The sequence below is a fragment of the Kogia breviceps genome, chromosome 7, assembly GCF_026419965.1.
Source record: "Kogia breviceps isolate mKogBre1 chromosome 7, mKogBre1 haplotype 1, whole genome shotgun sequence".
NCBI lineage: Eukaryota > Metazoa > Chordata > Mammalia > Artiodactyla > Physeteridae > Kogia > Kogia breviceps.
Window position 1 is genome coordinate 116,411,105 of NC_081316.1, and position 288,358 is coordinate 116,699,462.

The 288,358-nt window shown below is 45.2% G+C and overlaps 1 protein-coding gene and 1 long non-coding RNA gene across 6 annotated transcripts; one reads left to right on the top strand and one right to left on the bottom strand.

Moving 5' to 3' along the window:
• The first annotated feature begins 397 nt into the window (after positions 1-397).
• Positions 398-79,479, top strand: BARX2 (BARX homeobox 2). The gene is made up of 4 exons (XM_059069773.2): positions 398-936; positions 64,382-64,679; positions 69,585-69,669; positions 78,513-79,479. Exons 1-4 carry the CDS (start codon positions 750-752, stop codon positions 78,777-78,779), a joined length of 837 nt encoding a protein of 278 aa, XP_058925756.1. The 5' UTR covers positions 398-749; the 3' UTR covers positions 78,780-79,479.
• LOC136794540 (uncharacterized) lies at positions 68,186-178,550 on the bottom strand. 5 transcript variants are annotated; one of them, XR_010841507.1, is made up of 11 exons: positions 178,148-178,533; positions 176,097-176,253; positions 83,212-83,818; positions 78,932-79,193; positions 76,795-76,973; positions 76,278-76,385; positions 73,437-73,481; positions 72,719-73,099; positions 72,159-72,494; positions 71,753-72,016; positions 68,186-69,632 (listed from the first exon to the last, which is right to left on the bottom strand). It is a non-coding gene; the product is annotated as an uncharacterized lncRNA (long non-coding RNA). The 5 variants fall into 5 exon arrangements; XR_010841508.1 differs by lacking the exon at positions 73,437-73,481 and having other exon boundaries at positions 68,753-69,632; positions 178,251-178,502; XR_010841504.1 differs by lacking the exon at positions 68,186-69,632 and having other exon boundaries at positions 71,105-72,016; positions 178,148-178,550.
• Positions 178,551-288,358: the final 109,808 nt, after the last annotated feature.

Sequence of the window (288,358 nt, forward strand, 5' to 3'; positions counted from 1 at the left end):
CTTGGGAAACGGCGCGCGGAAGTCCACGTGGGGAGGCAGGAAGGCACCCGGCTCCTCGGGGGCGCGAGTTCTGGGGCCCGCAGTCTCGGGAGCCTCGGCGCAGTCTCGACTTCTTTCTACTAACAGACCAGGACGTGCCTGCCCGCCCCGTGCCGGCGATGGGAGCGCGGCTGGGAGCGCGACAGGCCCGGCGCGAGAGTGGCGCGCGGGGCTCGGCGTGGGCAGCGGCCCCCGGAGGCCTAGCCCGTTGGCGGGGGCGGCGCGCGCTCCCCGCACCGCGCGCACACACGGGCGCGCACACTGCACACACACACCTGGAGCTCGTCCCAGGAGGGGGGCGGGGAGAAGAGCCGGAGCGAGTGTCTTAAAATAGGCACGCAGACGAGCGCGAGACGCTGAGAGGCTGGAGAAGGCGATTAAGAGCGGCGGGCACGAGGCGCGCAGGTCCGCCCCGGGTGGCACAGGCGGGCTGGGCGGGCTGGGCTCCGCGCGGCCGGCCCTCCGCGCGGCTCCGCACCAGGCCCTGCGGGAAGCGCGAGCTGATTGACAGCTGCACTGTCCCCAGTAGGCTCGGCGAAGATGCTGATCTGCTGGTGGGTCTAGACGCGCACCCCGCGCGCCCAGTGCCGGCTCCCCTCCGCGCACCTCCCGAGCCCCGCCGCCTCCCGGCCGTCGAGGAGCCGGCCGGAGGCCCCCGCCGGCGCGCCAGCCCCGCGGCCCCGGGCGGCGGGCGCTCGCCCGGGCTCACCATGCACTGCCACGCAGAGCTGAGGCTGAGCTCGCCCGGCCAGCTCCAAGCAGCCAGGAGGCGCTACAAGACTTTCATGATCGATGAGATCCTCTCCAAGGAGACCTGCGACTACTTTGAGAAACTTTCCCTCTACTCCATGTGCCCGTCGCTGGTCGTGCGACCGAAGCCCCTGCATTCCTGTACCGGTAAGACGGCCCGCGGGAGCGCCGTGGGGTGCGGCCGCTTTCGTGTCGGGGTCGGGCGCTTGACCGCCTCTGTCCTCCCACCCAAGGGCGAGAGGAAGGGGCCCGGGAATTGTGGGCCCTTGCAAGAGGACTAGACTTGTCCGAGGTGAGCATTGCAGAGGCCTCTGCCACCTGGAAGGGGCCCGGCAAGGTGTCAATGGCAAGGTTAGAAAGGCAGTCAAGGCAGCGCGCCCCTGAGAGCCGGCCGCCCCGCAGCGCCTGGGATCTAATGGCAGGAGAACCTTCCTCCTTCCCAGCGCAGCTGTGGTTTTCAGGAAGAAAGTTCAAACTCTTGACCTGGTTTAGCAGTTAAATCATTGTGTCAGGAAGTGGCGTTGCTTCTCACCTTGAGTTAACTCGTCCAACCTCCCCCTGTCTCCACTGGGAATTTTACAAGTAAGTCAGTATCCTGAGGTTCCCCGCAAAATCCTGAATCCGCTGAACTTTACTTAAAAGGATCTCCCTATGGGGAAGTAGTTCTGGAATGTGTGGCGTTGTGGAGCCAGCTGAGGAGGTCAACCCTGTGAGTTTTAAGTGACTAAAAAACAATGACCACAATAAAAACATTCCTTAAATCTGGTTTGCTTTCTCCACAAGAACAAGATGTGTAGTAAAAATAAAGAACACTTAATAAATGTACTTTAAAAGTCATAGGTTTATGTAGAAAATAAATACAAAGTTATTTCTAAAAAACTTGCATTAAAAGAAGCTCCAAGTTTCATAGTGCCCTTGCATTTCATTATAAGGATTTAGGCTCTCCAGACGTGGGTATAGCAAAAAAAAAAAAAAAAAAAAAAAAAAAAAAAAAAAAAAAATTGAAGCAATTTTTATCAAAAAAGGTATTGACTGCTTTCAACTGAAGGTAAAAATTTAGTATTTCTAAACCGAAAGACCCTTTGAGGGCATATTTGTTGCATGGGTGGCATGAAATAAATGAATTTAATTGTACTTACATTGAAAAAGTAAAGTGAAGAGATAACAGTAGTTTTGAAAGATATTTTTGGAACGTTCAGGCCAAGAGCTGCTAGTACACTGCTTGGAATACTGCATTTTCTGTTGATTCCATTGATAGGCTCTCTAGGACAATCAGTAAATACGTGTGTAAATACATACAGTAAAGTTCTTTTACAACCAACTTGTTCCTACATGTATTTGGTAATAAAATGAGTATTATATTCAATTACTCCTTGTAAAATAAATTTTGTCTGTAAGGTGGAAGTAGGCCTAGTAGCCCAGAACAAGACTTGTAATACTGCATTTTAAATGCCAAGAAATATACGAAACAAGATTCGAAGAAGAAATTTTAAAAACAAGATAGATATGGTTGATGTTTTTACATTTGTATGTCTCCCATGCGTTAAACCTGGGATGAGTTGTCTACATAGATCTTGGAGCGGGGAAGTAGGCTGATTCTTGTTTTGAGCGTAAATAATCATTTGCCATGAGAACTCAAATCCCTTAAAGGAAAAAGAGAGGATCCGTTTTAATTGTAGATCTCTCGCACACTGAAAAGACATTGCATACCTGGAGGTCCCTAGGACAAAGCAGCACAGCTTCTCCTAAGCACCTACGCATAGCCTGGTGTCTGCAAACTTTTTAGTGACTTCGTGCCATGCATTGACTTGAAGGCAGCTTTTCCTGGCTTTTAGCAGTCACAGAATTGGATCATAGAAGAAATCATGCTAGAAAAAGAGTAATAAATAGCCTCCAAAAACAATGATCCAGTCGTCAGTCGAGGCTGAGTAAGTTTTGTGTTTTATTGAACCTTGTGTGGGACATAAATTGGAGGAAAATACAGTGATTCATATGTACTTTTGTGAGTGTTAAAAGTGAATCGCACATATTTCACGAACTAAGTTTTGCTCAGTCTTGTGCTTTTGAAGTTCCTTGATGGTTTGTGGGAGAGGGTGGCTGTAGGCACTGGCGTTCTTGCCTTATTGTTCCCGTGCTTGATTTCTTTAGGTTGTTCTTTTGAAAATGCGTTGTGATTTTGCTCTAGTTGAGATTTAAAATATAGAAACTGGGATTTGCCGGTAGAATTAAACCCATAAAAACTGGCTACAATAGTCCATCCTTTCAGATCATAAGCTTTCAGTGGGTTTACAATTACAGTTAAAGCCTTACATGTATTAGATCATGGGAATACCATTAGCGACTTCTCAAAGGTTTTGCAAATACCATGCTTTCAAAGCATTTTTGTTGCTTTTAACAGTTATGTTCAGGACCACAAATCTTAAATTGGATGAACTTAATCTTTTTTTTATTAATTAAAAAACAGCAATAAGTTGCTGGCATTCAAAATGAAACTATATATATATATTTTTTTCTGGATAGAGATAAATATTTAGCACTTTTGGTGGAACCAATGCATAAAATGTACAAATCAAGTGAAAGGCATAAATTGGAATTAAAGTTACTGAACTATCTCATTCTTTGGTTTGCTGTTTTAAGATTTATATAACTAACAGAAGTGACCTTTGTCAGCTAAAATAATGAAAACTAAGGTAATAAAGTGACCACCCTGCACAGTAAGTACATGAAATTGTGGTGGAAAAAAAGCAACAGCGTTTAAAAAGCCTCTACATAATTAAGCAAACCATGTCCTTCAGATTTAGCAAAATCCTAATGTCAGTTTATGATCCTGATCTCCTCGGGCAGAAGAGCATGTATATTCAAGTAAACTGAGAAAGGGAAACATTTCTCATCTGGTAGGTAATCACTTGTCAGTAATTTATTATTAGACACCCTAACCTTGAGTGACTACACATCTCCAAAAACAATTGTTTATTTGAGCAGGCCCTTTCTTATAAAATATAGTAATTTTAGTTTTAGGAAGCAATCTTCAGATTGATTTAAGTTTCCTAATAGATCTCCTGCATCACATAATAGGTATTGAGTAAAGGAATCCTTCCCTTAAAGGCAAACTAAAGGAACATTTGTCATTAAATTTAAAATAAAATTAAAAAGCCAAGCCCAAAGAGAGCCTCCATTTGAAAAAAAAAAAAAAGTTTGTTATTCAGACTGTTGCGGAGGTATGGAACATGTTTAGAATGAATTTAGTTTATGACATGTTGTTCTTATTTTAAAATCTGGTAACAGAAATCCTCACTCAGAATGGAACTGTATTGCCACTTGGAAGCCAGTGATGATCTGTCATAAACGTTAGAACGCTGACAGTGATTGAAGGCCAAAAATGACTTGCAGGTTATGATATCATAAATATTGTTTAACTCTCAGGCGCGTCGTTTTATTTTTCTGGTTGTGATTAATGTTTCTTGGTGGAAGAGTCCCTTGAACTGACTTCTCAGGACGGAATAGATTGCAGAGGTAGCGGCACCGTTCCTTTTGAGGGATCTCTCTTTCAGTTTGATCTTTAGAAAGAGGCAGAGTTTCTAACTTTGAGGGGTGTTCGGAAAAAATGAGTAACTTGCTTCACAAAAACAAGGATGTAACAATTTACCCTAAGAGTTTGCAGAAGATGATACTGAGAAACCTAAGTACTGTGCATAATTACTTATAACTTATTATAATTATTGCTACTTATAACCTAGAATTACCCCAGGACTTGTAGACGCACATTTGGGGGGAGGTGAACATGGGTATTTGTACATTTTACAACCCATGGCCCCTGCGTGACTTTTAGTGATTTCACTAAAACCTGTAGTTTAGTTCTTTCTCTCTCCTCCGGCAGAAGGGTTCTGTAGGCTCTCTCCGTGACCTCCAGCGGCCAGTCTTACAGAGCTGACTGGAAGGAATCACAGAGACCACAGGCCAACCTTCCCAAGCAGAACATACTTTTTTTTTTTTTTGCGACGTGCTCGGGTCACATCAGGGCTTAAACGTAGTTTCAGGCCGCGCTGTACACCGCTGTCTTTCACATTAGGGTACTCAGAAATCAGGAAGATTTTTCCAACTCCATTACACACCCGGGATAAAGCTGTGCAGTCACACCCAGGGGACAGTTAACCAGCCAATTAAAAGGGGCATGTGGGGAAGGGTGTTTATCTTAGGAGGGGGCTTTGAGAACATTTTATTCTTCGGTGGGTCCAAGAGAAACAAGTTCTTTGGGGTGGTGTCCTTGGGCTCATTTTTATCACAAAGATTGGTGTCATCCTCATCCTGGTGAAAAATGAAATGAGGTGTGGACCTGTGTGATGGGGGTCAGGGAGTCTGCTGCCACTTCATGAGTTGGCTCCAGTGATTCCCCCAATCCTAGCTCAGTCTTTTAGTTGGAGACCAAAACCTGTAGTATCTTGGGAACCTGGATCCTGGGCACTGGAACGTTGATAGAGAAATGTAAACTGGGGGTCTGGAAAATTATCTTTATTAACAAGCATTTGTATTTCTGCCAGAGGCAAATAGGCTTTTATTAGCAATCACTCATCACTGCCTCACCTGTTCCCATTCTAAGGGTAAATAAATTGAGGGAAGCACAGGATAGAGGACTCATCCAAGGTCAGAATATATTTGGAGCTGAGCTCTTTTGGGGTCGGTCCTCAGCTGTTGTCTCCTTACTCCTTAAATTTTATGACACCTTTGTTAAATAGAGAGACAGAGGGATTCCTTAGGGGTCAGTTTTAATGAGTGAATAGTTTATTAGCAATTTATTCGCTGGTTCTCATTTTTCTAATAACGAATGGGAAAATGATTAGAAATTTAGCAAGTTAAAATGCCTTTCCAAAGGTCTATAATCTTCAGTATCATTTAATTCAATAATTTAATTCAACAGATATTTACACTTGCTGACGGCACTGCCATTATTATTTTTTAAAATTTAATTTATTTAAATTATTTTTTAGTTTTGGCTGCTTTGGGTCTATTGCTGCACGCGGGCTTTCTCTAGTTGTGGTGAGCGGAGGCTACTCTTTGTTGCGGTGCACGGGCTTCTCATTGCAGTGGCTTCTCTTGTTGCAGAGCATGGACTCTAGGCGTGCGGGCTTCAGTAGTTGTGGCACATGGGCTCAGTAGTTGTGGCTCGCAGGCTCTAGAGCACAGGCTCAGTAGTTGTGGCGCACGGGCTTAGTTGCTCCGTGGCATGTGGGATATTCCCGGACCAGGGCTTAAACCCGTGTCCCCTGCATTGGCAGGCAGATTCTTAACCACTGCGCCACCGGGGGAGTCCACTGCCATTATTTTTAAGTTTATTCTAAGTCTTGGCTAACAGTTGGGATATTTTAAATCTTTCTCTGAAGCACCTGTAGAGCCACTGCCAAGCTCTTTTTTGTGGTCCTCTAGAGTCTATGTGGGCACTTTGGAATTGTGAAACATTATGATAATTTAATCCGTTTGCTTACCGTCTGGAATTTTCTCTTTGAACTCCACTTAAAGGGTATTATCAACACCAAAATTGTCATATTAACCTCCTTAAGTACAACTCAACTGAAATTGTATATGCAGTAAATCTTTTATGAAACCAATTTCCTGCCGTGTTGGTTGTACCTCTGGCTTGAAAATAAAATTTGTGATCCTAGTGTGGCTGGTATATAGCTGCTGGTTTTAACATACCTCAGGAATCTAAATGAGAAGATTGGTAGGTTTTTACATCCCAGGAATCTATGTGAAAAGCAGTAAGGACGGTAAATTGTTGTTTAGATTGTAAAGAGAGATGAAAACAAAAAGAGGGAAGGAATAGGGAAAAAGAAAAAGGGTGGGTTTCTTTGAAATTCTTGAAGCCACTTGATTCCGCCTGGTATGTAGCTCGGTGTCCTTCCGAATGACCCTGGGGGCAACACAGAGGTGGCTTCTGAAATTCTTCTGTCCCTGCTTGGAGAGTAAATGCCCACCGCTGATTTGACTTAGGTTGATTTGACTTAGACACCTGCTGGGGCGCCTTCAGGGAAGAGCCGGGGGTGGGGGGGAGTGCCCTGCCCTGCCCGGCATTTAGCAGGACTGAATCAGTGTTAACCCAGAAGCATTTTTAGGTGCTGTTTGCACTTTGTTTTGAGGTCGGGAGGAAGAGGAACGGAGACGGAAGTTAGGTGGGGCACAGATCTGAGGCTCCCGCCTTAGAACGAAGCCTGGGAACTGCTGTGGGGGTTGCGGAGCCTGCGGACCGCACCGGCCACTCTTCCGCCCCGAGTGAAGTCAGTTCGCGTCCCTTGGCTACACCTGCCGATGAACCCTTAGCTGGAGCGCGGTTAGAGGGCTGCAAGGCTTTGGATGAGATGGACAGGTGGAGGCCTCATTTTGCATTCTCTCTTGGGGAATGCCGTTTTCCATTCCTGTCCTCGAGGAGGCGGTGTTTTTACTGGGGCATCAGAGACGGACCCCACTGAGCTGGATTAGCCGCCTTCTACCCCAGGACTTGCCAAAGCCCACAGGTGCTTGCCAGACTGTTGCGAATCACTTGGCTGCAAGTCTCTTGGGAGCAGCAAATCAGGGAGGAAAAAAGAGAGAGGAGAGAGAACATTTGGGTGAAGACTTCCCACGTGTGGCGAAGGCCCTCCGTCCTGCCCGGCATGACTGCCTCCGGGTCAGCCGCCGTGACGGTGGAAGCCCTGTTCCTCTGTCCACAGCACGGGTGACAGGGTTAGAATTGGCCTTAGAACTTACCAGGAAGGGGGTTCAGACCAGGACCGTGTACAGACTCAGGGACCTTAACAAAGTAAGAAATACTCTGACTCTAGGAGAAGAGGCGGTTTTTCTTCTTTTTTGTTTTTGTTTTTATTTAACCAGAAAACCTTTGCGGATCCTCAGGATTTAATTTATTTTTATTATAGCTTCATAACAGTTAGAAAAAGAAATGTCTTGTTAAAATGAACGCTCTAAATAAAAACACGGTTAATTTTCCATTACAGTGTTTAATTACTTATCATCACCACGGCATTTTTATATGGCAGTTTAACTTCTGGGAAGTGGAAACTTGGCACACGTTTAAGGAAGAAAGCAGTACACCCAGATAGATATCAGAAGATGGCTTAATTATATTTGGTCTGGAGTTGACTCTTACCCATGATTACTCTGCAAAAGACAGGCAGAGGGTCACTAAGGAAAGTCTCTGGTTTCTTTAGTGCTGGTGGAAATTGAATATGGAGGAAGATCATTCTGAGCGTTAGATGAGGTGCAAGTATGTGTAAAAAGGGACTCCACTGGTCACCGGTTGAAGCTGGTGTCAGGACTGCTTGATCAGCCTGGAGGTCAGCTGTATATGCTCCCTGACTCCACTGGCAGAGTTCATAAAAATGAACATGGCCTTTCTCCAAGGAGAGGCCAGGATGCAACTGAGTAGAAGCCAATCTGGAGGATCTCAGCACAAAACTAAATATCTTAAGGGTTCAAGCAGAGAAGCTTATGTGATTCCTTTTTATGGCATCTCTCTAGCTCACCACCATGTCCTGAGGAACACGTGCTTCAGGATATTGGATAAATACTGGACAAGTATTTTCACTACGCGCCTGCCACCAAAGTGATGTCAATGTACTTTTGGGCGTTATTGAAAAACACACTTCTGTATGTGATAAGCGATAGGGTGATTGTCCTTTCACTTTTCTTATGCGAGGATCACTTATGACGTGTGGGGACGTGGAGAGGTCTTGGGCCTGGTGGCATCGCATGTAGTCATGGCTGTGTTTCCAGCCCGGCAGTACCGGACAGGTCCCTAATACTGATTTACCTGCCATTCTGCACCTCCCCCTACCCTCTTCCCAGAGGTCCTTTCACGCAAGTACTTAACCATTGCTGAAATTCAGGATCGTGGTCTCACAGACAAGGTCACAGCCACTTGTAGACTGGAGGATGTGTAACTCTGATGTTTCTCTTAAGCACTATCAGAGAGAGTCAACGTTGCACACTTTCCTCGTGGTAACTTATAAACAACAGAGTCCTGATATTATGTCTTTGTATCCTGGGGAAATCGGGGCCAGAGATACTCAGTGTCCTCTTCCCGAGTTCTGCAGTGTTTATCCCAAAGGGGTCTACAAAACTGGGGAGAAAGGCTAGAAACGTATACTCTAAACCCTGAACCTCATTATTCATCTTCATAACGACACAGGAAGTCCCCTACATACGAACCTTCAAGTTGCGAACTTTCAAAGATGCGAAAGTGCATTCACAGGTCCAATCACGTGTTAGTTCACATGTCTGGCATACACTGTCACGTGCGCACATCCTCTCCAAGTGGTTGTGCTTTTGTGTACTTTACTGTACAGTACGGTGTAGAGTACAGTAGTACAGTATCTTTATTTCAAGCCTAGGATGTCCGGAAGCAAGCGTAAAAGCAGTGGTGATGTAGCTGGTACTACTGTACTTGTCAAGGTACTGTACTGTGAGATTAAAAATGTTTTCTTTATTTTTTTGTGTTTTTTTTAATGTATTATTTGTGTGAAAAGCATTATAAACCTATTACGTACAGTACTCTGTAGCCAATTGTGTTAGTTGGGTACCTAGGCTAACTTTGTTGGACTTATGGACAAATTGGACTTACAGACATGCGCTCAGAATGGAACTCATTCGTATGTAGGAGACTTACTGTAATAGGAATGGTGACTTGTTTTGAGGCTTAGCATATTACAGGCACTGGACCCAGTGCTTTTCATTCAGCTTCCAATCGTTCCTAAGAGAGAGTATCTCTGCTTTACTAATGGCAGCTGAGAAGTTAAGTAACTTTCTAAAGTCACTGAATGTATAAAGATCGCTTCCAAAGCAGTAAGAAAAAAGGCACGTAGAAAAATTGGCAACTCATAGAAGTGAAGATCTAGGTGTCCAGTGAGCATGAAAGGATGTCCCTGGTAATCAGGAAAACACAAATGAAAACGAGGTACCATTTCATACCTGTCAGACAGGTAAACACGAAAGACTCTGATGGTATCGCTCAATGACAAGGATGTGGAACAATAGATGTTCTCATTCCCTGATGGTGGGAGGGTTATTTGGCACAATTGCTTTGGAAGCAGAGTGACAACACCTCGAAGCAGATACACACATGCCCTCAACCCTGCAGTTCCACCTCTGTTTATGCCCTGAGAAATCACTGCATGTGTGCAGTGGGACACTGGTAGAGGAATGCTCATTTCTATGTTGTTTATGATAGTGAAAAATCTCAAACCGCCTAACGGCCCTTCAGAAGAAAAGGGACAGAATTGTGTGTATTATATTCAAGCAGTGAAATTCTATGCAGTGATGAAAATGAATGACCCAGATCTACTTGTATTAATACGGGTAAGATTTAGAAATACGAGGCTGAGGAAAAAAACCACAAGTTGTAGATTGATACTTACAGTCTGATACCATTTATATAATGCTGGAAAACATGCAGGCCAATACTGTATATTGTTTAGGGAGGCAAGGGCATGGGATTGGGAGGGCTGCACACAGATTTTTACTTTCCTGTGTAGTAATTTATTTATTAAGGAAAAGAAAAGGCCTAACGTAAGTACAGCCAAGCATTAAGATTGGGCAAAGCTTGGTCACGGGCACAAGATGTTCCTTACATTATCCTTTGTACTTTTCTGTAGGTTTAAAATTTTCTATAATATAAACATTGAAAAATGATAGTATGGGAGACCCCACATATCCATAAAACTCTTGATCTTGGGGGACTTTTGTTGGTTTTCTTAATAGCTTTCTATCCTGAGACAAGCTGTTAAATACAAGCTTCTTGTATACAGTCTCACAGTGGGGAAAGAACTTTATAATTAGACACATGTGTACAACCACTGTGGCTTCTGAAATTGGCTTTTGGATCTCACTTACCTCCCCTGGCTGGGTGGGGATGTCATTTTTCACCAAGATAACTGCTTTCCCCCAGGTAATGCTTTGGCACGTGAATAAATGGGCTCTGAGCTGGGCACTAGGGCGGGAAGGAACTGCTGATGAAGTGTGTGTTTGTTTTCTGCAAATATCCATCACTGATCATGCAAGGAAGAGTCAGTGGGTTCCTTCCCCTTCTTCTTAGTGATGTTTCAAATCCCAGTAAATTGCCTTTGATTGCATCTTGCTTTTATTTATTTATTTTTATTTATTTATTTATTTTTTGCGGTACGCGGGCCTCTCACTGCTGTGGCCTCTCCCGTTGCGGAGCACAGGCTCCGGACGCGCAGGCTCAGCGGCCACGGCTCACGGGCCCAGCCGCTCCACGGCATGTGGGATCTTCCCGGACCGGGGCACGAACCCATGTCTCCTGCATCGGCAGGCGGATTCTCAACCACTGCGCCACCAGGGAAGCCCCTGCATCTTGCTTTGATATGTAACTGCTCAAATGATATACCACCCTTGGCTTTTGACCAATGGTCATTGCTATTGACAATTTAACTTAAAAAATTGTCTAGGGACATCTGTGAATACCAAAGAATCAAAAATATATTAAAATGCAGCTTCTTGGCAGGGAAGAATCCTGTTGGTATTGGCATGTAAGCTGGCTGAGTTCTCTTTCTATTCTGTAACCATGATCTGATTTTCAAACTTTGGTGTGTGGTATCAGGGGTTGTTAGGAAGGGATGAGAACTGTTACCACGGTAATCACACAGAGAGCTGTCTGTTAGGGGTGATGAACAGTCATCCTGTGGTTTGGAGAGGGTAACCCGGACCACATTAGTCTCCAGCGACAGCTCTGGTGACAGGTGTTTTGTTCAGCCTGTCTTAACAGCCAAGGCATTCTTTTCTCTGCAAGATAGTTCCAATGTAGAAATGTTGCTTTAAGATATTGCGACAAAAACCTAGCCCTTTGGGAGCTCTTTCTGTGTCCCTTCAGAGGGAAAATAGTCCTTGGGGTGAATGAAACAGTTTGTACAGTCAAGAGTTTGCCAAAGCCTTCCTCCTTCTGAGACCACCCCTCTCTGTCCTAAATCCATATGTAAACAGAGACGCAAATAGATCAAAGCCCTCGGAGCCCACGTCCCACACCAGCCATCAACAGCCAGGGTCGCCGTGCTGTCTCTGGTGCTTAGCAGCGCAGCCGTGGTCAGCAGGAACTAATGACCGCATCTAGAGGAGGGTGGCCAAGTTGGACATGACTGAAAGGCCGGTGGCTCTATCAGATTTGCCGCCAGTGGACAGACTTTCAGGGCTGCAGGAGCGAGGCCTTCTGCATGTTGTCGTACCTGGATGGATGCACAGGCCGGCTGCAGTGAAGGGAACAGACGGAAACTTCACGTGTGCCTTACTCTGGCCCCTTCCTGCGTCTCTCCAGTGAAACCCTATTCCTTGTAAAGTGGACTCTCTCTCCAGGCTCGAGGCTGAGAAAGGAGTGAATGTTATCAAGCGAGATGTTCCAAAGGGCTGTGCGTGGCTGTCTGAGGAAGGTAACGTGCAGGTGTTGCTCCTGTTGCCCTGACAGTCCGATCACTGGCAGCAAGTGTGACGGCTCCACCGCGGATCTGCTCTCCGGAACGGCTTGGGAAAGTACGGGCGAGGATTTGGGACGTTTATGGTTAACTCTGAACAAGTTTCACTGAGGGAGAGGGATATATTTTAATAAGGTTCCAATCCAAGTCCTTTCTTTTTCATGACTGAACATTTGACTGAAATAATCGGTTGAGACATTTGATTGAAATCACCCCAGAGGAGATTTTTTTGGGGAAGATGTTAATTTTGTTATCCCTGGATATTACGGCAATTCATTATTGCTCTTAGCACGTTAGACAGCTGTGTGTCTTGGAAGCATGCTTCCGGTCCTCGGTTTGGAGGGTGGCATAAAGGAATGTCCTATTGGAGGGCTGATTTTTTTTTTTAAACTGGGCCATGGAGCCTTGGCAGTTAGAACAATTAGCTGGGTAAACAGAATGTGTTTCACTTTTCAGGGAACTGGAAAGTAAAAATAACAACAATTATAAATGGTAAGTGTGAGCCAGACGCTGGGTGCTTGTCTTCACTAAGGAAATTAAACTGCATGGAGACCCTGTAGGAAGTCGTTATTATTATCACTGGTTTTGGGGGGAGGAAATTGAGTAAATGGCGACACGGCCACGTGAGGAAGGGGCAGAGTTGAGGCTGGAACTCAGGCCTGTCTCTTTCAATATCACGTTCCATCCTAACAGTGTATACAATCGTATGTCAATTAGCAGTCAAGTCTGTCTCCTTCCCCGGAGGCCCCATGCTTTACGTAAAGAAAGGTCCAGTGAGTGTGCCGGCCCCCGAGGGATATATTTTGAACCTGTTATAACTCCTTTACACATATTTATAATCATTTGGCATGTGCCAGTCTGTCTTTCATTTCCTGTCATTATTTGGGTTTTCTGAATGATTCCAGACGAATTCTAAGCAGCAGTTCTGTCTTTGGGTGGTTGGGAGATTTGGGGCCTGCTGCCGTCCACCTGGGTGACCCTGAGCACATCCCATTGCCTCTGGACATCAGCTTCCGTAGCTGTGCACCATTCCCAAGTCTCCTTTGGTCACAGTGCTTCCACGAGCTCTGGAAGCTTCTTTGGGATAAAGCTTTTCTATGGGAGTCGAGGGTGGAATTCCCAGGCGTGCATGCGATCATTCATTTATCCATTCTTGTGAACCAGAGAGAAAGTACTTAACAGCTGAAGGCCAGCCAATTGCCTTGAGACTTAAGACTTGCAGTATTTTTCACAAAGTACTCATTATTAAGTTCAGTGGGAAAAAAACCCCAATCTGGCCATTTGTTTGGCGTGGCTTAAAACAAAAGACTAAGAGATTAATTGTTTTTCCCCACATTCTATCCAGTCGGGCTGGGGTGGGTTCTGGGGAATCTGTATTTGTAAAAAGAGATTATAATGAGAAGTCAAGCTTGGGCATCACTGTAGTGTAGATGACGGCTTCAAGATGAGCTTGAGGTAATTTACAGCCATGACTCAAATCTATGAAGCAGTTTCGTGGAGTGATCTTACCGGATAGGTTTTGAGTCAGATGGTCCTGGGTTGGTTTGTGTTTTATTGTCTGTGTGGCCTTAGGCAAGTCATTTAGCCTTTCTGACCCTCAGTTTTCCCCGTCTATAAATGGAAGATAGTAATGACTACCTAATAGGGTTGGTCCTGTAGGTTAAATGAAATAGTGTGTATAAAGCGCTTAGCACAGTTCCTGGCACATAAGTACTCAGTAATTGATAGCTTCTATTACAAATAATTATCTTATAATAATAACCTCATCTTGGTTGGCTGAAGCACAGCCCTTCAGAGAAAGATTACTATTCGTGGTGGATGAAGCTCAAGAAAAATTAAACATCCTTTAAACACCAGTTCTCTCTAGGGCATGCTGGTGGGTTATGTCATTACACCGGCTGCCTCCTAGGGACTCCTCTTGCAGCCTGGGTGGGGTCCGGGAGCTGTTGAAGTTCATGTCTTCATGAATAGGTATGTTTCATTCCCCCCATCTTTCTGTTTTATAGTGTGAATTCAGAATTTTGTAAATTCATACATGAGAGGCAAAAACTGGTCAAACACTACAGCATCACAGAATGTGCTTTGTTACTCTATTTTTTTTTTTTTTTTTTTTTTTTACAAGAGTTGCTCAGGATTAATTACCCCTAGGAAGTGTTTCATCATGCGGCCGTGCCTCTCAAGAACCGTTTTTAGAAAAGTGGCAGAATTTCTCAGCACGTTTAATTTTTTTTTTTTCCTTTGAAGAGTAGAGTTAGGGATAGTCTTTTCTTTTGGAAGAGGCTATGAGTATTTTTATTCTCCTGTGTCAGAGTACTGAGAGAAGAAAAGAAATTCAGTTGAGACCTTCTTTTCTAATTGGTGGTGTGGAAAGAGGTAGCAGGTTGGGAGATAATCCTTGTCCTCGTATAGTACTGGGTGTGTGATTCAGAGGGAGTTCCAAATGACGCCTCTATATTACAACTTTCAGTTGCTCATGGGGGTTGTTTACAATTGTATTCTGTGTGGAAGGGACTGAATGCACAAGGTTCTGCGTGGATTTTTCCTGGAACCGTGTTTCTTAACTAGTCACTAGCGTCTTAGGAAGCCGAGTATCTGCGAATGAAATACTTTCATTGGTGGATGCCCTCCACAGGGTAAGAAAAATCCTTTTGATGAGGGTGAATGGAATTCTTCCATGGGTTGAAGGAAGCCCCAGTGACCAGGGCAGCACCCCCGTCCAACCACTTATCCTGATGATTCCTCCAGGCAACCTCTAGTGAAATCATCCAGGTTCAGGGGTGGGTGGGGGCCAGCTGGAAGCAGGTGGGCTAAGACACGTGCATGTGTCATCCTGGTGCCGTGGGGTGGTATTGATTCCTGGAGAGAACGCCGACGTGGTCCCCTCAGTGCCTCAGAACCATTGTGGAAATAAGACTGAGCTGGAGATATGGACCTTTGGCAACTTGTTGAGACGATTCTGTTCAGTCCGTGAACTCAGAGAAGCCAAGTGTTTCTACCCTGGTAGGAGGGGAGTAGGCAGGAGTGGGTGAGGGGTGAGAAGCGATGATGGGGACAGGGAGGGGAGAGTTGGGGGGGAACGAAACGATTATCCTCCTGGCACAGGGATCCTTACGTGCTTGTTCAGCATTTGTTGTCCAGATCTGAAAATGAGAATGGGACGTTTCATTTGGGAAATTGCCCCGTGAGTAAGTGCTTCTTCTCAGAGGTGTAACTCAGAACTGACAGCCAGCCGATGACCTGGGGTTGGGCCAGGGCCCGCCTAGCCACACAGGTTGCCTCATCATCATATATATTATGATAATGTATATTAATGATGCAATAAAGAGTTGCACCATCCCGGGTCCCAGAAGATCACTATTATCCTATTAAGACGCAGTAATAGTGATCATGCAGCACAGGGCAGGAGGTGTGTGCACTTGCGGTGAGCAGGCAGTGGGGGCGCAGAGTTCAAGGTAGAAGAGCTGTCAGAAAGCCACCCCCAGGGCTCTGCACGGGCTCATTCTGGGCCAGCTCAGTGCCTCAGTTTCTGCCACTGATAAAACAGACCCTCCTCCCCTGTGTGTGGGGAAGAGTGATTGATTAAAGAGTATTAATGTAATGCCTTGAGGAGATCAAGGTGCAGTGAACAGGCACAGACTCCACGTGAGGGAAGCTGTTCAGTGTCAGGGTCATTCCGTCTTTTTCTAGACGACTAGACCCCAGGGAGGCCAAACCTGGATGGCCAGCTGTCTTCCTGCTGCCACGAGATAAGGGTGGCATTTACATCTGTGCACAGAAGAGAAGAAATCGGAAGAACAATCTTCTGTGACGTGTGAAAATTATACGAAGTCCAGATATTGGTGTCCACGGAGTTTTACTTGCGACAGCCGTTCCCCTTTGTGTACATATGGAGTCATTTTGACGGAGAGAGTGTGGCCCACAGGACCTGAAATATTTACTGTCTGCCCCTTCTCGGGAAAAGTTTACAGACCCTTGAACGAGACTGTTGGAAACAGGGTTCCTCGGCTGTGAAATAAGGTTGTTACTGATCCACAACATGGGATGTCATTCTCGGCCCCCAGATCCCTCCTTCGTTGTGTCACAGATCGGGGTCTCTTGTCATCCTACGATGTGTGGAGGCCTGAAAGTCAGTTTGGTGGGGAATTTTACAAGGACCCTCTGAAATAGAGATCAGGCTCTTAGCTCTATGGAAACATTCCCAGACCTTTCTAGAAATAACACTAGATTTCTCTGCACAGAGAGAGGGGTCAAAAATATTTACAGGAAGGTGGCTGGTTCCCCGGAATCTGGGGGGCTTTTCTTTGCAGTTCTAACCCTCCCTGGTTTTCCCAGAGGAAATCCAAGGCTGACAACTGATCAGAGATTGGGAGCATCACAATTCCTGACCGTTTTCCATTTGAGATTTGGGCGAGTTTTATTTGCTTCTTCTTTGACTTTAATTTGTTGCCTGGCCCTTGAACATTGTGTAATCACACAGGCCCCTCCCGAAGGGTGTGCATCGCTGGATAAAGCACTTAATTGCTGGGGTGCTTTCTGCGGTGGAAATGCACATCTATGTGTGCCTGTCAGAATTGTCAACTCGCGAGGGTCAGGGCTGCCAGGCCCCTCGGGAAGGACCAAGCTTGATTCTCTTGGTGCCTCCGTCCCGTTCTCACTTTTGTTTAGGCACTTGGGAATGGGTAAGGCTTCGGTATTTTCTACGGCAACCCCTGAGTCGTGAAGCGCTAGTGAAGTGGGAGATTGAAATTCATCTGACTTGGCGATAACTTCCTATTCGTTGTGGGGTTTCTCCAGCCACTAGGCTGAGAACCCTTTAGGTTTAGCCCTTCCCACTGGGATGGAGTGGAGAGGGCTGAGGACAAGAGGACAGCAGAGTACCTTCAGAGGAAGAAGTGATTGATGTTGCAGGTAAACTACCTCAAAGAGAAAGAAGTACGTGTGGGACCCACTACGTCTGACTTTCTTACGCCAGATCAGAGGTGAAGTCACAAAACAACAACAATAATAATAATAATAATAAACAAAATAAATATAAAAACAAGTAAACGTGACAGCAGACACTTATATAATACTTCCTATGTACCAGGCACAGCTCTGAATGCTTTACATAAATTAACTTATTTAATTCCTACCCCAATCATATGAGGTACTATTATTCTTCTCATTTAATAGAGAAGGAAGCAGAAAGAAGTAGGGAGATAGACCTCTTCTTGGGTGGAGAGTACAGAAAAGAAGAGGCCAGGCAGTAACATTCTGAGTCATATAGAGACTGACTACACAAAGGGAGGATCTCTGACCGCCACGATGCCAACATGGAAAGACAAAAACCCTACGCAAAAGATACAGGAGGAAAAGCAGAGGAGAAGTCAAACCTTGTCACACGTAGGGAACTGTGTTGCCTCATTTGGAGCTTAGACGCCTGAAGAATTTCTTATTTTCAAAAGCATGGGATTGGGTACAGAGTAGATCTTCAGCAATATTAAAAATACTTTTTCTTATATTACAACTCATTTGACTTTCCTTACCTAGTTCTTTATTTCTAGGCTATACAGCCCTTGAGTGATGAGGACATGTTTTTTGTTTTGTTTTTTTTTCCCAAGGAGCAGTAAAGTTCTTAACACAGCTGGAGCCCTAGGGAATGTCTTGGTGCCTAAATTTGCCAAGTGAGTTAGTGATGGATGAGGTTCATTATTTTATCCACTATGCTTCCCTGCCTTAGGCATTGTTCCAGGCTGCATATGATTTAAATAAATTTCACCTGATTGTTAATATTTAAAAAAACTAAATGTTGGGTAGATAAATGTATTTATAAAATATATGTAGGATAAAAAGAATAACAATACAGAGGGGTTGGGGGAGGGATGGACTGGGAGTTTGGGGTTAACAGATGCAAACTATTATATATAGGATGGATGAATGACAAGGTCCTGCTGTACAGCACAGGGAACTGTATTCAATATCCTGTGATAAACCATAATGGAAAAGAATATGAAAAGTATATATACACACACGTATAACTGAATCAGAAATTAACACAACATTGTAAATCAACTATACTTCAATAAAACACAAAGAATTGTTATTCTTTGTGTACCCACCACTTGGTTTAAGAAAACACCTGTGTACCCACCACTTGGTTTGAGAAAAAGGGCATTTAGTCTGGGTCTGCCTGTGCCTTTCCCTGTCCCTGTCCCCAGTCCTTTGCCCATTAGTGGGAACCCGCATCTCAGTTCTCTGTGCATACCCTGCTTTTGTTTGGCATTTTACCATATGTTTGTATCTCTTAATCACATGTTGTTTAGCTCTGCTCGTTTTTGAACTTGACACAAATGTTATCCTACTGCATTTATTTTTGTGACTTGCTTTTTCATGTAGCATCCAAGATTTGGAATCACATAGATTCCAAGAATCCACTACGCTGTGTGTAGCTGCCATTCATTCATATTCATTGCTATATAGAATCCAGAGTATAAATATTACACAGTGTATTTACCCACACTCCATTGATGGACTTTTGGGTTGCTTCCTGTTCTTAGTATGGATATTGCTGCTTGAACATTCCTGTTAAATTCTTTTTTTTTTTTTTTTTTTTGCGGTATGCGGGCCTCTCACTGCTGTGGCCTCCCCCGTTGCGGAGCACAGGCTCCGGACGCACAGGCCCAGCGGCCATGGCTCACGGGCCCAGTCGCTCCGCGGCATGTGGGATCCTCCCGGACCAGGGCACGAACCCGTGTCTCCTGCATCGGCAGGCGGACTCTCAACCACTGCGCCACCAGGGAAGCCCCCTGTTAAATTCTTTTTTAAAAACCAGTGGCCAGGAGGACTTTATTTAATTAGTTTTTCAATGACAAAGCATAGTCTTAGAGCTTAATGAAAATTATAATGTCTGTTCCTTGCACAGATAAATGTAGTTTTCATTTGGGGGCACACATTACATATTAAATGGGCTTATTTATTTATTTTAGGATTTTTTTTGATGTGGACCATTTTTAAAGTCTTTATTGAATTTGTTACAGTATTGCTTCTGTTTTTTTGTTTTGGTTTTTTGGCCACGAGGAATGTGGGGTCTTGGCTCCCTGACCAGGGATCGAACCCGCACCCCCTGCATTGGAAGGCAAAGACTTAACCGCTGGACCGCCAAGGAAGTCCCCAATGGGTTTATTTTTAATTGCCGTTTGGGTTAATTTTTTTTTCCAGAATTGGCAATGATCTGTGTATGTTATTTTGTAAACAAATCAAAGCATTTATTGTAAAAATCACTGGCAAAAAACTCTGCCCAATTTTACAGTAAAGGCTTTGTAAATATTTTGATAAACAAATTTGAAAATACTTAATGTAAATTAGAACATGAAGTACTTTCTTCTCTAAATTAAACATTAAATAAGCTTTTGTCATCCAGAGCAACAAACAAACAATATTGCATTATGTAGCTCAGAGGGTCCTTGCCCACTCCTGTTTATTTGGAGACTAGAAGAGAAATTGTTAACATTTTCCAACTTAAAAAGATAGGCCTGAAAAAGCTTTTGAAATCCCTTACAGAGTTGTGCAAAGGCACAGAGATTTAAAGCAGATAAGGAACCAGAGTCCACTCTGCTTTTTTGGACTGGAAAGAAGACCAAAGCTCAGAGTAATTAAATGACTTAACCACGATCCCAGCGAGGCCCGTCAGCCTTTTAAATACAACTTCTCTAAAACAGCGATGTGATCTGTAGTTTCGTCTCTAAATTAGAAGCAACAAGCTTCTTTTTTAAAAAAAAAAAATATATATATATATATATTTGCTTCAATGTGTCTTGAATTATTTAGTATCCTTCCAAAAAAGAAAACCATTAATACAATCTATCATGACAGTTTGAGGTTTGATTTTTTAAATTGCTTTTCTGCACCGTGTCCACTGCTGACCCTGGAGAGGTTTTCACTTGGTTCCCAGAGCCCGGTTTCTGGCAGTAAACAATATTCCCACTGTCTTGCACCCCGGCCGCTGAAGCTGTTGGAAGATAAACACAGAGCTCGAAGGATCCTGGGTCATGTCAACAGGTAATGGCCCAGGCCTGGCTCAGCAGCTGGTCCTGGGGCTTTCCCTCTTAAGGAAGCAGCAGCTTTGCAGGAGCAACCTTTTTATTTATTTTTTGTTTTTTTTACATCTTTATTGGAGTATAATTGCTTTACAATGTTGTGTTAGTTTCTGCTGTATAACAAAGTGAATCAGCTATACGTAGACATAGATCCCCATATCTCCTCCCTCTTGCGTCTCCCTCCCACCCTCCCTATCCCACCCCTCTAGGTGGACACAAAGCACTGAACTGATCTCCCTGTGCTATGTGGCTGCTTCCCACTAGCTAGCTATTTTACATTTGGTAGCGTATATTAATCAGGCCTTGATCATGGGCAGTGAGTACTGTGCATTTGGGGCTGGGTGTGAGGCTTTTTGTCCTCCTGGAATCGCCCCAGCCCTCCCATCCCTTCCGCCAGCGCTGCCTCTAGCCCTCGCCCGCTGCCCCATCCTGAAATAGCCATGGCTCAGCACGGAAGAAATGTGCTCCTCTAATCCTAAGGAGCTGGTGAGCCCTGCATTTGCCAAGGGGTTGGGTTTTTACTTTCTTCTCCTTTCAGGAGAATCGCTGCAAGCTTAAAATCTGTTTTAAGAACCTGATAGGAAACTGGAGTCCCACCGTGGAGACTGGCTTTCCACCTCTGCTCTTCTCTCTGTGACTCTGGAAAGCCGTGGTCCTTTCCTGGGCCTCTCCTTTTCCATTGTGAAGCGGGTATAATAACACCGATACTCCTGGGTTTGCTGTGGAGATTGAATGATCTGAATCTCCTGAATCTTATATGGACAAAGGATTTCACCTCTGAATTACATCTAAGAAAAAGAAAAAAAATCCTACGTGTTTCCTTATGTTTCTGCATCAAAGACAGGAACCCATCTGCCAGATGCCAGAGTGGGAATGGTGTCTGGATTCACAGTCTGTCCAGCTGGTGTCACGCACCAGCTGCCCCCTCCCTGTGCCCCAGCAGCACGGGCTCAGTCGCGACAGTATGTGGAGACTTTGTGTCCGACTGGCCCTCCTGTGGGGCTCTGAGCCTCCATCAGGCAAAGATAGTGCCTGATTCTTCTTTGTGCCTCAAGCATCTAGCATATTAGTGTCATATGGGAGGTGCTAAAAGCAGTGTAATTTTGCAAGTCACTAAACTGTTGAGAATTGTCTGTGCCTGGTGTTTCTTTTTTTTTTTTTTAACATCTTTATTGGAGTATAATTGCTTTACAATGGTGTGTTAGTTTCTGCTTCACAACAAAGTGAATCAGTTATACACATACATATGTTCCCATACCTCTTCCCTCTTGCATCTCCCTCCCTCCCACCCTCCCTATCCCACCCCTCTAGGTGGTCACAAAGCACCGAGCTGATCTCCCTGTGCTATGCGGCTGCTTCCCACTAGCTATCCATCCTACGTTTGGTAGTGTATCTATGTCCATGCCACTCTCTCACTTTCGCACATCCTACCCTTCCCCCTCCCCATATCCTCAAGTCCGTGCTCTAGTAGGTCTGTGTTTTATTCCCGTTTTACCCCTAGGTTCTTCATGACCTTTTTTTTTTCCCCTTAGATTCCATATATATGTGTTAGCATACAGTATTTGTTTTTCTCCTTCTGACTTACTTCACTCTGTATGACAGACTCTAGGTCCATCCACCTCACTACAAATAACTCAATTTTGTTTCTTTTCATGGCTGAGTAATATTCCATTGTATATATGTGCCACATCTTCTTTATTCATTAGTCTGTCGATGGACACTTAGGTTGCTTCCATGTCCTGGCTATCGTAAATAGAGCTGCAGGGAACATTTTGGTACATGACTCTTTTTGAATTATGGTTTTCTCCTTAAAAAACTACAAATAGAACTACCAAACGACCTGGCAATCCCACTACTGGGCATATACCCTGGTGTTTCTTTACAGGAGTTTTTTACTGGAGTTAATAGGTTTCTCTCTCCCTCAATCTTCCCTGCTTCCTCCGTGCCACTGACCTTTCTCCCCTTCTGGAGACCACCCCGATCCTACTCCTGCAGTTTTCAAATGTACCTGCTCCTCCCCATACCCACTTTTTTTTTTTTTTTTTGGTCTAAGTATTTATAATATGCAGCTTGCCACACCTAGGTAATAGGCTTTATTATCTGGAATGGCCTGCTCCAGCGTGAGAATCCTTAAGTTGAAGAAGGCCTTATTTACCTATTTTAAAGTGTCCGCTATTTTTTTTTTTAATTCCCTCAGTTCCTCCTGATTGTACTTTACCATGAGGAATAACGGTTCATTTCAAGTTAACCTGCGAGACTAAAGTGTAACCTATTTGGTGGGGGACCGGAGTTACATGGCAGCTGTTAAACAGTGCATAACACCTCCTCACAATGGCTTAAACATGAAAAAGGAATTGGGGTGGTAGAATATGCTGGAATTTGGTGAGGACACTGAGTGCTACAGGACATGGGATATGAACGTACAGTTGCAGACAATGACTGCGCTTCCAAAGACAGAGCTCCCGAACCTTCAGCCCCAGAAGAAGGGCTGCTGGAATTAGCAGCAAGGTTCCAGTACAGCTCATGGACCTTTACGCTGTGTCATCACACACCACCTGTTCCTTTCTTCCTTAAAGTTCCCTATGATAGAGACATACAGATTTGCGCCCTTCATGAACCAGAAAGTTGATGATCAGGATAACTGCAAAACCTTTTAAAACTTTCAGAGGTGAAAAGTGATAAGAAATGGAAAGAAGTTAAGTCACCTAATGCACATAACTGGCATTAAACATCTTTTCATGAAAGAATCTGGCCTAAGCTAGTGGATATGGGGAAATGCCCTAAATATGTTGAAAGCATCATTTAAGAGTGCAGACCCACTTGGAGATAAAAATTATTATTATTATTATTTTAATTAATTAATTAATTTTGGCTGCATTGGGTCTTTGTTGCTGCATGTGGGCTTTCTCTAGTTGCAGCGAGCGGGGACTACTCTTTGTTGTGGTGCGTGGGCTTCTCATTGTGGTGGCTTCTCTTGTTGCGGAGCATGGGCTCTAGGTGTGCAGGCTTCAGTAGTTGTGGTATGTGGGCTCAGTAGTTGTGGCTCCAGGGCTCTAGAGCGCAGGCTCAGTAGTTGTGGCACACAGGCTTAGTTGCTCCGTGGCATGTGGGATCTTCCCAGACCAGGGATCGAACCCATGTCCCCTGCACTGGCAGGCGGATTCTTAACCACTGTGCCACCAGGGAAGCCCTTTTAGTATTTTTTTAACTGAAGTACAGTTGATTTGCAATGTTGTGTTAATTTCTGCTATACAGCAAAGTGATTCAGTTATACTTATATATACGTTCTTTTTTATATTCTTTTCCATTATGGTTTATCCCAGGATATTGAATATAGTTCCCTGTGCTATACAGTAGGACCTTGTTGTTTATCCATCCTGTATATACTAGTTTGCATCTGCTAACCCCAAGGATAATTATTTTTATCACCAGTCTTTATATAATGTTGTAGATGAAGTTGTATCAAATGTAATAGAATATTAATGACAACACTCTCTGAAATGCATCTTTAGAAGTTGTGTTTTAAAAATACACCGGCAGGGCTTCCCTGGTGGCGCAGTGGTTGAGAATCCGCCTGCCGATGCAGGGGACACGGGTTCGTGCCCCGGTCCGGGAAGATCCCACATGCCGCGGAGCGGCTGGGCCCGTGAGCCATGGCCGCTGAGCCTGAGCGTCCGGAGCCTGCGCTCCGCAACGGGAGGGGCCACAACAGTGAGAGGCCCGCGTACTGAAAAAAAAAAAAAAATAAAATAAAAAAAAAAAAAAATAAAAAAAATAAAAATACACCGGCATACATCATCAAAAACTCTAGAAACAATAAATGCTGGAGAGGGTGTGGAGAAAAGGGAACACTCTTGCACTGCTGGTGGGAATGTAAATTGATCCAGCCACTATGGAGAACAGTATGGAGGTTCCTTAAAAAACTAAAAATAGAACTACCATACGACCCTGCAATCCCACTACTAGGCATATACCCTGAGAAAACCATAATTCAAAAAGAGTCATGTACCAAAATGTTTATTGCAGCTCTATTTACGATAGTCAGGACATGGAAGCAACCTAAGTGTCCATCAACAGATGAATGGATAAAGAAGATGTGGCACATATATACAATGGAATATTACTCAGCCATGAAAAGAAACGAAACTGAGTTATTTGTAATGAGGTGGATAGACCTGGAGTCTGTCATACAGAGTGAAGTAAGTCAGAAGGAGAAAAACAAATACCGTATACTAACACATATATATGGAATCTAAGAAAAAAAATGTCATGAAGAGATTAGTGGTAGGATGGGAATAAAACACAGACCTACTAGAGCATGGACTTGAGGATATGGGGAGGGGGAAGGGTGGGCTGTGACGAAGTCAGAGAGTGGCAGGGACGTATACAGACTACCAAACGTAAATTAGATAGCTAGTGGGAAGCAGCCGCATAGCACAGGGAGATCACCTCTGTGCTTTGTGACCACCTAGAGTAGGGGGATAGGGAGGGTGGGAGGGAGGGAGATGCAAGAGGGAAGAGATAGGGGAACATATGTATATGTGTAACTGATACATTTTGTTGTAAAGGAGAAACTAACACACTATTGTAAAACAGTTATACTCCAATAAAGATGTTAAAAAAAAAATAAAGACCACTTGAACACTGAGAAAAAAAAATACACCGGCATAAACTCAACATAGTATTTGTGTAGTAGAAGGACAATGCAAACAATTAGGGTGAATTGTGTGTTTTTGAATCATGACTTATTGTTGCTTCATAAATCCATTTTGTTTGTTTTTCCCTTTTCATCATTTTTGCCTTGGAAGGTCGGGATATTATTTATATATCTTGATGAAGTTAGGGCTTTGTGTTTTACCAGGAATGGAGGTTCATTTGCTGTACTGAGTTTACTTTTTTTTTTTTTTTGCGGTACGCGGGCCTCTCACTGTTGCGGCCTCTCCCGTTGCGGAGCACAGGCTCCGGACGCGCAGGCGCAGCGGCCACGGCTCACGGGCCGAGACGCTCCGGACGCGCAGGCGCAGCGGCCATGGCTCACGGGCCCAGCCGCGGAGTGGGATCCTCCCGGACCGGGGCATGAACCTGCGTCCCCTGCATCGGCAGGCGGACTCTCAACCACTGCGCCACCAGGGAAGCCCTGAGTTTACTTTTAATTTTGTAATGAGCCCCTAGAGTGACAGGGGTAAGTTGTTTGACTTCTTTTGAACTCTATTCCTTTTGAAAAGAGGCAGTATGCTTGTTAGTCAAGTGCTTGGAGGTCCTTAAATATCAAACAGGAAACTTAGGAGAGTGCAAAATATGATTCTGTACGTACAGTTGATTTCCTCTTCCAAGCAGATGTTCAATAAATGCGTCCTGATGTAAATTTGATTGAGAATTTCACAATTCACAGTTCATTGTAAAGCATTGGAATCCTAGTTGCAGCAGGTGGAAACAATATCTCATTGCTGTTCCCATTGGACTTTCAGGTGTGTGAGTACTTTTGATTCTGGTGCATTCATCATTTGGTTAGCTCAGTTCATCAGATTCTGCATGGGAAGTCAGGAAATGTATTAGCTCACTTTGTACAGAACACAGCTCACCATTTGCAAAAGATGAGTTTGATTCGAGTTCTAATACTTGGCTTATGGAACCCCAAGCGAGCCAAGTGGCCACGATGGGGTTTGTGAGAGAAGAGGGCTGTGCAGCTCTGAGTTTTCTTGTCCTCAGAAGGCTTGGGATAACTGTGTTTTGTTCCTTGGTAATGCAGTGGTTTGGAGAAAATCCTTTCTGACTACTTTACCTCCTTAACCTACCATTTTTGGGATGACAGTTCAACTCTAGGGATATTTTCAGAAAGAGAAAAAGCATAAGCACTTTTTTCAATAGGTCTTCAAGGAACATCACACGGACCGCTTGACGGTCCGTGGACCAGCTCACGTCCACCTGGTAGAGGAGCCCATCAGTATTGCGTTTGTGACTCCCATGCCTCAGCAGCACTCCAGGCTTTCCTGGAGTGCAGTTAATTAGCTTATTGTCTGGATTACTGTTCTCATGGGAAGACTTCCAGATTGACTGGAGGGGCAGAGTGGGAGGACCAGTGGTTCTGGAGGAGCCAAGAGAACAGATTAGACTGTAAGCCAGCAGCTGCTTCTCCTGCATCTGGAGAGTCTGTGGCTCTTTGATCAGAACCATAGACCTTTAGACCTGACATGTACTAATGCTGCTCATCTCAAGCACCTCCATTTGGTGGAGGAGAAACAGGTGTGTGTCAGCTCAGGAAACATTCACGGAGCGCCTACTCTTTGCCAGGATGAGGGAGCAGCTACAATATGAATTATCCCCTCAAAGAGCTTACTGAGTAGTAAAGGGCTGTGAGCATATTATAAGTGCATTTAAATACTCTGTGGAGAGCACTGTGAAAGGTCAGCACGGAGGCCCTGTGGGAGCCCAGAGGAAGGGATTCAGCCCCATGCATGTAGGAAGCAGCAGGAAAGGCTGGGGGAGGCTTCATGGATGAGAAAACCTGAGCTGAACCTTAAAGGATGACTAAGAATTAGCCAGGGGTCTCTACAACCATTTGCGGTTGAGGTTAAGTAGCTCTCCCGAAGGTCGCACCACTAGTAAATGGGGAATCTAGGCTTAACCTCCACACAGGGTGTCCTCAGGGCCCCTGATTTTCATTGTAGCCTCTCTAAGTGATTCACTCGGACAATGTGACTTCATTTCCCACATTATTAACTTACAAACTTCATAGGGAGCAAATTGAACCTTAGCTGATATTTACCCTTATTATCAAAAGACTTAACTGGTCCTTATTGTGCTGACACCGGTCTCCTAAAATAAAATAGTTCTGACCTTATAAGGTTTAAATGTTTCACTGTAATAGGACATTTCAGATTCCTGGGAATAATTGCTGTGCTGTTTTATTTTAATTGCCACGCACAGCACAGCATGGAATGGATAATTCTTCCATCTGATTTGAACTAGCAGGTACTCCTATGGTAATACATCTTGGAATTAAAGAAAAAGAAAAAAAGAATTAGCCAGGGGAATAAGAGTCCGGGGTGAGTGTGGGGGCATCCTGGGAAGAGGGCAAGTATGATCAGAGATGAGGTGGCTTGATACAGCACAGTGTACATCTGGGAGCCACAGGCAGCTCCGTAGTAACCGGGTGTGAAGTGCAGAGAGCAGGTGCTGAGAGGCGGCGTCAGAAAGGAAGGGGCGCGTGCCACGGGGGTTTCGTTCTGTGGGCTCTGGAGAGTCCCTGCCTGGGTCCAAGCAAGGAAGTAACAATTGGATGTGGGTTTGGGGAGAGGGGATGGCTTTGACAGGGACAAGACTGAAGGCAGGAGACCCAGTTAGGAGGCTCTTGACATCATCCAGGGAAAGGATGACAGGCTAGGACGGGGTGGGACTGGGTCAAGGAGGGAGCCTTGGGGAATCCCAGCGTTTAACGGGCAGGAGAAAATTAGGAGCCTCAGCAAAACCCTGGTCAGAGAGAGAAAAGAAAACATCAGCCAAGAGTGTCAAGAAGAGAATTTCAGATGGAACGAGTCCTCAGCACGTTAAATGTAGCTGAGGGATCCAGCTGTTGATTCAAGGCCAAGAAGTGTCCAGAGCGGTGGTCCTGTGACCCGGCAGTGCCAGCAGCGTCTGAGAGCTGGTTATGAGAGCAAAGTCGTGACCCGCACTTCAGAGACACAGTCTAGACGTGGGGATGGTTGTCAGTGACCTGGACAGGTCATTTGCATTGGAATGGCTGCGACAGAATCAACACTGCAGACAATTTGGGGGTTGATAGAAAATGAGAAAGTGGAGATAATATCGCCTTGCAAGCAACTAGGACAAGATAGGAAAGCAAAATTGTTGGAGATGGATGTTAGTCAAGAAGACACATTTCTTAGCATTGGCCAAGACTTGAGCACCTGCTCTTCGGTTTAAAGGAAAGTAGGAAGATTGAGGTTTATGACAAGGAGGTGGATAAAGAACAAACAAATATGTAGAAGACATAAATATCCTTCCATAGAAGTATATGAATAAATGTAAACGTTTGTAGTGTGGGATGGGGAGAAGTGGCTGCTGCCCTGGGGTCGTGAGGCTTGGAGTTTAGTTCTGGCTCTTTTTCAAGGTTTCTTTGAGAAACCTTGTGTATTCATAATACATTGTGTATTAATAATAGCCCACGGCTTTTTTTTTAACGTCTTTATTGGAGTATAATTGCTTTACAATGGTGTGTTAGTTTCTGCTGTATAACAAAGTGAATCAGCTATACGTATACATATAGCCCCTTATCTCCTCCCTCTTGCGTCTCCCTCCCACCCTCCCTATCCCAGCCCTCTAGGTGGTCACAGAGCACCGAGCTGATCTCCCTGTGCCATGCGGCTGCTTCCCACTAGCTATCTATTTTATGTTTGGTAGTGTGTATATGTCCACGCCACTCTCTCACTTCGTCCCAGCTTATCCTTCCCCCTCCCCGTGTCCTCAAGTCCATTCTCTACGTCTAGCCCACAGCTTTTTAAGGCACAGACCTGGTTTGAATTCTGAGTCCCTCACCATTAAGTGTGTAAATGTGGGCAAATTATTTAGACACTCTTAACGCTTGTTTCTTCGTTTCTAGAAAAGGCATAGTAATACACACTATGGCGAGTTAACATGGTGATTAAATAATAGAATGTGTATGAAAACTCTTGGGTGTCCCATACTAGCATAGATGGGATAAGCACTCAACAACCGTTTGAAGGAATGTCTCAGGGAGTTGATGTAAAAATCAGCACATGACCAGGCAGGCTGTTTAATACTGGAATGTTGCGATTTCCCCATCTGTGGAAAAAGGTGAATAGTAGTGCCCTTTCATTTACAGGATTTTATAAAGAGAAGACGGAGCTATTTATGAAACACTTTTATGACATATTAATGTTTCAGAAGTGAAAGGAAACATTTCGCAATACTGAGGGTTAACTGGCTGGTGACCTTCTGAAACAGTTTCCTCGTACGTAGATCCTTTAAAAGAGAAATCAATAAATCAATCAGTCAGCAGTTTCTCATCGAATGTCTAACGTATGTAAGAGAACATTCTAGACACTGAGGGAGATCCAAAACAAACAACAATGAAAACCCACGGGGACCTTAAAGTCTAACAAAAGACAGGACATGGCAGGAAGGAAGTGATTCTGGCCACGTCAGGAGCTCAACAGGTTCACAGTAAAGAACTTGTTCAGAGGGGGAGAATGGCATTTGCAAATCACTTCTTTTTGCAATTGCACAATGTTTGGAGAAATTGGCAGCTGCTGAGACCAGTGGTGTCCTTGGAATAATTGCGTTCCTTGAGCTACGACGGCCTCCCTGGCAGCTCCATGGCTTCGCAGAGCTCTGAGCCCAGTGGCTTCCTCAGCCTCTTTATGTTTCTTAGTCAGCAATGAGCTGGTTTGCAATGGTGGTCACTGTTGGTCGATTACTTTGAAATTTCTTCCTTTTCGCTCCTTCTTACCTACAGAATAGGTGGTGGGAGAAATAGCAGTGGATAGAACAGGGCAGTGTTGCAGGCTTCACGTTTATCATGGAAATTGGGTGATTGCTGCCTTGTCTTCTTGGACATCCTTGAAGGCTGTGTGAAATTTGGATCTGCCTCGCAACTGATATTCCCAGTTCATCCGCGAGGCTGCTGCTGGTTTCTCGAGCTTCGGCCTCGCAGGTGGCAGCCTCCATTCCTGGACCACCATTTCCCAACCTGTCCCCCCACCTTTGGTCACCGTACTTACTCAGCACGAGGGTTTCCCAAGCTGGTGGTGACCGTGGATGGCACAGCTCTGCCACCATCTGTGAGTCCATCTTATGTTTCCCATATAACTGACTGGCATTTCCTTTTGTAGAGCTGATATGGAACTGTGGGTGCCCGGATGTGAAAGCAGGAACTTAGCCTCCGTCCCTGTTTCTTGCTGAGATTGTTGTTGATTGCTTCCACTGCAAGTGGATTTTGGATCAAATGGAAATTTGTACTTTTCTGTAGGCAACAAAAGGTCAGTAGGGGTAAGGACAGCATCAGAACCAGGGATGGGGTGCTGAACCAGGAACCCGTTCTTTTTTTTTAAAAAATTGAAGTATAGGTGATTTACAGTGTTGTATTAATTTCTGCCATACAGCAAAGTGACTCAGTTATACACATATACATCCTTTTTTGTGTTCTTTTCCATGATGGTTTATCCCAGGCTATTGAATATAGCTCCCTGTGCTATGCAGTAGGACCTTGTTGTTTATCCATTCCTATATATACTAGTTTGCATCTGCTAATCCCACACTCCCACGCCATCCCTCCCCCACCTCCCCTGCCCCTCGGCAACCACACGTCTGCAGGAACCTGTCCTAAATAACGATTTGATCAGAGCTTCCGTGAAAGATTATCTAGTGTCCATTTCACCCTGCAGTTTTTCTGAAGGAGAACTATCAGGGACTCACAGCCACACCCGCTGACACAGACATTTTTGTTGCAGTTCTGACTGCTCTTGCCACATCCTGAAGGAAACCCAGATCGGAGGGGTCATCGCAGGAGGCTGCAGGCTCGCGTGGGGAACAATGCCCTATTCACAGGTTACAAGGGCAGGCCTGTCTCATGAGCCAACCAAAATGGTGCCGGGAATAGATGTCACTCTTCTAGTCTTGCTTCAGGTGATTAGAACCAATTAAGAGGGTGACACATAGCAGAGATGGGAAAGGAAAACACAGAGGGTGTCGATTTGTTTCCCTTGGCCCAAGACAGAAAGCAAGCATTTGCCATCTGCCTGCTTCCCAAGTGCCCTTGTGAACTGCTGGATACCTTCAGCTTGTCGGCTGACCTTTCCGGGCTCCTCTCCCCCTTGATTCATAAAACAACCGAGATGCTACCTGCTCAGTGAGCGTCACGTTGTCTTAATGAACCCGGTGGGAAATGCTTTTCTCTTTGGAGAGCCTAGCTGTTATTGCACGTCTCCCTCCCAGGAGCACGCAGAGCCTGTCCATTTGGTGTGAACAGTGGAAGGAGGAGGCCAACAGGTGCCGTCCGGAGCTTTCAGCGGAGGAGCCCTCCGGAGGGCACCAGGCTTGTTTTGATCTTTGCTCAGATGGGAGGCTTTAGTGGGATCCCCTCTCAGGCTGGGAAGGGGACTCTTTGATCTCCCTTTGCCTAATAGGCAGAACCCTCTTCTCTGTTTCCTCCAAGGACAAAAATAAACAGAGAAGCTGAGTTTGTGAACAGCTGTATAAACAATGCAATTTGGAAGTATGCAAAAAATATGTGGGTTATATATACATTCGTACATATATCCTCTTTTTTGTGTGTGCGGTACGCGGGCCTCTCACTGCCGTGGCCTCTCCCGTTGCGGAGCACAGGCTCCGGACGCGCAGGCTCAGCGGCCATGGCTCACGGGCCCAGCTGCTCCGCGGCATGTGGGATCCTCCCAGACCGGGGCACGAACCCGCGTCCCCTGCATCGGCAGGCGGACTCTCAACCACTGCGCCACCAGGGAAGCCCCCATATATCCTCTTGATCTGGTCTTGCATCCTTGTGACCACTGCTTGATCTGAGAGAGATTTCCATCGGATACAGTAAAATCCAGTCCCTTAATGCTTTGACGGACTTAAGGCCTCAGAGCATTTGGGCAGAAGCAGTTCTCTCCCCTGGACATGCAGCAGTTCTGAGACATTCCAACTGCAGTAATTTCAAGTATAATAAGACAGCCCTCCTTAATATGCCAGAAGCGTCTGCTCACACTCTAGAGGGTAGGTAACTTGATGATTGTCCAGTAGAAGTGATAAGTTTCCACTGACATGATAGAGTCTGCAAGTCTGAAGCCAAATTCATCTTCTTTTCTGTGCCCCTCCCTCCCAAGGAGGTCTTTCTTTTGACACCTATCCCTTATTTAATGGGATCACCATTTGCCTGCTCACAGGCACAAAGCTCTGGAGTGCCCTAGATTTGTCTCCTTTGTTCCCAACCTCGGAGCAGTCTCTGAAAATTTTCTCTTTAGTCTGTTTCTTCCTTGACACTATGAGTTCAGGCCATGGACCTGACCAGGACTCATGAAGCAGTTTCCTAATTGATAATATAACTTAACATTTAAAGATGATACATAACATTGTTTGGATAGTAATATGATAGGATGGAAAGCTCACACATACCCTTTAGACGCTTGGGAGAATAGAGGAGAAACAATGACTTTCAAAAGATTGCAGAGGTTAAACGTTTAGAAACTGTTTCACAGTCTAACATTGGTCTCAGGTTATTTTCTGTGGCTTTTCCTCCCTGACCTGTCCTGCAAGTTTTGTCTTTATGCCTGTGTCACAATGCTCCCTATGCCTAGAATACTTGCATTCTTTCCTTCTTTCTGTCCTCAGAGTCCTCTCTGTTAATCAGAGTGGCTCACGGCCATGGCCTTCCAGAACCTTCCAGGCAGAAGTCTTCACTCCCTTTACTGAATTTCTAGAACTTGTATATTCTTTATTCCACACTTAATTGAATACCTTGCTTTATAGGTTCCTGTGTGTATTTCTTACCTGTCTCCTTACTAAGTTATGGATTCCTGGACAAGAGGGACTTTATTTTATTTATTGTGTTTCTTTTAATTGAAGTATAGTTGATTTGCAATATTGTGTTAGTTTCAGGTGTAGAGCAAAGTGATTCGGTTATATATGTATATTTTTCAAATTATTTTCCATTATAGGTTACTATAAGGTATTGAATATAGTTCCCTGTGCTCTACAGTAAGTCCTTGTTGCTTATCTGTTTTATGTATAGTGGTGTGTATCTGTTAACCCCATGCTCCTAATTTACCCCTCCTCTCCCTCCCTCTCCCCTTTGGTAACTGTAAGTTTGTTTTCTATGTCTGTGAGTCTGTTTCTGTTTTGTATCTAGGTTCATTGCTATTATTCTTTAGATTACACATACAAGTGATATCGTATAATATTTGTCTTTGCCTGACTTCCTTCACTTAATATGATAATCTCTAGGTCCATCCTTGTTGCTATAAATGGCATTATTTCATTCTTTTTTTGGCTGAGTAATATCCCATTGTATCTGCGTACCACATCTTCTTAAACTAGCCGTCTGTTGATGGAAGATTTTTCCCTTAAACGTATTTGTTACCTACAGAGCGTAGCATGGTGCCCTGCATAAGGTAACTCCTAAATAAATACTTTAAAAAGCAGATGATGGTACCCACCATGATGACCACACGTTCATCTAATATCCCTTATGTGGGGGGCAGGTAGGGATAAATTGGAAGATTGGGATTGACATATACACACTACTATATATAAAACAAATAACTAATAAGGATCTACTGTAGAGCCCAGGGAACTCTACTCAGTACTCTGTAATGGCCTGTATGGAAAAAGAATCTAAAAAAGAGTGGATATATGTGTATGTGTAACTGATTCACTTTGCTGTACCCCCGAAACTAACACAACACTGTAAATCAACTCCACTCCAGTGAAAATTAATTTAAAATACAATTAAAACAATAATATTATCTTCGTGCTCATCATTTTGTGCTCTTGTGCCTGCCCATCATTTCTTTTTCCAAATTTATTGAGACTTGGCTTTTTCCCCTCCAAGAGCTCATAGCCTGATTCAACTAGCAAGTCCTGCTACAACATTGCTTCTAATTACCCTGTTCCCATCACCCTCTCCTGGAGAGCGAAGTCTCCTTTAAAGGATGCTTTCAACAGTTGGGCCCAACACTCTGCAGTGGTCTGTGTTTAGCACTTCTATTAAGGAAGCCTTGGCTTGGGGTTGGTTCTCTTTGAAATGTGACCAACTCACATCCCCCCTTTCACCCATCTGCACTCCACAAACAGCTGATAAATCAGATGTTTTCCATGTTATATGTATTTAATTCATCTATTCATGCAGTAAACTTTGAGTATCTACTAAATATTCAGTACTCTACCAGATGCTCTCTGTTAAATACATTTCTGGACTAAGATGCAGTTTTGAAATTGAGCTCGGTTTAGTAGGAAAGACACAGATAAACAGAAGTTACCAACAGAGTGCGACAGTGCTGTGATAGAAATGTTTGCAAGATGTTACACAAAGGAGGGGCATTTAACCAACTCTCTTGAAATGGAAGAGGGTGCGGGGAGGGCAGAGAAGGATTCCTGGAGGATTTGGTACCTCTGTGAAAGCTTGGAGCATTAACAAAAGTTAACCAGGTGAAGAAGGAGAACCAGGCAGACAGAACAACCTTTGTAAGAGCTGGGGTGTGAGGAGGCCGGGGGTGTTCGGAGGACTGACCAGAACAGGTTCCATGATGAGTGAGGAAGCTGCAGAGGTGGGCCGGGCTTTGCAGGCTGTGCTAGAGAGATTGGATTTTGTCCTGAAGAGCCATTGAACTGTAGATTTATATCTGTTGATTTTAGCCCATGCCAAGCTTTCCAAATTCTGATGATGTCATGCCATTATTACTTTGTTGTGACATGAGAGGGTTTGGTAAGAATACCTTTTCTGTCTCCAGACAAATTGTGGATTAAAATATTGGGAAAGGAATAATAAAACAAGGACGGAGGCCCCTCACTGAAGATAGCCGTCGAACAGTGCCGAACGCGGGTGGTCGGCGAGCAGCGTGCAGGTCTTGCAGAGCCTGCTGCACCTGCCCGACCTGGCGTTTCCCGTCTCCCCGGAACCCCGCTCTGCTTCATGCACACCCTCTGTGCTGTTCCTGGAATGTGCTAAGAAGCTTTTCCCTGCTCTGGTCCTTGGCCTCTGTCATTCCACATCCTGAAACACTCGTTCTTTCTATGGCTGGTTCTTCTCAACCTTCAGATTTCTTCTAAAAGCTCTCCTCTTCAGAGACTGTATCTCAGCCTTCTTACCCGCAAACCTCACCTAGATATTCTCCACCACTCAACCTGAATACTTCTTTCATAGTACTTATTGTAAGTATGCTTATATATTCGTTTATTATATTATTTGTTCATCCATGTGCCGTCTCTCTAGACTGTAAGCTTTCTGAGAGGAGAGACCATGTCTCTTCTGTCTACCACAAGTGCTCAGGAAATATTTAGGTGCTGTTTTTTTTTTTTAACTTATTTTTTGGCCGTGCTGCGCAGCGTGTGGGATCTTAGTTCCCCTATCAGGGGTCGAACCCGTGCCCCCTGCAGTGGGAGTGTGGAGTCTTAACCACTGGACCACCAGGTAATTCCCTATTTAGGTGCTATTAAATGTGGAGGTTTCTACATGAACACCCATTAAATGTGAGTGAACATGAGCCCTATGATATGGACAGTGACCTTTGCTGACCTCAGGCTAAGCAAGGAGTAATCTGATTATTATCCAGAATCCAGAGTGATGGCCATATTATAGACAGGGCTGAATTATAGCAAGATTCTTTCCAAGTACATTCTTGGACAGGCTTGAAATAGATCTGTGCTTCAGAAGATGTTACAGTCTCTCTGGTTGTGCTATGGTGACCCTCCCTGTAGAGCTGAGTCTATAAAGAAAGGCAGATATAAATGAGAATAATATGGACATGACAGAGTTACGCTCAGTAAGTAGCCCTTTAAATCGTTGGGGAGCTATGCTTATATGGGGATTTTGTAATGGAATCTTGGGGTGATGGGCTCTGTGAAATCAGGGGAGGAGTGGAATTGTCATGAGGCTCCTGTAAGGCAAAGTTCAGAGAAAAGAGGTTTATTAACTTAGAGGCAGGAAGACTGGGAGGCTTCATGATAGTTTATAAGCACGTCAATCAGTAAATCAATAAGAATTTGTTGACTTAACGGTTAGTACTTGGTGATAAGTTACTTCTCAACCCTGGCTGTAACAACAGACTCCCAAGGCCTCACTTCAGGTCAATTAAATCAGAACCTCTGGGAGTGGGGCCTGGGAATTAATATTTTTAAAAGCTCCCCAGATCATTTTAATTTGCAACTGGGATTGAGACGCACAGGCGTGGAGTCTCTTTGGAAGATAATCAGATATACAGTAGGACCCCTGTCCTTAAAGTGCTTGATTGGATCTTGAAATTTAACAGGAAAAACTTAAGTAATAATACAAGGTATGCCACATAAGTAGTTTGCAACACAGGTGGACGAGGTGGGAATGGCGACATATTTTTGTACTTGGGATAGTTAGGGACAATTAATTGAATGGCAAGTATGTTCCCAGCCATGGGATAAGTTCTGAAGGAGATACAGATGAGAATAACACACAAGAGACTTCCGTTTCAAATACAGGGAAACAAAAATAACCAGAAGGCTATTTGCTGCTGCTAAATTATGGTTGGGAATTTAAGATATTGAAGAGGAATTCCCTGGCGGTCCAGTGGTTAGGATTCGGCGCTTTCACTGCCGTGGGCCCGGGTTCAGCCCCTGATTGGGGAACTATGATCCTGCAAGGTGTGCAGCGTGGCCCCCCCGCCAAAAAAAAAAGATATTGAAGAGATATCATGCGGTATATTTGGAAAAAGTTTCCAGTTGCAGGTGGAATTTGAATTTTGCCTTAGAGAACTGCAAAGAATTAATTTAATTTTACAATTTAAAGGGCAAACAGTGAGGACAGACTTCTTCCCAGGAACCATGTTAAGCACTTCATGGGAACTGTCACATTCAGTCTCACAGTATAGTTCTGAGCTATGTGTTATTATTATCTCTCTTGTGCAGGTGGCAAAACCAAGGCTTATCCAGGTTAAAGACATTTGTCAGAGGCCACACAAGGTACTAAGTGGTGGAGTTAAACTCAAAACCAGGGCTGTATGGCCCTTGGGCTGGGCTTATAACCACCATCTATAGGACCAGTGTGAGCAGAGAAGGGAGGCCAGGGTAGGCAAAGCATATTTCTTGCATATTGAGTAAGTAGCAGGTGAGGTTGAGTAGACCTTTGATTGGAAAGGTGAGTTGGGGCCCAGTTCAGTTTATCAGGGGTTTTGATTGCCATTACATGGAATTTAACTTTATATCTGGATACTGGGGAGTCTTGTGAAGGTTTTTGAGGCAGGGAGTGCCATGATAAAAAGCATTTTTTAGGAAGACCTTAAAGCCTGAAGATATGGAGACCAGTTAAAAAGATCTCTCAGCAGATGAATGGATCAAAAAGGTGCAGTACATATACACAATGGAATACTACTCAGTCATGAAAAAGAATGCCATTTGTAGCAACAAGGTTGGACCTAAAGATTATCATGCTAAATGAAGTAAGTCAGAAAGAGAAATTCAAATACCATATGATATCACTTATATGTAGAATCTAAACTATGATATAAATGAACTTATTTACAAAACAGAAACAGACTCACAGACATAGAGAACAGGCTGTGGTTGCCCAGGAGGAGGGGGCAGGGGAGGGTTGGGCAGGGGAGAGTTGCATTGGGAATTTGGGATTAGCAGATGCAAACTGTTATATATAGAATGGATAAACGACAAGGTCCTACTGTGTAGCACAGGGAACTATGTTCAATATCCTGCGATAAACCATAATGGAAAAGAGTATGAAAAAGAATATATATATATAGGTGTGTATATATATATGTAACTGAATCACTTTGCTATATAGCAGAAATTAATACAACATTGTAAATCAACTATACTTTAATAAAATAAATTTAAAAAGAAAAAGATGTCTCAGTGCTCAAGGCATGAAGGCCTAAGGGCCTGAACAAGGTCAGTGACAGGGGGATGGGGAAGGGTGGGAAAGGTGTAGGGCACTTTGGAAAAGAATGACCGTTCTTCGTATCCAAAGATAGCAGGGCTTGTGGGATTGGACAATAAATACCTCGGGGGTTATTCTGGTTTGATTTGAGTTTGAATTTCCTTATATTTCACTAAGGTAGGGAGGTTTTGGAGTTGAGAATGTGTATCCTTCTTTTAAGAAAAAGGCAAATGGCAATTTTTCTGAAATTGTTTGACTTCTATCTAAATTAGCTCTAGGCTTGTAAGGGTTGTATGACCTTTGATTCAGTTCAGTTCTGGATGTTGTTTAAGTTAGGCCCTGTGACTAAGCTACTTTATATGGCTTTATCTTAAAGCTTCTGAGATAAAGGAATTATGTAAGTTCAATATTTCATTCTGTTGTAGGACCGGTAATGTTTCTCAGGGAGTGAACAAGCCTTAGTTCTCATTTCCCCTGTTTTCTTTAGTATTAATTACAGCTCCTAGGTTGGGTACAGGTCTTTCTCTAATAGCCCAAGACTTTACTGAATGAGCTCTTCTCCATGTCTCAGATGGGAAACGTCTCCAGTTCCTTTCTTAGACTTCCATAATGCTCTGTTGATACGCATATCTTCAAGTCCTGTGTTTGCACTGCATGGGGTGACAGCAGGGGGAAGCAGGGGACAGATCAGAGCCTGCTTGGAGCTCTCTGCAATTGCTGTCCTGTGCCAGCTTAAGAAAGACCCTGTGCCTGATTACAAGGATCCTGGGTGTGTGAAAACACTACCTCAGCTATAGGTGTGAGAAATTCAAATGTATTATTACGAATGATTTTCCTAAGGGCTAAAGTGTTCGGGCCAAAAATTATTAGAGTGAGCAATAGAGCTGTCAACAAATCTCCCGAATAATGAGATAGCAATTAATGAATGGGCTCAGTGTTCTTTTTGGCTCTGGGGCATTAAGCCTTTCATCTTAAGTCATGATGACTGGTACAATATTGCTCATTTATACCTTTATTTAATAGTTATTTTTACCTTTATTTAATAGTTGTTTTACTTTTCATTTAATAGCAAGTCTTTTTTTTTTTTTTTTTTTTTTTGTGATATGCGGGCCTCACTGTTGTGGCCTCTCCCGTTGCGGAGCACAGGCTCCGGACGCACAGGCTCAGCGGCCATGGCTCACGGGCCCAGCCGCTCCGTGGCATGTGGGATCTTCCCGGACCGGGGCACGAACCCGTGTCCCCTGCATCGGCAGGCGGATTCTCAACCACTGCGCCACCAGGGAAGCCCAATAGCAAGTCTTTTGATTGAAGTAAAAAGTTAGGTGATTCCATCCCCCACACCCACCCCATTATAAACATTACAAGCAAGAATGGTTTTGGTGCTTTGTGACTTTCTCAGTTCCCTCTCCTGTGATAGGCCCCATAATTAGGGTCCTAATAGACGTTTTGATGGTGCTGAAGACGATGAGGAGTTATCAGCGTGCTAGCATCGCCCAATAAGACAGACCCTTTGATGTTTCTGTGGCTTCATGCTGTCGGGCCGGCCGGCCAGTTGTTCTCTTCGGAGCCCTTTCCCCCTTTGAGATCCAGAAGCATCAGGAAACGCCTTTCACCTTACCTTTTTAAGCCAAGCCTCCAGGATGTCATGGGAAGTGCCCCACAGAACTGTTGCAGGCAGCAAGCTTCCCTTTCTCCAGCTGTCCAGAGATTTCGGGTGAGCAATGTTTGTTGCTCTGCTGAGCCCATTTCTCGTAACTTGTATATTCAGTGCATCTCCCATCACCTTCGGCCTCTCTCCCTTCTCCTCAAGGAAGACCAGGTGCTTGCAAACCATTTCCCAGATCACACAGCACTGAGTCCTGGAATCTTTTGGCTCCTTTGCGTAACTAAATTGTTCAAAGAGTTGTAAACTAAGGAGGACCATGTCCTTCACTGCACAAGATATGTTTGCAAAGGCATTTATCAACACTTGTTTTAATAAACTCTTCTCCCCTCACCCCAACTTTTCTTTGTTCTCCTCCTCCTGCAGGAAAGAGGCCAACAGGCCATTTTAGGTTTTCTCTGAAGCCTTAGCTGACCCTAGATGGTTTTGAAGTAAAAGTGTGGCTGCAGACCCACTAATTTCCCTGAATCGTCCAAGGATGCTGTTTCCGGAGACTTTCCTCCGGGGTCCGAGCTCCCCTGGGCTCTTCTCTCCCTTCTTAGGCTGAGTCCACACCCAGTTTCCAGTTTCTGAGATGTGGGTTTTTTGCACATCTCCTGTCTCGTTTCCTCTTTGCCTGTGGGAAGGGTTGGAGTAGCTGGGCTGGCTGACCTCCATCTGGATACTCCGTTTGGTCTGCAGGTGGGTTCAGAGCCAGGGCTGGCACAGAGAGGGTGAGGCTGGAGGTGCTTTTAAAATCCTCACGTGTGACTCTGAGCTGGGCCTCGTGTCTCTCAGTGCTCGGGAGTCATGTCGTGTCTGGGTCCTACATTGTTTACCAGCCTGGACAGGACGTGACGCTGGTGTGGGGACAGTCGGGTGTGGCTAGGGGCGGAGGTAGGAAAGCTGGTTAAGAAAGAGCAGCAAACGTTAGTGTGTGGACAGTAGAAAGAACAGCGCTGGGGACGGAGAGGTTTGTCAAGACAGGCCCTTCCTACACGAACGTTCTCAGAAATTCCTCAGGAGAAATGAGCTGCCTCAGTGTTTCTGAAGGATTCTCTTTGGCTATAAAGCCCAGAGATGTTTGAAACTAAGGATCCTATAGATCCTTGCTCGTTAAGAATAAGAAGAAATGGCGCGCCCATCAGCTGTACTTGGAGTTGGCGTGTTGGGGCTGATTATTTCCCCCTTGAACTCTGACCGGCCAGGTGCCCTAATCAGTTAAGTGAGCGTGTTAACGAGGGTCACCACTGGTTTGTATTTAAGGGCTACCTTAGAAAAGTGACAGCTCGAACCTGACGCTAGTAATTTCGCTATAGACCTCAAAGTATAAAAGGGCAACCGCGGTTCTTCCTCTCCTCTGTGAGCGGATGCTCGCCACTGCGCTATTGGTGGGGGTGCAGATTGGCTGCTGTGTGAGGCTCTTTTCGGAGGCTTTTGCAGTGGCCGAGGAGAACACCCATCCAGTGTCTTTACTTGTACTTTGAACAGCATTACCACACTCCTGCCATCTGCCGGTGCTCTGCCGAGCGGTGGGATAACGATGTGGCCGCGGCGGACCAGAGACGGACCCCGCTGTGTTCGGACTCACTCTCGGCTCCGCTTCCTGGACGGGGAAGATGCTTCCCCGGGGCAGTCCACACCTCAGCTGTCAGATGCGTGCTGAGAGAGGGAAGGCAGGATCTGGCCTCAAAAAAGGACCCGGGGGTGCTGGGTACAGGGCCTTCGGGGTTGGGCCCGAAGAGAGCTCATGCCTGCAGGACACAATGTGTGTTAAGCTCTTCTCGTTGGGGCCTAGAAGTTGCTTTTGCCAGAAATCCTCTTTTCTGTGCTGAATCGGAACAGCAGGGATGAATGCTTTCCGGTTGTTGGAGGGATGTGGACCTACTGCAGAGTCGCACTGAGGCTGTCGGGAGTTAGTTACGCTTTGTGTGGGTTCTGTAGTGTTGACAGCAGGAAGGGAGATGTTCTGGGAAGGACTGTGCCTTCCCAGGGGTCCCGGCCGGATGATACTATCAGCCTACAGGTGTATTGCCCTTTTCAATTTATAATAGTATGTATTTAAAGTGAAATATATCAATTATTACATTGACATTTGTATAATTTTCCATTTTCTGATTAAATTTCAAAATCTTGTTCTAATGTTTATCTTATTAAATAGGCAGAAAAATATCCTAATTTTAAAAAATATACATCCTTATTTATTTACTTACTGTATTGAAGTTTAGTGGATTTACAAGGTTGTGTTAGTTTCTGCTGTACAGCAAAGCGATTCAGTTATACATATATACATATTCTTTTTTATATTCTTTTCCATTATGGTTCATCTCAGGATATTGAATTACATACGCTTATTTTAAAAATCTGTGCTTTTGTAAATTTACTTCAGTTTAAAAAATATCTGTGCTTTGAAGTAATCTTGGTAAAATTCTGCACTGCTCTTTATTGACCTTATTTTTTTTTCTGTTAATAGTATGACAGTTTTTGAACCAATAATCCTAAGCTCAGAATCTAGTGAGGAGAGGAAGTATTTATTTGTGTTTGTACAACTTTTCCACAACATTTGTTAACTTGCTACCAGCTAGGGAAATAAATTTGACTTATTGGGAGAAGCAGTATTGATATATATCTCTAGGAATAGTTGCAAGTTCTATAAAAATGCCTCTCTACTTCTCACATGGTCAGTGGGGAAATGGCTCATGGAAAATGAGAAAATACCTGGACATCTGGCTACAAGTTCGAGTTCTTTGCCCATGTGTGTGACTTGGCTCAGGTCTTTGGTCTTGGTAATAGGCCAATTATTTCTGTGTTAGATGGATTTCAGAATGTCATACTCATACTTTGTTTCAACCCAACCTGTTCCCCAGGAAACACAACACTTTGTCCTCTTTTTCTTGCTGGACTAAAACCATGGTGCCATCTTTCTTCCAGGCAAAGCAGAGCCTCTCCAAATAGGACCTCCTACATCTTTCAGGAATCTGAAAGCTTCACTGGTTTTTCTGTACATGGGAGTGTTAACAACTTTTTTTGTGTCTATATTTCTGTAGATTTAAATTTTCTACGTTGAAACATGTTGCTTTCTATTGGGAAAAAATTACTGTGATTTAAGAAGAAACAAAAATACTATATCCTTTGCCTGTCTTTTCTGGGGAGGGGGAATAGGGTGCTGAGTCATGAAAATGATGAGGTCTTACTATTTTTATGCCATGTGAGCCAACACCAGTACCTGAGTCACAAGCACACCCTGGAAGAGGCAGAGGGTTTGAATGGTGCACGAATGTACATCAACTGTCTGGAACACTAGAATGTCAGCAAGGAAAGTTCCTGGGAAGGTGTATTTTAGAATTTTGAAAGGTAGCATGATATAATTATGAGCATGGCCATGAATCAAACAGATTTCTGTTCAGATTCCAGGTATGTGCCCTCGTCATTGGATAATTTTTGTGAGGAGTAAAGGAGATATGGTGTGTGCAAAGTCTAGCCCATGGTGATAAGCTTTCCTTCCTTTGTCCCTTCCGTCTGTCCATTGCCTTGAGATTATGGGTGGAATTTAAGGGACATGAGATTGACTTAGCAGCTTGTTGAGCCTCTCTTCTTTTGGAGAGATTGACCCTTTCTCAGACCCTTACCGTAGGGTGAGTTATTATTTTTTTATGAACAAATCAATGCCAATGTTGTGGGCCATTGAGCTGTAATATAGTCAGAGGTCTACCCTTACTTCCTCCTTCCCTCTTAAACATCTACTAGTCCAATTTAGGAAAAATTTCCAAGCAGAAGTCTTTCAGACTGGCTGGTAAGATGTCAGATTATTAGCTGTTAATCTCTAACATGCTCAAGCTTCCTAAAAAATGGACCACACGATTCCAGCCATCATGGAAAACAAGTATGGAAGTTCCTAAAAAAATTAAACATAGAATTATCATATGGTCTGACAGTCCCTCTTCTGGGTATATATCCAAAGGAAATAAAATCACTATCTTGAAGAGAAAAATGCACGCTTATGTTCAATGCAACATTATTCATGACAGCCAAGGCATGGAAACAACCTAAGTGCTGACAGATAAGTAGAAAAAGAAATGGGAAATAAATAAATAACTATTCTGTATGCAGTGGAATATTATTCAGCCTTGAAAAAGAAGGAAATCCTATAAACAGGACAAAAAAACAGCCCTCAGAATGGGAGAAAATATTTGCAAATGAATCAATGGACAAAGCATTAATCTCCAAAGTATACAAACAGCTCATGCAGCTCAATATCAAAAAAACAAACAACCCAATCAAAAAATGGGCAAAAGACCTAAATAGACACTTCTCCAAAGAAGACATACAGATGGCCAAGAGGGACATGAAAAGATGCTCAACATCACTAATTATCAGAGAAATGCAAATCAAAACTACATGAGGTATCACCTCACACTGGTCAGAATGGCCATCATCAAAAAATCTACAAACAGTAAATGCTGGAGAGGGTGTGGAGAAAAGGGAACCCTCTTGCACTGTTGGTGGGAATGTAAATGGATACAGCCACTGTGGAGAACAGTATGGAGGTTCCTTAAAAAACTAACAGTAGAACTGCCATATGACCCAGCAATCCCACTACTGGGCATATACCCTGAGAAAACCATAATTCAAAAAGACACACGTAGGGCTTCCCTGGTGGAGCCGTGGTTGAGAGTCCGCCTGCCGATGCAGGGGACACGGGTTTGTGCCCCGGTCCGGGAAGATCCCACATGCCGCGGAGCAGCTGGGCCCGTGAGCCATGGCCGCTGAGCCTGCGCATCCGGAGCCTGTGCTCCGCAACGGGAGAGGCCACAACAGTGAGAGGCCCACGTACCACACACACACACACACACACACAAAGACACATGTACCCCAATGTTCATTGCAGCACTATTTACAATAGGAAGGACATGGAAGCAGCCTAAGTGTCCATCGACAGATGAATGGATAAAGAAGATGTGGCACATATATACAATGGAATATTACTCAGCCATGTAAAGGAATGAAATGGGGTCACTGTAGAGATGTGGATGGACCTAGAGACTGTCATACAGAGTGAAGTAAGTCAGAAAGAGAAAAACAGATATCATATTAACGCCTATATGTGGAATCTAGAAAAATGGTACAGTTGAACCTGTTTGCAAGGCAGAAGTAGAGACACAGACGTAGAGAACAAATGTATGGACACCAAGGGGAGAAGGGGGGAGTGGAACGAATTGGGAGATTGGGATTGACATATATACACTAATATGTATGAAATAGACAACTAATGAGAACCTGCTGTATAGCACAGGGAACTCCACTGTACAGTAGAAACTAACACAACATTGTAAAACAACTATACCTCAATAAAAAATAAGATAAAATTAAAAAAAATAAAATGAAAAAAGAAAAGGAAGGAAATCCTGCCATTGTGGCAGCATGGATGAACCTGGAGGACCTCATGCGAAGTGAAACAAGTTGGGCCGAGACAAAGACTGCACGACCTCCTGTTATAGGTGCAGGTCTAAAGTCGTAGGACTCATGGAAACAGAAGAGTGGTTGTGGGGAGTTGATAGCGGGGGTGAATGGGGAGATGTTGGTCCAACGGTACAAACTTAGAGTCATAAGATAAATATGTTCTGGAGACGTAATGTGCAGCATGCTGACTCCAGTCAACAAAACTGTATTGTATACTTGAAATTTGTTATGAGAGCAGATTTTAAGGGTTCTCATCACACACACACACACACGAAAAGTAACTATGTGAGGTGATGGATGTGTTAATTAGCTGGATTGCAGTCATCATTGCATAACGTATGTATAATATATGCATCAAATCGCACGTTGTATACCTTCATTATATACAGTTTTTATTTATCAGTCAGGCCTCAGTAAAGCTGGAAAGAAAAGGAGAGAAATTGCAAAAGCCCAGAAACTTCCAAGGTTAATATTTACCACGTCTTCTCAGATTATTTAAATCAGTGCTTTTCACACTGGGTTGCAGACTGAAAGAGTTAACCATTAAAATAAATAGACCACATGAATGAGGAAAAATAAGTATCTGAGGCCAAACAGTACTCACTCAGCATTTTGGTGGCCCTTGCCTAGAAAGGCAGTACAGTGACGTGAACGGCACATCTGTCCTTTCCTCCGGAGGTTTGAGCTCTGCTCCCAGTTCAGACGTTGTCGAGCTTCTGTGTGACTTTAACACCTTATCCCAGCAAAGGCTGGGTTAGAAAAAAATAATCTCTCTGTTTTGTTATTCAATGTGTCATTCGCTATAAATCACATAGCCTCAGAGTCTTAATTGTGCATAGTGAGACCTGTGCAAAGATAGTCTTTTGCCTTTGTAATTACGATCTGGATTACCCAAGAGGATATCAGATGAGTAATTAGTTCATCACTGCTACTCCCTTGTGAACTGACAAGATTTAGTAGCACTGAGGAGGTTTACGTGCAGGCAGGCATTAATACTCTTTCTCTTAGGTCACTCGTTAAATTCAGCTAATATTTGTTTAGTTGATACCATTTGCAGAGGATGGGAAGTACATTGTGGGAAACTGAAGTGTAAGACAAAGACTTCACAATCGAGTTGAGAAATGTAAGAGAGACTCGCCGCGTGTGAGTGTGGTATTGCTGATAAAGTCATTGCATCTTGGTACCAAAAGGGACCTTAAAAACCCAGCCAACTCCCCCCATCTACTGATGAGGAAAATTCAGAGAGAGACCTCATTGTGGACTGAAGCTAAAGCAAGCTGAACGGCGTTGTTGAGGGTAGACTTGGATCTTGAATAGACAGGATGTGGCTCAGTGCAGGGAGCATCTTGTTGCAGGGAGCAGCTGTCATTGGTCCTGGTTGGCCAGTTGGGTACCATGGTCCACATGCTTCACGTTCACTGTGTTGCAGAATCTTGTGTTTTTTTTGTTGTTTTGGCGGTATGCGGGCCTCTCACTGTTGTGGCCTCTCCCGTTGCAGAGCACAGGCTCCGGACACGCAGGCTCAGCGGCCATGGCTCATGGGCCCAGCCGCTCCGCGGCATGTGGGATCTTCCCGGACCGGGGCACGAACCCGTGTCCCCTGCATCGGCAGGCGGACTCTCAACCACTGCGCCACCAGGGAAGCCCTGCAGAATCTTATTACTGTTATTGTTCCTACTATTACTCCTTATTATTGTTTTCTCTTATTACCTACAAGAGCAAGACTCAAACAAATAAATATTAATGTCTGTTGTATAATTTTCCCACTACTGTTTGGGGGTACACTGGTTGCCATTCAATCTTAACACCTTGAGTAAAAGAGAAAGGCGAGGAATTCTTTCATTCTCTCCAACAAGAGCCTTCCCCCAAATACAGTGCTCCATCCTCCTATCTTCAATAAGTAGATTCCTCTGGAGTTTGAGTCCATTTTGCAACATAGTTCTGTGTCCCTGGGCTGAGTTTTCTGCATAAGTTTTAAGGGCATACTTTTATCAGAAAATAATGGGGGGACTTCCCTGGTGGTGCAGTGGTTAAGAATCCGCCTGCCAATGCAGGGGACACGGGTTTGAGCCCTGGTTCCGGAAGATCCCACATGCTACGGAGCAACTAAGCCCGTGCGCCACAACTACTGAGCCTGCGCTCTAGAGCCTGTGAGCCACAACTACTGAGCCCATGTGCCACAACGACTGAAGCCCATGTGCCACAACTACTGAGCCCACGTGCCACAACTAGTGAAGCCCACGTGCCACAACTACTGAGCCCACGTGCCACAACTACTGAGCCCACGTGCCACAACTACTGAAGCCCACGTGCCACAACTAGTGAAGCCCACGTGCCTAGAGCCACTGCAATGAGAAGCCCGAGCACCACAACGAAGAGCAGCCCGCCGCTCGCCGCAACTAGAGAAGCCTGCACACAGCAATGAAGACCCAACGCAGCCAAAACTAAATAAATAAATAATTTTTTTAAAAAAGAAAATAGTTGGGTACCAGGAAGAAGAGATTTAACCATCAAAATCACCTGACTGTCTGCATGACGTGGAGGCATCCTGGTGGAAACTGCCTGCACTAGGCTGGTCATCACAGCAGAGGGAGATACTCTGGTCATTGACAGTACCTGGGCACCTTACCAGACACTGGTTTGAGAGGCCTCCAGTTTACTGTTCTGCCTTCACATTCCAGCAGAGAAGTTTCCCACTTGTCCACACTCAGCAGAGCCAGTTTCGACATCAGAAGTTCTGTAGATATTCTTCAGTAAGGCCCAAATGCCTTTTCACCCTGTGTTTTTTGTTTTGCTTAAAAAAATTTCTTTTCGGGAATTCCCTGGTGGCGCAGTGGTTCAGAATCCGCCTGCCAATGCAGGGGACACAGGTTCGAGCCCTGGTTCGGGAGGATCCCACATGCTGCGGAGCAACTAAGCCCATGCACCACAACTACTGAGCCTGCACTCTAGAGCCCACGAACCACAACTACTGAGCCCATGTGTCACAACTAGTGAAGCCCGCACACCGAGAGCCCGTGCTCCGCAACAAGAGAAGCCACCGCAATGAGAAGCCCACGCACCGTAACAAGGAGCAGCCCCCGCTCGCCGTGACTAGAGAAAACTGCGTGCAGCAATGAAGACCCAATGCAACCAAGATAGGTAGACAGATAGATAAATAAGTAAATAAATAAATTTATAAAAAACAAATAAATTTCTTTTCACAGTTAGTATTTGGCAAATTTGTAGACTTTCACCTGTTCCTTTTTATTCTCTGATTAGAATCTCAGCTAACGTCGTCCTTCAGTTTAAATGACACTCTTTTAGGTGGATCCTCACCGCCTATACTGCGTTAAATCCTCTTGCTGAATTACTTCTTCCTTAACTGTCTGCTGTCCATCAGCTGGGCTGGGCAAGGACCTGGTCTGTCTTGTGTACTGTTCTATCCCCAGTTCCTGGCATAGTATCTACACTAGGTATTCCATAATTTGTTAAACTTAATTGAATTTTACTCTCTTTTATCCCACTTTGTTTCTAATTCTTTGCAACTAAAGGCAAGCTATAGAGAATATATTTAAGCCAGGATTAGGATGCATAGGGAGACAAGGGAAATTAAATTGAATTTAGAAAATTACATTTTGGCATGAGATGTTCTGAGTTTGGTGGATGCTTCTCCTGGGTAATCAAGAGATTGCCTGGGACCCACAGGGCCACTTGCAGAAAGTAATCTCCTGTGGCTTTTCCTCGAAACCGCCAGGGCCCTGGCACAAAGCACATTTTCCCAGCCTGCCTTGTGGAGATACCTATACCATGAAGATAGGTCTGGAAGTATCAGAGAAGGGAGGATATTTTCTTTTTTTTTTTTTTTTAATTTTTATTTGTTTATTTATTTTTAACATCTTTATTTGAGTATAACTGTTTTACAATAGTGTGTTAGTTTCTCCTTTACAACAAAGTGAATCAGTTATACATATACATATGTTCCCATAACTCTTCCCTCTTGTGTCACCCTCCCTATCCCATCCCTCTAGGTGGTCACTCAGCACAGAGGTGAACTCCCTGTGCTATGCGGCAGCTTCCCACTAGCTATCTAATTTATATTTGGTAGTGTGTATATGTCCCTGCCACTCTCTCACATCGTCACAGCTTACCATTCCCCCTCCCCATATCCTCAAGTCCATGCTCTAGTAGGTCTGTGTTTTATTCCCATCCTACCACTAATCTCTTCATGACATTTTTTTTTTTTTTTAGATTCCATATATATGTGTTAGCATACGGTATTTGTTTTTATCCTTCTGACTTACTTCACTCTGTATGACAGATTCCAGGTCTATCCACCTCATTACAAATAACTCAGTTTCATTTCTTTTTATGGCTGAGTAATATTCCATTGTATATATGTGCCACATCTTCTTTATCCATTCATCTGTTGATGGACACTTAGGTTGCTTCCATGTCATGGCTATCATAAATAGAGCTGCAATAAACATTTTGGTACATGACTCTTTTTGAATTATGGTTTTCTCAGGGTATATGCCCAGTAGTGGGATTGCAGGGTCGTATGGTAGTTCTATTTGTAGTTTTTTAAGGAACCTCCATACTGTTCTCCATAGTGGCTGTATCATTTTACATTCCCACCAACAGTGCAAGAGTGTTCCCTTTTCTCCACACCCTCTCCAGCATTTATTGTTTCTAGAGTTTTTGATGATGGCCAATCTGGCCGGTGTGAGATGATATCTCATTGTAGTTTTGATTTGCATTTCTCTAATGATTAATGATGTTGAGCATTCTTTCATGTGTTTGTTGGCAATCTGTATATCTTCTTTGGAGAAATGTCTATTTAGTTCTTCTGCCCATTTTTGGATTGGGTTGTTTGTTTTTTTGTTATTGAGCTGCATGAGTTGCTTATAAATTTTGGAGATTAATCCTTTGTCAGTTGCTTCATTTGCAACTATTTTCTCCCATTCTGAGGGTTGTCTTTTGGTCTTGTTTATGGTATCCTTTGCTGTGCAAAAGCTTTTAAGTTTCATTAGATCCCATTTGTTTATTTTTGTTTTTATTTCCATTTCTCTAGGAGATGGGTCAAAAAGGATCTTGCTGTGATTGATGTCATAGAGTGTTTTGCCTATGTTTTCCTCTAAGAGTTTGATAGTGTCTGGCCTTACATTTAGTTCTTTAACCCATTTTGAGTTTATTTTTGTGTATGGTGTTAGGGAGTGTTCTAATTTCATACTTCTACAGGTAGCTGTCCAGTTTTCCCAGCACCACTTATTGAAGAGGCTGTCTTTTCTCCACTGTGTTTCCTTCCCTCCTTTATCAAAGATAAGGTGACCCTATGTGTGTGGGTTTATCTCTGGGCTTTCTATCCTGTTCCATTGATCTATATTTCTGTTTTTGTGCCTGTACCATACTGTCTTGATTACTGTGGCCTTGTAGTATAGTCTGAAGTCAGGGAGCCTGATTCCTCCAGCTCCATTTTTCGTTCTCAAGATTGCTTTGGCTATTTGGGGTCTTTTGTGTTTCCATACAAATTGTGAAATTCTTTGTTCTAGTTCTGTAAAAAAATGCCAGTGGTAATTTGATAGGGATTGCATTGAATCTGTAGATTGCTTTGGGTAATAGAGTCATTTTCACTATGTTGATTCTTCCAATCCAAGAACATGGTATATTTCTCCACCTATTTGTATCATCTTTAATTTCTTTCATCAGTGTCTTATAGTTTTCTGCATACAAGTCTTTTGTCTCCTTAGGTAGGTTTATTCCTAGATATTTTATTCTTTTTGTTGCAATGGTAAATGGGAGTGTTTTCTTAATTTCATTCTCAGATTTTTCATCATTAGTGTATAAGAATGCCAGAGATTTCTGTGCATTAATTTTGTATCCTGCTACTTTACCAAATTCATTGATTAGTTCTAGTAGTTTTCTGGTAGCATCCTTAGTATTCTCTATGTATAGTATCATGTCCTCTGCAAACAGTGACAGCTTTACTTCTTCTTTTCCTATTTGGATTCCTTTTATTTCTTTATTTTCTCTAATTGTTGTGGCTAGAACTTCCAAAACTAGGTTGAATAAGAGTGGTGAGAGTGGGCAACCTTGTCTTGTTCCTGATCTTAGTGGACATGGTTTCAGTTTTTCACCATTGAGAACAATGCTGGCTGTGGGTTTGTCATATATGGCCTTTATTATATTGAGGAAAGTTCCCTCTATGCCTACTTTCTGCAGGGTTTTTATCATAAATGGGTGTTGACTTTTGTCAAAAGCTTTCTCTGCATCTATTGGGATGATCATATGGTTTTTCTCCTTCAGTTTGTTGATATGGTGTATCACGTTGATTGATTTGCGTATATTGAAGAATCCTTGCATTCCTGGAATAAACCCCACTTGATCATGGTGTATGATCCTTTTAATGTGCTGTTGGATTCTGTTTGCTAGTATTTTGTTGAGGATTTTTGCATCTATGTTCATCAGTGATATTGGCCTGTAGTTTCTTTCTTTGTGATGTCTTTGTCTGGTATTGGTATCAGGGTGATGGTGGCCTCATAGAATGAGTTTGGGAGTGTTCCTCCCTCTGCTATCTTTTGGAAGAGTTTGAGAAGGATAGGTGTTAGCTCTTCTCTAAATGTTTGATAGAATTCACCTGTGAAGCCATCTGGTCCTGGGCTTTTGTTTGTTGGAAGATTTTAAATCACAGTTTCAATTTCAGTGCTTGTGATTGGTCTGTTCATATTTTCTATTTCTTCCTGGTTCAGTCTCGGCAGGTTGTGCATTTCTAAGAATTTGTCCATTTCTTCCAGGTTGTCCTTTTTATTGGCATAGAGTTGCTTGTAGTAATCTCTAATAATCTTTTGTATTTCTGCAGAGTCAGTTGTTACATCTCCTTTTTCATTTCTAATTCTATTGATTTTGAGTCTTCTCCCTTTTTTTCTTGATGAGTCTGGCTAATGGTTTATCAATTTTATTTATCTTCTCAAAAAGAACCAGCTTTTACTTTTATTGATCTTTGCTATTGTTTCCTTCATTTCTTTTTCATTTATTTCTGATCTGATCTTTATGATTTCTTTCCTTCTGCTAAATTTGGGGGGTTTTTGTTCTTCCTTCTCTAATTGCTTTAGGTGCAAAGTTAAGTTGTTTATTCGAGATGCTTCCTGTTTCTTAAGGTAGGATTGTATTGCTATAAACTTCCCTCTTAGAACTGCTTTTGCTGTATCCCATAGGTTTTGGGTCGACGTGTCTCCATTGTCATTTGTTTCTGAGTACTTTTTGATTTCCTCTTTGATTTCTTCAGTGATCACTTCGTTATTAAGTAGTGTATTGTTTAGCCTCCATGTGTTTGTATTTTTTACAGATCTTTTCCTGTAATTGATATCTAGTCTTATAGCATTGTGGTCAGAAAAGATACTTGATACGATTTCAATTTTGTTAAATTTGCCAAGGCTAGATTTGTGACCCAAGATATGATCTATCCTGGAGAATGTTCCATGGGCACTTGAGAAAAATGTGTATTCTGTTGTTTTTGGATGGAATGTCCTATAAATATCAATTAAGTCCATCTTGTGTAATGTATCATTTAAAACTTGTGTTTCCTTATTTATTTTCATTTTGGATGATCTGTCTATTGGTGAAAGCGGGGTGTTAAAGTCCCCTACTATGATTGTGTTACTGTCGATTTCCCCTTTTAAGGCTGTTAGTATTTGCCTTATGTATTGAGGTGCTCCTATGTTGGGTGCATAAATATTTACAATTGTTATATCTTCTTCATGGATTGATCCCTTGATCATTATGTAGTGTCCTTCTTTGTCTCTTGTAATAGTTTTTATTTTAAAGTCTATTTTGTCTGATATGAGAATTGCTACTCCAGCTTTCTTCTGATTTCCATTTGCATGGAATATCTTTTTCCATCCCCTCACTTTCAGTCTGTAAGTGTCCCTAGGTCTGAAGTGGGTCTCTTGTAGACAGCATATATATGGGTCCTGTTTTTGTATCCATTCAGCCAGTCTGTGTCTTTTGGTGGGAGCATTTAATCCATTTACATTTAAGGTAATTATTGATATGTGCGTTCCTATTACCATTTACTTAATTGTTTCAGGTTGTTCTTGTAGGTCTTTTCCTTCTCTTATGTTTCTTGCTTAGAGAAGTTCCTTTAGCATTTGTTGTAAAGCTGGTTTGGTGGTGCTTAACTCTCTCAGCTTTTGCTTGTCTGTAAAGGTTTTAATTTCTCCATCAAATCTGAATGAGATCCTTGCTGGGTAGAGTAATCTTGGTTGTAGGTTTTTTTCCTTCATCACTTTAAATATGTCCTTCCACTCCCTTCTGGCTTGTAGAGTTTCTGCTGAAAGATCAGATGTTAGCCTTATGGGGATTCCCTTGTGTGTTATTTGTTGTTTTTCCCTTGCTGCTTTTAATATGTTTTCTTTGTATTTAATTTTTGACAGTTTGATTATTATGTGTCTTGGTGTGTTTATCCTTGGGTTTATCCTATATGGGACTCTCTGTGCTTCCTGGACTTGATTGACTATTTCCTTTCCTATATTAGGGAAGTTTTCAACTATAATCTCTTCAAATATTTTCTCAGTCCCTTTCTTTTTCTCTTCTTCTTCTGGGACCCCTATAATTCGAATGTTGGTGCGTTTAATGTTGTCCCAGAGATCTCTGAGACTGTCCTCAGGTCTTTTCATTCTTTTTTCTTTATTCTGCTCTGCAGTAGTTATTTCCACTATTTTATCTTCCAGGTCACTTATCCGTCCTTCTGCCTCAGTTATTCTGCTACTGATCCCGTCTAGAGTATTTTTCATTTCATTTATTGTGTTGCTTATCGTTACTTGCTTCCTCTTTATTTCTTCTAGGTCCTTGTTAACTGTTTCTTGCAATTTGTCTATTCTATTTCCAAGATTTTGCATCATCTTCACCATCATTATTCTAAATTCTCTTTCAGGTAGACTGGCTATTACCTCTTCATTTGTTAGGTCTGGTGTGTTTTTATCTTGTTCCTTCATCTGCTGTGTGTTTTTCTGTCTTCTCATTTTGCCTATCTTACTGTGTTTGGGGTCCCCCTTTTGCAGGCTGCAGGTTCGTAGTTCTGTCTATTTTTGGTGGCTGTCCCCAGTGGCTGAGGTTGGTTCAGTGGGTTGAGCAGGTTTCCTGGTTGGGGGGACCAGTGCCCGTGTTCTGGTGGATGAGGCTGGATCCCGTCTCCCTGGTGGGCAGGTCCACGTCTGGTGGCGTGTATGGGGATGTCGGTAGCCTTACTGTGATTCTAGGCAGCCTCTCTGCTAATGGATGGGGCTGTAGACCTGTCTCGCTCTTTGTTGGGTATAGGGTGTCCAGCACTGTTCGTTGCTGGTCCTTGAGTGAAGCTGGGTCTTGGTGTTGAGATGGAGATCTCTGGGAGATTTTCGCCATTTGATATTACGTGGAGCTGAGAGGTCTCTTGTGGACCAGTGTCCTGAGGTTAGTTCTCCCACCTCAGAGACACAGCCTTGACACCTGGCTGGAGTGCCAAGAGCCTGAGAAGTGAATCCTCACTGTCCACTCTTCACCTTCTAAGAGGAGATAGGCAGTTGGTACTAACAGACGCATGGGGTTACATTCATAGCGTAGGTTTGCGTCTCTCATAGGTTTTTATGAGTGTTATGTGAAAAAACTCGGGAATTCCCTGGCGGTCCACTGGTTAGGACTCCATGCTCTCACTGCCAAGAGTCCGGGTTCAATCCCCGATCAGGGAACTAAGATCCCACATCCTATGTCTTTGCCGGCCAGTCTCTCTTGATTCCTTCCGATTTCTAAGCTTGGGTCTGCAGACGTCCTATTTATTATTTTAGCAATCCAGTTTCCTTCCAATAAATTCCTTTTCTAAACTGATAATATTCGCGAAGCCCGCCCTCAACCCTCCTCAGGGTTATTAATGAGTACACGAGGTCTTCGGTCACGTTTTCACTACCTCCTCAGCCAGGACGACCCTGACCGCCCTCCCGCGCTCTGCTCCCAGGGGGGATATTTTCAAAACTTACATCAAGAGATTTCCTCGTGAGTAACCTTGTTGAAAGTGTATCCTTCTTGAAATTCTCTGGCCATTTTCATTGACCCTGAGCTCTTACTTCTGCTACTTGCTTCTTAGGCTACAATGTCTGCCTGGTTTATTGGTCTTATTTCCTTTTCCAGCTCCATTGATGAAGATGTACCCCAAGACCCAGTCTTTCATCCTCTGTTGGTCTTAAGTCTTTCTTCTTGGGAGACAAATTCTACTTTCAACCCTTCAGCTCTAGTTCTGTGTAAAATCCACAGACCCATCTCAGAGTCCTTCGGGGAACCCTAGTTTGTGACCGTCCAGGCCTGCCAGGAATCAGCACTTCAGTGTCTGATTTTACTGGAAACTAAATAAGCCTCCGCGAGCCTTATCTTTTCTACCCAAACATTGTCACTGGGCAGAGGAAGAGGTGCTCCGATCCCAGTACTTACCGCTGGGGTCTTTTTTTTTTTTTTTTTTAAACATCTTTATTGGAGTATAATTGCTTTACAATGGTGTGTTAGTTTCTGCTGTATAACAAAGTGAATCAGCTATATGTATACATATATCCCCATATCTCCTCCCTCTTGCGTCTCCCTCCCACCCTTCCTATCCCACCCCTCTAGGTGGTCACAGAGCACCCAGCTGATCTCCCTGTGCTATGCGGCTGCTTCCCACTAGCTATCTATTTTACGTTTGGTAGCGTATATATGTCCCTGCCATTCTCTCACTTCGTCCCAGCTTACCCTGCTGGAGTCTTGAGTCCTCTGGCACCTTCTGTGTGTCTCCCCTCCTGTCCCACCACAGTCTAGTGTTTCTCCAGGTCCTGTGGGTTCTTCCTTTCCCTGAAGAACCCCGGCTCCTCTTTTCACAACCAGGCACTGTGCGCTCTGGAGTGCAGCAATCCATCCTGAATTCCTGTAGACCTTCTGCCACTCTGCACGTGCCACACAAAAACGTCTTTGTTTTCTTATTCACCTTTTATTGAAATGTCTCACGTCTGCAGTGCGATAACTAGCTTCTGAGGACAGAGATGAGGAATCGCGTCTCTTCCCGTCTCTAGCAGTTAGCACGAGCTGAGTAGCTACTTGGTAGAGTTCACAGATGATGGTGACAGTGAACTAGAAGATTTCTCCTGGTCGGCTTTGTGTAGCCTCTATCCCTGTGACAATAGGACCTTAACTAGAAATTTTGAAGGATAAGGGACGAGACAAAGGGATGGTTTACGTTAGCCCAGGAAGCAGGAGTATGATTTCTTAGTGAATAGAGACATCTCTAAAATTTGGAAAGTTAGTGCTTTTTGACTGCTGGAAACGATTGCTGCCTTTTTGGGTATAGTTGTTCATTGTTTAAAGACTTTCTTATACTCATTATCCAGTGTGATCCTTCAACAAGCTTGGGAGAAGTATTATTAGTGTCACGTTTTAGAAGAGAAAGCAGAAGGTTGGAGGTTTGGTTTAACCAAGGCCACAGAGTCCAAAGTGGTCAAAGGTGTCAGAACCGCACCTCCAGCCCCAGTCTTCTGATTCCAGGTGAAATCAGTTCAAGTCAGGCTCATGGCGTTTTCACTAGGAAGATACAGTTTTTAATTCTGTCCTAAAGAAGTTTGCAGTCTAGTGAGAAATAAACGGGTAAGCACATTAACTCTTGCTCCAAGGTTTGAATTAAGTAAGGGTGAATAAGGACAGACAAAAAGCTGGGGGTGCTTGAAGGTGGGAGTGATTAATTCGGTCTCTGTACTAAACAACAGCTGTTCTGGAAGCTTTCTGTCTGTGAGTGGTTATGAGGTATCGCTGAAAGCAGGTGTGGGTGTATGGAGACCACAGAATGGCCAGGAGGAGAAAGACAATGCCATTTCCAGTGTGTTCTTTGGCGGAGGGAGATGTGGAGTGGTGATGGCTAGAGGCTGGGTGATGCCACATTTGGGCAGTAGTAGGGTAAGTGATTTCACGTAGCTCCCAGTGCAGCCCAGCGTTTTTGTGGGTGTCTATAATTTTTTTTTTTGAGGTACGCGGGCCTCTCACTGTTGGGGCCTCTCCCGTTGCGCAGCACAGGCTCCGGACGTGCAGGCTCGGGGACCGTGGCTCATGGGCCCAGCTGCTCCGCGGTATGTGGGATTTTCCCGGACCGGGGCACGAACTTGCGTCCCCTGCATCGGCAGGCGGACTCTCAACCCCTGCGCCACCAGGGAAGCCCAAGTGTCTGTAATTTTGATGACATTGCAGGTTGAATGTAAGACCGAGCTTGTCTCTTTGCAAAATCAAGACTCTGAAAAGATGGCGTGATACAGTCAGGCCGACTAGCATTGCTCTGGTCTCCTCTTTATTTCCCAAATCTTCATTTTTCCAAATCCCCAGAAATGTTTTTCACCCCTTTATTCATCAACCTTTGTGAACCTTCTTCAGTTTTTAATTTAACTAGATGCTTATTCCAGAGTCTACATTATGGCAGTCACGTGTGGATTTTGGAATAAGTTTATTTCACATGTTTCTAATTCATTTACACTTAACTCATCAACATGCCCACCTGCTCTTTTTTAGTGAGGTAATTAATGGCTAAGTTGTTTTGTCAGCCTTTGAGTTGGCCTCTTGAAACATTTTCTCTTTTCTTTAGTCACACAAAGCCATAACCTGTAAAGGGGGCACGTATTCCATTAACTCTTACTGGGCTAGAAACTTAGTGTATCACAAAGTTACAAGGCCACTCAGCCTTGTTATATTTCCTCCCTTCCTTGACATTCTTACAGGTTGTGCATAGAGACAAACAAGCACTGAACTTTCAGGTCTGGTTGCTGCTTACCCTCAGCTCAGCCTTTCCTTAGTCCACCTTCAGCATATGACCAGGCAAATCAATTTTAACCACCCCATCTCTGTTTTCTCTGCAGTGTTTAGAAATTGACTTTGGGTACGGTCCTGTGTCCCACTAACTTCAGCCTTCTTTGCCTACGACTCATCTTGGGAAGGGCTGTGAATTGTTTATACAGGTCTGCAAAACCACAGTAGTTATTTCTGGAGTCTTGATGATTTTAGGGGGATGTCTGGCCTGGTTAGCCCTCCCAGTGATATCCTTTAGCTCTCGTGTTGCTGTCAGGGCATTTGAAGACCCTCCTTTGGCAAAGAGAAGCTATAGCAGATTCTAGTGCTACTTCATCTTGCTTTGCATACGAATGCACAGAGGATAAGAAGATGCACATGCCTAGTTCACAAGTAGGTGCTTTCTTGATAAGAAAATCCATCTGTTTTCTTTTGGCTCATTCACAGAGCATCAAACCACTAAAGTGAAAAGAGGAAAGGAAAGGGAACGAACAGTAATGAAATGCCCAGCGGGCACTTCACATACCTTAATGCATTTAATCTTCCCAGTATGATACAAGGGGGAACTACTATTAGCCCTACTTTACAGAAGAGGAGATTGAAACTAAGAAAGTTTTGATAACCTGCTCAGGTTCACTTCACAAGTCAGTGAGGTCCGGTTCTTTCCACTGCCCCAACTTACCAGCCAGTCTGCAGGGATGTGAGCCGATGGGAAGAATTCGGTGTGGAAACTCAGCCCGAGCTACCCAGTTGTTCACTGAGTCTTTCTTTCAGGTTAACCATCAGAAATACCATCTCCACCTGTGGCTTTGTGTGTGTTGCTTGTCCCTTGGAAGCTTTCTGCGGGTATACAGGTCACACATTCCCGGGACATAAATCAGTCAAGCAGGCAGCTTAGAGACCCTTTATCCACTCAAGACATTTGGACCTCGCTCGTGTCAACCAGAATAGTGGGCGTGGAGAGCCATTTTGGGGACGGGCATGTTGGAGCAATGGAAGAGGGGAGCCCCCAGGAGGTGTGTGGAAGCCAACACCGTGCTTTGGGGACTCTGCTCTGGGGTTCACGTCCAGCTGTGATTGGGGGGGACTGGCCTCCGCGGGGAAGGAGGACTTAACGTTGGGGAGACGTGCCTGGAATCTGCCACCCTGGACTGTGCCCATGCTTGGCCCAAGTGCGTTCGTATGTGTGATCTACACTCAGTTTGCAGAATCCACGCGACGGAAAATTCTGTTTAGCCTCCCAAATGGTCCGCATCTCTCCAGGCTCCCTGGGATGTTCCTGGGTATTAGCCTACCACGAATGTGCTCAGGTTTTCTAATCCAAAACCAGATTCTCAAAACGGCCAGACATTTGGCAGGCAGCTATTTCTAGGTATACAATACACGCGGTTATGTGATATCCACCCCACAGCCAAACACTGGTTAGGGGGATGGGTTGAAGGAAAGCAACTATTAGAAAATGCATTCACTGTGTGTACACTCCTTTTGTCAACTAAAAATGTTTAAACAAAGTCTTTGGTTTATGACAGTGATGACTCCCTCTCAGTAGCAGATAATGTGCTTGAACTTCACAAGTGTATGTAAATGATGCAGGGTGGCGGGACAGCTGTCTTTAGTCAACATTTTCACATAGTGATAATTCTCAGGAAAAGAGAAAGACATACTTAATACATAGTGTTATGCATTATTTGCCTTCTCAGTAACCCAAGTCCCCCACCCCACAATGTATGAGCTAATTTATCATTTCCCCCCTATTTTTAAAATCTAAGTTTGAGTTTTAGCCAAAATATAAATAGATGGCTGGATTATCTCACAGTGCTTTTGTGAGAGTATCGGATGGGGGTGTGTAAGTGCTTTGTGAAATGAAAGCTCTGGGCCGATCCTATTTTGTTGGCAATCCGGTCGTATTTTACAACAAGGAAAGACATAGAGCAGCTGGCGAGAGTATGTTTGCTCTCACTTTTCTGCTCCCATTGGTTTGCCTCTCAGGAGACGCAGCGCTTTGCTGCACACACATTACCCACCCTGTGTCCTGGTCCAGCCATGCTTGTTCCTTCCTTAGGGACACATGTCAAATACTAAAGCCTCAGCACGGTGCTTCACTGCAATTGTATTTATTTACTACAATGAGGGTCCTCCTGAATCCTCCAAATATTTATCAGCGTCACAGTGGCCTTGTGGGTGCATCTCCATCAGAAGGTGCTCTCTGCCACTGGGGAGAGGTGCAATTTTGTCACTGAATCTGCACCCGAACATTGGGTCAAGATTCCTGGAACTACAGACTTTGGTGATTAGAATGTTGCCTTAAATCACTACCGTTTTTTGTTTTGTTTTTGTTTTTTAATGAAGGTTTTCATTGGGTTGAAGCTTTATGGAACCAAATGTCATAAATCTCCAAAAGCACCAGCAATTTCTTTCAACCTACCAGAGAACAGGATCATCAAAAGAATCATCTTTCCTTATAGTAATCTATAAGGTCAACGGAAGTCCAATAAATTTTCAGTGGGATTTGCCTTTTAAGAGACTAACAAGTTGATTCTAAAATTCAACTGGAAAAATTAATTAATGACAATAGCCAAGAAAATTTTGTCGAAAAAATAAAAAGGGGAAATTTGTTCTGCCAGATAATAAAACTCCCTAAACCCTACAATAATAAAAGTGGAATGGTCCTATCGTAGGACATACATTAGTTCACTAGAATAGAGTCCAGAAACAGACACATGCATTCATGACGTAACCCAACTATTTCTAGGGCCCCATGTGGCTCAGTGTCTATAGAATTATACTCAAAGACAACAGAAATCTGATTACAGAAGCCTTCAACAGGAAGATCTTTAGTTGTACTTAAAGGAATATATTCAAGGATTTTACCCAGTACACCCCTAAAATGTTTTTCAGAAATCCTTTCAAAGTAGCCTTCACTCTCCCCAGAGTTGCAGACTCATGGCGGCCTCAAAAAAATCTGGCCCCTCTCTGATCCACCTGATTTCCTAACTCTTCCCTCCCTGACAGAGGGCACCCCTTGGGAAGGGTGGTTCTTGTCCCAGTTTGGCTGCTTTTCTAGAAAGCAGGAGATTCTCTGACTTCTGGTGACTAAAATTCCCCAGTAGACTCTCAGAATTCTGATAAACAAAAATTCCCAACTTCATTTCTTTGGGAACTTAATGTATCTTAAGGCTGGCTTTTTTTTTTTTTTTTTTTTTTTTTTTTGGTGGTATGCGGGCCTCTTACTGTTGTGGCCTCTCCCGTTGCGGAGCCACAGTATCCGGACACCCAGGAGCAGCGGCCGTGGCTCACGGGCCCAGCTGCTCCGCGGCACGTGGGATCCTCCCGGACCGGGGAACGAACCCACATCCCCTGCATCGGCAGGCGGATTCTCAACCACTGCGCCACAGGAAGCCCAAGGCTGGCATTTTAAGTCATGGGCTAGTCAAACAAAGGGTTTGGGGGTTGCTGGCTATCCATTTAGAAAATATAAAGTGACATGTTTACATTTTACAAAATAAACACTTTGTAACTATGTGTTTCAGTAGATTAGAATACGTTATTACTAGATTTGGAACATATATATGTCTATATATACAGAGGAACAGTTATGGAAGTTTACCTCTAAGATTTGGGGTTGAAAACTGGGAGGGGAGACTTCTATTTTATATATTTCTGAATTGTTTTAAAATTCTTTTATAAGAAATTGTGCTGCTTTGGTAATAAAAACAAAAGAGCAGTATAAGAAGCTTTTAGGTACTTTTAAAAATATAACTTTATTATTTTTAAAATTAATTTATTTATTATTTTTGGCTGTGTTGGGTCTTCGTTGCTGTGTGCGAGATTTCTCTAGTTGTGGTGAGAGGGGGCTACTCTTCGTTGTGGTGCACGGGCTTCTCATTGCGGTGGCTTCTTTTGTTGCGGAGCACAGGCTCTAGGCGTGTGGGCTTCAGTAGTTGTGCACGCAGGCTCAGCAGTTGTGGTTCGCATGCTCTAGAGCACAGGCTCAGTAGTTGTGGCACATGGGCTTAGCTGCTCTGCGGCATGTGGGACCTTCCTGCACCAGGGCTTGAACCCGTGTCCCCTGCATTGGCAGGCAGATTCCCAACCACTGTGCCACCAGGGAAGACCTAGATACTTTTTTGAAGAAGTAGCATTTCATAATGTATACAGATCCAAGACTACTGTCCCAGGTATCCTGATTTTCTCATTATAAAATATCATTTTTTTTTCATTAAAAGAATCCACGACAAAAACCCTCAAGTGTTAGCCTTGGCTGGAGAGTCAATGGAAGTTGTGTTTTATTGTTTAACAGCTTTGTGGTTTCTACTGGGCCTTACTAGACATGTAGTCAAAGAACAAGAGAAGTTATCTCTTTTAATAACTATGACTGGGGTCCAAAACAGAAGCATGGAAATGAGTAAGAAGAGAAATGCCAATCCAGAGGAGCAAGAGCTTGCACGTAGCACCTGGGTGCTTCTGTGACCTTGGTTGGTTTCAGCCCAGGACGAGTGTGAGTGATGTTTGGCTCTGACGCTCACCTTGCCCTTGTAGTGAGTTGTCAGGTCTGGGCTGAGCCCCAGAGGCCAGCCACAGAATCTTCTGTTTTCATCAGGTATCAAGATGGGTTTGGGATGATGTGCTTTTGTGACATCGGTATATTAGAGTTTGAAAAATTCTTCGAAGTTACCTACTTTTACTCACTTGTACAAATGACAAAGCTGAGGCCCAGAGGGATAAAATGATTTCCATAGGTAATGATGGTGACCTTTTAAACCCAATACTATGGAACAATGAAAAGGAAGAGCTTTTGCACTTGAACTTTAAAGTATCAGCAAACAAAGGATGTTGCAGCCATCAGCCATCAGCCACTATCTATCTCCACCCTGATGGTGAGCCTTGAGGGAACTCAAGCCCTCGGCCACAGTAGCCGCCCCCGCTGGACTCAGGATGGAAGGGACAGGCCACTGGCCCCAGAGAGCTGAGGTGCACATCAAAGGAATGATTTCAGTGAGCCAGACTCTTTCTTCCCATACATAAAAAGCGCTAAATTCATTGACTTGAGATGTCTGGTTTTCTTTCTTTTTTCATTTTTACTGGAGTATAATTGCTTTACAATGTTGTTAGTTTCTGCTGTACAGCAAAGTGAATCAGCTATATATGTATAAATATAGCCCCTCTTTTTTGGATTTCCTTCCCATTTAGGTCACCACTGAGCATTGAGTAGAGTTCCCTGTGCTGTACAGAAGGTTCTCATTAGTTACCTGTTTTATACAAAGTGGTGTATATGTGTCAATCCCAATCTCCCAATTCATCACACAACCCCTCCCCCCCCCAGTATCCATACATTTGTTCTCTACATCTCTGTCTCTATTTCTGCTTTGCAAATAAGTTCATTTTTCTAGATTCCACATATAAGTGATATTATACAATATTTGTTTTCCTCTTTCTGACTTACTTCACGCTGTATGACAGTCTCTAGGTCTATCCATGGTTCTGTTTAATTAACAGAATTAATCTTTTGATGTTCTGACCACTTGGTCTTTGTTGCAAAAACTCCTGTGTATCCTAGGGCCCCCCTCACCTCTTAAGAGCAGTCCCTCAGAGCTCTCTGAGAGGCTGCCTCCCTGGCTTGAAGTCCTCAGAAAGTACAAAAATATAAAACATAATTCTCAACTTTTAGGTTGTGCAATTTTTTTTCAGTCGGCAAAAGACAGAACAGATTCTTGGACAGAAAAGTCCTCTTGCCTTGAAATTCCTGAAGCAGAAGAGGCACAAAACTAGGGTGGAGGCCACCGCATCCCCTACCCCTGCACACCCGTGACAGGCATTGCTAATCAACCTCAGCTCGAATTCCTCAGCCAGGCTCTGACCCAGCCTGAGAATCCTCCTTAGCACAGTGCCAGAGGCAGCCAGTGTAATGGATCTGAATTTTCACGTGAATTAAAATCTTTTTGGCCCCCTCTTCTAAATGATGCATCTGTGTGATTCATGATGTGGTAACAGCCCTGGACTTCAAGGCAGAACTGAGTCTGCTTGTTCCTAGCTCTGTGACACCATCAAGTCCCTTAGGCTTCCTAGGGCTGTTTTCTTGTCTCTGAAATGAGGGAGTTGAATTAAAAAACCCTGAAGCATCCTTCCAGCTCTGAAAAATGTAACAATTCAGGTATGTAGACTTCTCAGGAAGAGTTTATAGTTACAACCATGTATTTTTATAAACAGCGGAGGTGCTTCTCAGGTACATTGTATATTACAAATCTGTTTCGGCTTCCTTAAGTATGTGTTTCTAGCTTTATCTGAGTACTTTTTTCCATTTGCTCTGTGCCATTAACCCGTATCTCTGAAACCAGAATTTAGGGGTTCAAACGGGAGAGATGGGGAAAGATTCACTTCAAACCAGACCAGGCTGAGCAAATCTGTGTGTGCCCTGCCCACCCAGCCTTCCCCCATTTATACCTCCTTGTGAACAGGAGGCCCTGCCAGACAGATGGGTCTCGGCGCGGGGTCCTCTGAGGGCCTCTGGCCCCCTTCCCCCACTGCTCGCGTGCGACCCGCCTCCCTGCTTGTCTTCCAGGCCCCGCTTCCCTTCGGGCGCATCCTCTCCTCTCGGTGATCACCCGACAGCACACAGTCATCCCCCACCTGGTCCCCGCCACCCCGGGAATCGCCCAGGCTCTGTCCCGCCACCCGGCCGCCGAGGCCACGTGTGCCGAGGCTGCGGGCGAGAACCACGGCAGCAGCGAGTCGGAGACGGAGCAGCCCACGCCCCGGCAGAAGAAGCCGCGCCGGAGCCGCACCATCTTCACCGAGCTGCAGCTCATGGGCCTGGAGAAGAAGTTCCAGAAGCAGAAGTACTTGTCCACCCCAGACAGGTGAGGACACGGGGAGGGGACTGTCTGCCGGGAAGGCCCTTGAGAAGGGAGGCTCCTCTGGTTCTCGGCGTGGGACGGAGAGCCACAGGACTGTTCTAGAGTTTGTGCAGGACAGTGTGGCGGGAATCCGTCCATCCCTCGGCTCACGCCGCCTCAGCCTGGGTTTAACGGAGGCCAGTCCACGTGAATTCATCTCAGCCCGGGACCCTGCCTGCTGCTGAATTTATGCTGCTCACTATATCCCTGTATATTCACTTCTCCAGTACAACCCAGGCTCTCAGTTGGGAAACAGGTTTGGTGTTCAAAGCCACTTACACTTGGGGTCACATGCAGTGGGACTTGACCCACAACTGGGGTCCCTGATCTCCTCTGGCTCCTCCCCACCCTCCAACCCCCAACTGGCTCAGTGGGTCGGCCCGGCTCCTGCCTGGACGCGCTGGGTTGATGGGACTGTGGAGCTGTCAGATGTCTTGCTGGATTTGACAGATACCGAGTCAGAAGCATTTGGCTGAGACCTAAGAGGACCTGGATGAGGGGCCCTTATTTAAACCCTTCTGAGATCCCAATGAGGGCAGCTGTGACCCCTGCTTTACTCATAGGCTTCAGTACCTCCCCGCTTTCTTTAATTTAGCATCTTAACAAAAAAATACGCTGCGAGAGTGTGTGTCTCTTACCTTGTTCCTTCGGCTGAGCTAATGTGTGATGATGCTATTTATTGGGAGGGTTTTCCAGGCACTTTTTCTCTTCTTTTGCTCCCTGCCTTGTCCATATCAGATTTGACCCTACTCCTATTAAAGAGAAGGGAAGGAAACTCAAATGCACCTCTTAAGCTATTTTATTAGCTGTTGGATCAAAATTTAAGTGTGAGAGAGGAGGCTGCAGATCACTGACTCGAAGGGAACTTGTTTACCAATTCAGTTAGCTGAGCGCCCACTGGCTGTGTGCCGGGCACCATGGCAGGGATTATGGGTCCAGAAAGTAGCAGACGAGAGACCTGCTCTAGAGGAGGTCACGGGGAAGGACGAGGCTGCGGTCATGACGTCACGACGCCGGGCGCGGGTGCCGGCACGTTCCCGCGGGCTGCAGGAGCACAGAGGCGTTGCTGAGTATGTTGGCGGGGGCTGGGAAGCCTTCTCGGAGGAGGCAGCTCTTCAGAAGAGCTTTCATCCCGGGAGGGAGAGAGCCCTCCACAGAGAGAGTGACACATAAAGGCACAGATGGGCTCGCCGGGCGTGCTGAGGGCCCTGCAGGTGGTCGGGCGTCTCCAGCTTCAGGTGTGGAGGGGCGCGCCGTGGGAGATGAGGCTGCAGAGGCGGGCAGGACCCTGTACGTCTGGCCAAAGATTAGGGACTTTGTCGTGTAGGCCGTGCGTCAGCAGCCAGGAAGAGCTGGAAGCGACATGGCCAGATTCGCTCTTCAAATCCTTACGTTGGTGGCACCACAGGTGACTGTTAGGGAAGAGATGGAGCAGGGAAAGCAGATGGACAGAGTCCAGGGCGGGTCACTGAAGACCCGAATTAAGGTGGTGACGGTGGGAACAGAGAGGAGAGGCTAGATTGGAGAACAGCTGTGAAGCTGGAACAGACAGAGGTTGGCGTGAGGAAGACAGCTGAGAATTCTGTGGTTCCTGGATGGGCCACCGGGTTAGGGAGACAAGCATTATCTGAAGCTGTAAGACTGAGGACAGAGTGGGTTTGGAGGGGAGTGTGTTCTGTTTCGGACGCGAGCAGTTTGGGGCACCTTCGGGCAGACAGTGGAGACAGGTCTGTGAATTGGGGATTCATAAATGGGATCTCTAGGTATCGAGTGGCTACTCTGATGCCCCCAGCGTGTCATGGAGAGCCTCGTGTGCTTGTCACCCGGGAGGGGTGGGCGCCCCGATTGATGAATCAGCGTGCTCGGGTGACGTTTTAGGCCCCTTTTGGAAGTCAGCAAATTTTTTTCGCAGAAACGTTTGTTCTAAATAAACCTCCTGGGGCTTCCTGATACCTGCCCAGGCACCTCTCCGGTGAGCTACGCGGGCTCCGTCCACTTGCCGGGGGAGGAGAACCCTCGGGTGGACGTGGCGGCTGCAGCCCGAGCCGCCCTGCCAGCCGTTCCTCACCTCATACGTGACCGGGGCCACGAGCACGCCCTCCTCCCGCAGCGCACTCCCTCTTCCGCTTTGTTTGTTTCTCCAGTTTCCTGGGTGACTCCATCTAAGCGAGTGTGCAGGGGAGTGAGAATTTGTAAGGGTGGCAGGTAATGAGAGCAGGCTGATGACAGTGAAGCGTGTTTCTGGAGCCAGAGGGAGTCAGGGGCGCATTTTTCCCAGGTGAGCTCACCTCGTTTGCTAATGGGACGACAGAGCTGTGAACTTGAACCTTCCGTTCACCAGTGCACCTGATGGCCTCAGGTGAACTGGCTGGGAAGGCACAGGGGGAGACCTGGGAGACCTGTGGGACGGCCCCCTGGGCTCTTGATGCTTTAATGAGCAGCTACTTGGGAAGCAAGGCTTCCTTAGTGGGGAGAGTAAGGGCTGCTGGCACACTGGGAATTTACTAGTTTCAGTCTGTTCATCACTTTCAATAAAACTGTCACCTTCCAGTAGCCCTTTTACTGGGACAAGCAGATGTGTGTGAATGCTGACTGAAGCCAGGAGCTGAAGTTCCTGCAAGGAACACAGTTTTTATGATCAGAGGTTGAAATTGGGCTCTCTGGTCGCAGCAGGGGGGCTGGGCTGCTGCACCTGGAACCCTCACTCCTGTACCCGCTGGTCTTCCTGACGGTGAGATGTCGCTCGTTACTCCTCAGCTTAGAGAAAGTTGCAGCGGAGGACTCACACCCGAGAGTCCCCACAGCCCAGGCTGGCGGCTGTGCAGGCTGCTGTGAGATGGTGGACGTTACCTCCACAGCTCGAGCCTCAGGTACCCCGGGGCCTCCCAAAGTGGTGTTCCCTGCTCAGGCTGTGTCCGAGGTGCTGCGTGACAAGTCCACGCTGCTCCGGGGACCAGGGTTGGGACCTCGGTGGCGGGGGCCTGGGGCAGCTCGCTGTGGGCTCCTTCCAGCCAGAGGTGGTCCTTCCAGCGGGCGCTCAGGTGGACCTGGGGTTGTCATCAGTAAACACAGGTCAGCACTTCCAACAGTCGCAGGGACTGAGGTGGACAGCCTCAGCCTGGCTCCCTTTCCTGTTTCATATGCTCGGCTCGGGTTGTCTGCGGCTCCTTGGGATGCAGCGTCCCCGAAGGCCTGAGCGAGAGCTTCCCTCCGACAGAGCTATCTTGTACAAAAGGACGATGAATGGAGGGAGCCCCTGTACAGGGGGAGGCACACGGACGCCAGCAGACTTGACTCGTACCTCCACTTCTTTCTCTAGGCCCACCTCTCAGGGGTCAGCACAGTTTTTCCGTGCAGGGCCAGAGAGTAGGTATTTTAGGCTTTGTGGGCCATGAGGTCTGTGTCACAACTCAGCTCTGAGGTGGTAGCACGAAAGCAGCCACAGACATGTAAACGAATGAATGTGTCTGCGTTCCAATAAAACTTTATTTACAAAAAACAGGTGGTGGACAGGACTTCGCCGTGGTTGCTGAGAGATTCTAGTCTCTCTGAGCCTCAGAGAGGTGGGAATAATCACAAGTAATTATTTGTAAGACGGGAATAATCTGTAAGATGGGAATAATCTGTAAGACGGGAATAATCATACCTACTTCGCAGCAGGAAGGAATAGACGTGAAAAGAATAAACGAAAGGAATAAAGACACAGAGGTAGAAAATGGACTTGAGGACGCGGGGAGAGGGAAGGGTAAGCTGGGACGAAGTGAGAGAGTGGCATGGACATATATACACTACCAAATGTAAAATAGCTAGCTAGTGGGAAGCAGCCGCATAGCACATGGAGATCAGCTCCGTGCTTTGTGACCACCTAGAGGGGTGGGATAAGGGAGGGTGGGAGGGAGATGCAAGAGGGAGGAGATATGGGGATACATGTATATGTATAGCTGATTCACTTTGTTATAAAGCAGAAACTAACACACCACTGTAAAGCAATTATACTCCAGTAAAGATGTTAAAAAATAGAATAAACGAGATGGTACATGTCAGGGGCACTGCACACATTCTGGGACGTGGTGGTGTTCTGGAAACAGGTGCCATGTTGTTAGAATTAGCTCCAACTGCATACTTCCCTGGGAACGGCTTTGACATCCAGGGCTTTGCAGGAAGCTACAGAGAAATGCAGGAAGTGAAATGGGAAGAAGGCGCTACGGGTGTAATGTTTATTTTGGAAGCTGGCACCATAACAGTTGAGGGCAGCGATGGTGGATGAGTCAATCCATGGAAAGGTATCTGTGAGCCCTTGTTCTGGATTCAGAGGGCAGTCGGCACTTTTCACGACTGTAAAAGCAGCCGTTGAGTTAGGAAGTCAACTCTTGCAGTTCAGTTAGGGAGGCAGAAATAACTCCTGTGAAGCAATCAGAGACCAGCGAGAACTCAGAGCCCCCTGGGTAGAGGAGGCAACGTGCTGGGTGGGAGGTGGGGCTTGAGCCGGGTCTGAGTGATGAGCCGGATTCTGATAAGGAAAATGTGGCTTTACCTTTTTCTCCCCAGTTTGGATTTTGGAGCAGAGCCTTCCTTGTACAGGATCAGAGTAAAGAGCCTGTCGGGTCAGGAAGAGGACTCTGCAGTGAAGGCTGAGAAATTCTTTTCAGTTCCAATGTAGACAGTCCTTGGGCTTGGGCATCTGTTTCTTAGCTTCCCAGAGTTTCCTCCATAGGATTCTTGGAAGGAAAGCAAAGCTCTTTGGGGAGGAATTGGTTTAATGGGGAGGTCCACGCGTCGGCAGCAGTGCCTAGAGGTAGCCGACAGGACCCCACCTTTGCTGCCCTTTCCCCTCTTCCTCATCCTTCCTCTGTGTCTCGTGCCTTGTAGGTTGGACTTGGCCCAGTCTCTGGGACTCACTCAACTGCAGGTGAAGACCTGGTACCAGAACCGCAGGATGAAATGGAAGAAAATGGTAAGAAAGAGAGTAGGTCTTACCATGGGCCCATCGTGACACGAAAAATTCTTCTTACAGGGCTGGTAAGAAGGCAGGAAGGACCATTTGGTGGTTTGAGCTCCAGAGATTGGAAGGCCTTTTAAGATGCTGGCTAGGAGGGAGGCTGTTTGAATTAATAGGATAAGCCATTCTTTCTGACCTGGATTTCCTGACCAGAAGGCTATTCTTTTTCACAGTTTCATTAGAAATAAAATAAAAAGAAAGCCCGCAAGCTTCTCAGTTGTGGGTTTTAACCCCACCTGCTAGACTTTTCAAAGAACTTCCTTCCCCCTCCCACCAATAGCTAAGAATAGAAGCCAGTCCTCTTTGTTTAGAGGACATACAGGGCACATCTGCTCTTGTAGCTGTGTGTCCCCCTAATGCAGTGATTCGCAGCTCCAGTGGGCGGGGCCAGAGTAACCTGGGTGGCAGGTACCAATGCAGAACTCGAGGCCCCTCCCACGATTCTCTTCCCTGTCCTGTTCCCAGGACAGGGGGTGTTAACCAGTACCCAGGCTCCTCTGATACACATGGTATAGTGACTCTGGTTTCCCTAATACTGCTCTTGTGCCTAGGTGATACGCTGTTCCATATTTGGTTTTTAAATGAACTTATTAGTATAAACATCTCTTCCAAAAAAGAACAAACCTCTCTACATTTTGAGGAACTCTATTTCATAACGGTTTACCATCCTTCTTTTTTTGAAAAAGCACAGTTAAATCCAAAGTAGTTGGGTTTCACTTCCAGTTTTGTAAACCCCAAGGGTCAAGGTCAAAGCCCAGAGAAAAGAGCAGGGTTGGAGTGAGGGTGGGAAGGAGCCTCGCTCCGATTCCTTAGAGACCGTACGCACCATGGCCTCTGACCCAGGCCTTTGCACGTCCTCGCTGGATACCACTGGCCCCCTACCCTCTCAGGAGCTCAGGCCTGCCTGCATGACGTTCTAATTTGCTAAGCCATCTGGTCACAAGCCATGTTTCCTGGTGTCTCAAGGGCTGGAATATGAATTTTTTATTTTTTATTTTTTTTGCGGTACGCGGGCCTCTCACTGTTGTAGCCTCTCCCGTTGCGGACGCGCAGGCTCAGCGGCCACGGCTCACAGGCCTGGCCGCTCCGCGGCATGTGGGATCTTCCCGGACCGGGGCATGAACCCGTGTCCCCGGCATTGGCAGGCAGACCCTCAACTACTGCGCCACCAGGGAAGCCCTGGAATATGAATTTTTTCCCCAATTACCAAATAACTAAGGTTCCCCTACCACCTAGTTTTCAGAAAAAAAAGTATTTTTTGATAATAGGTAATAGATTTTGAATTTTCTCAATTTTGTTTCTGTCCAATTTTTTTTTCTGAAAACTTTAGTTCTTGCTAGCAAGGAGAAGACTAAATAAATAAATTGCAAATGAATATTAACGGAAATGGGAAGAAAGCCACCAAGGCAGCATTTATTACATCCTTAGAAAAAAAATTCCTGGGCAAATTTCATCATTTCCTCTGGGGAGACCTGCCCCCGAGGTGGGAGGATTTTCAGGTGGAGGCGGCCTGGCCCGTGAATGCTCCCCCGGTGAGGTGGCAATGCCAGACACATGTACAAAGACACATCTGTTGCATGCATCAACAGATACGTATTCAGTGTCTCTCGTGAACCACGCCTCGTCCTAGGCGCTATAGGAAGTCATGGAACAAAACAGAGCCCTGTCTTCGTGGAATTTATGATCCAGTTGAAGAAGCAAGGTCCAGGAAGCAGCAAAGGAGCACATTGTAATTAAGTGCCGGTTGTTTATCTATGGATTTAGAACCCCATAAGCGTCCAGAGGAGAGGTATTGGGAGAGGGTGAAACTGAAGGATAAATAAGATTCCATTAAATATATTGTTGCTCCCCAGCTTCTAGAATGCCGAGACACCCATGAAACCTTTTGGGGGACTGATCTCTAAGGGAACCAGATGTGGGAGCTGGAAACACTGGGCCACGTTCCCAGGGGTGCCCCTCCCTGGCTGGTTTTGGGCAAGTCCCGTCACTGCTTTCTGTGCAAGTTCCACCACCCATCTCCTTCCCTGTCCATCATTACCATCAACATCAACGTCTCCTGAGTGGCAGAGTCATTTTTAAGTCGGTCATCAGCGACCTTTTCATGCGTCAGATGGTGAATGAACTGACAGCCTGCCACCTGTGCCTCTGCCTCTGACGTCACCTGTCTTCCCCCAGCCGCTGCGCCGCTGGTGCCGCCGTGGGCCGGGTGTCGATGGTTATCGATGTCGTACGAAACAAAACGGAAGTAACTTCGCACATTTAACTTCAGAGAGCGTTCCACAGGCCAACCGGGTTCGGGTGCCTTTGGGAAACAAGACTCCATTTCATTTCATCTCGTGAGCACTTACCTTCACCAGGCGATGGAGTTGCGACCATAAGACACCAACCCATCCGTTAAAAAATAACATTCAAAGAAGGTACTCAGTCACGTGGGGGAGACAGACCTGTAAGCCGCTCCTTATTCACAGTGATCAGGCCAACAGGGCAAGAAGGATTGACGAGGTTCAGCATCAGTAGAGAAGGGAGGGCTTCCCAGAAGGAGTGCCATCTAAATTGGGTTTAGTGCGTGAACAGACACGTGCCGGGTGAAAGTGGGAAGGGTGTCCCTGGAGTACATGGGGCGCAGGAAGGACCTCAGAACGGCTGGAGTGAAGATGAGAGCGAAGCGGCTTGGGTGTGGGTCACGCCCTTACTCCTTCAGGACGGCAAGGCACTGTTGGCGGCCCGATTGCTTCATAGTGTCTCCTGGTAAAACTCTTTCAAGGCTGTCTCTGCAGTGACTGGGGAAGAAAAGGATAATTGAGTAAGAAAGATGCCTCAAGGCAACTCACCTCATCGAAACACGAAAAAGATTGGCACTTGCTTCTCAGAGCTATTTGCACTCTGCTAAGGGCAGCAGCTGCCAGAACCAAGACAGCATCTCTGACTGGTTTTTACCGGCCAACGTGTGTGACCTGTAGCGGGTCAGGAAAATGTGATCTTGCACGTTCGGTGGGATGCTCACCCTCCATCCCGCCTCTGCCTGGCTTTGGTTCCAGTAGGGTCCACTGGGCTTTGCGGCGGACCGGAAGGACCTCATCATTCAGTGGTATTTTTCAGCTCCAAGGTACGGTTCTGTTCCGTGAGAGGGTCCAGATGGGCGGCACCTTCCTCTCCTAGTCGCGGAACTGGTGGGCCACATACCACGTGCATTGTCACCTATCTCACCGAAGTCTCCAGCTCGTCAACAGCTCCGGGAAACTGCTACCAGCTGCTAGCCGTGTCACCGTGGGCAGGTGACTTAACCTCTGCGTGCCTGTTTCTTCATCATTAAATGCCTAACATCCACCTCATAGGAATGCAGATGAGGTAACTGAGCCAATCCCTGAAGGACTCGGAACAGTGCCTACGCCATAGGATACAACCGAGACATGTTAGCTGTTATTCTTGTTCTTCTTATTTTTTTAGAATTATTTACCTATCCACAAAACTCATGTCTCCAGAAAATGTGAACTTTTGGAGGCCAGGAGAGAGAACCCGAAAATGAATTCTGTAGGCTGCCGGGACTCTGGTTAAGACAGTGCTGGGCGTTTGTGCGCCCTCACTCCCTGCCCGCCAGCCTTCCCCTGTCAGCGCCTTGGCATTCAGGCTTGAATTGAGTGGAACATCCCAGCTACAGGCGGAAAATCTGCCAAACAGTGTGCTGGGGGAGAGAGGCCTACTGGAGACTGCAAACTTCTCACCTTTGGGGAAATATTGTCAGCTACATCTCTTACCGTTCTACAGAGCTGCAGATAAAGACAGAGAAAAAGGGGCAAAAAAAGCACTGGGTTAATGAGTCCATGGCCCAGGATCTGCTGGGAGATCAGGTCAGTGCAGATAAATATTGGAGTCAGAAATATCAGCTGCAGGGACTTCCCTGGTGGTCCAGTGGTAAAGAATCCACCTTATGATGCAGGGGACATGGGTTTGACCCCTGGTCAGGGAACTAAGATCCCACATGCCGCAGGGCAACTAAGCCCTTGTGCCACAACTACTGAGCTCGTGCGCCTCAGCTCGAGTCCGCTTGCTGCAAACTACAGAGCCCACGTGCCCTGGAGCCTGTGCGCCACGACTAGAGAAGAGAAAACCTGCACGCCGCGACTAGAGAGAAGCCCGCACACCACAATGAACTATCCCGCGTGCCTCAACGAAGATGCCACGTGCCGCAGCTAAGACCCAATGCAGCCAAAAAGTAAATAAATAATAATAATGAAAAGAAATATCAGCTTCACATTGTACGTATTCCTTGCACATTACATACGTGCAGTGAAATACTGATAAGCATGTTAGGTTCAGGGGACGTCCGTGGCGGTCCAGCGGTTAGGACTCCGTGCTTCCACTGCAGGGGGCACGGGTTCAATCCCTGGTTGGAGAACTAAGATCCCACACGTTGTGTGGCACGGCCAAAAAATTAAAAAAAAAAGAAGTGTTAGATTCAGATGATCAGGGTTTTGTGTTCGTATCCCAGCTCTGCCTTAGGTTGCTTTTCCACCATGACAAACCACTCTGTCTGCTCAGCTTCCTGCCTGAAAAATGGGAGAGGTAGAAGGTGCCTCTCTGACATCCAGGCTCTCTAATCAACGTGCCTGTCCTCCAGCCACCTGTGCCCATCCGGAAGGACGGAGAGGCCTGGTCCTGACATCCTCAGCAGGAGGACATGGAAGAATCTAGTTTTAGAGTTCAAAGGAGGCTGCCAGCAGGTCTGGCTAATAAAAGTAGACGGTGTGCTGGGTGTTTTTCCCAGAGGTGTGTGACCTCACCAGCAAGGGGTTGTCTGGGCTCTCTGGACCAAGGGGACTGGATGGGCTCTGGGGATGCCTGGGGAGGAGGGGTCCTGGGAGAGGGGCCGCAGGGTGCACGCGAGTGTGGAGCTGCTGGTGTGGGGTGGTTGTGAGATCACTGTGTGTCGCAGGTATGCTCGGAGGCAGGGGGGCCAGAGGTAAAGTGTGGGAAGCAGCCAAGAGTGTAGTTATCTCCTAATTATTGCTTGTGCTGGAACGTTCTATTCCATTTAGAAAATGGTCTGATGGTTTTGATTTTTTTTTTTTTCCTGCTGTAGGAAAACAGCCAGGTGGGGCCTAGCCAAGTTGTGTAGGTGGTGTCCCTAATTGCTGGGCTGGACTTTCTTTTGCCAATTAGGCGGCTTCCTTAGAGCTGCCCTTTTGTAACTTGATTACTACTGGGAGCAGCTCAGTTGTGTATAAACTCCTTCATACCCGGTGGGGCTGCTTTCAACATGTCAGTTTCATCTCCGCGCATCTGGGCGCTTTCAACAGCCTGTGCTCAGAGTGAAATCAAAATCAGATACTGACTTATATGAAAAGGAACGTAGGGGCGTCTTCTGCCCAGAGATTGGTTCTGTCAGCATCTGTATCTTGTTAACAGAGGTCCCCTTCAGGTCTCTGTGTTATAGCTGTTTGGGTTGGAAGTACAGTGGCTGAGCAGATGCCCAGCTAAAAGGAGGCTTTTATCGAGAACTTACGATTTTCCTCACACCATAAAGATGAATCATAAACCTAAATGTAAACAGTAAACTAACTCTTAGAAGAAAATGTTTACTCTTTGAGTAAATGTTTATGACCTTGAGTTAGGCAAAACCTTCTTAGACATGACGCCAAAAGCACAAGCAACAATAACAACAACAAAATTGTGCCTCATCAAAATTAAAAACTTTTGTGCTGTAAAGGACATCATCAAGAAAGTGAAAAAGGAACACAAAACGGGAGGACATCTTTGCAAATCTTCTGATAAGGGACTTTCATCCAAAGTACAAAGAGAACACATAACTCTGTAGTAAAAAAAGACAACCACATTTTCAGATGGGCAAAGGATTTGAATAGATATATCTCCAAGGAGGATATACAACTGGCCCATAAGCACATGAAAAAAATGCTCAGCTTCATTAGTTGGCGGTGATGTACAAATTTAAAACACAATACGTCACACCCGCTAGGATGGCTAGAATCAAAAAGACAATAACAAGTGTTGGCAAGGATGAGGAGAACTGGAACCTTCATGTACTGCTGATTGGAACGGAACGTGGGGCGGCTGCTTTGGAAAACAGTCTGGAAATTCCTCCAAAGGTTAAACACAGAGTTACCTTTTTTTTTTTTTTTTTTTGTGATATGCGGGCCTCTCACTGTTGTGGCCTCTCCCGCTGCGAAGCACAGGCTCCGGACGCACAGGCTCAGCGGCCATGGCTCACGGGCCCAGCCGCTCCGCGGCACGTGGGATCTTCCCGGACCAGGGCACGAACCCGTGTCCCCTGCATCGGCAGGCGGATTCTCAACCACTGCGCCACCAGGGAAGCCCCCAGAGTTACCATTTGACCCAGCAATTCCACTTCTGGTCATATACTCAAAAGAAGTGAAAGCAGGGACGGAAACGGGTATCCGTACACCCGCGTTCACAGCAGCAATACTCACAATATTCAAAAGGTAGAAGCAGTCCAAGTGGCCATCAGCCGATGAATGGATAAGCTGATGGGGGTATATCCATGCAATGTATATTATTTGGCCAAAAAAAAGGAACGAAATACTGACCCGTGCCACAACATGGATGAACCTTGGAAACACAAGTCAGAGAAGCCAGTCACACAGGCCGACATGTTGTATGTTTCCCTCCATATGAAATGTCCAGGACAGGCAAATCTGTAAAAACAGAAAGCAGATTCATGGTTGCCTAGGGTTGGGGGGCAGGGGAGAAACGAGGAGTGGCTGCTAACAGGTATGGGCTTTCTTTCTGGGGGTGATGAAAATGTTCTAAAATTGGATTCTGATGAGAGCTGCACAATTCTGTGACTATACAAAAAATCACTAAGTTGTGCACTATAAATGAATGAAATGTGTGGTATGTGAATTATATCTCAATCAAGCTTTTTTTAAAAAAAATTTATGGTTTATCAAGTTACTACATTCATTCTTACAGTTCAGCACCCGGAGGTCTTCCGCTGCTCTTAGAGGAAAGAGATACAGTCAGTAAAAATTTAGCAACTGCACAGAAAGTTAGTTGGAAGTTAGATGCTCGGAGCACGAAGCAAGGAAAAGATGCAGGATTTACCTTCAAAGAGCTTCTGTTCAAATGAGGAAGCTAAGATGACAAAAGGTGTGTAGGTAGCGAAAATATATCCCACTCCTGATTATCTGTGCTAATCCAGGTCCTCCTGAAGCCCTTCTCACGAGCTGCCCAGGTCAATAGCTACACCAGCCAGAGTTCAGAGCCAGTGGAAGAAGGAGTGCCTGTTATAACCCAAAGTAATAGAAATATTTTAAAAAGTATCCCTGCCTACCTCATGGGACTCTTATGTAAGTCACAAATTGGCATAATGTGCAAGTCATTTGCAATCAGTAAAGGCCACTGGGTTATCATTATTTTGCTTACTTTATATCTTTCTTCAATTCTATGGAAAGGCCTGTTGAGAAAAGTTAGTTCATTCGATGATAGTCGTTGAACGCCTGCTGTGTGCAGGGACTGGGTGGGAGGGACAGGCAAGTAAACATGCAGTGACGGGCGTATCTGAAAAGTGCTCTGATAGGATGCTCATAGGGCATTTAACTTAGACTTGGGAGGTCCGGTGAGGCTCCCAGGAGAGGCACTGTCTCAGTGGAGTCACCCAGGCAAGGAGGGTGGGAGGCAGATTCTGGAACACTTCTGGCCCTTACCCTACATTACCTGTTGGTTCCCCTCACCGTCGCCCTGTGCAGGAAAGTATGCTTATCCCCATATTACAGATTAGGAGACTGAGGCTCAGAGTCTTTAAAGGACTCTCCCAGAGAGAAAGTGGATAAGGAGCACCGTTAGAATTTAATCTAGTTATTCCACTTTCAAAGCTAGAACACTCTCTTCTGTGCGCTACTGCCTCTTTGAACACTACAAAACCATGTTTCATGACGTCTTATTTTTCTGATTTCAGAAATACTTATACATGATCACTGTTGAAAAATTAGAAATTACAGAAAAAAAAACAGAATGAAAAGATTTTAAATTATCCATGATCCTGAGACTACAAACGGGGTGGTGTGCAGTTGTCACGCCACCAAATTAAATTATGCGGGTTTAGAACCCGTTTTTCACAAAAACATATAATACTATTTCCCACATTGTTATACATTCTCCTGTATAATGACTGTAATGGTTTTCAAGTGTTCTCTCTTTGCCATATACTGTAATTATGTATTCAGTCATATGGTAGAAGCCTTAGAGTATGGTTTTTTTGCTGTTATAACCGATTTTTGCTATTATAACCAATTTTATGAGGAACATTTTTGCACATCAATCCTTGTCCCAATCTTTGATGACTTCCTTAGGCTAAATTGTTAGAAATGGAATTTCTGTGTCAAAGGTATGAGCATTTTCAGACTTTTGATGTGCAGTCTCAGATTGTCTTTTGAAAAAGCTGTACCAGTTACACTTTTACTCTTGCATATGCGTGTTTGTTTTCCTGTTTGCTACAAATATTGTCTTTTCCTTATAACTTGTCAACTTGTCATCACATTCATATTTTAATTTCCATTTCCTTCCCTGTCGTTGAAGCTGGATTTTCTCATGTGCTTATGATCATAGTATTTAATACCAGTAGAAGTGATACTGACTAAAAGTGCATTGAGTCTTTCATGAATGAAGCTGTCTTTGTAGACTGCAGGTGACCCGTGGAGAATACGTTCTGCCATAACTTGTGACTTCACTGCTGGGAAGGAATGGTTTAGAGGCCTTGGGAGTGGGAAAGTGGAGGAAAGGAGTTATTTCTTAGCTTTGATGACTGTTTTTCTCCCACGTAGGTTCTTAAAGGTGGACAGGAAGCGCCCACAAAACCCAAAGGTCGTCCCAAGAAGAACTCCATCCCCACCTCAGAGGAGATTGAAGCGGAAGAGAAGTTGAACAGCCAGGCCCAGAGCAAGGAGCCCTGGGAGCCCTCCCAGGGCCAGGAGGGGCTCTGTGACACGCAGGAACCAGAAGTGCACGGTGTCCCCGTAGAGGAGGCTGAGCCCCTAGGCCAGCCCCAGGAGTTGCCAGTAGCTTCTTCGGAACCCCCGCCATCAAGCTAAAATAAAACTCTTGCGGGGAGTGGGAAGGGGGAGACTGGGAAGAAGGGAAAGAGAGAATGCAGGGAGATCAGGGAGAGGAAAGCTTCTGAGAGCCAGTAACTTGCGGGGAGAAGACCACCACCAGCTGCCTCCCTCCTGCCCGCAGCTCTCACCTCGAGACTTTGAGGAAAACTTGCTGGCTTTGGCCTGCTCTTCCTGAAAGGCTGCTTTAGCCACGGATGCCCTTGACGAAGGGACACAGTGCCTTGGAACTGCGGACCCCAGCTGGGCTGACGCCGTGGGGCTGTCCGGGTCCAGGCCCCCCGGCGCGGTAGAGGATGCTCCAGGCAGCCTCCGGACAGCCAGCCGTCAAAGCAGAGCGGGATGGAGGAGGGGGCGGCGAGCCCAGGTTCCTTGCTGACTCAGCACTTATTTCTGTAGTTTTAAAAGAGAATTTAATGTTTTTGGTTGTTTTTTTTTTTTTTGGCGGGGGCGGGGGTTGGTGAGGGTGGGCAAGTAAGAGTTGGGGGAAGGGAGTTCTGCGTTAATAGAATAAAGTTTGTTTGAAGACACATGTGCCTTTGTATCCATTGTAAGGTGGTCAGGTGAGCCAGGAACTGATTAAACCTTGTTTTTCTTGCTTCATTAACTTTTCATCCCTGAAGCTGCAATGCAGATATGTTAAGATAACTTTTATTTTTTAATTAAAAATAAATCTTTCAAAAAAGGATTGGGTGTATTCTTTCTTCTGGGGAGCATATTTAGCCCTTCTTTCTTTTTTAATCTAGTTTTTAATTGAAGTATAGTTGACTTACAGTGTTGTGTTAATTTCTGCTGTATAGCAAAGTAACTCGGTTATACATATATACATTCTTTTTCATATTCTTTTCCATTATGGTTTATCACAGGATATCGAATCAGACGAATGGATAAAGAAGATGTGGTACATATATACAACGGAGTACTACTTGGCCCTTCTTGAATATGTCCTATGGAAAGAGAGACCCAGAGATGGCCTGGCTCCCTGGGCTTTAATTTCCCCAGAAGGAACATGTAAGATTAGGCCAGGCCCACTGGCGTCCAAGTGCAGAGCAAATGGAAACAGCAGGAGAGAAATGGGAGCGAGGCCTCTGCCCCTCTCACCTCCCACCGTCTCCTGCCCGGGGGGCTCTGCTGTAGCCACTTTACATGGTGAGCTTCCAGCTTTAAAAAGTGTTTTACTTTTCAGAGAGACAATAAATTCATAGGTTTCAAAAGTCAAGCTATATGAAGTCTTGCTTCCCTCCCGCCCTCTCCACCCATTGCCCCCATCCCCTACAGGGAACCGTTTTTACTGGTTCTTGTGTATTTTTCTATAGTAAGTAGCCGTTTGAATGATGGGCTCTACAACTTTTAACAAAAGAAAAACAGAACTACTTGGCGAGATGTGCTCTGTGGTTTTAAACTTAAAATCATGTCCTACTTTTAATAAGAGCAGGAAAGAGGTGGGCTCCAGGCTTCCGAAAGTGAGAACTCTGACTCTGTTTCTTGCCTGGCTATCCTGCAGACGGGCCTGAGGCCTGACCTCACGGGGGCTGTCTGTGTCACCGTTCCCCTGACATGTTCACGTCTGATGTCCTACAGGGCAGAGTGCCCCTTTTATGGACCCCCACTTATTAATTAGTAACTCCCGATTGTGGGCTGGGGAAATATAAATTGACTTTAATAATTGCCTCAACTAGGAAGTAAAGCCTGTCACTGGTTCTGTAAAACAAATCATATATTCTTTGCAAAAAGTTAAACGGGAATGATCTGCTTGTTTTTAGTAATCTGGCTTCCTGCTTCCCTCCATTTACATGGACGGTGACTTCTTTTCTTTTTGACATGTTTTTATATCTTTTATTAGTGCTAAACATGTCAGGTACTGTGCTGACTATTCAGGGTGGCTTTTGTTTAAAATTTAAATATCAAAAGCCCATAAGCCCGAGAGCTTGTAACATACAACTCCTTTGGACAGGAATGGATTCAAGCCTAGTGACTACAATTTCGACTTTGCTGAGGCAGCACCTCCCTTCCCCTGGCTGTTGAGATCAACAAAGAGAAGGCCGTCTCTTTCTTACTCTGTGACTGCACCAAGGAGGGAAGGGTCTGGCCTCCGAGAACCAGCTGTCGGCAGGGCTGCTTGCTCCGTGCCTGCACGAAGCTCCCTCACCTGCAGCCCACCCCACACGCCCGGTGGTGTCACCACGGCCAAAGCAAGCAGGTGGGTCTGTGCCAGCTTATTCTCCCTCCTGAGGAACGGCTCCGTCCTGCTCTCCCACCCCAGGAAGGCCATCATCTGGACACCATTTTCTTAGGCTGGGTTTGGCTCTCTGGGTCTGGACTCTCACACTGTGCCCCTCTTAGGTGTCCGACGGTAACTGCCACCGCACAGGTAGAGATGGGCGTACACACGCTCGGTTTTCCCCAGCCTGCTTCTAGGCCTTGCATCTGACTTCCAGCCCTGAGTCCCTGGCCTGTCGTCTTTGGTATTGTTTCTTGGCCCTAAGGGTTCAAGGGATGAGTGGGGAGTTGAAGAGCCTGGAGTATCTTTCCTCCTGTTTCGGAAGCCCGGAGCCCAAGGTCACCTCCACTGACGAGCCCTGGGCTGATTATCCTCCAGCCACAGCTCCGCAGAGCGCAGCCCCGTGGAGCAAAGACGGGTCTGAGCGAGGCCTTTCCGGCGCAGGCGGGCACTGATTTGGGGCCACGCCCTGCTCCTTTCTCCACACCCATCCTTCCCTTTTCCCTTCAGTTCCTGAGCCCTGTGACCGGCACCCAGAAACCAGCTCCACAGGTTCCTACGGGGGACCATTTCCTCTCTTTTTCACCTTCCTTCTTGGAGGCCTCTGGACGCCTGTTCCCCTGCAGTCATCTACCTTTGAGGACCCCAATGAACAAAAGTATTCTCTCCCTTCTCCGGCATCCAGGAGGGTGACCCCTGAGGGTTCAGGGCCTTATTTTAGAGTCTGGTCACCTGCTGCCTTTTGTTTTCCAGAGGAAGGGAGAGGGCCGAGGCAAACTGACCACCGAGGGAAGCCGACCACGTGACATCCCGGCCTCCCTGTGAGGGTGCGACAGGCTCTTACAAGCGCTTTTAGCTGATGTTGCCCCTAAGGCTGCAAGATGGGCTGCTGCTTCCAGTTTTACAGGAAGCCCCATTCATCAGAGCGAGGGTCACCGTCCAGCCCTGGGTCGTGTAGCTGGTCGGGGGCCAGGCTGAAAACCAGGCCAGGGGGCCCGAGTCCCTGCAGAGGGTTTCGTGGTTAGCGTGCCCTCTCTCCCCCACTGGAAACCGCCTGCGCCTTTTCAGGGGGTGGAAACAGGTCCACAGCAGCCTGCTCCTGCACTTAGCTTCCTCCTAAAGCAAGGGTTTGGAGGAGGCCGCCCTGCCTCTGTTGCACCGCCTGGAGCCCCGGGGCAGGGCCCAGCCTCCCGGAGTGCCCAGGGCTGCTTGCGAGCACGGTGCTCTTGCTCTGGGTCACGGCGCCCCCCCCCCCCCGCCCCGGTCGGCCTACACGCCCCTCCGCCGCGGTCTACAAAGGTCTGCTGAGACAACGCTCAGCCAGCTGGACTCAGACGGTCCCCCCGAGTGGACCTCATGCTGTGAGTTCCTGGCCCTCACACTGGACCGGACAGATCTATCCGAAACCAACCTTAACGGGGCTGGTTTCAGGTTTGTCTCGGAGACTGGTCGGTTCCAGCACCGTCTTAGAGAGGGGGGCCTGGAGACCTCAGTGACCTCCCCCTCAGAGTTGTTTATAGATTCCCCTGCCCTTCTCACCACCCTTCAACTTCGTTCCACCCAGCCTTGCCCCGTGCCCTGGGCCGCGCCTGGGCGGGAGCTGGGCTGCAGGGTACGAAGCTCTCTCCTCGAGGAGCTGAGCTCTGTCAGCCTGGTCGCGCGTTGCTGACTCAGCAGAAAATGAGCTGGGCCTTCACAGGACCCGGTTAAAGACTGTCCCAGTGGCTCCCCCAGCGGCCCCGGTCAGCCTCTAGGCATTTGCCTGATCCACTGGCAATTTTCTGTAGGTGCTGCCTAAACCTTACCCCCATCCTACTTGACGAGCAGGAAGTATTGGGGTTAGAAAGCTGAAATGTGCTTTGCACACACACACACACAGAGCACACCTGCTTCTCAGGATTTCTATGCACTGCATTACCTGTTTGCCTAGAGCACTGGGGGCTGCTGCTATGTGTGTACACAAACCTCCCCCGCGATTCTCTCCTCTCCACCACCCTCACCGCGTGCTGCATATTCCAGCCTTCTCCAGAGGCTTCTCCCTCCTCTTCTGATCTTTCGGTGCTGCTCTGTGCCCAGCAGACAATGCCCTCTCCCTGCCCACCCCGCTCCCGCTCGCTTGCCCTCCTCAGCATGAGTTTGAAGCCACCGCTTCCCGTCCCTTCAATAACCTCACCTCTACCGCAGTCTCACCTGTTCATTTCTCTCTCGCTGCTTCCTCTAAACGCAGCGGTTGTCATCACCACTGTGGTCCTGCCGTACTTCCAAGGAGCACAGGAATTTGCTTTGTTTCCCTGTTAGAATGTAAATTGCTCGAGGCTGTTTTCGGAGTTTCTTTTTCTGCCGGGAGACTCCCAAGGCACTTGGAGGATCTAGATGCCCCTGGTGTCCTGCTGACACCGTTCCTGGCCCAGAGCTTCTGAGTTCTCAGCAGGAGGGAAGGTCCAGCTCTTGGCCATGAAGCAGCTCTCCCGGTCACTGACCCCTGTTAGGGCCTCGCTCGCTGGCTGCAGGGCTGGGCGTTGCTATTTTTTCAGAGACAAGAGAGAAGGCAGAACAAAACACCTCTGTCGTCTGCAGAAACAGTCCCATCTGCCAAGGGAAGCAGTGTCAGGCCGCTTCCCCAGGGACACAGGGTGGAGGGGGTGACGGGGAGCCCCAATTTGGTGGCCCGCAAGGCCAAGGGTCAGTTCACCCCCATCTTGGTAACTCTTTGGGGAGAAGATGTTGATGGGGCTCTGAAGATGCCCTCGGAAGATTCCCCTTCAAGGAGATCGCAGACGGGGTTGCAGCCGGCAGCCTGGGAAAAAAAGACACATACAGAGGTATTTGTCTAAAAGAGAATTAACATCCTATTTAGGGAATTTCATGGTGGTTCAGCGGTTAAGACTCTGCGCTTTCACTGCTGAGGGTGCAGGTTCAATCCCTGGTCGGGGAACAAAGATCTCACAAGCCACACAAATAAAAATAAAGCCGTGTGGCCAGAGATAAATAAATGTTTTATGCAACATATTTTTTTAACTTTTTAAAAATTAAATTAAATTACTTTTTATACAACAGGTTCTTATTATTTATCTATTTTATACATATTAGTGTATACATGTCAATCCCAATCTCCCAAGTCATCCCACCACCACCCCCGCTTTCCCCCCTTTGTGTCCATACTTTTGTTCTCTACATCTGTGTCTCTATTTCTGTCTTGCAAACTAGTTCATCTGTACCATTTTTCTAGATTCCACATATATGCATTAATATATGATATTTGTTTTTCTCTTTCTGACTTATTTCACTCTGTATGACAGTCTCTAGATCCATCCATGTCTCTACAAATGACCCAATTTCACTCCTTTTTATGGCTGAGTAATATTCCATTGTATATGTACCACATCTTCTTTATCCATTCGTCTGTTGATGGACACTGAGGTTGCTTCCATGACCTGGCTATTGTAAATAGTGCTGAAATGAACACTGGGGTGCATGTGTCTTTTTGAATTATGGTTTTCTCTGGGTATATGCCCAGTAGTGGGATTGCTGGGTCATATGGTAATTCTATTTTTAGTTTTTTAAGGACCCTCCATACTTTTCTCCATAGTGGCTGTATCAATTTACATTCCCACCAACAGTGCAAGGGGGTTCCCTTTTCTCCACACCCTCTCCAGCATTTGTTTGTAGATTTTCGGATAATGAACATTCTAACTGGTGTGAGGTGATAATTCATTGTAGTTTTGATTTGCATTTCTCTAATAATTAGTGATGTTGAGCATCTTTTCATGTGCCTCTTGACCATCTGTATGTCTTCTTGGAGAAATGTCTATTTAGGTCTTCTGCCCATTTTTTGATTGGGTTGTTGTTTTTTAAAATTTTGAGCTGCATGAGCTGTTTATATATTTTGGAGATTAATCCTTTGTCCATTGATTCGTTTGCAAATATTTTCTCCCATTCTGCGGCTTGTCTTTCCATCTTGTTTATAGTGTCCTTTGCTTTGCAAAAGATTTTAAGTTTCATTAGGTCCCATTTGTTTATTTTTGTTTTTATTTCCTTTAATGTAGGAGGTAGGTAGAAAAAGATCTTGCTGTGATTTATGTCAAAGAGTGTTCTTCCTATGTTTTCCTCTAAGAGTTTTATAGTGTATAGTCTTACCTTTAGGTCTTTAATCCATTTTGAGTTTATTTTTGTGTATGGTGTTAGGGAGGGTTCTAATTTCATTCTTTACATGCAGCTGTGTCCAGTTTTCCCAGCACCACTTACTGAAGAGACTGTCTTTTCTCCATTGTATACCCTTGCCTCCTCTGTCATAGATTAGATGACCATAGGTGTATGGGTTTATCTCTGGGCTTTCTATCCTGTTCCACTGACCTGTGTTTCTGTTTCTGTGCCAGTACCATATTGTCTTGATTACTGTAGCTTTGTAGTATAGTATAAGTCAGGGAGTCTGATTCCTCCAGCTCTGTATTTTTCCCCTCAAGATTGCTTTGGCTATTCGGGGTCTTCTGTGTCTCCACACAAATTTTAAGAAGATTTCATCTAGTTCTGTAAAAAAATGCCATTGGTAATTTGATAGGGATTGCATTGAATCTGTAGATTGCTTTGGGTAGTAGAGTCATTTTCAAAATATTAATTCTTCCAATCCAAGAACATGGTATATCTCTCCATCTGTTTGTGTCATTTTTGATTTCTTTCATCAGTGTCTTATAGTTTTCTGAGTACAGGTCTTTTACCTCCTTAGGTAGGTTTATTCCTAGGTATTTTATTCTTTTTGTTGCAATGGTGAATGGGATTGTTTCCTGGATTTCTCTTTCTGATCTTTCATTGTTAGCGTATAGGAATGCAAGAGATTTCTGTGCATTAATTTTGTATCCTGCAACTTTACCAAATTCATTGATTAGCTCTAGTAGTCTTCTGGTGGCATCTTTAGGATTCTCTATGTATAGTACCATGTCATCCACAAACAGTGACGGTTTTACTTCATCTTTTCCAATTTGTATTCCTTTTATTTATTTTTCTTCTCTGATTTCCATGGCTAGGACTTCCAGAACTATGTTGAGTAATAGTGGCAAGAGTAGACATCCTTGTCTTGTTCCTGATCTTTGAGGAAATGCTTTCAGTTTTTCACCATTGAGAATGATGTTTGCTGTGGGTTTGTCACACATGGCCTTTATTATGTTGAGGTAGGTTCCCTCCATGCCCACTTTCTGGAAGAGTTTTTACCAAAATATGGGTGTTGAATTTTGTCAGAAGTTTTTTCTGCATCTATTGAGATGATCATATGGTTTTTATTCTTCAACTTGTTAATATGGTGCATCACATTAATTGATTTGCATATATTGAAGAATCCTTGCATCCCTGGGATAAATCCCACTTGATCATGGTGTATGATCCTTTTAATGCATTGTTGGATTCCGTTTGCTGGTATTTTGTTGAGGATTTTTGCATCTATATTCATCAGTGGTATTGGTCTGTAATTTTTTTTGTAGTATCTTTGTCTGGTTTTGGTATCAGGGTGATGGTGGCCTCGTAGAATGAGTTTGGGAGTGTTCCTCCCTCTGCAATTTTTTGCAAGAGTTTGAGAAGGATGGGTGTTAGCTCTTCTCTAAATGCTTGATAGAATTCACCTGTGAAGCCATCTGGTCCTGGACTTTTGTTTGTTGGAAGATTTTAAAGTTTCAATTTCATTACTTGTGATTGGTGTGTTCATATTTTCTATTTCTTCCTGGTTCAGTCTTGGAAGGTTATACCTTTCTAAGAATTTGTCCATTTCTTCCAGGTTGTCCACTTTATTGGCATCGAATTGCTTGTAGTAGTCTCTTAGGATGCTTTGTATTTCTGCGGTGTCCATTGTAACTTCTTTTTTATTTCTAATTTTATTGATTTGAGTTCTCTCCCTCTTTTTCTTGATGAGTCTGGCTAAAGGTTTATCAATTTTGCTTATCTTATCAAAGAACCAGCTTTAGTTTTACTGATCTTTCCTATTGTTTTCTTTGTTTCTATTTCATTTATTTCTGCTCTGATCTTTATTATTTCTTTCCTTCTGCTAACTTTGGGTTTTGTTTGTTCTTCTTTCTCTAGTTCCTTTAGGTGTAAGGTTAGATTGTTTATTTGAGATTTTTCTTGTTTCTTGAGGTAGGATTGTATTGCTATAAAATTCCCTCTTAGAACTGCTTTTGCTGCATCCCATAGGTTCTGGATCGTCATTTTTTTTGTCATTTGTCTTTAGGTATTTTTTGACTTCCTCTTTGATTTCTTCAGTGATCTCTTGGTTATTTAGTAATGTATTGTTTAGCCTCCATCTGTTGTGTTTTTACATTTTTTCCCCTGTAATTTATTTCTAATCTCATAGTGCTGTGGTCAGAAAAGATGCTTGATATGATTTTGATTTTCTTAAATTTACTGAGCTTGATTTGTGACCCAAGATGTGATCTATCCTGGAGAATGTGCTGTGTGCACTTGAGAAGAAAGTGTAATCTGCTGTTTTTGAATGGAATCTCCTATAAATATCAATTAAATCAATCTGGTCTATTGTGTCATTTAAAGCTTCTGTTTTCTTATTAATTTTATGTCTGGATGATCTGTCCATTGGTGAGGTGTAAAAGTCCCCCAGTATTATTGTGTTACTGTCGATTTCCTCTTTTATAGCTATGTATTGAGGTGCTCCTATGTTGGGTGCATACATATTTATAATTGTTATATCTTCTTTTTGGATTGATCCCTTGATCATTATGTAGTGTCCTTCCTTGTCTCTTGTAACATTCTTTATTTTAAAGTCTATTTTATCTGATATGAGTATTGCTACTCCAGCTTTCTTTTGATTTCCATTTGTATGGAATATCTTTTTCCATCCCCTCACTTTCCCTCTGTATGTGTCCCTAGGTCTGGAGTGGGTCTCTTGTAGACAGCATATATATGGGTCTTGTTTTTGTATCCATTCAGCAGGCCTATGTCTTTTGGTTGGAGCATTTAATCCATTCACATTAAGGTAATTATCAATATGTATGTTCTTATTACCACTTTAATTGTTTTGGGTTTGTTTTTGTAGGTCCTTTTCTTCTCCTGTGTTTCCCACTTAGAGATGTTCCTCTGCATTTGTTGTAGAGCTGGTTTGGTGGTGCTGAATTCTCTTAGCTTTTGCTTGTCTGTAAAGCTTTTGATTTCTCCATCAAATCTGAATGAGATCCTTGCCTGGTAGAGTAATCTTGGTGGTTCGTTCTTCCCTTTCATCACTTTAAATATGTCATGCCACTCCCTACTGGCCTGTAGAGTTTCTGCTGACAAATCAGCTGTTAACCTTATGGGAGTTCCCTTGTATGTCATTTGTCATTTTTCTCTTGTTGCCCTTAATAATCTTTTTTTGCCTTTAATTTTTGTCAATTTGATTACTATGTGTCTTGGCATGTTTCTCCTTGGGTTTATTCTGCCTGGGACTCTATTCACTTCCTGGACATGGGTGGCTAATTCCTTTCCCATGTTGTTAGGGAAGTTTTCACCTATAATCTCTTCAAATATTTTCTCAGGTCCTTTCTCTCTCTCTTGTCCTTCTAGGACCCCAATATTGCAAATGTTGGTGTGTTTAACATTGTCCCAGAGGTCTCTTAGGCTGTCTTCATTTCTTTTCATTCTTTTTTCTTTATTCTGTTCCATGGCCATGAATTCCACCATTCTGTCTTCCAGGTCACTTATCCATTCTTCTGCCTCAGTTATTCTGCTATTGATTCCTTCTAGAGTATTTTTCATTTTACTTATTGTATTGTTCATCTCTGTTTGTTTGTTCTTTAATTCTTCTAGGTGTTTGTTCTTTAATTCTTCTAGGTCTTTGTTAAACATTTCTTGCGTCTTCTCGATCTTTGCCTCCATTCTTTTTCAAGGTCCTGGATCATCTTCACTATCATTATTCTGAATTCTTTTTCTGGAAGGTTGCTGATCTACACTTCATTTAGTTGTTTTTCTGGGGTTTTATCTTTTCCTTCATTTGGTACATAGTCCTCTGCCTTTTCATTTTGTCTATCTTTCTGTGAATGTGGTTTTCGTCCTACAGGCTGCAGGATTGTAGTTCTTCTTGCTTCTGCTGTCTGCCCTCTGGTGGATGAGGCTAAGAGGCTTGTGCAAGCTTCCTGGTGGGAGGGACTGGGGGTTGGTAGAGCTGTGTGTTGCTCTGCTGAGCAGAGCTCAGTAAAACTTTAATCCACTCGTCTGCTGATGGGTGGTGCTGAGTTCCCTCCCTGTTGGTTGTTTGGCCTGAGGCGACCCAGCATTGGAGCCTGCAAGCTATTTGGTGGGGCTAATGGCTGACTCCAGGAGGGCTCACGCCAAGGAGTACTTCCCAGAACCTCTGCTGACAGTGTCCTTGTCCCTGCGGTGAGCCACAGCCACTGCCCGCCTCTGCAGGAGACCCCCCAACACTAGCAGGTAGGTCTGGTTCAGTCTCCTATGGAGTCACTGCTCCTTCCCCTGGGTCCCGATGCACACACTACTTTGTGTGTGCCCTCCAAGAGTGGAGTCTCTGTTTCCCCCAGACCCGTCAAAGTCCTGCAACCAAATCCCACTAGGTTTCAAAGTCTGATTCTTTGGGAATTCCTCCTCCGTTTGCCAGACCCCAGGTTGGGAAGCCTGACGTGGGGCTCAGAACCTTCACTGCAGTGGATGGACTTCTGTGGTATAAGTGTTCTCCAGTTTGTGAGTCACCTACCCAGTGGTTATGGGATTTGATTTTATTGTGATTGCACCCCTCCTACCGTCTCATTGTGCTTCTCCCTGTCCTTGGATGTGGGGTATCTTTTTTGGTGAGTTCCAGTGTCTTTTTTTTTTTTTTTGCAGTACGCGGGCCTCTCACTGTTGTGGCCTCTCCCGTTGCGGAGCACAGACTCCGGACACACAGGCTCAGCGGCCACGGCTCACGGGCCCAGCCGCCCTGCGGCATGTGGGATCTTCCCGGACCGGGGCACGAACCCGTGTCCCCTGCATCGGCAGGAGGACTCCCAACCACTGCGCCACCAGGGAAACCCCCAGTGTCTTCTTGTCGGTAATTGTTCAGCAGTTAGTTGTAACACAAATATTCCATACATAGTAAAAAATAATGTTAAACGTTAAATAAACAACTTAATTAAATTAAATCCTATTTAGACCAAAATCATATTTGTAGCTGGTGGTGGGTGGGTGAGAGGCGGCTTGACCTGGTGCACGAGCTGCTGTGCAGAGATGGCTGGAGGTGGCTGAGTTGGTCCTGGAGGATGGGGCGGGGGTGGGAGCAAGGGCAGGAGGTGACAGCTGCACTCGGGGCTCAGCTCCGACCATGGAACCAAGTCTAAAGCCTCGGGGTGGGCAGAAGCCGGACACACCCTTTCTACTGGGGAGGGGGGGTCGGGGGAGGCTGGGAGAGATGGCAGCCCCTTGAGAGAGGCTCCAGCTGCCAGGTGGGAAGCCAGTGGCATCCTCTGCCCTCAGAAAGTCGGGTGCCCGGGCTTCTAGGGCTACCACCAGCATCAGCAGGTGCTTCCTCAGTGTCTCCCCTCTGCCTGCCAATGGCAGGGGAGATAGTTGGGGGCCAAGGAATGTGTCTCTGCTCTCAAATAAGCTAACATCTTGCTGGAGACACTTATACTTCAGTGAGTTTCAGAGCAAAGGCAGGGGTTCCAGGTAGATTTCTGTAGTGTTTGCCCCTGCCCCTCCCCTGTGAGCTGGCGTTCTTTCTGGGCAAGGAAGGTAATTCACGGAAGATGCATCCGCATGATGTCCTCACCAGGCTGGGCCACTAAGAGAGGGTGAAGCTGGCCCCTTGTGCACCTGGGAGGGTGATTAGCACTGGAACAACAGGTGTTTGGTAAGTCACCTGAATTATGCCTCTAATCCCAGACTGTCACCCAAATCCTAGGTGGAGGGTGGTTTGGGGAGGCAGAAAGGTCCTGGTAACAACAGCTGTAACCCAGGTGCGGATCCTGAGAAGGATGGGGTTCGGCACGCCTCCCAGCCTCCTTCTGCACTTGCCTCTCCAGTGGGCGTGGATGCGTGGCCCTCCCCGCCTCCTCCCCCGTCCCGCCGTGCGTGACCGTCCACCTGTGCATGTCCATCCGTGTGCCCATCTGTGCCCGTCTGTGCCCGTCCAGCTGTGTGTGACTATCCAGCCGTGTGTGCCCAGCCGTGTGTGCCTGTCCGGCCATGTGCACCATCCGTCCCTTGCTGCTCCGGGCCAGCGGTGGCCAGGAGGGTGCAGGGCGGACGCTGCCTGCTGCGAGGGCTGGTAAATCACTGTGACAGGCTCTTTTCATACCTCCCCTCCTTTCCTTCCCAAACCCTCTTCCCTCTGTTTACTTTGGTTGCAGATTTATTAGACACACAGTTAAGTGCCCATTTAGCTCTGCAAACTGTCATCACCCCTGCTTTATGAATAAGATCATTCAGTGACAGAACCCTTTAAACAGTTTTAACAAGAAGGCGGGGAGGGACTGGGGGAGGAGAGGACGAGGAAGTAGGGCCTCGGGTCAGTGAACGGCCCGAAACCCAAGGGCGGCCTCTCCTGCAGCTCAAGAATGCAGCCAGGGCCCGGGAGCTGCTTCACGCCCCCCCGTCCGTCGAGTCGGGTGTCGTCCGGCCGGCAGGACTCCGGGGTCTGGCGTTCACTCCTTTGTCTCGGCCGAGTGCACCTGCCCCAAGTGGTTCCAAGAACCCCAAGCCCCGCCCGTCGGGCGAGTCCTTGCCCCTCGGGGATCCCCGGTCGACGTGCCGGTGCTGCCGGGGCTCCCCTCCTCCGGGTGGCGTCCCTTCCCAGGCACCCAGCTCCTTGAACGCACAGGTAGGTCTGCCGAGAGGAGCAGACCCCGGTCCGAGTCTCTCTATGCACTCCGACCAGACGCCGGGCCCTGCGGTGAGGACCACTTACATCATCACATCTAGCACCCCGGCAGCCCGTGAGGCTGGCACTGTTAGCATCTCTGCTCAGAGATAGGGAAGCTGGGCCAACGTGGTGAGATCTCCCTGACACAGCTGTGGGTCCTCCTCCCCCCCAAACTGGGCCTGTGCTGGCTGCTAAGAGGGCTGAGGTGGCTGAGCCTGATCTGAGGGGGGCAGACCGCCGTGTCCTCGGCCTCCCCTGCCGGTGCCCTTGCCCTGCTCCCACAGCTGTCACTGGGGCACCTGTCTCAGCATGCCCTCGCAGAGAACATGGGGTGCAGAGAACAGAGCTCAGTCCGCGCCTCGAGTGTGAATGATCAAGCCCTCCACCTACCCACCTGTTCTGGAAAAAAGCCAGTCCTCCTCCCACCTCTTCTATTGTGCTTCCAGAAGCTCGGGAATAGTCGGGATTTGGGGGTCTGTTGTCATTAGCAGTGACCTTGGAAAGGGGTTCTAGCATTTGGAGGAAGCTCGGTGGGAGGGGTCCCACCCGAAGCACAGGGACAGCACAGGTCCTCGCCGCTATGGGGCAGCAAGCAGTGCTAGGGGACTTCCACCCCGAAGCGCGAGTGCTACAGAGAAGCCGGGAGGCCCTCGGTAGGAGCCGCCTGCAGTGCTGAGCTCCGGACGCGGGCGCTGCTCTTTCCTGGCAGTCTTGGGTGAACCCTGAGGCCTGGGCCAGCCTTGGAGCTCCGGTTCTGGGCCCAGATCATCATGCTTCGGCCCTCAGAGGTCCCAGAGCTAGTCTTCCTTTTCCTGCTCCTCCCTATCCTCCTGCTCTTGGCTTCTCCTTCAGCCACGTATTTCTTTTAATCTGCAGTTATGTGTTCAATGCAAATAAATTCCATAATTTGAGAAAGTCACCGTGAATCAAAGCATAGTTACAGAGATGCAAGGACAATCAAAGCCTACGTTCAGCATGCAAGAAGGAGTATTCACGCACACACACACACAAAATCTTGAGTTGTGCTGGAGCTGGTTGTTTTGTATGGCTTTCTAAGGATGGCAAATATTTGCTTTCGTTATCCATATTATTTTACATATGCTGAAACAAAAAGCACTAATTTGAAGTTATTTGGGGTGACGTTCTCATAGCTGGCATATCCCTTAAGTCTTTTTATATCTATAGGTTTCCCTTCCATCTCTTTTTTCAAACTTGCAGCTTATTTGTAAATTGAATGTTTTGTTTCCATGAACGTTAAAGTGACTGACATCAGTATGAATTCATGATGTATTTTATCTTTAAAAAAAAAAAAGTGTTTCCTAGCTCTGCCTTTGGAAAAGACCAAGAAACAGTGGTTAACCCAGTGGCAATGGAAACTCCAGGCACCGAGATGATGGTCTCTATATTTTATTTCCCCCTGAAAGGAATCAGGACTCCTTGGAAACGGCTCATTCCAGGTCTGAGGCAGGAACTACATAAGTCTGTCTTGGAATGTCTGCTTGTTCCAGAAGGCGGTGGAACTATTAAACACCACTAGGTCATGTGACAAGGACGTAAGGGACACAGGAGCTAACTTGAAGAGGCTTCCACTGACCGAAAGTGGGACAAGCAAGTGTTGCTAAGAATAAAAATTGCAATGGGTAGAAGCACATCAAATATGTATAAATCCACGTCTTCAGAATTTTAAAAATAAAACTAATTCATCACCTTTGGAGGGGTGCTAGGAAGGCAACTCATGATTTTGAAAATTAGTAAATAAAGGGAAAACATCAAGCATTTACCCTTTATGAACTGTACCTTCAGGTAACTAAATAATTGATGAGGGGAGTTTTCTCTTTATGGAAGACGGTAAGTGAACAAGGAATGACTGATTTAGAACGTCACCACTCAGAATAACCAAATCTGGGTGAAGATCACCAACATATATGCTAGTATCACAGAAAGAGACACAACCAGACACCACACATATGTCCTGATAAAAGTACACACCACCACCTGTGAAGGAGTCTTGCAAAAAAGAAAAAAATGAAGAAACAAAAGCCAAAACAAACAAACCTGAACCTGATTAAGTTTCTACGTCAAAATATCAATTTACAGAAAATAAAGGAGGAGAGAGCATGTTAAATGATGCTCCAGTGATGGCAGTCAGCAAAATCCAGACAATCTTCCCAATAATACACCCACATAGACCTTCTTACGTTCCCACTCCAAGGCCCCCAGTGTCCAGCTCAACAATCACACCATGAACTTTGTTACCATCCAAAGCTTACCTACCTTGAACGTGCCTAGTTCAAGCGTTTACTCTCTCCTCTCTGATCATCGATTTCGATTCCTCCCATTCTTAACTCAACTACAGTAAGCCCCCTACATATGAACCTTCAAAGTTGCGAACTTTCGGGCTTCCCTGGTGGCGCAGTGGTTGCGAGTCCGCCTGCCGACGCAGGGGGTGCGGGTTCGCGCCCCGGTCCGGGAAGATCCCACGTGCCGCGGAGCGGCTGGGCCCGTGAGCCGTGGCCGCTGCGCCTGCGCGTCCGGAGCCTGTGCTCCGCAACGGGAGAGGCCACAGCAGTGAGAGGCCCGCATACCACAAAGTTGCAAACTTTCAAAGATGCGAACATGCGTTCGCATGTCCAATCACGTGAGTTAGTTCACGTGTCTGGCGTACCTTGTCACGTGCGGGCATCCTCTCCAAGTGGCTGTGCTTTTGTGTACTTTACTGTGACATACTGTATAGAGCACAGTAGTACAGTATCTTTCTTTGAAGCAAGAGGATGACTTCACTGAACTCCTTGCCGTGTAGCACGAGGAGCTTACTGATGAAGACCTGATGGAATTGGAGGCCCAGAGAAAGGACGAAGAGAGACAAGAGGAAGGAGAAGGAGCTGAAGAGATTCACGACGCAGGAAATGGCATCTCTCCCCAGCCTCTCTTTTCTCCCTCCTGTGACCGAAGGGGTGTCCCTACCTGTATATAAAACTGCTCTGACCTGTGTTTTAGATGCCCCACCTCCAACTTTTAGAAAAATCTACCATATAGATCAGACCTTCTCATTCCCTCTTCTTTAAACTCTGCACCTATCACATAGGTATTATTTTAATAACTTTATCGAGGTATAATTGACATGCAATAAACATCACCTATTTAAACTATATAATTTGACAAGTGTTGACATATGTATATACATGTAAAACCATCACCACAGTCAAGATAGTGAACACATCCAATCCCACAAAAGGTCTCCTCACCCCCTTTCTAATCCTCTCCTCCAGTCCCTTCCCCGCCCCCCACCCTCTTCCCCACGCAACCACAATCTGTCTTCGATCACTGTAGATTAGTCTGTGTTTTCTAAAGATTTATATAGCTGGTATCATACACGATGTACTGTATAGCTGATTCACTTTGTTATAAACAGAAAGTAACACACCACTGTAAAGCAATTATACTCCAATAAAGATGTTTAAAAAAAAAAAAAAGATGTGCTCTGCTTTTGCCTGTCTTCCACTTGGGTAATTGTTTTGAGGTTCATCCATGTTAAGCACACATATTTTATTCTTCTTTATTGCTGAGAAGTATTCCAAACATAGGAGAAAATCTAGATAACCTTGGGTTTGATGATGACTTTTTAGATACACCACCAATGACATGATCCATGAAAGAAATAATTGATAAGCCGGACTTCATTAAGATTTAAAACTTCTGCTCTACAAAAGACGTGGCCAAGAAAATGAGAATACACGTCACAGGCTGTGAGAAAATATCTGCAAAACACATACGTGGATAAGGAATTGCTATCCAACATATCCAACAAACTCTTAAAACTCAGTAGTAAGAAAACAAGCAACCTGATTAAAAACGGGCCAGGTACTATACAAGAGGAGCAGGTCATTTTGAAAGCTTGCCTCTAGAGACCTGAATATCAGAGTAGACTGGGTGAAGCCAGAGCTTCAGAAACTCACAACCACATACCCGGAAAGCAGAACTGCTTTACTCTGCCTAGATAGCAGTTCACGAGGCCCTCCCAGAGCTTTGGGGTGTGTGTTTTTACCCGGTTTTTTCAAAACCAAAAGAAAAAGGATGAGACTATAAGGACTTTCAAAGGCACAGAAGTGAACACAGTTGCAGGACGAGAAATGCGGCATTTCCAATTCTAAATTCTACATTTTCTATGATTTTACTGGGATAGCCATTTCACTATTTTTCCTTCCTAGTGAATGAATTCTTTTCAAATTATACCATGATACTTTCAAGCTTACGGCAGGAATTGAAATTGAGATTAAGTCGAAAAGTTGAAAGGAAAACATGTATTAAAATAGTAGATTCACCTCACTATGAAGCCAATGGGAAAGCAGCAGAAAGCCGGAAGGGTCCATATGGAAGACAGGGAATCCCTTTGGCCTGGAGATGATCTGCACACCTTAGAAATGAAACCTGCTTGGACAAATCCTTCCTCTCCCATGACTATTCTTGAGAAGCTCCAGGTCTATTCACTAAATCAGGCCCTCCAGGTTTCTCTGAACTTAAGGCACTGGTCCGTCTGTCTCTCTAGCTAGGCTGTAAGCTTTGCCTATCAGAAATCATGTCTGCCTTGCTCACTCTGTGTGTCCCAAACAGAAGCTCAATAAATACATGTTGAACGACTGAAGGAAGGAAGGAATGACTTCTTGCTGCCCTGCAACTTTGGGGATGCTCCTGGGTCACCAAGGGGCAAGTTAAAGCACATGTCACAGTCGTGTACCAACACCTATAGATTAAAATCTTTTTTTTTTTTTTTTTTTTTTTTTGCGATATGCGGGCCTCTCACTGTTGTGGCCTCTCCCGTTGCGGAGCACAGGCTCCGGGCGCGCACGCTCAGCGGCCACGGCTCACGGGCCCAGCCGCTCTGCGGCACGTGGGATCCTCCCGGACCAGGGCACGAACCCGTATCCCCTGCATCGGCAAGTGGACTCTCAACCACTGCGCCACCAGGGAAGCCCAGATTAAAATCTTTGGAGGGGGAAGCCTGGACATCTGTTGACAGATCGCACGCTAAGAATGGCTTTATTTTTTCAAGGGGTTGAGAAGAAGAAAGAGGAGGAGGAGGAGGAGGGGGAGGAGGAGGAGTGGGGGATCTTTGGCATACCTAGCTGTATAACCTTAACACTCTGGGCATTCTTTCTTCACCTGAAAAGTGGGATAATGATAGTTAATACTTCAGTGATTGTTATGAAGATTTGTAAAGTGCTTAGAAAAGTGCCTAATGCAAAGTAAGTGCTGGGAGTTTGGGATTGACATGTACACACTGGTATATTTAAAACAGATAATCAACAAGGACCTACTGTACAGCACAGGGAACTCTACTCAATACTCTGTAATAACCTAATTGGGAAAAGAATTTGAAAAAGAACACATACATGTATGTGTACAACTGAATCACTTTGCTGTACACCTGAAACTAACACAACATTGTTAATCAACTCTACTCCAATATAAAATAAAATTTTTTTAAAAACTTAATAAAAGGAGCAATAAAGTTTTCTTGAAATATGCAATGTCCAAAAATATGACAAAAAATTCTGTGATAAACCATAATGGAAAAGACTGTGAAAAGAATATATATGTATAACTGAGTCACTTTGCTGCAGAGCAGAAATTAATACAACACTGTAAATCAACTATACTTCAATAAAATTCTTTTAAAAATTAAAAAACAAAACAAAAAAAACCTAAGTAAATGCTTCATAAATGTTTGATATGTGGGACATGAACAACAGTGACACTCTGTAATGATTAATTTTATATGTCAACTTAGCTAAGCTACAGTGCCCAGCTGTTTGGTCAAAAACCAGTTTAGGGCTTCCCTGGTGGCGCAGTGGTTGAGAGTCCGCCTGCCAAGACAGGGGACATGGGTTCGTGTCCCGGTCTGGGAAGATCCCACATGCTGCGGAGCGGCTGGGCCCGTGAGCCATGGCCGCTGAGCCTGCGCATCCGGAGCCTGTGCTCTGCAACAGGAGAGGCCACAACAGTGAGAGGCCCGCATACCGGAAAAAAAAAAAAAAAAAAAAAAAAACCAGTTTAGATGCTGCTGTGGGATTAACACTTAACAATCATTGGAAAACTGTATGAAGTCTCCTCAAAAAAATAAAAATAGAACTACCATAGGACCCACCAATTCCACTTCTGGGTATTTATCTGAAGAAACCAAAACACTAATTCAGAAAAAGATATCTGCACCTCCATATTCACTGCAGTGTTATTTACACTAACCAAGATATGGAAGCAACCTAAGTGTCCATTGATGGATGGATGAATAAAGAAAATGTGGTATACATATTATATATACACAATGAAATATTATTCAGCCATAAAAAAGAATGATATCTTGCCATCTGTGACAACATGGATGGACCTTGAGGGCATTGTGCTAAGTGAAATAAGTCAGACAGAAAAAGAAGTATCATATGCCCTCACTTATATCTGGAATCTAAAAAAAAAAAAAAAAAACCCACACATACACACACACCACAAAAAAACAAAAAACTGAACTCAAGGATACAAAGAACAGATTGATGGTTGCCAGGGATGGGAGGGTGGGAATGGGCAAAATGGGTGAATGTGGCCAAAAGATACAAATGCCCAGTTATAAAATAAATAAGTTCTGGGGATGTAAGATACAGTATAGTGACTACAGTTAATAATACTGTATTGCATATTTCAAAGTTTCTAAAAGAGTAGATCAAAAAAGTTCTCACCACCACAACAACAAATTTTTTGTGACTATATATGGCGATGGATGTTAATAAGACTTACTTGAGTGATCATTTTGCAATATACACAAATATCAAATCATTATGCTGTACACCTGAAGCCACTACAATGTTATATGTCAATTCTATCTGAATTAAAAAATAGGCAAACTAAAAAAAAAATTTACCATCAGCAGCGGACTTTGAGTAAAGCAGATTATCCTCCATAATATGGGTGGGCTTCATCCAATCAGTTGGAGACCGTAAGTAAAAACACTGAGCCGCCTGCCCCCCCCCCCCCCCCGAAAGGAAGAAATTCTGCCTTGGGGCTTCCTTCAGACTCGACTGAAATCAACTCTTGCTGGAATTTCCAGGCCAAGAGTCTGCCTCGAAGATTTAGGACTTGCCAGTCCACAACTGCATGAGCCAGATCATATCTCTATCTTTATTTCTACCATCTCTATCTATAGATTATCTATATCTCCCATTGGTTCTGTTTCTCTGGAGATTCTTGAGTAACACTGACCCCAAGTCCTGTGTACAGCTCCTAATTCATAGGCTGCAAGGGAAGAGCTTGCTTCCCTGCCCTGCATTGTCTCTTTTCTTTGTTTGCTTTGTCTCTGTCTTTCATGTTGGAGACTTTCCTCACCCATAATCCTTGCCTAACTATATACATGATGTACGAGGTAGTTGAGGGAAACTGCAGGTAGAGTTATCAACTGGTGGGCTTTATTTATTGTAGGGTTTCAGGCATGGACCTGGCCTCTTTTGGGGGGAAACTATGTTTGTAAGCTGTCTGGAATGAAGGAATTTTTTTTTTTTTTTTGGTGGTACGTGGGCCTCTCACTGTTGTGGCCTCTCCCGTTGTGGAGCACAGGCTCCGGATGCACAGGCTCAGTGGCCATGGCTCACGGGCCCAGCCGCTCCGTGGCATGTGGGATCTTCCCGGACTGGGGCAGGAACCCGTGTCCCCTGCATTGGCAGGCGGATTCTCAACCACTGCGCCACCAGGGAAGCCCTGGAATGAAGGAATTTATCAAAGAAATAAATGTGCTAACATTTCCAAGAATTTAAGTATGTTAATTTCTAGATGAAGAAAGTCTACTGGGACTTTCTTGGTGGCGCAGTGGTTAAGACTCCACCTGCCAATGCAGGGGACACGGGTTTGATCCCTGGTCCAGGAAGATCCCACATGCCGCAGATCAACTAAGCCCATGTGCCACAACTACTGAGCCCATGTGCCACAACTACTGAAGCCTGTGCACCTAGAGCCCATGCTCTGCAACAAAGAGTAGCCCTGACTCACCGCAACTAGAGAAAGCCCGCGCACAGCAACTGAAGACCCAACACAGCCAAAAATAAATAAATAAATTAAGAAAATTAAAAGTCTACCGCGTGCTTAGCACATGAATGAAAAAAGACTCACATCAAGGCAACTGTCATGAAGTTTGGAACACCAAGAATTGGGAACAGATGCTTGTGTGTGTCTCCTGGAGTATGTTTGCCAGTATCTTAAGAACAGACACCTAGACCTTCTAGTGTCTGCTAGGCTGCACATCACCAACCAAATCACTCTCCTGGGTGTACCAAGTGACAGCAGTGAATGGGAGTGTTATCAGACAATGTTTTGCAATCTAATTGGTATGAAATGGTATTTAATTATCATTTTAACTTGCATTTTTCTATTTATTAGTGAGGCGGGGCATATTTTCATATTTATTGTTCAGATATATTTCTCTGTGAATTGTTTATAAATATCCTTTGTTCATTTTTCTAATTTGAATAGTTGTTTACATTATAGATATTAATCCTTTTAAAATTATAATGTGTTGCAAAAATAGTTTCCCATTTTGTAGCTTTTCTTTCCACTGTGTTTTTAATGTTTTCTATAGTTTCTCCTATAAGGTTTGAATGTTTCTTTTTAAACCATTAATACCTCTGGATTATGCCTTTTTTGTGCATCATGTAGGGTAGGGACACAGTTTTCCTCCCATATGGATAGGCATCATTCCTTAACTAGCCACTTTCCACTGGCTTACAATGACACCAAGCTTATATGTGTATATACTTAGATCTATGTTTCTCTGTTCTCCCCATTTGTCTTTTGTCTATCCATGTTACAATACCATGCTCATTTAATTACTTTACCTTCTAGTGAGTTTATCTGGTAAGATAAGATTAATTCTTCTCCACAGTCTCTTCATCTACACAATTGTTTTGGATATTTTTAAATATTAAATTTAGAATTAGATGACCAAATCATGTGAAAAAAAACCCCTACTGGTAATTTTATTTTTTGCATTGAATTTGTACATTAATTTGGAAGACATATAGTGTATTTAAAGTTGTTTTGAAGTTCTTTGAAGTTCTTTAAGTTTCTTTTAATAATTTTTAAAATAATTGTCTCCACAAATGTCTTACGCATCATTGTTAGAATTATTCCTAGTTACATTATAGTTTTTGTTGATGTTACAAATGTTATTTCTTTTCAAAATTATATTTTCCATTCGATAATTGTTAGCCTATAAGAACATTGATGATTTTTATATATTGATTTTATATATAACTTTGCTAAAATTCTTTCATTAGTACTAATATTGGGATTGTAGACATTCTCAAGTATTCTCAGTAGACAATTATATCCTCTGGAAACAATGGCAGCTTCGTTTTAGCCTTTCCAATCTCCCTTCTTTCTTCCTACTGTATGAGGTCTTTATATACTTTGTATATTAATCCCTTACCAGATAGATGACTTGCAAATATTTTCTCCCATTCAGTAGGTTGCCTTTTCATTTTGTTGGTGGTTTCCTTTGCAGTGCAGCAGCTTTTTAGTTTGATGTAGTTTCATTTCTTTATGCTTCTTTTTGTTGCCTTTACTATTGGTATCAGATCTAAAAAGTCATCACCAAGACCAATGTCAAGAAGGACTAAGCCTTTTAAAAAACTGGCCTATTGTTTTTAGGGGTTTTTTTATTTTTAATTTTTATTTATTTATTTTTGGTTGCATTGGGTCTTCATTGCTGCGTGTGGGTTTTCTCTAGTTGTGGTGAGCAGGGGCTACTCTTTGTTGTGGTGCATGGGTTTCTCATTGTGGTGGCTTCTCTTGTTGCGGAGCACGGGCTCTAGGTGCATGGGCTTCAGTAGTTGTGGCACGTGAGCTCAGTAGTTGTGGCTCGCAGGCTCTAGAGTGCAGGCTCAGTAGTTGTGACGCACGGGCTTAGTTGCTCTGCAGCACGTGGGATCATCCCAGAGCAGGGCTCGAACCCATGTTCCCTGCATTGGCAGACAAATTCCTAACCACTGTGCCACCAGGGAAGTCCCTGGCCTATTGTTTTCACAGCATTCTCCTAAATTTAAAGAGAAATTTTATTTTATTTGTATTTATTTTCACTTTTAAAATTCCTGTTATTACTTATTGTATTTAAACATCTTTTCAAGTTTTGCTCTTTCCTTTACTATACTGTCTTCCTTTTCCCCTCTGTATGCCTATGTGTGTGTGTTTAGTCCTTTGCATTATTTCTAACTCTTTGTCTATCTTACTAATGTTTAGAACATCTTTCACTATAATACATACATGTTAGGCTATGAATTTTCTTGTCATTACTGCTTTAACAGCATCCTGTAAGTTCCTATCTTATTTTTCTTATGATTTAGTTTTAATTATTTTATAATTTCAATCTTTGTTTTTTCTTTGACATGCGAAGCACTCAGGAGTATGTTTTAAATATTTAAAAACTTTTACTATGGTCAGAGAATATCATTTGTGATATCAATTCTTTCGATATTTGTTAAGATTTGCTCTGCAGTATAGGATTAGTCAGTTTTTAGAAATATTGTATGTGTAATTAATATGAAAGTATTTGTCTAATATAGATATTCCAGTAAATGTTAATTTCATTTTTGTGTTATGATTCTGGTGTGTTCTTATAAAGAATATATATTCATACATATAAATAATTTTTAAAAACATTATTCGGTGATTTTTCTTTAACATCAATATTTCTTAGGTCCTCAAACTAAGAAGTTTCCCAGGGAAGAACATGCTTTATTTCTTACGTGATGCTAGAACTTCAGGTTGAAATTATTCAACAAAACACAATTAGAGTAATGTGAGAATATGCTGAATTTTTCATATGATAGAACAAAGCTGGTTATTTTTGTGGGCTTGTAATTCTAAAGATGTGGTCTGTGATCGTGCCCTAAGTCAGTTTTAAATTTTGAGCATAAATATTTAAATATGAGAGTTTCTATAATTATATTTTAGATATTATTCGTTTTGATATTTATTTTTTAAATAGGCTTAACGTTATTGCATGTGAAATATAAATTGTTGTTCCATGTACTATAAAAGTATTTTGGAGGGTAGTTAGGAAGTAGATGTGGTGTTCTGGTCTGTCATTAATATCAACTAACTCAATAAGTTGGACCATTAATGTTTAAGAACAGTTTTCTAAGTAGTAGAAGTATAGAATTAGCTTTGATTACAATTCTTTAGTTATTCATTAACTACAACATAGGCCTCAGAATTTTCTACTGTGAGTCTGATTACCAAATGTGGACATTTTCTCCATGTTTTCTGGGTCCTGACTTCAATGACCCTCAGACCCAACAATCGTCTCATTCCCAGGGCATTGCTCTGGCTCTGGCCCCTATCCTCTCTCACTTGGACTGTTTTAATCACTTTCTAGTGGTTATCTTGCTTCCAATCTCTCTCCTTTTTCAAGCCAGCATGTACTCTGGCACCTGACTTCTTTTTCTTTTTTGAGAAATGAATTGTATGAACCAATGACCAAAGTGTGTTCTTAACTATTATTATTAACCAAGGTATGTGCAAAAAAATAAAATGCAACATTTATGTAAATTATAAAACATGATAAATATTCGTGAATTCCCCACCTAGCCTAAGTAGATTACATCTACTGATGCAGCCTCCAAGCTGAGCCTCAGCGACCTCATTCCAGGGGCTCTTAATGTCTCTCTGACTCCTCTGCAGCCAGCTGGCAAATGAGGGGCAGAGAACACACTGGAAGTTCCAGCCTACAAATGGGATATGTTCCTGTACCTGGAGCGGCGAGAACTTAGTCACACGCTGTATCTAATTGAAGGGGACCCAGGAAATACGGTCTAGCTCTGTTCCCAGGGAGAAGAGGAAACAGGTTTGCTGACATTTAGCCAGTCTTTGCCAAAACAAGGATGATTTTCACGATGACTATACCTATCTGAAAAGGAGGGCACACTGTCACTGGAAGTTCTTGGGGCCCATCTGATGGAGCAGAGGTGGTTACATATGGGTAGCCTGAGAAAACTAAAGGTGAACTAATAGCCATAGCCAGAAAAGATAATCAGCGTGTTTGCAAATAGTGGTTCCATTTGCCCTTCCATTCTTAAGGCCAATTAGCTGTTTATGTAAGGCTTGCACTGTGATTAGAGGTGATGACAAATGTTTGGTGAACCTGGATAGATTTGTGAATTTCAGGCATACTTGAGGAAATGTGAGCATACTTTTGTGTATTATTACCTATAATCAGGCCAAAATATTTACTTAAGTGAATAATTGCCTCTGGTGATGAAAATAGAAGCTAAAGTACAATGAACACACTTACTAATTACTAGTGTTTGTTGAATCCTTAGCCATGGCATTAACAACACACTCTGACCCATAGCTGCCTTAATACAGCAGTCTTTATACTAACCCTTAATTACAAAACGTCAGGGGGATCTCACAAAAAGATTATTTCTCACCACCCCAAAGATTCAAGGGGCTGCTCTTCCCTATGGGGTGGGGGGAGCTTTAAAGCGATAGTCCTTACCCTGCATTCTCTTTGAGCAAACTTCCTTTGTCATGTGAAAACTTAGGCATTATACCACTTGGTCATTAGGAGCACAGAAATACTGCAAAAGGGGCAAGTTCATACATGGAATGGAAGTAGTTTCTACCATTTTATAATGTTTTATACTATACATAATATATTATATAATAGTATCCATATACACTATAAATATGTATGTAGTATAAAGCATATTCATTCTTTCTGTCTTTCAACAGATATTTATTGCATTTTTAGTTGTAACAGACAGTGCATTAGGCACTGGGGATTAACATGAGTAAGATATAATTCTTTCCTCAAGGAGCTCTTAGTTTAGTAGAGAGATACAAACATGTTACACAATGTGTTAGAAATCTCTACAAAGTACAAGAGAGCACAAAGTGTGAACGATTATTTCCAACTAGGGGATCAGGAGGCTGGGAACAGAGAAGTTTCATAGAAAGGGTCATGGCTGAACTGAGTCACTCATCTAATACGGACAGCATTCCTGGGAGGCGGATATTATCTCCATCGTTTGGGTAAGGAAACAGACTCAGTGAAGTCATGTGACCTGTCCAAGCAGGGCTGGGCGTTGAATCCAGGCCCACAGCGCTTTATGCTCTACTATACTTACACAAAGTATACACAGGTGTTAAATCATAGATACACAGCAGAGCTACAGAGCCCAATTTTAGTGCTCAGCTGATATCTGCCTTTAGTTCCCTCCTCATTGGGTTATTTGAGTTCTTTGCGGGGACGAGGCTAGTTAAGCTCTCTCTTGAGGACACAAGGCTCTTTGGGCTGGTGATGCTCATCCAGGCCGCATCCTCACCCCCACATAACCCCTTCCTCTCCCCCCCTAGGTTTCCATTCAGCTGTGAAAGACTCAGCTGTGAAGTCCTGGCCTGGTAGAGCCACCTTCTGCTCGGACCTTCCCTGTCACTGAAACAGACATGAACTGTTCTTTAGTCAGTGACTCTTACCCCGGGCCCCACCTTTCCCAGGCTGTAGGCCCCTCAGGCAGGGATCGTCTTGCAGTGTCCCCCACCTCCCACCAGGACCTGGGCTAGGGCTGAGCCCACACTCAGGGCTCCACCAAAGTAGTGCTGATGGGGTCATAGTTTTATCCAGGAGACATAAATGGCAATGTGCTTTTTTCCTGATGTTTTATAATATCCTTATTGAGAAAAATATATGGCACCTGCACTGAGTCCCTTGTGTGTGTGTGTGTGTGTGTGTGTGTGTGTGTGTGTGTGTGTATGTACATGTATATGTAAACCTTGTTGGTTTTCTGTGAAATCCAAAAGTCTTGGATCTATAGCCCTAGTGGGTGGGTCCTGAGTCTGTGGGACTTAAGAATCATTTAGGACAATAAAAAATAGATTCCTGGACCTTGTCTCAGAACTAAGGAACGAGAAAATGAGAGCCCAGGGAAGCTGTGTTTTTTTTTTTTTTTTTTTTTTTTTTTAAAAAGCAGATTATTCTGATAGTGGGTGGCATTTAAATTATGCCTCAAACAATTGGGAGAGTTTGGACAGATGATGTTGGAGGGAGGAATTGGCAGGAAGAGGCCTTCAGAGCAAATGTGTGAGCAAAGGTGGAGAAATGGAGAGCAAGTTTTCTGAGTGGCTGGTGGAGTGCACGGATCAGACGGCCCATGAAAGGGAGCAGAGGGCGTGCTGGCCGAAAGGTCAAACTGTGACAAATCGAGCCTTTACTGAGAATGGTAGAACCTCCAAGGGAGAACGGGGCAAGAAAAGGAAAATTACTGAAATCCTTATACGCACCAATCACTGTCTTTGGGCAGAATAAAGTAACGTTCCGTGTAACTACTTCAAATGGATACTGTTTGGATTAACAAAACGTAACTAAATATATATGAAAGATTTCCTGAATTATAAGTAGCGTTTGGTTATTTTTAGCAGATCATACAGTACAATTTCCATAATGTGGGAGGCTATGAATTCTTTTAACCAAAAGATTAAGAAGGGCCTGTGGACTCAGGGGGAGCCCCTGGAGATTTGTTCATCTGTTTGGGTGGTATCATTCTCTTACGAATTGTTTTGTTGAAATATATTTTACATACAAATATGTGTGCAACATGTTAACTTGATACATTTTTACATTGTAACATGATTGCCATTGTAGCAATAATCAGCACCTCTATTGTGTTACATCATTATCCTTTTTTTTTTTTTTTTTTTTTTTTTTTTTTTTTGCGGTATGCGGGCCTCTCACTACTGTGGCCTCTCCCGTTGCGGAGCACAGGCTCCGGACGCGCAGGCCCAGCGGCCATGGCTCACCGGCTTAGTTGCTCCGCGGCATGTGGGATCTTCCCGGACCAGGGCACGAACCCGTGTCTCCTGCATCGGCAGGCGGATTCTCAACCACTGCGCCACCAGGGAAGCCCTATCCTTTTTTTTGATGGTTGGAATAATTAAGTTCTAGTCTCTTAGCAAGTTTGATGATTATAATACAATATTGTAGTCTATGTTAACTATACTGTGCATTAGATGTGCAGGACTTACTTAGTACTTGTTGGAAATTTGTACCCTTAAACAGCATCTGTCCTTTCCTCTTACCCCCCATCTCCTGGTAACAACCATTTGACTCTCTGTTTTACAACTCTGGCTTTTTTAGATTCCACATATAAGTGATATCATACAGTACATGTCTGCCTCTGTCTAACTTATCTCACTTAGCATAATGTGCTCAAGGTCCATCTATGTTGTTGCAAATTGCAGGATGTCCTTCTTTCTAAGGCTGAGTAGTATTCTGTTTTATACACACAGACACACACACACACACACACACACACTTCCATATTGTCTCTATCCAACATCTGTTGATGAGCACTTAGGTTGTTTCCATATATTAGCAACTATAAATAATGCTGCTATGAACATGGGGGTGCAGACCTGTCTTTGAATAGCCAAAGCAACCTTGAGGAAAAAGAACAAAACTGGAGGCATCATACTTCTTGATTTCAAACTATACTACAAAGCTACAGTAATGAAAACACTAAGGTGGGCTTCCCTGGTGGCGCATTGGTTGAGAGTCCGCCTGCCGATACAGGGGACACAGGTTCATGCCCCAGTCCAGGAAGATCCCACGTGCCGCAGAGTGGCTGGCCCCGTGAGCCATGGCCTCTGAGCCTGCGCATCCGGAGCTTGTGCTCCACAATGGGAGAGGCCACGACAGTGAGAGGCCAGCGTACCACAAAAAAAAAAAAACACAAAAAACCCACTAAGGTACTGGCATAAAAATAGACACAGAGACCAAAGGGACAGAATACAGAGCCCAGAGTTAAACTTCGGCATACACGGTCAGCTAATATTCAACGAGGGAACCAAGAACACCCAGTGGGGAAAGGATAGTCTCTTCAATGAATGGTGTTGGGAAAACTGGATAACCACATGCAGAACGTTGAAACTGGACCCCTATCTTACACCACTCACAGAAGTAAACTCAAAATAGATCAAAGACTTAAATGTAAGACCTGACACCATAAAACTCCTGGAAGAAAACATAGGGAAGAAGTTCCTTGACATTGGTCTTGGCAATGAGTTTTTGGATATGACACCAAAAGCACAAACAAGAAAAGCAAAAACAACAAATGGGACATCAAACTTAAAAGCTTCTGCATAGCAGAAACAATTAACAATGTGAAAGGGCAGTCCTGGGGGGTTTTGAGCCAAAGAGTGATGGACGCTCAGGGTGAACTAAGGAAGGAAACTGCTGAAGGTAGAGACACCAGTGAGGAGGCCACTCAAATAGCTCCAGGATGAGGTAATAAGGACCCGCAGGAGGTGAACAGCAGTGGGTTCGATGCCAGCACCATATTTTGTGGTCTGGCTATGAGTCAGCTGCTCCCTGCTCTTCTTCATCACATGTCTGTCCTTTACAGACCTGTCCAAGCCCCCATGTCTGCACCGAGCCATATGCCCCCGAGGCAGGGGGTGTGCCTCATGCTTCCCTTTGTGAGGAGTCCTGGCAGACCACCTGGTCTGGTGGTATTTGATTTATCTTGCTAATGATGATCTTCCCACATAACCCTTCTGGCTTGAAAAGATCCTCCTGAACCCAGAGATCTATTTCTCTGGATCAAATTATAGTGCTGAATGAATGATGGTAGGAGAAAATGGGCCAAAGAACAGCCTACTAATGACTCAGAGAGATCAGATTTAAAGAAGCGGCAATCCCTTAATCCCAGGTGATGCTGCTTCCGCTGCAAACCCTGGAGTCCCCATCACCATACAGAAGAGCCCTGGCTGCAGTCCCCAGCTACCTAATCCCCAGAAGGGGCAGGGAACATTAGCTGTTCCAGAAGTGGGCATGACGGACTGGCTACTGGGGGTCAGGTGGGGCTGGACACTGTAATTTAAGCCACAGCCTGCCTCTATCTATTCTGGGAGCAATTGGTGTGATCAAGATGCAGAGAACCCTAATCCTAGTTTGGCATAGAGGCAGCCCGATATTCGCCAAGGCTCCTCTACCCAGAAATTCTGCTTTATAAATAGAGGAACCAGTATGCAAGACTGCAGCGACAAAGGGTCACTGAGGCATGCTGCATGGTGACAGAGCGATGGAATTTCCAGGAGGAGGGACATTCTTGACAACACATCTAGCCTTCCTGTCTCAGGCAAGATTGCACTGTGGGCCAATCTGGCTTCTTTATATCACCTGCATTTCCATTTTACTGGAGGAAAGTAGTATTTGGATACAAAATCTTTTTAAAAATTTTTAATTTAAATTTATTTATTTTATTTATTTATTTTTGGCTGCATTCAGTCTTCATTGCTGTGCGCGGGCTTTCTCTAGTTGCGGCAAGCGGGGGCTACTCTTCATTGAGGTGCATGGGCTTCTCATTGCAGTGGCTTCTCTTGTTGCAGAGCATGGGCTCTAGGCACGAGGGCTTCAGCAGTTGTGGCACATGGGCTCAGTAGTTGTGGCTCGCAGGCTCTAGAGCGCAGGCTCAGTAGTTGTGGCACATGGGCTTAGCTGCTCTGCGGCATACGGGATATTCCCGGACCAAGGATCGAACCCATGTCCCCTGCACTGGCAGGCATTCTTAACCACTGTGTCACCAGGGAAGCCCTGGATACAAAATCTTAAATTGAGGTCTTTACTGATCCCCAAAGCTCAGAGATCTCCAGGCAACTGAAATTGTGTGTCTGTGTCTATTAACTCCTAAGTGTGTGCTATGGTAATGGTGGTTACGAATGGATATATAATATTAATTATCACACAGTATAGTGGTCATCCTACAACTTTCAATTTCTCATAGATTCTGGTAACTTACTATTTTATGAATCCTCTCTTCCCAAGATAGAAGCCAGAAAATTCACAACTGCAAACCTCACCCAACTACAGTATTAGTCATATGATCAATGTTCTGGCAATCAGACACATCCTCATGAGATCTGTATTCAGAAGTAACAAATACGAGGAGATGGCCACACATGAGCAACCATTCTTCAAGAAGGTGCAGTAGCAGAAGATACCAGATCTTTTGCAGTGGCAGTGCTGGTTTCTGGCTGTGAACTGTTACGAGAACAACTGGTTGGACGTTGTTCTGTGTCTGGTTCTCTTGGCCTCCAGAAGATTAGATGAGTTACCTAAAATTCTTAAACCATATTTTTAGCTTAAAGTGCCAGAACAGCTTCTGCTGTTGGCATCTACAAGACCCTGACAGATGCACTGATTGGTACTTGGAATGGTTACCAACAACAGACTGTCAAGGAAACGGGGGCACGATGGTTGGTTATGTGAAGTGGTTGGATCTGAAGGCAAGGCAATGATGATTGAGTTAGCTTTAGAGGATGGGATTCAGGTAGTCCATGATGGACGGTGATGAAACAATTACTTAAATTATCACCTGACCTGCCTCCTCAAGGCTTTGGGGGCCTACGTGATGGCGGGCTTGGGGAAGGCAAGTGCCCTGGGCTGAGCTTGCTGCTTCTGACTCTGCTGGACATTTTAAAGAAAGAAAATGTTAAGTCAAAAGTTGGAATGTTTAGCTCCTGAAACTATCCTACAATTACATGGCTTTTAGGCTATCTCTTGAAGCCACGAGGCTGGTGTAGCTGAAAATCAAACTCACACTGGGATGCTGAATTATGAAATAGGTTGAATTAATCGTTTTAAGGGGATTCTTATGTGGAAATTAGGACATTGACTGGGAAAGAGTGAGACATGGAGAATTGGTATGGGACATTTGAGAATATCTCAATTCCCAAAATCTCAGCAGGAGAGGCCTTTTCTCCTTTCTTCATTGAGGCTGTTCCTGCCTTGATTAAATACCTGTAATGACCTTGGTCAAGGACATTGCCTTAGAGGTGACATTTTGTCCTCATGTACTATGCTAACCACCCCTTACTGCCTTTAGACTTGTAACTAAAGTCAGATCCTAGGATATGCCAGGGATTACAAAGTCAATCTGGAGAACTGAAATCTTACATGACAAAAATAATGACAAAATTTTGCTAATTTATATGGTTAAAAACTGGGAAATACACATAAAAATGGATAATAAGGGGCTGGATGAAGATGGGGGTAGAAATGAATTTTAGATTGGGCCAAATTCACTAATATGGGTTCACTTAGTGGACATTTTGGGTTGAATTTGCTGGCTGAAATAGTTGGGAGTAATTTTAATGGTTCATTTGGTTGGCTAAAATTTAGTCTCAGCAGGAGACTCTCAAATGGAAGTTGAGATGCTAGACATTGTTAAGGGAAATGTAGAGAGAAAGAAATCCCAAGACTTCAGGAAGGAAAGGAATGTTGGAGTGGATTTATCATATCTGACCCACTCATAAACCCTAACCTATAACCTTGAAGGAGCCCAGAACACACTCCATATCTGCAAAGGTGTCTGAGAAAGGTTGTTTTATGTTTTTTGTTTTTTTAGCTTTTCAGCCTCTGTTGTACAAGAAGGAGGTGAAATGTATAGCCACCAAAATAAGTAGCATAATTTATCAGGGCTAAAGGAGTAACTAGAATGATGGTTGGCAGTGATTAATTGATCATAGGTTCTCAAGGGCTGAAATAGGTGGTCAGTCCCGGCATGTTCTGTTTGATCTCCCGAAGAGAAAACAAGTCCTAGGTCTGATGAAGAGGTGTGTCTTTAGCAATGACAATAGAGTGTCAGGGGACCTTTACCAAATTCCCAGTTCCCACAGCTTGAGACACAAGCAATTCTACATCCCCAAGGGCATCACAGAGATTTGTGTCACTTTAAAGACTTTAAAAATGTAGGTGTAGTGATTCCTATTATGTCCCCACTTAACTCAACTGTTTGCTTTGTTTAGAGGAGAGATTGTTTTAGCAGCCAGCACTTTAAAACGTTCTTCCACTATTTTGCTAATTTCCTTTATTTTAAGACCTACTATTCTAAGGAAGAAGCCAACTGAGGTGCCTGGAGGAATGTGATCTAGATTCTATCAACTGATCCACTCTGCTGGGACTTGAATTCGGAAGTGAGTCACATGAGGAGGTGGCTATAATGTGGGGGAAGGCTTATCTGAAATGCATTCTTGGAGAAGGGAGCTGATTCTTCACAGGTCACAGTGGTAGCCTTTGTGGCATTTGGTTCCAGGCATTACAGGTGCCAAGCAGCATCTGGCCCAGATTCTGTCTTTCTGGCTCTCCTGGAAATTTGGTGAGCTCCCTAATACCCTTTAACAACTCCACACATTCCTTTTCTGTATCAGCTGGCCAGGGTGGATCCTGTTGTTTGCAAACACAAACCCTGACTGATACAACGAACCCTCGGGTATACATTTTAAACAGGCCTCTCAGTGGAACCAGCTTTATGGCTTCCACAGCAAGGAAGAAAAAAAAAGGAAAAGAAAGCAAGAAAAGAGGGGGAGAAAGAGAGAGGGGGGGGGAGAAAGAAAGGGAAGAAGGGGAAGAAAGGAAGGAAGGAATAAAGGAAGGAAGGAAGGAAGGAAAGGAAGATCCTTAGAAAACAAATACACTGTAGGGGTTGGCAATATTGCCTGGAAAAGAATCACATTCCTTCAGTATGTTCTAGATTCAGTAGATACTTCACACAGATTTTCAGGCCATCTCCATAAATTGGGCTTCCAGTGACAAGAGACATTCACTGAGGCTCTGCAAGGTCATCCACCATCAGAGAGAGATTCTAGATATAATTCTTTTGTCAGATATACATGTCTCACAAAACATTTATTCCTAGCCTGTGCCTTGCTTATTGATTTTCTAAATGTATCTCTTGTGGAGTACAAGTTTTTAATTTTGATGAAGCCTAGCTTATCAAATATTTCCTTTATGGTTATTGCTTTCTGAGTCTTCTTGAAGAAATCTTTACCTGTCTATTGGTCACAAAGATATTCTCGTTAAGTTTTCTTCTACAAGTGTTATAGTTTTAACTTTTTATATTTAGGTCTATGATCCATTTTGAATTAATCATTATGTATGACATGTAGTAGGGTTTAATTATTTTCCATGTAGATATACAGTTGTTCCAGCATTATTTATTGAAAAGACTTTTCTTTCCTGTTGGGTTGGTTTCAGCATCTTTTTGAAAATCAAATTACCATATAAATGTGGGTCTATTATCAGGGCTCTCTATATTGTTTTATTGATCTATATGTTTATCATTATGACTGTAGCCCACAGTCCGGATTATTATAGGTCTATAATAAGCCTTAAGTCAGATAGTCTGTCTTTCAACTTTGTTCCTCTTTTTAAATTTTGGTTTTTCAAGTTAACTTGTAGTAAAAGCAACTTCTTTGAAAGGTAAAGTTCTATTAATTTTAACACCCATATAAATTTATGTAACCATCCCCACACTCAGAATACAGAACAGCTGCACCCATTCCCTCCTTCTCCACTATCTGTTCTTTGTCATTATAGCTTTGTCTTTTCAAAAATGTCATATACATGGAATCATACAGTATGCAAACTTTTGAGCCTGGCTTCTTTCACTCAGTAAAATACCTTTGAGATTCAACCAAACTGTTGTACATATCAATATCATTCCTTTTGTTTGTTGGGTATTATTGTATCTTATGGCTCTACTGCAGTTTATCCATTCACTCACTGAAGAACATTTGGATTGTCTCCATTTTGTTGGCAATTATAAGTAGAGCTGCAATAAACATTCATGTGTGTTTTGGCGTAAACACATTTCCATTCTTCTAAGTGTTATACTCTTTGCTGGAGTCAGTGTGAGGTGGTACCAATGGATTTTTGTGGGGGGGGGGTTGACCGGAGTTTAGTGGTTATGGGCTAAAAGTTTCTGTCTTGATAGGCTACCCCTTTCCTGGTCCTTTGGCCTGAGAGAATAGGCTTCTGCTGAGGCTTTTTTTTTTTTTTTTTTTTTTTTTTAAATCTGTATCTTTTGGCATCTCCAGGTTGCTGGCTTCTTTAGCTCCAAGTCTGGAACATATGAGGCAAAACCAAACAATCGGGAGCCCATTCCTCCGTCCCCAAGGTTTCTACCAGTTTGTCTTCTCTTCTCTACCTTTTAACTAGAGTCTTCCTGTGATTGTCTTAACATACTGTCCAGGGGTTTTAGTTGGACTTAGCAGGAGTAACAGGGAAAAGTACACCTACTTCATCTTCTCAGAGCAGAAGCCTACACTTGCTTTTGTACTTTGTTGTTGTCACATGGTATAAGGAAATGCCTGATTCACATAGATAGGTATAATAGATGAAAAAAGTAAAAGTTCTAACAGCAGAACTTTCAATCTCAAGATTTTTTATGTGCTTAATTGATTTTTCCTCCCTCAAGTTAATTTTTTAAAAAAAACCTCTTTCCCAAAGCAACCGGGTAGGTATTTGATTTATCCTAGAATACGAACCACATTTAGATAAGTGAGAACAAGGTTTTCTGCTCTTGTTGCTTTCTCTGACACTCTGGATTCTTTTTCTAGGTCTCTCTCTCTCAACACAACCCCATCCTAAGCTGCATCTTCTTCTCGAACAAGGTAGTTTTATATATTTCAGAAGCAATATTAACAATAACTTTTGAAACATTTGTTTGGGTTTAATCTTCAGCAGAAATCCATATAATCAAATTGCAAATTTATTTATACATTTCAGTAATTTGATTACTATATGTTGTTTGATCTAATCCCTTAGTAAGTGAGGTTTACAAAGACTTTTAAATATGCATTATATTCAATATATATTCACTTGATAAAAGTGATATACTTTGCCTGCAGATAAAATGATATTATATGACAAAAACCCTGAGGACTCTACCAAAACAACTGTTAGAACTGATAAATTCAGTAAAGTTGCAGAATAAATGCCAATATACAAAAACCAGTTGCATTTCTATATGCTAACAATGAACTATCAGAAAGAGAAGGTAAGGAAACAATCTCACTCACAAATGCACCAGAAAGATTAAAATAACTAGGAATAACTTTAACCCAGGAAATGAAAGACCTGTACAAGGAAAACTACAACACACTGAAGAAAGAAAATGAAGACACAAATCAATGGAAAGATACCCCATATTTATGGATAGAAAGAATTATTGTTGTTAAAATGTCCACACTGGGACTTCCCTGGTGGCGCAGGGGTTAAGAATCTACCTGGCAATGCAGGGGACATGGGTTCAATTCTTGGTCTGGGAAGATCCCACATGCCACGGAGCGACTAAGCCCACGTGGCACAACTACTGAGCCTGCGCTCTAGAGCCTGCGAGCCACAACTACTGAAGCCTGCGTGTCTAGAGCCCATGCTCTGCAGCAAAAGAAGCCACCGTAACGAGAAGCCCGCACACCACAATGAAGAGTAGTCCCCACTCACTGCAACTAGAGGAAGCCCGTGTGCAGCAACGAAGACCCAATGCAGCCAAAAATAAATAAATAAATAAACAAAAATTTTAAAAATTAAAAAAAAGAATCTTTACCGCAGAGCAACTGAGCCCATGCGCCACAACTACTGAGACCGTGGGCCACAACTACTGAAGCCCAGGTGCCTAGAGCCCATGCTCTGCAACAAGAGAAGCCACTGCAATGAGAGGCCTGCACACCGCAATGAAGAGTAGCCCCCACTCGCTGCAACTAGAGAAAGCCCGTGCACAGCAACGAAGAACCAACACAGCCAAAAATAAATTTACAACAAAAAAAAGAATCTTTAAAAAAAAAGTCCAAAGAAGAACAAAAAACCCCCAAATTTAGCAGAAGGAAAGAAATCATAAAGATCAGATCAGAAATAAATGAAAAAGAAATGAAGGAAACAATAGCAAGATCAATAAAAGTAAAAGCTGGTTCTTTTTGAGAAGATAAATAAAATTGATAAACCATTAGCCAGACTCATCAAAAAAAAAGGGAGAAGACTCAAATCGATCGAATTAGAAATGAAAAAGGAGAGGTAACAACTGACACTGCAGAAATACAAAAGATTATTAGAGATTACTACAAGCAACTCTATGCCAAAAAATGGACAACCTGGAAGAAATGGACAAAGTCTTAGAAATGCACAAGCTGCCGAGACTGAACCAGGAAGAAACAGAAAATATAAACAGACCAATCACAAGCACTGAAATTGAAACTGTGATTAAAAATCTTCCAACAAACAAAAACCCAGGACCAGATGGCTTCACAGGAGAATTCTATCAAACATTTAGAGAAGAGCTAACACCTATCCTTCTCAAACTCTTCCAAAAGATAGCGGAGGGAGGAACACTCCCAAACTCATTCTATGAGGCCATCATCACCCTGATACCAAAACCAGACAAAGACATCACAAAGAAAGAAAACTACAGGCCAATATCACTGATGAACATAGATGCAAAAATCCTCAACAAAATACTAGCAAACAGAATCCAACAGCACATTAAAAGGATCATACACCATGATCAAGTGGGGTTTATTCCAGGAATGCAAGGATTCTTCAATATACACAAATCAATCAACGTGATACACCATATCAACAAACTGAAGGAGAAAAACCATATGATCATCCCAATAGATGCAGAGAAAGCTTTTGACAAAAGTCAACACTCATTTATGATAAAAACCCTGCAGAAAGTAGGCATAGAGGGAACTTTCCTCAACATAATAAAGGCCATATATGACAAACCCACAGCCAGCATTGTTCTCAATGGTGACAAACTGAAACCATGTCCACTAAGATCAGGAACAAGACAAGGTTGCCCACTCTCACCACTCTTATTCAACCTAGTTTTGGAAGTTCTAGCCACAGCACTCAGAGAAAAAAAAGGAATCCAAATAGGAAAAGAAGAAGTAAAGGTGTCACTGTTTGCAGATGACACATAGATGATACATAGAGAATCCTAAAGATGCTACCAGAAAACTACTAGAACTAATCAATGAATTTGGTAAAGTAGCAGGATACAAAATTAATGCACAGAAATCTCTGGCATTCTTATACACTAATGATGAAAAATCTGAGAGTGAAATTAAGAAAACACTCCCATTTACCATTGCAACAAAAAGAATAAAATATCTAGGAATAAACCAGCTAAGGAGACAAAAGACCTGTATGCAGAAAACTATAAAAAACTGATGAAAGAAATAAAGATGACACAAACAGATGGAGAGAAATACCATGTTGGAAGAATCAACATTGTGAAAATGACTATACTACCCAAAGCAATCTACAGATTCAATGCAATCCCTATCAAATTGTCAATGGCATTTTTCAAAGAACTAGAACAAAAAATTTCACAATTTGTATGGAAACACAAAAGGCCCCGAATAGCCAAAGCAATCGTGAGAATGAAAAATGGGAGCTGGAGGAATCAGGCTCCCTGACTTCAGACTATACTACAAGGCCACAGTAATCAAGACAGTATGGTACTGGCACAAAAACAGAAATATAGATCAATGGAACAGGATAGAAAGCCCAGAGATAAACCCACACACATAGGGTCACCTTATCTTTGATAAAGGAGGGAAGGAAACACAGTGGAGAAAAGACAGCCTCTTCAATAAGTGGTGCTGGGAAAACTGGACAGCTACCTGTAAAAGTATGAAACTAGAACACTCCCTAACACCACACACAAAAATAAACTCAAAATGGGTTAAAGACCTAAATGTAAGGCCAGACACTATCAAACTCTTAGAGGAAAACATAGGCAGAACACTCTATGACATAAATCACAGCAAGATCCTTTTTGACCCATCTCCTAGAGAAATGGAAATAAAAACAAAAATAAACAAATGGGATCTAATGAAACTTAAAAGCTTTTGCACAGCAAAGGATACCATAAACAAGACCAAAAGACAACCCTCAGAATGGGAGAAAGTATTTGCAAATGAAGCAACTGACAAAGGATTAATATCCAAAATTTATAAGCAACTCAGGCAGCTCAATAACAAAAAAACAAACAACCCAATCCAAAAATGGGCAGAAGAACTAAATAGACATTTCTCCAAAGAAGATATACAGATAGCCAACAAACACATGAAAGAATGCTCAACATCATTAATCATTAGAGAAATGCAAATCAAAACTACAATGAGATATCATCTCACACCGGTCAGATTGGCCATCATCAAAAACTCTGGAAACAATAAATGCTGGAGAGGATGTGGAGAAAAGGGAACCCTCTTGCACTGTTGGTGGGAATGTAAATTGATACAGCCACTATGGAGAACAGTATGGAGGTTCCTTTAAAAACTACAAATAGAACTACCATACGACCCTGCAATCCCACTATTAGGCATATACCCTGAGAAAACCATAATTCAAAAAGAGTCATGTACCAAAATGTTTATTGCAGCTCTATTTACGATAGCCAGGACATGGAAGCAACCTAAGTGTCCATCAACAGATGAATGGATAAAGAAGATGTGGCACATATATACAATGGAATATTACTCAGCCATAAAAAGAAATGAAACTGAGTCATTTGTAATGAGATGGATAGACCTGGAGTCTCATACAGAGTGAAGTAAGTCAGAAGGAGAAAAACAAATACCGTATGCTAACACATATATATGGTCTCTAAGGAAAAAAAATGTCATGAAGAGATTAGTGGTAGGATGGGAATAAAACACAGACCTACTAGAGCATGGACTTGAGGATATGGGGAGGGGGAAGGGTAAGCTGTGACGATGTGAGAGAGTGGCAGGGACATATACACACTACCAAATGTAAATTAGATAGCCAGTGGGAAGCTGCCGCATAGCACAGGGAGATCACCTCTGTGCTTTGTGACCACCTAGAGGGGTGGGATAGGGAGGGTGGGAGACGAAAGAGGGAAGAGATATGGGAACATATGTATATGTATAACTGATTCACTTTGTTGTAAAGCAGAAACTAACACACCATTGTAAAACAGTTATACTCCAATAAAGATGTTTAAAAAAAAAAAGTCCGTAATACCCAAAGCCATCTACATATTCAATGCAATCCCTATGAAAACAATGGCATCTTTAAACAGAAATAAAACAAACAATCGTAAAATTCATATGGAACCACTAAAGATCCCCCAAATAGCCAAAGCAGTCTTGAGAAAGAAGAACAAAGCTGGAGGCTTCACAATTCCTGATTGCAGATGCATAGATCAATGGAACAGAATAGAGAGCTCAGAAATAAACCCATGCATATATGGATATATGGTCAATTAATTTATGAAAAAGTAGCCTAGAATATACAATGGGGAAAGGAGAATCTCTTCAATAAATGGTGCTGGGAAAACTGGACAACCACCTACAAAAGAATAAAACTGGACCCCTGTCTTACACGATACACAAAAATAAACTCAAAATGGATTAAAAGCTTTAATGTAAGACCTGAAACCATAAGACGCCTAGAAGAAAACATAGGGGGTAAGTTCCTACACTTCAGTCTTGGCAAAGATTTTTTTTTTAATTTGACACCAAAAGCAAAGACAACAACAACAGAAAGCAAACATAAACAAGTGGGACTGTGTCAAACTAAAACTCTTCCGCTGAGCAGAGGAAACCACGAACAAAATGAAAAGACAACCTACAGAATGAAAATATTGGCAAATTATATATCTCATAAGTGGTTAATATCCAAAATACCCAAAGAATTCAAACAACTCAACAGCAAAAACACACAATCTGTTAAAATGTGGGTAGAGAATCTGAATAGACATTTCCCCAAGGAGCGCATACAGACGGGCAACACGCACATGAAAAGGTGCTCTCAGCATCACTCATCATCAGGGAGGTGCAAATCAAAACCACAGTGAGATAGCACCTCCCACCTGTTGGAACGGCTGTCCTCAAAAAGACAAGAGAAAAGTGTCGGTGAGGATGTGGAGAAAAGGCAACGCTTGTGTGTATGCCACCTGATTTCAGAGTCCACGCTCTGACACGCCCCTCTGTGCAGCCTCTGCTACCCCAGCTGCCCCTCTGTTACCCCTGCCGGTGCGAGCTCACGAGTGACGCTGAACACAACAGAGGGGTGTAAGCATCCTTTCCTGTTGCCCTTCCTGGGGCTGGCTGTCTTGTACCTTAACCTGAATGTCACCATGTCAGAGGTCCTGCTGGGAAAAGCAGAGTGTGTCATGGCCTAGAGCAGCAAGGGTCTCCATTCAAACACTCCAAAATATCCCAAGCTTCCAGAAAGACAGAATCCATGGTGTCTGAGTGACTTCAGGCCATGAGGGAGCCCTGGGCACTGCAAGGCCTGCATGTGGACTTGACCTCTCCCTGGGGCATCTGAAACTAAGGTAACTGATTCCAGAGTATTGGGTGGGCCAGAGAGCTTGGTGTGTAGCAGAAAGAGCACGGGATTTGGTTGAATCTTGGCTTTGAATTTGTCTCTGTCCCAAGCATGTGGCTTTTTTCTCCTTTCAGTGGTCTCAAGTTTCCCTTTCAATGGTTTCAAGTGCATCAAGAATGGTTTTAACACAACTTCCCTGGTGACACAGTGGTTGAGAATCCACCTTCCAACGCAGGGGACAAGGTCGAGCCCTGGTCTGGGAAGATCCCACATGCCGTGGAGCAACTAAGCCCGTGAGCCACAACTACTGAGCCTGTGCTCTCGAGCCCACGAGCCACAACTACTGAGCCCACGTGCCACAACTACGGAGCCCTCACCACAACTACCGAAGCCCACACGCCTAGAGCCTGTGCTCCGCGACAAGAGAAGCCACAGCAGTGAGAAGCCCGCGCACCGCAACGAAGAGGAGGCCCGCTCGCTGCAACTAGAGAAAGCCTGCGCGCAGCAAAGAAGACCCGATGCAGCCTAAATAAATAAATAAATAAAATTAAAACAACAACAACAACAACAAAAGAGGTGTTTTACGTGCATGCCAGCCTGAGAGAAGGCCCAGTGCAGACACGATCGGAGCAGGACGGGGAGTAATTGGGAGGGCTTCCTTTAGGAGGTGAGTCTTGGTAAGGACTTTGAACATGCTAGTCCACGCTCACCCTGGAGACACCACGGTTACCCCAGAGGCCGCCAGCAAGTCCCCATCCACCCGACACCCCTCACGGAAGCCTCCACTTCGTCTGGGCTCGGCCTCCTTGGCTCCCACTTCAGGCCTCTGGGGAGAGGTTGATGTTAACCAGCAAAGGGGTTCTCTGAGAAGCCTGGGAGCCCAGAAAGAAAAGCACAAGCTGAACCCTCCATCTGCCTGCTTGGCGGTTGTGTAAGAGCTGGAGGGGGCAGGGGAGTGGCCGGGGCAGGGCGGCTCACAGTGGCTGCAGTCAGACCCCGTCTGCAGGGGAGCCAACTCTGCTGACAGGCTGGGCCTCTCGCACAGGTTTCCCCTGGGACTGGACAAAAGAGGAATAGAGACCAGGAAAAGGGCCAAGGCCTCAAATAAAAATTAATTACCACTATCTATTTTTCTTTCTCTTTCTGAAGGTAACCTCTTAATGCTAAGAACTGGGACTCATGCGTGCCCCTTGGTCTATAACGAAACGGGAAGGTCAGGAGGAATCTGTCATGTTCAAGGTCTCACCTACTAGGTTTACTTTTCTCAGTGGCTCTCTGTGCGGCGACCTCCTGTGAAGTGAAACAGGCCTCTAGGCTCTGACTAAGATGAGACCATCATGGCCAAGGATGGCCATCACCAGGAAAGCTCTGATGCCGAGAGACTGGGAACCGCAGGGAAACTGGTGCGTCAGGACTTGAGTTACTAAGGGAAAAGGAGTGACCGTAATTGCTTCCCAAGTGCTTTCCAAATAAGTCCTTATTCCATCAATAGATTTTTCTCTATATCCAATTACGCTCCACTTTCTCTCTGCCTCTATCTAGGTACCATGTTAGGGACTAAGAAATCAGAGGCCTTGGAATTAGAAGGTTCTTTCTGAGGTCTTTTTGTCTAGGCTTCTACACTATCAAGACAGGAAAGCCTTTGCTATCCTGGTCTAATGCTAAAGCCAAATGCTATCCCACTTGGAAGTGGGGAGAAGGTGGAAGAAAAGGGATGACTGGACAGGAAATAACAAAAAGTAATTTGGAAGCAACTGGAAATTGGGAAGCTACTCCCATTCTTTACCTAAATAAACGGACCACCATTCACTCAGTTGTTCAAGCCAGACCCTTGGGCGGGCATCGCTGGTTCCTTCTCTCACCCCCTCTGCATCCACAGTGAGCGATCCAAGCCCTTGTGACCTCTTGCCTGGGTTATCGGAATGGTCTTGACTGATCTCCTGTCTAATGTACCATTGTCCTTCAATCTAACCACCAGAATTTTCCTTCTACTACACAACTGGATCATGTTTCTTCTCTGCTTTCCTGGTTCCCCCTCTCTGTCAGAATAATTTCCAAACTACTAAGTATAGCATTCAAGACTGCCCATGGGGGCTTCCCTGGTGGTGCAGTGGTTGAGAATCTGCCTGTCAATGCAGGGGACACGGGTTCCAGCCCTGGTCTGGGAGGATCCCACATGCCGCGGAGCAGCTGGGCCCGTGCGCCACAAGTACTGAGCCTGCGCGTCTGGAGCCTGTGCTCCGCAACAAGAGAGGCCGCGACAGTGAGAGGCCCGCGCACCGCAATTAAGAGTGGCCCCCACTCGCCGCAACTAGAGAAAGGCCTCGTACAGAAACGAAGACCCAACACAGCCAAAAATAAATAAATAAATATTATATTTTTTTTTTAAAAAAAAGGTGGAAGTGTAGCAGTTACATAATAAGAATACAATATCTTAAAAAAAAAAAAAAAGACTCCCCATGATCATCGGGCCGATGCTTCTGCTGCCATGTACCCCCCAGTATTCAAAGGCTACCCTGAACTAGTATGCTGTGCTCCAACTTGCCTCCTGAACTTGGTACATTCTTCCTGGATCACCCCTTTCCCCACTCTGGCTAACTCTCGTCTGTCCTTCAGGCCTCAGGCTGGCTGTCCCTTCTTCTGGGCCGCTTCCCCGAACCCCTGCTACACTGGATTAGGTACCTCTTCTCTTCAGTGGAGTCCCGTGACCTTCGACCTGCTGTGGCAACTCTCCCCATTGCCACGTGTGTCTTCTACACTAGGCTGCAAGCTCTTTGAAGGGGCTTGTACGAGTAGGGTGGAAAGGCCGTCTCCGTGTCCTTAATTTGCATGAATTCAACTGTGTGTCCATATTAAAAAACAGTGAGGGGCTTCCCTGGTGGCGCAGTGGTTGAGAGTCCGCCTGTGGATGCGGGGGACGCGGGTTCGTGCCCTGGTCCGGGAGGATCCCACGTGCCGCAGAGTGGCTGGGCCCGTGAGCCATGGCCGCTGAGCCTGTGCGTCCGGAGCCTGCACTCCGCAATGGGAGAGGCCACAACAGTGAGAGGCCCGCGTACCCCACCAAAAACAAAAAAAAAACAACAAAAAAAACAAAAAACAAAAAAACAGTGAGGGAGAGAGAGAGTGAGAGGTTGCTATTTCAACGGTACGAGCAACCCGGAGTGATTTCCACCGGGCATCAATCAGCCTACAGGTGTCTCCACATGGTGTCTTAGTGAGACGCACGCGAATCTCGGCTCGAAGGTTCTGTTTGCTTTTGTTCTGTTTCACATCGCACAGCCACTCAACATAATCCACAGGCATCGTCTAGTGAGGAGGCAGCAATACGGCCCAACACTGGAGGAGGTGCTCGTGACTCTGGGCTTATTGAGACACTGCGTTTCATTCTCTAACACGGTGCATCCCTAAGGGATTTTCAAGATGATCGATGCTATATTTAATTTTTGCTTTTTGTGTGATTTTTAGAATGAACACCCCTGTAAAACACAGCTCCGCTCTACTGGCCAAGCTTGCCCCCTTTCTCCTAGCAACTACATCCTCACCCCATTTATATGGCTATTACAGGAGCTGTCATGGTCTCACCTGACCCAAGATAGGACAGCAAATATCTTCTTCTCCAAGATTATTAAGTTTGAGGTCCAGAAAATTAAAGCCACATCCTTTCTTGCAGGTGAAGCTGTAAGATGAAAAACTAAAGGGCCCTATTTTTCAGCACATGACAAAAGCTAGTCCACTGAAAGGAACAGACAAGATGGAGAGAGAAGTGACCTGAAAATGGCAAAGGCTGGGTCTGCAGGTATGTGCTCCTTATCCTGGAGGGTTGTAGGCAAAAGCTGGGTTGGGGAGGATGCGGTACTGCTAATTGGATATACGCTTCCTTGGTTCTGATGTTGGGCCTACGAGGAAAGACGGCTGCCCTGGTGAGCTTCAAGCCTGAATCTACGTGATTCCAAGGGGTAGGAGAATAGGTGGGGGGCAGTATATGTCGGGGGGGGAGGTGAAAAGGAAGGACGGTGAGGATGGGAGAGAAGTGAGTTAGTTGGGACACAGATGACGTAGAGTGGATTTAGATAGAAATATTTAGCCTGAGATCTAACTTAGGCTGGAAAGTTAAGCAATGGAAGAAATGTGCCAGAGAGAGGTGAATGACCCCAAAGTCACACAGCTGCTCAAGTGGCAGAGCCCAGATTTGAACTGCAATCTCTGTGGCTCTAAGGTCCATGCTTACCAATCATCGGGTCTAACCCCTTCTTCTAACAGATTAAGACAATGAGGCTTTGAGACATGAAGTGACTTGCCCAAGGACACCAAGATATTCCAGCAGAACGAATCCTAGAACCACCAAAACCCAGTCAAATACTCCTTCCAGGCCGTTCGTGGCCTCCTATCACAATCAGAGAGAAAGTGGAGGGGGAGGTACTGAATCCCTACAAGGCTCTGAAAAGGCCCCTTCCCTCGTTGGGGAAAAAAAAGGGAGGATGCTGACGAGGTGTCACAGTGAGTGTGAGGCCCTTGGAAAATATAAATCCCCTGATGAGGAGAGTGCAAGCAATGATTTACTTGTCAACTTAGGAGGGTAGGGCAGGATTAATTTGAGCTCAAGGATCAGGGTGAGGGCTTCCCTGGTGGCGCAGTGGTCGAGAGTCCGCCTGCCGATGCAGGGGACGCGGGTTCGTGCCCCGGTCCGGGAAGATCCCACGTGCCACGGAGCGGCTGGGCCCGTGAGCCGTGGCCGCTGAGCCTGCGCGTCCGGAGCCTGTGCTCCGCAACGGGAGAGGCCGCAGCGGTGAGAGGCCCGCGTACCCCCCACCCAAAAAAAAGATCAGGGTGAAAACAAAGGTGTAATTATTACTATAATAATGATAATAATTTATTAATCTGCAGATTCTATACAAATATTATTCCACCCTCGAGTAGTTTACCTGTTGCAGTTGGGGCTAAGCCACTGGTGAAGGCGGGGATGGGACGGAGAGAGGTAACCAGAAACGACAAAGGCCAGAAGGTAGGAAAACAAACTGGAGAAAAAAAGCTGATGAGCACGTGATGGAGGGTGAAGGTGGTCTGACAGGCAAGACATTTTATAGTAAAATCATAAGCTGTTTCTATTAGGGAAGGTTTTTCAGTGGAAAGCAAACTTCTCATTTTTTTGTATTAGGAATTAAAAACAAGAACGTTAAGTGCACTACCTAAGATCACATAGCTTGTCAGTGACAGAACTTGAACTAGAACTTGAGTCTTTTTACACTTAGTTCTGTGCTGGTCCAAGAAGAGCCTACATGCAAGCCAGAGACTGCAGCACATTGGGGACGAGAAAGACCAGAAGACAAGGTGTTAACGGTACAGGTCACAGGGGCTAGTTCGCGACGATCAAATGCCCGTCTCGGTTTTCCATCAACACCCTCCCCCCAACGCAGTTCAAAAAATATCAGAGAGCCCAAATCAAACTGGCTTGTAAGAGTGGGAGAGAAACTGTCGGCTCTCAGTAAGATAATGTGCTGCTACCATTGGAGCTTTTTTATTTTTCCAAGACATCATGAACCAATGCCCTCTAGCAATTTCCGTCCCCTCTCGAATCAAGCACCCTTGGGCCTCCCGTCTACATATTCTCATGGCAACACGCACCTCTTCTTGGCAGCCCTGACCACCGAGGTGACTTTACCTGGAGTCGTGGGGCTACATGACTGACGCCTGCTTCACTTGCTAGACTGCAAGCCCAGTCAGGGCAGGAACGCCCTCGGACTGTATCACCACTTTGCCTTTGCTTGCTGGTATGGAATCTGGCTCTCTGCAGTAGAGAAGATGTGCCACCCAGACCCCCTGAAAGGAAGAGCTTGCTGCCCATCTGTGGGGAACGCAGCCAGCAGCCAGCCCTCCCGCTGTCAGCAACTTCAGGGTCTGGCTCAGCTTCAGAGAGCAGCACCTCTGAAGGCCAGACCTCCGGGGAGCGGGCAGTCCACGTTTGGTGACTGAGTGAAGCAGGGGGTAGTGGATTGACTGGTGGTCCCCCAAAAGATGTCCTAACCCCCAGAACCTGTGAATGAGACCTTATTTGGAGAAAGGGTCTCTGAAGATGTAACTAAGTTAAGGATCTCGAAATGAGGTCCGTCTGGGGTTTACAATGGGCCCTAAATCCAGTGACAGATGTCCTTATAAGAAAAAGGCAAAAGTAGATTTGAGACTGAGACACACAGAGGCGAAGCCACGTGAAGACAGAGGCCGAGACCGGAGGGATGCTGCCACAAGTCAGCGGGACACCTGGAGCCACCGGAAGCTGGAAGAGGCCAAGAAGGAGGCTCTCGCAAGCTCAGGAGGGAGCACGGCCCTGCTGACACCCTGATGCTGGGCTTCTGGCCTCCAGAACTGTGAGGGAAGGAGTTTCTGTTGTTGCCATTGGTTACAGCATCCCTAGGAAATCAACACACAAGGGGGCATAAAGGGCTGCATCTGGGCCACTGCCGCATGACCGTGACTAGTTCCTGCTCCAGCGTTCACCGCTGGGTCCCTGAGGTGCCGTCAGGCCTAAATCATGTTTGACTTTTTCTCCTGCTTAATCTGCTTTCTTCCTCCTCCTCCAACAGATTTTGATCCGCAATAAACACCTCACACTCTAAACTCGGGCTCCCTGACCGCTTCCAGAGAACCCAGCATGACACCCTATAATAAGATATTTCTTAAGTGAATAAATTAAGTAGACAGTGAGTTCCTGGGAGGCAAGAACTATGTCTTTTTTTTAAAAAAATTAATTTATTATTTTCATTTCTTTGGCTGCGTTGTGTCTTTGCTGCTGTGCGTGGGCTTTCTCTAGTTGTGGTGAGCGGGGGATACTCTTTGTTGCGGCGCGCGGGCTTCTCATCGAGGTGGCTTCTCTTGTTGCGGAGCACGGGCTCTAGGCACATGGGCTTCAGTAGTTGTGGCACGGAGGCTCAGTAGTTGTGGCTTGTGGGTTCTAGAGCACAGGCTCAGTAGCTCTGGTGCACGGGCTTAGTTGCTCCGCGGCATGTGGGATCTTCCCGGACCAGGGCTCGAACCCGTGTCCCCTGCATTGGCAGGCAGATTCTTAACCACTGCGCCACTAGGGAGGTCCCAAGAACTATGTCTTATTCATGTTTACAATCTTAAAGCTTAGCACGGTATCTCTCACAGAATACGTGTTCAATAACAACGTCTTATATCAAAGAAAGAATGCATTGGGCTTCCCTGGTGGCGCAGTGGTTGGGAGTCCGGCCTGCCGATGCAGGGGACACGGGTTCGTGCCCTGGTCCGGGAGGATCCCACATGCCGCGGAGCGGCTGGGCCCGTGAGCCATGGCCGCTGAGCCTGCGCGTCCGGAGCCTGTGCTCCGCAACCGGAGAGGCCACAACAGCAGGGAGAGGCGAGGCCCGCGTACCGCAAAAAAAAAAAAAAAAAAAAAAAAGAAAGAATGCATGAACATACAAATAGTTTGAATTGAATCTATAGATCGAAATGAATTTTGGTACAAAACACTTTTGTGTATTTCTTGTGAGCGTCCACCGAGGAGGGAGGGAGGGAGGGAGGAAGAGTGATCATAGTTCACTGTGTCATGAACTCAGCTACGCATTGTCTTCAGGCTCTTGTGAGGGTGGGAATCGAGGACACAACCTCCACGAAGGACAGCTTTTCCCCTGAGGGCAACATTTTTGTTCTTGCAGCGCTAAGACTCTCCCTATCAACATGCAGAAATCATTTCACCACCGTGCCCCCAGCCATTCTGACATAAATCCTTATGGATAAACATTTTTGGTGTAAAGAGCAAAAATAAAACAGAAGGGACACGTTCAAACAAGGCGATGGAATGTGGGTAAAGGAGAAAGAATTGCCACTATTTTCAACAGTCGGAAAGTCTCCGTGAAGGAAACGGGATTTCAGAACGACTTTCCGTCACAGCAGGTTTCAGAGGGTCAGGACCTCGGAGGTCACGTACCCCAGCGCCTTCTTTTATAGATGAAGAAACGGCCGCTCAGAGACAGCAGGGGCTTTGCTCAAGCTCCTGCTGCCAGGTGTGCAGCAAAACGAGGCTAGAACCTCAGAGTTCTTCCCGATAAATGTGAATGGAGCAGCAGGAGGGAAGGCAGGCAGGAGGAAGCGGGGGAAGGGGGGAGGGGGCACTGGCAAAGCGAACCGGGTCCCGGCACAGGTAGGGGAGGAAACCATCCGGTTCTGGCGAGGTGCTTCAGACAGATTATGCCATTTACTCCCTGTAACAAGAATGTGAGGTTAAAAGCTGCCATGCTCATTTTATCATCTAGGATGGTGAACTCAGAAACACCGGGTGAGTTTCCCAAGTAAAGGATAGGGCTAGGATTCAAAGTCTAGTATGTGTGACTCTCCAAACCATACTTTTCTAGGACAGTGTGTTACAAGGGAGAAGGTGAGAACAAAGTGGAAAGCCGAATGAAGGATTAGCAGCGATAGGTGGGTCACCTGGGGGGGAGACTAGGAAGGAGAACAGGAGTGGGGTTTGAGTGACTCGGGAATTCCCAGAAAAGAGTCTCAAAGCTCGGAGTGACAGTAACAGGGCAGAGTGGAAGCTGTCTTCTTGTCTACAAACGCGTAAGCAGAGAGGAGGGAAGGTAGCAGTGTCTGTGCCTGGAGTTTGAGGTAAGAGTTGGTGTGTTCAAGGTGTAGCACTGGGTAGGCAGAGGGGCCAAGATTGTCCCCGTGACGAGATGCGACCACTCGGCAGTGCTGATGGCACGACTCTGGAAATGGGAAGAAATAGGGAGACGTGGAAGGTCTGAAGAGCCACATCCTAGGAGTGACAGTGAACCAGCTGTAAATAGAGTCTTACAAGGACGAAAAGGGTGCCTCAAGTCAACCTAACTCATGTTGGATTGAGGCGATCTGGTCCTCGGTTGCCTGGGACAGGATAGAGTAACTCTCCTCTAGCGTGAGAGATGGTCATTCAGAGCCTCTACAATATTACATATCCAATACCCAACATCCAATAAATACTTATCAGAAATAGAGCCAAGGGAAAAAACAGAAAATGGAAATATATACATAGGTGATCCAGATAGGAATTATCTGACAGACTTTAAAATAACTATGACTATATTCAAGACAACAGATGACAAGACAGGAAATCTACCATAGAAACAGAATCGTGAAAAATATCAAATAGAATTCTAAAAGTGAAAAATATCATAATGGAAATTAAGAAATCTGTAGATGGTTCAAAGAGCAGATTGGACATAGCTGAAGAGAGGATTCGTGTGCTTGAAGACAGACCCAGCTAGAGACAGACAAGAGACTTATGCACAGATATTTTAAAAGAGGGAAAAGTATAGAAAATAACATAACAGATGTACGAAACATGATGAAAAATTTAAATATAAATAACTGTAGTCTCTGAGGGGGAGAAAAGACAAAATGCACAGAAAAATATATTGAGATAATGACCAAGAATTTTTTAAAAAACATCAAAACATATAAGATAGACTAAATAAGAAAAAGAAACCAGTAGATGGATAAATACAAAGAAAACCATATTTAGGCACATCAAAGTAAAATTATTAAAAACCAAAGATAAAGAGAAAATATTAAAAACACCCAGAGGAAAGTAAAAACACATCCCCTTCAAGAAAAGAGCAAAACTAAGACTGACAGCTGACTCGGCTCATATAATAGCAGCCAGAAGAAAATGAAACTGCTGAAGACACCTTTAAAGCAGTGAAAGGAAAAAAAACAAAACAGTTACTGATGAGAAAAAAAATCCAGAGGACACCTTTAAAGTACCAGAAGAAAACAAAAAACAGAAAAACCTGTCAACCAGAAATTATTTACACAGTTAAAATAATCTTCAAGGGGGCTTCCCTGGTGGCACAGTGGTTGGGAGTCCGCCTGCTGATGCAGGGGACGCGGGTTCGTGCCCCGGTCCGGGAGGATCTCACATGCCGCGGAGCGGCTGGGCCCGTGAGCCATGGCCACTGAGCCTGCGTGTCGAGAGCCTGTGCTCTGCAACTGGAGAGGCCACAGCAGTGAGAGGACCACGTACCACAAAAAAAAAAAAAGAAAAAGAAAAAAGAAAAATAATCTTCAAAAATGAAGGCAAAATGACATTTACAAGCAAAAACTGAGAAAATTTGTAGCTGGAAGAGTTTTTCTGAAAGAAATTCTAAAAGCAGTCCTTAAGGCAGAAGGAAAAATGCTCCCAGGCAGAAATGGAAAAATGAAGGAAGGAATTAAGAACAATGTAAACCATAAATATGTGAGCACATTTAAATTAATATAGATGATAAAGCAATAACAATAATTTCTCATTAAGTGTAAAATAGATATAGAATTTAAATGCATGACTATAATTTTAAAAAGGTAAGAGGAGGGTAAATTGAATCAAGGGATTTTAAGATTATGGCATTGTTTGGGAAAGTGAAAATCTTATTTTATGTTAGGTTCTAATAAATCCAAAATGCATCTTGTAATCTCAAGGCGAAACACTAAAAGAATAGTAAAAGAATATATAGCTAACAAGTTATTAGACAATTAAAATATAACAAAAGTTGAATAATCTAAAATAAGGCAAAAAAAGGAGAGAAAAAGGATAGAACAGGTGGTACAAATGGAAAATAAATAGTAAGATAATACATATAAGCTGAAATAGTCATTGTTTATAATAAATGTGATGGTCTAAACACTCAAATATCAATAGAAGGTAAAGATCGTTAGGCTGTATTCCAAACAAAACAAAACAGTAATATGCTGTTTACAAGAGACACACCTTAAATACAAGGCCACAGAAAGCTTAAAGTGGGAGACTTTAACACACCTCGTTCTATAATCAATAAAATAAGCAGACACAATAATCAATAAGGTTTGAGAATATTTGAACGTGATTAATAAACTCGATATAACTGACATATATAGAACTCTAAACCCATTAACTTCAAGACATACATTCTTTTCAAAGGAATGGAACATTTACCAAAAAGACCCTATTCTGAGCCATAAATAATTGTCAGTAAATGTCAAAGGATTGAAACATTCAGTGAATAGTCTGCCTGGAGTAGGATTAAGTTAAAAAGCTATAACAGAAAAAAGTGGAAAATCTGCAAATGTCTGAAAATTTTTCTTTAGGGAAGAGGTGGGTAGTGATAGGAGGGACTTGGTGGGGGGCTGCTGGGTTCTAGTAATGGTCTATTTCTTGGTCTGTTTCTTAATTGGTTACACTGATGTGTCCACCTTGTGAAAATGCATTGAGCTAAAACTTACGATCTGTTTATTTTTCTCTATGTATAGAATGCATAAATAAAAAGTTCATTTACAAATGAGGCTGGACTGGGAAAGGAAGACCTGGGACAAGAGTATGATGAGAAGAAATTTAAGAAAAGTACAAGAAAAAAATGTACTGGTTTTGAAATTGCAGTGGAAGGAGTCCTATGTGCCAGTCAGGAAATTTGAGCTCCTCATCTGTGTGATGTTGAATCATCGTCACCTTTCTGTGGCCTCAGTTTCCTCATCTGTAAAATGGCTATGCAGGTCCCAGACCTGACCCATGATTTTATCACAGAGTTCATGTGTGCACTAAGTGGGAAAGCCTGAGTCTTTCCCACCACAATCTATACTCACACATCATCCCTCACTATCTGTAACATCATTCTCTCAAAGGGAACACTGGCAACCCAATATCATCAATCATTTACCTGCCAATGGCAATTACATTATAGGACATTACTAGCACCCCGGAATCCCACCTTGGGTCATATCTCAGAATCTCCTTCTCTCTGTAAAATTTATCTGGACTTTTACCACCATTAACCAGCTTTGCCTGTTGGTAAGTAGCTGTTTTTTATTCCCCTCACCAGCTTGCTTTCTGTACCAGATCCGTGGAAAACCTGGGGCAGGGTGTGTGCGCATCTCACTCTTGAATCAGCGCTCTTCTTTTCTTTTCTCTTTTTAAAACAATATTTATTTATTTATTTATTTTTGCTGTGTTGGGTCTTCGTTTCTGTGCGAGGGCTTTCTCCAGTTGCGGCGAGCGGGGGCCACTCTTCATCGCGGCGCGCGGGCCTCTCACTGTCGCGGCCTCTCTTGTTGCGGAGCACGGGCTCCAGACGCGCAGGCTCGGTAGTTGTGGCTCACGGGCCCAGTCGCTCCGCGGCACGTGGGATCCTCCCAGACCGGGGCTGGAACCCGTGTCCCCTGCATCGGCAGGCGGATTCTCAACCACTGCGCCGCCAGGGAAGCCCTCTTTTTTCTTTTTTTTAACAATTCAGTACGAAAGCCATCAAGAAGGGCTGAGCGGGGTAGACATCCGTGCAGTGGTGTGGGGCGGGATGAGGGAGCCCAGAGCAGAGTCAGAGCCTGAGCAGGATAAGGAGAAGTCCACGTGGGGGAGGGGTGACCCAGCACAGGATGCCAGAGTCTGTGTGGGAAGAACTCTGCACTGGGATGGACACATACACACTACTGTATATAAAATAGATAACTAATAAGGACCTACTTACTGTGTAGCACAGGGAACTCTACCCAATACTCTGTAATGGCCTATATGGTAAAAGAATCTAAAAGAGACTGGATATATGTGTAACTGAATCACTGTGCTGTACACCTGAAACTAACACAACGTTGTAAATCAACTCTACTCCAATAAAATTTCTTTTAAAAAAGAACTCCGCATAAGAAGGTGAAGATGAGGCAGCAATTGGAGATTGCCTACATACAGAGGGATTGACCAAATAAATATATTCAGTGGGAAAAACCAGAAAACCCTGTATCCAAACTGATATAAATAGATAAATAAATGTAAAGTTGGACGAGGAATGGGATATTTGTAGCCTCGAAATCGTCCCCTCCTCCCAAGTTACTTATTGTCTACAATGAGGAAAAGAATGATTTTACAGTGGAGAAGCCTGGCAGAGAGCACCTCACTCAAATGATCAAGAGGCACACCGTCAGTAATGGGTCGTATGTAAACCGTGCATCCCTGGCTAGGACATAATAAGAAAACCCAGCATCCTGCTGTGATACTCCTGTCAAAGCTGCATGAACCCAGTCAAGAGGGGAAATATCAGACAAACCCAAACTGAGGGGTTTTCTAAAAAGAACCGGCCTGTAGGGGCTTCCCTGGTGGCGCAGCGGTTGAGAATCCGCCTGCCGATGCAGGGGATGCGGGTTCGTGTCCCGGTCCGGGAGGATCCCACGTGCCGCGGGGCGGCTGGGCCCGTGAGCCATGGCCGCTGCGCCTGCGCGTCCGGAGCCTGTGCTCCGCAACGGGAGAGGCCACAGCAGTGAGAGGCCCGCGTACCGCAAAAAAAGAAAAAAAGAACTGGTCTGTAATCTTCAAAAATGTCAAGGTCATAAAAGTCAAGGAAACACCACAGAACTGTTCCAGATTAAAGAAGAATGAAAAGATCTGACAACTAAATGTGACGTGAGATCCTGGACTGGATCATTTCTCTATAAAGGTCATTACTGGGACAACTGTTGAAACTGGCATGGTGCCCAAGGATCAGATGGCCTCTGTTGTGATGCAGCAACGTTGATTTCCTGACTCTGGTGGCTGCGTAGAGGAAAACCCTTGCTTACAGAAAATTCTAAAGAACTGGGGGGTGATGCGGCCTAAGGTCTGCGTTCTCAGACGGTTTAGGAAGAAAAGCTCTTCATATTGTTCATGAAGCTTTTCTGTTGAGTTTGAGAAAGTGTTTCACGAGAGCACCACGGGGAGGCGTCATTTATCTAGGTCCCTCCTCTGACCCAGAGAGCTTGTGTCAGGGTAGAGAAATAAACACAGATACAAAAAAAGTAATACAAATTATCTGCCCCAAACCTCTGCTAGCTTTCTAGAGTTGTCTGCAATGATATTAAGCATAGTGGCCGCATTTATCGAGTGCCTACTCTCTTCCAGGGACAGGACAAGAGGCTGTGATTTGCCCAAGTTCACACACCTGGCCAGCGGTGGATGGAGCCAAGGAGAGTGGGTGCTTTTGCCAGGGTGGTGCTGCTTCATGTGGAGCAAGGCAGCCATGGCTGTTCTGCTCGAAGCACAGGTAAGCAGGCTTCTCAGCTGCAGGCAGGGGTGCCAAGCCACAGGTGGAGAAAGTCGACAGAAACGGGAGCCTTCTCTGTGGGACCGGGTCCCCCACTAGCTAAGCTGATGGCTTTCCCATTTTCCTGCCATGGGGCTCTCCTGTAACAAGACAAATTACTCTATCAATCCTCCCTTTGCCAGCAGATGAAGATGCCCAGGCTGCCAGACGGCCTCCTGCAGTTTCCCCTGCTGTTCCAGACCAGTCACAGGTTCCAGTCCCGTTAGCAAGAGTCACACGCCGAGCTGGAATCCCAGCGTGGAGCCTCGGGCTGGGGGCATGGCCTGTGACAGAAAGAGCGGAGGCTGAATGGAGGCCCCCCCCCCCCCCTGCATCTGCTGTTTCTCCGCTCCTCCCTCCTTCTCTTCCGAATAACACTGAGGAAATGCCTGCAAGCTGAGTTCAGAAAGCATGCGTTACAAGGCCCTGTGCTGGTCAGTGACTGTTCCAGCACAGACAGTATCCACGCTTGCTTCCACAAACCTGCCTTCTCCCTTCCCCAACACCACCCCAAATCGTACAGGACCCTCTGGAGTCTCAGCCCCTCTGTGGAACTCTCCCTTCTCTAAATTCTCTAACAATTTACCTCTGGCACAGAGTCTAACAGAGGTTGAACTTCACGCTCTAGTTTCAATCCAACTGTTGAATGCGTGCAGGATTGCGTGAGCACCTGATCAGAGCTAGGGCAGGTACTGGTGACAGGGCGGGAAGGAAGACCCAGCCCCTGCATCGTGGAGTTTACACCCTAGCACGGAAGAAAGATCAAACGAAGAATGGCAAGTAGAGTGTTAAAACAGCGAAGGTAAGGGCTGCTTGGTGCAGAGAACAAAGGAACTTAGCTGAATCAAAGGATTCAAGGGAAGCCTGCCAGCTTCTGAATTTTCTTACTCTTTGTGCCTGCAAGTCTAGTCTTCCCTATAAACTGCATATGCTTCAAGACCAAGAGCCAGACGTGGTTTCGCCCTAACGTCCTTCGTGAGAAATCATCAGAAAACACCGGCGAGTTTGGACGCAGCTAATGTGAGTGGTGCCTGCAGGGTCACATGTTGTCCCATGTTCCACCCACAGCACCCAAGGGGACTTAGGAGACTCCTGGGGCTTCAAAAGGAAGAAAATACACACAAATTGCATAGAATTTGCTGCCCCAATTCCTTGGCCTTGCTTCTTGCTTAGTTTCCTCTCTCTGAGCTGCCCTGGCATTGGCCTAGAAGGAATCCTAACCCCCAGTAAAAATAAAACATGGATCTTGCACAAACCTGCATGAAGGTCACTCAACAGAAAAGTGCCAGGACCCCGAACCCAACGGCCTGAGCAGAAAGTGGAAATGCCGACTTTCTTCCTGAAAAGCCCACAATTAATTAACTTTAACAGAATTAACTTCATTCAATGTTTATGACAATTATACTTTGTGCTCGGAAGCACACAGGCCCTGGGACGGTACACAGGAGGCTGGGATGTGGTGAGGCCCTCAAGGAGCTTCCAGTGCGTCAGGGAGGGAATCCATTCAGAGCTAATGATAATAATGAAAGTTTCCAGTGAGTGGACGATGCCCAGGGCCTGGTGTCTATTAGTTTCCCCCTCGCATCCTCTAGATGAGGTTCGAGTGTTCCCGTTTTTAGGATGAGGAAACCGAGGCTCTGAGATTTTAATCTTCCCAAAGTTAGAGCAGGCTAGTTACAGAGCCAGGATCTGAACCCAGCTATTTAACTCCAAGGTCTGTTTGTTTGTTTGTTTGTTTTTTCACTAAACTATGCTGGACACAAATCAAAATGAATTTCTTTCACTTTATAAAGTAGAATGATATAAGTGCTTCACAAGAGACACATAAGTTATCATAAGAGTCAGAGGGGTCAAAAAGCTTCAAGGGTGGGGAAGGTCTCAGAAAGGCAGCAATTTTTAGATATTAATTTTTCTTTTTATCTTTTGGATTCAGAAGGATCCTTACTGTTAACTAGTCCAGCACTTCCCGTGTGTATTCTGTAGGGCAAGATATTCCTTTAAAGAGAGAGAGAGAGAGAGAGAGAGAGAGAGAGAGAGAGAGAGTGTGTGTGTGTGTGTGTGTGTGTGTGTGTGTGTGTGTGTGCGCGTGTGTGTGTGTGTGTTGAAGCACGTGTGTAGTTTTAAATCCTGGGCAAGCAGACGCCCTCGGACGACCTACACGCAGAGGCGGGGCCAAGTCCAAAGCTGAACCCCAGGAGCTGTGCGAACAAAGAGGAGAGGGGGAGGTCTCTCCCAGCAGCCTCAGAAGTGGCGGATTAGAGCTCCACAGTCAACTTGAAGTGCCCTGCATCTGTGGAAAACCTGAACAGACAACGAATCATCCCAAGTTGAGGAGGTGGACTTTGGGAGCAAGATATACTATTATTTTCCCCTTTTTTCTTTTTGTGAGTGTGTATGTGGGTGCTGCTGTGTGAGAGTTTGTCTGTATAGCTTTGCTTTCACCATTTGTCCTAGGGTTAGACTGACCCGTTTTTCTGTTTTTTTTAAATAGAAATTTTTCTTCTTAATAATTATTTTTTATTTTAATAACTATACTTTATCCTACTTTATCTTGTCTTCTCCCTTTCTTTCTTCCTTTCTTCCCTCCTTTCTTTCCTACTTCCCTCCTTCCTTCCTTCCTTCCTCCCTTCCTTCCTTTCTTCCTTCCTTCCTTCCTTCCTTCCTTCCTCACTTCCTTTCTTCCTCCCTACCTTCTTTTCTTCCTTCCTTCCTTCCCTCCCTTCCTCCTTCCTTCCTTCCCTTCTTTCCTTTCTATTTTTTTCTCCCTTTTATTTTGAGCCGTGTGGATTAAAGGCTCTTGGCACTCCAGCCAGGTGTCAAGGCTGTGTCTCTGAGGTGGGAGAACTAACCTCAGGACACTGGTCCACAAGAGACCTCCCAGCTCCATGTAATATCAAATGGTGAAAATCTCCCAGAGATCTCCATCTCAACACCAAGACCCAGCTTCACTCAAGGACCAGCAACGAACAGTGCTGGACACCCTATGCCCAACAAAGAGCAAGACAGGTCTACAGCCCCATCCATTAGCAAAGAGGCTGCCTAAAATGATAATAAGGCTACCAACATCCCCATACACACCACCAGACCTGGACCTGCCCACCAGAAAGACGAGATCCAGCCTCATCCACCAGAACACAGGCACCAGTCCCCCCAAACAGGAAACCTACTCAACCCACTGAACCAACCTCAGCCACTGGGGATAGACACCAAAAACAACGGGAACTACGAACCTGCAGCGTGCAAAAAGGAGACCCCAAACACAGTAAGCAAAATGAAAAGACAGAAAAACACACAGCAGATGAAGGAGCAAGACAAAAACACACCAGACCTAACAAATGAAGAGGTAATAGCCAGTCTACCTGAAAAAGAATTCAGAATAATGATAGTAAAGATGATTCAAAATCTTGGAAATAGAATAGACAAATTGCAAGAAACAGTTAACAAGGACCTAGAAGAAATAAAGAGGAAGCAAGCAACTATGAGCAACACAATAAATGAAATGAAAAATACTCTAGATGGGATCAATAGCAGAATAACTGAGGCAGAAGGACGGATAAGTGACCTGGAAGATAAAATAGTGGAAATAACTAATGCAGAGCAGAAGAAAGAAAAAAGAATGAAAAGAACTGAGGACAGTCTCAGAGACCTCTGGGACAACATTAAACGCACCAACATTCGAATTATAGGGGTCTCAGAAGAAGAAGAGAAAAAGAAAGGGACTGAGAAAATATTTGAAGAGATTATAGTTGAAAACTTCCCTAATACAGGAAAGGAAATAGTCAATCAAGTCCAGGAAGCACAGAGAGTCCCATACAGGATAAACCCAAGGATAAACACACCGAGACACATAATAATCAAACTGTCAAAAATTAAATACAAAGAAAACATATTAAAAGCAGCAAGGGAAAAACAACAAATAACATACAAGGGAATCCCCATAAGGTTAACATCTGATCTTTCAGCAGAAACTCTACAAGCCAGAAGGGAGTGGCAGGACATATTTAAAGTGATGAAGGAAAAAAACCTACAACCAAGATTACTCTACCCAGCAAGGATCTCATTCAGATTTGATGGAGATATTAAAACCTTTACAGACAAGCAAAAGCTGAGAGAGTTCAGCACCACCAATCCAGCTTTACAACAAATGCTAAAGGAACTTCTCTGGGAAAGAAACACAAGAGAAGGAAAAGACCTACAAGAACAACCCGAAACAATTAAGTAAATGGTAATAGGAACACACATATCAATAATTACCTTAAATGTAAATGGATTAAATGCTCCCACCAAAAGACACAGACTGGCTGAATGGATACAAAAACAAGACCCATATATATGCTGTCTACAAGAGACCCACTTCAGACCTAGGGACACTTACAGACTGAAAGTGAGGGGATGGAAAAAGATATTCCATGCAAATGGAAATCAGAAGAAAGCTGGAGTAGCAATTCTCATATCAGACAAAATAGACTTTAAAATAAAGACTATTACAAGAGACAAAGAAGGACACTACATAATGATCAAGGGGTCGATCCATGAAGAAGATATAACAATTGTAAATATTTATGCACCCAACATAGGAGCACCTCAATACATAAGGCAAATACTAACAGCCATAAAAGGGGAAATCGACAGTAACACAATCATAGTAGGGGACTTTAACACCCCACTGTCACCAATGGACAGATCATCCAAAATGAAAATAAATAAGGAAACACAAGCTTTAAATGATACATTACACAGACGGATTTACTTGATATTTATAGGATATGTATCTAAAAACAACACAATACACATTTTTCTCAAGTGCTCATGGAACATTCTCCAGGATAGATCATATCTTGGGTCACAAATCTAGCCTTGGCAAATTTAACAAAATTGAAATCGTATCAAGTATCTTTTCTGACCACAACGCTATGAGACTAGATATCAATTACAGGAAAAGATCTGTAAAAAATACAAACACATGGAGGCTAAACAATACACTACTTAATAACGAAGGGATCACTGAAGAAATCAAAGAGGAAATCAAAAAGTACTTAGAAACAAATGACAATGGAGACACGTCGACCCAAAACCTATGGGATACAGCAAAAGCAGTTCTAAGGGGGAAGTTTATAGCAATACAATCCTACCTTAAGAAACAGGAAACATCTCGAATAAACAACTTAACTTTGCACCTAAAGCAATTAGAGAAAGAAGAACAAAAAACCCCTAAATTTAGCAGAAGGAAAGAAATCATAAAGATCAGATCAGAAATAAATGAAAAAGAAATGAAGGAAACAATAGCAAAGATCAATAAAAGTAAAAGCTGGTTCTTTTTGAGAAGATAAATACAATTGATAAACCATTAGCCAGACTCATCAAAAAAAAAAAGGGAGAAGACTCAAATCAAGAGAATTAGAAATGAAAAAGAAGAGGTAACAACTGACACTGCAGAAATACAAAAGATTATTAGAGATTACTAAAAGCAACTCTATGCCAATAAAATGGACAACCTGGAAGAAATGGACAAAGTCTTAAAAATGCACAAGCTGCCGAGACTGAACCAGGAAGAAACAGAAAATATAAACAGACCAATCACAAGCACTGAAATTGAAACTGTGATTAAAAATCTTCCAACAAACAAAAGCCCAGGACCAGATGGCTTCACAGGAGAATTCTATCAAACATTTAGAGAAGAGCTAACACCTATCCTTCTCAAACTCTTCCAAAAGATAGCAGAGGGAGGAACACTCCCAAACTCATTCTATGAGGCCACCGTCACCCTGATACCAATACCAGACAAAGACATCACAAAGAAAGAAACTACAGGCCAATATCACTGATGAACATAGATGCAAAAATCCTCAACAAAATACTAGCAAACAGAATCCAACAGCACATTAAAAGGATCATACACCATGATCAAGTGGGGTTTATTCCAGGAATGCAAGGATTCTTCAATATACGCAAGTCAATCTATGTGATACACCATATCAACAAACTGAAGGAGAAAAACGATATGATCATCCCAATAGATGCAGAGAAAGCTTTTGACAAAATTCAACACCCATTTATGATAAAAACCCTGCAGAAAGTAGCCATAGAGGGAACTTTCCTCAACATAATAACGGCCACATATGACAAACCCACAGCCAGCATTGTTCTCAATGGTGACAAACTGAAACCATGTCCACTAAGATCAGGAACAAGACAAGGTTGCCCACTCTCACCACTCTTATTCAACCTAGTTTTGGAAGTTCTAGTCACAGCACTCAGAGAAAAAAAAAGAAATAAAAGGAATCCAAATAGGAAAAGAAGAAGTAAAGCTGTCACTGTTTGCAGATGACATGATACTATACATAGAGAATCCTAAAGATGCTACCAGAAAACTACTAGAGCTGATCAATGAATTTGGTAAAGTAGCAGGATACAAAATTAATGCACAGAAATCTCTGGCATTCTTATACACTAATGATGAAAAATCTGAGAGTGAAATTAAGAAAACACTCCCATTTACCATTGCAACAAAAAGAATAAAATATCTAGGAATAAACCTACCTAAGGAGACAAAAGACTTGTATGCAGAAAACTATAAGACACTGATGAAAGAAATTAAAGATGATACAAATAGGTGGAGAAATATACCATGTTCTTGGATTGGAAGAATCAACATTGTGAAAATGACTCTATTACCAAAGCAATATACAGATTCAGTGCAATCCCTATCAAATTGCCAATGGCATTTTTCAAATAACTAGAACAAAAAATTTCACAATTTGTATGGAAACACAAAAGGCCCCGAATAGTCAAAGCAATCTTGAGAACGAAAAATGGGAGCTGGAGGAATCAGGCTCCCTGACTTCAGACTATACTACAAGGCCACAGTAATCAAGACAGTATGGTACAGGCACAAAAACAGAAATATAGATCAATGGAACAGGATAGAAAGCCCAGAGATAAACCCACACACATAGGGTCACCTTATCTTTGATAAAGGAGGGAAGGATATACAGTGGAGAAAAGACAGCCTCTTCAATAAGTGGTGCTGGGAAAACTGGACAGCTACCTGTAAAAGTATGAAATTAGAACACTCCCTAACACCACACACAAAAATAAACTCAAAATGGGTTAAAGACCTAAATGTAAGGCCAGACACTATCAAACTCTTAGAGGAAAACATAGGCAGAACACTATACGACATAAATCACAGCAAGATCCTTTTTGACCCATCTCCTACAGAAATGGAAATAAAAACAAAAATAAACAAATGGGACCTAATGAAACTTAAAAGCTTTTGCACAGCAAAGGAAACCATAAACAAGACCAAAAGACAACCCTCAGAATGGGAGAAAATATTTGCAAATGAAGCAACTGACAAAGGATTAATTTCCAAAATTTATAAGCAACTCATGCAGCTCAATAACAAAAAAACAAACAACCCAATCCAAAAATGGGCAGAAGAACTAAATAGACATTTCTCCAAAGAAGATATACAGATTGCTAACAAACACATGAAAGAATGCTCAACCTCATTAATCATTAGAGAAATGCAAATCAAAACTACAATGAGATATCATCTCACACCGGTCAGATTGGCCATCATCAAAAACTCTAGAAACAATAAATGCTGGAAAGGGTGTGGAGAAAAGGGAACACTCTTGCACTGCTGGTGGGAATGTAAATTGATACAGCCGCTATGGAGAACAGTATGGAGGTTCCTTAAAAAACTACAAATAGAACTACCATACGACCCCGCAATCCCACTACTGGGCATATACTCTGAGAAAACCATAATTCAGAAAGACTCATGTACCAAAATGTTCATTGCAGCTCTATTTACAATAGCCAGGACATGGAAGCAACCTAAGTGTCCATCAACAGATGAATGGATAAAGAAGATGTGGCACATATATACAATGGAATATTACTCAGCCATAAAAACAAATGAAACTGAGTTATTTATAATAAGGTGGATGGACCTGGAGTCTGTCATACAGAGTGAAGTAAGTCAGAAGGAGAAAAACAAATACCGTATGCTAACACATATATATGGAATCTAAGGGAAAAAGGTGTCATGAAGAGATTAGTGGTAGGACGGGAGTGAAACACAGACTTACTCGAGCATGGACTTGAGGATATGGGGAGGGGGAAGGGTAGGCTGTGACAAAGTGAGAGAGTGGCAGGGACATATATACACTACCAAATGTAAATTAGATAGCTAGTGGGAAGCTGCCGCATAGCACAGGGAGTTCACCTCTGTGCTTTGTGACCACCTAGAAGGGTGGGATAGGGAGGGTGGGAGACGCAAGAGGGAAGAGATATGGGAACACATGTATATGTATAACTGAGTCACTTTGTTGTAAAGGAGAAACTAACACACTATTGTAAAACAGTTATACCCAAATAAAGATGTTAAAAAAATAAAAAATTAAAAAAAAATAAATCCTGGGCAAGTCTGCCACCTATGTCCCCTTCTGGGCAGCTCACAATTCCCATTAGCAAATTAAAGGCTCTGAGAAGGTCCGTGGTTAGGGTTTCCCAAACTTACTTGACCATGCCACCCTCTTTTGAAAAAAACCTATGAACATCCCAAGGAATTCTTTTATTTCCCTAATATTTAATCTGAACCATTTTTTAAAGTCTTCATTGGATTTGTTACAATACTGCTTCTATTTTTTTATGTTTTGGTTTTTCGGCCGTGAGGCAGGTGGGATCTTAGCTCCCTGACCAGGGATCGAACCTGCACCCCCTGCATTGGAAGGCGAAGTCTTAACCACTGGACAGCCAGGGAAGTCCCCCTAATTTTAAAAATTAAGATATAATTGACATATAACATTATACGAGCTTCAGGTGTACAACATACTGATCTGGTATTTGCAAATGTGAGTCACCACAGTAAGTGTAGGTAACATCTGTCACCACACATAGTTAGGATTTGTTTTCTTGTGATGAGAACTTTTAAGATCTACTCTCTTAGCAACTTTCAAATATACGATAAGTGTTGTTCACTACAGTCACCACGCTGTACATCAGATCCTCAGGATTTATTTATTTGTAACTGGAAGTCTGTACCTTTGGACCCCCTCCACTCATTTTGCTCACCCCTCCGACCCCAGCCTCGGGCAACCAGCCATCAGTTCTTCGTATCTGGGAGCTCATTTTGGGATTTGTTTGTTTGTTTCTTAGATTCCACATAAGCGAGATCATACGGTATGTGTCTTCCTCTGACTTATTTCACTCGGCATAGTGTCCTCAAGGCCCAACCATTTTGTCATAAGTGGCAAGATTTCCTTCTTCTTTATGGCTGAGTAATATTCCATTAGGTGAATACACCACATTTTCTTTATCTATTCATCCCACTGACAGAACTTAGGTTGTTTCCATAATTTGGTTACTGTAAATAACGTTTCAGTGGACATGGGGGTTACATATATGTCTTTGAGTGTTTCTGTTTTCTTTGGAGGAACACTCGCGAGTGGAGTTGCTAGATCATATGGTAGTCCCATTTTTCACTATGTGAGGACTCTCCATACTACTTTCCGTAGTGGCTGCACCAATTTACATCCCCACCAGCGGCGCACAAGGGCTCCCTTTTCTCCACATCCTCGCCAACACGTTATTCCTTGTCTCTTTTGATGACAGCCGTTCTGACAGGTGTGTGGTGATATTACACTGCGGTTTGACTTGCATTTCCCTGATGAGTAGTGATGCTGCGCACCTTTTTCTGAACCTGGAATTCTTATGCCTCAGAATACCCAGGTAGTCCAATTCCATCATTTTATAGGAAAGGAAAGCAGGAGCAGGGAAGGTGAGTGCTGGGCCCGAGATCCCAGCAAGACAGGAGTCAGAGCCGGACTGGGCAGCTTGGGTAGACCGTGACAGCCACAAGGATCAATGTGAGTCAACCTGTGGAGGCAGGAAGCAGTCCTTCAGCTTGGAGAAAGGAGAAGAGCCTGCTCTGGCCCCTGTGCAAAGTGCCCAAGGAGCTAGGAAAACGGCGAAGCCTGGCGGAGGGAAGGCATGTGTGACCAACGGTAGGGGAAGGTGTTTGTCCCTTATTCAGTAGCAGGGAGCCGCCGAAGGTCTGAAGCATGGAGAGGTGTGATCTGACCTGTGCGGTAAGAAAACTTCAGTGAAGATGTGTGCAAGTTAGAATGACTGGGAGGAGAAACTAGAGGCAGAGAGATGAGGGCAGGCAAGAGGCAAAAGGGGACCGTGAATTAGACATGGCTGCTCCCATTTCATAGAAAAGGAGACCAAGGTAGAGAAGAAAAGTCACCCAGCCCAATGTCACATAGCCAGCAGCAAGCAGAGCCAACAAATTGTTACATTAATGATGATTTACTCGAGTCAGAATGATTTTCTACACTTTTTGTTTTTAGCAGCCTTATGGAGAGTTAAAGTAACAAACCATACAATTCACCCACTTGAAGGATGACATTCAATGGCTTTTAGTATATTCACAGATTTGCACATCAGTCACCTCAAAAAGAAACTCCCTATCCTTTAGCTATCATTTCCCATAGCTTTAGCCCTAGGCAACCACTTTCTGTTTATATAAATGGACTATATATAATACTACTATATGCAAATCTACTTTCTGAGTCTATAAATTTCCCTACTCTGGACACATCATATTAATGCAGTTATATAATCTGTTGTCTTGTGACTGGATTCTTTCACTTAGCATAATGATTTCAAGGTTCATACATGTTGAGGCATGAATCAGTACTCCATTCCTTTTTTTTGTTTGTTTAACATCTTTATTGGAGTATAATTGCTTTACAACGGTGTGTCCTCCATTCCTCTTTATGCCCAGATAACATTCCATCGTAGTTACACTACACTTCTTTTATCCATTCACAAGTTGATGGACATTTGGGTTGTCTCCACCTTTTGGCTATTGTGAGTAATGTTGCTGTAACCATTCGTGTCCACGTTTTGGTGCAGACGGATGTTTGCATTTCCTTGGGCATATACCCAGGAGTGGAACTGCTGGGTCATGTGGTAGCTCTGCGCTTAACATTTTGCGGGGCTGCCAGCCTGCTTTCCCAAGTGGCCCCACTCCTTTACGTTCCCACCAGCGGTGTATAAGGGTTCGGTTTCTCCACATCCTCTCAAACACTGGCTATTGTTTGTCTTTTTAACTTTGGCCAGCCTAGTTGGTGTGAAGTGGTATCTCACTGTAACTTTGATTTGCAATTTCCTTAGTGACTGATGATGTAGAACATATTTTCATGTGCTTACTTGTGTATGTGTCTTGGAGAAATGTCTATTCAGATCCTTTGTTCATTGTTTAAACTCGGTTATTTGTCTTTTTGTTATTGATCTGTGTGAATTCCTTATGTATTCTATATATAAGAATACATATATATTGGTGTTCTTGATGGTGTTCTCTGAAGCACAAAAGTTTTAAGTTTTGGTGAAGTCCAATTTATCTATTTTTTGTTTCTTGTGCTTTTTGGTGTCATATCTAAGAGACCACTGAATAATCCAAGCTCACAAAGAGGTAAAGGTCCGACTTCATTTTTTTTGCATGTGAATATCTAACATAATTTGTTGAAAAAAAATTTTTTTCTCCTATTTGTCTTGACACCCTTTTTAAAATCCAGCTGACCGTACATGTAAAGGTTTATTCTGGACTCTCAGTTCTATTCCTTTATCCTATACGTCTTATTCCTGGACCACACTGTCTTGATTACTACAGTCTTGCAGTAAGTTTGAAATCAGGATGTGAGAGTCCTCCAACTTTATTCTTGTTTAATATTGTTTTTACCATCCTGGGTTTCTTGCATTTCTATATGAATTTTAGAACCAAACTGTCAATTTCTTCAAAAATTCCAGCTGGGATTTTGATAGAGGCTGTGCTAGATTTACATATTACTTAGGGGATTATTGCCATTTTAACAGTATTAAGTCTTCCAATCTATGAAAATGGATATCTTTCCATACTTCATTCCTTTTCATTGCTGAATAATATTCCATTGCTTGAACACAGCACCTTTTTATTTATCCATTTGGACATGTGGGTTATTTTCTACCTTTTGCTATTATGAGTAATACTGCTACGAATGTTCGTGTACATGTTTTTGTGGGGATTATGTTTTCATTTCTTCTGGGAATATACACAGGATGAAAATGCTGCGTCATACAGTAACTCTCTGTTTAACATGTTGAGGAACTGCCTGATTGTTTTCTAAAGTGTCTGCACTATTTTACACTCACCATTTCCATTCTCAATAATGTATAAATTCCGATTTCACCACATCTTAACTGACATTCGTTATCATCTGTTTCAGCCATCCTGGTGGGTGTGAACTGGTATCTCATTGCAGTTTTTTTTTTTTTTTTTTTTTTGCGGTATGCGGGCCTCTCACTGCTGTGGCCTCTCCCATTGCGGAGCACAGGCTCCGGACGCGCAGGCCTAGCGGCCATGGCTCACGGGCTTAGTTGCTCCGCGGCATGTGGGATCTTCCCGGACCAGGGCACGAACCCGTGACTCCTGCATCGGCAGGCGGACTCTCAACCACTGCGCCACCAGGGAAGCCCCTCATTGCAGTTTTGATTTGCATTTCCCTATTGGCTAATGATGTTGAACGTCTTTTCACGTGTTTATTGCTTATCCCCTTCCCTTGCTTCAAGGGCTGGAAAGCAATGAAGAGCTGTGGGCAACTCAGGGTGGCTGACTGGTCACATCTGGCTTGAGCCATGGGCATCCAAGCACGATGAGCAGCGCCCATCACCCCTCTGGTCAGTTATGGGAGGTATGGTATCGTATGGTACGGTATGGAGTGATGCGTGGCGTGGCGTGGCGTGGCGTGGCGTGGTGTGGTGTGGCTTGGCCAGGACGGCTTGCTGCAGCCCCTGGGCAGCCGGTAGTCCCAGAGGAGTGGGTAGAAAGGTTCTGAAATAGGAAGTAGCTCATTCTGAGCCCAGCTATTTGCTGAACTGCTTCCAAGGGAATCTGCCTATTTCCTTCAGTCTAAAATAGATAACACACGGGCTTCCCTGGTGGCGCGGTGGTTGAGAGTCCGCCTGCCGATGCAGGGGACACGGGTTCGTGCCCCGGTCCGGGAAGATCCCACGTGCCGCGGAGCAGCTGGGCCCGTGAGCCACGGCCGCCGAGCCTGCGCGTCCAGAGCCTGTGCTCCGCAACGGGAGAGGCCACAACAGTGAGAAGCCTGTGTAACACACACACACACAAATAATAAAATAGATAACACATAGAAACACCCAGATCCTTGAAACGTGATGGAGACAAACACGTGACAGAAAGGCGGCATCCTGGCAGATCCCGGCAGGAGAGATCAATCTGTCTGATATGGGCTTTGTCGGACAAAGAGGAGGGGGGTCCAGAGGGCTGACAGTGCCTCCTGAGTGTCAGGGGGCACGGCAGGGAGGAATCTGAATACCTGGGTGTTTGGTGGGCCTCCTGGGGGCTCTGCTAATAAAGAGGTGTGCAGCTCCTTTCTCAGAGCCCCACGACGTGGCAACCCAGAGAAAGCGCCAGTCTTGAAGCCCCTCAGATGTCGTCGGTCAGGGGTGCATCCCAGCCAAGACCAGCGGCGGGAGGGGGCACAAAATGAAAACCTGGCTGTTCCCGCCTCCACCTCCGGGTGTCGTGAGGCCCAGAGGGAAGCCGGACTTGGGTTGCCAAGGTCCCACCACAAGCTCTGTGTTCTCGGTTGGCACGCTCCTCGGCATGTATCATTAATAGAAAGTGGGTGTCCAGGGACAGTGAGGCGGCAGCCCATCCAACTCCACATGGTGGGAACTGGGCTTGTAACTGGCCCTCAGCAACACGGTGGGCACTCAGAGGAGAGAGACCAGGAGGGCGAATGGCTCGTGACGTCGTGGGATGTTAAGAATGACACCTCGTTCGGAGAAAAAGACACAGGAAGACGTAATAACCGTTTGAAATCGCCTAAAGCAAAGCTGTTAAATGGAAGAGGAGCCAGCGCGTGCGAACCTAGGCAGCAGAACCACTGGCAGAAATTACACCGTCACGGTTTGAACCCGTTCTAAGTAAGAACTTTAACGACACGAATGATCTGAAAGCAGAACTGACTGCCCTGTAAGGTAACGGATTCCCTGACACCGGAGGTGTTGGAACAGAAGTTAAGCAATCATTGATAGGGCGACGTAAAGGGCATTCAGATATTTGAAAGAGGGCCTGATGGTCTCAGAAAACTTCCGACTCTGAAATTCTCTGAATCGATTTTGGCCAAACCACATGAAATTGCCACTATTGCCCTCTCTGGCCAGTAAGACTTCTTTAACTTGAGAATGGCCCAGGCACAAAGGAGAACCGTAATAATACATAACATCCAAACTAATAGCAACTGCCAAACCAGTGGATTTTACCTTATAGTATGCTTGGTTCGGGGGCATTTCATGATGCTTTATTTAGACTAGTAGTTTGAAGCTCCTTCTCCCTCCACTGGATACTGCACTGTGTAAGATATTACAAGAAACAGACTACCTGTTCATGGTAAGACCTTCCGGCACTGCTGGCACCCAAACTGTCTAGCTCAGAGTCTGCAACACATCTGGCCTGTGATGAATTATGAGCGAAGGGGAACATCTCTGTTTAAGAGACGTATATGCTTAGGGATCAATGGGACAGATGAGCCAATTATACTGGAGGCTACCCTATAAATAAAGAAATAAATCTTGCCAGACTGGAACCTGTGGGATTCTTCAAACCCTGTGGAAGGGGGAGATGCAGCCTGAAATCCATCTCAGAACACTGTCCTGGACCTGGGTCCGTCTCCACTCATGAACTGTAAGTGTTCCTGCTGCACAGCTCTCCAGTGCAAAGGGCTGCTGAATGGACAGATGGAACAGAAAACAGAAAGGGAACACACACACACAGCTTTGTATCACTACCAATTTTTGAAACTGAAATGAACTTGATCCATAAAAACAATTAAAACTCAGACTGAAAAAACTGCATAGCAATTAAGAAAACAGGTTTTAACTGAAAAGCACACATTTCCTTCATCCTTGTCAGCACTGCTGCTATCTTTGGCATTTGCACAGGGAGACTAAATGATGTAATGGATAAGAGAGTTTGCTCAGGAAGCAGACTTCCTGAGTTTCAGCTCTGGTTCTATCACTTACAGGCTGTGTAACCTACGGAAGTTACTTCTCTGGGCCTTAGTTTTCACATCTGTCAATATAAAAAAGATGAGGTAATGCAGATGCGGCACATACACACAGTGGAATACTACTCAGCCATCAAAAAGAAAGAAATCATGCCATCGCAGCAACACGGATGAGATTACCACACTAAGTGGAGTAACTCAGACAATGACAAATATCCTATGACATCACTTATCCTATGACATCACTTGTACGTGGAATCTAAAATAATGATACAAATGAGCTTATTTACACAACAGAAACAGACTCACAGACTTTGAAAACAAACTTATGGTTACCAAAGGGGAAATGTGGAGGGGAGGGATAAATTAGGAGTATGAGATTAACATATATACACTACTATACATAAAAGAGATAATCAACAGAGACCTACTGTATAGCACAGGGAACGTTAATTAATATTCTGTAATAACCTATAGGGGAAAAGAATCTGAAAAACAATGGATATATGTATATGTGTAACTGAATCACTTAGCTGTACACCTGAAACTAAGACAACATTGTAAATCAACTCCACTCCAATATAAAATAAAACTTAAAAGATGAGGATGATTATAATATGTACCTCATGGAGTATTATGACATTTAAATGTAAGGTACTTAGAATGATGCCTATCATATAGTAATACTCAATAAACGTTATACTCAATAAATGTTATGTTTTATAGTAATACTCCGCAATAAATGTGATGTTTTATTATTAAAAGTTATACTCAATAAATGTTGTTTTATTATTATATGATATTACTCAATAAATGTTACGCTTTATTATTATACTCCATAAATGTTATGTTTTATTATTATATGATATTACAACAGCTAATTTTCATACAACAGGAAATTAAATTCCAGGTCAACTGGAGGGACAGGTGGGGCAGAGAAGGTGGGTTTTTTTCTGATAATTTTAATAAGAAAGATGTAAAATCAAGGTATTCGATCAGAGCTGTAGTTTTCAATACTTGTTACTCACCAGCATCAACTGGAGAGCAATTTAAACAAAGACTGGCTGTATCAGGCCGATTAAATGATAATATCTGGGAGTGAAGCCCAGGCTGCCATATTTTTCAAAAGCTCAGCAGATGATACTAGCGTGTAGTCGGGGCTGAGCATCACTGGACAAGATTCTTGCGCTTAGAGTGTGGTTCAGGGATCAGCTGCATCGAGCTCACCTGCAAGTGTCAGAGCCACAAAACCTCAGGCCCCGCCTCGCCCAAGACCTACTGCCTCAGAAGCTGTATTTTAACAAGATCCCCTGGTGGTTCCCCCACACACAGACATTTCAGGAGCTCTGGATTAGATGACTTCCAAGGTCACTTTCCACCCCGAGGCAGGTGTCCAATACACGCTAAATGAAATACCGGCACGGTAATCTGATGTCCCAAGAAAGACCTAAGCAGAAAGCCTTCTGGAACCAGGACCAGCAGGGATGCCACAAGAGCCCAAAACTGGTTTTTCCCCAGACCTAGAAATCTCGACTAAAGCACTCCTGTGTTTACAGGCCAGGGGCAATTAATCAGCAGGGTGTCCCTGGCAAGCTTCTGGGGCCAGTGGAAAAACGATGACGGGTAGTGACATAGATCAACAGGAATCAGAGACAGAGAGTAAAAGAGATGAGAGAGTTCCACCTTCCCAAGGTCTCAACAACCCTTGGTCCTCATGGGCTTCCAGTGCTGTGGAGGGCAAACATGAGCCATTCACATTTTGGCTTCTTCCAGCGGGGTGCACTCACCACGGACGTAGGAAGCCTTACCTCCCATTTACTGTCTCTTTTCCCACAGTTCTCTGTTCCTTCCTCAGCTCTCAGAGCACAGCTGCACGTGCCTATCAACCCCAATTATTTCTGTCCTCTTACTTCACCCTCCAAATCCACCTCTTCTTTAAATTTTATTTTTTTAAAAATTTTTGGCTGTGTTGCGTCTTCGTTGCTGCGTGCAGGCTTTTCTCTAGTTGTGGCGAGTGGGGGCCACTCTTCGTTGCGGTGTGCGGGCTTCTCATGGCGGTGGCTCCTCTTGTTGTGGAGCACGGGCTCTAGGCGGGCGGGCTTCAGTAGCTGTGGCGTGTGGGCTCAGTAGCTGTGGCTCGCGGGCTCTAGAGCGCAGGCTCAGTAGCTGTGGCACACGGGCTTGGTTGCTCCGCGGCGTGTGGGATCTTCCCGGACCAGGGCTCGAACCCACGTCCCCGGCACTGGCAGGCGGACTCTTAACCACTGCGCCACCAGGGAAGTGCCTATACTTTCTTGTCTTATGAGTTTGACTACTCCGGGGACCTCACGTAAGTGGAATCGGCGATATTTTTCCTTGTATTACTGGCTTATTTCACTCAGCGTAGCGTCTTCAAGGTTCATCCATGTTGTCACGTGTGTCAGGATTTCCTTCTGACGTTTACCCAGCATCTTGCTACTCTGGGAGACAATGAATAGCCCTTTATCTAGACAAGGTCATTCTGTATAGTGGGGGAGAGGACAGAGGGAGGCCTACAACTTGTCTCTGCTTTGTCCACAAGAGCCATCAACACAAGAAAAGGGGGCTTCCCTGGTGGCGCAGTGGTTGAGAGTCCGCCTGCCGATGCAGGGGACGCGGGTTCGTGCCCCGGTCCGGGAAGATCCCACGTGCCGCGGAGCGGCTGGGCCCGTGACCCATGGCCAATGAGCCTGCGCGTCCGGAGCCTTTGCTCCGCAACGGGAGGGGCCACAGCAGTGAGAGGCCCGCGTACCGCAAACAAACAAACAAACAAAAACACAAGAAAAGGACTCTGGATGAGGGGTTAGGGCCTTTGTCTGTGAGTAAAATTGGAAAAGGTTGAGGGGCAAATGCGAGGAGCCCATACATAGGAGAACAGGACCAAAGACCCAGAGGTGGGCCTGAAGCTGCTCTGTGTGTGTGTGTGTGTGTGTGTGTGTGTGTGTGTGTGTGTGTGTGTGTGTGTGTGTGTGTGTACACGAGAGGGAAGATTCTTCTACAACTAGCTTAGCTTCCCAAATTTCACCTGCTCATGTATGGAGCGACCAGGGCTGCCTCAGGGCACCATTTGTTCTAGAGCACTGGAGTGCAGAATGCCATCCCTCACTGGGCTGCTCTTGGTCTTCTGGTGAGCTGTTATTGAGGTGTGTGCAGCTGGGTCCCCTGCTGCCTCCACTTGGCTCAAGCCCTCCCCCTTCCCTCCCCCCGGGGGCCCTGCTCCCTAGGAACCCAAAGCTGAGCCCGGGACAGAGTTTCAGCCCCAGATTCAGGGAGCTTGCATCTCAGGAGGGAACAAAAGGGGGAAGCAGGACTCTGGCTTAGCATCTCAGAATAGGATGGAGCTGGAAGGGACCTCAGCGGTTCCCTGTCCTCATTTTATTCTGGGGAAACTGAGGCCCTGGAGGGTGGTGCCACTTGCCCAAAGTCACACAGCGGACCTAAGACAAGATTTCAGGTCTCCGCTGTTTCCATAAACCTCAGCTGCTTCTTCTAAGCTGTGGCTGCCTCAGCAACAACGAATTCTCATTTGCCCCCTCCTTGCCAGCCTCCAGGCCTTCCAACTGACTCAATACCTCTGCCTGTATCTCCAGGGGCCGAAGATTCGAAAACCCATTTCAGAAGCAGCCCTCTGTCATCTCCCGCTATTAGGTGCACCCTCCGCAGGTTGCATCTTCCCTGTTGCCCTCTGGGATGCGCCCCCCCCAAGTTCCTTTCATCATGATTGCTTACTTTTTTGACCAAAACTGCTGCGAGGCCTTGGGCAAACCATCTGTAGAGTAAAATCCCAACTAGAGTAGGAAATTATTGAGCAAACCGAACGTCGCCACAGAGGGCTTGAAACCCCCTTCCCACCTGAGCAGCCCACCCGCCCCATACCCCTCTTCACATACCTTTGTTTCGGTTGTGGGGGGGGCAACGGCTCTTTTGTTTCCAAGAAATGACTGAAATGCCCTAACAGGGACAGCTCAAGATTTGAAATTACTCCTATATTGATTCAGGCAAGTTCATACCTTCGGAATTTTGAACTGATCTGGGCAAAAGTTTGTGAACGTTTCAACACACCGACTTTATAATCTCATTAGTGCAAATTCAACTGACAGACACTGAAACAGCCCTGGGGTGGGGGGAGCTGAGACACGCAGACACTTACAAGGGGCAATTTCCTTTGCACCTGGAGATGAGAAATCACAGTTGTCAGCCTTCCCTTTGAAAGACAGGAAGATGGGCGATAAAGTCTGAGCTGCACGCAGAGCTTGGACACATGCTATCCCCTCCCAGGGAGGGGGCAGGAGCACACAGCAGAGGAGGACGGAGAGGCATCTCGTATAGCTCACACCTCTCACAAGGGAGAGCAGGGATTAGAGCCATCAAAACAGATCAAACTGCCTCTGTCCTCGGCTCCCCTGCAGCCTCCACCGGGAGCATCACCACATCTGCGATCCTCATCAGCAGAAATCACCGAGAAGCCCTAAACCTCTGCCCGTCCTCCGAAGAGTTTAATCGACCTTGTACTTGCTCCTTATTTCCCGATATCTCAATGACTCCCTAGCAGCAGCTCCGGGAATCTGGACCTGGAAACTTCCCTTCTGGCACAGAATTAATGGCCAGATCTTTATTTTGCCGAGATGCTAAAACAAAACGAAATGAAATGAAAAACAAACAACTCGCATCACCACGGTTTCTTTTTTTTTTTAAAAAGGGCACTTTCATGCCCAAGAAAAAAATAAAGCTCTTTCCACAGCTCTTAATTTTCTCATTTTGACACGGTCCTCATTTGGACCCAGGGGATAAAGACCCCCCTGGGAGTCTCCAGATATGCCTTTGGATAACGGAAAACTACATTTCCAACTTCAGTCCCTTCAGCTGTCCCTGATCTGCTTCCCTCCCCTAAAATATACCCTTTAATCCATCTTAACAAACCCAGGGTGCACATCCTCCTGTTCTCTATACCCTGCAAACGCCCTCCCCTTCCTCTCTCGGCCGGCTCTTCCTGCTCATTCTTGAGCTCCTCTTCTTCAGAAGCCTCCCCTCCCTCTGCAGGCAGAGGGCCCTCCCTCCGCTGCACCTTTGCAACACCATTAATCATAATGCACTGTACCCAGTTACGCTGAGACATCTGCCTCTTCCCCTGCAAACTCCCTGAGGGCAGAGGTAATCCGTCCACCGTCCTCATCAACCTAAGCATCCTGCAGAAAGTCCCCCCAAACCCCCGCCCCCGCTCAGCCACGGGTGGAGGAGGGAATGACCGACACACGGGCCGCTAATTCACCAAACAGGTACCCAGACAGTGCCAGTGTTACTGAGGCTACACCAAAGTAGAAAACAAGGGCCTTGCCCTTGGGGAGTTTACCTTTAGGGAACTGGGGAAATCAAACAGACTTAGATGAGACAATATAAACCATTTGGAATCAGTGTGAGTCAGACTGTGGGCATAATAGCTGAGGGAATTTTTTTTTTTCAGTACGCGGGCCTCTCACCGCTGCGGCCTCTCCCGTTGCGGAGCACAGGCTCCGGATGCGCAGGCGCAGCGGCCATGGCTCACGGGCCCAGCCGCTCCGCGGCACGTGGGATCTTCCCGGACCGGGGCACGAACCCCCGTCCCCTGCATCGGCAGGCGGACTGTCAACCACTGCGCCACCAGGGAAGCCCTAGCTGAGGGAATTTTAAACGAAGGGGAAGTCATTTCAGGGTGGGGTTTGCCAAAGGCGGTTTCATGGAAGAGTTGAGTTTTAACCTGGGCCTTGAAAGAAGTACAGAATTCAGGTTGGCAGAGGAAAGCAAGGAGAATCAAGGAAGGGTAAAGAGTAGGAGTGGAGGCTTGAAGGAATTAGGTGGTGGCCAAAACCAGCTGGGTGCCAGGCTTAGGGCAGGTGGTAAGAACTAAGGGATCCCAGGGGGGTGTTCAGGTCGGGCAGGAAAACTCGGACTAGCCAGTAGGGGAACCTAAATGCTAAGCAGAGAAATCAGGTTTTGTGGCCAGAAATAAAATTTTAATTTTACTGGGAAGATTAGGCATCCTCCAGTCCAACCCAGTCATTTCACAGATGAGAAAACCGAGGCACGGGGAGGGTGTGTGCCTTTCCCCAGGTATTGGAACAGTGGCACATGTAGTAAAAGTGAAGGCAGTGGCTGATGTTTCGAGAACTCTTACATGTGGACCATCGCTCCAAGCACTTTAGATGCACATCTCACTTGATCCTTACAATACCTCTGAGGCAGGTACTACACGGACGCCCATTTTGCGGACCAGGAAGCTGAAAAGGGAAGCAGCCTGCTCAAGTTCACAAGGTAACAAAGGACAAATGACACAGTCAGCACTTTGGAACTGATCTCACAGGGTGCTGGTGCTGGTGCAAAGAACACAGGGTTTGGAATCATAGGCCCTGCATTCAAATGCTGGCTCCACCTCAGTTGTCACGTGACCTCAGGCGAGTTACCTAACCTTGCTGATCATCTGTGTCCTCATTGGTACAAAGAGGATAATAATACCGCTCACGAGATTTCTGCAGGGATTAAATAAGATTATGTGTCAAGTTCTTGGCACATAGTCTGTTCTCAGGGAACATTGGTTCCCTCCCACCTCCTTCCTTCCAGGAGCCTTGACACCACTTTCTAGGGTCGTATGGCTGCAACTCCTCCCCTCGCCTCCCGTGTCCTCCCCTCCACCTCTGGACAACTGTTCCTCCAGGCTGTGATGTCCGGCCCTGGAAGTAACTGGAGGGTAGGTATGGTGGCAGTGGGGGAGGAGTCGGGCTTTCCTGATAAGACGGGCACCATCCTCACTGCATGGGTGGCAGGACAGATCTGCTCCCGGGCTTGAGGTGAGGTGCAGAAAGACACAAGCTAAACTTCCCCAACCCTCCATGGACTCACCTCTCCCTGGCCCAAGCCCTTGGCTTCCTGGGTCTCTTGAGTTCCTTATTCCCTCCCCAACCTCTTCCCTCAAACCGTCCGTACATGCTGAGTTGTGCTACTTAATTGTTCCACAGGAGGCCTCCAAAAATATGTCTAGGGAGACTGGTTGGAAAGGGTCAAGCAATTATATCAAGATGTTTGCTCAAACTAGGCTTCCTGTGATGGAGAGAGAAGATGCATATCTTCTTTCCTGGATAAGAGATGGGACAGGATGAACATTTCTCCCCGTAAATTTTAAGTGTTTAACAGCTTCTCGGCTTCTTGGTTGTAAACCACCATCTTCTATCCCCTCAAGTGTTGGCAAGTTTGAGCACATCCGGAAATCAGTGTTTGGGGGGCTATGGAGGTGCATTCACTGGGTTAGCAAGTCCCTCTGAAGAAAAGGTCATTAAGGTGAACCAGGAGTTAATAAATCAGTGTGCTATACACTCTGTTTCTATTGGATTTAAATGACGGTGAAGAACTCAGAGAAGACATCAGGGGAGGGGACCGAGCATTCTGGAAGCACCCACTGTGTGCAAGGCACCGTGCTAGTTAGTGCTCTGTGCTTACGTTTTCTTACTCCTTCCCACAACCTAGGAAGCCAACGACACTGAAGCACCCAGTCAGCCAGTCCAGTCCTGGGCTGTGGTCAATCTCACTTCCCAGCTGTGGGCCCGAGACACAGTAACCTCTCTCGGCCTTGATTTCCACACTGAAAAGCAGCCCCGGGGGTAAAGACTGTAGAGCAGGTACCTCCTGGCCCGGGGCTGGCGCTCGGGACTGGCTAGGGCTGAGCGGAGAGGCCAGGGAGGTCTGGGGAGGCCTCACCAGGACTCTGCTCTGCAGCTTGGGAAGCATTCAATCGTGTCTTGATGCATCCAAGCGAGTTTCATTCTGCTGAAAACGAGTGTGCGCTGTTCAGCTGGGCCTGGGGTGTTTTGGAGAGTGTGAGGGAGCCCTAGGGCGGAGGTCAAGCTGGCCTGCGGCTGCCGGGTCCAGGTCATGGGCCTCAGTTTGCACACCTGTAAATGACTAGATCACTGAAGTTCCGTTCCCACCGGGCAAAGAACCCCACGTTCCAAAACGAATTCATTTACAGAATCTTAACAGTCCCATTCCGGCTTTTCAAATGTGACAGGCAGCTTAGGAGGTACAAGGAAAATCTCTCTTAAGTAATTTCAAAACAAAACAAAGGAAGCTCCGGGAGCTGCCTCAGCACTGGATGTTTTCCACTTCTCACCCTGTTCACCTGCACCGAGAACAAAAACAAGAAACTTCCCCCACACCTACTTTTTTTTTTTTTTTTTTTTTTAAATAACACACACATTGTCTTTCTACCTGGCTTTTCCTTCAGCTGGGTGCCAGCAAGGTGGATAAGATCTTTCGGGAACTTTTATAATGTCACATACGCATGCAAATTGGCAAAGTGTTTATAGCAGCAGCACCACAACAGCGCCCCGAGGTTCCAATTAGTGGGAACGGCCCCGCAACCTAAGCAGCTCTGAGCGCAGGGACGCAGATGCCGGAGGGCAGCTCCCAGCGCGGAGGGCGGGGTGGGATCCAGGGAAAGGGCAGATGGTAGAGCACTCCGGGCTCCAGCATGGCTGCCACCTGGCCACACCATTCCATCTCCTGGGCCTCGGTTTCCGGTCTGCGCACTGAGAGGGTGCAGCCGTCCCGTTTCCCGGGCCCCAGGCGTGCTGGCTGCACTTACCGGGCTGGCTGCCCACCCACCCAGCTGCATCTTCTATCACGCGGACTCAGAGGCCAGCAAGCTCCAGTCCGAAGGCCCCACGCTAAATCAAGCCCACCAGCCACCGGCCCCCACGCGCAGTGACAGGCAGGGGCTTTACAGCTGGACAGACCTGGGGGCAAGGCCTGGGTCACACTGTGACTCTGCGAAAAATCCTAGCCTTCCTGAGTCTCGCTTCCCTTGTTTGTAAAACGGAGACAGCCAGACCCGGGCTTTAGTCACACCTACGTGGAATGCACCCGTCTCACTGGGCTGTTTGGGAGGTAAATGTTGATGAAGAACCGCCAGCGTGCCTGACGCGTCCTAAGTGTTCAGTGGGCGCCGTCACTATTCAGTCACCATCTAGGACGGGTCCCAGGCTGTATCGGGGGGGGGGGGGTAATAGGCAATGTGTGAAAAATGGGTTCTGGGGTCAGATTCATGAGGGAGGTGCTAAGTGCTGAAGGAGCAAAGGTAGAGGAGGTCTCCTCCTACAAGACTTCTCAGGCCCTGGGACTTTGTGAAGGGGTTACAGGGCTCACTGTTTCCAGACTGATTTGTCCTCGGAACCCCCTCTGGTGGTGGGCCATTTGGGGGCTAGCGATCCATGAAATATTTTTCGGAAATCCTAACCAAGGGCTGAATGGGAGAAGAGGAATCTCCAAAAGAAGTAGCTGGAGACAGGGATGAAGAGCAGGGCTTCTGAGGAAGGAGTAAAGGTGAAGGACTTAGGGAGAAAAGATAAGGACACCGTTGTACACTGGAGCCACTGGGACCCACCATGAGGCACGGACACCCAGGGAGCTCCCGTTCACATTAGCTCATTTTGAATCTCTACACAAACCTTTTAGGGAGCCGGGCTGACTGTCCCCACTTCACAGATGCCCACAGTCAGGCACTAACGGGCTAAGCTGCCAGCCTAGGACCAAGGAACTAGCAGGTGACACATGGGGGGTCGCAAGGCCAGTTTCCCTAATGTCAAGTTCTAGAGTTTCCCTTGTGAGTGAGAGGAAGGCTGATGTAAGATTCTCGCAGGCCAATCATTCCAACTCCACTTAGCCTGAGGCAGTTCAATAATTAAGATCTCACTTTGGGCTTATTTTTGGCTTTAGACGCCACCTGGTTGTTTCCCTTCGCAGCCTCTTTCCAACATTTACATTTGCAACATCGTAAAAATTTGCTCTCTTGAGAAGCATAATTAGAACCTTACCCAAAACACTTCAAATGAGTCTTAGATTTAGTTGAATCAAATTTCCCCTACCTGCCTCCCTTTCTCTCTAAAGCCATCCTTACCGGTGGCCTTGGGTACCTGAGCCTCCCAGGCTCAGGTAACCCTCCTAGGGCCATACGACCTCACCACAGAAATCGCTGAAGTCAGCCTGTTCCCTTCACAGTACCACAGGGAGAAGGAAAAATCCCAGGGGCCTGTAAATAGTGCAAGAAACAGCACCCTACCCAGCACTCTATTTAGCTCTGATAAAAAATATAGCAGTGACAATGCGAAGTGCCCTGGGCAGCGACACGACGCAGCGATGTTCCCGTATCTCATTGCTTGTTGACTAATTAGCAGGCTACACACAGAGCAACATGCACTGTGGAGTCGGGGGTGGGGCTGTGTGTGCCTTGGGGTCGTTCCCTCTCTCCTGCTGCTTGTGCTGAACCAGAGAACCCTCCCTGCCAAGGGGTGAGAGGCGCCAGCAATAAACACCCCAGCCAGGTGGTGGAGACCAACGAGGGACAGAGTGAGAGGCCACCTGTCACACCCAAGCTTCTCAAAGCCAGCCCTGACCGCCTGGGGAGGCTTACGGAGAAAGGCCTTTCTCTCCTCTCTGTTTTGACGGCTGGCTTTTGTTTTTTGTTTTTGTTTCTACTGGGAAACCAAAAGGCTTGCCCTTCAGTCCCACACCCTGAGAGCAGGGTCTCTGTCCCTCCTAACTCAGTCACTCGAAGATCGCTGATGAAGGCTTTGTTGTGTACATGTCACTGCATGTGAGATCCTGGAAGAAGCTGAGGTCCGAGGGCTGCCCACCAGGAGTTCACAGGCCAGCTAAAGCGACAAGATCGCCCAAGTAGAGGGAAGAGAGAGAAGATGGGGTAACATCCTGGGGGGTTGTAGGGGACATCTGTCATTTGTGTCAGCTCTGTGGGCTGTCACCCTTCCGCAGTGCAGATGGCCCCCGAGGGGCTGGCTGTCACAAGTTCCCGTGTCCCCACCCCTAGCCGAGGACTGAATGAGGGAGCCAAGCCCTTCGGCAGAGGATGTGCATTCCGCGTGGGGACACACAGCAAAGACACTGAGGTTCAAGAGGGTCTAACTTCCCCCCGGTTACCGTGGGGGAGAACTGAACCTTGAAACCAGGTCTGTCTGACCCTAAGCATATGCTCTTCCCCATGGTGTCACTTTACTCTCCAGGAAATGAAGGAAACAAGGATGAAGAAGTAGAATCCATCTTCTCTATCCATTCATCTGCTGATGGACAGTTAGGCTGCTCCCATATCTTGGTAATTGTAAATAGTGCTGCTCTGAACATTGTGGTGCATGTATCTTTTCAAATCAGCGTTTTTGTTTTCTGGATATATACCCAGGAGTGGAATTGCTGGGTCATATGGTAGATCTATTTTTAGTTTTTTGAGAAACCTCCATACTGTTCTTCACAGTGGCTGCACCAATTTACATTCCCACCAACAGTATACGAGGGTTTCCTTTTCTTTTTTTTTTTTTTTTTGCGGTATGCGGGCCTCTCACTGTTGTGGCCTCTCCCGCTGCGGGGCACAGGCCCCGGACGCACAGGCCCAGCGGCCACGGCCCACGGGCCTAGCCGCTCCGCGGCATGTGGGATCCTCCCGGACCAGGGCACGAACCCGTGTCTCCTGCATCGGCAGGCGGACTCTCAACCACTGCGCCACCAGGGAAGCCCATCCTTTTCTTTTTTTTTTTTTCAGTACGCGGGCCTCTCACTGTTGTGACCTCTCCCGTTGCGGAGCACAGGCTCCGGACGCACAGGCCCAGCGGCCATGGCTCATGGGCCCAGCCGCTCCGCGGCACGTGGGATCCTCCTGTACCAGGGCACGAACCCGCGTCCCCTGCATTGGCAGGGGGACTCCCAACCAGTGCGCCACCAGGGAAGCCCAAGGGTTTCCTTTTCTCCACACCCTCTCCAGCATTTATTGTTTGTAGATTTTTTGATGATGGCCATTCTGACCGGTGTGAGGTGACACCTCATTGTGGTTTTGATTTGCATTTCTCTGATGATTAGTGATGTTGAGCATCTTCTCTTATACCTGTTGGCCATCTGCATTTCCTCTTTAGAAAAATGTCTATTTGGTTCTTCTGCCCATTTTTTAATCAAGTCGTTTGTTTTTTTGACGTTGACTTGTATGAGCTGTTTATATATGTTGGATATTAACCCCTTATCGGTCATATCATTTGCAAATAAATATTTTTTCCCATTCAGTAGGTTGCCATTTCATTTTGTCGATGGTTTCCTTTGCTATCAAAAGCTTTTAAGTTTAATTAGGTCCCACTTGTTTATTTTTGTTTTAATTTCCTTTGCTTCAGGACAAGGATCCCCCAAAATATTGCTACGATTTATGTCAAAGAGTGGTTTTGCCTATGTTTTCCTCTAGGAGTTTTATGATCTCTGGTCTTACATTTAGGTCTTTAATCTATTTGGAGTTTATTTTTGTAGATGGTGTTAGAGAATATTCTAATTTACATGCAGCTGTCCAGTTTCCCAACACCACTTGTTGAAGAGACTGTCTTTTCTCCATTGTAAATTTTTGCCTCCTTTGTTATAGATTAACTGACCATAAGTGCATGGGTTTATTTCTGGACTCTCTATTCTGTTCCATTGATCTATGTGTCTGTTTTGTGCCAGTACCATACTATTTTGATTCCTATAGCTTTGTAGTATAGTCTGAAGTCAGGGAGCATGATTCCTGCAGCTCTGTTCTTCTTCCTCAAGATTGTTTACTTTGGCTATTCAGGGTCTTTTGTGTTTCCACACAAATTTTAAAATTATTTGTTCTAGTTCTGTGAAAAATGCCATTGGTATTTTGATAGGTATTGCATTGAGTCCCCCCACACACACATAGACACACACACAATGGGAATACTACTCAGCCATAAAAAAAGAATGAAATTTTGGCATTTGCAGCAACACGGATGGACTTGAGGGCATTATGCTAAGTGAGGTAAGTCAGAGAAAGACAAATACTGTATGATACCACTTATATATGGAATCTAAAAAATACAACAAGCTAGTGAATATAACAAAAAAGAAGCAAACTCACAAATATAGAGAACTAGTGGTTACCAGTGGAGAGAGGAAAGGGGAGGCAACCTGGGTGTAGGGAATTAAGAGGTACAAACTATTAGGTATAAAATAAGCTACAAGGATATAATGTACAACATGGAGAATATAACTGATGTTTTGTAATAACTGTAAATGGAGTATAACGTTTAAAAAATGTGAATCACTATGTTCTACACCTGTAACTTATATGATAGCATACACCAACTACACTTCAATTTAAAAAACACTAAATTTAGTTTTTAAAAAGTGGAACCCAGAGCTTCCCATAGGAACCCCTCTGTGGAACTGCCAGTGCCAAAAGACGACCTGGAATATGTTACCATGAAACTTAGAGTGGGAAGAAATCATTTGAAAAGAAGGAGCAAATCTAGCCCTCAGCCCCTGATATTGAGCAACAGACTGAGGGTAGAAACTGTGCCTTATTTCACTTTTCTCCCAAGTGCCTAGCCCTTGTTTATCAAACAGTCTAATACCACACCATTATCTCCTTGGAACAGCAGAATGATTAAGAGCATGGGCTTTCCAAGTTGGATAGGTGTAACCCCCTTCATTGAAAAAAGGTGGCTTTTTACTTGGAAATAATTGAAAAGGAACTCTACCTCACACCATCAAAAATCAATACCAAATAGATTAAGAAAACAAATGCCAAGGCAAAATTTCAAAACTTTCAGAAGAACTACACAGCAACTACCTTAATGACCTTGGAATAGGATAAGATTTCTTAGTCAAGACACAAACATTGCTAATTATACAAAAAAAGATACATAAATATTGTAACAAAAAATTCGTTCATCAAAAGAGTCTCCAATGAAAGTAAAAATACAAGATACAAACTTGAAGAAAATATTGGAAATATATACAGCCAATAAAAGATTAGTTTCAGAAATATATAAAGTACTCCTACAAATAAGAAAAACCTCAACTCAGCATAAAAATGGGCAAAAACCATAAAGAAGCATTTCAAAGAACAAGAAACACACACGGAACCAGTCAATTTATCCTGTGGACATGGAGGAGTTAGTGAAATAAAATGAAGCAACATTTTGGGTTGGCTTCAAGTTTTAAATAAAAGTTGCATTTCATATTTATTTTTTTAAAAAAATAAACACACATGATCAATAAACTTATAAAGAGATGTTCACATCACCAATAACCAGGAAGAGGCAGGTAACATTTTGTCCCCATGAAATGCTGGTTTACATCCATTTGGTTGACCAATCTAAGAAGTCTGACAATACCAAGTGTTGGATATTGACAGGGTCTCATACACCTTGCTGGTGGAGACTGAAAAACCATGTAACATTATCTTGTAAGGTTGAATGCCTGCACACCCAGCAAATCTACTAGGTATTCACCTAATTTCTGTAAGGATATACCCAAAAGAAAATTTAGCACGTGTATAAGGAGACACATATACAAAAAATAATCACGGTTGAACTTATCAAGATAGCAAAACACTGGAAACAATCTCAATACCCACTGAAAGAAGAATGCATAAATAAATCATAGTATATTCATAAAATGTGATATTCTATGGCATGAAAACAAAAGAGCCACAGAGGCATTCTTCCACATGGATGAATCTATGCTGAACAACCTGACTTTTTATAAAGTTCATAAACTATGCAAAATTAAAACTAAACCTAAGCTAAGCTGAATAATATGCCATTTAGGCACTTACTGCCATTAAAAAAAACAACAACACTTTCTAAAGAGGCAGGGAAGGGCTTCCCTGGTGGTGTAGTGGTTAAGAATCCGCCTGCCAATGCAGGGGACACGGGTTCGAGCCCTGTCCGGGAAGATCTCACATGCTGCGGAGCAACTAAGCCCACGCGCCACAACTACTGAGCTTGAGCTCTAGAGCCCACGAGCCACAACTACTGAAGCCCCGCACGCCTAGAGCCCGTGCTCTGCAACAAGAGAAGCCACCGCAATGAGAAGCCAGCACACTGCAACGAAGAGCAGCCCCCACTCGCCGCAACTAAAGAAAAGTCCACGTGCAGCAGCAAAGACCCAATGCAGCCAAAAATAAAATAAATTTAAAAAAATTTTTTTTTAAAAAAAGAGGCAGGGGAATGGTAAACACAGCATTCATGGTAATGCTTATCTCTGGGAGGAGACAGGGATGGGAAAGAAGAAAACACAAAGGCCACTGTACATTACTGGTGATATTCTAGCCTTGCTTTGGGCAGGGGGCGGTCAGACGTATATATTATATTATTCAGCTGGCATACGTGCATAAAAGAAAGCAAAATAAAAGATGGCCTTCAGTGGACCAAAGGGGCTAATGTGTCATGAATCAAAGATTATGATTAATCCAATTCTGTGAAACTAAGATCCAGTCAATCAATCAATAGGAAATCCTGGGTACATTACACGCTACTCATATGGGCCAGATTAAGTTGCTTTAATACAGCTTAATCTCAGCCTTCTCGACTGTTGTATAAAACCATGAGCTATTATAAAGATTAACTGAGTAATAAATGGGAGCTAATATATTTTTTATAACAGCGTTATTGAGACATAGCTCACATCCCATACAATCCACCCATTTGAAGTCGACGATTCAGTGGTTTTTTTGTGTATTCAGAGTTGTGTAACCATCACCACAATCAATCTGAGAACCTTCTCACCACTCCAAAAAGAGACCCTGTACCCATCAGCAGTGATCTCCCCCTTGTCCCCCCATACCCCGCTACCCAGCCCTAGGCAACCACTAATCTGCTTTCTGTCTCTATGGATTTGTCTGTTCTGGACACTTCATATACAGGTAAAGGCAATCATGTAATATGTGGTCTTTTGTGATGGGGACCAATTTTTTTCTCTTTCCCACAAATTCTTACAGTGGAGCTGCGTGAATCCCCGTTAGCCGCTCATAGTAATATCAGCTGTAATCAGGACCATCAACACAGTTTTCTTTCAAACAACTGAGCACTATCTAGCATCAAAACGCTGCAATACGTTGTCTTATTCACACAAGTCTAACAACACCCTGTGAGGTAGGTGTACAGAAGCCAAGCTGCTCGGTCACATGGGTAGTTACTGGTTCAAAGCAGGGGTCCGTACCCATGTCTGTCTCTGGAGTCCAGGATCTTAATCACTACCTGATAATGCCTCTATATATGATGAAATGCTATTCTTTTGGGGGTGGAAGGGAGTGTAATCAGCTTCATTTTATAATACAATGACTTTTTCTGTTCTGGTGAAGCTAACTTGCAGTTTCCACTGCGATGAAATAGGGTTAAGGGCTTGAGGTATTCTTTATCTGACTAAAGTGATATCCAGTATCGAACTTTTTCCTAGAACAACTTACCTGTGGAAAGAGTGAAGACTGTCACCCAGCAGAACACATGCCAATGAATGAGTAGGAGACTGGTGACTTATGGGCCGGGAAAACAGAGCCCCCGCTAAGCCCTTGATTACTGGCGTTAAGGGTGAGCCTTCCCGTTCTCATGTCTCTGTGGGTACCAAGTCAGAGAAGCAGGAGCTGGTATTTTATGGGCACTGGGATAGACTTTCTCTAATGTCCAGCAGCAACCACTGCATATTGGAAGTAAATGACAGATTACAAGGAAGTGAGGAGGGGGGACCAGTGAAATGTAATTTGACTTAACACATATATTTAAACTACTGTGAATATTGTTACTCTGCTAGGCCATGGAGATCCCAGACTTTCTATAAAGGAGGGTCAGTGTTGTAGTTGGAAGAAGGCAGTCAGGAGGGCATTCTGACACTAGTTTTACAAAGCAGATAACACTGTATTTACTTTGATTACATATTTATTTGGAAGAAGGGCTGTTGCTTTTGGATATTTACCTTCCCACAGAAAGACACAAAATTCATGGCCCCTTTTTTTAGTTTTTTAAGGAACCTCCATACTGTTCACCGTAGTGGCTGTATCAATTTACATTCCCACCAGCAGTGCTAAGAGGGTTGCCTTTTCTCCACACCCTCTCCAGCATTTACTGTTTCTAGAGTTTTTGATGATGGCCATTCTGACTGGTGTGAGGTGATACCTCATTGTAGTTTTGATTTGCATTTCTCTAATGATTAGTGATGTTGAGCATCCTTTCATGTGTCTGTTGGCAATCTGTATGTCTTCTTTGGAGAAATGTCTATTTAGGTCTTCTGCCCATTTTTGGATTGGGTTGTTTGTTTTTTTGATATTGAGTTGCATGAGCGGCTTATATATTTTGGAGATTAATCCTTTGTCAGTTGCTTCGTTTGCAAATATTTTCTCCCATTCTGAGGGTTGTCTTTTCATCTTGTTTATGGTTTCCTTTGCTGTGCAAAATCTGGCATATACCCTGAGAAAACCATAACTCAAAAAGGGTCATGTACCACAATGTTCACTGCAGTACTATTTACTATAGCCAAGACATGGAAGCAACCTAAGTGTCCATCGACATATGAATGGATAAAGAAGATGTGGCACATATATACAATGGAATATTATTCAGCCTTAAAAACAAATGAAATTGAGTTATTTGTAGTGAGGTGGATGGACCTAGAGTCTGTCATACAGAGTGAAGTCAGAAAGAGAAAAACAAATACCATATGCTAACACATATATATATGGAATCTAAAAAAAAAACAATGGGGGCTTCCTTGGTGGAGCAGTGGCTAAGAATCTGCCTGCCAATGCAGGGGACATGGGTTCGAGCCCTGGTCCGGAAAGATCCCACATGCCGTGGAGCAACTAAGCCCATATGCCACAACTACTGAGCCCGCGTGACACAACTACTGAAGCCCGCGTGCCTAGCGCTTGTGCTCCGCAACAAGAGAAGCCACCGCAATGAGAAGCCCGCGCACCGCAACGAAGAGCAGCCCCTGCTCACTGCAACTAGAGAAAAGCCTACGCACAGCAACAAAGACCCAATGCAGCCAAAGATAAGATAAATAAAATAAAATTAATTAATTTTTTTAAAAAAGAAAGTTTCCTCCTTTAAAAAAAAATTGGTTCTGATGAACCTAGGGGCAGGACAGGAATAAAGACACAAACGTAGAGAATGGACCTGAGAACACAGGGAGGGGGAAGGGTAAGCTGGGATGAAGTGAGAGAGTGGCTTTGACATATACACACTACCAACTGTAAAACAGATAGCTAGTGGGAAGCAGCTGCATGGCACGGGGAGATCAGCTCGGTGGTTTGTGACCACCTAGAGGGGTGGGATAGGGAGAGTGGGAGGGAGGGAGGTGCAAGAGGGAAGAGATATGGGAACATATGTATATGTATAGCTGATTCACTTTGCTATACAGCAGAAACTAACACAACATTGTAAGGCAATTATCCTCCAATAAAGATGTTTAAAAAAACATTCATGGCCCCTTCTTCCTTACTTAGCCTCAAGGGAGCTTAACAGGGCCTGATTAAGCAAGGAAAGTCATCAAACTTTCTTCGACAGCTCAGCAATCCCTGGGGTTGAGTTGAGTTTTCGGTGAAGGGTTCATGTTGGTGTCAAACCTGTTCCCACCATCTCGTCACCATGTACACTGACAGCCAGGGGACACGCACTCAGGTCTGAGACCTGAAGAAAGAAACACCTGGCTGTGATTACCTGCAACTATACGGTTAACTCTTTATTAAATAGTTTCATGATCTGTTTCCAGGAGCGCGGGGACTTCAAAAGGAGTCCAGGCTCTAAGGGTCCACCTTCCTTTGTCTGTCCTCGGGCCCGGCCTCCTTCCCACTATCTACCATAGAGGCTTCTAGCTTTTTCCTCTTTGCTGAGCACTCAGGATTCCTTTTTCTTTTTCCCTGTACACGTGGACAATAAGGCACTGAGTCATGTGCCAATTTCAGCCCAACGTGGCACGGTGATTCTCGGTCTGCCCCAAATCCCAACTACAGGGAAGAGAGACCTGACTTCGTACCTGACTTAATCAGGGGAACATTCCTCCCACTCAGAGAAAAAATAAAATAGTCTTGGAAGGAATCAAACTCTAAGTTGGCTAGTTCCTGACAGTAAGAGAAAAGTCACTAGTGGCTGTGTGTGTATATGAAGGGCTCAAAGTTGCCTCAGTTTATTCTTACCTGGAGCAGGTTTGGTCAGAGTCTGGGTGGTAATTTAAAGCAATAAAGATGGAGACTATGAAAGAACTATATTAAATCTGGGGTGACCCAGAGTTTTTTTTTCCAAAACTCACTAGTATTGATACATAAGCCCCAAGAGGGCAGGGATTTTGTTGTATGGAACTTACAAGGTTCTCAATAAAAAGTTATTACAAGAATGCATGAAAGCCGATAGGGACTAATGCCGTGGATGACGGATAAACCCCTTTCCATCTGCTGACAGGATTTAGAGCACGGAGAGAAGCCTTCCACGCAAGGGAGGTGTCTGCACCCATCACTACCCGCATCAAGCCACCCCTACAGCCACTGCAAGTACTGCTAAGTACACTAATTGCTTTCATTGTCTGTTCTACACCAGATATCACACCAGGCAATTTACATTGACACTCACATTTAAGCTGAACTTCACAATAACCCTGTGAGGTAGGTACCACCATTTCCATTTTATAGATAAGGAAACTAAAGCTCACAGAAGTAACCTGTTCACAGTCTCACGGTTAATAAACAGCAAACTAAGGATTTTTATGTAGATCTGACTGACCCCAAAGCTCATTATTTTTTTTACTACACTACCAAGAACGGGGAAAGTGATGCCTATTTGTGCATCGTTATTAAAAAGGGAGAGATGCAAGAGGGAGGAGATACAGGGGTATATGTATATGTATAGCTGATTCCCTCTGTTATACAGCAGAAACTCACACACCGTTGTAAAGCAACTATACTCCAATAAAGATGTTAAAAAAGAGAGAAAAAGGGAAACCATGTGCCTTGCCATGAGATAAAAAAGAATCATCCCCAGTCAACTCCAACATGAGTCAATCATTTCCATGTTAATGTTATTATTTATGGTATTGATGCTGTGGGTTACTATTATATGCTTCTAGAATTCATCTCAAGTTTGTAATACATGATTAGACCTCTGTATGGGTTCTCACTAATTTATATACAGTGTCAGGCATAGAGGAGTCATGTCTTCTGGGGCATGCTCTATCATACTTAGAAGAATGTTAGTCACTGTGTAGAAAGGTCAAGAATCTGACACTTAAAGACTATGTAAATAGTTCCTTGATGCAACATACTTATTAATTGATTATTGTGAAAGATTATGGACCATATTATGCCACCCCTGGAAATGATGTATCATTTCACCATATAATTACCAAATTACATTACATGAATCAGGCATTACCAACGCATCCAATGATTTATAGAGCCAAACGTCAGTCTCCTAGAAAAGAGATGACATGGCATAGCAGATAGGCATCCAATAGAAAATGGCAGGTGGTCTCCTTGGTCTGCTAAATATCAGAGAGACTAGAAATCTGCACAAGATGTTGATACAAAAATGAATACATCCCTCACCATTTAGTGAAAGAGAAGGCAGAACTGGGGTGACAGGGGCTAATGGGGAAAAGATGAAAACAACGTTTTCTCAATCTCCTCTCCTGGCTCTAGGCTAAGCTCTCAAAACTCCATGTCAGTGGACCCATAGTTCCTTAACTAATTAATAAGTTAATGCAATTTTTAAAAAACCACTTCAACCCACATTTTCCTCCATCTAGTGACCTATCTCTCAGATCACCTTTGCAGCAAAACTCTTCAAGAGTTGTTCATATGAACTTTCTCTTCTCCAGTTCTCTCTCAAACCACTGAAACTGCTCTGAACATAATCACCAGTGACCTCTGAGCTGTCAGATGCAGTGGTCAATCCTGTCCTTGACCTCCCAGTTATACTTCATGGTCAATCACCCTCTCCTCCAAGAAACACTTCACTTCCAGAATATCAGTCTCACTACCTTTTTTCAGTCACCTCAGCATCTTCCTAATTCCTTCAACCCCTAGAAGCTGGAGACCCCCAAGTTTCAGTCCTTGGAATGCTTTTGTTCTCTAGGTGATCTTACCCAGTCCTTCCCGTTCAAATACAGTCTAAGTATCAACAGCCCCACGTTCATATCTACAAGTCTGACCACTCCCTGAATGCCGGGCTGACTCACCTTCTGCCCACTCTACATCTCCATTTGGATATCGAATAGGCATTTCAAACCTTACTTGTCCCAAACTGAACTTCTGATTCTCCCTACCCCCCAAATCTGCTTCACTCATAATCATCTTAACTCAGCTGATGCAACTCCATTCTCCTGATTGTTCTAGCCAAATACCTTAGTGCCATCCTCGACTCTTCCATTTCTCCTACATGTCTTAGGAAATCCCATTGGCTCTACCATAAACATACTTCCTGATTCTAAGCACCCCTCTGCACCTCACAGCTGCTGCCCCAGTGGAACCCATGTCTATCTTTTATTTTTAATTAATTTATTTAATTTATTTATTTTTGGCTGTGTTGGGTCTTCGTTGCTGCGCGCGGGCTTTCTCTAGTTGCGGCGAGTGGGAGCTACTCTTCGTTGCTGTGTGCAGGCTCCTCATTCTGGTTGCTTCTCCTGTTGCGGAGCATGGGCTCTAGGTGCATGGGCTTCAGCAGTTGTGGCACACAGGCTCAGTAGCTGTGGCTCGCGGGCTCTAGAGCGCAGGCTCAGTAGTTGTGGCGCACGGGCTTAGTTGCTCCGCAGCATGTGGGATCTTCCCAGACCAGGGCTCGAACCCGTGTCCCCTGCATCGGCAGGCGGATTCTTAACCACTGCGCCACCAGGGAAGTCCCTGGAGGGAGTGAATCTTGAAGAGCAGGTAAGAATTAACCAGGCAGGTGAGAATGAAAGAGGATTCTGGGCAGAGGAAGTGGCAACTGGACACCACTCGAGGCAGAGAGAACTCGGCAGATTCAGTAACTTACAAGTCGTTCTAAATGACTCTGAAGGGCCCTCGCCATTAATATTCACGTCCTTTCACGGATCTCTTGCGAAGCGGCACCCCTTCATCCCGGGGTTATCAAGCCATCGCTCGACTTGTTCTAGGGAGTCTTGAAGTCTGAGTTGGCTAATTGCTCCCTGGCTTAACAGGTCCCACCTGAGGACCAGAAGCTGGGGGGTGGCGGGAAAGGTAGGAGGCGAAGGTAGAAGAGGAGAGAGGAGCTCTCAGATTAATCCTGTGAGTTCATTACCCTGGAAAGGTGGGTCCAGGAGAGCCATGTCTGGCTGGTAACGGGCCTTGCCCGCGTGACTCAGCAGCCTCAGCATGGGAGCCACACTGAGTCGGCCTGAGGAGCGAGGCTGTAAAGAGCTCCCTGAAACGCACTGCAAAACCATTCACGGTCCCAGCAAGATACTTCAAAACCAGGCCCAGAACTAATACAAAGAGAGGGCGTCTTGGTCCCAGTTCACAGTGCATGTGGGCGAGCCACGCAGCACCTGCCAGGAGGCCTTAGTTCCACGCAAACTGGGAAGCTAAGTCCCACTGAACGTGCAGCCCGTTAGTAGAGGTCCGCTGGCTCCCAAAGGCTCTGGGACTTAGATCCTCAGCCTCCACAACGAGGCAGCTTCATGCGTCTCTTGCTTCTCCCACTGAAGCATCCTGAAGTGCTTTCCCAGGGAGGCTTCTTTGTCCCAGTAGGTAGATGAGGCTCAGAGAAGCCAAGTCTTGCCTGCAGCCAACCTGCAAGTCAGTTCCTGCGGAGCTGAGCCCCAGACCTCCCAGGCTAGCGTGGCTATCGGATGGCACGCTCCCAGAGACTCAGAGGACAGCAGAGGCCGCGGTGCCGGCCTTCCTGCACGGGAACTGAGGCAGACAAAGGAGGCAGGCAGGCAGGTGCGGGGCGCTGCAGATCCATCAGCAGAGCAGGAAGAACGACCCAGAGCGCATGTCCCCCCCCAGGGGGTGTCAGTGGCATTTCTTTGTAAATGAACGACATCAGTACTGAGGTTAGTAGCTGTATGATCATAAAATGCTAGAGTTGGAAGGGGCCCTGGGAGATGTCAATCCCATTTCTTTTGTTTTCTGGTGAGGAAATAGACTCAGAAAGACTCACTCGCCGCCCAAGGTCACACAGCTGACTCAGGCCAGGGCGAGGACGGGGGCCTGTGGATCTTGAGCACTGACCTCGTGCTCTTTCCAATGCCAGACATTCTTACAATAATTACCTGCTCTCTGATGGCACCTTGAAACAAGGTCAACGTCAGCCAGCTTCTCCCCTCTGCTTTCCTGCCATCGGAACAGAAGTGGCGTGGAGCAACCAGGAGTGAAGGGGTGGTGTGCCCTGCTTGGACCTGTGACCTAAGACTCAAAACCCCCTGAATCTTCCACTCATTTGGTCTTGGAGCCAAAATTAGCACAGTCATGGAAAAAAAGGCTGGGAAATCTCAGAGAGGTTCTTGGACAGCTAGCTTCTGGGAGCTGGTGAACCCGTTCTCACCAATGTGGTCAGGCCCAGTCCGGGGCAGGGCTCTAGGGGAGACGTGTCTGGAAGTGTTCTCCGGCTTCCTGCCTGGGCCTTCCACGATCATGGCTCTGGGCAGAGGCGGCAGCTGCCAGCGGGAGGCTCTCCCATCACTCCCCCACCAGGTGTTCTTCCCAGCAGCTTGGCAGGGAGAGCCACCGCGGGGTGCTGGGCGGGCAAAGAGGTGCAGCCCTCTCTCCTCTGCCATCCAGGTGTCAACAGATGGGTTACGGATCTGCCCCTCCCTTAACAAATAAACAGGACTTTTACAGGCCGAGTAATCCCACACGGGATAAGCCGGACTGTCAGTTACCCAGCTTTCCCAGATAGGGTCTAACCTCCCTAGTCCCGGATCACAGAGCCAGGCCCAGTTCCCGTAAGGAGCAGTGTTTCCAGAAGGCTGGCCATCCTGGGGGCAGCGGCGAGGCTGCACGTCCCCCCCCCCCCATGGAGTCACAGGGAGCCAGGTGGTCCTGGGAGCCGCCACTCGTCCTTTAGAGCCCTGCCACCCGCCCGCGGTGGCAAACGTCCCCTGAAGTTCCCGAAGTCCGCGCGCTCGCGGGTCTGCGCAGGTGCTGCCCGTCCTCCCGTTCAGCCCCGCGAGAGCAGAGAGTGAAACACCGACAAGACGGCTGAAGGAAGGAAAACGCCCGTTTGCTGAGAACGGCCTCGGCCCCAGGCCTCTCCACCCTTCTCCTGACAGCCTTCTAACCTCAGGAAAACCGGCCAGGAGGCAGGCTCTTGGGCCATTTTCCTCTTTCTTCTGATTCCCGTGCAGTGCCTGGCCTCTGAGTGAGGGGGGCAGTCTGGCCGGGTCCTGACAGGTGAGGAAGGGGCACCGGCAGCGGGACAGGGACCAGGTTAGGAGCTAAGTCCTTCAGCCCCACGGTCCCCTGTGCCACCTATGAGAGAGCGCGCCCGGGGAGCACTAGACCAGGCATCAGATGTCCTGGGGTCACTGGCTTAGATGTCACTTACCTTTCTGAACCTCAGTTTCCTCATCTGCAAAATGGGGACAGGAACACTGCCCCTCCCCACCTCACCTAATTATGAGAATTTAGTGAGTTTGAAGAAAGGAAAGCTTGAACGCGCTGGGGAGGACTCCACTCCCATGCCAGATCCGTCCTCACCTTGTTCCTGTGGGCAGTCACTTCCAGACACTGCTGAGTGACACGTGGGCTCCCACCCGATGGAGGGTAAACGAGGTGGGCCCTGGGGTTCCCATTTGCCCTCCCTCCTTTCTACACATATTCTGCAAGCGTAGTACCAGGCACTGTTCAAAGGCGCAACAGACAAAATCCCTAACGCCAAGGGGGCGGGCAGCAGAACGTCCCCGATGCCAACGGCCTGACTCAGGAGAGATTCACTTTGGGACAACACACCGTCTCAGCCTTCAGCAAGCCCCTGAGTGATAAATACCAGTAATGATGGGAGAGCTTTCTGGATCTTTCAGGCCCAAACACCCGCTGGGGAAACCGGCAATCCAACTCTCTCCGAGTGGTCGCCCACCTGCCACCTTCTGACCGCACACAAGCCTGCTTTTCAGCGCGGGGTCACGCTGGGGTGAGCCGTCAATCTGGGCGCTGGAGCTGCTCACCTCTGACTCAGTCACAACCTCCAGGTTTGTTAGCTCCCAAGCGATGAATTGGCATTTTTCACCGAGGGATCACTACTGGGGCCCTTGAAAGCCTCCGTAAAGCTCCGTGACTTAATGACTCTCCTGTTTAAAGGCAGCAAAAGCCCTTTAAGTGGCCACAGCTGCCAGGAACTGGGGAGGAAAGAGTGAAACTTCGCTACCAGGTCGGTAGCGGCGGCAGGAATCAACGGCCCGCCGCCCCTCCCCCGCCCTGATCTAGGCCTGTTTTGACAGCTCCCGGAGCCGGTCCGCGGAGGCTGCTCCTTTCCCTTTCCGCGTGCTCTCCTCCAGCCCATCTTTTGCCGCAGGGGGAAGGAAGAACAATCGAGCATTGTCTTCTTCAGGCCCGGTGTGTCAGGGCCTCCAGGAATAAATGTTATTTGCTTGGGAGGGGAACTGGCTGCGAGACAGCTCTCAGAGTAGGGTCAGGGCTGCGGAGGAGGAGACGGAGGGCCGTGATGCTTGGGTTTGGTTTTATTGTGAGTGTCTTCTTTTTCTCCCTTAGTTCTGCACATTTCCCCCGCCTCCCCACCCACAACAGGCCATGAAGCAGGAAGCCAGTGCTGTACAGGGGCTCTGCTAAGAAGAAACAAAAGGGATTTTCGGCGTGTGCCCCTGGTCACTCCCTGCCCAGCTCCGGGTGCGCAAAGGGTGTGCATTCTGGGGACTCTCGAAGCCTGCAAAGAACATCACGGAGTGGCCCGTCTGCCACGGCAACCCCTCGGCACCCAGATGTCCCTAAACTCCTCAGCAAGTACTGCCTGGGCAGCAGCCCCCTCTGTGGGTCTGGGGAGACTGGGGCCCCAGATATCAGAGGCGGTCAGCATTTGTTGAATTCCTACTGTGTACCGCTCACCAGGTGCATCTCCCTTCTCCTTCATGTCTTTTGCCCCTGGAAAGCCTCACGTCTCTCCAAAATAAAGAACTCAAGACCAACCATTTAATATGAGACAGACATTTGAGGGGCCACTCCAGAAAGGCCAAGCCCCCTGGCCGTCTCAGGAGAAGGAGGGGGTAGGAAACACAGGGCCCTGCTGCCTGTGACAGCCACCGAGCCCTGGGGCAGCGAAGGGGCACTCTGCCGTGCAGTCACAAGTCCCCCTTTCCTAACCACGAACCTTTCCTTCATCCTTAAAATCCACTCTGGGAACAAGCTACCTACCCAACAGCCATGACAATAGCTATCAAAGATTAAGTACGTACTGTATATCGGGCATTGTGCTAAGTGCATTAAGTATATCATCTCATTTAACAGAATGATACCTGTTCAGTCCAATTCCATAGGTTGGAAATGAAGCTTGGAGAGGGTTTGGAACTGGTCCAAGCTTACACAGTTACTAAGAAGGCTTCAAACCCACCTCTATCTGCCCCCAAAGTCCTAACCTCTCAGAGGCCCTTCCCAGAAGTGGGGATGGATTTGGAAGACTCTCCCACGCCCCTGTGCCACTTCCCCCTGTCAGCCAGGACACACCTTTGCCAAGGAGGGTGCGCTCTAGGACCGTGGCTCTTTGGGCCATCCTGCCACCTTCACGCACGGGGGATCCTTTTGTTCCCAGAGGGCAGAGCCCCTGTCTGTGTACTTTACTCAATTATTTTTGTATACAAAATAGTTCAGTGCCTTGCTCAGTGCCACCCGCAATTAGAGATTTAATACATGCTTTTTAAGGGTGATAAGGATCTCACCAGCTCAGCCACTGAAATAAACATTGCCCTCCCTCTCTCAAGGAGAAACAAAGAGCCAGAGAAAGCTGAGCCACCCCGGCACTCAGCACCGTGCTGGAAAGCATAGGCATGTGAGTCCACCGACCTGGCTCACACGCTAGCCAGCTGACCTTGGGAAGCCAAGGTTCTTCAAATGTGGGGAAAGGTCACAACGCAAACACAATAACCTTACAGATAACAGTGAAGATTCGGCGAGAACGTGCCCACAAAGCTAGCAGTCTTACCTGGCAGAGCAGGTGTTCAATGTTGGTTTCCTTACTCAGTGCATCTTCTTTCTTTCAATGGAGCTCTCATCATGAAAGAATCTTGATTCACCTCTGCCGTGGGGACGTTCCCACCACCAACCACTGCTGGCACTCTCAGTGCCTCAGTTTCTGCATCCTGGAAAATGGCAAGAACAGATGACTTAATATACGTTAAGTCCTTAGAATGGTGCCTAGTACACAGGAGTTATTAAATAATTACAGGTATTTTATAAATGTTACTGTTATTCTCTCTCAAAGTTTTGCGAGGAAGACATGAGATGACATTATGTGAAAACGTGTTATAACCTGCAACGATGAGCACTCGTACACACTGAGAGGGTGAGAGGGGAAAAGACTGGCCTCTGACATGTATTTGAACAGTTTCAAAACCCTCAACATGAAAACAGCGAACCACTCCTCCAAAAACGCAGTCATCCGCCTTCTGGTGTTTGTTTGTTTGTTCCATTTCAATTTAGACCAGCTCTTCCATGTTATGTGTCTAACTGCATTTCACTTAGGTATCCTCCATCACCGCATGCCATGGGCACCATTAAAGAAGCAGCGCCTGGTCTAAGCAGTCCTAGGATGTCTTAGTGTGCATTCTCTGTACAGTTAAGCTCTGTCTCCCCCTCTCAGGTAACCCAGGCAGGCAAGCCACCCAGTGAGGGGGAGTTGCTGCTAGCTGATTAGTGGCTAAAAGCCCACTAATACCACCCCTGGCCTCTGACACGTACCACCCCTCAAGGGCTCGTAGCAAAAGCTCCTGGGCCCACATTTGGCCGGGTTTAGGTTGTGTCTGGTCAATTAGCCAAACAAGAGTCACTGAGTGCGACTTTGTGCCCAGCACCGTGATAGAAACCACGGGGTACGTAAAGGAAGTGCCTATGCCATGGGCCCTGCCCTTATGAAGATCACCTGACTGATGGAATAAGACAGAAGAAAATGAAACAATGAGAGAATCATAAAAGGCAGTGACATCATGAAGGGTTAGACTTTATGGCCCAGAATATAAACACTGGACCATGGAGTAAAGGGAGATGGGTGAAGGCTAGTGAGGGAGGGGAAAGCCTCGTGCGGGAAGAGGTTTGTCAGCTGGGCCCTGATGGATGTGTAGGAGTCGCATTGGTGTAAGAGAGAGTGGCATGACAAGCTGGGAAAACTGTGAGAGAAATCTAGGAGGTAGAAGGACTGTTTATAGGACAGAGGTGAACCAGGCATGTCTGGAGCAGGAGTGAAGCCTAACTGCCAAACCTATCACAGCTTTGCAAGAACCAGGAAAATGAATTCCTATTGGTAATTAAACTAGTTGAAGGTGGTCTGGTTTGTCCTATTTTGCCTCCCACATTAGCTACAGGTGAGCTTTAGCAAGTCACTTAACCCCTGGGAGAGTCGCTCTCCTCCCCTGTAAAATGGGGATGGTAATACATGTCTATCAGTAAGTGTGAGAAGTAAAAGGTGGTGATTCCCAGGGGCAAGTGCTAACAGCCAGGTAATGAGGGCAGTTCTCCCCCCAACTCTCGGGTGGTGTCTCCCCGCTCACGCAAGGACGGAGAACCCAGCTCTGTGTCAGTTTCCTGCTGTTGACCTTGATCCACAAGGGGTGCAGGAGGAGCCTGCCTCAGGCCCACCCCCCCGGAAAGCACGATCGCCCCTGACTGCGTGGGGACAGAACAGATACCCTCCAACTTGACGGCGCCCTTCAGAGCCGGGGCTTACTGAACCGAGCCAGGGGTCCCGGCCAGGGAGGGCAATCCTCCTCCTCCTGCCTTGCCACTCTCTTCTCTCTCCTCCTCCAGAGGACAGGGAGGTGGGAATGGCCTAAGGAGAACTTCTCACAAGTGCTGACTGGCCCGAGGAAGCAAAGGTGGCGGGGTCAGGAGTCGCCCGGCATCGGAGCGCAGCTCAGAGAGGCACCCGAGGAAGAAACAAGTGTGTTTGTGAGCAGGGGCCGCGGGGGCTGCGCGGGTGGGAAACAAACCACCGACTGAGACGCGCTGGAAGAAGTAGCAGCTAACAGACCAGCCCCTCACCTCCTGACAGTGCCCTCAGCCAGCTTTCAGGGCCCCGAGTCCAAGTTTCCGCCAGACTCAGGGCCCAGGCTGTTCCCAAAACGCTCGATAGTTGTTTCCCCACCGTGCCTCGCGCAGATCCGCGGCGCAGCGCACCTGCCCTCTCCTCCCATCCGGCCGACCAGACGGAATCGCTGAGAAGGGAGCGTGGCCGCGGTGTCCGGGGACGCTGCCCGTCTGCCCGCAGCGCGGAGCCCGGCTGTGCGGCCGGAGAGAACCGCCGGGACTCGGGCTCCCGGGACCCCGCGCCGGCCTCCTTCCTCCCGCGCCGGGGAGCGCGCGGCGGCGGCGATATCCGCACCGCGCAGGAGACCCTCTGGGGCGGACGCGAGATGCGCGGCTCCTGCGCACGCGCGCGTACACTGCCCGCAACTCCACGCTGCGCCCTCGGCGTGGGAGGGGGCGGCACAACAGGCCGTGTGCGTCCGCGTGTGTATGCGCGTGTCTGCGAGAGCGTGCCCGTGTCTGCGCGAGCGCGCACGTGTCAGCCCGTGTGTGTCGGTGCATGTACGTAGCCGTGCGTGCACGTGAGCACGAGCGAGGGTTGCGAGGCAGGGGTAGGGCGTGTGCGCGCGCGTACGTGTAAAGAGGAACCGAAAGGGAGCACCCTACTAGAGAATTATAAGCAGCCCAAGACGGCTTGAAGCCACTGGAGAGAAACCCCTAGAATGTAGGCTCCTTGAGGGGGGATTTGCGTTTGTTCACTGCCGTATCCCCAGTGCCCATTACGGTACCCGGTACTTAGGAGGCACTTAATAAATAGTTATTGAGTTAATGGCTGGATCCGGGGGGTGGAAGGAGGGCCTTCTGGAACTGCAGAGAGTGAGCACAAAGCCACATTTCACCTGCTTGGCTATTCTTCCTGGTACCAGCCCTGGCTCTCCCTCCAGCCCGGCCCTTCTCCACATCCAGGGGGTGCCAGGTTTACTTCCCTGCTCCCACTCTGCCACCTTCTCCCCTTGACCTCTCTGTTTCCCCGTCTCTGGCCTGTTAGCCCACCGCTGTCAGAGAGGAGCAGACAGGAAAGCAAAGGAGCCGAGCTCTGCCAGTAGGGCACTGCCCCGGGGGCCTACCCCTTCTGGAAGCAAATGGTACAAGGGGGGTAGGAGGCTGGGCACTGTTCCTCAGCTCCTCCACTGGGGTATTTAGCCTCTGAGCTTCACTTTCCCCACTTTAAAATAGCAGCCGTTACATTGCCTCACAGGGTTGCCGAGAAGAGTCAAGGAGATAGATAGTGGAAGAAAAAATTCTAAAACACCTGGTGGGTCCTCCAGAAATGTTAGTTTCCTTCCTGAGGAGTAGGCAACATTCTGGAAGTGCCCCGTGTGTGGCTCGGGATTGGTTATGGTTTGGTAATCACTGCCAGAACACCCCTCCTTTTTGCACAATATGCCTCAAGGGGAATTTAATGGTAGCTGAAAACTGAGGCCAGCTTCATTTCTAAAACATTCAGAAGTTAATATGCTATGAGTCATGTAATGTGCTGGGGCTTCCTCACGCTCAGCAGGAAGCTTTCCCAAGTAATTAAACAATCACCTTGGGGCCAACCTGAAGTGCCCCGGCTCAGGCCTCTCCACTTGTGGACCTTCCTCTGCCCAACACCTGGCTGCCTCCACAGCTACTGGGGGAAATTAGCAACTTCTTCCTTAAGCCGTAGGAGACACTGTGTGAAAGCCTAATCCTAGAATAACATTTTTCATCACTAAAGGATCAGATTTCACCCTTCTCAACCTGATTTAAGGACCCACCAGAAATAACAACTTTTGTGGGGTAATTAGGAAATTATCCTCTTACAAATTGGTAGATGTCTCCTTTCTTTTCCTTGGGATGAGATGGGAAGGGTATTATTTTTCTTTTTCCATGGTGAAGCTGCTGCGATTAACCACACCACCCAGGTAATTGTTCACTTGTGGGTAAACTGATAGCCTGCCTTTCCAGGGTGTGCCTGCCAATGCACTCCAGAATAACATGTTACAGCCTCCGAGTGGAGGCTTCCTGATGAAAGGGAAACTTCAATCATACTTAGTTAAAGGAGCTCTTTAAACCTGGCCTGTCAATACCGTGGAGGTGGAGAATTACACCAAGGTTAAGCAAAGGTTTTCTAGAACTGGCGAGATGTTCATTTGTTTAAAGGGCTCGGGTGCATTCAGTCTGAGCCTGATCGGTACTGCCTGTTTCTAGGCTTGTGGAGAACAGTGCAAATATTCCAGAGAACCCCGGAAGTCCCCAAGGGACCCAGAAAGGATTTTTATTTGACAGCAAGGAGAAATTCCTAGCTGAAGACTTCTAAATGCTGATCTGTTTTAATTAAGAAATCTTCTAAGACGTTATCGGAAACGAGACCAGAACTCGAAGGTAAAAATGGAATTAACGTCAGCCTCCTTTTTCCACTCTGACGTATTCTATCTCATTCCCCCTTTCTCCCTCTCTCTGTCTCTCTCTCTCTCACACACACACACACACACACACAGAGCAACCATCCAACAGTCTTTTTTTTAAATTAATTGATTTTATTTATTTATTTTTGGCTGGGTTGCATCTTCATTGCTGCACACGGGATTTCTCCAGTTGCGGCGAGCAGGGGCTACTCTTCATTGCGGTGCGCAGGCTTCTCATTGTGGTGGCTTCTCTTGTGGTGGAGCATGGGCTCTAGGTGCGCGGGCTTCAGTAGTTGTGGCACATGGGCTCAGTAGTTGTGGTTCCCGGGCTCTAGAGCACAGGCTCAGTAGTTGTGGTGCCCAGGTTTAGTTGCTCCGCTGCATGTGGGATCTTCCCAGACCAGGGCTTAAACCCGTGTCCCCTGCATTGGCAGGCAGATTCTTAACCACTGGGCCACCAGGGAAGTCCCCATCCAACAGTCTTGACACACCTCTTGGATTCATTAAGTCTCATGGAGTTTTCGATGTGCTAAAAGAGGTACTAAAAGATATGTTTGTATCCGTGTGTGTGTGTGTGTACATATACATATTTTTTAGCACTTGTGATAGCACTTGATGTATCCGAAGAGCTCACACACACATTCTCTCACTTAATGCAGTCGGCAGAAGAAAGGCTGCCTGGCAGGTGTCGTTTCACCAACGAGGTAACTGAGACTGAGGCTCAGGGTGGTAAACTGACTTGGGTAATACCACGCCATCAGGGTAAGATACAGCCTGATTTGAACCCATCTTCCCTCCCAGGTCATCTACCCTACCTGAGAGCTTATTAGAGAGGCCAGTCCTCAGGCCCCGCCCCAGACCTGCTCAGTCTGGCGGAGGGACCAGCAATCTGTGTTAACAAGCCCTCCAGGTCATGCTGGTGCACGCTCACGTTTGAGAACTACTGCCTTATAGCCTACGAGAAAATACCCAAACACCTGCCCAAGACTAACTGACACCGATCAGTTCCTTATAGTCTAACTACACCCACCTAACACTCACCATTCCCGAAACATTTTTATTTTTGATACCATGTTCCTGTTATTTTGAACAGCATTTGTTTTCGTCTCTGCCTGGCAAACTCCTGCTAATCATTTAAAGCCCAGTTCAAAGACCTCCCCCTCTCAAGATTTCACCGTCTTCTCCAGCAGTCCCACTTGCCCCTTTCCCTTTCCCCCGACAGCACCGGGACATACCTCAACAGCATTGCCATGCCTGGGGCTTCAGTTTCTCTGCATCACCCTCATGGTGGACTCTAATGAGCTCGGCAACTTCGTCTTATTCCCTCTTGGTACTCCCAGTACCTGGCACTGTGCCAGGAATACGGTTAAGTGCTTAATAAATACGTATTGAATTAAGGAATAAGTGAATGCATGAGCCCAAGTATTATGATAAGTGTACTGAGTAATGGAGACAGGTGACTGGCCTGGGGGCACACAGCTGGCTTTGCTCCAGAGCCTGGTATGACCCCCAGGCGTCCTGACACCCAACCCAGGATACTAATTCTCTCCACTCTGGGCTTTAGGTAATGTAATTGTTAAACAATTTTTGGTTACTTTGTGACAGATAATTATGCCAAACACACCGAATAGACAAAATTCTTCCCTTCAGGCTACAGAGCTGTGACTTCACTAGGTCACAGCCTCTGTTGGTTATCTCTGCATCTCTGTGTGCTTGTATTTATATATGGCACCTGTCACAAGGGTACCTAGACCAACTATTAAACCAGTTATAATGCCCAGGAACCGATTTATGGCAGCCAGCAATTAGATCCGTTCGTGTTTTAACTTTTTCTCCCTTTGAAGTTTAATAGATGGTTATTACGATGTTGTCTTTACTGCCTCCAAATCTGCAGGCTGCTCACAGCCTAAATCTGCAGTGAGAGAAGGTTAGACTTTTGAGGGAAACTGCATATAACCTAAAGCAACTCTTTGGGTTCCATTTCTAAGTCTGCGGCTTCGCCTGGGTCTTCTTCCTCTGTGAAGAGCATCAGGATGAAAAAGGATAAGGAACAGACCCATACAGCACACATTTAGTGAGACTTACTCCGTGTTAGGTGTGGAGGACCCCCAGGGAGCAAGATGTGGTACTTACCTTCAAAAAGCTCCTAGCCCAGTGGGGGAAGCGAGGGTTGTGAGTTGGAATTCACGATCTACTGTGATGGGTGTTACGATAGAGGCGCAGGGAGGGGAGGCTCCCACACGGAGAGCTGGGGCGTGAGCTGCACTTAGCCAGCTGAGAGGGAGGAGAAGCCCGGGGGTAGGAGAGAGGAAGGCACTCCGCAAGGACTGAAAGTAGTTCCCAGGGCTGGACTCAGACTAGATGTTGGTCTGCGTCTTTGGTGGGATGCACGAGAGGCCCAGACTGCAAAGGATGGAGGTCATTTACAGTCTGGTGCTAGGACAAAAGAAGATAGTAGGAGAGGGCATAATTTCTCATCAGTGCCTTCCTTGTGGGTGATGGGCACAGCCCAAAGTTTGCCCCAAATCTGCTTTGAATCAAGGAGAACATCTATTTCTTCAAGCCACCTGTGGCTTTGGGGACTAAGGAGGTTGCAGAAGACAGGGAGTTGTGAATAAAGGATCAGAATTTGTCATGAGGCTTCCCTGGTGGCACAGTGGTTAAGAATCCGCCTGCCAATGCAGGGGACACGGGTTCGTGCCCCGGTCTGGGAAGATCCCACATGCCACGGAGCGGCTGGGCCCGTGAGCCACAACTACTGAGCCTGCGTGTCCAAAAGCCTGTGCTCCGCAACGGGAGAGGCCGCGACAGTGAGAAGCCGCGCATCGCGATGAAGAGTGGCCCCCGCTCTCCGCAACTGGAGAAAGCCCTCGCACAGAAACGAAGACCCAACACAGCCAAAAATAAATATAAAATAAATAAAAATTAAAAAAAAAAAAAAAAAAAAGAATTCGTCATGATTGCCAACTTTATACCTCCCTAAAGGCTCCTTCCCCAGAGCTGATAAAACGTACTCAAAAGTCTCTTTCATCCTTAAAAAAAGAAAATTGACCTAACTCAATACAAGCCTTCCCTCACCCTGTGATTGGTACAAGCTCTCCCTTGAACTCTTCACTTCCTTTGATAACCAAGTTCCTCAAAACAAAATGCACACTACCCTCTCCTTCCACTCACTTTCCATCCACAGCTGCCAGGCTTGTGTCTCTACACCCGCAGAACCACTATGATAGAGGTGATCATATCCAATGGAGTCATTCATTTATTCAGTCAACAAATCTTTGCTTTGTATCTACTCTGAACCAGGCAGTGTTCCAGGCCCACAGATACAGTGGTCTAAAGGCTTTCTCAGAGTTTACGTTTCGGTGGACTCCTTTCAGTTCTTAGGTCTCTGTAGCATTTGCGGTCATTGAGCTTTGCCTTCTGGAGACACTCTCTTGCTTTCCATACGCCAATCTCCTGTGATTCTTCTATCTTTCGTATTATTCCTTCTCAACCTATTCGTTAAAGCCTGGCTTTAGGTAGTGTTCTAGGCACTAGACTAATCCTCCAAGATTTTATCCTTTCCTCTGATTTTAGTTGTCAGACGTGTATCTCAGTATCTGTATAACCAGCTCCCTCCACACAACTCTCTGTGGACGCCCCCTCCGTGTCCACTTAACCAAAGCTGGACTCTAGCTGCTGTGTCCCCACCCTCTCCTCCTCCTGTGTTTTCCAGCTCAGTGAATCCTGCTGTGCAATCGTGGGTGCTGAGAGTCACCCTGGACCTGTGACTTTTCTTCTTCCTGTGCTCCCTATATGCCAACAGCCTCTGTCCCTGCTCAGGACCCTCACCATCTCTCCTGGAAACGGCCCTAGTCTCCTTGTCTCCACACTTATCTCATCCAGCTGCTGGCACAGTGATCTCTCCACGCTGCAAATCTGACCACGTTCCTCCTCAAGATTCTCCATCCCCTCTTCCAGCAGTTCTCAGTATGAGACCCCCCCAAGACACTTTCAGGAAGTCCACAAGGTCAGAACCGTTTTCATCATAATAGTAAGACATTATTTACCCTTTTCACGGTGTTGACATTTGCACTGATGGGGCAGAAGCGATGGTGGGTAAAACAGCAGGTGCCTTAGCACAGATTAAGGCCACAGCACCAAATGATACTATGTACTAATAGTTTTATTCTTAACACTGTGCACTCCCAGCAAGGAGAAAAGCCAGTTTATTTAATGTCCCTGATGAAGCAGTAAAAATATTAATTTTATTAATCTCAGCCCTGGAATGAGCATCTTTTTGATATTCTGTGTCAACGTGCAAAGGGCACATAAGCAAGTCTGCTATGTGCCAAAGTATGATGGTTGTCTCAGAGAAAAGCATTGGTGTGATAACTTGAGTTGCAAGCTAAACTAGCCTTTCCCGCACACACACTAACACCATTTTTATTTGAAAGCATGACTGACAAACTGTGGTTATTAAGACTTGGGTATTTGGCAGGCATGTTCTTTAAAATTAATGAAGTGAGCTTGTCACTTTAAGGAAAATATCTGACAATGTTTTTTTGCCAAGTGAAAGAAAATTGGATCTTTCAAGCAAAAATCAGAATTTTGGAAAGCATAGATCTGCCACTATGAGCGTGACAGCTTCCCAATACTTAATGACTTTTCTGATGAGATTGATGGTGATGTTAATAAATATGTGGGGTTTGTCTTGGCTCTTGTAGAGTGAGATGTGTCAACATTCAGAAGAATTACCTGAGTCAGTGTTTTCCAAATGGCCAATGGTTGATGTTACAAAATCATGCATAAGTAAAAAAAGATCTATTCAAGTGCAAATAATGTAACATTTTGAAACGTTCATTATTAATATGGCTTCAGATTCCACATTGCAACTCACCTTTAAGAAACTGCCACTTATCAAATTTTAGTGTCATATCAAAGAATATTCATAATTATTTAAAGGGCTATTAAAATACTTCTTTCTTTTCTAACTACATATCTGTGTGAAGCAAGATTTTCTTCATATATTTCGACCAAAACAATATATTGCAAAAAATTCAATGCAGATATGAAAATCCAGCTATCTTTTTATTAAAACAGACATTTCTTACAAATTTTGTCTTAGACAATACAAATATGTTATTTGTTATTTTTTAAATGATTAATGAAATATTAAATATCCTCAGTTTCAATTTTGACTATAATAAATATCAATATGTGTAAGTCACATAAACAAAATCCTTTGAATTCTCAATAATTTCTAAAAGTGTAAAGGAGTGTTAAAGCCAAAAAGTTTGAGAATTTGATCTACAGGATTAAGGTTCCAATTTTTTTCTAGGTATTTTATTTTTCAGGATTATTTTAATTCTACAGACTACTTTGACTCCTAATGTACAAGGTTAAAATATTGATAGCTGATAAGTAATAGTTTGGGAAATGATTACAACCAGAAAAGTTAAATCTCCAAAACTGAGAAATGTTCATCCTTAAAATAAATGATTTGCCTTACTTATTAAAAAAAGTTTTGATTTTGAGATAGTTCAGTTAAGCAGTTTTTTTCCCTTTGTTGCCCATGCTTTGGTGTCACATTCATGAAATCATTGCTAAATCAGTGTCATGAAGTTTTGTGGGTTGTTTTGTTTTGTTTTGTTTATTTTTTGGCTGCATTGGGTCTTCGTTGCTGCATGCAGCCTTTCTCTAGTTGCAGCGAGCAGGGGCAACTCTTTGTTGCGGTGCTTCTCATCGCGGTGGCTTCTCTTGTTGTAGAGCACAGGGTCTAGGTGCGCAGGCTTCAACAGCTGTGGCTCACGGGCTTTAGAGCACAGGTTCAGTAATTGTGGAGCACTGGCTTAGTTGCTCCGCGGCATGTGGGATCTTCCCGGACCGGGGCTCGAACCCGTGTCCCCTGCATCGCCAGGCGGATTCTTAACCACTGCGCCCCCAGGGAAGCCCCTGGACCACCCGTTTCTTATTCTGCTTTGTCTTGTCTTCCTTCTGACTTTCAAACACCTATTCATACTTCACAACACACTCTTGTCATCTCCTTTAATGAGACCAACCCCCAGCTCCAGCAGGAACCCTTGATCACTCCCTGATTTGTGTCCCATAAGGACTTCTACCGGGGATCCCATAACACCTCAATGCTGGTTCTCCAATTTAACCTCCAGGCCTTACCCTGGGTAAAATCGCGGACAGTTCCCTAAGATTAGGGAAATGGATTGTTTCTCACTTTTTTTCTCTTCCTAACAAAGCCACTTTACATGCTGTACGTGTCTCCTTGGGCACCTGGGCAAGCAGCTCTCAAGAGGAGATCCCTGGAAGGGGCATTACTGGGTCACAGGGTTTGTGCATCTTCACCTTTACCAAGTATTACTAAATTGTTCTGCAAACTGGTTCAACCAATATATGCCACCACCAGCAACAAATAAAACCTTCTGATTGGGCCTCCCTGGTGGCGCAGTGGTTGAGAGTCCGCCTGCCGATGCAGAGGACACGGGTTTGTGCCCCAGTCCGGGAAGATCCCACGTGCCGCGGAGCGGCTGGGCCCGTGAGCCGTGGCCGCTGAGCCTGCGCGTCCGGAGCCTGTGCTCCGCAACGGGAGAGGCCACAAGAGTGAGAGGCCCGCGTACCGCAAAAAAAAAAAAACCTTCTGATTTCCTCACATTCTTATCAGCACTTAACGTAATCGGACTAAATTTTTTAAATTGATGCCTGTGAAATTATATCTCATTGTTATTTTCATTTTCCTCATTACTAATGAAGTAAAAATCTTTCTATAACCCACCCAGGTTTCCTCTTCTGTGAATTGCCTGTTCAGAAATATCCTGTGTCTGTTTTTCTGTTGGGTTGTTTGTCTTTTTCTTACTGATTTGAAATTCTTTATATATTCTGGATACTCACCTTTTTTTCTGCTATGTGCATTGCAAATCTTACCTCCCTGTGAGTAACTGGTCTTTTAAGTCTGTCTATGGAGTCTTCTATTGTACAGAAGTTTCAATTTTTAATATAATCAAATATATCAGTCTTTTACTTTATAGTTTAAGCTTTTTATACATTATCAGATTCTTCCCCATCCCAAGTTCATATGATATTGCATGTATTTTTGTCTAAAACTTTTCACATTTAGGTCTTTAATCCTTCCTGAGGGCAGCTGCATCCATGAGGGAGAAGGTGTGGGCCAAGCTGGACTCCACATGGGTTTATCGGCATCTGTGTACCAGCCAGACACGTTGCTCCCAAGGGCGAGCGAGTCAGGGGACACAGAGAGGTTCAGAACACGCTTCAGGAACAGCTCTCCTCACGGAAGCCAGGAGCAAAAAGGCGCTCCCTTTAACGTTACAAGTTACACATTACAAGTTTTAAATTGTTTCATCTTCCTGGCGAATTATTTTTCCTTTTATCCTGTATTAACTTTATGACTAATACTACTTTTTGATTTTAAAAATCTATTTTGTGTGACATTAAAGAAGCTACACAGCAACTTTAAAAAATTAGTTTATGGCTGGTTTATCTTGATTCAGCTCTTTACTTCTAGCCTGTGTCACGGCATTTTAGTTGTGTCCTTTTCAAATAGCATGCAGTGGAAATTTTGGTGGTGGCGGTAGGGGTTGTTGAGTAAATTTACTTCTATTTTTTAGAACTTTTAAAATTTGTCTGTTTGTTTGTTTCTTTTTTGCCTACACCACGCAGCATGTGGGATCTTAGTTCCCCAACCATGGATCAAACCCATACCCCCTGTATTGGAAGCACAGAGTCTTAACCACTGGACTGCCAGGGAAGTCCTGTTTCTTTTTCTTTTGAAAATGTTTAAACCTATACTAAGATTCACCAACTGTTAAATTCTTGCCAAGTTTCTTCCTCCCACCTCTCTCCCCCACCCACATATACATATATATAAAATTTTTTTTACAAATCATCTGAAAATTGGCTACACATATCAGGACACTTCACTCCCCAATATTTCAAGACATTCCCAAAGAACAGTAACATTTTTTATACAACTACATCACCATTACCACACCTAAGAAAATCAACATTAATTCAATAATATCTTGTAATATTCAAATTTTCCCAATTGTGCCAAGTATATGTTTTCTAGCTGTTGTCCCCTGTGATTTAGGAACTATTCAAAATATATATATTGCAACAGCTCATACAGCTCAAGATCAAAGAAACAACCCCATCCAAAAATGAGCAGAAGATCTAAATAGACATTTCTCCGAAGAAGACATACAGATGGCCAACAGGTACATGAAAAGCTGCTCAACATCACTAATTATTAGAGAAATGCAAATCAAAATCAAAACGAGGTATCACCTCACACCAGTCAGAATGGCCATCATCAAAATGTCTACAAAGAATAAATGCTGGAGAGGGTGTGGAGAAAAGGGAACCCTCCTACACTGTTGGTGGGAATGTAAATTGGTGTGGTCATTATGGAGAACAGTATGGAAGTTCCTTTAAAAACAAAAAACAGAGTTACTGTATGATCCAGCAATCCCACTCCTGGGCATATATCTGGAGCAAACTCTAATTTGAAAAGATACATGCACCCCAATGTTCATAGCAGCACTATTTACAATAGCCAGGACATGGAAGCAACCTAAGTGTCCATCGACTGATGAATGGATGAGGAAGGTGTGGTACATATATACAATGGGATATTACTCAGCCATAAAAAGAATGAAATAATGCCATTTACAGCAACATGGATGGACCTAGAGGTTATCATACTAAGTGAAGTCAGATAGAGACAGACAAATATCATACGATATGGCTTATATGTGGAATCTAAAAAAATGATACAAATGAACTTATTTACAAAACAGAAACAGACTAGCAGACATAGAAAACAAACTTATGGTTACCAAAGGGGAAGGGGGGATAAGTTAAGATTTGGGATTAAAATATACACAGTACTATATACAAAATAGATAACCAACAAGGACCTACTATATGACACAGAGAACTATACTCAATATCTTGTAATAACCTATAATGGAAAAGAATCTAAAAAAGATTATGTATTTATATGTATAGCTGAATCACTTTGCTGTACACCTGAAACTAACACAACATTGTAAATCAACTATATTTCAATAAAAACTATATATCTATATATGGCATCTGGGCACTATATCTCCATAATTTCCATCAACCTAGATATTCCCTCCCCCTGCCTTCTGTTCTCCATGTGAATGAATCCTTTGTAGAGCCCAGGCCTGTTGTCTGCAATAAGCTCCACACTCTGGATTTGTCTGACGGTTTTTCCATCATTAGATTCATCTTAAACATTCCTGGTAAGAACACCATGTAGGAGCTGGGTGCATATTGTGGGTAATGCCAAGCTCATCTCCTTGATTAAGTTAGTAATTGCCAGATCTCTCCATTGTAAAGGCACATTTTCTCCTTTCTGACTAAAAAGTTATCTATGGAGGAATTCCTTAAGACCAAGTAAATACCTTTCACTTGATTGTTTTAGCATTCATTGATAATCCTCCCTTGCATAAGTGGTTACATTGAGGAGTTACAAAATACTGATGTTGTAATTCCATCATTCTATATATATATATATATATCAGCTGGCATCCTTCTGTAAAGAAAACATTTTTCTTCCCCCATCTTTCTCTCTCTCAACCTCTCACTGTCTTCTCTCCTTTCAACTTTATTAAGATATAACTTTCCATAGCACAAATTACACATATTTCAAGTGTATGATTTGATGACTTTTAACCTGTGTATAACCCCATGAAACCATCACCACAGTAAAAATAGGAACACTTCCATCACCTCCAAAAGTTTCCTCATTTTCTAATCCAAGACAACCACTGATCTGCTTTCTGTCACTATAAATTTGTTTGCATTTCCTGAAATTATACATAAATGGAGTCATACACTAGATACTTTTTTGCCTGGCTTCTTTCACTTGGCACAACGATTCTGAGATTCATGCATGTTCCTCTTTATGGCTAACATTCTATTGTATGAATATACTACAATTTTTTATCCATTCCCCCGTGGATGAGCATTTGGGCAGTTTCCAGTTGAGGGCTAAATCCTGAACCTAAAAAAATCAATAATCATAATCAGTTGAGAAATCAGAGAAAAGTGAGAGAAAGTAGCATAATTCTCCCGTGAGAATCAGAGCTTAACTATTAACGTAGGAACATTACTGGCTCAAAGGCATCCACTCAACATCAAGGCAAAAGCTAGAGCAGGGGACCGTGAGCTGCAGAGTTGAATATTAAACTTGGTATTTCTGGGAACCAGCACAGGAGCATCAGGTAAGAGAGAGGCAATCAGCGTTGCTTCTGTCTGTTGGCACTGATGTAAGTATGTTTTCATGGCCCTGTCTGCTAATAATGATGTCGTTCTTGGAAATAAAATAAATATTAATATGTTTACATGCATTGTTTACTTTATACAAATTCTATGAGTGGTGTGCTAAGAAATAACTAGTTTTGGAGGCCAAAATAAGTCTCCAAGTGGGCAATTTTGGCAAATAATTCTGTGAAGTCCTGTTAACCTTGTTTGAAGATACGAATGTTATATTATTTGAATGTTACGAAATGTTCATTGGTGTTTCTAGTGTTTAAAATTCACCCTAAGTTACAGTTCTTTGCAAATATTTTGACAAACGACATACAATGAGAAAAACGGATTAATGTTGTTATGTAATGATCTAATAAGAGACCAGAAACTGATCTAAAATCCAAATTTTAAAAAGCAACGTCTATTTCAACGGCAAAACAAAAACCAGGCCAAACAGACAAAATATTTTTGTTAGTAAAAAAGGAAATGACCTGATCTGAAGCAACATGTTCACTAATCGCCCAATTTGAAGATGCTTTTGAACACATCCTCAACCAACCAATTCCGTGAACCTTAACACGAGATGAAAGACATTTTTGTACATCTGGAATGCTTGTCCTAAAACTAAGATTTCACTACTGGATAGTAAAATTCATGCTTGTGTGATTTACAATTTTATTTTAAGAGTAAGTTTTAAATATTTGTGATATTATCTTTGGATATTTAAAACGATTTTTACTTGGCATTTATTCTGTGTTAACGTTTCCTTCTAATTTTACCTTCTAATTACTATCAAATGCCTATATCAGGTAGAGGTCATTTTTACATGTTATGGAAACATGTAATTTAGTCATAATATTTTGGTTCACAATAGTAATAGCCAAGCATTTATTATTACACTTTTTTTTCCACAGAAAACCTTTCGAACTTTTAGTATAACCCTATCACATATCACAGAAAAAATATTCATTGTCTATTATTGTGGCCAATCGTTATTATTTAAAAACACGTAAGTGACGTGTTATGGAAAAAATACAGAATAAATTGTATTTGGGGAGTTCCTGGGAATTCCAATTTCTTGTTTCTGCCTCACGAAAACTATTATCTGTCAGGAATTTGGAAACAGTAGCCTGTATTAAGGTAGCCATAGTGAAAGGAGAGAGGAAAGGAAAAAATAAAGAGGTATTTTTAAGAGGTAAATCATCAGATTTAGTGGCTGATTTGATAGGAGAAATAGGGGAGGAATGACTCTAGAATCACATTTGAAGTGTGTGGTTTTGCAGATGTGGACGATGAAGATCTCAGGAAGGAAAGCAGTGCAGGGCAGTGAGGTTGCCGGAACACAGAACGTTTAAGGAGCCTGAGTCATGCGGTTGACAGTGTCCTCAGCAAAGAGGTTTGTTCTAGAGATGGAGGCTCAAGACTCAGTAGCAAACAGATAGGAGTCAGAATCATGGGCAAGTCAGTATTTGCTTCCAACTATTTCAGACACGTTCAGTACATCTACCACAAAGCAGAAGAGGTGGGTGTTTGGGAGCAGTACGGGATAATTATTTTACTGCTTTCTCAACCTTACACACTACCTTAGTCACTCTGGCAAACAAAATACGACAGCTGGTTATGGTTTTTAGCCTCTCAGAACTTCTGAAGTTACAGATTTATGTACATCAAAAGAATGAAACAGAACTGCCTTTTGCGTTTCCTTTAGTTGAAACCAAAATTTTAGTGAGGAGAAGAAAGCTTCTTTCCCTCTTCCTTTTCCTTTAATTATAACACTTTAAAATATAGAGGAAAAACTCATGAAAATGAGTTAAATCAACGAGGAGGTAATGTAGGAGAGAATAAGAGATGAAGAGACCATGATCCCATGTGTTATCTCAATGTAAAATGGTAATCTCGTGTGCCGTGAGGACCTCATTCTAGTTACTTTTTAAAAAATTGACTATCTGTGACTGTGTATGCTATAGAGCTTTTAGTTTAGCAAAGGCTCCAGAGTTCGACAAATGAAGGTTTGAATCCTGACTCCACTGCTTCCGAGCTCTGTGACCTGAGGTGAGCTGTGTAATCCCTGTAAGCTTCAGTTTCCATAGATGCAAAGTGAGTCCTCCTTGACTTCTCCCGTTCTCTAACCCGTCCACCAGGCACCTACTGAGCATTTCTTGCATCTGTCACCGTCTCTCTATCCACACTGCCAGTACCCAACTCCAAGCTATGGACATCTCGTGTATGGACCCCTACAACAGCTGGCTGCTGCTCTCCCCACATTTAATCTTGCTCTCTTGAAATCCATTCTCGGTCCCACAACCAGAGTGATCATCTGAAGACATAAACTCTACATTTAAAAACCCTGTACTATCTCTCCTCTGCCCTTAGCGAGATCACCACCTGCCATCACCCCGACAAATGGGGCCCCCTCGGGCCTCGGGGTCTTTGCACAAATTGAAGATAACCTCCTTCTCCTCCACCCCATGCACTTGGACTACCTAACCCAGTTTTATCCTTCAAGTCTCAGCTTGGAGGCCACTTTCTCAGGAAGTCTCTCTCCTCCATCTCCCAATTCTGGATTAGAGTCCGTTCATGGGTGTTCCTATAACACAATGTACTTCTCTCATCCATTCTGCATTCTGTTCTTCCTAATTTTACATTAAATTTTTCAATAATTACTTATTCTATTAGTCAGGGTTTTATCAGAAAAATAGAAGCCACTGTGTATGTTGCAAGTATTAAGAGTTTTAAGATGGGGAAGTAAGGTTTATGCAGCCACTGGGGAAGCAAAGATCAAAAAAGTCATTGGGCTTCCCTGGTGGTGCAGTGGTTGAGAATCCGCCTGCCGATGCAGGGGACACGGGTTCGTGCCCCGGTCCGGGAAGATCCCACATGCCGCGGAGCGGCTGGGCCCGTGAGCCGTGGCCGCTGAGCCGGTGCGTCCGGCGCCTGTGCTCCGCTATGGGAGAGGCCACAACAGTGAGAGGCCCGCATACCACAAAATAAATAAATAAATAAATAAATAAATAAAAAAGTCATTGTAAATGCTCTCAGCCTGCAGCAATGAAGCATGTGATCCCCAAGAGCTGACCTGGGAAACTACAAAACTTATGAATCTCTGAGATGCTTCTACCAGCTACCTCAGCCTGTAGCATAACACAGGTGATTCTCTGAAAATCTGTCTGAAAGCGGTTTGAACCCCGCATTTCTCTGTGTACCTGCCTCCATCTGCCTGGGGAGAATAATGATCCCTCCTCCTCCCCCCGCTTCCTCCTGTAAGTGCTTGGCATTGGATGATCCCTCCTGGAACCAGGCAGAGAAGAGGCGGGAAATGCAGCCATCAGCTTCTCTTCTACAAGGCAGGAAGACCTCAGAGGGGGATGTCGGAGATGTCCAGTTGACAACCCACAGTCCAGCACATCTATCCTATGAGCACTGAAAACTCTTATGCTAATGGCATTGATGATATCGAGCTTGATAGATATTCTCCTTGTTCACTGGGCACCAGTGCCCAAGTTCCTGTAAAATCACAACTACCTGGCCATGCACGTTCAACGTGGTCCGTACAACGCGTGTCAGGGCTGCAGCTGAGTTGTTTGTGCACTTTTTATGACTACTAAGTGGATGAGTGAGTCACATCCTTGGGTCCGACACACAAAAAGGGCTGAGAGCCCTGCCCCGGATTGAAACCCGCCATCCTCACCTCATCCCGAGTATGTCAAAAGCCAGATAATCAATATCAGACTTGGACTCAATGCTCTTTAAGGCTGTCCAGGATTTATTTCCCCATTGTGAGTTGATGCTCTTTAATTTAGATTATAAACTCTTAGGGAGAAGGTGCCACATCTGTTTATTTCATCTGGTTTGGCTCTGAGTTTGTGCAGAACAGATAATCTTTGGATTAACCACTGAAGGAGAAAGATGGCCTCAAACTTAATGAAGATTGAACACAGCTTATATCATCTTCCACAATTATAGTGATTGAGAGGATCTTGGCAGACCTTCCTGCTCCAACACTGTAAACGTGAGAGTGACCAAGATCCTATGGGGACGGGTGGGTGGAGCCGTGCTGCCAGAGCTGTGGTCTGGGTGGTTGAGGGTGGCCCCATTGTTTGAGCTACTCTCCTTCTCTGTTGTTTTCCTTCTCCCCAGAAAGGAAGTGTCCACCTGTGCTGGTGTGGGTCTTCCTCCCTATTTGGCTATGCTCTGGAGACTCTTCAGGAGGGACGGGCCAATCACCTTTCCTGCCTGAGATGCTGAGGTTCCCTGCCAATGCTTGTGGGTAGAAAAGAGACCAAGGTAAATGTCCCTACTTTGCAATTGGAGGACATGAGGTTGGGGACACACAAAAGAACTCACGCTAGGATTATAGTCAATGGATGGGAGAGATGAAAATAACCTGAGTAATAGGCCCCATCCCCTAACCTGCTGAGGATGGAAGGGTGGATAGCTAGATAGAGCTATAGCAGGAAGAGACCTCAGTCATCGAAGCCAACCTCTTCATTTTATAGAAAATTGAAATCTGGAGAGGAATGCTGACTTGCTCCCTTATACTATTGAAAAACCTCCCTTTTTTGGATACAGTCTGGTCCTTTGTGCTTCTACTAGAGATGAAGTCAGGCTAATTCTAAACAACTGCATTCATTCCAGGACCCCAAGGAGCCAAGGAACACTTGCAGGGCCAATACTACCTACCTATATCTGAAGTCCCAACAAATTAATTCATCAAATAAATAAGTGAATTTCGGCTAAATAATCACAAGGTATGTATTTTTAACTCTCAGGCCAATGAGGTCACAGAAGAATCTAGAAGCAAGAAACTAAGCAAAAGCAAATGCTATAAAATACAACTGGAATAGCTGAGTGACTATAAGAAAGAAAAAATAAATCCCTAATTTCATGTCCATAAAGCCCAAGGGAGTATCTCATTGATATAAACAAAGTATATATTTTTTCATTAATCATGCTTTTAGGTTTGTTTCCTTTCTGATGGTTCATGAAAGCGCAGCTTTAAGACAAATGCCCTGGCCTCCATTTGCAATACTGGGGCCTGTAAGACCCTCTTCTATAGAAATTCTGGACGCACCACTGTAAGGGAAGCATGTGGAACCCTGCAGTGGTCCAGGGAAGCGAGCTGGGGTTGCATCACTGGGCAGACCGTCTGAAAAGAGTCTGTAGGAACTCAGATGTTTGTGCCGTTAGGGCCATGCTGTGACAGCTGGAGCCGTCTCTCAACGTTCCTATCATTAAACAGCACGCCCCCCTGGGGCTGATGGAAGACCCCTGAAGCTGGGTGGCAGAGAGCAGGAGCTGTAGGAAGCTCGAGATGCCTGCCTTGAAGAACCCAGCGACTGGTCTGGCTCTGGTCTGGGCAGAGGGGGGCGCAGGACCGGCTTACACTGTTCACAAACACTTTAGAGCCTCCATTTACAACGCTGATATCCTCCCGGGACAGAGGAGGGCTCTGTAAATCAAGCCCTTCTCGGTTCATCAGCCCTCGGTCTGCTGAGTCCTCACGTCAAAGGCAAGTTGGAACAGAGTGGAGACTTTGGCAAAAGACTTTCTCCCCCTCCAGCTCCCCATTTTAATGAAACAATTCTAGGGTGAGGTTGGTCCGGGAATTATTTCTCTGACTCACATTCCCTTTGCTCTTTTTCACACACTCAGAAGCAGCACCTCTGAGTCCCTTGTAGCCCTGGGCACAGGGAGGCCAGGGTTGGGGCAGAGCTGCACTGGGGCCCACTCCACTCCCAAAAGGCTGAGAAGACCAACAGGGAGGCGTGTCTCCCAAGCCGATTTCTTTCATCACCCCAAGCTATCTGGGGACACCATTGCTACACAGCTCATGAAGAAGCCGCAAACTGGTTCTCACTTTCCAATAAGCAGGTGGGAATAGGTCTGCGTAAGATCACGAAGCTGATAGAGAGTTAAGCTAAGCAAGAAGGGGAGGCGGTTGGTCTGACCTCCGCCCTTGTAGTTGAGCAAGGAGCAAGGGGGACACCGCCTCTTCAGAGAGACTTGGGCTAACCCGGGAGACCACAGACCCTGGCCCGGAAAAGCAGCTGGGCCGTCTGGGCGGGTCCTGTCCCAGGCTTCATCTTTCATAATCTGATCTACTCTGTTGGCACCGAGCGTGCAGAGATGACGACGACATAGGACCCACCTTCGAGAAACTCGCAGTTTAGTAGGAGAGCCGGGCACGTCAAGGGCTGCAGCGTGCTTGGGAAGTGCGGAGGCGGGGGCTCCTGCGCGGAGTGTGGGGGCCGGCGGTAACGCGCACACCGCCCGAGCACGTGCACGCGCGCCCTCACTCAGAACACACGCTCTGTGTCATCACAGGTCGCCGGTCACGACGGGACCGGCAGGCGTATTTCAGGTGGAGCAGCGCTGGCTGCGTTCTGCCTCTTTCTTCGAGGTGCTCTCACTTCCGACATCTCACAAGCCCTGGCTCACTCAGTCTGAAACAAAAAAGGGAGTGTACAAATCCAGGAGAAAAGCACAGCACAGGCCTCCATGCGGCAGCCGTCCCGGCCTCTCGCTCTCCCTGGAGAGTAGAGATGGCCGGTGGTCAGCTCTCCAGGGCTCAGGACTCCCAAATTCTCTGCCCTGCTCCTTGACTGATCATCTACGAACTTGAACAAGTCTCTGGCTTTTTATACCTTGGGAGCTCTTTGAATAAAATGTAGAAATGGTGTTTTATTGGAAAGTGAATTTGGCCTGTGACGTCATTCACTCGTGTGTTCGTTCATTACGTCAGCATTTCACAATTATATTTGAATGTGTATTATGTGTTAATGTGTTGCTGCAAAAGTCACATGTGGGCAGGAGATGAAGATGAATAAAACGGGCTTGCCCTCAAGGAGCCTGCCCTCAGCATGAGACCTGAGTTAATCAACTAACAGAAACTCAAGGAAGAATGACATAAATGCTCTAATAAAAATATATCAGTAGGGCTTCCCTGGTGGCGCAGTGGTTGAGAGTCCGCCTGCCGATGCAGGGGACGCGGGTTCGTGCCCCGGTCCGGGAAGATCCCACGTGCCGCGGAGCGGCTGGGCCCGTGAGCCATGGCCGCTGAGCCTGTGCGTCCGGAGCCTGTGCTCCGCAACGGGAGAGGCCACAACAGTGAGAGGCCCGCATACCGCAAAAAAAAAAAAAAAAAAAAAAAAAAAAATATATATATATATATATATATATCAGTAGAACACAACATTGTAAATCAACTATACTCCAAAATAAAATAAAAATTAAATTTATATATATACATATATATGATATATATTTATCTATCTATATATATGATATGTATATATCTCAGTAGAATTTCTAGCAGCAAGCCTGCCTGCACTGACCTGGGCTTTCTCCCTTATTTCATCTATACATAGGTATGCTAGCTAAACAAAAAAACGAAGGAAAGAACTCAAACCTAGGGAGAATGGAAAGTGGGAGCTAATATCATAATGGCCAAACAGTTTATTAGGCCTGCATATGGGTCCCAGGCACTGCAGACTGATTTTCATATTTATACCGGCATGGTGTGACTGGTCTTGGGCATGCATACATTTGGAAACTATAAGTGAATCCCCTTCATAAAGCCCAGTGACTTGAAGGGTTTCCCAGTCCCTGGAAAGGGAATTAGGAAAACTTTATCCATCAACCTGTGGAAGTGGCAAGGAATCTGGACAACCATTTGAGGCTTTGATGGAGGTTTTTTTTTTTTTTTTTTTTTTTTTTTGCGGTACGCGGGCCTCTCACTGTTGTGGCCTCTCCCGTTGCGGAGCACAGGCTCCGGACGCGCAGGCCCAGCGGCCATGGCTCACGGGCCCAGTCGCTCCGCGGCACGTGGGATCCTCCCGGACCAGGGCACGAACCCGTGACCCCTGCAGCGGCAGGCGGACTCCCAACCACTGCGCCACCAGGGAAGCCCTGATGGAGTTTTTTTAAAAAGTCATTTATGAGAAGGTAAAACTCCAGACCTGTGCCCTGTGAGGGTGTGGGTTCTAGATGTATATACAGACATATGTACATCCCGTACATACAGACAGGAACTCCAAAGCAAAGCATCAACGCAACATAAAGACACATCTTAAACCACTGAAATCCACATGGCTTTAGTAGAAGCAATTGGAAACTAACTTTGTAGAGACACTTACATCAGAATAGACAGGATCTTCCCAGAGGGAAAATATTGTGCTGAAGATAAGCTCAAAACCAGAATTTATAAAGCATATAAAGAAACAAACAACCATGGGGTGGGGGGGTATATATAGATGTAAAGCAGATGCAACAAGCAGACTCAGCACATCAGTAACTGGAGACGATTACACAACGTGAAAAAGATGATAATGTATGGATGTTTAAGCTGATTAGACAGATAAATGAAGGAATGGAAGCCACAATGACGGGAAGACAGTTTAGAAACGTAAAAGCAAATTCGATGAAGAACTACATAACACTTTTACAAGTGAAAAATATGGTCGCCGAAAATTCAAAACACAATAGAGAGGTAATAAGTAGCAGATTTGTTTGGTACAATCACCTAGGAGAAGAGTGCACCATTATTCTGAAAGTTGAGCAATCACATACTCTGTATCTCAGCAATTCCATTTCCTGGAACACAACCAAGAGAAACCCAAGAGCCATAAATAACAAAGTTTATAGTAGTGTTACTCATAGTAGCAAAGACCTGGAAACAACCCAAATGCTTGCTGACACCAAGAGTGGATAAATAAACTGTGATATAGTCACATGAAGACACAATGGAACATTACAGTGCAGTCAAAACAAATGAATTACAGCTACGTGCTGCAATATGCAGGAACCTTAACAACATAACTGGGAATGAAAAAATAAGTCCGGGGCTTCCCTGGTGGCGCAGTGGTTCAGAATCCACCTGCCAACGCAGGGGACTCGGGTTTGAGCACTGGTCCAGGAAGATCCCACATGCCACGGAGCAACTGAGCCCGTGCGCCACAACTACTGAGGCCGCGTGCCATAACTACTGCAGCCCACGCACCTAGAGCCCATGCTCCGCCACAAGAGAAGCCACCACAATGAGAAGCCCGCTCACCACAACTAGAGAAAGCCCACACACAGCAACGAAGACCCAACGCAGCCAAAAATAAATAAATAAAATAAATAAATTTATTTTTAAAAATTAATAATGTCCTAGAAGATGATTTCAGTGCAGAATCATTTTTATAAAGTCACAAAGTTTTTTTTTAAGTTAAAAGCCAAAAACTGAATAATGTGCTTTTTAGGAACAAATATATTCTTAAAACATTTTTTAAAAAAAATCTTTATTGGAGTATAATTGCTTTACAATGGTGTGTTAGTTTCTGCTGTAAACAAAGTGAGTCAGCTATATACATACATATATCCCCATATCCCCTCCACCTTGAGTCTCCCTCCCAACCTCCTTATCCCACCCCTCTAGGTGGTCGCAAAGCACCGAGCTGATATCCTTGGGCCATGCAGCTGCTTCCCATTAGCTATTTATTTTACATTTGGTAATGGGTATACGTCCATGCCACTCTCTCACTTCGTTCCAGTTTACCCTTCCCCCTCACCATGTCCTGAAGTCCATTCTCTACGTCTGTGTCTTTATTCCTGTCCTGCCCCTAGGTTCATCAGAGCCATTTATTTTTAAGATTGCATATATATGTGTTAGCACACAGTATTTGTTTTTCTCTTTCTGACTTACTTCACTCTGTATGACAGTCTCTAGGTCCATCCACCTCACTACAAATAACTCAGTTTCATTTCTTTTTATGGCTGAGTAATATTCCATTGTATATACGTGCCACATCTTCTTTATCCATTCATCTGTTGATGGACACTTAGGTTGCTTCCATGTCCTGGCTATTATAAATAGAGTTGCAATGAACATTGTGGTACATGGCTCTTTTTTTTTTTTTTAACATCTTTATTTGAGTATAACTGTTTTACAATAGTGTGTTAGTTTCTCCTTTACAACAAAGTGAATCAGTTATACATATACATATGTTCCCATATCTCTTCCCTCTTGCATCACCCTCCCTCTTTTTGAATTATGGTTTTCTCAAGGTATATGCCCAGTAGTGGGATTGCTGGGTCATAAGGTAGTTCTTTTTTTAGTTTTTTAAGGAAGCTCCATACTGTTCTCCATAGTGGCTGCACCAACTTACATTCCCACCAACAGTGCAAGAGGGTTCCCTTTTCTCCACACCCTCTCCAGCATTTATTGTTTGTAGATTCTTTGATGATGGTCATTCTGACTGGTGTGAGGTGATACCTCCTTGTAGTTTTGATTTGCATTTCTCTAATGATTAGAGATGTTGAGCACCTTTTCATGTGTTTGCTGGCAATCTGTATATCTTCTTTGGAGAAATGTCTATTTAGGTCTTCTGCCCATTTTTGGATTGGGTTGTTTGTTTTTTTGATATTGAGCTGCATAAGCTGCTTCTATATTTTGGAGATTAATCCTTTGTCAGTTGCTTCATTTGCAAATATTTTCTCCCATTCTGAGGGTTGTCTTTTCGTCTTTTTTATGGTTTCCTTTGCTGTGCAAAAGCTTTTAAGTTTCATTAGGTTAATTTTTAAAGTAAAGGAACAATAAGCACAAGTGTCAGGGTAGTGGTTACCTTGGATGAGAGGAAGGATTGGGACAAGATGGGAGGAAGCACATGGGTAGTTTATAGGTTATTGCTAACATTCTAGTGCCTTCATTTTTTATATTATTAATGAATAGATACATATCTAAACAAACAAAGAAGGACATGCATTAACAAATGATGATAGTATATAATGAACCTAGGACTAACGTCAATCTAATTCTGTGTACCAGAGATTTCTAAAATCCATAGTCAATTAGACACAACTAAAGAAGGATCATTGAAATTACACACAGAGATAAGGAGGCGAAATAGGGATAAAGAGCGAAATAAAAAGGTGGCAATACCAAAAAAGCAGTTGACGTATAGAGACTAGAATGATGTATGTAGGTTCATACATCTATTAGGCGTTCCAGAGGCATAAAATAGAGAATAAAGGGAGAGAGGAAATATTCGAGGAGATTATGGCTGAGAATTTTCCAGAACTGAATAAAAACATAAGACCCTAGTTTGAAGAAATACACCAAGTTCCAAGCAGGATAAATAAAAAACAATGCAAACCTAGACATTTAGGAGTGATTCTAAAGGACATCAAAGATGAAGAGAAAAATCCTCAAAGAAAAGATAACACACCCTTCCCTCCAAAAGACAAGTAGGACAACAAAGTAACATTAATAGTTATGAGAGCCCGAAGAAATAAATGATCAATTACCCCCATGACTGAGGGAGAGAGTTGCCATGAGAAAGAGCATAACAGAGAGCATATATTCTGAGCTGAGCAAAGAAAGATGTCTAAGATTTGGGGAGGGGGAAGGAGGGAGGAAGAATCTTGTGCATAGGTCATGGCATGAACAGAGGCATAGCAAGGTATGTGGTTTGTTCAGACCTTCCAAAGAATAGCCTTCCCTGGAGGCTAGGAGCAATTCTGCTATTATGAAATTTAAAAGGCTCATGACCTTGAATCCAAAGCCCTCAGTGCTCCTTCGCCTTCTGCCTTTCATCGGGTGCACCAGTGTGGCATGTGGGACACTCAGGCAGGAGTAAGCCCTGCTCAGTGCCATCTGTAAGTGTTTCTATTGTGCCACCCTTTCAGAGCACTAAAATCTTGACTGCAACAAATGATTGGGGTTCCACTTGACCAAGATTCAAAATACCTGAAGGGGCTCTTTTATTTGAGGCTATATAAACACGACAGAAAGGGTTAGATGAAAAAGACTGAATCCACACAACTGAATGAATTATATATACTATGCTTTAAATGGTTAAAGTTATTTCTACAGTAAACTTGAAGCAACATACGAGGTGGGTTTATGATTAATTCCAATTCCTCCTCAATTAAGGAGTTAGTGAAACTCTGCCTGGTTTTTCTCAGCTTTGTCAAGATCCTCTTCTTTCTTCCTCCTGTCTCTTCCTGCCAATCCTATTCTGTGTCCTAGGATGATATTCCACAAGTCTACACTGGACTTGGCCCTTTCATATATTAGGTTGTTGACAAATTGCAAACAATTATCATTTTTCCACCTGCAACTTCTTAAGTCCTCAATTTAAATAAACACAGAGATAACCATTATATTTTTATAGTTCCAGTTCTTGCTATCCTATTTTGGAACCGTGCACTTACATGCCATGCTGGAACACAGGAAGTTTAGCATCTGTTGTTACCCCAGGAATGGCTTCTCCTTCCCCTGATTTTCTAAGTGATGGTGAAAGAGGTTCTATGGGGGTCCTTTGTTTTTGTCAGGATAAACTTGACTTTCAGGTCGAGCCCCACCCGAGGTTGAGTAGCATGCCCTGAAGGAGTCACTGGCCATTCTGACTACTATGTGCACTGCAGCGGCACAAGGGAACCCCAGATGGGGCGGGGAATTACTTATGCTGTGTGATGTGAGGGCCCATCCCCCACAGATCCCTTCTGCCCAATGTCATTTCCTCCCCTTCTTCTGGCCTAAAGTTCCTGCTACTTAAGCCAGTGGGCGAGGGAGGAGGAATCACCTTGTAATTTTTATTTAAACCTTGTTATATGCCATTTAAACTTGCCTTTTTTTCAAGTTAGGTCTAATAGAAGTTGGAATTTTAGCAACTCTAAACCCCTTTAAAAGAGGTGAGTCTGGACTAGAGGCCAAGATGAGAAAAACCATAAAGTTTAAGACCTGAATGGGACTTTAGAAATTATCTAGTTCTAGTTCAATCTTTTTAGTTAGCAGGTTAAAAAACAAAAAACCAAGGCTCCTTTCCATATGTTTCTGGATTTCATTTGCTAATATTTTGTTAAGGATTTCTGAGTCTATATTCATGAGGAGTATTGCTCTAGTGTTCTTTTCTTGTAATGTTTTTGTCTTGTTTCAGTATAAGGGTGATTCTGGTCCCATAAATTGAGTTGGAAAGTGTTTCTTCTTTCTCTATTTTCTGAAAAATTTTGTTGAATTCATATTATTTTTTCCTCATTTGTTAGAAGTCATATGTAAAACTATTTGGGCCTGTAGTTTTCTTTACGGGAAGACTTTAAATTATAAATTCAACTTATAGGATAGTCACCGTAGTATAATAGGTACCGTATAATAGGGCAATTCAGATTTTCTACTTCTTTTTGTGTCAATTTTGGTAATTTATGTCTCAAGGAATTTGTACATTTTATTTAGGTTATCAATTTTGATAAAATTATTCATAATATTTTTATTATCCTTCTGCCTCTAAGTTCTATAGTGACTTTTTATCTTTCCCAATATTGGCAATTTTTCTCTTCTGTCTTCTTTTCCAGTCTAGGCTGAACAATATCCCATTGTATGTATATACCTCATTTTCTTTATCCACTGCTTCACTGATGGACTTTCAGGTTGCTTCCATGGCTATTGTAAATAAATGCAATGAATATGGGGGTGCAGATATTGCTTCAAGATCTTGATTTCAGTAAACTTTTTTCTTTATATTTGAGTACATTTCCTTTGTATAACTTGTCTTTTATTTGAACTGTCCAGACTTGTGGTCAGTGTGGGGGACTGGGAGGGGCAGGTGTTAGTGGCTCTTTATCCTTGCACTTGCTCCTCTGCCCTGGTCTGTATGTCAATGGTTCTGGCACTTGCTTTTCATCCTGAGAGCTTCTCAACAGCTATTATGTCCAGGTGCATTAATCCACCCTGCACTAATGACAATATTTGTTTTTTCCTGGGTACTCTGGCAACAGCTGTGGGTTTTTCCAGCTGGGCACATTCTTGAATCTATATGATGCAGAGGATGAGACATCAGCCTGAGTTTCCCAAAACTAAGAGAGGCTCTGCTTCTAACCAACTATGGGACCCTTTGCAGGTTTCTGACATTCCAGGGCTCACTGTCCTTGACTGTAAAATGGGGAGTTTGCACCAAAGGACCTCTACTGTCCCTCCCAGCTCTAATCTTCTACGGGGCTATTGATTTTTCTGAAGGATCGTTATAGGTAAATAGCAGGGAACATGAACTAGACATGTTCTGAGAACCAGATAAAAAAGTGCTATGGGCCACTCGAGTGGGAGGATGAGCTGGGTCTCATCTGCCCCAATGCAACGTAGGCTTCCTTTTCCTACTGATTTTGGCTCAATAACTTCTGTGGCAACAGGTCCTCGCCAAGGTAGTTTGAGGTTGACACCAGTACATCACTGGATATTGGATGGACTGGGCTCAGTATCTCCTTCCTCCTTTTTTCTTCTCACTCTCCCTGCCCTTGCCCCACTGGAACTGTGCATGCATTCGTTGAAAAAAAAAGCCCTAGGAAAGCAAGTGCAGGTTCCTTAGGCCCTGAGTTAAGACCCCTTGGAGAAGTCAAAATACCCAAGGAGATTTTGAGCTGCCCTCTCTAACAAGGTAGCCACTAGTCATATGTCTATTGAGACTGTGAATTCTGGCTAGTCCTAACTGAAGTGTAATATAAGCATGCAATACACACTAAGTATATAAGACTTAGCATGAAAAAATATATAAAATACCTTGTTAATAATTTTTATATTAATAGTACCTTGAAGTGATAATACTTTTATATATTGGGTTAAAATTTAACATTAAAATTAATTTCTCCTCACTGCTGGTTGGCATATAAATTGGTACAGCCACTATGGAAAACAGTATGGAAGTTCCTTTAAAAGCTAAAAATAGAGCTACTGTATGATCCAGCAATCCCACTCCTGGGCATGTATTCAGAAAAGACGAAAACTCTAATTAGAAAAGATACATGCACCCCAATGTTTACAGCAGCACTATTTTCAATAGCCAAGACATGGAAGCAACCTAAGTGTCCATCAGCAGATGAATGGATAAAGAACATGTAGTACATACACACACGCGCATGAGTGCGCGCACACACACAATGGAATACTACTCAGCCATAAAAAAGAATGAAATTTTCAGCAACATGGATAGAGCTAGAGATTGTCATCCTAAGTGAAGTAAGTCAGACAGAGAAAGACAAATAACATATGCTGTCATTTATTTATGGAATCTAAAACAATGATACAAATGAACATATCTACAAAACAGAAACAGACTCACAGACATGATAAACAATCTTATGGTTACCAAAGGGGAAGGGGGGGACAGATAAATTAGGAGTTTGGGATTAACAGATACATACTACTATATATAAAATAGTTAAACAACAAGGACCTATTGTATAGCACAGGGAACTATATTCAATATCTTGTAATAACCTATAATGGAAAAGAACATATGTATAAGACGCAAGAGGGAAGAGATATGGGAACATATGTATATGTATAACTGATTCACTTTGTTGTAAAGCAGAAACTAATATACCATTGTAAAGCAATTATACTCCAATAAAGATGTTAAAAAAAAAAGAACATACGTATAACTGAATCACTTTACTGTACACCTGAAACTAACACAGCATTATAAATCAACTATACTTCAATTAAAAAAATTTTTTAAATTAATTTCTCCTGTTGCTTTTTACTTTTTTAATGAGGCTACTAGAAAATTTTAAATTATTAATATGGCTCACTTTATATTTCTGTTAGACAGTATTGCTCTCTAGAGTATCAAATTTAATACCTTTTGGTGATAATAATAAATCTATTTATAAAGGGGAACATCTGTAATTGGACACTCATTACTCATTGTGTAACTTCAGTGACTATACCGAGTTTTCTTCACCCCCTCTCTCATAGAATTTTTAGAAATCATTGGTATTGTTTCTCTTTCACTCTCTGTCTTACAAATCTGTGAACCAGACACATGATTCTCTCACAGCAGCTGCTTCAGAAATAGCAGGAAAGGAGTTATAATCTAGATTCGTCTTGAAGTGTTTTGAATCTTGAATGTGTGGAACATTAGTAGGTGAAGGGGAGGGCTCTAGGGGATGAGAGTAGGAAGCAGTTTCTAACTTTCTGATAAAGAAGTGTTTGTGGCTAGAATGACTTCTGTTTCCAGAAAGAACTCTGTTTCTCAGAATGAGAAGTGTTGGCTGGCTTTCATTGTGCCCAGGAGCACTGCCTTGGGTGAACACGGACCCTTTGGGGAGATTTCGGATTCCCAGCAGCAGGGAATGACAACAGCGCATACTTAGCTGGCTCCACCTCCTCCTCTATGACCCCATGAGACGCTGGTCACGCCTCCATCACGAACTTCCAAGACAAAGCAGGTGTGGGCTCTTTGCCATCCACCAGTTGATTTCTGGACCCCCCTCCCAAAGCAGAGAGTAAACAATGAAAAAGAGGTAGAATTTTTAATATATAGTTGCTGAGAATTTGGAAATTAAATTATACAATAAAGAAGTAGAGCTGATAAACCAACAAAGAAAATACCATGGGATCATAAAAAATGATCCATGAGAAGACAGAAAATAAAGGGCAAAGGAAATAAGAAACAGATGGGTAAGTAAAAGACAAATAGCAATGTGACAGATTTAAACCCAACCAAATCAATAAATATATTAAGTGTAAGTAGTCTAAACAACCCAGCTGGAAGACTGTCAATTATAACAATTAGAGATTGTCACATTGGATGAAAAAGGAACTATTGATTATATGCTGCCCCCCAAAATTTACTTTAAATATAAAAGCGTAAGTAAGTCGAAAGGAAATTTATAACAAAAGATACTAATACTAATCAAAATGAAGTTGAAGTGGCTATATTAATATCAGACAAAATAGGTTTTAGAGGAAAGAATATCACCAGGGATAATGAGGGTCATTTCACAATGGTAAAGGGGTTAATTCATAAAGACGACACAAAGTCCTAAATGTTTATTCCCCTAATAACAAAACTTCAAACATGAATAAAAAACTGATCGAATTGCAAGAGAAATAAACACATCTACAGTTATGCTTGGAGATTTCAATACTCCTCTCTCAATAATTGATAGAACAAGTAGACAGAAAATCAGGAAGAATATAGAAGATTTGAACAACACTCTCAGCTAACTAGACCTAAGTGACGTTTGTAGAGCCCACCATCCAACAACAGCAAGACACACACTCTTCTCAGCAACATAGACCATGTTATACCATATTCTGAGCCATCAATAAATTCAGAAGTGTTCAAATCATGAAAAGCATGTTGTATGACCACAATGGAATTAAATTAGAAATCAATAACAGAAAGTTCTCTGGAAAATCCCCCAATATTTGGAAACTAACTAATGGACTCCTGCATAACCTATGGGATAAAATAAAGCAAAAAGGAGTGAAAGGAAAAAAAAAATGTATCTAAAGAGTGGTATAGAGCTAAAGCAATACTTAGATGGAAATATATAATACTAAATGCCTATATTAGAAAAGAGAAAAGTTTCTAATCAATTATCTCAGCTGCTACCTTACAAAACTAGAAAAAGAAAAGCAAATGAAATCCAAAGTAAGCAGCAGAAGAAAAAATAGTATCAGAGCAGAAATTAATAAAATAAAAATAGAAAACAATCGAAAAAATCAATGAGATCAAAAGTTGGTTCTTTGAGAAGATCAATAAAACTGATGATAAACCACTAGCTAGACTGGTCGGAAAAAAATTTAAAAATCACAAATTACCAATATCCAGAATAAAAGCAGTTACTTCACCACAGATTCTTTGGATTTCAAAAAGTTAGTAACAGAATATTGTGAGTAACTTTTTGGCAGTACATTTGCAATTTAAGTGAAATGGGCAAATTCCTTGAAAGAAACAAAACTCACTCAAGGAGAGATAGGTAACCTAAATAATCATATATATCTATTGGAGAAAATGCATTTTTAATTAAAAACTTTACCTCCAAGAAAACTACAGGTTCAGATGGCTTCACTGGTTGAATTCTATCAAACTCTTTAAAAAGAAATAATACAAATTCTAGACAAACTCTTCCAGAAATCTGAAGAGGAGGGAGTACTTCTCCACTCCTTCCTGGAGATAAAAGTAACCCTGATAGATAACAAAACCTAAGATATTAAAGGAATAGAAGACTACAGAGCAAAACTTCTCAACAACATTTAGTAAGTGGAATCCAACACTGTATAAAATAAATAATGATTAGGTGGAGTTTAACCCAGGAATGCAAAGTTAGGTTAACATTCAAAAATCAGTCAATGTCTGCCCTGCACACCGGTTCATCTGTACCATTTTTCTAGGTTCCACATATATGCGTTAATATACGATATTTGTTTTTCTCTTTCTGACTTACTTCAGAATAGAGACACAGACGTAGAGAACAAACGTATGGACACCAAGGGAGGAAAGTGGCAGGGGTGCAGGTGGTGGTGGGATGACCTGGGAGATTGGGATTGACATGTATACACTAATATGTATAAAATAGATAACTAATAAGAACCTTCTGTATAAAAAATAAATAAAATAAAATTCAAAAAAAAATCAATCAATGTAATTTACTATATTGATGGATATATTTAACAACCATATGACCATCTCAATATATGCAGGAGAAAAATCTGATGAAACCCAACATCTATTTCTGATGGGTGAGAGCCTATCCAATGTGTTGAAGGAACAGCAAAGTCAGTTCTGGTATGGGGCTGGTATGGAAAGAATGCGGGAGAGGGTAGGCAAGCATAAGATCAGAGAGGGGGCAGGGGAAGGTCACGTAGGATCTTGTAAAGTCTCTGGCATTGTCTTTTTCTCAGTGACATGAGATGCCACTGGGGGGATCTGAGGAGAGGAGCAACATTGTTTCAATTTAAGTGTTAACCAGATCGCACTTTCTGCTGTACTGAGAATAGACATGAAGGGGCTGGGGACAGAAGCAGAGACTCCATTGGGCAGGGGGCAGCATTTGCAGTGAGGTTATGCGATAGATGGCAGTGGTCTGGACAAAGGACAGTGGTAGAGACGGTGACGAGAAGCATTCGGATTCTGGATCCTTTATTGGAAGGACGGAGTTGAACGTGAGGGATAAAGGGATGAGTCAGAGATGACCCTGGTGGTCCAGTGGGCGAGAGACTCCGCGCTCCCAATGAAGGGGGCCTGGGTTCAATTCCTGGTCGGGGAACTAGATCCCAAATGCGTGCCGCAACTAAGAGTTCGCGAGCCGCAACGAAAGGTCCCACACGAGGCAACGAAGATCCTGCACGTGGCAACAAAGACCCCGAGGAGTTCCTCAACTAAGATCCAGTGCAGCCACATAAGTAAATAAATAAATATTTTTTAAAAATACGTATATAAAATGGTTTTTTAAAAAAAGAGAGATGATCCCCACATTTTTGTCCCGAGCAAACGAAAGGGTGGTGTTAGCATTCACTATGATGATGGAGCCCACAAGAGGAGCGGGTTCCAGGGAGGAGGGGTCCTGGAGATCAGAAGGCTGATTCTGAGCATATTAAGTTTGAGACGGCTAACAGAGGCTTACATGGAAATATTATGCAGGGAGGTAGAAAGACAAGTCCGTAGAAAGAAGTCCAAGGTGAAAACAGAAATGTGAAAGCCATCAGCTTATGAATGATATTAACACCCAGTAGCAGGTGAGATCACCGAGGGAGTCAGTGGCGATAGAGAAGAGGTGTAAGGACTGAGTCCTGGGCACCCAACATTTAGAAGTTGGGGAGATGAGAGCCTCCCTCCCTTGGGATATTAGCCTCATAGTGTATGCCCGGCACCGTTACAAGCACTTGGAACTTTATAGCTCATTTAATGCTCAACCTGTACATTAAGTACTATTATTCTTCATACTGCAGACTGATGAAACTGAGAGACAGAAAGCTGAAGTAACTTGCTGAGGGCAAGAAAAATTGTAAGACTAGAAACAAGCAATATTGAAGGGAAGACAGCAGGACTCGGACATATTGAGATGAAGAGCAAGTAAAACTGACTCATACTATATGCAGGCAAATGGAATATGTGCGAAAAAAACCAAAAGCTGCTTATGTTACATTTTTTCAAGAATAAAATTCATGGTGACTATGCAAAGATGTAAAAGGAAGAAGCATAGTGTGAATTCACCAGTGAAGGATCCATTCTGGAAGATGACACAACGCCAAGAAACGGGAAAAAAATCCAAGTGTTTTGGATTTAGGGGAAAAAAATAAGAAAAACACGAATTCAATGAAATGAATATAAGTCATCAGATGAGATAATACAATGAGATGAAAAAATGGTCATTAAAGAGCTAAGGAAAAAAATTGAGGAGCAAAATAACAATCCCAGGGTTAAATAATTTTGAAACAGCAAGAAACAAAATTAACATAGCTAAATACTAAATTCATCATATTCAGGAAAACTTGAGGTAATTCACAGAAAACGCATAGGGAAATGACAAAGTTGAAATGATGAGGAGGAAGATAAAGATATGGAAGATAGAAAATGATCTGACATATGGTCCTCGTGTCCCCGAAGGAGATACCACAACACATGAAACAGAAAAAAATATTTACTAATATGAAAGAAAAGGAAGAAAGGACTGTATCAGGAAATTGAAAGGGCACCTTGGGTTCTGGGGAAAAGTGATACCAAGCGCTTAACCCTGAGATGTATTTCAATGAATTTGCCGCACTTCAGAATAAAAGAAAAAGGTCTTACAAAAGTGATTCACTTACAGTGCACATGGCTGGGGTGGGTTGGCGGGGATGCTGAGAATCAGGCAGCGTTTAATGCAAGAAGATGGTAAGACAATGTCCATAAGGCCCTGAAGAAAAGAAAGTGGGACCCAAGAATTTTCCACCAAACAACTTATTGTTAACACAGAGGCAACACAGACAATGTCAAACATATAGAAACTCGGGGAACATAATATCCATAAACTCTTCTTGTAAATAAAAATGAAACACACTCAACCAAGAGATGAATCAAAAGAGTTCAGAAATGGACCATTTCTGGCATCAGAATTCTTATAGAAGGAAGTTTCCCTAGAAAAAAAATACTTTGATAAGATTATGGGGGTAGTATAGTACTTCCCACCTTCACAGACTTTTCCATATCTGTATAACATCCCTGTTTTTTACTTAATATGTTTCTTTAAAATAACTCAGCCTTTAATTTAGATTTCTTTGTTTAAAAAAGAAACGTGCTATTATAAGCCTAAAAGAAAAATTGGCATCGCTTACAATAAATAGAAGATAGCCAAGCATAAAAATAAATGCACTGAAACCAAAACAATGTTATTAATATCTAGCCATATACTTGCCAGCTTTCAAAGAGCTGAGCTGAAGCCTGCTTTCTCTTTGATAAAAAGGGAGATTGGTGTTAAATGTCACGTGCCTATTCCCACCATATGGAGACTTTCTGACTATTGAGCCTTCGTAATAAACAGAGTGTCACGTCTCATCGTGTGATTCCATTTAATTGAATGCTATGTCCTTATATCACCTACATCACTCACTTTGGGAAACACAGGTAGAAGAGGATGAGATTCTGCGATCACCGCAAATGGAAAACCATCATGCTTGGGACAGTAAGAGGAAACTATTTTTGTTCCCCCCAAGAAAGAGAAGAGAAGACACAAAGGAAAAGAAGAAGAATGGTTGTAATTAGTCTCATAAGACAGCCATAACAAATTACCACAGACTCCTCGGCTAGAACAACAGAAATTTGTTTTCTTGCAGTTCTGGAGGCCAGAAGTCCAAAATCAAGGGGTTGGCAGAATCACCTCCCCTCCGAGGTCTCTAAGGAAGATTCCTTCCTGGACTCTTCCGACTTCCGGCGGCTCCAGGTGTTCCACATCTTGTGACCACGCAACTCTGATACCTGCCTCTGTCTCCACGTGACCTTCTCTTCCTTCTTCCTATGGGTCTCCCTTCTGTGTGTCTCTTATAGGGACACTTGTCATTGGATTGGGGCCCACCTTAAGCCCAGGATGACCTCGTTCCAAGATCCTTAACGTAATTACATCTGCAAGGTAATTACATCTTAAACATGACCTTTTTCCAAGTAAGGTCAAATGCACAGGTTCCGCAGAGGTTGAGGCATATCTTTTGAGGCTCATCATTCATTCCACTACAAGAAGATGAAAGCATCAGTGCCGTGCTTATAAGATGGGAATTTATTTGGATGAAATTTCCTGGTGGCTAGTTAGCAAAATGAGGATTTGAACACAGGGATATCAAACGTTCCATTTGAAATTATTTAAATTGCTATAATGTAAAACCCTCCTCTCTCTTTCCTTAAACTTTCAGTCAGGCTATTACAAACACACACCCATACACACATACTCACACACACACTGTTTTAAACCCTCCTGTTTGTATGTATGTATATTTTTATTCAAAAAGGATTATAAGAGAGTACTAAGAACAGTTGTACACCAACAAATTGGAAAAACCTAGATTAAATAGACAAAGTTCGAGAAACACTACCAGGACTGAGTCATGAAGAGAAAGAAAATTTAAATAGACCTATAACTAGTACAAAGATTGAATCAGTAATCAAAAACCTCCAAACAAAGAAAAGCCCTAGACCAGATGGCTTCACTGGTGAGATCTATCAAATATTTAAAGAAGAACTAACACCAATCCTTCTCAAATTCTTCCCAAAAATATTGAAAAGAAGAGACACTTCCTAACTCATTCTGAGGTCAGCATTACCAAGGCAGATAAAGGTATCACAAGAAAAGAACACTGCAGACCAATATTCCTTAACAACATAGATGCAAAACTTTTTCACAAAATACTATCAAACCAAATTCATCAGCATATTAAAAAGATAATTCACCATGAACTACACAATTTGGACTTCACTAAAATTTAAAAAAAATTTGTGCATCAAAGGATACTATCAAGAGCATGAAAAGAGAACCCACGGAAAGGGAGAGAATATTTGTAAATCATATATCTGATAAGAGTTTCCTATCCAGAATATATAAAGAATTCCTACAGCTGAACAATAAAATGACATGCTCAATTTAAAAATGGACAAAAGACTTAAACATTTCTCCAAAGAAGATAAGCAAATTTCAAATAAACACATGAAAAGATGCAAAACATTATAGTCATTAGGATGCAATCAAAACCACAATGAGATACCACTTTGCATCTACTAGGATGGCCGTACCTTTTAAAAAACAGAAAATAAAAAGGGCTGGCAAGGATGTAGAGAAATTAGAACTATCGTGCATTGCTGGTGGGAATGTTAAATGGTGCAGCCACTGTGGAAAAAATTTGGCGGTTACTCAGAAAGTTAAAACATAGAATTATCATATGACATGGCAATTCCACTCCTAGGTATATATTGAAAAAAAAAAAAAAGAAGAAGAAGAAGGAAAAGAGGGACTCAGATACTTGTATGCCAATGTTCATAGCAGGATTATTCACAATAGCTAAAAGGTGAAAATGATCAAAATGTCCATTAACTAATGAACTAATGAGCAAAATGTGGTATCCCCACACCATAGAGTATGAATTACTCAGCCACAAAAAGGCATGGAATTCTGATACATGTTGCAACTTGGATGAATCCCGAAGATATTATGCTAAGCCAAATAAGTTAGACACAAAAGGACAAATATTACATGATTTCACTTACATGAGTATGAAGAACAGGGAAATTGACAAAGACAGAAAGTACATTATAGGTGACCAGGGGCTATGAAGGGGGAAGGGTGAGTTATTGCTTAATGGATACAGACTTTCTGTTTGGGGTGATAAAGAGTTTTAGAAATATTTAGAAATAGATAGTGGTGATGGTTGCACATGTGAATATAGTTAATGCCACTGAATTGTACCCTTAAAAATTGTTTGAAAGGAAAAGTTTATATTACCACAATAAAAATTAAAATAAAAAAAACAAAGTGACCGCCCTCCACAGCAATAAAAAAGAAGGAATTACTGATACACAAAACAACTTGAATGAATCTCAAAAACATAATGTTAACTGAAAGGAGACAGGTGTCAAGACATCTAGAGAAAAGAGAGAATATGATTCGGTATGATTCAGGAAGAATACTCCTGGCAAAGGCTGCAGGTGGGGAGGGATTGAACACCAAGGGGCATGAGGGAATTCTGGGGGGAGCGAGGAGAATGTTCTACACTTTGTTTACGGTAGGGGTTGCATAACTATCTACATTTGTCAAAACTCATTGAACCGGACACCAAAAACAATTCCTTCTGCTCTGTGTAAATTACACTTCAATAACCTGATTTTTAAAATACTCCCTGCAGAGATGCCGGCCTATGCTGGTGGAAAGCCACGGATGCACTAGTCCAATCTCAGCGGTTAACCCGTTCTTGTAATTTGATTCTCTTCTCACGCAGCCCAGCAGACATGCCCACTGATGGCTGTGCGTCTGAAAGCTCTTGGCTGGGTGGCATTTTTAAATTCCCGACAAGTCTCTAGGTTGGGGAAGTTTCCAGCTCTGGAAACTTGGTGAATGGGAACGTGCTGGCTGGTGATAGAGGAGACCAGGAGGTGATGGTTGGTTGGAGGCTGGAGGCCATGGACCCAAAGGCAGAGCAGGGCAGGGTGACAGAGGAGGAGAAGCGGCCCTGAGCTCCTCATTCTTCCTTTCATGGTCTCTCTGCTAAAAAAGGGGAAGGTCCTCCTTTCTGACAATCCTGCATCAAGAGTCTTTGGCAGCTGTTCCCCTCAATCAGCCGAGGAAACACAGTCCCTCCTGGCTGAGGTGCTTGTGTCTCTGATACCCTCGGGGTGAAACAGATGCACTTCTGGTGGCAGGCCCATCACTGACGCTGTGCCCAAATCCTGCCACGCCGCCCAGGAACGGTCACTGCCTGTCCCCCTCCCGGGGGGTGGGGGCCTGTCCAGCCCTGTCACTTGCTTCCTCTCCTCTCCTAATCCCGCCAGCCCAGCAGGGGTTGTTGGGAGCGGGCCACGGGCTTACCTCGCCATGGGAAACTGCCCTCCCGCTGGCCCCAGCCAGGAAAGGTAATTGCCTTGGAAGAGCTGTACTCAGCTCCAGGCGGGCATGGCAGGAAACTCAGCCGACTCTCCCAGCACCACTGGCTCTCCCTTCCAGATGTGCCTGGGGACCCGGGGATGCCTTGGGGGCAAACTGGGAAAGAACAGGAAGGAAAACGAGCGAGTGCCAGGGAGCACGGCCCTTCCGTGGTAAGCAGAGACACTGCTGAAGAGTTTGCAGAGCTTGGAGATAACCCAAGCCAACCGTCTCATCCGTGGCATCTTACTCCTGAGGCAAGTGCAGCCCACGGGGGGTGACCTGATTTGCTCAAAGTGTCATGGCGGGTGCCCGGCAGAGCCAGGACTGGAATGAATGCTCCTGGTGGATCCTGCCTCACCTCAAAACCGCTGGCGGCTCCCTTTTCTCCCAGGGTAAAAGCTGAAGTCCTTAAGGTGGTCTCCATGGCCCCCTCCGCCGCCTCCATCCTCTTGCTCCCCCCCCCCCCCGCCCCGCTGCCCTCCGCCCTAGCGGTCCTGGGCGCGGCGGGCGAAGTCCACACTGCACCCCCCGACACCGGCATCACTTGCCTCCACCTCCTTCGAGTCTTGGCTGAATCTCACCTTTTCAATGAGGCTTCTCCCGACACCCCGTTTCACAGTTCAGACCATCCCCCTCGTCCCTCTGGCGCTCTGATCCCCTCACCCAGCTCTACTTTTTCTTCTTCCTCAATACTTCCCACTCCTAACACACCCTTCACTGTCCTTACTTATGATGTTTCCTGTTCTCGTCTGCCTCTGGCACCAGCGTGCCAGCTCCACAAGGCAGGGGGCCGTCTGTTTTGTTCACTGCTGTGACGCTGACACGGACCAGGGTTCTTGGCTTTCCCCAATCAATAAAAATTGATCAGACGGCAGACAAGAAATTCAGGCAAGGCTTTCCTGGGGCCCCTGCAGCAGCGGGGGTGGGGAGATCATACAACAGGTTCCCCTACTTGCTCGCTCCCTGGGTGGGGGAGGGGAGCTGGCTCCTTACATGGGGTGAGGGTAGGGGTGTGTCCAGCGGTCGAGCTGGAGGGGTGGCTTGGGTGTTTCGCCCACCCCTCTGGTGGTGGTGTGTGCGGGGGGCATGCGCGGTACCCCGCTTTTGCTCCCAACACCCTGTTTTTGCTCCAGGCTCTTCAAAAGTGGCAGTTGGGTTTTTTGGTCTCTTTGTTTCTTTTGTCCAGAATTTGCCCCCGACTGCGCATGCACGCAGTTATTTTTAGTCCCATAGAGTTTCTTGATATTTAGTTGCCGGAGGAGAGGTGTGTCCAGGCGCAAGCACTGCAGCAAAAGTCCCAGGTCCCAGGCGGTCTGAACCCCAGCATCTACAGAGGTGCCTAACTCAGCCAGTATTTGCTGAATGAATGATTAAACGAGCCTTTTAACGTGCCCTGTGCTAGATATTTACTCGTCTTTCTAAATCCCCCCCCCAGAGGCTTAATATCAAACTTACCAAATGATACACCTGCTTTTTAAATGTAGTCCCCAGAAAGGGATGTCTGTGACTGAAGCCCAGACATTGCCCACCCATGTGGGACCTCAGCTGGATGAAGGGGTGCTGTATTTTTGAGTTAGAAAAGGGCTGGCACTGTACAGCCGTGGTGTTGGTGGGCACAGGACGGAACACCTCAGTGGGCAACAAGGTGCCCATGCGGCTGAGCTCCCGTGGCCCTGCCATGGGACTTGGAATGCTCCCCACACTTAGTTCTTTTGGAGGGGACATTGGGGGCGCAGTCATATATTCAAGCAGCTGTTGTCAGGCCAGAATTTGCGATGGTTCCCGCGATCCCGTGAAAATGCACGGGCTTCTGTTTCGCTTTGATTTCTAAAGGATCGGCCCACTAGGTCCTGGTCATTCCACTGCTGCTTGATACTTGGGAAGTTTATCTGATTGGCGGTAAGCAGGCTGCAGAGGGAGTTAACGTCTACTGAGCACCTGGCCTTGGTTTCCACACACGATATCACCCATCATCCTCCTAACAACCCTGTAATGTAGGTGTCATCTCCATCTTCTATTTTAGGAAACTGAAGCTCAGAGAAGGCAAGGGACTTGCCTGGAGTCGTGGCTAGCTGGGGAGAAGGCAAAAGATGCAAAGTCTTGCTCTCTCTAATCTAATACACCACGCTTTCTTCTACAGGGCACTCAATAAACATCTGTTACAAGAATAAGTAATTGAAGGCACAAGAATCTAAAGGACTGAAGCAGAGATTAGGTAGCTTTGAAGAGAGAGGAGGGGTAAAGGAAAGGCCAGAGCATCGAGAACAGGACTGTTTGGGACATGTCAAGGGAACTGGTAGGAGATGCTGACCAGTTGCAGGTGGGGAAGGAAAGTGGGGAGGTGTGGTGTAGCCGATCCGTCCACTTGGCTCTTCTGCTTGCCTCTCCCCTAAGAATAGCAGCATCTCATCTCACCCACCCACTGCCTTTCGTGGCTCTCATATGTTTTTAGTGCGTTTTCTCATTACAGCCTCAGAACAATCTTGTGGGGTGGTATTATCTTTCTTATTTCACAGATGAGAAAACTGAGGCTCAGCAAGCCCAGATAACTTGCTCAAGACCACAGGGCCAATTTAGTGGCAGATCTGGAACTCTGTTCAAGTCTTAGGATCCCCAAAGTCCAGTGTTCTTACCTTTCCTAAGTAAAGAGAATTGCATCCCATTGTAACAATAAGTAGCAGCCATACTCAGAGGAAGAGGAGCCCAGGGAGGGACAGTAATATATCTAAGACATTTTGACATATAAACTCCTGGAGGGTAGGGCCTAGCACTATGTACAAAATTTTACAGCACCCAGCTCAGCTGCCCATACCGTGGGAGGGCAGTGTCTATTCCCAACTCCCTGCTTAGGAGGTGGTAGAAACACCTTACAGCCCAGTGGGGAACCAGTGCCTGCCAGGAGCTGCCGCCACAGCTCAGAGGGGTGCCAAGAGAAAAGAAACCTGGTGGTGAGAGACCTGTACACTGAAAACTATAAGACATTGATGAAAGAAATTGAAGAGACACAACTAAATATAAAGATATTCCATGCTTATGGATAGGAAGAATTAATATTGTCAAAATGTGCACATCACCCAAAGTGATCTAGAGATTCAATGCAATCCCTGTCAAAATTCCAAAAGCATGTTTTCAAAGAAATAGAAGAAACAATCCTAAAATTGTATGAAACTAAAAAGGACCCCCAATAGCCAAAGCAATCTTGAGAAAGAAGAACAAAGGTGGAGGCCTCATGCCCCCTGATTTCAAACTATATTACAAAAGCTATAGTAATCAAAACAGTTTGTCAGTGGCATAAAAACAGACACATAGATCAATGGAAAAAAACAGAGAGCCCAGAAATATACCCACACTTATATGGTCAATTAATTTATGGCAAAAGAGCCAAGAATATACAATGGGGAAAGGACAGTCTCTTCAATAAATGGTGTTGGGAAAACTGGACAGCCACAGGAAAAGAATGAACTAAACCACTATCTTACACCATACACAGAAATTAACTTAAAATGGATTAAAGACTTGAATGTAAGACCTAAAACCATAAAACTCCTGGAACTATACATAGGCTGTAAGCTCCTTGACATTGGTCTTGGTAAAGATTTTTTGGATCTGGCTCCAAGAGCAAAGGCAACAAAAGCAAAAATAAATAAATAGGAATACATCAAATTAAAAAGTTTCTACATAGAAAAGGAAACCATCAACAGAATGAAAAGGCAAACTACCAAATGGGAGAAAATATTTGTAAATCATATATTTGGTGAGAGGTTAATATCAAACATGTATAAAGAACCCATACAACTTAACAGCCAAAAAAAAAAAATCTGATTTTTTAAATGGGCAGAGGATCTGAATAGATGTTTTTCTACAGAAGATATCCAAAGGACCAAAAGGTACATGAAAAGATACTCAACATCACTAATCATCAGGGAAATGCAAGTCAAAACCATGACAACATATCACCTCATACATGTCATAATGACCATCATCAAAAAAGACAAGAAGTAACGTGTTGATGAGGATGTGGACAAAAGGGAGCCCTTGTACACTATTGGTAGAAATGTAAATTGATGCAGCCACTACAGAAAACAGTATGGAGGTTCCTCAAAAAATTAAAAATAGAGCTACCATATGATCCAGCAATTCCACTTCTGAGTATTTATCTGAAGAAAACGAAAACACTAATTCAAAGAGATACATGCGCCCCCATGTTCATTGCAGCATTATTCACAATAGCCTAGTTATGAAAACAACCTAAGTGTCCATCGACAGATGAATGGAAAAAGAAGATGTGGTACATATACACAATGGAATATTACTCAGCCATAAAAAGTAATGAAATCTTGCTATTTGCAGCAACATGGAGAGACCTTGAGGGCATTATATTAAGTGAAATAAGTCAGACAGAGAAAGACAAATAGTATATGATCTTTCTTACATGTGAAGTCTAAACAAACAAACAAAATCAAACCCTAAGGCTCATAGACACAGAAAACAGATTGGTGGTTGCCAGAGGTGGAGGGTGGAGTGGGGCAGGAGAAATGCACGAAGGGAGTCAAAAGATACAAACTTCCAGTTATAAAATAAGTTATCCATCGGGATGTAATGTACACCGTGGTGACTATAGACAACAATACTGTATTGCATGGTTGAAAGTTGCTAAGAGAGTAGATCTTAAAAGTCCTCATCACAAGAAAAAAAATTTCTTTGCAGCTCCATGTGGTGACAAATGTTAACAAGACTTACTGTGGTGATCATTTCACAATATATACAAATATAGAATCATTATGTTGTACACCTGGCACTAATATAATGCTATATACCAATTATGCCTCAATTTTTTTTTTTTAAACGAAGAAAATAGCTCTTGTTACTCTCTATAGACAGAAGAGAGAGCTGGGGCATCCGGGACTGGTGGGGCGCTGGGGCACTTTATATACTACAGAACAGCAAAGGAAGGTTAGCTATTAGCAGTGGGGTTTTTTCGGGCCGTGCCACATTGTGTGAATCTCAGTGCCCCGATCAGGGATGGAACCCCTGCCCCCTGCACTGGAAGCGCGGAGTCCCAACCACTGGACCGCCAGGGAAATCTCAATTATTAGTGATTTTTAAAGGATGCCTTAAAGTGAAGGCACCGCCTGGCCTGAATCAATTTATTTCCAGCTATGGAATTTTTGGTGTGATTGAATCTTGGTGAGGAAGAGATTTTGGTGCTGTTGAAGCTCTTTGGTGTTTCCCAAATCACACGTGCACCCATCTCACCGAGGCGTAAAGATGGGTTTGGAAGGAACCTGTTCCGTTCTTTCCCACCTGCCACGGGTCCTGGGAGTGGCCGGCCAGGAGCCTAGGACAAGTGGCCCTTCCTGACCTAAGGTGGACTCAGATGTCTTCCTCCTCGGGTGCGGGAAGGAGGTGCCCGCAGCTGCCCGAGAGGAACGTGGACTTTATCGCAGCGGTGCAAGCTGGAAGCGGAGCCCCAAACAGCATCAGTTATTCCAGCTATGGATTCTCTATCTCACTCCGCACCTTCAGACCCAGCCTAAATGCTGGGAAAACCCTGTGAAAGGGGCTCCTCGGTGACCCATGGGGTTAAAGGCAGAAGCCCCAGGGCAGACAGGATCACCCACTAAGAGCTCTAGGACATCAGGACTGGCCTAGCTAGAAGAACTCCCCGCCCAGCCTCCCTGTGTGGAGGGACCAGGCACCGTGTACCCTCAAGGTGGCCTTGACCTCTGGAGGAAGATGTTGACACCTGCAAGCGTCAACAGAAGGGCAAGGTTTTTCTGGGAGGGCTGCGCTTGTGCCAGGCGTCTCAACCAGGCCCCCTGGCGGTCAGAGGGTTATTTGCAGGATGGGTGGGTTCAAGAACTGAAGGAAGTTCCTCCCCATAGGGGAATTGAACCCATGACCTTAAAGGACACCAAGTCACCTTAATGTCGCTCCCTTGGGAGGCCGTTCTGGCTTGACTATGTTGGGGCTTCTGTACTGCAAGACAGCAGAGTGACAGTGTGCTATCTCCTCTGACAAAGAGGGATAGTGCAGAAATCCTAGTGTAAGCTATAGATGGTCTCATCTCGTTGGTAGCAATATTATAGAGAGCACAACAGAGGCTCCTCCAAATATACTGAATAAATGAATGAATGAATGAACTAGTGAATGAACAAATTCTTCACAGGTTATCCTAAGACAGCCTCTGACTAACAGGTTTGTCCTTAGTTCCTCCCTGCCCCTGATCTGAGCCCACATGCCCTGGGCTTGCTGTTTACCCAGTTGCACCTGTGATGTGCAGGTGTTTGTCTCAACTTGCCTCTTTTGGGGGGTCAGAACTGCCTACCTGGGATGGAGGTCGGGTTCTAGAGCTTGCTCTTTCTGTGCAGGGGCTGGAAAGATTGAAAGATAGAAAGGTGAAAACCCCTAGATTTCTAAACAGGTTTTCTGACAACCCTGAAAGAACCTGTTACAGTGACTCCATGCTTCCTGAATGACCTGGAGATCACGACATGACCTCCAAGCAAAGGCAGAGAGCAACCAAAAGCTGAGATTATTGAAGAGATTAATTTCCCCATACAGAGCAATTTTCCCCCTATTTTTGCATAGGCAGCAGTTCAATAAATAATTACTGCTTGGTAATCTTTCAGCTCTTTCTCCATTGTAAAGAAATTAATTGGTCTTTCATCATCTATTGCACTGTAATCTAAAGGTATTTGGCTCCCGTCCACCACCTGCTGAAACTTGCTCTTCCTGAGGCTCACTGGTGTGTAGCAGTGACATCGGCGTGGTGTCCAGCCCCCAGGCTCAGGGCATGAATGAGAGTGCTTGAGCCTCCATGAACACTGCCTCTTTCTTCCAGAAAGCTTGGGGAGTTTGCAGGCAGGCACTCTTTCTCACATCTCCTCCCTAAGTGCTGAGAGTCCCGTTTTGCAAAAGAGGTTGAGCAAGATTAACGGTGGGGTGGGCAAGCAGCACAGTCTCTCTCCAGGCCTCAGACAAGGGACATCAAATGTCCTGGAATCCCTTTCTGGCTTTTGCCACTGAGCAGCGCTGCCAGCTCTATAGGTGGCAAGATGGGGAGGGTGAGGAGGGAAGGGAAGACTCCTTAGATGGCTTGGTTCCCCCAATCTCAACTACTACATCTTCCCCTCTTTTAAATCATAAATCAACTGTGCCACCTCCTCCAGGAAGTTCTCCTAGATTAAACCGGTCGGACCACCCACATCCGATGCCTGACTCGCCCTTCCCCCTCAGTGCCCTTTGGTGATTATCTTTTTTATTTTTAATGAAAGCTTATTTATTAATTAATTTATTTATTTTTGGCTGTGTTGGGTCTTCGTTTCTGTTCGAGGGCTTTCTCCAGTTGCGGCGAGCGGAGGCCACTCTTCATCGCGGTGTGCGGGCCTCTCACTGTCGCGGCCTCTCTTGTTGCGGAGCAAGGGCTCCAGACGCGCAGGCTCAGTAGTTGTGGCTCACGGGCCCAGTTGCTCCGCGGCATGTGGGATCTTCCCAGACCAGGGCTCAAACCCTTGTCCCCTGCAACGGCAGGCAGATTCTCAACCACTACGCCACCAGGGAAGTCCCTGGTGATTATCTTAATGACAAAGTCTATTGATGGCTAGTTTGGTTTTTTTGTTTTCTCATATTAGGATTTAAGCCCTGGTAGGGCAATAGTCCTGTTTGCTCTGTGTCAGATATATCAAGCACTTGTGTGGCTGCAAAGAGTCTTACAGAAGAACTGGGGTGTCAGCTGGAGTCAGCTGGAGTGGCCGAGAAGGTCAATGAAAGCTGACCATGAGTCAGCACTTGGAATTGTCCCTCCTGGAAAAGCCGTGCAGCTGGCATGTGGGTCCCAGGGACAAGCCCCGTCAGGGGCTCACTCAGGGCCCCAGCCCTGTTTCCTCTGCCCCCTAGGAGTGAGCTCGCCTCACCTCTCCCAGCCCCAGGAACTCAGCCGAAAAACGCCTCCCTCGTAAGGCTGTTGCAGGGATTACACGAGATGCTGAACGCGGACATGTTGCAAAAAAGCATGGAGCACTGAGTAAGTAGGAGGATTTCTTCTTACCATCATATGTGTGGTCCTCTCACTCCGATATCCTGTCCCAGAACTGTGTTCAGAGACACCATCCTGCGCCCACCTTAGAAGCCACCTGAAATCCAACATGCTGGTACCATCCCGCCCCCGGTTTCTTAAGGTAGTTTGGTGATAGGATGCTACAACGTCAGAGCTAGAACAATGCCCTCAGGTCAACGAGCTCCTCATTTCACAGGCAGGAAAACTGAGGTCCAGGGCTTCCCTGGTGGCGCAGTGGTTGGGAGTCCGCCTGCAGATGCAGGGGACGCGGGTTCGTGCCCCGGTCTGGGAGGATCCCACATGCCACGGAGCAGATAAGCCCGTGAGCCATGGCTGCTGGGCCTGTGCGTCCGGAGCCTGTGCCCCGCAAAGGGAGAGGCCACAATGGTGAGAGGCCCGCGTATCACAAAAAAAAAAAAAAAAAAAAAACCCACAAAACTGAGGTCCAAAGGGCTGACGCACCTGAAGTGGGCTTGCCCACTGCTTAGTGCAGCCCTGTCCGGACCCCCTGGCTGCGACTCCATGCTGCTCGACAGGGGATTCCTTAGGAAGAGCGTCTCTTCTGAGTACTCAGCTTGTGCCAGGCTCTCTGCTAAGCACTTTACGTGAATTCTCTAATTCGACCCTCATGCAACTCTGTGCAGTTGGTATAATTATTATCCTCACTGTATAGACAAGATAACTATAACTAAAGCACGAATGGTCACCAAGTGAAGGTGTCAAAGCCAGATTCTAAGCGATTCCAATGTCTGTGCACCTCATTTACCACACTCTGCTGCCTCTATATGCTATCCTCTTATAGCTATTTTCTCTGTCTAAATTCCTTTTCCATCCACCATCTCACTATGAGTTGGGCGTTCCCCCAAACAGCAAGATGAACCCAGGCCAGAGTACAGAATCATTTCTTTCAGCTGTGGGGAAAGTGGAGGGAACAATTCCGAAATCTTGCATGGCCTTTGCAGGCCTGATACGATCCTTCCATGCCAGTAGCAGAATTCAAACCTATCTGTCGCCTAGAACACTTGCCCCTCCCTAAGACAGTCGCCAACAGCCTCTGGCTAGCGAAGTCTAATTGGTTGCACCACAGAGCATGAAATGGCCTCCAACAAGTGCCCCCCAAAACTTCCACCCCCAGTCACCTGCTGGGCAGCCACCATCGATGGGGAACCGCAGTAATCACTCGGAATACTCAAAGGTGGGATTTTGAGACGGCCATCCTAATCCAAATCAAGAGGACTCTGCAAGGAAGGCACACAGAAGTACCCGAACAAAGGCACGGAGCTGAGAAGGGGAAGGCGTACCCGTGAGATAACAAAGAAGGAGTCCAAAGTGGCGGAAGAACAGGGCAGCGCCGGAGACCTTCCCATGCAGATATGAGAGAGCGCGGTGAGGAATCAAGGGGCCACAGACACGTTTGTGCCTCTGGGAGAACCTGCCAGCTCGGCACGGCAGACACATCCTTTCAAGTATCACCAGGGCAAAAGACTTGAGAAATGTGTAACCTCTCATGCCTGTACTTTGCCTCTAACTGGGACTTTGCTGGAGACCATGCCTTAACCTAAAAGAACAAGTCCAGGGAGGGAATACTGGGCTCTAGAGCAGGGGAGTCGAGGCAAAGATTACAAGGTAAGCTCGTTAAGGCCCCTCAAGTGCCAGCATATTCTACTTGCATTCAGGTCAAGAGCTCTGAGCTCCAGCCCGGGCTCTGCCTCTTGTTTGCTGGGTGCTTGTGGACAGACTCCTTCACTTCTGTGAACCTTGCCTTCCTCATCTGTAATTGGAGATAGAGTATCGGCCCTGCTGCCCTCACAGGTTTCTGTGGATGAGGCAACGCACACGGTGCTTTGTCAGCTGTCAAGCACCAGAGACACACAATGCGCTCCTGTTAGACACGGCCCTCCTCTGCTTCCTGTGTCTTGTCTCCTGCAGGCCGACCTCTTCTCCTGCTCTCCGTGGGACCCTCTGTGAGTCAGGGACGGTCTCTGCACTGTGACGCCTGCTCGCGGCCTCGTCTATCTGAGTAACCGTGAGGAGGCATCTGTGACTCACACCGGGGGGCCTGCAGCCCAAAACACTTGAATCCCATAGCCCTTAGGTCACCACACATTACTCAGGAAACACTGTCAACATATCCGAAGTATTTTCCTCTCGCCCCAAACCACAGAGCCAACCAAACTATGATAGAAATAAAGTCCTTCTTGGTGAATTGGGGTTTTGTCATTCTTTTGTTAGTGGTTGGTGCCACGGCTACCACTGTGCTATTGTTTCTCCAGCCTATTAAGGTTTTATTTTCCCTAAGACATTTTTCTTGTATTCCACCCAGAACTGACTTGTGCAGAGCCCAAGACTGATAACCCCACAGCGCCAAGCCAAGGACCAGCTAGCGTTTGCTCAAGGAAAGCCCACGTTAGCGGAGACCCTCGAGGTACCTTCATGCTGAAACATGAAGTTCTTGCCCATCTGGCCCATCTCCCCACTCAGGCCCCCATGACCAAGCTTCCGTCTTTCTCCCAAAGAGATCATGGATTGTGAAATGGCTTAAATGGCTTAATGGAAAAAAACAGCCACAGGGCACAGCTTAATGGGATTGTATCCAAAATCATTATGTCATGAATAGTTTCTTTCCCCAAGTACACACAGGCTGTTTTCCAGCACTTACCCCAAATCACTTTTTATGGGGAGATGGGCTGAGGAGGTGGGTTTGGGAGTGTTTTATAGCCGGGAAGATACACAATCTCCCCATTCATCCCTTCTGGCTCTGGACCCTCTCCCGTCAATACAGAGTTATTCCCCAGCCCTGAGACACAGTGCTCTCCCCTTGTCTGTCCCTCTGCCTTCACCCTTTTTTACTTATTTAGAGGGACTTTGGACATGAGATTTACTAAGCTGGCACTTGCTTTTGTCATATTTCACAAAGCCCTGAATAGAGCAAGCCCTCTAACATTGGACATAAAAACGATTGTCTCTCTCTATCGGATAAACCAGAGGCTGGACACCCCAGGAAAGGGTAAACAAGCAGGAGAGGATGGTGTGATGTCATGGAATGAACACTAGTCTGGGAGCTCTGGTCCCAGCTGTCATGAAATAACAACTCACTTCCAGGATCTGGATGTCACGCCAAAATTATCTCCCAAGTTCCATCTAATTAAAAAATTCCTCTGGGGACTTCCCTGGTGGTGCAGTGGATAGGACTCCACGCTCCCAATGCAGGGGGGGACCTGGTTCGATCTCTGGTCAAGGAACTAGATTCCACATGCATGCCACAACTAAGAGTTCACGTGCCACAACTAAGGAGCCCACGAGCTGCAACTGCGGAGCCTGCCTGCTGCAACTAAGATCCGGTGCGACCAAATAAATAAATATTAAAAAAAAAAAAAAAAAAGCTCCTCTGAAAGGACAGGATCTTGCCACTGATTGGGCTGAAAAGAGTACAAAATAAGCATGACAGAACCTAAAATGTTTTTTGGAGCGGGAATTTCATGACTGGTCCTAGAGAGGGGATAAGAATGTGACTGAAGGGTAGTGTGAAGCAGGGCTGGGTGTCGTCCGGGGAGGGGCTGGTGCAGAGGACAGGAGATAGTCGTTTTATGCAGATGATTTGAGAGATAAGGTCCAGGGATCGCCCACCCAGGTTGGGGACCAGTTCAAATGGCCCGCAGTTAACCAATAAGAAAATCAAGGGACAGGGTGGATTGTGAAGAATGAGGTCACTTCCTACTCGCCTGTGACAGGAAGGATCGGTAGTGGAAAGGGTTCTGGGGGCACCGTGTGCGCAGAGGGTAGCCCAAGTGCGGAAGCAGTGCAGGGGAGGAGAACCGTCTGTCCCGTGCCTTACTCACGTGAAGATTGCTGGGTTTCAACAAATGCCAGCTTCTGGAGTTTGATGCTGCTGGGTTAATTTTTGTAAAACAATATGAAGAAATTTATAAATATAAAACAAAGATATAGCTGGATTTTGTACAGCTTTTTTTTTTTTTTTTTTTGATCATTTTATTTTATGGTACGCGGGCCTCTCACTGTTGTGGCCTCTCCCGTTGCAGAGCACAGGCTCCGGACGCGCAGGCTCAGTGGCCATGGCTCACGGGCCCAGCCGCTCTGCGGCACGTGGGATCTTCCCAGACCGGGGCACGAACTCGCGTCCCCTGCATCGGCAGGCGGACTCTCAACCACTGCGCCACCAGGGAAGCCCTTGTACAGCTTTGAGAAGCAAGGATCTGATGGCTGAATGTTTACCTGTGCAGACTATAGCTTTAATAACCTTCTAGCTCATGGCCAAGTCCTTCTGGGGATAGTGTCTATGACAATGGGAAATTCCCAGAATTAACTCAATCCAGCCTTCACAGGAGACATTAGTATTAATGCTATGTTGATATGATATAGATGTCATGAAGAAATTTCCTGGTTTCAACTCTCCAGCAGGAGTAGGGAAAGTCCCAGGCACAGAACAAAGTTCAATTTTTTTACTTCCTACTTTCATACCATCCTTCAAATAGTGCTAGGCCTTGAGAACCGGGCTTGCTCCCAGGGACCCTCAGAGAAGCTTTCATACAGAAGGGAAGGACCAGGTCTCCTCAAGGGGGCTGGAGATCCTGCAACACCAGAACCAGGAGACAACTGAGTCCAACAATGTTCAATTCTGTTCCGAGAATGGCACAGACATTTTAGTGTGTATTTTCTACAAACAAGGACATGTTCTTCCATAATAACAATGCAATCTAAGAATCAGGCAATTAACTCATATGCATTCCTATCATGAAATCCCACACCCATTCCAGTGTTGCTAATTGTCCCAATTATGTCCAAGATCCCACAAGGCTTTAGTTGTCTTTTTTAGTTCTCTCTAATCTGGAATATTTCCTCAGTCTGTTCTTGACTTTTGTGGCTGGGGCACCTTTGACAATTATTTCGCAGAATGCCCCTCCATTTGGATTTGTCTATTTCGAGTCAGGTGATGTGTTCTGGGCAGGAATGTCACAGAAGCGATGCTGTAGCCCCTTGAGGGATCACGGTTCGCCTGATTACAGCAGATGTTAACTTTGGTCATCCATTCAAGCAGTATCTTCTGGGTTTCTCCCCTATAAACTTGCTCCTTTTCTCTTTGTAGGTATGAGACTATTTGAGACTAAGAAAACACACCAATCCTACCAAATTTCCACCCACTAGTTCTAAAACTCATTGGTGTTTCTTGGCTGAATTAACTGATATGATTAACTGTTAACTGCTATGATGGTTGCCAAATGGTGATCTTCTAATTTCATCATTCCTTCTCAGTATATTAGTGGGCATTCCACTGCAAGGAAAAGCTGTCTCTTCTCTTCATTTATTTATTCACTTATATATTTACATCAGTACAGCCTCGGGGAGTCTATTCTATTCAATGGGATATAAATGGTTACTAACATCATTTTCAGGTTCAAATTACACCAGATTCGGTCATAGGAGCCCCTGCAGGCTGGCTTCTATGTCCTTGAGACCTGCTTCCACCATTCTCTGAGCACTTCCTTACTTCCCGGCACAACAAAATATTCCAGGGTTGTGATGTCCTTTTCCTGCCACCCTTCATGGAATCAGCCATTTCCCCCAGGAGCCCTGGCTCTGTTGAGTGGTGAATGATATGTAGAAACTGAGATCTGAGCGCTAAGTCTGCCTCCTGCTATTGGAGTGTCACTGTTCCCAGGACATCTCAGTGAAGATGCACAAACACACACACCAGGAATCAAACCCGTGTCCCCTGCATTGGCAGGTGGATTCTTAACCACTGAGCCACCAGGGAAGTCCCGGGAACTTTTTATAATGTTTAAAAATGGGAACGTATTCAGAATCCAAATTTTAATTCTAAGTGAATTATCTAAAACAATGATAACAAGTAAAATTAATAATGACTTTATGCAAAGTCATTTGCATGCAGGAAAAACATTTAGTAATTTCTTTTGTAAATTTTGTGACCAAACAACTGTACTTCAAATATACTCTTTAAAATATCTTATACACCCTTTGATCCAATAATTCCACATCTAATAATTTATCCTGGGAATGAAATCACAGACACACCCAAAGATACATGGATAAGTATGTTCATTACAATGTTATTTATAATATGAAAAATTGTAATTAATCTAAATTATGGTATAACAATACAATAAAACTTGAAATAGACATTAGACTATTGTAGAATAATGTCATGGAGAAGTGTTCATTATATATTTTAAGTGAAAAAAACAGTACAAATATAATCCCATTTATCTGGCAGGGGAAATAAACACATATGCATATCTGTGTGTTTTTAATATAAGTGTGTATTTTTAATATATGTAAATAGCAAAATGTTGATAGTTGTTCCCAGGACCTCTCAGTGGAGAGCATGCACAAACACACAGACGTACACACACTCTTCATGCATTGTGACACAAAGTCACAAAGGATGGTTATTACTTCTGAATGGTAAGATTGTGAATATTTTTTTTGGTGATTTTCTGTATTTTCCAAATTTTATCCAAATACATACATACATATATATATATATATATATATATGTCTATATGTATATGTCTATATGTATCTGTATAAGCCCATCAGGCCTTATCTTTAGTTCAGAAATCAAAAAAAGCTTTCAAAATGAAAGTCTTTCATAAAGTTAGTGCAAATTTGTTTAGCAACAAAAACCTAACCTAAACAGCCACAAGCCTTTCTATAGTCTATAATTATTAGTCTTTATGGAGTCTATATTTATCTCATTTAGTGTGTACAAGCTTATATTTCACTGCAGAAATGATGCTGCCCCAGAACTCTTGGAGGGGTCACATAACAGCCAGTGTATGTATCACTTTAATACCCAAAAATGTCTGATCACCAAAGCATCTGCCCCCAAGGGTTTTAGACAAGGTGTTATGGACAATATTCTGTGATTAGGGAAAAAGAGGAAGGAAGGAAGGGAGGGAGGGAGGGAAGGAAGGAAGGGAGGGACGGAAGGAGGGAAGGAGGGAAGGGGGAAAAATAGGAAACATTTATAATCTGGGTGGAATAAAAAAGTCCTGGAAGGGGTACCGAGGGTGAATTATATGTAATAGGAGGTTAAAATGTAACTCTTGCTGTCATTCTGTCAAAGTTCTTCAGCCAAAGGCCACCAGACACATGAGTTGGGTTCATGACTTGTGCAAGGAGGGAAGCCATGGCCCAGGAGGGAATCTCAGGGTGTCTCAGTGAGGCGGTGTTAGGAAGAACCGGTTGTAGGGTGTAGGCTTTTATTTGTGCTTTGGGGGCGGGGCCAGGTGCTATCAGAAAGTGGAGGCAAGTCTATGACTCGGTGTCCCCAATAAGTTGCTCTCTCGGGAGAGCGCACTGGAAGGAAGAGAGAAGCAGCAGACGTCCCTCTCGGCCGAGAGACGGGGTGTCTGGCGCTCTCTGTGAAGCCATGACTTGCTCTGTCTGTGCTCAGACGCGGCTATGAAGGGGCCTGGCCTTGCCTGGCTCCTCGTGGTGTTGGAGGACGCTCCCGCTGGCGTTTATGTCTGGTAGGGGCATAACACGACCCAGCTCCGCGTGCCAGGCCGCTTCTCAACGTCAGGACTACACTTCCTTTTGTTTTTTCTCAGCTCAGTGTCTGAGGCCCAGAGCTGTGAGAAAAGGGTGTCTGAGGCCCCACATTCTAGAGAGGGGCAGCAGAGCTTCGGTGCAGGTCTTGCTACGCGTGATGCAAACAGCAGAGCTTCGGTGCAGGCCTTGCTACGTGTGATGCAAACGCCAGTCCGGCGACCCTTAACCCTCACTGCAGCTTGAGGTTGGATGGGCACAGGTCAGACTCAGGATTTGCTCAGAGGGCGCATCACTCATGGAGGAGGAGGTGCTTCTCCCTCACCTCCAGCCACGAACCATGACAGGGTCCCAAGGTGGGAACCTCAGACACCCGTAAAGGGAGAGGCGGCCCAGCTGCCTGGCTGCAGAGAAGGGGGAGCAGGTAGACAGGGAAGAGCCAGTGTGACCCCGAGGAAGGGGGCCAGCCTGAAGCAGAACCACCTTCCGGGCAAAGGGGCCTCACAGACACTCTGCTCTGGAGATGCATATGCTGAGGGGTGTCAAAGGGGCCAGACGCAGGCGGGCTACCCCGGACCCAGGAGCCCAGCACAGAGGCCTCCAGGAAATCCCAGGAGCTCTGCCCGCCCAAGGCCACCAAGACCTGCTTCCCCTGCTCTGTCTGCAGACGAGCCAAAGCAGCCTGGGAGTTGAGAAGGAAGAGAGGAAGGGACGGAAATGAATACCGAGGAAACCCCCGCCTGCCCCCTTCCTCACCTCTCGTCTCCCAGCCTGAATCAGACCCACCCTGGCGAGGGGACAAGCTCGGAGCAAGCCAGAGACTGAAGCTGGAATAAGTCGGTGGATCTGACGTGGTAATACCTCAAAAACAAGATTTCTTAATAGTTGCAAGGGACCAGGAAAGTGTTGGGATCTACCGATGACATCAGCAGGGAGAAAAAAAGAGGTTCAGACAAAAGCATTCGTGTGACGCAACAAAGTTGCTTTCTGCTGGCACCCAGCACAGTTTGTTCAATAAGTCATCACATAGACACAGGGATATGCTGGTGAATTTTTTAAATTAATAGACTTTTTTTTTTTTTTTTTTTTTATGGCTGTGTTGGGTCTTCGTTTCTGTGCGAGGGCTCTCTCTAGTTGCGGCGAGCAGGGGCCGCTCTTCATCGCGGTGCGCGGGCCTCTCACTATCGCGGCCTCTCCTGTTGCGGAGCACAGGCTCCAGACGCGCAGGCTCGGTAGTTGTGGCTCACGGGCCTAGTTGCTCCGCGGCATGTGGGATCTTCCCGGACCAGGGCTCGAATCCGTGTCCCCTGCATTGGCAGGCGGACTCTCAACCGCTGCGCCACCAGGGAAGCCCAAATTAATAGACTTTTTAAAAGCAGTTTTCGGTTTACAGAAAAATTGAGCAGAAAGCACAAAGAGTTCCCACATCTGCCCTCCCGCCCTCCCACCACCCACCGTTGCCCCGTGGGATGAGCTTGCACCCGTGGGATGAGCTTACAGTAGTGTGAGACTGACGAACCAATACAGATATGTTATCGTTAACCAAAATCCATAGTTTACGTGAGGGTTCATTCTTTGTGTTGTACGGTTCTGTGGGTTTTGACGAGTATATAATGATGCTTTTATACCATTACTGTATCATACAGAACAGTTTCACTGACCTAAAAATCCCGTGTTCCACTATCCATCCCTCTCCACCTCCCCCCAGCCCCCAGCAACTGATGTTTATACTGTCTCCATAGTTTTGCCTTTGCCATAATGCCATGTGGCATTCATACAGTACACAGCCTTTGCAGACTGGCTCCTCTGACTCAGTAATGTGCATTTACAGTTCCTCCGTGTCCTTTCATGGCTTGAGAGCTCGTTTCTTTTTTATCCCTGAATAATTCCATTGTCTGTATTGTATGTATTTTGTATTCCACGGTTCCAGATTCTTGTGCTGTAAACATCTTTGCCATAAACATGTTTGCAGGATTTTTGCCACAAACATTTTCGCTACATAGCTAATTGGCCTTAAGGTGATTTTCCCGTAAAAGATAAAATAACAAAAAATAAAAGAGGGACGTTAAATAGGATGTGATGAGACATGAAGAACAAAATTTTAAAAATTTTATTGCTAAATACAAAATATTTGAATACATGTTAAACGTGTGTAGATTCATGGCAATACTTCGCAAATAACTGATTTTATTCTGTGGGTTGTGTTTGTCTAAGCACTAAGTACTTATCTTCCAAAGCTTTCATTCACAGTATTTTATACCTTTTTTTTTTTTTTTGCTGTTAATTCATCTCCTCCGTTGGCATTGCACTGGTTATTTTTTTCACTAAAATTTCTTCCTCAGTAAGAGAGGTATCAGTTTCCAGACAGCAGGATGCATGTTTGTATCTGAGCTTTGTACTGCTGTGTGCTCTTGGCATACATGTCCACTGGTAGACGTTCCAAAGTTCTATGGGAAATGTGGGTCCAAGTCTGCGCCTCCGAGGCCTCAGCATCTTTCTCCTCTGGTGCAGTGTGTTTCAAACAAAGAAACCAACTCTTGGGGCTTCCCTGGTGGTGCAGTGGTTGAGAATCCGCCTGCCGATGCAGGGCACACGGGTTTGTGCCCCGGTCCGGGAGGATCCCACAGGCCGCGGAGTGGCTGGGCCCGTGAGCCATGGCCGCTGAGCCTGCGCGTCTGGAGCCTGTGCTCCGCAACGGGAGAGGCCACGGCAGTGAGAGGCCCGCGTACCGCAAAAAAAAAAAAAAAAAAAAAGAAAAACAAAGAAACCAACTCTTGGGGCAAATCACCATCATCTGTGAGCTCAATGAAGTCATCAATAAGGTCGATAACGCATTTCAACCAGTTGTAACCAAACTGTCAAACTAGAAACTGTCAACCAGTGATTTTATCTTTTATGGCAAAATTGCTTATGGCCAATTACTTAGGCAGTGAAACTGTGAAATGTGGCAACCATATTAATGGCAAAGAAGCTTACTGTATTCCACAGTTTGTTACCCATTCACCCACTGAAAGACATCCTAGTTGTTTGCAAGTTTGGGCAGTTATGAATAAAGCTGCTATAAACATTTACATGCAGTTTTCATGTGGACAAAAGTTTTCAGCTCATTTGGGTAAATGACCAGGAACTCAGTTTCTGGATCCCATGGTAAGACCGTGTCTAGCTTTGTAAAAAACCACCACACTGTCTTCCAAAGTGGCTGCACCATTCTGCGTTCCCACCAGCCATGAATGAGAGTTCCTGTTGCTCCACATCCTCACCACCATTCGGTGTGGTCAGTGTTTTGTTTTTTTCGTTTTGTTTTATTTGCCACACCACGCAGCTTGCAGGGATTGAACCCGGACCCCGGCAGTGAACGCGCAGAGCCCTAACCACTGGACCGCCAGGGAATTCCCTCCGTGTTTTTGATTTTTAGCCATTCTCACAGGTGTTTTGCTGGTAGATTTTTTTTAAACCAGCTCTCCAGTGTAAGGGAAAGCCTCACACTGCTTGTCAAATTTCACGGTGTAAATACTCCCAGCCTGGCCAACTTAAGCAACCAAAGCAGCGTCACTGAACGCAGAGTTGGAACGAGATGGGCCAGGGTGTGTGCTTTGTTGAGCCTCACTACCTACACACACACACACTCAGCACAGAGAGAGGGCTTAGCTATTCTGGACAAATCCTGCTGTCATCTTCTTAGGCTGGCGGCCACTGCTTGATCATTAACAGTTGCTGTCCTGGTGATCAGAGTGGGGAAATCATGTAAGCAGCTGCCTCTACAGAACCCAAGCTTAACTAGGCTGATTTCTGTCTTAATGACCAAGATGCTAGTGGTGGCAAGTGGGTACTCGTCAATCAGTAAGCCGTTCTCTTCAATGCCTGGTGCTACAGCAGTTTCCAATCTCTAGAAACTTATCCCCCAAGTCACCTAAAATGGTTTATTCCCACAAGACCAAATCCCTGCCACCCCAAACCTTCTCTCTCTTCTCTTACTTTGACCCCCACCCCGCTCAGCACCTCAGCACCTTCCTGGGGTCACCCTCTTTCTCTCCATAGCCGGTGGGGTTTCCACGGCCTCTCAGAGGGCACCTGCTGTGAACGTTAAGCTTTGTGAGATAAGAAGACAATCATACACACCCAGGATTATGTTCTTAACCAACCTCCGTGAGGATTCAGCTATGTAACCGACTCCTCTCTTCCTAGAGCTTTCTTTCTTAGTCGCCAATAATCGGGGTTGGTGATGATCGTCTGATGATTTAGTGTCCAGCAATTATTTGATTAAAGCTAAATTTAGGCTTTATATGTGAGATTATGCTTTGAAGTGTGACCACATGGAAGCCAGCTCCACAAGAATGAAACAGGTGCAGCCGAGAAGTCAAAGCAAGGGTGTGCCAGCAGGGCTGCTGGGTTCTGTGCCCAGTCCTGTCACATGGATCCTAATCCACTGGCATGGAGGGGAAACTTCAGTACAATTAGCAGACAGGATTAGGAGGGGTGATCATCCCAGATAAGTGAAGTAATTTGTCCAAAAGGAAAACAGCTCCCCATGGCCCTGGAGGCCCTGCCAGGGGCCTGATCCCTGCTGGCTTCTCGGGCCAGTTGTAAGAGCCGTGCATTAAGCCCAGGTCTGACCTTGGGCAGATCGGGCAAGCCCTTGAGGTTAATTTCCTCGTCTGTTACCTGAGCCGGCAGCCTTTCATGTTGGACAGGTGGTGTGGCTCAGAGGCTACAGCCACCGGCTGGAAGCCGGCGGCAGGGAATTTAAAACCAGTTTTGTCACCTTTGGCGCTATGTGACCTTGACTGAGACAGTACTTAATTTGAACCCGTTTCTCTCTCTCTCCTAAATAAGGAGGAGGATGCTGGGCTGGGAAGTTGCAGGACATCCTCCGCTGCAACTCCCTGGCCCACAAAAGTCCTCCTAAACCTGGGCTGAATCCCGATTCCTTGGCCTGTAGAAGTCTGAGATCCTCCCCACGGTTTCCGTGACTTCCTGGGCTCACCTCCTCGCGACCCCCCTGGCCCTGGTACCTCACTTGTGCGTGTTAGCGGCACTCTGCCCCCCATCAGCCCCGACGTCAGCCCAGCCCGACCGCCCCGAGAAATGCACGTATGTACAAGCAACCTGTGAACTGAGAGAGACAGTGAATCCGGTGGACGTGGCCACGGGGTGGGGTCACTTCAGGCACCTTGCAGCCTTCACCCCTCCCAAACCTACCTAGTGGGATGCACACCCCCCCCGCTCCACAGGTCCCAGGTCCCCCTAAATTCCTGCTTCTGTAACAAAGCACAGATCAAAGTATCTCGCCAACATTCCAGCTTTGTCCTTCTAAGGGAGATGCTGGTGAATAAAGCTCCCTCCATCTCGTTACAGTTACAGTAACTTACAGCAGCGTGCTTTGTCATGGGGCCCTTTGCGGGCCATCTCGTGCCACCCTCGCAACAACGCTGAGAAGCGTGGTTTTACAGGCGGGGAAGCGGAGGCTGGGAGGTGTGAAGTGAGCACCCGTCGCCCCTGGGTGAGGGCGGCGCCTGAGTTCAAAGCCAGGCTGACTCCAAAGCCCGTGTTTTCCTTCCACCACCTGCTCCTTGGTCCTCAAGGCTTGAGACACCCCGGGGCTGGCCCAGAGGAACACTTGCCCCCAGGAGGGCGTGGGCAAGCCCCCTCACCCCGCCAGGAGGGCGAAGAACCTGCTTCCACATCACCCCCTCCCCAGGGGAAGCCCGGTTCTGGGACCACCAAGGAACAGCCACAGTCTCCCAAAGGCCTTTACGAGGAGCATCCGGGAAGAAGCCGCACGGAGAACTCGGGGCAGGACGAGGCTCAGCCTCTGACTCGCCTCCTTCCCGCGTTTGCCCTTCCACGTCCCTCAGCCTTCAGCCCCCCGAGGGGACTCCCACCCGGGACACCCTGACAGCTGGGGAAAAGCAGGTGCTGGTGGGTGACTCCGAAGGGAAGCGAGAGACAGGGAGCAGGGAGCAGCAGGGCAAACTCAGGGGGAAGGCGTCTAGCAAGGCTGCAAGACCCCGGAGGGCAAGACACAGCGGAGGGCGTAACAGAGGAGACGGTGCCCGTAAGTGCCTGATGCTCCGAAAGTCGCTGGAAAGACCGACAAGCCGTCTCGGAGATGAGACCTGGGAACACGTCTTAGACAAACGCACCTCGAAGATCCACTGGGCTCTGGAACGAAGTTTGTCTCTTATCGGACCCAACTGCCTAACCAAGTTTGGTTCTGGCTGGTGACAGAAGGCGGTGTGACCTCCGGGGCGCTCCCCACCAGCTGACAGGGCGGGGGGTGGCAGAGAATGCGCCGGGTGGTCTGGGAAATCGGGCGTCGGATTAAGGATTGGCTACGGATAGTTTACAAAACAAAGACCAGCAGAAAGCCAGAACCGACCACGGGACCTCAAACAAGGGGGTGTGAGGGCTGAGGGGCGAGGCGGGAGACACAGTACAAAGGTGCCCTTTAGTTTTAGATCATCAAGTAAATGGAAAGTGACGTGTTATAACATCTTACGCTTCTACAGCACTTCACAGTTTACCCAGCTCTTTCACGTACGTCATTTCCTCTAGAGAACCGAATCGCCCAGGCTCTGGAGTTAAACCAGAGCCCCAACAAGTACTTGTCCGTGACTTTACAAAGACGGTTTTCTTCCCTGCGTCTCAGGTTTCCCATTTGTATGATGGAGATTCTAATCCTACTCTCTTCAGGGTGTCGGTATGGGGACTAAATGAGATGCCCATCCATCCATTCATGCATCAAACAGTTTTAAGCAAGTCCTATATGCCAAGCTCTGTTCTGAGCACGGGGAACAAATTATGCCCAAAGCTTTCTCTTCGTGAAACGTTCTCTCTAGTGGGAGGGACAGAAGATTGACGCTGAGTGGACTGAATTGTATGTTAGGAAGTGATGCAGGCTGTGAAGTAAACTGAGCTGGTGGGTGGGACCCCAGCGCCCGGCACCGCCGAAGCACAGGGCAACGCCAGCCGTTACTACCCCGCCTCCCAGCGACCCTGCCCGATGGACAGGCTTATAACTAGCATCTTGCAGGTGTGTCACTGAGACTCAGAGAGGCTGAGCACCTGTCCAAGGCCACACGGCCAGCTCAGGCCAAGCCCGGACTCGGATCTCCTTCTGACTCCTACTCCAGGGCTCTCTCCCCCTCTCCTGCCGTTCTGCACAGAGGGGAGGGGATTGAAGACCGGAGGGGAATCACCCCAGAGAAGCGGCTGTCACCGCAGCTTTGACACCGCCCTGCCTGCCCTGCGAGCCCAGAACTTGCGGAGCGGGACACGCAGGCAGCCTGGCCGTGAGTGCCTGCCGGGAGGCCAGGTCCCAGAGCCTCCTGGCCAGGGTTCCCACGGTGCAGAGGCTGTCAGGGCGCCAGGGAGAACCACCAGCTTGTTTTATTGACTTTCCACCTGGCCAACTCCTCCAGGCCTGAGATTAGGAGACAATGAACAGAGAAGACAGCAAAGAGGCAGCCTGGACAGCCCCCGAGGCCGCGCCTTCTCCGCCGCCTGGGGTCTCCTGGAGTGGTGGCGGGGCCCGGAGGCCAGCCCCGCGCAGCAGCCTGTCTGCAAACAGGCCCCATGCACGCGGCTGAGAAGGAAGGGGCCCCTCTGGGCCAGAGCTCCGGGCTCCGAAGCGGGAGGTGGCGGGCAGCTTCCACCCCACGCCCCAGCCACGTGGGGCCTCCTTCCAAGGCTCGCAGCCCCGCTTCCCCGCAGCCGGACCACCTGACTCTCACTCACAGGCCGGGCCCCTGTCCCCAGAATTAGCCCAACACTCGGGGAGTAAGTGCTCAGCTGCTCTGGCACCAGGCGCCACTGACACCCGCCAGGGACCTGCCCCCTTGCTCCTGCTGGCCCCTCTACGGATCCTGATTTCTCAGGTCTTGCTGCTTCCAGACTGCCCTCCCATTCGTTCAGGTGTCAGCCTTGTGGCTGGTGTCGAAGGCTTGTGACATCTTGACAAGCTTCCAGCGCTGCCCGTCTTCCGGGGAATAACAGCGCCCTGCTGATATACTCGCGAGTCCCACAGCAGGGCGCCCACACGTGACCGCCGTGGAGGCCACACGCCTGACATCACGCAACGCCCCCCGGCCAGACCGGAGCTCCCCGGACTGCGGGACCTGCACACTGTCCTCACCCATTGGCCCCACCCTCCCACCCCCCAGCAGAACTCGGTCCCAACCTGCACCGTGCCACGCTGGCCCCTGCTGACCGTGTTAAGAGCTGGGCTTCCCAGCTCTAACAGAGCAGGATGAAGGTGGAGTGATAGATCCTGTTTTGTAAATATCTTTTTTAGCTTTTATTACAAAAATTCAAACGATAAAACGTATACAAAGTAAAAAAATAGTAGCTCTGAAATGAGTGAAGGGGGTCAAGAAGTACAAACGTCCAGTTATAAAAGTCCTGGGGACATAACGGTATAGCTTGGCGACTGTAGTTAATAACACTGTATCGTATATTTGAAAGTCGCTAAGAGAGTAGATCTTAAAAGTTCCCATCACGAGAAAAAAAATTCTGTAACTATGTATGGGGGCAGATGTTATCTAGACTTACTGTGGTGATCCTTTCACAATATACACAAATATTGAATCATTATATCGTACGCCTGAAACTAATGTAATATTGTATGTCAATGAAAAAATTAATAGCTCTCACCACACTCCTCCTCCTTCATCTCAATCCCCAGAAGTGTCCACTCTTAACAGTTTGGTACGTATCCTTTCACCCTTTCACACACACACACCCCACATAGAATTCTTTCACACAGACAGGAACACTTTATACAAACTGTTCCACACTTTGCTCTTTTGAATGTTGCAAGGACATTTTCCTCGGCAGGACATTTAAACCTAACTCGTTGCTCTAGTAGCTGCTACAGCATTCATCACAGAAATGTTCCATAATATGTTTAATCATTCCCCTATTGAGGTACAGTTATGTCGTTTCCAATTATTCACCTCTACCAACAAAACTGCAATAGAATCTTTGTGCAAGCATCTTTTTGTACTTCTGCTTTTCCATAGGTTCATTTCCAGGAACTCTTGTTATCCCATTTTATTTTGCTTTCTTTGATGATGGGTGCGGTTGACATATTTCCATCTGTTGGTGGGCACTTTGCATAGCAGAACTAATTTGGTTTCCTTGCCCCATTTCTCTGGTCCAATAAGTGAGCATCTCCAATGGGCAATGGAGGAGAATTCAGAGGAAAGACAGGGAAGTCAGTGAACAGGCTGAAGAATGGCCCACAGAGTAGGACTCACACCAGTGGAAGTGCAGGAGGCCAGCTCACAATGGGATGGTGGTCAGAAGGGAGGCAGCCTGAACAGGTAGGGAAAGCGCAACCAGTTCCAACTCAGGGACAAGTTCAAAACCAGCCAGGCGGAGATGGTGAGAAATCACATACCTCGGTGCTACAACAGAAGCCCTCACCAGCGGGTGTTAGACTGCTGCCCTGCAGATTCCCACGCGAGTGGTAGGCAGTGGTGTGCTCGTAAATGTTTGACAACCAACTCGCTAGGAAAAATAGAAACCCTGAGTTACAGCGGCATCTGCTTGCTTTCCATGCTGTAAATGCTACCCCGCCCTGGCCAACTTCAAACTCAGATGTGATGTCACTGATGGTGGAGCCGTGAGGAGAGGCACAGACCCCACTCCCGGCTCTCTCAAGTTGGTTCCAGCCCACAGCCTCGGAGGACCTCAGACCAGGGAAGCCAATGGGACACCGCAGAGAGGAGGAATTAGCACCTAGTACAACACATAACGCTTCTCATCTGTCCTTCTTCACTATATGAGCGAGATCTCGCACACACCCATAGGTGATGGGGCATTTTAAATAACAGAAGTCAGGAGTGGAAGGGCCAAAGTGTGCTCGCTGAGAATGTCCTCTGTTGTTCGAAAGCCCTTTTGAAAGAGAGTGGTTGATGTCTTTTATTGTATTGCCTAACCTCCCACGCCTAAATCTGAGCCAGAAGGAGCTCTCAGAGTTGAAGTGATGGACACCTCCACCTCCTATAGCAGCTTTACTTCCAGACCACCCTTCTCTGGTGGTCTCAGCATAGGAAGCTTTCTCGTAGAAAAGTCTAACTTTGCCACTCCCCTTAAAATGCTTCCATCCCACCCCGTTTCTTTAACACAGTTGATAAGGTCACTCGGGGTCTCTCCCCCGCCCACCACTACAGCCTCACTTCTCTCTGTTGACCTGAATTCTAGTCCTAATGAATGGCTTCCAGCGCTCAAACTAACCATTCTCTGTCTCAGCTCCCTACTTTCCCGCAGGCTCTCTGTTCTACCTGGGACTCTCTTTTGCCCCCCTCCTTGACTGCCCTAAACCCCTCACTAGGTCTTCCAGTTAACTCACTTCCCTGACCTCTAGATGTTACCTTGATGCCTAAGTTACCAGGACCCCCTCTTTCCTCCACAGTAGACTCAGCACGTGTTGATGCTATGACTCCCCACCAAACTCTAAACTCCTCAGAGGCAGGGACCTCGTCTGTCTTGTCACTGTTGTGTTCTACTTCTTTGACTGCTGTTTGGCACATATAAGCACTGAGTGAATAGCTGTCAAATGACTCCCCAACTTCTATTTGATAATGCGTTTATCGGGACTTCCCTGGTGGCACGGTGGTTAAGAATCCGCCTGCCAGTGCAGGGGGCACGGGTTCGAGCCCTGGTCTGGGAAGATCCCACATGCCGCGGAGCAACTAAGCCCGTGCGCCACAAATGCTGAGCCCACGTGCCACAACTACTGAGACTGCGTGCCACAACTACTGAGCCTGTGCGCCTAGAGCCCATGCTCCACAACAAGAGAAGCCACCACAATGAGAAGCCCGCGCACAGCAACGAAGAGCCAACACAGCCATAAATAAAAAAATTTTTTTTTTAAAAATAATGCATTTATCAAATATCTGTAAACACCTCAACATGCTAAGATGAGGCCCGGGGATGCAGAAGTCACTAAGAACTGTACAGGGTCGCTGCAGCCCATCCTGCCTTCTCCCTGTAACACACGGAACAAAAACAAGAGCCATGGCGCCAACACGCCTGCCACTCCAATGTGGAGTGACCAGGTAAGAGGTGGGAAAAGCAAGAAGAAAACTTTGGATTCCAGCTATAAATTATACAAATGCTTGGCATTAAAAAATTATTTTAACACATCAAATACTGTCATTCATATGCTCTGCAATTACTTTATCTGTCATCAGCACACTCAAGCTATTTGAAGCTGTGACAGATGGAAAGGAGTCCTTGCCAGTTTTTCCTGCAGGTGTGCATCTGGGCGAGAGGGGAGGGCTCTGTACGTGCAGGAAGGGAGGGGACGGGGCAGGGTGACGGAGGTTATGAAACTGGCGATGATGTGAGAGGCTTGGCAAAAAATAATAATTACAAATTTGCATCCTGGAGAGCTGCAGGGCATTGCACTCCCTGGGAACTCAGGGTGTTCATTAACTGGGCAGTTCAAGGGAGGTGAAACAGCCTGCTGCCCACATTACAGAAGGGGGAAATCAAGGCTCAGCAGAACTCAGCGGGTTGGTAAGGCAGACCTAGTGACCAGACACAGGAGTTCTGGCTGCTCCCGCTTTGTTTTGAGCCCTAATCAATTCTCTGAGGGCAGCAACCTGGAGAAAGTCAGGCAGATGGGAACAGTGGGGAGAAGGGGGTACAGGATTGTCTCGAGACTAAGGCTCCTCAGAGACCAGCAGGTGAGGGATGGAGGGATGGACAGAGGACAAGACTCAAAATGTCTGACCCAGGCCAAAGGGTTTTCTAGAAATGCTCTGGCACAGGATATGAGATCCATTCTGGAAGAGATGGAATTGCACCTTTAAACCCAGCCTGGGGCTTCCCTGGTGGCGCAGTGGTTGAGAGTCCGCCTGCCGATGCAGGGGACGCGGGTTCATGCCCCGGTCCAGGAAGATCCCACATGCCGCGGAGCGGCTGGGCCCATGAGCCGTGGCCGCTGAGCCTGTGCGTCCGGAGCCTGTGCTCCGCAACGGGAGAGGCCACAACAGTGAGGCCCGCATACCACACACACACACACACAAAAAAAAAAAAAAAAAAAAAAAAAAAAAAACCCAGCCTGATGCAGGACTTCCTGGGTCCAAGGAGGTACTCCTGTCAGATGGCATCACCCATTTGCCCATATCCACTCATCGCTAGCTCTTCTCCCAAAGTCCCAGAGCCCGGGGTCTGCTTCTGACACGGCAACCTTAGCTGCCTCTGACAAGGCCCCCATTGTAGGAGGCTGACTCCCACCATCTCCTGTTACCTCCTCAGGACTCCACGCTCACCTCCTCCACCCCCCATCTCCTTCTTCCACCAGCTGTTCTTGTGCAAGCACTTTGATTCCAGAACACACTACCTTAACTCTCTTAATAAACTTTGCTTTCAGAGCTCACTTCTCCCTCCTTCCCTGCAATCCCTCCCTCATAAATATGGACACGAGAAGACTGCTATGTTTCTCAAAAGAGAAACATCTTTATTGGAACAAAGGCTGGATTGAGATTCCTGCTTTATTCATTCCTTCATTCGTTCGCTCCTACAAGAAATAGAAACTCATTTCCTACTGCGGGCAAAGCACCCAGCTAGGCCTGGAATTACCAAGCCAAATGAGGTCCAGACCCTGGCCCGGAGGAGGGGGCATCATTCACGAGAGCGACTAACTAGTGCTCGGGTGGGTTCTGGGATGCAGGGCACTGTGGGAAGAGGATGGAGGGGTTCTGGGAGGCGGGGCGCTGTGGGAAGAGGACGGAGGGGTTCTGGGAGGCGGGGCGCTGTGGGAAGAGGACGGAGGGGTTCTGGGAGGCGGGGCGCTGTGGGAAGAGGACGGAGGGGTTCTGGGAGGCGGGGCGCTGTGGGAAGAGGCTGCAGGGGTTCTGGGAGGCGGGGCGCTGTGGGAAGAGGATGGAGGGGTTCTGGGAGGCGGGGCGCTGTGGGAAGAGGACGGAGGGGTTCTGGGAGGCGGGGCGCTGTGGGAAGAGGATGGAGGGGTTCTGGGAGGCGGGGCGCTGTGGGAAGAGGCTGGAGGGGTTCTGGGAGGCGGGGCGCTGTGGGAAGAGGCTGGGGGATGCATCGGACCTGGCTTGAGTTGGGATGCTTTCACGGATGCAGGAACGTTTGATCAAGTTCACAGGGAGCTCAAGCAGAGGATGAGTTTGGGACCGGATAGTCCTGGGAGCAAACACGATGCGGAGAAGTGTGGAGGCTGAACCATCAACACGTGTTCCAAAACTTCACCTCTAAGACTGAATAACCATGGGAGAATGGCAGGAGCTGAGTCAGGGATGGGGAGGGGCAGGGTCAAGGTCACGGAGAGCCCTGAGCTCCAAGATGAAGACGTACAGGTTTGTTATGGGGGCAACAGGAATCCACTGGGGAACTTTAAGGAGAGGAGGGACACACTTGGCTTGAGATCCAGAAATAATCCGCCTGGGAAGGCTGGCCTGCAGAGGGGGAGAGCAGTGTGTACGGAGAAGGCAGAGGCATTAGGAGACTCCTGCAACAGTCTGGGTGGAGAGGGCTGTGTGTTGAAATCCATTGCATACTGGAGATCAACGTCCTCCTCGCCCAACACAACTGTGAATCCAATGATCATAAACTTTGTGGATGTCAAGTAGGAGCTGAGAATAAGATGGCAATAAAAATGCAGAAACTCCAGAAAAGAAATGCAGTTCCTGCAAGAGAGATTCAGAGCAGCTTTGGGAAAGAACTTAAAGAACTGAAGGAGCTGGGCAGAAACAACCCTTGCATTCCATGAAGAGCCCGGAGCTGAATTTCAAAAGAACGCTCCAGGCTCAAGTACCTGCGTTTCAAGGAGCCTCTGGTGGAGGGGCCTCCAGTCTGAATGAAGGTCATCTACTACATTGCCTTGAAGCCACTCCTCCGTAGGACCCCAGCCCATGGGGTGTGTTTCTCTGGCTGGCTTGGCAGGCTCTATGTGGTCAGGAACAGAACTGAGCTTCCCAAGTCAGCAGCTCCAACAAGATCTCTGCCCCAGGAGGCCCAGCTCCCTGGCAGGCACCGGCCCCCTCGCCACGCCTGATGTCAGGAGAGAATGATGCCCTCCTCCCGAACAGGTTGGGCTGAACTGGGAGACCAAGCCCTTGTCAGTCAAGCGCCAACAGGGCGGTTCTGAACCTGCCGACTGGCTTAGTCATCACCCTTATAAAATAAAACACCCCAGTAATTAATACCGGACAAATTAATTAAAGGAAATGGGAGCACTGCAGGGCCCATAATGAGCTGGGTGATAATTATTAGCAAACACAGAAGAGGTTTAGTAAGTGCGCCCGATCCCCACTTCACAGACGAACTAAACCCTGAAACCCCTGCATCTTAAGGTCAGAAGGAAACAGTGGAGCCCACGTGGCAGAAACATTCGAGTCGGCAGCCCAGCCCTTTGCTTGATTATTTTAAACATTTGAGGGTTGTTTTTTTTTTTTTTTTTTTTTGCGGTACGCGGGCCTCTCACTGTTGTGGCCTCTCCCGTTGCGGGGCACAGGCTCCGGACGCGCAGGCTCAGCGGCCGTGGCTCACGGGCCCAGCCGCTCCGCGGCACGTGGGATCTTCCCAGACCGGGGCACGAACCCGTGTCCCCTGCATCGGCAGGCGGACTCTCAACCACTGCGCCACCAGGGAAGTCCCATTTGAGGATTTTTAAAGCACATCTGTCCTTCGGTAGAAGAACCACAGGTTTCTCCTTACATTTTGATGGGGAAAGCAGAAATAAGGGACACCAATCCTGTAATAACCAGGCCACGCTTCAGCTGATGCTTTCCCCACCTTCCAAGCAGTACTTCCTTGCTCTGGGGCCACTACCCCAACTCTCTGCCATCCACCCACCTTCGTCTGAACTAAATTTGAAGGGTTTCTGGATAAAATTTTAGAGACGATTGGCAATAGGAACTATATCTGACTTGCGATTAATCAGTTCTATTTTTTTCTCTTTTCCCAGCTCACTCACTTGCTCACATACTACATAAATCACTTGCCTACCCATTGGCCCTGCTCCCTCTCTCCCCAGGTCATGATCAGAACTGACCCTCCTCACTCTGCAACCACATAGCATGTCTGCCAGGAGGTCAGGTTCAAAACCAGCACGGAGAACTTGGTGACACTGGCCCCCTCGCCACTCCTGAGTCAGAAGAGAACCCCACATCCTCCTGAACAGATTGCACCTACTGTTTGTTTCCTGTTATTTCCCACTACAGAGAAAGGGCCGTAGGAGAGCGTTGGTTTATGGACAGATGAGGTCCATGAACCTAGAACGGTGCCTGGCACATAGTAGACACTCAATAAATACTTTGTTGAGTAACACAGTGAAGAAAATTATGGTAAGAACTCTTCAGGAGTATATTGTACAAGTTCTACAGGATTCTAAGGGTGAAATAGCACCTGATCACAACGGTACTAGTTCCCCCTCAGCATCACTGTCTACCTATTGCAGTGAGATCTGTGGGAAGAAGACAAGGACAGGGGAGACCACAGCAGCCCTTGTACAATCCTAGCCTGTGCGGTTGCTTGGGGACCCTGTGAACTTGCCAGTGCCTGTGAGGAGCTGGGACTTATAGGACGTGCACTCACACCTGCCCTGGGGGTCCTGGGACCACATCTCTAGCAAACTCAACTTTGCTCTGGCCCAGGCCCTGGCCGTTCCTAACACTGACTGGCTAATCTTGTGCTGCAGAAATGCAGCGAGCCGCGTGTTCAGCGCCTGATGGAAAACCTTTGTTAGAATCCCAACCACTGCCACTCGCACACAGCACAGCTCCTGGTCCCCAGCCCTCCGAGTGCCCCTCAGCCCTTCTGGCTAGAGGCAACAAAGACAGCGTCTCCCGTTGGGAGAGGAGTGAGCTCTTCTCCTCCCAAGTCAGGGCTCTGCCACTACTCTCTGATGGAGAGAGCTGGGCTGAAAATACTGACAGAGCACAGAAGGAGAGAATGCTTATTAAACGGACTTGAGAGCCGTCTGCAACCATTCCCTGGTCACAGACACTGTCGCATTAATCCAGTTTCATCTCTCTTTTTTTTTTTTTTTTTTTTTGCGTTACGCGGGCCTCTCACTGCTATGGCCTCTCCCATTGCGGAGCACAGGCTCCGGACGCGCAGGCTCAGCAGCCACGGCTCACGGGCCCAGCCGCTCCGCGGCACGTGGGATCCTCCCGGACCGGGGCACGAACCCGCGTCCCCTGCATCGGCAGGCGGACTCTCAACCACTGCGCCACCGGGGAAGCCCTCATCTCTTTCTTGAATGAGGTTGAAAGTGCAAGAATATTTTAGTGGTGAGGCAAAGAGGACCCTTTAGGAAGAGTGGCAGGTCTCTACAGTTAACCTGTCCACACAGAGGCAGCAGTTTGATTCTGCGGGGAGGAGGGCCCCTGGAAGCAAGTATGTCTGCACATTATCTGTATTGCTTCGGGGGAACAGAACATTATTAATTGTGCTTGTTTGTCAATGAAGCTGTAAGCTTGAAAACAATCCCCCTAAGTTCTTCGGCTAAAACCCAGTGTGACTACCTCCTAACATGCCTCACTTCCCTCTGTTTCCCTCCATCCCACTCCCGTCCACATCTCCTCTCATCTGGGTGACCACAGCCGCCCGAGCTGGCGTCCCTGAAATCTTGCCCCCTTCCCATCCGTTCACCTCTCCAGCTGGAAAGATCTCCCCTGAATCCCTTCCCTAAAGCCTTCCAGTGGTTTCCATCGTCCTCAGGGTTGAGTTCAGTCTCCTTAACATGACCTGACCCCTCCCAACTACTCCAGCCTCTTTTCTTACCCCCTTGTCCATGTCTTACTCAACGAAAGAGCCATGTCAACATCCTCCCCTCCGGGTGGTCTAGAACACTACGTCCCTCACGGCAGCACCCCCAGAACTCATCTTCCTCCCTCCCTCCCCGCTGCTTTCAACCCACCTCTTCACCTGCTACCTCTGCTCACCCCTCTAGTCTGCTGCCTGCAGGAGATCTTCCGATCCCCAGACCAGTAACCTCCCCTGCTGTGTGTTATCATCTGTCTGAACTTAGCCGTCAGGCTTCCAGTGACTGAGGACCAGCCCTGGTCTGGCTTGTTTGCTCGTTACTGCTTTAGCAATGCCCAGCACGGTCCTGCATCAATAGGTGTGCTCATTTCCGAACAGCTGTGAATCTTCACCTCTCTGCTACCTCCTCAGACTCTGCCCAATGGTAGCCTTTAGTTCCAGGTTCATTTCAGAGCTGGGAACCTCCTTTGGTTCAATCACTTGAGACCAGTTTACCTGTTCTACTTCCTTGCAATGTAACTGCTGTCGTCACTTTTCCTTACCCCGTCACTGGCCCAGCTTCATATTCCTCCCCTAGTCAGGAAATCCCATCCTACCAAAGACCTCAGAAATTCCCAGAAACTCTGAGAAATGCCGAAGAACTGCCTACTTAACTTTCCAAGACTGTAGGGAGGGCTGGCGCGCCCCCTAGAGGTGACAGTGAGAACTTTTGTAAAGTCTCCTGGGCTTCCTTCTGGACCCCTGTCAGCAATTCCAGAATCGCTAAGTGTAAATCTGGAAGGACTGATTGGCGTCCTCTAGCCCAGCTGTCCACATTTACAGATGAAAAACTTGGCCCATAAGATCTTGAAGAGGAAACATGGTGTAAATATTGGTCTGATGTCCCTCCTGTCCCTCCCAGCCCCCCTGGCATTTTAAACCCACCCATTATAAATTCAAAGAATCAGTCGAGACAGACACCTGGGATGGACACAGGTCTGCTTTCCTTCGCTCTCTAACAGGGGTGAAGAACTGTTATGGTCCTTACTGACAGTTGATTTACAGCCAAGGACACAGAGTCTAAAGTACCAAGCGAGAGCCGAGGTCCTTTTTGTGGGGGAACATCCAGGAACTCGATCCCTGAATCTCTTTCCCAGAATTATGCAAGATGGGATCACGTTGCAAAACTTCATTCCTAACAGACCTCCATCACGCATGTAATGAAACACCTGGAGCACTCTGGTCAAATTTAGTAATCATATGAAATGAGAAATATTTACTTACAGACTTTTTATGGGCTCTACATGATAAAATGAGTGATATTTTCAGATTTTTTTTTCTTAAGTCAGGTGCAGCTCTAGCCCATGTCTGCTGAGTCTGAAATGAGAGGAACCTATTTCAATGTCAGTACTCAGGGAGGATATTAGGGTTTGGGAAAGGTAATGGGGGAGCTGTGAATTATATATATATGTGTGTGTATGTGTGTATAGCAAAACGTTAACTGTACAAGGAGAAGAGTAGGCATGGTATTCATGGGCAAGAGAGTTCCACACACTAAAAAAGACCTTCTCTTTATTATATGTGGTACATGCCAAATTTATCAGATTGCTTTTTCTATCACAGTGCAACTGTGAGTCAAGACATTAAATGCTTACATATTTTGAACAGTCGGTAACCTATATCAGTGTTTCTCCAACTGTAATCTACAGACCCCTAAGAGATCTCCCAAACAGTTCTGGGGGTCTGTGAGGTCAAGACTATTTTCAAGATAATATTAAGATGTTATTTGACTTTTTCACTGTGTCCACAGTTGCACTGGTGGGTAAAACTGCTGGTGCCTTAGGAAGAATCAAGGTGGTGATACCAAACTTCACCAGTAGACGTTTCATTCCTTGCCATGCACTCACAGAAGAAAAGAAAAGTCAGTTTCACTTGAGAATGTCCTTGATGATAAAAAGAATAAAACTTGAGGCATTACCCTCCCAGACTTCAGACAATACTACAAAGCTACAGTAATCAAAACAGCATGATATTGGCACAAAAACAGACATAGAGATCAATGGAACAGAATAGAGAGTCCAGAAATAAACTCACATACGTCCAGAAATAAACTCACATACCTACGGTCAATTAATCCACGACAAAAGAGGCAAGACTATACAATGGAGAAAAGATAGTCTCTTCAGAAAGTGTTGTTGGGAAAACTTGACAGTCTCATGTAAATCAATGAAGTTAGAACACTCCCTCACACCATATACAAAAATAAACTCTACATGGTTTAAAGATAAATATGGGACATGACACCCTAAAACTCCTAGAAGAGAACTTAGGCAAAACGTTCTGTGCCATAAATTGTATTAACATTTTCTTAGATCAGTCTCCCAAGGTAAAAGAATTGAAAGCAAAAATAAACAAATGCGACCTAATCAAACTTAAAAGCTTTTGCACAGCAAAGGAAACCATCAACAAAATGAAAAATCAACCTATGGAATGGGAGAAATTGCAAACAATGCAGCCGACAAGGAGTTAATTTCCAAAACATACAAATAGCTCATACAACTCAATATCAAAAAAAAAAAAAAAAAACCAAATCAAAACTGGGCAGAAAATCTGAATAGACATTTCTCCAAAGAAGACATATTGATAGCCAACAGACACATGAAAAGATGCTCAACATTGCTAATTATTATAGAAATTCAAATCAAAACTATAACGAGGTATCACCTCACACCAGTCAGAACAGCCATCATCAAAAAGTCTACAAATAACAAATGCTGGAGAGGGTGTAGGGGAAAAGGAACCCTCCTGCACTGCTGGTGGGAATGTAAGTTGATACAGCCATTGTGGAGAACAGTATGGAGGTTTCTTGAAAAACTAAAAATAGAGTTACCATATGATCCTGCAATCCCACTCCTGGACAAATATCCAGAAACGTCAAAAACTCTAATTCGAAAAGATACATGCACACCAATGTTCATAGCAGCACGATTTACAATAAGCTAAGACGTGGAAACAACCTAAATGTCCATCGACAGATGAATAGATGAAGAAGACATGATATATACATATACAATGGAATATTACTCGGCCATAAAAAAGAATGAAATAATGCCATTTGCAGCAACATGGATGGACCTAGAGATGATCATACTAAGAGAAGTAAGTCAGACAAAGAAAGACAAATATTATATGATATCACTCATGTGGAATCTAAAAAATAATACAAATGAATCTATTTACAAAACAAAATAGACTCACAGACAGAGAAAACAAGCTTATGGGGGAAAGGGAGGAGGGGGAGGGATAAAGGAGTATAGGATTAATAGATTTACACTACTACATATAAAATAGATAAGCAACAAGGATATACCGTATAACACAGGGAACAATATTCAATATCTTGTAATAACCTATAATGGAAAGTAATCTGAAAAAAATTACATATATATACATATATATGTGTATAACTGAATCACTTTACTGTATACCTGAAACTAACACAATATTGTAAATCAACAATACCTCAATTTTTTAAAAATGTCCTTGATGAAACAGTAAAAAATAGGAATTTTATGAAGTCTCAGTCCTTGAGCACACGCTTTTTCAACACGGTACACTGAGCACTTCTGTTCTGTACTGAAGCGTGACCCTGTCTCAAGAATAAGCAATCGTGGGTCATTTGAATTGCCAGCTGCACTAGTCCTTTTTCATGGAACACTATTGCTACTTGAAAGAGTGACTGACAAACTGTGCTTATTCAGACATGGATATTGAGACATCTTCTCAAAAATAAATAAAATAAACCTGTCACTTCAATGAAAGCAGCTGACAACATTTGTTGCCAATGATAAAACTTGACTTTTCAAGCAAAAATACAATTTCGGAAAACTTGTATCTGCCACTGTAAAGTAGACTGTTTCCCAACCCCGAAAGACTTTTCCAGTGAAGTCTGTGGTGTCACTGACAAATGTGATGTTTTGTATCCTGTTTAATGAAATTTGTCAACATTTGGAAGATCTGCATGACTCAGTGAGCCACTGTTTTCCGAATGACCAGTGCCTGGTCATTAAATCACTAAATCACACAGGGGGGAAGATCCACTCAAGTGCATGACTGACCAGTGGATGTTAATCTAGCAGAGTATGAAATTCACCCACGTGGTTTCAGATTCCACACTGCAATTAACCTTTCAGAAACAATCACTTGTCAATTTCGGGAGCAGAAAAATATCCCTGATTATCTATTAAATACTTTTCTTTTCAACTATGTATCTGTGTGAAGCCAGATTTCCTCAATATATTTCAATGGAAACAACACATCACAACACACTTTCTTCAGAAGCGAACATGAGAGTTCAACTGTCTTCTTTTAAACCAGACATTAGAGTTATAAACATGTAAAACAATGCCACTCTTCTCATTAAAATTTCTTGCTTTCGAGGGAAGAGATATGGGAACATATAACTGATTCACTTTGTTGTAAAGGAGAAACTAACACACTATTGTAAAAGTTATATTATACTCAAATAAAGAGGTTAAAAAAAATTTTCTTGCTTTGAAAATATTTTTAATAAAAATTGTGTTATTTATGTTAACATTTGATGGGTTTATCGATGTTGTTTTTAATTAACACTTTTTTAAACTTCTCAGTTTGCATTTTTGATATAGATGAACAAAAAGAATTCTCTCTCTCTCTCTCATGCTTATCTCCCCAGTAGCTGTAAATAAATCAAGCTATATCACTACCCTACTTAAAAATCCTTTAATTAATTCCATTGCAATTAGAATAAAATCCAGACCATTCTCTGCACCCAACAATGCACTAAACAAGGCCCAGGGCCAGCCTCTGCCATCATCTGGGGCTCCCAGCCTGAGCTCCAGCACAGCCCCCGGCTCCCTATTCCAGACCACATCAAGCTGCTCACACTTCAGGTCTTTGCACTTACTCATCCAGACCCTTGCATGGTGGCCTGGTCACCGTGCAGGCCACCACCACTATCTCAGGACCCTCCGCTCCACTAACCTCCATCCAAAGCAGCATCTATGCGTGGCACTTGTACTCCTTGAAATCATCTCACTTATTTATGTTTTTAGTGTTGGTGTTTATTGTCTGTCTTCCTGCACCAGAATAAATGCTCCATGAGAGCAGTGGCCTTGTCTGCCTTTTTTATCCTTATAGCTCCAGTATGTGGAACAATTCCAGGCATGTCATAGGATCAAAATAAATGCTTTGACTTAATAAATCTTTCCTGTGCTGCAGAGACCATGGAAAGGGAGGAAGAATGAAGAAGGACTGAGTGAGCGGTCTCTGGATGGACACATCAGCCAAGAATCAAAAGTCAGTTGATAACAGTGATGCAGGTTGTTACCGGACTCAGGTCTGGCTGCTCATTGCTCAAGAATCCCATACTGGGACTTCCCTGGTGGCGCAGTGGTAAAGACTCCACATTCCCAATGCGGGGCGCCTGGGTTTGGTCCAGGAACTAGATCCCACATGCGTGCCGCAACTAAGATTTCTCATGCCACAACTGAGGAGCCCACAAGCTGCAGCTAAGGAGCCCTCCTGCCACAACTAAGACCTGATGCAACCAAATAAATAAATAAATATTTTTAAAAAAAAAAAAGAATCCAATACTGAGAGATGAGTATTGAGTAAAAGGAAAGATGGCTTTATTGAGGAAGCCGGCAGTCCTGGGGAGAAGGTGGACGCACGCCCCAAAGAACAAATTCCTCACTGCTGATCAGGAGCACAAGCTCTTTATGGGGAATTTCAGGGAGGTGAAAGGGAGGCGGGGGGAGGGGCTCCATGCAGAAACAGCACAGGCAGCTCTGACGGTCGTCTTGAAACTGGCCATGCAGGGGTCCGATCAGCATCATCTTGATTGGTTTAAGTACAGTTAATCTTCAGTTCCAGGGTCGCTTTGTTCCCATTTCTCTGAGGCCAATTCTTGGAATTGTGGCAGCTTAAGTCACGGCTACAGCCTGGTCGTCATGCAGTTAACTTCCTCCACCTGGTGGAGGTTTTAGTATCTGTAAAACAGCTCAAAGGATACGGCTCAGAATTTTATCTATAGCCCTTGAGGAGGAACTAAAGATCCTTGACTTTGCTTAATAACTGAACTATTATTATCTTGTCTTGCTTGACTATTTTCCTTTGTTTCTGCATTTTCTCTCTACTCTGATTAAATTTATTCCTTTTTTATTACTTTATTTTGGCTGTGCCGGGTCTTCGTTGCGGCGTGCGGGCCCTTCATTGCAGCACGCGGTCTTCTCTAGTTGCGGCGTGTGGGCTTAGTCGCAGTACGTGGGATCTTAGCTCCTCAACCAGGGATCGAACCCGGGCCCCCTGCATTGAGAGCTCGTATTCTTAACCATGGACCACCAGGGAAATCTTTGTGCCAGGTCTTAGTCGCGGCCTGCGGGATCTTCATTGTCACATGCGGGATCTTCCTTGCAGCATGCGGGATCTTTATGTGCAGCATTTGAACTCTTAGTTGCGGCATGTGGGATCTAGTTCCCTGACCAGGGATCGAACCCAGGCCTCCTGCATTATTGGGAGCTTGGAGTCTTAGCCACTGGACCACAAGGGAAGTGCCTAAATTTATTCTTTGACTAAAGTTTTTCTACAGATAAGGGCAGGCGGAGCACATGGGGGCCCCATACGGTCCTGCTCCGTTACAGAAGTGCCTCATAAATTGCTCAGCCTCTGTAAACTTCTTAAAAGGGGAAGTCAAGAGAAATGACTTCACTATGACACGTGAGCATACAATCACTTTCTCATACACAAGCTCACATGCCCTCAGCTTCACATCCACGCACATACACAAACACAAACATGTACCCATATTCGTAAACATTTTTCTTTTTAAAATTCTTCCCTCGCCCTTTCCTGAAATGCTATCGTTCCGATCCTTTCTGCTCCTTCTTTTTAAATTCCTTGGATGTTTCAGGTGTCAAATTCAAGATAGAATAAACTCACAATTTCATGCTCCCTTCTCTTCTGTGAGCATTCCAGTGTCTGCAGAAAAGATGTCTTCCCTCCAAAAACAATCATAATTGGCTTGATTTTATAAAGAATTTTACATACAAGTGCAACTTGTGTTCCTGAATATCTTGCAAAGTTAACAAAAGATACAAAACTAAAGTAGAAGTGACTGAAATCACAGGGTTTCCTTGGGGTTCACTGTCCTTGCATCGGAGAAGCCCTTACTATAAACCTCTGAGGCAAGTGATCATTGATTGTAGCTGTGGCCGGGTTTAGGAAGTCATCAAAACGCAAGGGCATTTGTCCAAAATAAATTGCAATTCTTTACCCAAAACCTTTAACACAATGTGATTCTGTTCTGCATATAAATGTAGGTGAGGGGTCAGGAAGGTGACATAAATGAAGGTCCCTGGACCAGGACAGGGCCTCGAGCTCACATTGTGTGAGTAGAAGGTCTCTGGTGAACTGGGGACCATGCTGGGGCAGTGGACTGCTCCACGGTGGAATACAAGCCCTGCGTGGCCAGACCTGCCACATTTTTAGAAGAAGCTAGATAACCTGATTTTTATGCAAAATTCACCAATTTTTCAATGGCAGCTCATATTCTTTTTATAATTTATTTTCTATTGAAGTATAGTTGAATCACAATGTAGTGTTAATTACTGCCGTACAGCAGTGACTCAGTTATACATATGTTATACATACATTCTTTTTCATATTCTTTTCCAATATGGTTTATCACAGTTTATTGAATGTAGTTTCCTGTGCTACAGTCAGCTCATATTCTTTAAGGGCACTTTTTTTTTTGTCTGTGTTGGGTTTGCTGAGCGCGGGCTTTCTCTAGTCGCCGCGAGCGGGGGCTACTCTTCGTTGCGGTGTGCAGGCTTCTCATTGCGGTGGCTTCTCTTGGTGCAGAGCACGGTCTCTAGGCACGTGGGCTTCAGTAGTTGTGGCGCATGGGCTCAGCTGCTCCGCGGCATGTGGGATCTTCCCGGACCAGGGCTCGAACCTGTGTCCCCTGCATCGGCAGGCGGATTCTTAACCACTGCGCCACCAGGGAAGCCCCAAGAGCACTTTTTTTTTTTTTTTTTTTTTGTGGTACGCGGGCCTCTCACTGTTGTGGCCTCTCCCGTTGCAGAGCACAGGCTCCGGACGCACAGGCCTAGCGGCCATGGCTCATGGGCTTAGTCGCTCCGCGGCATGTGGGATCTTCCCGGACCAGGGCACGAACCCGTGTCTCCTGCATCGGCAGGCGGATTCTCAACCACTGCGCCACCAGGGAAGCCCCCCAAGAGCACTTTTTAAAACATGTTTAAAAACAGGTCTGTAGGTAGATTCAACCTGAAAGTCACCAGTTGGTGACTTTTGTTCTAGAAGTTCAAAGAAAAAAGAAAGAGGACGAAAACTGTGGTGGGGGGAGGGGGCAAAGAAAAAAAAAAGGGAGAAAAACTACATGTCAGACGTACAGAGAGGTCCTGGGCTCTCTAACACTGTGAGCGCCCCGGATTTAATCTCTATCCGATCAAACTCCAACCAGGCCTTCTCGGGGCCGCCTGGTGATAAAGGGACGCAAAGGACTTGAGGTTAGAAGATGAGGACCAGCCAGGGCCTGGACTGGGTCAGCCCCAGAGCAGCAGGGGAGAAAAACACTGAAAGATAATTTCATGGCAAACTTCACAACGCTGGAAGCGAAGAAAGAACAGCCGTGGAACTTTGCAGAACACGGAAGGAATGGGTGTCCTGACTCCCAAGACTGTGAGTGGGGTTAGGGGCAGGAGGGGCCTGGAGGCTAGCTCTCCACTGTCAATCTTCCAACACAGCTTCATCTCCGAATCTCCAGGGCAAGAGGGGGCCCAGTGGGGCCCCAGGAGGCCCCTGGCGACAGAATTCAGCCTCAGTAAGCTCTTCATTCCTCCGCCCCTCGGCCCCTTGGCAACAGGCGCGTGAATGGCGGCTGAGAAATGCCTTGGCTTTGGGGTGAGTGTGGTCCCCACCATCACCTTTTCCTTCCTACTTTCCTCCCCCAGGGCAGGCTTTTCCCTACTCAGCCATCCTTGTCTTGTTTTTCTCCAGGACAGAGGATGAGGAGTCCTGCGGAGGTGAGAGCCCCAAGAGCAAAGGCTCGGGAAGGTAGGAGCATTTGCTCCGTACTTCCATCAAAAAGGCAGTATAGGGCTTCCCTGGTGGCGCAGTGGTTGAGAGTCCGCCTGCCGATGCAGGGGACGCGGGTTCGTGCCCCGGTCCAGGAGGATCCCACGTGCCATGGAGCGGCTGGGCCCGTGAGCCATGGCCGCTGAGCCTCTGCGTCCAGAGCCTGCGCTCCGCGACGGGAGAGGCCACGGCAGTGAGAGGCCCGCGTACCACAAAAGAAAAAAAAAAAAAAAAGGTAGAGTAAGACCCAAAAGAACTGAAAACAGGCGCTCAAGAAATGTCTGCTACACTATTCAATCTCACCAAAAGGTGCAAACAACCCAAATGTTATCATTGATGAACCGTAAACAAAATGTGTCATATCCACACAATGGAGTATTCTTCAGCCATAAGCAGGAATGAAATACTCATACAGGCTCCAAATGTGATGAACGTCGAAAACCTTTTGCTAAGTAAAATAGTCAGACACAGAAGTCACATACTCTATGATTCCATTTATATAAAATATCTAGAATAGGCAAACCCAAGAGTCAGGAAGTAAGTAGAGGTTGCCAGGGGCACGGGAGAGGGGAGAATGGGGAGTGACCGCTAGGGTACATGGTTTCCTTCTGGGGAGATGAAATATTTTGGAGCTAGATAGATGTGTGGTTGTACGGCATTGTGAATGTGCTTAATGCCACTGAACTGTGCATTTTAAGCGGCAAGTTTTATATTATGTGAATTTTATCTCAATTTAAAATATAAAAGTCAGCACAGTGTGTTGGTTAAGAACTGACAGCCTGGGTTGGAATCCTGACTCTGCCATATGCCAGCTGTGTGACTTCAGGCAAGTTGCTTAAGCTCTCTGTGCCTCGGTTTCCTCATCTTAAATTGGGGGTACCCAAAACACTTTCCTTACAGAGTTGTTATAAAGAATAAATGAGTTTACATTTGTAAAGCACCTATAGACCCATGTTTCACATGCTAAGAGTCATGTAAAGGTTTTTTTTGTTTTGTTTTGTTTTTGTTTGGTTTTTTTTGCGGTACGCAGTCCTCTCACTGTCGCGGAGCACAGGATCCGGACGCGCAGGCTCAGCGGCCACGGCTCACGGGCTTAGTTGCTCCGCGGCACATGGGATCCTCCCGGACCGGGGCACGAACCCGTGTCCCCTGCATCGGCAGGCGGACCCCCAACCACTGCGCCACCAGGGAAGCCCTAAAGGTTTTTTAAGTAGATCCCTGAGCCCCATAGCCCACTCCATGCAGGTTGCTCAGACCCGGGGGCCTGGCCTCCAGGTCTGCGGCTCTCAGAATCACAGGATGGCCTCCTTGGGGAGCCCGGTGCCAGGCAGAGGCTGATCAGCTCAGCCAGGTGACTGCTCCTCTTTCAGAGATTCTCACGCAATGGAAATGAACAAAAGCTTTCCAATCTGGACCCAAATTCTCAAATGCCTTAGGGTACGGGACTCTCTGTGGGCCGAGCCTTGTTTTTAAGGACTTGTGAGATTCCTGTGAAGGAAAAGAGATTGGGGGTGCTCTGAAGAAGCCGCACAAGCAGACTTAGAGGCCGACGTCCATGAGGAGCTTGAGTTCACCGGTTCCGGCCCCCTTCCCGGGCCACTGGGATGGGGAGGCGGTGTGGCGGCCGTGCTGTGCTGGGGCACCGGTCACCCCAGCACCCAGCAGGAGGGCCGGCACCGGTGAAGAGGAAGGGAGGGGGGGAGCGTTCTTGCTGCCCCCCAGCCCAACTCAGGAAGCAGAACGACAGCCGCATGGCTGGTTTTGGGTCCTGTTTTCATTATGTTCTGTTTCTGTCTTTTATATGAAGGGGGGGGGTTATTTTGTTTCAGCATAGGTATTCCACTGGTCCCAAATCAATTCACACAAAAAGGTGCACAGTGAAGTCTCACGCCCAACCCCACTCATCACCTCCTCCCTGTCCACAGCTCAACCATTTCACTAGTATCCTGTGTGTCCTTCCCTGAGTCTCTTTAAGGTAATACAAATACAGATGATTTATGATTTTCACTGTTATTTATAGGAAAGGTAGCTTATTGTATGTACCCCACTGCATTTGGACTTTTTTCACTTAACATTCCTTAGAAATCAGCTCCTGGATAGCTCCCGCATTCTTTTTTACAGTTGCATGGTATTCCATTGTAGGGAGGTACCATAAGTTATTTAAACGCTCCCCTCTTGATGAATTTACTTTTAACCATCCCCTTCCAATTTTTTTTTTTTTTTTTTTTTTTTTTTTTTTGGTACGCGGGCCTCTCACTGTTGTGGCCTCTCCCATTGCGGAGCGCAGGCTCCGGACACGCAGGCTCAGCGGCCATGGCTCACGGGCCCAGCCGCTCCGCGGCACGTGGGATCTTCCCGGACCGGGGCACGAACCCGTGTCCCTTGCATCAGCAGGCGGATTCTCAACCACTGCGCCACCAGGGAAGCCCCCCTTCCAATTTTTTGCTGTTGAAAACCAGTGGCAATTAATACATTTTGCACACGTCACCATGCAATATTCTATTAGATAAATCCCCAAGAGTGTTATTATTGGGTCAAAGGTTACATGCATTTGTAATTTTGATAGATATTGCCAAAGTACTCTCCATTTTACTTGGCAGCATTAATGTAAGAAAGTTCTATTTCCTCTCAGATACACCAACACAGCGCATTGTCAAATTTTTGGATCTTTTCCAATCTGCTAGGTTATAAAGGTTTTAACACAGAACTTCTCCCAAGTTCTCATTTGTACTTATAAAAGTTTCTTTTTTTTTTTAACATTTAAATCTTTGGTCCATTTGGAGCTTTCTTTTTTTTTTTTTTTTCAACTCCTTCTTGCACAAGGAAGAGGATTCTTTGTGTAGTTTTAATTTGCATTGCTCATATTATGAGTGACATTGAACATCATGTTCATATACTTAGGGGTCATTTCTGTTTTCCACCCTATGAACTATCCGTTCATATCCTTCATCCAATTTCCTTTGGGGTTTCTGGTCTTTTGCTGATTGGTAGCTATGAATTCTTTATCCATTAGGAAGACTAGCCTTTTTCTGTGATATGAGTTGCAAATATTTTTCCTAGTTTATCATACTTAAAAGAGTGATGTTTTGCCAGGCAGAATTTTTTATATTGTTAAAATCATCAATCTTCTATGATTTCTATAGTCTTGTGATTTCTGGATTTTGAATCAGAGTTAGAAACATATTACTCACCTCGAGGTTATAGGTTTTAACCCAGAAATTCTCCCAGGTTCTTGTTTATACTTACTTGGATTAAAAAAAAAACAACAAAACATTTAAATCTTTGGTCTCTTTGAAGTTTTTTTTTTTCAACTTCTTCTCGCACAGGGAAGAGGATTCCTTGCGTCCTCTCTCTCCATGCAGCCCCCCTAGACTCCTCTTCTATCCTAACCTGAACTTGGCCCTGGCACCACCTCTAGACATTACAGCAGCTGCCAGCAATGCAGACTTCAGGGGAAGGCGGCAGCCCTCAGGCCCCTCCCAGAGGGATCAGAATTTCCACATGAATCCGAGCTGTCTGGGATCAAACAAGGCTTGGGGGGATCGAAGGAGCCCAATAGCAGGGACCCCAAAGCTGGTTGCCTCAGTCAGTTAAAATTCTTGGAGGCACTGAACAGCGTCACTTGGAAAGGGAGAGAAACTGACTTAAAAGCAACTGCAGGCTCTCGACGTGTGTTCTTCGCTGGCAGAATTCAGGATGAGGATTTGAAGGGCCCTGTGGGAGTATCCTCTCACGGCTCGCCCCTAATCCTGTCCAAATCGCCCGGGCTCTACAGCTGTTGGTTAGCCAGATAAACTATTTGTTCAATTATTCTTGGCCTCGATGGGGCGGCTTGCCTCAAAGGCTTTAGGCTTCATAATTCGGGCCACTTCAATCAGCCTGGGGCCCTCCCAGGGCTGCGGACAGGAGACAGGGCCTGTTTGAAGACGGCAGTGGTCCCCGTAGCCTCTGCTTCCACAGGCCTTTCATCTCCACCCAGACGGGGCTGGGGCGCTGACACCTCCCCACGGACCCCGGTGTCGGGGAGCAGAGTTCGCTTCGGGAACGATGCCAAAGCAGAGAATCAAGGCGATAAAATAATTACAAACGAAAAGAAGGATTAGCTGGCACCGTCGGGACAACTGCTTCCAGAATGGTCCCTGAAATCTCAGGCGGCACATTCTCAAAGGAGACGCTGCTGCAGCTGCTGTCTCCATGGCAATGGGGGCAACAGATGCCCGGCTGGGAGTGCTGGCCGCAAATGTCAGACCCAACAAAACCCCAGCCCCGGGGAGGGAGATGACAGACCGGGTCACCTTTCCATCGTGGAAATGGACTGGTAATTAACACAATTTTATTTTCTCCATTTGTCTGCTCTCCCTCCGCCTTCCCTTGGCTTCAGTAGAGACCCACTAATAAATGGTTGACAGCTGTTGAGAGATGGGTCCAGTCTGGCGGTTGCTATGAGAAACATTCTCTTTTGGGTTTGATCCTCCAGGCTGCTGCAGGGTCCTTGCAGCGCTGCTGGTATGCTGGCTCCTCAGCTGAGTTCTCATCTCCACCCCTCTGCCCGGTCTTTATTTCGGTTACTCAGGACATGCCGAGGCAGCACTGAGAAGTGGCTTGGGATAGCGGTACACATCTCCGCCCCATAATCTCCATCATCCCCCTGAGACCCAGTCTAAGAAAATCTAAGTGACGGGAATGGAATCGCTGTATGAGCCCCCGAGCTTCACCCTTCCAAAAAGATTGCTACTTCTCAGCACTTTGTCTATAAAAATTCTAGAATTATAGAGACTTCCCTGGCTGTCCAGTGGCTAAGACTTCGCCTTCCAATGCAGGGGGTGTGGGTTCGATCCCTGGTTGGGGAGCTAAGATCCCACAGGCCTCGCGGCCAAGAAACCAAAACATAAAACAGAAGCAGTATTGTAACAAATTCAATAAAAAGACTTTTTAAATGGTCCACATCAAAAAAATCTTTAAAAAAAAATTCTAGAATTACTACCAATAGTGCCTCTCTACCTAAGATGATTATAAACTCAGACACCCTCCTTCGCATCTCATACCAACTCAGGCTTCCCTACGGGATCCCTTCCCTAGAAACCAGGCATCGCAGCAATGTGAGCACAGGGTATGGAGAGGTACTTTCTAAATACTCACCGAGAGACCTTTCTTTTAAAAAATGAAGTTACTGACTTGGAGTCAAATAAACCAGACACAACCTCAGCTCCACCTACTGTGTACAAGTGTAAACCATAAGCTCCCAGAGATTAGGAATCACACAGATTTTTTGGTGTATCTCCAATGTCTAGCAGAATGCTCGGTGCAAGCATCAACAAAACATAAAAGTTCTATCAGGCGGGATATTCCAAACTTTTGAAATCATGTACCCTTATCAGTAAGTTTTTAACAGGCACCCCCAATATACATGTGTTTATTTAAATAACACGACCTATCCTCATAATAAAATGAGCATTACGGAACATACAGAAAAGTAGAAACCTGAAAGGGGTAAAGATTAAAAATAAGTAGAAGTTCTAATATTTTCTTCTTATACTACAATGGATTTTCTTGTTCTTCCACTTTAGAGACCACCATTGTAGAAGATATACGGTTCCTACATTCAACCGACTTATGGTCTAGTTGAGAAGACTTGAAAAAAAACAACACTGGAACTTCTGGAAAAAATATAAAATAAAATGAAAGTTTAGAGGGGGAAGTGATCACCAAACTCATGGATGGCCTTCATGGAGCCCAAGAACCCCACTGAAATTGAACGCCAGAGTTTACAGGTGTGTGCATATGTGCACATTTTTCTAAGAAAAGATCCAAAGCTTTCGTATGATTCCCAAATGGATCTGGAAGACACAAAAATTACAGAACAAGTGGCTTACAGGGAGAAAGGAAACAAGGGAAGACAGAAGCATCCTGTCCAAAGCTGTCTTGCTTTTGCAGATAGAACAAGCTAGACCTGACGGCATCCTGCTCCAAAAGTTCCCTGAGGAGACTGTGTTGTTTCCAAGGACTGAAACTTTGTCTCCAGGTTAGAGACTTTTTTCATTCCTTTTAGCAGTGCCCACTAAACGAAGTCTGACCTGGAAGCCACATATATAAAAGTAGATCAGAGTGAAGATGCTCTGGGTGAAGTAGGGTTGATCCCAAACCACCATCCCCCCATCATCCCCAACCTCAGCACCCCCACACTGGTGAGTCCAGAGGACTGGGGGTCTCCTTCAAATACAGCTGGAAACCCCTGTACCTGGCATTCTTGAACCTGTGAGCTGACAGTTTTCCTTAATGAATGCGCTCATCACTCTGTTCAGAATCACTCCTTTGCTACAGGCTCCACCTTTGGCTACTTTACTTCCTTTGTTTCCTTTGACAGAGTCCCCACTGGCCGCAGCTGGAGGATGGTCCATGACCTATACCCTCATCAGAATCACTGGTTTGCTTCTTAAAGATGCAGATTCCTGGCCATCACCCCAGGCCTACTGACTCAGAACCCCTGGGCGTGACGTCCCATCCTGTGCAACTTCCACCAGCTCCTCACACACGGCCCACATGCCCTTGAGTTTGGGATCTACCACAGGGCTCTCGCCAGCACTCCCACCAAAAGCACTCAGCGTCACCTGAGCCCACCCGAAAGCTAAAGATAGAGCCAGAAGGAGATGAAAACCTCAGGCCCGGGTGTCTGTGGCTCCAGGGGAACAATAGCTGAGTGTCCTCTGAGGTGACAATCCTCTTTCTCCAGTCTGGACACACAGTGGCAGGCATTTTCCTTTAAATATGGTGTATAATGCCCTGCAGGCTTCTGCAGGGAACCAGGGCAGCTCAGAGGCCTGGGATTTACCCACCAGGAGGTCAGGCACCTGCAGCTGTGACTCAGTGGGATGGCAGATCCCCTGAACCTTTGCATTTTTTCCCACAGTGAAAAAGACGGCAGTGGGCTTCCCTGGTGGCTCAGTGGTTAAGAATCCGCCTGCCGACGCAGGGGACACGGGTTTGATCTCTGGTCTGGGAAGATCCCACATGTCGCGGAGCAGCTAAGCCCATGCGCCACAACTACTGAGGCTGTGCTCTAGAGCCTGTGCTCCACAACAAGAGAAGCCACCGCAATGAGAAGCCCGCGCACCGCAACGAAGAGTAGACCCCGCTTGCTGCAACTCGCAGCGACGAAAACCCAATGCAGCCAAAAAAAAAAAAAAAAAAAAGACAGCAGTGGCCTAAGGCCATGACTCAGCTACCTGGTAAAGTGGCATCATGGGAACTTCCCCGAGTGAAGCGGTGCTGCAGTGCTGACTCGGAAGCAAGGACCATTCAGAGAGCTGTGAGTGGGAGCGTGTAGTCGTGAAACCAGCTCTCCATATCCTGCCCTTCTTTAGACCCAAACCCAGTTCTCCATATTCTGCCCTTCTTTAGACCCAAACCCAGCTCTGCTTCTTCCACGAAGCCTTCAGCCCACAACACTCTCTCCTGAACTCCTCACCCGTGTGTATCAGCAGCACACATTTTAGCACAAACTAACTCATCACGTTCAGTATTTTGCTTTTGTCTCCACCTCTCCACGTGGTAAGCCCTGAGCGCAGAGACCACATCTGACCTCAGCGCCTCCCTCTGCCTGAGACGGTGTCAGAGTCCCTGCTGAACAGAGAGACCACAGCAAAGGGGAGATAACCGTGACAGCCAGTGTTTACTGAGTACCCATCATTTACTGGTGTGCCCGCACTGCTGTATGGACTTAACGCATATTAATCTACTTAATTTTCACAACACCCTTCTGAGGTGAACCCCACATTACAGACGACAGGATAAACCACCATCATTACAGAGAAGTTAAGTGAATGGCCCAAGGGCACACAGCTACCAAGAAGAAAGGCCAGGATTTGAAGGCAGGAAGCCCATGCTCTCATACACACCCCAACAGTGCAGAAGGGGAGCGAACCCCTACGGACTCGTGAGAAGCATAACAGATGAGGTCAGAGACATGGAGAAGGTACACGCTTCCCGGAAAAAAGAAACCGGATCCCAGCACCTTGACCCCAACTCAATCTGTAACAACAGCAGCAAAACGGCGACGAGCCTTTTTCCAGGGACTCAGCTCTGCTTCCAGCTCCTGACAAGTCTACCCAGAGGGTGGCTCTTCCCTCTACCCGTGGACGGCAGCCTCCCACTCTGCACCCTCCTGCCTCTGCACGGATGGGGGGTGGTCGGGGAGAGGGTGGCATCTGCCAGTGGAGAGCGGCTCCAGGTCAGAGCCCCAGCTGGCGCCTTGGAGTCGCCTGGTGGGGACGATCCCCAGCCGGGCTGCACCAGGGGACCCCTCAGCGCCCTAGAAAAGCAGCCCCGATGTAAAACCATCCCTCACCCACCTCCTGCCCCTTGCCACAGACTCTCTTCCAAACCCTCTAACGCTGAGTAGGGGGGTGCCCCTGGGTCCTCCCCCTACCGCCCACCTCAGCCGGCCACGTCCCAAGCCGCCGGGGCCGCTCCCCACCAGGAGGCAAGGTGGCACCTACCCCCTCACGAGAAAGGACCCTGCCGCGTGGAGCCAGCGAAGAAACTTTTAGTGAGGTGGGGAAGCCTTTGCTTTGAAGGTAGTGGCCATTGGAAGGATTTCATATATGAATATATGAAGTAAAAGTGAACTTCTGGCTCTGGTAGTAATTTAAACATATTCCTGAATAGATTTATCAACAATGGATAAAGCATCAGACCAACTGTCCAAGGCATAAGATAGCAGTACAGTTCAAAGAGACACTGGCTTGGTTTGGTTTTTATGGAAATCTCTGCGTGTAAATTCTTTCTAAATACAAAGTGAAGCGTGCTTTTATTCCTTCATTCATTCACTCAGCAAACCCCTACTGGTGTCTAGCAGGCTGGGCTCTTCCCGGGCTATCTGCTGCAGCTGGGGACGGGCTACGCCCTCAAGGAGCTGACAGCCCAGAAGACACGAAAGGAGAAGTGAAGGCTCGGGTTTCTGGGGCGGATGTCTACAAGGGGACTTGATCCTGAAGGCCTCAAGGCGGGGACAGTTAGAGCTGCAAAGGGGCTTGGGAAGGGCTCTATGGAGGAGGCGCTGCTGGAAATCGCAGGAGATGCAGGCACCCACCTGGCACAGGTCAGGAGACTGCAAGGCGGGCAGCAGGGGTGAAGATGGTACAGGTTAGGGTACGGCTACGGGCAGAGAAATACACTGGTCAACACGGGGACTGGAGAGGTGGGCGGGAGGCAGGTCACGGATTTACAGAATTATTCCATTAATTCAGCTCCTGTAAGCACGTCCATCCGAAGTAGCCAAGGACCTGATTCAAAGTCCTTCTCTGTAAATTATCTGGACTTTTTTTTTTTCTTGTCGGCTGTGCTGCGGGGCATGCGGGATCCTAGTTTCTCCACTGGGGATCGAACCCGTGCCCCCTGCGCCCCCTGCAATGAAAGCGCAGAGTCTTAACCTCTGGACCGCCAGGGAAGTCCCTGGACATCTTCAAGGGAGGGAACAACCTTCCACTCTCACAGAGGGAGGCCTGTCCACCGTGGACGGGCCCCAGGGGACTGGCCAGGGTGTGGCACGAAGGATCCAGGGAGCTGGCGCCCTCACCATCCCCGGGGAAGTAGGCGCGCCTTGCGGTTCTGGCTGCTTCACACACTTGATTTGGCCTGAAGTTCAAGGATTTCTAATACTTTTCACACCATAAATATTAACTGGCCAAAAGTTCTGTTGGGTTTTTTTTTATGTGATCGCTTGTGGACGGTAGGCCATGTTTTCTCTGTATTAGTTCCATATGGTTGAGCAAAGGTACTGACTGAGGGCAGAGAAATACACTGGTCACCACTATTTACTGTCAGCCACCTGCCAGGCCCTGTACATTTATATACATATATATAATATATATTATATATTGAGATATATTATATATTATGTAATATATATTACATTTATATCTACATATTTATATTATGTATAAATTATAATTTATATCTATATATAATTTATATCTATAATTTACATATAATATATAATTTATATATTATATAATATAAAAACATATTCTGCACATAAAGAAAGCCAGCTCAGACTGTAGTCAAAGCCCCGTAAGAGGCAGGTCAGGGATTCAGACTCAGGTCTGCTTGGCCTGGGCTCTGTCCCCTCCATTACCTACACCCTGGGCTGGCCGTGGGGCTCACACAGGGCCCACAAGCTTTCAGCCAAGGGTCTAAGACGTGAGTTCAGTGAATACTGCATTCTTCCCCTTCTTGGCCTTCTTCCATCACTCCTGGAAACAGAGCAAAGGTCTAGGAAAGACACCACTGTCTTTGGGTCCTCTCGATCCAAAATTTCCTCCACTCCTCTTTTTTTTTCTTTTTTTGCAGTGCGGCTTGCAGGATCTTAGTTCCCCAACCAGAGATTGAACCCGCACCCCCTGCAGTGGAAGTGCCGAGTCTTAACCACTGGACCACCAGGGAAATCCCTCCCCTAACATTCTGATTGGCCCAATTCCTACCAGATTCACATCCTTCCGTTTCCCATGTTGGATTTTCCCTCATCCCTCCTGCCCCTGCCTGAGAGAGAGGAACCTCCTAGAAGTCAACACATGTGCAGGTAAATGAAAGACTTCTGGACTCCAGGAAATTGCTGACTGCACTGCTTGGATAACTTGAGGAGGTTAGATGCCTCAAAGCCTGCAGTCTTCTGCCCTCTGCCCAGGGCCAGTGGAGAAGAGGCTTTGGGAAGGATGCGGCAGGCTTGCAGCGTTCACCTCTGACTGAGGTCACGCAGCCTCCCCGGTCTCATGTTCCCACTAGCTCTGATGAAACTCCAGGTGCTAACATGGCAAGAAGAGGACAAGGAGATGTGCTCCTTTCACCCTGGAAAACAAAGACTTGCCACAGAAATTTCTATTTGCCTTAAGTGACAGTGTGTTAACGGAATCCAGGTTTGTGTCTCAACGGCAGGCTTCTGCTGATGGACAAACGCCAAGGCGGAGCTGGGACACCTCTATCCATCACTGTGTCTGCTTGTTCAGAACACCCATGCATGCCTCTCACCTTTCACAGTGATACAAGCCTAAGAAGCCGGGATAGAACACTGTTGTGAAACTGTCTTGGACCTGGGATGTGTAGGATCAAAACTATATCTTGGCAACTAGAGATTACCGCACTAAGTGAAGTAAGTCAGATAGAGAAAGACAAATGCCATATGATGTCATGTATATGTGGAATCTAAAATATGACATGAACGAACCTATCTATGAAACAGAAACAGAATCACAGACATAGAGAACAGACTGGTGGTTGCCAAGGGGGAGGGAGTTAGGGGAGGGATGGAGTGGGAGGGTGGGATCAGCAGATGTAAACTATTATATATGGAATGGATAAACAACAAGGTCCTACTGTAGAGCACAGAGAATTATATTCAAAATCCTATGATAAACCATAATGGAAAAGAATATTTTTTTAAAAAGAAGGTATGTATATGTATAACTGAGTCACTTTGCTGAAATCAACTATACCTCAATTAAAAATTGATTTAAAGAAAACTATATCTTGGAAGATAACAGGATAAGAAAAGAGGAGATGGACCCAGTGGCTGGTGCAGGGAGTTCTGCACGGTTTCATACTTTTCTAGGAGAGTTGAACATAAGCCTGTCTCGTGGGTTAAACTTGGTCCAGAAGCCTATTAACAGAAGAGCTCTGGCTGGATGGAGACACGGGGAGATGGGACCGTGGGGTCCCACGCTTGCGAAGAGAATACACTGAGATCACTCCAGGGTTCTGGCCCCAGTTGCTGGGAGGAAGAACGGACCGCGCTCTGAGCAGGGACACTTCTCCGGGTAGCACAGCACCCTCTGGTGGCAGGATGGGTGTGCACGTCATCGCAATAGCATGGAAACAGCGCCACCTGCTGAGCACTCGGCAGCATGCTGACTTGCCAACTCAGTTTTCTGCAGGTACTTTGAATTTGCTGGCTTAAATGAGGCAGTATTGGGCCTGTTGGGCTACAGTGTACTGGTGAAATCTAAAAAGAAAGTGAAAATACAACATAGTTTGCTTACTGGAACAACGGGAATCAAGGAAAATGGGGCAGCAATTATTTCCATAGTATGTGCTGCCCATCCGTCCTGAGGTGTCAACATAAAGCAGCACCTTACAGTGAAAAAAGCATGAATTTTGGAGTCATACAACTGAGATCAAATTTCCATTAGCTCTGTGAACTTGGGAAAGTAACTTAACGTCTCTGAGCTTCAGTTTTCCTCATCTTTAAAGGGGGGAGGGGCTTACCTTGCAGTGTGACAGAAAAATTTAAATGAGATAATGTACGTAAGTTAAAAAGGAAATGTGTATAAAGTAAATCAGATAATATGTATAAAAATAGGTTTTAAAAATATAGCATACAATTTTAACATAGAAATTTTCCCCTAATTGTTAGAACTGTGAAATATTCCTGAAATGGATGTATCAAATGAGAAGACAACCTATGAGGTGTTTTTTTTAATAGTCTAGATTTTCTTTTCTCTAGAAAGATTAAGTCTGACCCTTCTCCCAAAACCAGTCTATTTTTGGTCACTGGGCCTAGAAACAGAACTCTATCAAACTGAGATTCCACTAACATTTATTGAATGTCTGCCACTTTCAGAGCCGCTCTTTCATTTTCACCAGTGAAATCTAAAGCATCAAGACACATCCCTTCTTTCCACCAGAAAAGTCTTTGCCAAGAATGTTAGAACCTCCTGCTTTCTTACTCTCTCAAGTACTTTCAAGTACTTTCAAGATTACTCAGAAAAGCCCAACACTGGAAACAGCCCAAATGTCCAATAATAGAGGGCTGGATTGTAGTCTATCCACACTACGAAGTACAAATGCACAACAGAAAAGACGAACAACCAGATAAACACAACAATATGGGTGAATCTCAAACCTCAGCCAATAAAAAAAAAAAAAAGCCAGACCCCAAAGTATGTCTACTGCATTTTTATGAGGTTCTAGAATATCTAATCTGTGGTGATAGAAATCAGAATAGTAGTTTGTTCAGGGTCGGGTTTGTTTGTTCAGAATTGACTCCAAGGGGGCACTAGGTAACTGGTGGGGGGATGGAAATGTTCTAAGTCTTGATCTGGGTGATGGTTGCACAGGTGTATACAGGCAGGGGTGCGCTGCAGCCCGCTGGAACCACCAGCAGTACTGATGGTTCACTTTTCAGGAGGTTTGCAAGCCAGCTGACAACCACATTGGTGGCTTGGCATCCACTATGGTGAACGTATTTATACCACAGGGCTGCTCGCAGAACTCAGGGAAACATTCTGCTCACTAGGTCATGGTTTACTATAAACGGCTCTAACTCAGGAGTCGCCGGATGGATGCAAGGGCAAGGTATGCGGGAAGGGGGCGGAGAGGTGTTCCTCTCCAACACCTGGAACCCCATCCTTCTGGGGTTTTCAAAAAGGCTTCATTACAGAGGCACGGTGGATTACTTCATCGGCAACTGGGGACTGATCTCAGCCTCCAGCCCCTCTCCCCTCCCCGACGTAGGGGTGGGACTGAAAGTGTCCACCAGCCCCCATCCCTAGATGACCTAGGGGCTTTCCTAAAAGCTTCCATTAACATAACAGAAGACACCTTTATCACGCTGGTCACACGAAATTCCAAGAGTTTTAGGAGCTCTGTGCCAGGCAGGGGGGATGAAAACCAAATATATATAATATTTCTTAGTATAAATCATACGTCACAGGATCTCAGACACTTGGAGCAGACTTTGAAGGGGCTAGAGATTCTGTGAGATCCTGGCGGTACAAGAACCCGTGAAACGAAAGCTTTTTAACTCATGATATGCTGTTTCCACAGGCCTGTGAAGTCAAGAGAAAATGTAAATAGAAAGGAGAATTTCACCTTTGTCCCTTTAGAACTCACCTGCCCCTCTCCTCCATCATAACACCTTCGGGATCTGCTGAGCTGGAGGCTCTGGGGTAGTCTGACCCCCATCACGCTGCTAAAGCTGGCAGGGTGTCATCTGACTCAACGTCCAGCTGGCAGTCATCGCGCCCCCTCGCGCTCCGCTTACTTTTCTATCATCCCGTGGACGAGTGCTCCAGGCCACAGGAATCACTCTCGAAACAGTATGTGCCCTCGACACCATTGTCTCTTCCCTCCCTTTCCTCTGTGAACCACCTTCCTCTTCTGCCTCTTCCTCCAGCTCAGATAATAGCTTCCCTCCAACCTGCACCCAATCCTCCCCATCCTTTCTCCCCCCTCTGTCCCAATTCCCCCCGCCAAGACCGAACACTTGCCAGAAACCATGCTACCCCGGGCCCCTCGGAAGCTCCTGCAGCCCAGTGCCCCATGACTTCCTATCTGCCCTCGGCTCCTTGTTGCCCCTGGGCCTCCCGACAGCTGGGCCCTTCCTGGATCCCTTCACATCACCAGCCTGAGCCAATGTTCCAAAACAGCCTCCCGAACAATGATGACAACTGCTCAGTTATTTTGGAAGGTCTTGTGTGGCCAAGACTCAGGACAATGGAGAAAAGACAGGTCCCTACAGCTCGCATCCCTTAAATACACAAGGACTGTAAAAACAGGGAGATAGCTTCCCTTAAAATGCTGTACTGTCCTCACAGGATGACCAGCATCCAGGGCCTGGATCACAGCAAGTCAGTGCTTAGCACAAGCACTGTTCAAACTCAGTTTCCAAAGTCACCAAAATAGCCCAGGATGCAATCCAATTATACATGGCAATGTAGTTCTTGTTTATTTTTTGTGAGTTGTGTAAAACATGCATACAGAAACATACGTTTAAGTCATGAAGTCACCAGGTGAGCACATCTGTAAAACCAGCATCCAAGCCCGTAAGGAAAACAGCATGGAAGTTCCTTAAAAATAAAAATAGAGCTACCATATGATCCAGCAATCCCACTCCTGGACATCTATCCAGAAAAAAATGAAAACCCTAATTCCAAAAGATACGTGCACCCCTATATTCAGAGCAGCACTCTTTATAATAGCACAGACATGGAAGCCACCTGAGTATCTATCAACAGAGGAAAGGATAAAGAAGACATGATACATATATACAGTGGAATATTACTCAGCCATAAAAGAAGAATGAAATAATGCCATTTGCAGCAACATGGATGGACCTAGAGATTATCATACTAAGTGAAATAAATCAGATAAAGAAAGACAAATAGCGTATGATAACACTTATATGTGGAATCTAAAAAACAATACAAATGAACTTATTTATAAAACAGAAACAGACTCACAGACATAGAAACAAACTTATGGTTTACCAATGGGGAAAGGGGGGAGGGATAAATTAGGAGTATGGGATTAACAGATACACACCAATATATGTAAAACTGATAAACAACAGCGATTTACTATGTAGCACAGAGAACTATACTCAATATTTAGTAATAACCTATAATGGAAAAGAATCTGAAAATATATATTTATATATGTGTGTATGTATAACCAAATCACTTTGCTGTACACCTGAAACTAATACAATATTGTAAGTCAACTACTTCAATTTTAAAAAAAAATAGGGCTTCCCTGGTGGCACAGTGGTTGAGAATCTGCCTGCTAATGCAGGGGACACGGGTTTGAGCCCTGGTCTGGGAAGATCCCACGTGCCTCGGAGCAACTAAGCCTGTGCGCTATAACTACTGAGCCTGCGCGTCTGGAGCCTGTGCTCCGCAACAGGAGATGCCGCGATAGTGAGAGGCCCGCGCACCGCGATGAAGAGTGGCCCCCGCTCGCCACAACTAGAGAAAGCCCTCGCACAGAAACGAAGACCCAACACAGCCAAAAGTAAATAAATAAATAAATAAAATTTTAAAATAATAATAAAAAAAATTTTTTTAAATAGCACCCAAATCAAGAAACAGAATATTACAAATCCCCAGAAGCTCCCAACCCCACTTCCAGTCACTACTGTACCACCAACCCCAGGGCAACCTCTGTCCTGACTTCTAACACAGTAGATCAGTTTTCCTGGTTTTTGAAATTTATATAGTAACATCACAGAATGTGTACACTTTGGTGCCTGGCTTTTTTCACTCAACTATAAGTCTGTGCAATTCACCCTTCTCCCGTGTAGTTGAGGTTAATTCATTCTCACTGTAGTGCAGTCTTCCAAGGAATAAATATACCACTGTCTATTCTCCATCCTGCTGCTGGGCATTTGGGTGGTTTCCAGTTTGGAGACATTAGTAATAAATCATCCTGAACATCCCAGAACATGTTTTTTGGTAAACATACGCATGCAGTTCTGTTGGGTATATATCCTGGAGTGGGATTGCAGTTCCCAGAAACATAGTTCAAAGAGAAGAAAACAAATTCAACTTTGATGTAGAATTGAAATGGATTCCATGACTGCAGTGGACCCAAGCCGGCCACGAGCAGGGCTTGGTAAAGGACAACGATTACATTCGGAGGCATACGAATCTCCAGGAGCTTGTTCAGAGGAGCACCCGATTTATTTAAAATGAAAGGAAAGAGCTCTGAAAAAAGATCATGGAATCATTCAGGTAAATAAGGCTGGTGGGTGGGGCCCATAAGTACCTTCAGAGAATCTGTGTGAGATCATACAGTTAATTCTTCATTCTTATGTGCAGAACTTTCTGACAGTGAGAGCTGCAAGTCACTGAAAAAGGAGACAAACAGGGAGGGGAGGGGGTGGTCCGATATGTGCACGTGGGTTCTAAAAACTCTGCCTTGGAAGTATTTTTAATAATCCTGGGACTTCCCTGGCGGTCCAGTTGTTAAGACTCCGTGCTTCCACTACAGGGGGCGCAGGTTCGATCCCTGGTCTGGGAAGTTCAGCATGCCAAGCTGAGAAAAAAACAAAAACAAAAAAAAAACTCCTGGACCGAGGTAAGGAGGCCAGTGAGATTCTGTTATCTTAAGGAAAGAAGATTCCATGTCACCATTCTCTGCCCTGAGCACTCCAACTGTGTGTGAGGGAAAGAACTTATTAATGCTGTCAGATCCCCTCACTGAGACTCGCAAAATATTTATGTCATCCTCACTGTCTTGTAAGGTGCAAAATTAATCTTCCCATTTTAAAAATAGAAAAATGAAGTCCCAAGGGGATCTGCGTTTTCTAAGTTTAGTTTTAGTCAACTATCCTGGAAGTTCTGTCCTAGTAACTGAAGGACGCAGCCTATGAACCATTCGGGGCCAGGCTCACCTTTCCACCCATGAGGCAGCGAGGCCGGGCCGACAGCGCCACCTGGTGTTCACGACGAGGAAGCTACCTTTCTTGCCCCTATTCTATCGAGTATGATTCAGTATTGAGTACTGAGTACGTAAGTACTATGCCTCCCTCGTTACCTTAGATGCACGACATTCAGAATGAGTAAGACAGTTTTAGAGTTCAAGTTTTAATCGTCATACGGCTTTGGGCAACTTATTTTACCTCACAGTGCTTCAATTTCCTAAACCTGAAAATGGAGGTAAAAGGAAGAAACTCCTACAATTTCTCAGACAAGTATATAAGTTAAGCAACATAAGGCATATAAAATGTTTATCAACTTAGTTTATCAACTTAGTAATCACTCCGAGACACGTGGTAACTACAAAGCATGATCCCTTAAAGAGTTGATATTCTTGTGGAGACGGGGGCAGACAAGAAAATGGAACAAAGAAAACACGTGATGAAAAATGAAATAGAAATAGAAAATTTTTCCATGAATATTCCATCCACACAGACAAGGATCAAAGTGAATATTGCTCTCACATGTGACCTTTAAGGCATGTGGTAAATTTCTTTGATCTCAGTCAAAAAATAAGTACGTACTAAAATGACAAGGGACCTCCTGTGTGTCCACCGAACTTTCAGGCCTAGGTGGTAAGTTATCTGGCATCCAGCTATGTTTCCCTCTGTCTTGAGCTCACTCTAGCGAAGAGAGTAAAATTCCAACTCCCTCCCAACCTTGCCAGTTCCTGGGTGGTTCAAGAATGATCTCTGCAGCCTGCAGACACTACCTACAACTTCTCTGCAAGCAACTCCCCTCCTCTGGCCAGTTGGTTCTTCCTCTCTTTGCTTTAGCTGCTTTCCGGTCTCTCTCTCCATGGCTCACTTTATTGATACTAAACCTCTCCCTAATTGCACTTGAGCTCTGCTGGGTCATGGGGCTGGGAACACTACCCTTTCCCATAAACCCTTCTTTTCTAGTCACCATCACTGCTTCTGGCCTGAACCTCAGACCCTCTGGGAGCCTCGGTCCAGAGTGGGGACTGGAGGTGCTGCTCCAGGAGAGGGTGGCCACTTCTCACCTTTCCTTGCTGCGTCCACAAGAGGGAGCCTCACGCCAGCTTCTCCAGCCAGGCTAGCAGCCACCAAGACACTTGTTCTACTCTTTTAGGTGCAGCACCCAATAAGGTAAAATTTATGATGTCATGCATCCAGTCAAAAATTATCAGGCATGCAAAAAAAAAAGAAAGAAAGAAAAAAAAAAGAAACAGGAAAATACCATCCATAATGAAGAGAAAACCAAACATGAAACCAATCCAGAAATGACACAGATTACAGAATTAGTAGACAAGGACATTAAAAGAGTTATTATATCTATATCCTACATGTTCCAGAAGTTAGAGGAAAGGCTGAACATGTTGATAGAGAAGTGGTAGATATTTTGAACTTCTGAGAATAAAACTAAAATGTCTGAGATGAAAACACACTAGATGAGATTAACAGCAGTTTAGACATTGAAAAAGAAAAGATTAGTGAACTTGAACACTTAGCAATGTAAACCATCCACAGTGAAATACACAGAGAAAAACCACTGACAAAAAGGAAAAGAGCACCCGTGCACTCCGGGATGATTTCAAGCAGTCTAACTGTGAGAAGAAAGACATTCAAAAGCTTCCAAACGTAAAAAGGAATCTTCTAAAGCAGCAGTCCCCAACCTTTTGGGCACCAGGGACCGGTTTCATGGAAGACAATTTTTCCACGGATGGAGGGCGGGGGGCAGGGACGGTTCAGGCCGTCACGCGAGGGGTGGGGAGCAGCAGGTGAAGCTTCGCTCACTCGCTCACCTGCTGCTCACCTCCTGCTGTGCGGCCCGGTTCTTCAGCCCGGGGCTTGGGGACTCCTGGTCTAAAATGCCAGGGAGCCCATTTTTAAATACAGATCTTCCTCATCCTACACTGGAGTTACAACCCAAGAAACCCATCATAAATTGAAAATACTGTAAGCTGATAATGCATTTACTACAGCTAAGCTACTGAACATCACAGCTCAGCCTAGCTGGCCTTAAACATGCTCAGAACACTTCCATTAGCCTAAAGCTGGGCAAAAGCATCTAACACAAAGCCCATTTTATAATCAAGTGTTGACTATCTCATGTCACTGAATTCTGTACCGAAAGTGGAAAACATAACGGCTGTAAGTGTTTGCCCTCGTGATGGCGGAGCTGACGGGGAGCCGCCCTGCCCGGCACCATGAGACTCGTACCTCACGTTGCTAGCCCTGCAAAAGATCAAAATTCGAAATCTGAAATACAGTTCCTACTGAATGCATATCACTCCAGCATCATCCTGAAGTCAAGAAATTGTACGTCAAACCGTCGTAAGTCGGGGACTGTCTGTAGCTTTATTGGAGAAAAAACTTTATTTTGCCGCCCAAGATCCTACCGTGTAAATCTCTGTGATGCACTCTCTCAGGTGTCACCGATGCAGGCACTCTGCTCTTAGGCTGACACAGCCGTCATTCCAGGACTTACCATCACGTTGTTCACTTGGTAACATTTTAAAATAATATAAAAATAATACAGCTATATATAAAATAGATAACTAATAAAGACCTACCGTATACCACAGGGAACTCTATTCAATACTCTGCAATGACCTAGATGGAAAGAGAATCTAAAAATGACGGGATATATGTATATGTATAACTGATCCACTTTGCTGTACAGCAGAAACTAACACAACATTGTAAATCAGCTACACTCCGATAAAACATTTTAAATAACAGTAATAATAATACATGACCAAGAAGGGCTCATTCCGGGAATGAGCAAAAGTTGTTCAACAATGGAAACCCTACCAACATAAATTATTAGGTTTATGTACTAAAGCAAAAAGCTCATATGATTTTATTGCAAAGAAAGTTTTTTCCTAATATTTAATATCATTTCTAATGAAAAAACAAATAACATTCATTAAAATAGGAATATAGAGAAACTGCTTAAACACGATGAAGAAAGACTGTTTACCAAAAACCTACATTAGACGTCTGCTTTCAATCCTGATGCCATAACAGAGACTAGATTTACCCTCCCGCTTTAAGCAGCTAACCATATGAAACAACAGATCTCATCGCCTGAGATGCACAGGCGATGCAGGATCTCAGTGATCCCCGAGAGAAGGAAACAAATGAAGTGAGCCCTAAGAGTGCCCCAGCTCACCCCCAGGCTGAACGAAGAAAGGGGAAACGAAAACAGAGTCCAAGGTTCTCACTGGGTTGAGGAGACAGGTGCAGAGCTCAAGGAGGGCAAGGTGGTGGGTGACAAGGTGTGAGGCAAAGCATCCGGAGAAGAGCCGCTGAGAGAGGGGGCTCCCAAGATCCGCAGGGGGTCCCTCAAGACTTCGGCTGAGAGCTGCAATGGGCATGTGTGAGGACATCTCCAAGGCTGCGGAAGGAGCGTCAGAAAGGGGGAGGCGGAGCCAGCCTAGGAGCTCACAGGAGGCCAGAAACAGCGCTCCCACAAACCAGGGTGGAAAGACCGCCTAACGCCCGGGGCACTGGGCACAGTTCTCAGAAGCACGTTCCCTCCGTTGGGCCAAGTTAGTCCTCGACAAAAAGTTCTGTTAGACCTGTCCCATCAGGGCTTAAAAGCAAGCCTCTAGAGAATCAAACTGATTCCAAGGAACTTACTGCATCCTAAACCAAGCCCATAAAAGTCTAAAGGAATTCCAAAAATCCAGCCGTCGATAGCGTAAAATGTACAATGTCCGGCATCCAAGCAAACATTACCAGGTATGCAACTAAACAGGGACAATGATCTTAATCAGGAAAAGAAATCAAAATCAAACCGTTGATCCAAAACAATCAACTCCAAAGAGCACAAACAACACCCATTAACCATGTCATAGCCGTGATTTCACACTCTCGCCTCACAAAGCTTTTAGCAGTAGATGCTGACTCAAAAATTACAGCAACATGGATGGACCTAAAGAACATTACACTTAGTGAAGCAAGTCAGACAGAGAAGGACAAATATTATATATCACTTATATGTGGAATCTAAAAACAATACAAATGAATCTATATACAAAACAGAAACAGACTCACAGACATAGAAAACAAACTTATGGTTACCAAAGGGGAAAGGGGGTAATAAATTAGGAATATGGGATTAATAGATACAACTACTGTACATAAAATAGATAAGCAACAAGGATTTACTGTATAGCCAGGGAATTATATTCAATGTCTTGTAATAACCGATAATGGAAAAGAATCTGAAAAAATATATACATATATATTTAACTGAATCACTTTGCTCTACACCTGAAACTAACACAATATTGTAAATCAACTACTTCAATTTAAAAAATTACAAAGGTGATCATTTCCTTTCCCCAATTTTGGTGCTAATAAACCAAAAAGTTATTAAGAAGAAAGAAAAACAAAAGCCCTACTGACACAGGTTATTTCCGCAGAATTCTCTGATCTTCAAAATTTCAAACCCTGCTTCACTCTCAACTCCTTTTCATTCTTTCTGCTTTCAGTTTATTCCTTCCTTCCTTCTCTTTGGTAAGTATTTTCCCATTTTATTTTTAATAAAAAATATTTCAAAAACAAAAATAATATATATATCAATTTATGCATGTCCACTACTAAACAGATGCTTGTTTTGTCATGCTTGCTTTAGGTCTCTCTAATAATAGAAAACACATGTAGGGCTTCCCTGGTGGCGCAGTGGTTAAGAATCCGCCTGCCAGTGCAGGGGACAGGGGTTCGAGCCCTGGTCCGGGAAGATCCCACGTGCCACGGAGCAACTAAGCCCATGAGCCACAACTACTGAGCCTGCGCTCTACAGCCCTCAAGCCACAGCTACTGAGCCCGTGCCTAGAGCCTGTGCTCCTCAACAAGAGAAGACACCGCAATGAGAAGCCTGTGCACCGCAACAAAGAGTAGCCCCCGCTCGTCGCAACTAGAGAAAGCCTGCGTGCCGCAACAAAGACCCAACATAGCCAAAAATAAATAAATTTTTTAAAAAACACATGTAATACGCTGCTTTGTGCCAAGCACAGAAAGTACCGTGTACATATGTATATATTCTCAGATAAAATACATACATTTTGTTTGTCACATCAGCCCTATGTGGTAGATGTTATCATCTGTTCCATTTTACAGATGAAGAAACTGAGGCACAGAGAGGTTTAGAAGCTTACAGTAAGTCACACAGTTGATAACTGGCAGATTTGGGTTTCAATTCAGATCATCTACCCCAGAGCCCATGATTTTAATCCCTATACTATACTTCCTCTGACTAACACAGAAGCTATAGATTATTTTAAAAAATAAAACTGCACAGATGGAACTAATACAGCTTCCTCACACTCTTTTTCCTCCCTACATGCCTGCCCCAAAGGAACCACTAATCTGAAGATGTAGGTTGTTCTCACACGTGATTTTCCCCTCTCCTCTCCCCACCTTTGGATCTCAGATGAAAATGACTGAGTGAATGACAATACCCAGTTCTTAGCATACACCCCCCACGGGTCCACACAAGACCCCCGTCTTTTATGTAAATGAATTTATGTGTATCTTTCTATCCCTGTTCTCCATCCTCATTCCCTTCATCTCCACAGTTAACTGGTCTAATGCATTTTGCATGGTTTTTTGTTTTTGATTTTTGCCTCTGCTGCGCAGCATGTGGGGTCTTAATTCCCCGACCAGGGATGGAACCCACACCCCTTGCATTGGAAGCATGGAGTCTTAACCACTGGACCACCGGGGACGTCCCTGTATGTATTTTTGAAATTCCATATTTCTTTGTAAAACGCATATTGGTGGTGATATGTGTGTGTGTTAAATTTATATAAAGGGCATCTTACTATGTAGAGCTTGTGTTGTTTCTTACTATTTTTACTCAGCACTCTTTTTACAATATACACACGCTGTTGTGTACATTTCACTGGGGTTTTTTTGTCTGTTTTTTTGTTTTTTATTTTGCTGTGTTGGGTCTCCATTGTTGTGCGCAGGCTCTCTCCAGTTGTGGCAGTGGGGGCCACTCTTGGTTGCCGTGTGTGGGCTCCTCATTGCGTTGGCCTCTCTCTTTTCGGAGCACGGTCTCTAGGCACGCGGGCTTCAGTAGTTGTGGCACGTGGGCTCAGCAGTTGTGGCTCGCTGGCTCCAGAGCACAGACTGAGCAGCTGTGGTGCATGGGACCAGCTGCTCCGCGGCATATGGGATCCTCCCAGAGCAGGACTCGAACCCATGTCCCCTGCACTGGTAGGTGGACTCCTAACCACTGCGCCACCAGGGAATCTCCCATTTCACTGTTGCTTCTAATGCTGCACAATAAATGCCTCCTACTCCCTATTACAAACAGAACTGCAATGACCATTTGTGCAAATGCCCTGCTCTGAGCCTGTGTGGGAATTTCTCTGGAACTTATGAATGCTTAATTTAGCCAAATACTTACAACCTACTTTGCAAAAAAAAAAACAAAAACAAAACTGTACCAGTCAACACTCCACCAGAAATGCAGGAGGGTTCCTATTTTTCCCAAAGTCCTATACCATCTGATGTTATCCAGTTTCTAATTTTTGCAAATCTGATGTCCAGTGTTTTAATATACTATACATTTCTAAATTGTTAATGAGTTGGTGTATCTCTTTATCTTTTTTTTTCATTTAGGTCTCTCCATTTGGAAATTCCTGTTTCTATCACTTGCCCAGTTATCTGTCGTGCTTTTCCGTGTTGATTCACAAGAGTTGTTTGTACCATTCTAGCTAATAGCTACAGACTAATAGTCTCTTGTCTTAACTATTGCAAATATATTCTCCCAATCTTTCGCCTGCGTGTTGACCTTATCTATAGGATCTTTCATTTAACAGAAATCTATAATTTTTTTTTTAAGCCACTCCGTGGAATGTGGGATCTTCCCAGATCGGGGCACGAACCCGTGTCCCCTGCATTGGCAGGCGGACTCTCAACCACTGCGCCACCAGGGAAACCCCCAGAAATCTATAATTTGATGCAATGAAATCCATTGAATTTTTTTTTGCCTTATGTTTTGTGTTTTTGTGGTCTTAAGAAATCACAACCATATTTTTATATAAGCTTAAAGATGTGCCTCTAGACCTTTAACCCATCTGAAGTCCACCTCTATAAATACGGTAAGGATAAGGTAGAGATCCAGTGTTATTTTGCTATTTATGGGCCAATTTCTCCAACATCATCTACTATGCATTGATTCGTGGCACCAAATTTATCATATATCAAGTTTATGTAAACAGGTGGGTCTACCACTTAACTCTCGATTCTGTTCCCTTAGGCAATTTGTTAATTCTCTTTGAATTGTTTTTGTCTAAAATCAATTGAGCGTGAATGTAAGGGCTTATTTCTGGACACTCAATTCTGTTCCACTGATCTACATGCCTATCCTCACACCAGTTCTACACTGTCTTGACTAATATATTAAAATTTAAAATCAGACAGTGTAAATCCTCCAACTTTATTCACATGTAACAGAGCTAGCCCTCAATTTTAAAGAACTTATTATGTAATTTTTTTAGCATACACAAAAGTAGAAGGCATTGTAAAACGAACTTTCATTACCCATGCTGCAGCTTCAACAATCTTGTTTCATCTATACTTCTCCACCTCTTACCTATTGCTAGTTATGATTTTTAACACCTTTATTGAGATATAACTTATTTACCAAAAAATTCACCCACTGTAACTTCACAATGCAAGGATTTTTAATAAACTTCTAAACATGTGAAAACGTTACCACAATTCAGTTTTAGAAAACTTCCATTGTCCAAAAATATTCCATCTTGCTCAACTGCTGTCAATACCTACCCCCTCTCCCACTCCAGCAACCATTCTTCAGCTTTCAATCTCTAAATATTTGCCTTCTCTGGACATTTCTTATAAATGGAATCATACAGTATGTGGTCTTTTCCATCTGGCTTCTTTCACTTACCATAATATTTTTTAGGATTATACATGCTAAAGCACGTATTAGTGCAATCATTTCTGTTGTCGAATAATATTCCATTTTACAGTTATACTACATTTTGTTTATCCATTCACCAGTTTATGGACATTTGAATTGTTTCCAGTTTTGAATCTTATGTATAATGCTATTATGAACGTGTGCACATAAGTCTTTGTGTGGCTACATATTTGCATTTCTCTTGGATACTCGCCTAGGAGTAAAATATCTGGGTCATATAAGTTTGTTTAACTTTTTAAGAAACTGCCAGTTTGTAATCCAGAGTGGCTAAACCACTTCACATCCACTGAAGCAATATATAAGGGTTCCAGTTTATCCATATTGTCCCCAGTTCTTATTATTTTCTCTCTATATATATTTTTTCGGCCCGACCAAGGCTTGTGGGATCTTAGTTCCCCAACCAGGGATCGAACCCATGCCCCGGCAGTGAAAGTAGCAAGTCCTAACCACTGGACCGCCAGGGGATTCCCTCTTTATTTTCTATTATAGCTATTCTAGTGGGTACATCGGTATCTCATGATAGTCTAATTTGCATTTCCTAATACTAGTTTTGTTAACTATTTTTTTCACGTGACTTTCAGATATTAGTATACCTTTGTGCATGAAATGTCTATTCAAATAGTTTGCCCTGGGCTTCCCTGGTGGCGCAGTGGTTGAGAGTCTGCCTGCCGATGCAGGGGACACGGGTTCGAGCCCTGGTCCGGGAAGATCCCACATACCGCGGAGTGGCTGGGCCCATGAGCCATGGCCGCTGAGCCTGCGCGTCCGGAGCCTGTGCTCCGCAACGAGAGGCCACAGCGGTGAGAGACCCGCGTACTGCAAAAACAAAACAAATAGTTTGCCCATTTTAAAAAAAATTTATTTATTTATTTTATTTTTGGCTGCGTTGGGTCTTTGTTGCTGCGCGCAGGCTTTCTCTAGTTGTGGCGAGCGGGGGCTAGTCTTCGTTGCGGTGCGTGGGCTTCTCATTGCAGTGGCTTCTCTTTTTTTCAGAGCACAGGCTCTAGGCACGTGGGCTTCAGTAGTTGGGGCACACGGGTTTAGTTGCTCCGTGGCATGTGGGATCTTCCTGGACCAGGGCTCAAACCCGTGTCCCCTGCATTGGCAGGTGGATTCATAACCACTGCGCCACCAGGGAAGTCCCTATTTTGCCCATTTTTAATTGGGCCTCCTTATTACTGAGTTGTAAGACTTCTTTGTACACTCCAGATCCAAGTCCTTTTATCAGATATATAACTTGGAAATAGTTTCCTTCAGTCTGTGGCTTGACTTTTCATTTTCTCAGTGGTATCTTCTGAGTTTTTAATTTTGGTGATGTACAATTTATCAAATTTTTTTTTTCATGGATCGTTCTGTTGGTGTGGATAGCTTAGCTTCTCTCCAGTCTATCCTGTGCAGATGTGTGGAAACTTATCCAGACCCTATGACTGTCTCATATTCCAAATCTTCCTATAAAACTTTTGGCTAACTTTATTGCTTGTTCCAGCCAGGACTGCAGCCTCCGGCTAGCTGAGGCACTGGTTTTACATGTTTGTTTGACACTGAGATCACAACTATTACCTACAGTGCTGCTGGGGTGGGTTTTTCCCTGCTCATTCAGAATCAAGTGAGACCTCTCTGGCAGTGAAGGTGTGGATTTTTGCAGCTTGAACAGCCTGGTAAGACCTCCCACAAACTGAGATGGGGGGTGGGGAAAATGAGAGCAGTCCCAGGTGAGATTGCCACAGACCTATGGTTTTTAGTCAGAGCTCAGTGTTTCATTAGTAACCTCCTATAAGTTGCTCAGATGGTTTTGGTCAGTTTCCAGAGCCTTGAAATGGTTGTTTTTGACAATTTAGTCCAGTTTTACAGTTTATTTTGGACGGTAGAATTTGCTGCAGTTTCCTCTTGGCACTGAGCTATGCTGGCTTGGGCGATGGGATGATGCAGGCAAGAGGAAGCTCTTCGTCCAAGATGAGGACTGAGACAAGGGTGGTCGCTCTCATCACTCCTATTCAACATAGTACTGGGAGCATTAGCCAGAAAAATAAGGCAAGAAAAAGAAATAAAACATATTGGAAATTCCCTGGCAGTCCAGTGGTTAGGACTCCGAGCTTTCACTGCCTAGGGGCCCGGGTTCAGTCCCCGGACGGGAAACTAAGATCCCACAAGCCTCGCAGCGCAGCCAGAAAGGTATCAAAATCAGAAAAGTAAATTATCTTTGATTGCAGATGATATGATCTTATAGAGAATTCTGAAGACTCCACCAAAAAACTGTTAATAAACAAATTCAGTAAAATTGCAGGATACAAAATCAACATACAGATAACAGTTGCATTTCTATATACTAACAACAGAATACCTGAAAAAGTAGTGAAGAAAACAATCTCATTCAAAAAGGTATCAAAAATGATAAAATACTTAGGAATACAGGCATACCTCAGAAGTACTGCAGGTTCAGTTCCAGGCCATCGCAATAAATCAAATATCGCAACAAAGCAAGTCACAAGAATTATTTGGTTTCCCAATGCATATAGTATTACATCTAAATAAACAAGGTACACACCTTAATTTAAAAATAATGCTGTTAGGGCTTCCCTGGTGGCATAGTGGTTGAGAATCTGCCTGCCAATGCAGGGGACACGAGTTCGAGGCCTGGTCTGGGAAAATCCCACATGCCGCAGAGCACCTAGGCCCATGAGCCATGGCCGCTGAGCCTGCGCTCTAGAGCCCGTGAGCCACAATTACTGAGCCTGTGCGTCTGGAGCCTGTGCTCTGCAACAAGAGAGGCCGCAATAGTGAGAGGCCTGCGCACCACGATAAGGAGTGGCCCCCACTCGCCGCAACTAGAGAAAGCCCTCGCACAGAAACGAAGACCCAACACAGCCATAAATAAATAAATAAATAAATAAAATTTTAAAAATAATAATAATGCTGTTAGAAAAATGACACCAGTAGACTTACTCAACACAGGGCTACCACAAGCCTTCATTTTGTAAAAAATAAACAAACACACAATGTCTGTAAAGTGCAATAAAGAAAAACTCAATTAAGAAAATCACGATGAAATGAGGACTGCCTTTAAATTTAACCAAGGACATAAAAGATCTGTATGCTGAAAACTACAAGAATTTGATTAAAGAAATTGAAGAAGACACAAAGAAATGGAAAGATAGCTAATGTTCATGGATTGAAAGATTTAATGTTGTTAAAGTGTCCATACTACCCAAAGCCATCTCTAAATTCAGTGCAATTCCTATCAAAATTCTAGTCGCATTTTTCACAGAAATAGAGAAAACAATTCTAAAATGTGCATGAAATCACAAGACTCTGAATAGCCAAAGCAATCTTGAGAAAGAAGAACAAAGCTGTAAGCATCACACTTCCTGATTTCAAATTATACTACAAAGCTACAGTAATTACAACATATGATATTGTCAAATGATAAAAATAAAACACATAAAAATAAACACATATACCGATGGAACAGAATCAAGAGCCCAGAAATTAACCATCATACACATGGTCAACTATTGTTTGACGGAGGAGTCAAAAATACTCAGTGGGGAAAGGATAGTCTCTTCAATAAATGGTGTTGGGAAAACTAGATATTCACATGCAAAAGAATGCAACTGGACTGCTGTCTTACACCATTCACAAAAATTAGCTCAAAATGGGCAGAACTAAAGAGACTTAAACACAAGACCTGAAACCATAAAACTCCTAGAAGAAAACACAGAGGAAAGCTCCTTGAAATTGGTCCTGGCAACAATTTTTTGTACATGACACCAAAAGCACAGGCAACACAAGCAAAAATTAATAAGTGGGACTACGTCAAACTAAAACCTTCTGCACAGCAAGAGAAATAATAAACAAAATAAAAAGGCAACCCACTGAATCGGAGGAAATATTTGTATCGTATATCTGATAAGAGGTTCATATCCAAAATATTTAAGGAGCTCATACAACTCAATAACAAAAACAAAACAAAATCAAACAAACAAAAAACCAAAAAAATCTGATTTTAAAGTGGGCAAAGAAATTGGATGGACAGTTTTCCAAAGAAGACATACAAATAGCCAACAGGTGCATGAAATGATGCTTAACATTACTAATCATTGTGGAAATGCAAATCAAAACCACAATGAGATATCACCCTACACCTGTTAGGATGGCTATTATCAAAAAGACAACAGATAACAAATGTTGGTGAAGACGTGAAAAAAAGGGAAACGTTGTGCACTGCTGGTGGGAATGTAAACTGTTACAGGAATCATTATGGAGGTTCCTCAAAAAATTAAAAATAGAATTACCGTGTGACCCAGCAATCCCACTTCTGTGTATATATCCAAAAGAAATGAGATCACTATCTTGTAGAGATATCTGCCCCTCCGTGTTCTTTGCAGCATTATTCACAATAGCCAAGACACAGAAACAACTTATTGATGGATGAATGACTGAAGAAAATAATTCAGGGACTTCCCTGGTGGCACAGTGGTTAAAAATCCACCTGGCAATGCAGGGGACACGGGTTCAAGCCATGGTCCAGGAGGATACCACATGCCGCAGAGCAACTAAGCCCGTGTGCCACAACTACTGAGCCTGCATTCTAGAGCCGCGAGCCCCAACTACTGAGCCCGTGTGCCCCAACTACTGAAGCCCACGTGCCTAGAGCCTGTGCTCTGAAAAAAGAGAAGCCACCGCAATGAGAAGCCCGCGCACTGCAACTAAGAGTAGCCCCTGCTCGCCACAACTAGAGGAAGCCTGCACGCAGCAATGAAGACCCAATAGAGCCAAAAGCTATAAATAAATAAATAAATATGAAAATAATTCAGTCGTAAAAAAGAAGGAAATCCTGCCCTTTGTGACAACAAGGATGGACCTTGAGGGCATTGTGCTAAGTGAAATAAGTCAGAGAGAGAAAGACAAATACTGTACGTTCTCACTTATATGTGGAATCCAAACTCATAGAAACAGAAGGTAAATTGGTGGTTGCCAGGGTTTGGGGGGTGGGGGAAATGACAAGACTCTGGTCCAAGGGTACAAACTTTCAGTTATAAGTTGAATATGTTCTGGGAATCTAATGTCAGAATAGTGACGATAGTTAACAATACTGCACTGTATAGTTGAAAGCTGCTAAAAATGTAGCTCTTAAATGTTCTCACTATAACAACAACCAAAAACCAAACAAACAAACCTGTAATTAGGTGAAGTGAAAGATGTGTTAACTAACCTTATTGTGATAAACATTTCACTATATATACATATATCAAATCATTACATTTTACATCGTAAACTTACACAATGTTATATGTCAAACGTATCTCAAAAAAGCTGGGGTGAGGGGGAGATTGAGAATTTGTACCTATTTTACTGACTATTATTCCGCTTTTTTAAAGTAGCTATTTAACTTCCTTTGCTTATTTTTTAAATGTGTGGTCTGGGCTTCCCTGGTGGCGCAGTGGTTGAGAGTCCGCCTGCCGATGCAGGGGACGCGGGTTCGTGCCCCGGTCCGGGAAGATCCCACGTGCCGCGGAGCGGCTGGGCCCGTGAGCCATGGCCGCTGAGCCTGCGCATCCGGAGCCTGTGCCCCACAACGGGAGAGGCCACAACAGTGAGAGGCCCGCATACCACAAAAAAAAAAAAAAAAAAAAGAAAACTTAATTTTAAAATGTTACTACTACCTGAAGCAATCTACGGAGTCAATGCAAACCCTATCAAAATCCCAAACATTTTATTTTTGCAGAAATAGAAAAATCCATCCTCAAATTCATATGGAATCTCAAAGAACACCACATAGCCAAAGCAATCTTGAAAAAGAAAAAGAAATTTGGAAGGCTCACACTTCCTGATTTCAAAATTTACTACAAAGCTGCAATAATGAAAACAGTGTGATTCTGGTAAGACAGATATATAGGCCAATGTAATAAAACAGAGAGCCTAGAAATAAACCCATGCACATATATGGTCAAGTGATTTTTTACAAGGGTGACAAGACAATTCAATGGGGAAAGAACAGTCTTTGCAACAAATA

Coding starts and splice junctions, on each gene's coding strand:
- BARX2 (XM_059069773.2), top strand. CDS start 750: ATGCACTGCCACGCAGAGCTGAGGCTGAGCTCGCCCGGCCAGCTCCAA. Junction 937..64,381: donor GCCCCTGCATTCCTGTACCG/GTAAGACGGCCC, acceptor CTTGTCTTCCAG/GCCCCGCTTCCCTTCGGGCG. Junction 64,680..69,584: donor TACTTGTCCACCCCAGACAG/GTGAGGACACGG, acceptor CGTGCCTTGTAG/GTTGGACTTGGCCCAGTCTC.